General features: G+C 39.6%; 2 protein-coding genes and 2 pseudogenes across 3 annotated transcripts; 2 read left to right on the top strand and 2 right to left on the bottom strand.

Moving 5' to 3' along the window:
* Positions 1 to 93,496: 93,496 nt before the first annotated feature.
* Positions 93,497 to 96,797, bottom strand: LOC104115464 (putative Peroxidase 48; annotated as a pseudogene).
* A 3,901-nt stretch (positions 96,798 to 100,698) lies between these two features.
* Positions 100,699 to 222,891, bottom strand: LOC138904629 (putative Peroxidase 48; annotated as a pseudogene).
* Positions 222,892 to 247,415: 24,524 nt separating this feature from the next.
* LOC104115114 (putative Peroxidase 48) lies at positions 247,416 to 257,010 on the top strand. Its single transcript, XM_070193133.1, has 5 exons — positions 247,416 to 248,615; positions 250,177 to 250,371; positions 256,397 to 256,628; positions 256,747 to 256,860; positions 256,943 to 257,010. The coding sequence occupies exons 1-5, from the start codon at positions 248,538 to 248,540 to the stop codon at positions 257,008 to 257,010; spliced, it is 687 nt and encodes a 228-aa protein (XP_070049234.1). The 5' UTR covers positions 247,416 to 248,537.
* A 3,810-nt stretch (positions 257,011 to 260,820) lies between these two features.
* LOC104097756 (putative Peroxidase 48) lies at positions 260,821 to 264,609 on the top strand. Of its 2 annotated transcripts, XM_070195158.1 has the most exons (5): positions 260,822 to 261,119; positions 261,249 to 261,453; positions 262,808 to 263,002; positions 263,640 to 263,805; positions 263,920 to 264,609. In XM_070195158.1, exons 2-5 carry the CDS (start codon positions 261,262 to 261,264, stop codon positions 264,396 to 264,398), a joined length of 1,032 nt encoding a protein of 343 aa, XP_070051259.1. In that variant the 5' UTR covers positions 260,822 to 261,119; positions 261,249 to 261,261; the 3' UTR covers positions 264,399 to 264,609. The 2 variants fall into 2 exon arrangements, with proteins under 2 accessions (XP_070051258.1, XP_070051259.1); XM_070195157.1 differs by having other exon boundaries at positions 260,821 to 261,453.
* Positions 264,610 to 288,358: the final 23,749 nt, after the last annotated feature.

Here is a 288,358-nt window from a genome sequence, read left to right as displayed (position 1 = left end):
AGGAATGAGGCATGACAAATAAGGGATTTAATAAGTTACAACAATTTTCCAATTTAATACTTAAGGACGTCTACGAATTTCAATCGATATAATATGCACATATAAACCAAGTACGTACTCGTCACCTCGCGTACACGGTTTTCAATTACACAATTTTCACATAAGACTCAATGCCTAAGGGATAATTCCCCCACTCAAGGTTAGGCAAGATACTTACCTTTTTGAAGTTATGCCAATATTCCATAATCTTCTTCTTGCTTGAATTGACCTCCAAACGCCTCGAATCTAACAACAAATAATTCGATTCAGTCAATAAAATTTATTGGAATTAATTCCATAAGAAAATACTAATTTTCAAACAAAAATCCGAAATTAGCTCAAAAATCGTCTGTGGGGACCGCATCTTGAATCCGACAAAAGTTACAAAATCCGAAAGCACATTCAACCACGAGTCTAGCCATACCAATTTTACCTAATTCCGACATCAACTCGACTCTCAAATCTTCAAATTAACCAAGAGGGTTTTCTAATCTTTCTAAATTAATTCACCAATTAAATGTTAAAAACAACCATGGTGTCGGGTAATTTAACCAATATTGAGTTAAGAATATTTACCCCGTTGTTTTCTCTGAAAATCTCCCAAAAATCACCTCTTCCCGAGCTCCAATCCATCAAAAATGGAAAATGGGACGAAGTCCCATTTTCAGAACTTAAAGTTTCTGTCCAGTATTTTCTTCTTCACGAATGCGGCCACTGCCTCGCATTCGCGAAGCACAAAAGTGCTACTACCCCAAAATATGCTTCGCGTTTGCGTCCAGCTCGTCGCATTCATGATGGGTCGTTGCCCCAACCCTTCGCGTTCGTGATTCCTCTCTCGTGTTCGCGCAGAACAAAGGCCTTCTGCCCATTTCCTCTATTTTCCTCTTCGCGTTTGCGGTTGGGCCTCCGCATTCGCGAAGCACTGCCAGGTTCACCTATGTGTTCGCGAGCCTCTCTTCTCGTTCGCGTAGAGAAATCAGTTGTCCCCTCAACTTACTTCTTCGCGAACGCGTGAGTCCCTTCGTGTTCACAAAGAGCAACATCATCACCAACAAACCAGCAAAGTGTCAAGTCCAGAATAAATCCGTTAACTATCCGAAACTCACCCGAGGCCCCCGGGACCTCAACCAAATATACCAACATGTCCCAAAATACAATACGAACTTAGTCAAGGCTTCAAATCACATCAAACAACACTAAAACCACAAATCATACCCCAATTCAAGCCTAATGAACTTTGACATTTCTAATTTCTACAAACGACGCCGGAACCTATCAAATCAAGTCCGAGTGACCTCAAATTTTGCACATAAGTCATAAATGACATGTAACGACCCGGCCGGTCATTTTGAGAATTTAAGCTATGTTCGACAGCATAAGGTCTTGAACAGCTTCATATTATGTGTATTGACTAGCGTACGTGGTTGAATTCAGTTACCGGATGATCCAGAGTGATTTGCGACACTTAGTCCCTAAAACCGAAGCTTAAGTCTTAGGATTTTGACCGTAGTCGGACTTGTGTGAAGATTACTCCAGAATGGAGTTCTGTCGGTTTTGTTAGCTCCGTTGGGTATTTTGGACTTAGGAGCGTATCCGGACTGTGAATTTGAGGTCTGTAGCTGATTTAGGCTTGAAATGGCAAAAGTTAAATTTTTTTAGAGATTTTGACCGGAAGTGGACTTTTTGATATTAGGGTTAGAATGTGATTTCGAGAGTTGGAACAGCTCCGTTATGTTATTTGGGGCTTTCCTGCAAAATTTGACATCATTCCGGGTTGGTTAGATTGGTTTCGGCATGAGTTTTCAAAGTTGGAAGTTTTGGAAGTTCATAAGTTCGATTCGTGGTACGATTTGTATTTTTGGCATTGTCTGATGTGATTTGAGACCTCGAGCGAGTCCGTGTTAGGTTATGGGACTTGTTGGTATGTTTAGACGGGGTCCCGGGGGCCTCGGGTGAGTTTCGGATGGACTACGGGTCATTTCCCCCTATTTTGAAATGTTGTTATCTGTCATCTGGTTTCCTTCATCGCGTTTGCGTCCTTGCCTTCGCATTCGCGTAGTGTTATTTTGTAGGGTGAAATATTTCCCCTTCGTGTTCGCAGTCACCCTCTCGCGTTCGCGAAGTTCTGCCACCCCCTTCTTCGCGTTCGCATTCCCTATCTCGCGTTTGCAAAGTGCAAACCAGGTCCTGGGCACTGGTGATCATTTTCCTCTTTGCGTTCGCGTGTCCCTTACACATTCGCGTAGCTATTCCATTACACTCTTCGCGTTCACATAATACTTCACGCGTTCGCGAAGAGCAGTTGTTGGGCCATCATATTTTTCCTCTCCGCGTTCGCGAACGTGTTTTTGCGTTCGCGAAGAACAACTGGGCAGCTTTTGTTTTTCTTATTTACGAACGCGTCCCTTTCTCCGCGTTCGCGATGCACAAAACACTTGGGCAGAATATAAAGTCCTCTATTCCGAGGGTTTGCCATTTTCACAATTTTGGAGTTCTAGAGCTCGGTTTTGAGCGATTTTTTGTGGGTTTTTCAAGCAAATCGATTGGGTAAGTGTTCTTCACCTAGAATTTATTATATTCCGTAATTTTATCTTTGTTTTTATCATTTAATTTGTGTTTTGAGTTGAGGAAAATGTTGGTTTTTGAAGAAAATTTTCAAAATGAAAAATCATGATTTGAGGGACGAAATGGTATCGGAATTTGATAATTTTTATATGATTGGACTCATATCGAAATGAGTGTTCGGGTTTTGTAAAATTTGTCGGGTTCCGAGGTGCGGGCCCGGGGGTCGACTTTTGAACCGATTTTTAGATTTTAATAAAGATTGAGACTTTATAATCCGGAATAGTCTCTTATGAGTTTTATTTGTGCTTTGAAGTTATTTTGATTAGATTTCAGCCGCCCGGAGGTCATTTCACACGAGAAGTTCATTTTTGAGTATCGGTCTGTCTTCTTTGAGGTAAGTATCTTGCCTAACCTTGTGTGGGAAATTTCCCCTTAGGATTTGAGTCTTCTATGTTGATTGTAGTTTATGTACGCGAGGTGACGAGTACGTGCTCGGACTTATTTGTGGAAAGTTGGCCTTTTAGGATTCTTAGGTCCTTACATTCACCGAGTATGAAGTTGTTCTTGATGTAATTAAGTCCCTATTTACTAGTTTCACCTCTACATGCTTTAATTAGAATTAATTGCTTCAGGATTCACTCTTATTGCCTATTTGACTCTGATTTGACTTAACTGAAGATTTTACCTCCTCTGTTGTCATGCTAACTTTTTCATAACTGCTTATCTTTATTTAGAATTAATATTATTTCATCCTATAATTATTCAATCTTAATTGAGGTTATGATTATTTTTCCGCTGGTTATCCTTAATTGAATTGTTGAATATCCTTCATAATTTTCTCAACCTTAAAAGAAGTTTAGATATCCTATATCTCAGTCGACTTGTTTTATTTGGAATTATTTGACTCGTGTTAGCTTCCCTGTTGTTGAGGTGTGTATTGTGGGATCGTTGCTACATATTAGTTTTTTCTTGTTGAGCTGTTCTCTTTACGCCTAGCATTCCAGACTGTGGTTATTCCTTGTAATTTGGTTCTACATTTTCTTGTGATTTAAAAGTTCTTGAGTTGATTTACTTGTCGTACTTTGTATTATTGCCATTGTTGTTGTTGTTGTATTTGTTGTGGTAATGCACGAGGTTTCTGTCGTGCGGTTGTTATCATTGTGATGCACGAGGTTTCTACCGTGCGGTTATTATTATGGGGTTGCACGAGGTTTCTGCCGTGCTATTGTTACTATTGATATTTGCACATGATGCATGACAAGGTGGGATATATATATATATATGGGTTGCGCATGTGGCGAGACAAGGTGGGAACATTGTTATGCACGTGTGGCGAGACAAGGCGAGCACTTACTTTATTATTGCATACGTGGCGAGACAAGGTGGGCTGTGTCAGGGATTGATTTGTGATGATTTGTGGCCTGGGGGCATTCTTGTTGTTGATATTTATGAAGTGGTATATGTATCTCTGTGAGCTTTATCTTGTGAAAGCTGTAAGAAAATATTCTACGTGCTGTCCTTTCTTTTTCCTTATGCTTATTTGCTAATATGGACTATGGTAGGAAACTTGCACAAGCATACACGTAGTTAAGCACTCTTTTCAGATAAGAGGTGTTCTTGATATTGTTGTGCATAGATGCTCACCCTTGTTTACTTGCCTTCTTTGTGAGAATGGCTCTATTGGCACGTGAGTCATCAATACGGTTATGAGGTGTTCTGAGGGCACAGGATGCCAAGTGTTAGGGTTCAGGTATTGAGACCCGTGAGTTGTGAATTGTCCGAGGTTTGGTACCTCGTGGAGTTGTTGGCTAAAACCTAATGTAAAAGCGGTTGTAGTCGCTGAGTTATTACCTATCCTTGCTGTATTGGTGATTCTGAATATAGGTTGGGTTCCATTCATTTTTCTGTATCATTTTCATGATATTTCGCTGACACTGATTGTTTCCTTCCTTATTGCCATTACAATACTGTGAGCCATATTGCATAGTCTTTATGTAGACATCATACTTCTGCTGCTCATATATTTATACCTGTTTAGTTTATTAGACCAGTGAGTGTCTTGACTGTTCCTCGTCACTACTTCACCGAGGTTAGTCTAGATACTTACTGGGCACCACTGTGGTGTGCTCATGCTACTCTTCTGTACATTGTTTTGTGCAGATCCAGGTAATTGTTCGTTAGCTAGCTGTGTGGACTGTTGTTGCGGAGACTCAAGGTAAACCTGTCGCTGCGTTCGCAGGCTTCGGAGTCACCTTCAAGTTTTCATTTTACACTATTTATTCTTATTTCTGGACAGTCATATTTAGAAGTTTTCTAGCAAACACTCCGTAGAGCTTATGACTTGTACTACCAATTTTGGGAATTGTAAGAGAATTCTATTTAACTTGATAGATGTTATTTAAATAATATTATTTCAATTAATGTTAGGCTTACCTAGTCCCTAAGACTAGGTGCCATCACGATACCAAATGGAGGGAAAATTGGGTCGTGACAAGTTGGCATCAGAGCTCTAGGTTCATAGGTGCTACGAGTCATAAGCGAGTTTAGTAGAGTCTTGCGGATCGGTACGGAGAAGTTTGTACTTAACTTCGAGAGGCTACAGAACTATTAGGACAATCTCACTTCTTTCATTTCTATCGTGCGAGTTCATTGATCTCGAAGATTGAACTTTTATCATTCCATTCTCTCACAGATGGTGAGGACACGAGCTGCAATTGTTGATAACGTTACCCCCGGAGTAGATGTCGCTAGGGGCAGAGGCAGAGGTTGACTAAGAGTACGTGCCGCAGCTAGAGCACCTATCAGTGCAGCAGTTGAGGAGCTGCCAGTAGTTCCAGTTGGGGGGCAGGTACCGGAGGCGCCTGCTGTTACCCCCGGACTTCAAGAGACCTTAGCATAGTTCTTGAGCATGTTTGGTACATTGGCTCAGGCGGGGTTGATTATGGTTGCACCATCTACTTCACAGACCGGGGGAGGAACCTAGACTCCCGCCGCCCACACCCAAAGCAGGGAGTTCATGTTGGTCGGGTTCCAGGTGTCATGGCGACACAGTCTATGGTTCCAGTTCAGCCCGTGGTCAGGGCAGCAGCATCTGAGGAAGAGCAGCTTAGACTTGCAAGGTTCAAGAAATATGACCCTTCTACATTCAGTGGTTTGGCTTTAGAGAGTGCACAGGTTTTTCTGGAGGAGTGTCACCGCATTCTCTGTACTATGGGTATTGTGGAGATGAGCGGGGTTGTTTTTACTACGTTCCAGCTCAGGGGAGCGGCTTATCAGTGGTGGTGGGCATATGATTTGGGTAGCCCAGCCAAGTTAGCTTCACTTACATGGGTTCAGTTTTCAGAGATATTCCTGAGAGTGTTTGTACCTCAGTCCCTTCGAGATGCATGGCACGCGGAGTTTGAGCAGTTGCGGCAGGACACTATGTCAGTGTCAGAGTATGCCGTGAGATTTAGTGATTTGGCCAGTCATGCACCTGCTTTGGTCTCCACAGTTAGAGAGCGTGTCTGTAGATTCATTGAGGGACTCAGGCATGATATTCGGTTCAGCATGGCTCGGGAGTTAGAGTCAGATGTTTCGTTTCAGCAGGTGGTAGGGATCGCTCACCGAGTAGAGGGCAGGTGGGACCAGGAGAGAGAAGACAGGCGAGGCCATAAGAGAGAGTACATGCGAGATCAGGAGAGAGAGGACAGGGAGGTGAGGAGGCCTCGTAGACCGGAGAGATCTACTGGTCCTTATTTTGGAGGCAGGGTACAACATGGTAAAGGTTTTGTGGGTCAACCAGTTCAGTTTGCACTTCAGGCTTTGCACTGTGTTTCAGGTGCTCATGGGTCTCAGAGTACCCGTACCGCACAGTTCTCCCAACCACGTCAGCAGAGAGGTTTCTTCGAGTGTGGAGATACCAGCCACAGGGTGAGAGATTGTCCTAGACTCCGGACATGTGTGTCACAGCGGGGTATTCAGGCGAGTAGAGGGCGCCCAAGAGGGGAAGGCCCGACCCGTTGATGTGTTTCATATAGTAGGCTTGAGGCCACTGCACCAGATGATGTCATACATGTATGCTTTTGATTTGTTATAGAGAGGCACCATTTGTATTTTTGATTCGGTTCTGCTTATCGGGGCGGGTTCCCCTATTTGTTGTCCCACCTATGGGTGAGTTTATAACTTAGTATTATATTTAGGTGTTTACCCCTATTGGGAGACTCTATAAGTGGTAGCCTGTGTCTATCATTTGTTTCTATTCATTTTTAAAAGTTACGAGACTAGAAGTGAATTCATGTTGTCCATTATGGCAGGTTTGATGTGATTCCTGAGTAAATTGGTTACGATTTGTAATTTGATACTCTACCGGGGTGAGGGTTTAGTAAGTGTTGTGATTTTATTGGCATAATTGAATTAGTGGAATATTTCTATTGGTATGATGTGTATTCGACTTGTGATTCAGAGTTGAGGGTGAGACCCTCGCGATTCCATGTGATTTGATATGTTTGAGCTAGGCTGCATGCCGCGGTGGAAGGTTATACCAGGATGAGATCCTTATGATTTTTTCATGTACTTTGATTTTTCCTTTTGAATTGATTTGTATTATGATACTGTTAGAGAGTTGTGTCTATTGGGCTTGTTTGATATTTCCCTTATGTGTTTCTCTTTACATATTCAGTCATTTGCATTCCGTGCTTCTCGAGTTTTAGCTTGCGGGTTGTGTGCCCGGTGGTGTTAATTGTGAATTGTTGATTCGGGTGTATAGTTAAGAGGTCTTCGTGTTTCTTACATCGTTGTCAGTGTTGTGGAGGTTTGAATAGGGTTCTAACAGATATGAGGCTAATTGCCGGTAATGGTTTTGATTACGGGCAGCTATTGTGATCAGAAATGTTATTATGGGCCTATGTGTTGTGTGTCTTGTTGTGTGGTCGTACCTTGTGGGTGTAGGCATGAGTTGTTACAACTGGTTGAGACTGATACCGGTTATGGATTTAGAATCGGGTCTTTTAAAGATAAATGGAAGGTGAGAATTTTTGATTCTAAGGCTTATCGGTGTTGGCAGAAAGGATGCATTACAGTTGGGATGGTGTCGTCAGGCTTATGTGGATTGGGGGTGAGGTGGAGTCGCCCGCGGATGTATATTGGATATGTACTTTCAGTGATTTGAAGACTTCGAGGCGATTCTTAGCACGTTCGAGGATATACGTTTGTTTAAGAGGGGAAGGATGTAACGACTCGGGCAGTCGTTTTGAGAATTTAAACTCCGTTCAGCAGCATAAGGTCTTGAACAACTTCATATTATGTGTATTGACTAGCGTACGTGGTTGAATTCCGTTACTGGATGATCCGGAGTGATTTGGGACACTTAATTCCTAAAACGGAAGCTTAAGTCTTAGGATTTTGACCGTAGTCGGAACTGTGTGAAGACGACTCCGGAATGGAGTTCTGTCGGTTCCGTTAGCTCCGTTGGGTGATTTTGGACTTAGGAGCTTGTTCAGACTGTGAATTTGAGGTCTGTAGCTGATTAAGGCTTGAAATGGAAAAAGTTAAATTTTTTGGAGATTTTGACCGGAAGTGGGATTTTTGATATCGGGGTCGGAATGTGATTCCGAGAGTTGGAACAGCTCCGTTATGTTATTTGGAACTTGCCTGCAAAATTTGACGTCATTTCGGGTTGGTTAGATTGGTTTCGGCACGAGTTTTCAAAGTTGGAAGTTTTGGAAGTTCATAAGTTCGATTCGTGGTGCGATGTGTATTTTCGGCGTTGTTTGATTTGATTTTAGACCTCGAGCGTGTCCATGTTAGGTTATGGGACTTGTTGGTATGTTTAGATGGGGTCCCGGGGGCCTCGGGTGAGTTTCGGATGGGCTACGGGTCATTTTCCCCTATTTTGAACTGCTGTTATCTGTCATCTGGTTTTCTTCATCGCGTTCGCGTACTGTTATTTTGGAGGGTGAATTATTTCCCCTTGGCGTTCGCAGTCACCCTCTCGCGTTCGCGAAGTTGTGCCACCCCCTTCTTCGCGTTCGCATTCCCTATCTCGCATTCGCGAAGTGCAAACCAGGCCCTAGACACTGGTGATCATTTTCCTCTTCGCGTTCGTGTGTCGCTTACGTGTTCGCGTAGCTATTCCATTACACTCTTCGCATTCACGTACTACTTCACGCGTTCGTGAAGAGCAGTCGTTGGGCCATCATATTTTTCCTCTCCGCGTTGGCGAACATGTTGTCGCGTTCGCGAACGTGTTGTCGCGTTCGCGAAGAACAACTGGGCAGCTTTTGTTTTTCTTCTTCGCGAACGCGTCCCTTTCTCCGCGTTCGTGATGCACAAAATTCATGGGCACAATATAAAGTCCTCTATTCCGAGGGTTTGCCATTTTCGCCATTTTTGGAGTTCTAGAGTTCGGTTTTGAGCGATTCTTTGTGGGTTTTTTCAAGAAAATCAATTGGGTAAGTGTTCTTCACCTAAAATTTATTATATTCCGTGATTTTATCTTTGTTTTTATTATTTAATTTGTGTTTTGAGTTGAGGAAAATGTTGGTTTTTGAAGAAAATTTCCAAAATAAAAAATCATGATTTGAGGGACGAAATGGTATCGGAATTTGATAATTTTTGTATGATTGGACTCATATCGAAATGAGTGTTCGGGTTTTGTAAAATTTGTCGGGTTCCGAGGTGCGGGCCCGGGGGTCGACTTTTGGACCGATTTTTAGATTTTGATAAAGATTGAGACTTTATAATCCGGAATAGTCTCTTATGAGTTTTATTTGTGCTTTGAAGTTATTTTAATTAGATTTGAGCCGCCCGAAGGTCATTTCACACGAGAAGTTCATTTTTGAGTATCGGTCTGTCTTCTTTGAGGTAAGTATCTTGCCTAACCTTGTGTGGGAAATTTTTCCTTAGGATTTGAGTCTTCTATGTTAATTGTAGTCTATGTACGCGAGGTGACGAGTACGTGCTCGGACTTATTTGTGGAAAGTTGGCCTTTTAGGATTCTTAGGTCCTTACATTCACCGAGTATGAAGTTGTTCTTGATGTGATTAAGTCCATATTTACTAGTTTCACCTCTACATGCTTTAATTAGAATTAATTGCTTCAGGATTCACTCTTATTGCCTATTTGACTCTGATTTGACTTAACTGAAGATTTTACCTCCTCTGTTGTCATGCTAACTTTTTCATAACTGTTTATCTTTATTTAGAATTAATATTATTTCATCCTATAATTATTCAATCTTAATTGAGGTTATGATTATTTTTCCGCTGGTTATCCTTAATTGAATTGTTGAATATCTTTCATAATTTTCTCAACCTTAAAAGAAGTTTAGATATCCTATATCTCAGTCGACTTATTTTATTTGGAATTATTTGACTCGTGTTAGCTTCCCTGTTGTTGAGGTGTATATTGTGGGATCGTTGCTACACATTAGTTTTTTCTTGTTGAGCTGTTCTTTTTACGCCTAGCATTCCAGACTGTGGTTATTCCTTGTGAATTGGTTCTACATTTTCTTGTGATTTAAAAGTTCTTGAGTTGATTTACTTGTTGTACTTTGTATTATTGCCATTGTTGTTATTATATTTGTTATGGTGATGCACGAAGTTTCTGCCGTGTAGTTGTTATCATTGTGATGCACGAGGTTTCTGTCGTGCGGTTGTTGTTATAGGGTTGCACGAGATTTATTGCCGTGCTATTATTACTATTGATATTTGCACATGCGGAGTGATAAGGTGAGATATATATATATATATATATATATATATATATATATATATATATATATATATATATATTTGTGTGTGTGGGGGAGGGGGGTTGCGCATGTGGCGAGACAAGGTGGGAACATTGTTATGCACGTGTGACGAGACAAAGTGGGTACTTACTTTATTATTACACACGTGGCGAGACAAGGTGGGTTGTGTCAGGGATTGATTTGTGATGATTTGTGGCCTGGGGGCATTCTTGTTGTTGATATTTGTGAAGTGGTATATGTACCTGTGTGAGCTTTATCTTGTGAAAGCTGTGAGAAAATATTCTACGTGATGTTCTTTCTTTTTCCTTATGCTTATTTGCTTATATGGACTATGGTAGGACACTTGCACAAGCATACACGTAGTTAAGCACTCTTATCAGATAAGAGATGTTCTTGATATTGTTGAGCATAGATGCTCACCTTTGTTTACTTGCCTTCTATGTGAGAATGACTCTATTGGCACGTGAGTCGTCAGTGCGGTTATGAGGTGTTCTGAGAACACAGAATGCCAAGTGTTAGGGTTCAGGTATTGAGAACCGTGAGTTGTGAATTGTCCGAGGTTTGGTACCTCGTGGAGTTGTTGGCTCCTCACACACAACATTTAGATTTCAATGTATTTTGCGGCTTTCTGAACATAGTTGCCGCCTAAAGTTGAGTAAGGTTATCTAATTTTAAGGATAGTATTGCAAGAAAATTTAACATAGTGTTCCCTCTTTTTAACTTTATGTGACTCAATTAATATTTGAAAATCCAAGAAATTTCTTTTACCATATTTTTGCAAATACTTTTTAAGTGTTTTGAATTAGTAACAATTTTAACTTTTAATACTTTTTACATAATTTTTAAATATATAAATTTTATTTTAAAATATTTAATAATTCTATGTCGAATTCACATTAAAAATTAATTAGCTTAACCCTCATACTCCGAACTAGTTAGGGCGGATTAACACATTAATTTAGGGTGATCGAGCACCCAATAAAGGGTACTCGAGGTATTGGGTGCTCGAGGTTTGTGAAAGTTGAGGTGGTCAGAGTTCGAGACAAGCCCTTTTTCACAAGCATTTTTTTTTTTTAATATTATCAAACTACTTTCTCTTTTTCGAACTTTGCAATTTTCACTAGCCACCTTTTTTACCCAATTTCTTTTTGCTGACATTTTTTTTTACAATAAAAAAATCTAATTTACTATAAAGAAAAAGAAAGAAAAAGAAAAAAGACTATAACGTTTGACCCTTATGAGGACAAGCATTTTCTTCCGAAGGGGCAAACCTATCAATCTTTTTTCTCATAGTTGTATAATTCATCACAGTTTTACTGCGTCTATTATATTAGTACTATAAGTGTTCTTCTTAATTTTTTTCATGATGTATTCAAACAGTTCTGCACTTATATGATGTAATTGGTAATAAGCACCCACGAACCTAAATTTCGGCGTGCTTTTAAAAGACAACATTGCTCGTCATATCCAACAGATAAAAATTAAAGCATGGGTTACAAGTTATAACTTATTAACCCTTTGGCCGCAATTAGATATTTTCTAATGATATTTTTGATTAAATAATACAACATTATCTATACTTGTTTACCCTCAAAATCGGATAACAGTTAAATTTGTAAGTGGTTTTAAGGATAAAATAGATTCAAACCGAACGAGGACGATAGTTCCAAACTATTTGGAATTTTCACCCTCGACCCGAACTCGTTATGAACAGCACTGATGAACAAGAGAAAGAGATAATAACAGAGAAAATAATATTATATTGCTTTTGAGTGATGGTTACAATGTACTTCATGAATTATCAGACCCCCTTTATATAGAAGGGCGTCCTACTTTAGGTACAACTCTATAAAAGATAAAAAAAATCTTCTGATTAACCGGCTACCGATTTCTCATCGATACGTGTCGAGATTTCCCCCGTAATATCCAGCCGGTCACGAATATTTTGGCCTTTTGTTGGCTATGCTTGATTGTCTAATATTGTTCATCGAAATTGTTCGAGGCTAGGACCGATTCCGGAATCATGATCTCGGCATTCTCGAGGGCAAGCATCATGCTCCCGCATTCTGGCTCAATGAGACCTTTGGCTTAATTTCAGTACCTTGCCACCATGTCTAGAGCGTGGCTTATCTTGTATGAAGCCGGGAGGCACCATGAGCTCGATTTCACCCGTATACAGATAGTTCCCTCATTTTTCGAAGAGTAAACGACGAGAAATGACATGAGCTTCCGATTCTTACTTCGACACATCGTGACAGAAACGACAAAATATCTGAAATGTCTCGTCAGTCAAGTCATAATATCATTAAATGCATGTCATCCGCCGGTCGGCCGTCCCTGGAAGCGAAATGTCATTGAACTACTATAAATACCCCCTCTTTTGTTCATTTTTACTTTACATCAAACCTTCTATCCTCGTACCCTTAGGATTTCAATACTCTTTAGCACTTTTACCCTGGTTACTCGAGAACCTTTGCAAGAATTTTTGCCCAACTTCTTCTCAAGCCAAAAAGTCTAATTCTTTAACGTCCTTCCTTTCTTCATTTTCCCAGATTTTCCTCCATTTTTACTTACTAAATAAATGGCAAAGACTTCAAAAACTGCTCCCCAGAAAGAAGCTCCTTCTATTTCGTGGCCGGCTACTGAGGTCGAAGAGACTACTCCAAGCGTGGCCGTTGATGAACCAGTACCCGACACCCCTTGAAAATGTTCATCCCTGGGGGATGCTCGGTCAATGACGATTACAAGGTTAAAAAGCCTTCCTCCGTACAGGGTCGGAGCGAGGAGGTCTCGAGATAGATCTGATCGATTACCTAAGAGGTCCTCCCTACGGTCCAAAAAATATTGCAACTGGGTCGATAAAGATATAGTGGTCCCTGACCCAGAAGAGGCCATTACCACCTATGTCTAGGGATATCTAAGTATTTACACTTATCCCTTTATATTGGGCCCGGTAGACCCAGTCATTTTATATTTCTGCAAGAGGTACAACGTGTCCCTAGGCCAGATTCACCCATCACTCTGGAGGATCGTGATCCTCCTCCGATATTTTATGAACAAATTCAATGGGTGCTCGTTCACCATTGATCATATACATCGCTTATACCGTCCCCGAATCTTTCGAGGGGGATGATAAAGCTTGTGCGTCGGGCCAGTAAAGCCCCATTCTCAAGTATCAATGAGGACTGGGATCGAGGCTGGCAGGGCCATTTTGTCCGAGTGAGGACTTTGGACTTAATTATGGCTGAATGCAGGCTATTCCCCGAGAAATTGAATACGTCACGTAAGTAGAACTTTTCTTCGAATGTTGATTTTATGTTTACTTCTCTTTTCCTTATCGGTATTCGTGGTGGTGCATCCGTCGCTCGAGTCCCAAATGTTGTCCCTAGACTCAAGGAGTGGGTCAAGGGTATCATTTCATAGATGCATTACTCCGAGCGCTCATGGCATAAACTCTCGAAGGGCCGTTGGGAGGCCCGTTCCCATGGTGAGACTTCTTTCCCGAGTAGGTTATGTTAGGATTCTTCTTTTAACATTAAGCCCTCGTCTCCTTTACTTATTTTTGCAGGTATGCCTAAGGATGTCGAGCTTAGGCCTTCAGTCAGTGGAGAGGGCTTACCTGTTAAGTCTCTTGCTCCGGGACAGGCCGGAGAGAGGAAAAGGAGGAGGGCTTCGAGTTCCCCGAGCTTGGAGAAAACGAAAGTCAGGAGAAGGCTGGTGCGTAAGTCAAAGGAAAACACCAGCTCTCGAGCACCAGCTTCGGACGTGCTCTACCGGCTGAGGGACGAGTCCAAGGGAGAAGAGCCTTTCATTTTTGTAGCCCACAAGCCATTGCTCCTCGGAAAGTAGGGGGCCATTGAACCAAAGATCTGCGAGGCCGATCTGCCTCAAGCCAGGGAGGTCAATGAGGAAGCCAGGGCTGAGGGTTCCCGGGATGTGGGCAGTGCCACAAAGGAGGCACTGGGTGTGATAGACATCACCGAATCACCTCATTTATCGATTCCATATATAACGAGGCCCAAACGGTGAAAGAACTCCCCAATGAGGCGGCCTACGGAGCAGATGATTCTCTCCGCTGCTTTTTTGATGGTATCGATTCCACCGCCACGGAGGACGTCACCGGGTTAGGTGACTTAGAGGTATTGAGAAAAAGTCTGTCCTCAGGGGCAGGTGGGCCTAACTCGAGCCCGAGAATGGTCAACCGGTTCCCTGGCCCGAGCGTGGATCCTGGTTGGAAGCGGTCAATTATCATCACCGTTCAGGAGGATGCCCGGGTTCTTTTCGCCCCCATAGGGATAACTAGTTACCTCCGGTGCCTGGTTGCGGAGGAAGACCAGGCCAAAATGAACGAGGTGGATTCGCCATGCTTGTTCAACGAAGCGCAACACGCACTGAACCGGGTAACTCTCGATAATCCCTAATGATTCCAATTTTTCTTTTGATATTCGAACTAATTTTTGATAGCTCTAATATCTTTCCTCGTGTTTGTAGTCTTCGATGCTCCACCACGATACCTTCCTCCGGTACTGAGATGAGTTGATCCAACTCGAGGCAGAAGCCAAAGAGCTTGTTGAGAAGAGAGACACATACAAACGTCTCAGCGAGCAACGTGAAGGAGAGGCTAAGGGCCTTCGAGCTAAGTTGGACGCGGCTCGAAAAGAACAAGCCGACCTGGTTGAACAGGTAAATATTTTTGAGGTTAGTGACGATGAGCTGGACATGGTGACTAATGGTCAGAACCCGCAGGTCAAACAGAAGATGATCCACTGTTGAATTGTTAAAAACCTTGTCGGAAAACTCATTTGGGACAAAATCGGTTCAAGGGAAAACGAGTGCAATGCGTGCTTTCAGGCCTAAAAATTGCATCGTTCTTTGACGGTCACATGCAAGTGTTAGTTCAAAATTTAAATAAATAAAAGAAATGAATGGGGTCATAACTTAACAGTTGTATCGTTTCAAGTGAGTTATGTTTCAGTCACCGTTCATCACTCCAAGCTTGTACGATCCTTTCCCGGTGATATTTATATTTTGATATGGACCTTCCAAGTTTGGCCCCAACTTCCCTTCGTTTGGATTCTGAGTGCTTAGTGTGATCTTCCTTAAAACTAAGTCCCCGACATTGAAGTGTCAAAAGTTGGCTCTTCGATTATAATACCTCTCGATCCGTTATTTTTAGGCGACCAACCGGACGAGGGCGGCTTCGCGCCTTTGATCTAATATTCCAGGCTCGTATTCATGGCCTCGTTGTTTGAATCTTTGGTAGCATATCAAAACCTAAGACTCGGTTCTCCCACTTTGACCGGTATTAGCGCCTCGACGCCGTAAACCAACGAGAATGAGGTATCCCCGGTACTGGACTTCGAGGTCGTACGGTATGCCCATAGGACTTCGGGCAAGATTTCTTTCCATTTTCCTTTAGCGTCGGTCAATCTCTTTCTAAGGTTTTGGAGTATGGTTTTGTTCGTGGATTCCGCTTGCCCATTCCCAGTAGGGTGATAAGGTGTTGATAGGATCCTTTTGATCTTATGGTCTTCAAAAAACTGGCTTACTTAGATGTGATTTCAATCTGAGGTACATGTTATAGAGTCCACTCCTTGAACCGATGTAACGTTACCTGTAGTTTATCCAGGTATCTTTGCATTCGTTCCTCTCTGACTTCAAATGTCCCATTAAATTGGTTCACCTCAAGGAGGGAGTCGCACTTAGCTTCGATCACCTCTGTCCCCAAGCTTTTGGCCAGTTTGAGACCTGCAATCATGGCCTCATACTCGACCTTGATGTTAGTCAATTTTACAGTACTAATAGATTGTCTAACTACATTACCTGTCGGTGGCTTCAATACAATGCCAAGTTCGTACCCCTTTGTGTTCGAGGCGCCATGCGTAAAGAGGGTCCATATTCTCGAAGAAGTCCCCGAGTTCAACAACAACTCTATTTTAACCTCAGCTATTAGGGTTGGTGTAAAGTCGGCCACAAAGACTGCCAAAATTTGAGACTTGATGGCGATCCGGGGCCAATATTCGATATCGTACCCTCTCATGTCAACGGCCCATTTGGCCAATCATCTGAGAACTTGGGTTTATGCATTATATTTCTCATTGGGTAAGTAGTTACAACACATATGGGGTGACATTGAAAATACGATTTCAGCTTCCTAGAGGCGCTTAGCAAAGCGAGCGCCAGTTTTTCTAGGTGAGGATATCTAGTTTCGGCCTTGCCTTGAGTCCTGCTAACATAATAGATTGGAAATTGCGTACCTTCCTCTTTCCAGACCAGGACTCCACTTATCGCTATTTCGGATACTGCTAAGTACAGGTATAATTGTTCGTTTGTATTCGGAGTATGAAGCAGAGGTGGGCTCGAGAGATACCTCTTGAGTTCCTCCAAGGCTTGTTGGCAATCCAAGGTCCATCAGAAGTTATTCTTTTTCTTCAACAGTAAAAAGAAACGACGGCTCTTATCGGAGGACCTCGAGATGAATCGCCCTAGGTGGCTATACGTCCGATTAACCTTTGAACGGCCTTGACGTTATCCACAACAGTGATATCTTTGATGGCCTTGATCTTATCGGGATTAATCTAGATTCCCTGGTTGGATACCATGAACCCGAGGAATTTTCCGGACCCGACTTCGACTCTGAATGCACATTTCTCTGGTTTCAGCTTCATATTGTACTTCTTTAACATGCTAAAGGTTTCCTGCAAATGTTTCAAATGGTCCTCTGCTCGCAGGAACTTAACCAACATATCGTCAATGTAAACCTCCATTGATTTTCCTATTTGTTCTTTGAACATCCGATTTACTAGGCGTTGGTAAGTGGCACCAGCAGGTTTTTAGTCCGAATGGTATCACATTATAATAGTAGGTGTCGTACTTAGTGATGAAGGAAGTATTTTCCTAATCGTCCGGGTCCATCTGAATTTGGTTGTACCCGGAATAAGCATCGAGAAAATTGAGAATCTCGTGGCCGGTCATCGCATCGATCATGCGATCGATGTTGGAAAAAGGCAAAGAGTCCTTGGGGCATGCCTTATTCAAATCGTTATAGTCCACACACATTCTTAATTTGTTTCCCTTTTTACGGACTACTACTACGTTTGCTAATCAGCCGGGGTATTTGACCTCCCGGATGGACCCTATTTTAAGGAGTTTAAATACCTCGTCCTTGATGAACACATATTTGACCTCAGACTGGTGTCTCCTCTTCTGGTTGACCGGGTGGAACTTCGGGTCTAGGCTTTGCTTGTGAGTGGTTATTTCCGGCCGGAATCCTATCATATCAAGGTGGGACCAAGCGAAACAATCTACGTTAGCTATAAGGAATTGAATGAGTCTTTTCCTGAGCTCGGTACTCAACCCCGTGCCCAGGTATACCTTTCGATCGGGCAAGTACTCGATCAGTACAACTTGCTCCAGTTCCTCGATCGTTGATTTGGTAGCGCCGGAATTGTCGGGAGCTACGAAAGACCTGGGAACCCCGTAGTCATCATCTCCATCGATCCCATGCTTCTCCGGTTGGGTCGGTGCCGGTGTTTGTAATTGCTATTTGGTTTCTTATTTGGCGGCCGGACCCAAACCTTTCATCATTGTAAGTGTGGATACCGGAATCACCTCGTCAACCGCGAACATCTTTTTTACAGCCGGTTGTTCTTAGTAGATTGTTTTTATCCCTCCTGGCATTGGGAATTTCATCACTTGTAGCAGAGTCGAAGGTACCGGACTCATGTTGTGGATTCATGGCCTTTCGAATAGAGCGTTGTACCTCATGTCTCCTTCGATCACATAGAACTTGGCTTCCTGAATGGTCTCGGCGTCGTTTACCGGTAATGTTATCTCCCCTTTAGTGGTTTCACAAGCCATGCTAAATCCGTTCAAAACTCGGACTGCAGGCACGATCTGATCTTGTAGACTGAGTTGTTCCACGACCCTTGATCTGATGATGTTGGCTGAGCTACCTGGATCAATAAACACATTCTTAACTAGATATTTATTTATGAGTATAGATATTATCAGTTCATCGTTGTGGGGCTGCATGATCCCTTCATCGTCCACGTTGTTGAAAGACAAGGTTCCCTCCGGCAAGTAGTCCCGAGTCTATTTTTCTCTTGTGATGGATACTTTTGTGTGCTTCAGCATCAGCCCCCGGGGAACGTTGACCCCGCCGATGATCATGTTACTGACGTGTTGAGGTTCCTTCTGATCGATCTATTTATAGAATCTTTATTCCTGAAATGGTTCTTGGCTCGATCGCTCAGGAATTCTCGGAGATGTCCGTTGTTGAATAACCGGGCTACTTCCTCTCTTAATTGTCGGCAGTCCTCCATTTTGTGGCCATGAGTGCCATGATATTTGCACATTAGGTTAGGATCCCTTTGGGATGGATTGGTATCTCTGATGCATTCGATGGTGGTTATGATAGCAGCAGCATCGACGTTGAATTTGTACTCTGATAACCGTGATGCTTCCCTAGGCCCGATGGGCCTATCAAAACCGTTTTTGCTTACGAGTCCCCGGTTATTTTGACTCTAATCGCTTCTCCTTTCATTTCTCGTAGGGGTTTATCTAGATCCATTACTCCTGCGATCACCGATATACGGCTAATATCGGTCCCTACTTGGCCTTGGTTCACGATCAATGTCTCTTTTGGGTCTTCACTGGCTCGAATAGGATATACAGATCCGGAAGTGGCCCTGAATTGATCATCTTCAACTCTAATTTTTGACTGATATCGGTTATTCACATCGGCTCAAGTCACAGCCATATATTCTACCAGATTGTACTTCAATTGTTACGAAGCCAATGAGCTTCGTGTATTGAGTCCTTCGGTGAAGGCCTGAACGGCCCAATCGTCTGAGTCCTTCCGCTCCATCTGAAACCGGGACACGAATTCTCTGAGCATCTCATTATCCTTCTATTTCACTTTGAAAAGGTCTGACTTCCTGGTCTCGACCTTGATAGCCCCTGTGTGTGCTTTTATGAAGGAATCTGCAAGCATAGCAAACGAGTCAATAGAGTTAGGAGGTAGGTTGTGATACCATATCATAGCTCCTTTTTCCAAGGTCTCTCCGAATTCAGCAAGACAGATTCGATCTCGTCATCCCCTAAGTCATTCCCCTTGATGGCACACGTGTTTGAGGTCACATGTTCATTTGGGTCAGTTGTCCCGTTGTACTTAGGAATTTCAGGCATGTGAAAATTTTTAGGGATCGGCTTCGGGGCTGCGCTTGGAGGGAAGGGTTTCTGAATAAACTTCTTGGAGTCTAGGCCTTTCAATATCGGTGGCGCTCCGGGGATTTGGTCGATCCTGGAGTTGTAAGTCTCCACCTTCTTGTCGTTAGCTTCGATTTTCTTTTCTCTCGTTTCCACCCGCTTTTTAATTCCTCGATCATCTTTATTATTTCGGGGTTGGTTTCAGGATCAACTTCATTTGGCCTATCTGCGACAGGTTTACTTATGCGAGTGTTTTTCCGGGATGATTCGGGCTTAACTCTACTTGAAGCGCGACTTCAGTTCTGCAGTTGGGCTATCGCTGCCTGCTGAGCTTGCAATATTTTGAAGATCACCTGCAAGCTGATCCCATCTCCCTCACCGTCACGAGCATTTTGAGCTACCGACCGGAATCCCCCACGGATGTTGTTCTCAGGATCGGTGGGCAAATTCATGTTGATGGCCACATATTAGCTGGCGTCGATAGGGTCCGCGACCGGAATTACTTTGGGATCGGCGGGAGGCACCTCGTTACCGGGCGTTATATTGTTGTTCTCGCCATGGTGGCCAGACTCAGCATCCATATTTAGAGGGGCATATTGGGTGTTCGACATTTCAACGCAAACCTGAAATCAAAGGTACTTCAAAGAGCAAGTGTAAAGTAGGGTATGTTACAGAAATTTGTATCAAATCGCCGCTATTATCCTTAGCCCCAAGGTGGGCGCCAAACTGTTTACCCTCAAAATCGGATAACAATTAAATTTGTAAGTGGTTTTAAGGATACGCGAATTAATTTGATACAGAGCAATAAATTAAGTAGAGTTGAACAAATAAAGATAAAATAGATTCAAACCGAACGAGGACGGTAGTTCCAAACTGTTTGGAATTTTCACCCTCGACCCAAACTCGTTATGGCCATCACTGATGAACAAGAGAAAGAGCTAATAACAGAGAAAATAATAATATATTGCTTTTGAATGCGTGTTACAATGTACTTCATGAATTATTAGATCGCCTTTATATAATAGGGGAGTCCTACTTTAGGTACAACTCTATAAAAGGTAAAAAAATCTTCCGATTAACTGGTTGCCGGTTCCTCATCGATACGTGCCGAGATCCCCGCCGTGATATCCGGTCGGTAACTGATATTTAGGCCTTCTGTTGGCTATACTTTATTGTCTGATAATGTTCTTCAAAGTCGTTCGAGGTTAGGATCGATTCCAGAATCATGATCTCGACATTCTCGAGGGCAGGCATTATGCCCCTGGATTCTGGCTCGGTGGGACCTTTGGCTCGATTTCGGTCCCTTGCCACCATGTCTCGAGCCTGGCTTATCTTGTCGGAAGTTGGGATACACCATGAGCTCGATTTCACCCGTATACAATACTATATTAAATTACGAAGCCCCTATCGAAATATCGTTCGCCTTTTTTACCCGTTAGAATAGGTTTCACATTCGATAAAATTGTAATTGTTCCTAATATTTAGGAATTTCAAATAAACCAAAATATTGGTTATTCAAACATTCCTTATTTGAAATTATGCAAAGCCCCTACTATTTAGGAACTTCATTCACCTAAGAAATTTATATCGTTAACGTTTTTTAATCCTAATTAGACCATCCAAGACCATATGTGTGCATGAATTTTCATTCGTGCTTCCTAATTTTTTTAATAATAATTGTTATTATTATTGTAACATAATAATTTAAAATAACACCGATCAATATTGAAAATATCACTAACAAAATATTTAAATGGTTGACAAGATTCAAGTACATTAATGATTCTACAAACAAAAATCCAAAAAGTGAAATATCAAATTATTATTTTTTACTCTTTGACAATATAACTTAGATAAACTTATAATTATAATTATAATTAATAATTTATAATTGGATGAGCTAATACGAAGAATTTAAATCAACAAAAATAATTATTTCCTTTAACGTTGAGAACGAATAATTAAGCATTTAAATTAACGAATTGACAAGAATCAATTTAAATATTTTTCACATTCATCATATGAGTAAGATTATTTTCAAATTGAAAAATCTCATAGAATATATAAAATTGTTTTGATAAGAATAGCATTAGCATATGGCAAAATTGGTTATAATAGTATTAAGAATCAAATTCGTAAAAACACAAACTTGAAGCAATAGGAGGAAATTATAGAATACAAACTATATTCTGAACGAGTAGTAATTTATTATTATTATTATTATTATTACTATTATTACTATTATTATTATTTTACAAATGATAACTCCCCTTATGTTTTATATTAAATTTTTTGTTGTAAAAAATATAAGTTATTTAGACTTTACGTTTTCCCTTATCATTTTTTCTATGAACATAACACTAACCTCTTCATTCACAAAATGACAGAGAAATTTAACTTTTTAAATTTATCTTATTTTGACAAATTTTGTTGATAAAAATATTTATATGTTCTTTTATTTATTTTTGTATTAGGTCACAGAAATAACAATACATTTTTATAAGATATTCCTATAGAAGTCCTCAGAAACTTCAATAAGGCATCTAAGAACTTTTATGAAATGAATTATTTCTTTATTGAGCGAGCTAAATAAAATATTTAGCAGTCGTCATTTTCAAGAAATTATACAATTTTTGTTATCTTTTATTTTAAAAGTCAAACACATTGTTTATTAATTATTTTGTAATATTTTGAATTAGTATATTGTATTAATATAGGATTTGCGCGTACCGTAAGACTCATAAGTATTATTTCCGAAACAAAAACATTACAATCTATTAGGCGGCGGTATTCTTATATATAGGCTTGTTGGTTTTAACCTAGAACTAGAAAGAGTTGGTAGTTCTTATATATATGTAAGGTATATTGATTAACATATGTTGGTTTTAATTTGTTCTTTGCAGTTTTCACCAGCCACTTTTTTTAGCCAGTACTACTTTTTAAAATTTCTTTTTGCTGACTTTGTTTCATCTTTTCTTTTTTTAACAAAATCTAATTCACTATAAAGAAAAAGAAAGAAAATGAAAAAAGACTCTAAAGTTTGACCCTTATGAAGACGAGCAATTCCTCCCGAAGAGCTAAACCCATCAATCTTTTTTCTGATAGTTGTGTTATTCAACACAATTTTACGGCGTCTATTACTCGTTAACTTTTTTCATCATGTGTTCTAATAGTTGCACTTATACGGTGCAATTGACAGCATCCACGAACCAAAATTTCTGCATTCGCCAAATGGAACGGAGGAAGAATAAAGTATTATTCTTTATTTTTTTTAATTAATTTTGCGTTCAAAAGACAACGAATATATATTAGATCTTATAGATAAAAAATAAAGTATGGGTTATAAATTATAACTTATTAACCCTTGGGTATTTTCTAAGGGTATTTTGGATTAAATAATACAGCATTATATTTTTATAAGTTCTACGTCATAAGTATTACTTTCCGAAAAAGAAACATTACCATCTATTAGGCGGCGGTATTCTTATATATAGGCTTATTGGTTTTAACCTAGAGAGAGTTGGCAGTTCATATATATCTATATATATATATATATATAGGTATCTATATATATATATATATATATAGGTAAGGTATATTGATTAGCCTTAGACAAAAAGAAGGAACCTGTTCTTTGCCCTAGAGAAAAACAGAAGAAGCGAGATATGAACAACTTCACTGTTTGAAACTACATCGAAGGGGCGTAAGGGATTGAGGCATAGATGATTATCATCCGTCTAACAACCCCTTGCCTCTTCGATGTGATTTCAATCTGTGAATGAACATTACGTCTATTGATCACAAATGAGCAACAAGTATTGTTTTTTACCTTCTTTCTCTTCTTTTTTGCAAAACAAAGTTCGCTCATTCTAGGTATGTAGTTTCACGTAGCATTTGTTGAAGATATCACTTCTTTAAACCTTTGAATTTCATGTTTCTTTGTCGGCCGTTGAAGATTTGGTTCGAAATCTTTGATAATCTGTTGTTTATGATGATGTCTATAGTTTCCATGGTTACAATCCTTCTGTATATGATTCTCTTGTTTATACATGATATTAACATCTTCGAGAATTAATCCTTCCCTTCTTTTTTTCTTTTTTCTTAACGTGCGGCATGATTTTAGGAAAAAATAGCATGAACAAACTGCTTCGATATTTTTGGTATATATTTACGTCGGAACTACTTCTGTCGGTGTATTTAGTTTGTGTCGGCTTATTTGGTCAAAGGAAGAAGTTAGATATGAACAAAGTTCATTGTTTGAAGGTACATCGAAGCAGAGGCGGATCCAAGATTTCAAGAAGATGGGCGCACTGCTGTGAAGAAGTATATCTAGAATTTACATTTGACGGATTTAACTCGAGTCTCTTACCATGAACCCACTACACTTTTGAAATTATAGGTTCAAAATTATATTCTTTTTGAAATTTTAGTAATTTTCACATATAAATCTATACTCCGTGCCGAAATCAAGACCGTTCAGTGTGGGATTTGAACCGCCACTTTCACTTGTAGAGGTGCACCTAATAATAATTCCACCACAGGAGTCTTTAAGCATGGGTTCACACACATATTTAAGTATTTTTGAAGAAATATAGGATTGTTATAGAGAGGGGACTATGGGATCACGTGAACCTATATCCATCAACTTGGATACGCCTCTGCATCGGAGGGGCATACGGTACCGAGACATAGATGGTTATTATTATCGATGATCAGTCTACAACCCGATCCAGAACCTCTTCGATGTGATTTCGATCAGTGAATGAACATTATATTATGCCTATTGATCAAGTATCAACTACTGCTAGCTTAGAACAAATGAGTTATAGGTATGGTTTTTACTTCTTTCTGTTCTTGTTTGCAAAACAAAGTTTGCTCATTCTAAATATATTATGTACTTTCATCTATGTTGTGTTGGAAATCTTTCTTTGAAAACCTTAATCCCCGCAACTAGAGTTATTATAATTCCATATTTCATATTCGTCGACCACCTAAGATTTTGTTAATTCGGGGTTACTTGAAGAACCTAAATAAAAGAAACGAAATCTTGGATAATCTCCTCTTAAGATGTTTATAGTTTTTCAACTTTTCATGTTTATAATCCTTCTGTATATGATTCTCTTGTTTATACATGCTGTTAACGAATGGTGTTCAAGATTTGAACCTTCCTCTTCTTTTTTTCAAGTTTACGGCAAGTTTTTAAGATCAATAGCATGTACTAACCGGTTCGATATATTTCCTATATATCTTGGTATTGGAATTACTGGGGAGAAAAGGTTTTTATACATGCTACAATTTCCTACAATCAATAAAGGTGATGCTGGCTGAGCCAATGCTCCCAGAAATTTTGATAAATTTCTTGAGTTTCTTCTTGATTTGAACCCTTTTCCTTGCAGCACGATGATACAAGATACTATACCGAATTTGATTTTTTGTTGTTGGATTTAATTAATTCCTCACACACAACATTTAGATTTCAATGTATTTTGTGGCTTTCGGAACATAGTTGCCGCCTAAAGTTGAGTAAGGTTATCTAATTTTAAGGATAGTATTGCAAGAAAATTTAACATAGTGTTCCCTCTTTTTTACTTTATGTGACTCAATTAATATTTGAAAAGTCCAAGAAATTTCTTTTACCATCTTTTTGCAAATACTTTTTAAGTGTTTTGAATTACTAACAATTTTAAGTTTTAATACTTTTTACATAATTTTAAATATGTAAATTTTATTTTAAAATATTTAATAATTCTATGTCGAATTCACATTAAAAATTAATTAGCTTAACCCTCATACTCCGAACTAGTTAGGGCGGATTTACATGTTAATTTAGGGTGATCGAGCACCCAATAAAGGGTGCTCGAGGTTTGTGAAAGTTGAGGGGGTCAGAGTTCGAGACAAGCTTTTTGTCACTGGCATTTTTTTATAATATTATCAAACTACTTTTTCTTTTTCGAACTTTGCAGATTTCACTAGTCACTTTTTTTACCCAATTTCTTTTTGCTGACCTTTTTTTTATTTACAAAAAAAAATCTAATTTACTATAAAGAAAAAGAAAGAAAAAGAAAAAAGAATCTAACGTTTGACCCTTCCGACGACAAGCAATTCCTTCCGAAGGGGCAAACCTATCTATCTTTTTTCTCATAGTTGTATAATTCATCACAGTTTTACTGCGTCCATTATATTAGTACTATGAGTGTTCTTCTTAATTTTTTTCATGATGTATTCAAATAGTTCTGCACTTATATGGATGTAATTGGTAATAAGCACCCACGAACCTAAATTTCGGCGTGCGTTGAAAAGACAACATTGCTCGTCAGATCCAACAAATAAAAAATAAAGCATGGGTTACAAGTTATAACTTATTAACCCTTCGGCCGCAATTAGATATTTTCTAATGATATTTTTTATTAAATAATATAATATTATCTATATTTATTTATCCTCAAAATCGGATAATAATTAAATTTATAAGTGGTTTTAAGGATACGCGGATTAATTTGACACAGAGCAATAAATTAAGTAGAGTTGAACAAATAAAGATAAAATAGATTCAAACTTGAACGAGGACGATAGTTTCAAACTGTTTGGAATTTTCACCCTCAACCCGAACTCGTTATGGCCAGCACTAATGAACAAGAGAAAGAGCTAATAACAGAGAAAATAAGTATATATTGCTTTTGAGTGCATGTTACAATGTACTTCATGAATTATCAGACCCCCTTTTATATAGAAGGGCGTCCTACAATAAGGCATCTTAGAACTTTTATGAAATGAATTATTTCTTTATTGAGCCAGCTACTGGCAACGTGAGTACACCAGAATATCATCAATGAATACCACAACAAATAAATCAAGATATGGCTGAAATACACTATTCATCAAATGCATAAATGTTGTTGGGGCATTGGTTAGCCCAAAAGACATCACAAGAAATTCATAGTGGCCATAACGAGTCCTGAATGTCGTCTTTAGAATATCCGAATCCCGAATTTTTAATTGGTGATACCCAGGCCTCAAATCAATTTTGGAGAACACCTTCGCTCCCTGAAGCTAGTCAAATAAATCATCAATACGCGACAATGGATATTTATTCTTGATTGTAACTTTGTTCATCTGCCTATAATCAATGCACATCCGCATAGTACCGTCTTTCTTTTTCACAAACAGAATTGGTGCACCCCAAGGTGACACACTTGGCCTAATAAACCCCTTTTCAAGGAGTTCCTGAAGTTGCTCTTTCAATTCTTTTAACTCAGATGGTACCATATGATACGGAGGAATAGAAATGGGCTGAGTGCCCTGCACCAAGTCAATACCGAAATCAATATTCCTGTCGGGAGGCATACTCGGCAGGTCTGCAGGAAATACATCTGGAAAGTATCGCACGATCGGTATTGAATCAATAATAGGAGCATCTGCATCAACATCTCTCACAAAGGCCAAATATGACAAGCATCCCTTTCCAACCATATGTTGGGCCTACAAATAAGAAATTACCCTGCTAGGAACAAGATCTAAAGAACCCCTCCATTCAACCTTTGGCAACCCCGGCATCGTCAACGTCACAATTTTTGCGTGACAGTCCAGAATAGCATGACATGGAGACAACCAATCCATACCTAGGATTATATCGAAATCAACCATACCGAGTAATAAGAGATCAACTCCAGTCTCCAGTTCCCCAATAGTTACCACACATGATCGATACACACGATCTACAGTAATAATATCGCCTACCGGTGTAGATACACAAACAGGTGAAACTAAGGACTCACAGGGCATATCCAGATAATGAGCAAAATATGATGATACATATGAATAAGTGGAACTAGGGTCAAATAATATAGAAGCCTCCCTGTGTTACACTGAAACAATACCTGTGATCACTGCGTCTGAGGCAACAGCATCTGGCCTGGCAGGAAAAGCGTAGAATCAAACCTGCCCGTATCCCGATCGGCCTCCCCCTCTTGGGTGACCCCTAGCTGCCTGACCCGCACCCCGAGATGGCAGGGCGGGTGGTGTAACTGCTGGTGCTGGTGCCGTCAGTCGAGAACTCTGTTGTGAAACCCCATTCAACAGCCTAGGACACTTTCTCTTGAAATGACCAAATTCTCTGCACTCGAAACAACCCCTCCTCTGACGAGAACTGCTGCTCCTGATAACCTGAGGAATGACCTGCAGAAGCCTATGCGTAAGAGGCATGATGAGAACTCTACACTGGTAGTGCACTGAATGAAGACTGGCCTGAGTGAGCACTGTAAGAACCATGACTAGCTGATGCACCACGATGAGCTGGACGACCCATCTGAGCGTGTCTGTAAGAACGGCCCCTACCATGGTAAAACTGACCCCCTGAAGGAACACTGCTGTAATCACCCGGACCACGAGGCCTCTTTGCCTCTCTCTCTCCACGTTCCTGGCTACGAACCATCTTTATCTTCCGAGCAATGTCCACTACCTCATCAAAAGTAGCACCAGATACTCTCTCCCTAGTCATAAGTAACCGCAGCTGATATGTGAGGCCATCAATGTACCTCCTAATCCTCTCCCTATTAGTGGGAACCAACAAAACTGCATGACGAGCCAACTCAGAAAATCTCATCTCGTACTGTGTCACAGACATATCACCCTGGCAAAGCTGCTCAAACTATTTGCGCAACTCTTCTCTGTGGGACTGATGTATGAACTTCTCCAAAAAGACCATGGAGAACTGATGCCAAGTAAGGGGTGCTGCGCCAATAGGCCTACGTCTCTCGTAAGTCTCCCACCATCTGAGTACAGACCCAGAAAACTAAAAAGTAGTAAATGAGACCCCACTAGTCTCTAGAATACCCGATGTCCGAAGCATCTATTGACACCTATCCAGAAACTATTGAGCATCCTCTGACTCAGTATCCCTAAATGGTGGAGGTCGAAGCCTCTCAAATCTCTCAAGTCTCCTCTACTCATCATCTGCCATAATAGGAACTACCGGGGCCTGAGCAGCTGCAACCAGCTGGGCTGGTAGTGCCCCCGGTATCTGAAGTCCATATACTACCTAGTCTGAAGTACGGGTAACGGGGGTATAAGTACCTCCCTCAGCCTGAGAAGTGGCAGGTGTTCCCTGAGCCGAAACCACCTGAGCAAGACCAGTGCAGGCTGCCAATATCTGGGCTAAAGTCTCCTGAATGCCTGCAATCTCAATGGGCACAGCTAGTGCCTGAGCTGATCCTGTCGGCTCAACTATATCTGGAATCTGCTCCTGAGCTAGAACAACTAGTGGTACTACAGGTGCTATTCCAACTGTGGCACGAGCTACACCTCGACCTCTACCTCAGCCCCGGCCTCTACCACGGTCCCGGCCTCTCGCGGCCCTAACTGGTGGCACTGGTGGCTGACCATCTGATCCGGTAGTACGTGTCCTCACCATCTGTGAGAGAATAGAATAGCAAAAATTTAGTTTCTAGAATCAACAAATTTGCACGACAGAATACAAGAAAGTGAAATTTTCCTAAGGGTTCTGCAGCCTCTCGAAGATAAGTACAGACGTCTCTGTACCGATCCGCAAGACTCTACAAAACTTGCTCATGACTCTTGAGACCTTCATAACCTAAGCTCTGATACCAACTTGTCACGACCCAAAATCCAACTTGTCGTGATGGCGCCTATCTCGATATTAGGCAAGCCGAAAATCTCAATAAACCAAAACTTCTCTTTAAGGTTGAAAATAAAATATTTAAATACAATACAAACACTCTCCAAAACCTGGTGTCACTGAGTACATGAGCATTAATATGAATACAAGTCTGAAAATATAGTCCATAATAGTCTGAGACCAAATAGAGTAAATAAAGAGATAGAGAAGGAGAGACAAGGTCTGCGGAATACGACAGCTACCTCAAAATCTCCTGAAAATCAACCACTCGAAAGGATCAACACCCGCTATGTCCGGGAATACCTGGATCTGTAGACGAAGTGTAGGGTGTAGTATGAGTACAACCAACTCAGCAAGTAATAGTAATAAATAAGGAACTGAAGATAGTAACGAGCTACACAGTTATGGTTCATTTTCTGTAATTCCAGCAAAGAATAGACATGCTATCAAATCTGGCATTTTAATGTCAAATCAATTTTTATACGGTTCCTGTTCATGTAATTTGTATATCAACAATCTTTCAGAGATTTCACAACTATGATAGATAACAACTAAGTGCAACAACAAATGAAAATCAAGTACAACCTCTTAGGACAACAATCACTCACTGGGCTCCCAGCCCTCATCATTATCTGGGCTCCTAACCCTCATCACTCACTCTCAATAGGTACCCGCGCTCACTGGGGGTGTACAGACTCCGAAGGGGCTCCTACAGCCCAAGCGCTATAATCTGCACGGACAACTCACGTGCTGCATGGACAACTCACGTGCCATAATATAAATATCTGGATCCGCACGGCCAACTCACATGCCATAATATAAATATCTGGATCCGCACGGCCAACTCACGTGCTGCATGGCCAACTCACGTGCTGCACGGCCAACTCACGTGCTATAGTATAATATAAGGATCCACACAACCAACTCACGTGCTGCACGGCCAACTCACGTGCTATGATATCAATATCTCACAATCAGGACCTCGGCCTCTCTCAGTCATAAATCTCTCCAGTCTCTCGGGCTCTCGTAAATCATGAAATCAGCCAAAACAATAATGATATGATGTATATATAATAATAACAGAGACTGAGATAAAATGTGCAAGTAAAAATTGAGACTGAGTACATATAGCATTTAGCAGGCAATTCAACAAGTACGCGACCTCTGTAGGTCCCAACAGTACTATTATATAGCCTAAACATGATTTACAATCAATTTTTTATCAACACATAGAGAGCATATAGCTAACAACAAATTATTCAACTTTACAGTTTCTCGGGACGGACCAAGTCACAATCCTCTCGGCACTCGAAAGGATCAATACCCGCTATGTCCGGGAACACCTGGATCGGCACACGAAGTGCAGGGTGTAGTATGAGTACAACCAACTCAGCAAGTAATAATAATAAATAAGGAATTGAAGATAGTAACGAGCTACACAGTTATGGTTCATTTCCAGTAATTCCAGCAAAGAATAGACATGCTATCAAATCTCGCAGTTTAATGTCAAATCAATTTTTATACGGTTCATGTTCATGTAATCCATATATCAACAATCTTTCAGAGATTTCACAACAATGACAGATAACAACTAAGTGCAACAACAAATGGAAATCAAGTACAACCTCTTAGAACAACACTGGGCTCCCAGCCCTCATCATTCCCTGGGCTCCCAGCCCTCATCACTCACTCTCAATGAGTACCCGCGCTTACTAGGGGGTGTACAGACTCCGTAGGGGCTCCTACAACCCAAGCGCTATAATCTGCACGGATAACTTACGTGCCATAATATAAATATCTGGATCCGCACGGCCAACTCATGTGCTGCACGGCCAACTCACGTGCTATAGTATAATATAAGGATCCGCACGGCCAACTCACGTGCCATAATATAAATATCAGGATCCGCACGACCAACTCACGTGCTATAGTATAATATAAGGATCCGCACAACTAACTCACGTGCTATGATATCAATATCTCACTATCAGGACCTCGGCCTCTCTCAGTCATAAATCTCTCCAGTCTCTCGGGCTCTCATAAATCATGAAATCATCCAAAACAATAATGATATGATGTATCAATAATAATAATAACAGAGACAGAGATAAAATGTGCAAGTAAAAATTGAGACTGAGTACATATAGCATTTAGCATGCAATTCAACAAGTACGCGACCTCTGTGGGTACCAACAGTACTATCACATAGTCACAATCCTCTCGGTGCACGCCCACACGCCTGTCACCTAGCATGTGCTCACCTCCAAAATAATCGCATGATATCAAAATCCGGGGTTTCATACCCTCAGGACCAGATTTAAAACTGTTACTTACCTCAAAACGTGAAACTCTTTACTCTGCTATGCCTTTGCCTCACAAATCGTCCTCCGAATGCCTCGAATCTAGTCACAAATAATTCATTTCAGACAATAAAATTTATTGGAATTAATTCCATAAGAAAATACTAATTTTTCATAAAAATCCGAAATTTAGCTCAAAAAAAGCCCATGGGGCCCACGTCTCGGAAACCGACAAAAGTTATAAAATCATGTAATCTAGCTCAAAAAAAGCCCATGGGGCCCACGTCTCGGAAACCGACAAAAGTTATACCTCAAAAACATGTAATCTAGATAGATTATTCGATGATAATTCAATATTATGGAGTAGAAATGATCACAAGGGACTTACCTCAAGTTTTTCCGTGAAAACCTTGCTCAAAATCGCCCAAACCGAGCTTGAAATGCCCAAAAATGGCAAAAGCTCGGAACCCCTGTGTTTTTGTACTATCCAGGAATTTTCGCATCTACGGTAACTTGGCCGCTTCTGCGCCAACCGCATGTGCGGAAAAAGTCCCGCATCTGCGCCTTTGCCCGCATCTGCGCGCCTGTTTGCGCTCCTGCGCAGGCCGCTTCTGCGTGCATCCCTCCGTATCTGCGCTCACGCAGGTGCGGAATTTCCCTCGCACCTGCGACCACTGTCCCATAGTCCATTTGCGCATTTGCGCTTGCCAGGCTCGTTTCTGCGAGCTCGCACCTGCGATAGAATTTCCGCTGGTGCGATTGCAACAGAGGGCAGAAACTTCAGCTATTTATTCTAAGTCCGAATTTGATCTGTTAACCATCCGAAACTCACCCGAGGCCCCCGGGACCTCAACCAAATGTACCAACAAGTCCTAAAATATCATACGAACTTAGTCGAGCCTTCAAATCACATCCAACAATACTAAAACACGAATCACACATAGATTCAAGTCTAATGAACTTTGAAAATTTTAATTTCTATAAATGACTCCGGAACCTATCAAATCACGTCCGATTGACCTCAAATTTTGCACACAAGTTATAAATGACATAATGGCGGTACTCAAATTTTCAGAATCGGATATTGACCCCGATATCAAAAATTCAACCCCCCGGTCAAACTTCCCAAAAATTCAACTTTCGGCATTTCAAGCCTAATTCCACTACGGACCTTCAAATAATATTTCGGACACTCACCTAAGCCCAAAATCATCATACGAAGCTATTGAAATCATCAAAATTCAAATCTGAGGTCGTTTACGTTCAATTATGAGACTAAGTGTCTCATTTCATTCCGAATTCCTTCTGGACCTGAACCAACTTACCCGCTAAGTTATAAAACAACTATATAGCATAAATTGAGCAGTAAATGGGGAAACGAAATTATAACACTCAAAACGACCAGCCGGGTCATTACAATATTCGCCGACCACCTAAGAAATTAAAAGAAACGAAATCTTTGATAATCTTTTTTTATGATGATGTCTAAAGTTTCCATGTATATGATTCTCTTGTTTATGCATGATATTAATATCTTCAAGAATTAAACCTTCTATTAACATCTTCAAGAAATAAACCTTCCCTTCTTTTTTTCTTTTTCAATGTGCGGCATGATTTTAGGAAAAAAATAGCATGAACGAACTGGTTCGATTTTCCTGCATATGTTTTTGCGTCGGAACTACTTCAGGAAAAAGGAAGGGTTTCCATAAATGTTACAATTATTTTTCCACAATCGATAAGGGTGATACTCGCCCAACAATTCTTCCGAAACGAAAGAAGAGAATCTCCTTGAATCTTGATCCACGCAACTAGAGTTATTATAATTCCATCAATAAAGGTGATGCTAGCTGAGCCAATGCTCCCAGAAATTTTAATAAATTTTTTTGAGTTTCTTCTTGATTTGAACCCTTTTCCTTGCAGCACGATGATACAAGATACTATACCCAATTTGATTTTTTGTTGTTGGATTTAATTAATTCCTCACACAACATTTAGATTTCAATGTATTTTGCGGCTTTCTGAACATAGTTGCTGCATAAATTTGAGTAAGGTTCTCTAATTTTAAGAATAGTATTGCAAGAAAATTTAACATAGTGTTCCCTCTTTTTTACTTTATGTGACTCAATTAATATTTGAAAAGTCAAAGAAATATCCTTTACCATCTTTTTGCAAATACTTTTTAAGTGTTTTGAATTACTAACAATTTTAACTTTAATACTTTTTACATAATTTTAAATATGTAAATTTTATTTTAAAATATTTAATAATTCTATGTCGAATTCACATTAAAAATTAATTAGCTTAACCCTCATACTCCGAACTAGTTAGGGCGGATTTACACATTAATTTAGGGTGATCGAGCACCCTTGGGTGCTCGAGGTTTGTGAAAGTTGAGGGGGTCAGAGTTCGAGACAAATTTTTTTCACATGCATTTTTATTTTAATATGATCAAACTACTTTCTCTTTTTCGAACTTTGCAGTTTTCACTAGTCACTTTTTTTACCCAATTTCTTTTTGCTGACTTTTTTTAATTATTTACAAAAAAAAATCTAATTTACAATAAAGAAAAAGAAAGAAAAAGAAAAAAGAATCTAACATTTGACCCTTCCGAGGACAAGCAATTCCTCCCGAAGGGGCAAACCTATCAATCTTTTTTCTCATAGTTGTATAGTGCATCACAGTTTTATTACGTCTATTATATTAGTACTATGAGTGTTCTTCTTAACTTTTTCATGATGTATTCAAATAGTTATGCACTTATATGATGTATTTGGTAATAAGCACCCACGATCCTAAATTTCGGCATGCGTTGAAAAGACAACATTGCTTGTCAGATCCAACAGATAAAAAATAAGGCGTGGGTTACAAGTTATAACTTATTAACCCTTCGACCGCAATTAGATATTTTCTAATAATATTTTTGATTAAATAATACAACATTATCTATACTTATTTACCCTCAAAATCGGATAACAATTAAATTTGTAAGTGATTTTAAGGATATGCGGATTAATTTGATACAGAGAAATAAATTAAGTAGAGTTGAACAAATAAAGATAAAATAGATTCAAACCGAACGAGGACGATAGTTCCAAACTGTTTGGAATTTTCACCCTCGACCCGAACTCGTTATGGCCAGCACCGATGAACAAGAGAAAGAACTAATAACAGAGAAAATAATAATATATTACTTTTGAGTGCGTGTTACAATGTACTTCATGAATTATCAGACTCCCTTTATATAGAAGGGTGTCCTACTTTAGGTACAACTCTATAAAAGGTAAAACAATCTTCTGATTAACTAGCTACCGGTTCCTCATTGATACGTGCCGAGATCCTCTCCGTGATATTCGGACGGTCACGGATATTTTGGCCTTCTGCTGGCTATGCTTGATTATCCGACAATGTTCTTCGAAATTGTTCGAGGCTAGGACCGATTCCGGAATCATGATCTCGACATTCTCGAGGGCAGGCATCATGCCCCCGAATTCTGGCTCGGTGGGACCTTTGGCTCGATTTCAGAACCTTGCCACCATGTCTCGAGCCTGGCTTATCCTGTCGGAAGTAGGGATGCACCATGAGCTCGATTTCACCCGTATACAATACTATATTAAAGCACGAATATAATGACCCAACCGGTTATTTTATCTTTTAGAACCCCATTTCCTAAAATAAAACTTCTCTTATGTTCTTTTAATAATTTATAACTTGCGGGGATGGTTGGTTCGGGATTTAGAAGTGTTTGGGTTGAAATCGGAACACTTGGTTCCTTAAGTTGGCTTTTAAAGGCCAAGTTTGACTTCGGTCAACATTTTTATATAACAACCTCGAAATAGAATTTTGATAATTCCAACAGCTCCGTATGGTGATTTTTGAATTAGGAGCGTGTTCGGAATTTTATTTGAAAGTCCGTAGTTAAATTAAGCTTGAAATGGCTAAAATAGGAATTTAAGTTTGAAAATTTGATCGGGGAGTTGACTTTTTGATATCTGAGTCGGAATCCAGTTCTGAAAATTTTCATAGCTCCGATATGTCATTTATGACTTGTGTGCAAAATTTGAGGTCAATCGGACTTGATTTGATAGGTTTCGACATCGAATATCAAAGTTGGAAATTTTAAGTCTCATTAAGCTTGAATTGGAGCATGATTCGTGGTTTAAGCATCGTTTTATGTGATTTGAGGTTTTCAATAAGTTTGTATGATATTTTAGGATTTTTTGGTATATTTGGTTGAGGTCCCGAGGGCCTCGGGTGAGTTTCGGATGGTTAACGGATCAAAGGTTGGACATAAAACAACTGCTGCATTTTTCTCTTCTGCTGAAAATTCTGGGATGTGATCGAGGCCCAAGATCGAGGCCCAAGAACGAGGCCCAGGATCGAGACCCAAGATCGAGGCCATGATCGAGGGTCATGATCAAAGGCAGGGCTCGAGGGTCATGATCGAAGGCAGGGCTCGAGGGTCATGATCGAAGGCAAATGCTCGAGGGCCACGATCGAGGCCGAGGATCGAGAGCCATGATCGAAGCCACGATTGAGGCCGAGAATCAAGGCCAAGATCGAAGCAAAGGATCGAGGCCATGATCGAGGGCCATGATCGAACCACGATCGAGGCCGAGGATCGAGGTCATGATCGAGGGCTGCCTAGGCAGAATTATAAAGGAGGGCATTCGTCTCGTTAACCATTTTTGACAAATTGGAGCTTGAGCAGAGGCGATATTTAATAGATTTTTAAGTAAAGACATTAGGGTAAGTGATTCTAACTCGGATTTGGTCAATATACATGAATATATTATTGTTTTCACCATTTAATTATTGTTTTGAGATTGAAATTTGGGAAATTTTTGAAATCTCGTAGAAACAAAATTTTGAGATTTTGGTATCGATTAGGAGTCGGATTTGAGTGAAACTGGTATGGTTGGACTCGTAATTAAATGAGTTGTCGGATTTTGTAACTTTCGTCGGATTCCTAGGCGTGGGCCCCACAGACGAAATTTTAATTAATTTCGGAATTTTTATTGAAAATGTAGTATTTTCTTATGAAATTGATTCTATAATTTTTGATGACTGTATCGAATTATTTTTTGTTAGATTCGAGCCAATCAAAGTTGGATAATCGAGGAAAAGGCCTACTAGTGGATTAAATTGGAGCAAGACGAGGTAAGTCTCTTGTCTAATCTTGTGAGGGAGGAATTACTCCATAGGCAATTAAAGTAATAATTGTTACTAATTGTGGGGGCTACGTACGCACGAGGTGACGAGAGTCCGTGCGTAGCTACTATTAATGATAAAGTCCGGGTAGTTTAGGACTCAAAGCATTAATTACTTGTGTAAATTGTATTCTTTATTTAATTAGTATTATTTGATATATTAATGGATGTGAATTGTTAGATAAAAATATTAATGGATGGAAATCTCCTATGCTTGATTTTCTGTTTTAATTAATTAATTAATTGTTAAGAGAAATTGTTCTTCCTCCCGAATTTATCTTATAATAAATATACTCTCTTTCCGGTGGTACATAAGAAAATATCCTCCTTTCTTGTGGAGAGGGCCAAACGCCTCGGCAGGGTAGATGCATCTATGGATCGTGCCGCAAGTCCCTCGGCAGTGTACACGACACTCTGGATCGGGCCGTACGACTTCGGCAGAAATCGTGCCTAATAATAATAATTACACGATACTTTGAGAGTTTATTACAGCTTGTAAAGCTAATAGATAAATTGGAAATTTATTGGAATTGAAAGAATTTAATTAATATATTGAGAATTGTTGCATTTGAAGAAATTTAATTATTCCTGCTGATTTAGTAAAATTATTGTTAACTCTGTGAATCATGCTGAATTAAATAAATTCTATTTTATTCTATTTATTATTGTTGACCCTTAGTAAGTGTCAAAGTCGACTATCTCGTCTCTACCACTTCGAGATTAGGCTTGATACTTACTGGGTACACGTTGTTTATGTACTCATACTATAGTTGCTGCACTTTTTGTGCAGGATCTGAGACAGGTACTTGTGGAAGACCTATTATCGCACATCCTCGTTATCCAGAGGCGTAGTGGTGAGCTACCTTTCTGAGCCGTCCTGCAGCTACCTGTGCCTTTCCTTATATTTTCATTCTGTCTATTTCTATTTCAGACAGTATTTGGAGTTTTGTATAATCTACTAGATGCTCATACACTTGTGACACCAGGTCTTGGCACACACATTGGTAGAATTTGGTGTTTTATTATTTTTCTTGGATTTAAATCTAATCGGTATATGTTTAATTTATTAGTTGGCTTGCCTAGCCGTAGTATTGGGTGCAGTCACGACCTATAGGTGAAATTGGGTCGTGACAACATGGTATCAGAGCACTAGGTTCACGTAGGTCTCAAAAGTTATGAGCAGGCCTAATAGAGTCTTGCGGATCGGCACGGAGACGACTCTACTTATCTTCGAGAGACTATAGGGTGTTAGGAAACTACCTTTCTTCCTCTTCCATCGTGCAATTGATGTAGTACTAAATATCTTCCTATTACTCTCTCACAGATGGTGAAAACGCGCTCGAATGAGGCTCCAGACCAGGGAAGAGCTACTCCCCCAGTTGCTAGAGGCCGAGGAAGAGGCCGAGGGAGAGCTTCAGCCTGTGGTAGGGGACGAGGATGTCCCAGGCCTGTTCCAGTTATTCCACCTGTGGGTGCAGCAGAGGATCCCATAATTGAAGAACAGGGTAAAGTGCTTGTAGTAGAGCCAGCTCAGGTGAATTTCACATCTGCACCGGGATTTCAGGATGTTATGGTTCGTATGCTGCGATTTATGGACACTATGACTCAAGCCGGTTTATTTTCGGTAGACCCAGCCACATCTCAGGCAGGCAAGGGAGCACAGAACCCTACTACGCAGGCTCATGGATAGGCAGTTGCTGTATATCAGACCCAGGGTGCACTATCCGTGGGTGGAGCCCAGCCAGTGGTAACAGCTACACCTAAGCCCGGGCCAGCTGCAACCGTTGATCCGCTGAAACTATTGGACAAATGGACTAGACTACATCCTCCTGTATTTGGGGGTGAGCGACATGAGGATCCCCAGAATTTCATTGATCGGTGCAAGGATAAACTGTACAACATAAGGATAATGGAGTCTCATGGGGTAAACTTTGCTACTTTTCAGCTAGAGGGCAGAGCCTGTAGATGATGGCAGTCTTATGTTCTTGGCAGACCAACAGATTATCCTCCCATGACTTGGGACAGGTTCACCTGTATCTTCCTGGATAGGTATATTCCACCCTCCCAGAGGGAAGAGTTGAGGTTTCAGTTTGAGCAGCTCCAGCAGGGTCAGATGTCAGTGACCGATTATGAGGCGAGTTTTTCTGAGTTATCTCGCCATGCACTTATGATACTCCCTACTGAGGCGGAGAGAGTGCGGAGGTTTGTTCTGGGTTTACATACTAGCATTCAGCCACTATGGCTAGAAAGGTTGAGATGGGTACTTCTTATAAGTTAGTCGTGGAGATAGCCCGCATGATTAAGGGTGTACGTTAGCGGAGCCTAGAGAAGGTTATAAGAGATAAGCGGTTCAGGTATTCTGGAGAGTTCAGAGGTGCTCCGTCTGGGGGCAGAGGTCAGTTCGTGAGAGGGCAGTCCAGCAGGTCCCCATATCCAGCACCACCGCCTCCTCGAGGTGCTCCAGTGCGACCCTATCTCAGTGCTATACCAGAGAGTTCTTATCGCCCACCAACTATTCACGGTCCTCCCAGTGGGTATTCAGTTCCCCAGGGACAGACTCTTTGTCAGCAGCCCATTGCACCGAAGAGTTGTTACGAGTGCGGGGATCCCAGTCACATAAGGAGATTCTTTCCCAGGCTTCGGGGTAAACTAGTGCAACAGGGTCAGCAGCCTATGATTACCGGACCAGTTGCTCCACCAGTTGTCCTACCACCAAGAGGTGGAGGACAGGTGGGTAGGGGCCATCCTAGAGGTGGAGGCCTGCCAGGTGGAGGCCAGCCAATTGGCGCTCCAGCTCGGTTCTATGCTTTTCCGACCAAACCAGATGCAGAGGCCTCAGATGCCGTGATTACAGGTATTATTTCTATTTGCGGCAAAGATGCCTCAGTATTATTTGATCCAGGATCTACGTATTCATATGTGTCATCTCTATTTGCTCCATTCCTGGGTGTTTCTCGTGAGTCCTTGAGTACTCCTATTTATGTGTCCACTCCTGTGGGCGATTCTGTTATTGTGAACTGGATCTACCGATCCTGTATTATTACATTCTGTGGTTATGAAACTAGAGCAGATCTCCTATTGCTTGAGATGACCGATTTTGAAATTATTCTGGGCATGGACCGGTTATCTCCATATCATGTTATTCTAGATTGTCATGCCAAGACTGTTACCTTGGCTATTCCAGCATTGCCTAAGCTGAAGTGGAAGGGTTCGTCTGTTAGTTCATTTAATCGAGTTATTTCTTTTATAAAGGCTCAACACATGGTTGAGAAAGGTTGTTTGTCTTATCTAACCTATGTTCGGGATACTACTGTAGAGACTCCAGCTATTGATTCAGTGCCTGTGGTTCGGGATTTCTCTGATATATTTCCTTCAGATCTTCCAGGTATGCCACCTGATTGTGATATTTATTTCTGTATTGACTTGGCTCCAGATACCCAGCCTATATATATCCCACCGTATCGCATGGCTCTGAAAGAATTGAAAGAATTGAAAACACAGCCTGAGGAGTTACTAGCCAAAGGGCTTATCAGACCGAGTGTATCGACTTGGGGTGCACCGATATTATTTGTGAAGAAGAAGGATGGAACAATGCGGATGTGTATTGATTATCGCCAATTGAACAAAGTCACTATTAAGAACAAGTACCTGTTGCCGCGTATTGATGATCTATTTGACCAGTTGAAGGGTGTTAGGGTGTTCTCTAAGATCGACTTGAGGTCGGGGTACCATCAGTTGAAGATTCAGGATTCGGATGTTCTGAAGACTGCTTTTCGGATTAGATATGGTCATTATGAGTTTCAGGTGATGTCCTTCGGTTTAACTAACGCCCCAGCAGCATTTATGGATTTGATGAACATAGTATTCAGGCCATATATTGATTCGTTTGTCATTGTCTTCATTGATGACATCTTGATCTACTAACGCAGTAAGGAGGAGCACGAGCAGCATTTCAGAGTGGTGCTTCAAACGTTGCGGGAACAAAAGCTATATGCTAAGTTCTCTAAATGTGAGTTTTGGCTAGAGTCTGTAGCATTTTTGGGGCATATTGTATCGGGAGAGGGCATTAAGGTTGATCCCAAAAAGATTGAGGCAGTTCAGAATTGGCATCGTCCCACTTCGGCGACTGAGATTAGGAGTTTTCTGGGTTTAGCAGGTTATTATTGTCGGTTCATGGAAGGTTTTTCATCTATTGCATCACCTTTGACCAAATTAACCCAGAAGGGTGCTCCGCTCCGATGGTCCGATGATTGTGAGGTGAGCTTTCAGAAGCTCAAGATAGCATTGACCACAACACCAGTGTTAGTGTTGCCTTCTGGTTCAGGGATATATATAGTTTATTGTGACGCTTCACGCGTTAGCTTGGGTTGTGTATTGATGCACGAAGGGCAAGTTATTGCATAAGCTTCACGTTAGCTGAAGCCCCACGAGAAGAATTATCCAGTGCATGATTTGGAGTTAGATGCGATTGTTCACGCTCTTACGATTTGGAGGCATTATCTTTATGGGGTGTCTTGTGAAGTTACACTGATCATCGCATTTTGCAGCATTTGTTCAAGCAGAGGGACCTAAATTTGAGGCAGCACAGATGACTGGAATTACTGAAAGATTATGATGTTACTATCCTATATCATCCGGGCAAAGAAAATGTGGTTGCAGACGTCTTGAGTATGAAGGCGGGGAGTATAGGTAGTTTGGCTTTCATTTCAGCAGAGGAGAGGCCATTAGCTTTGGATATTCAGTCCTTGGCTAACAGACTTGTGAGGCTGGATATTTCAGAGCCCAGCCAAGTTCTTGCATGTGTTGTAGCTCAGTCTTCATTATTTGATCAGATCAAGGCTTGCCAATATGATGATCCACACTTAATGGTTCTTCGAGAAACAGTACTACGGGGTGGTGCCAAGGAAGTTACTATTAGAGCGGATGGTGTTCTGCGACTCCGGGATCGTCTATGTGTTCCTAATGTGGATGGACTGAGGAAAAAGATCCTAGAGGAGGCACACAGTTCTCAGTATTCTATTCATCTAGGTGCTACGAAGATGTATCATGACCCGAGGCAGCATTATTGGTGGTGACGAATGAAAAAGGACATAGTTTAGTATGTAGCCAGGTGTCTAAATTGCCAGCAAGTTAAATATGAGCACCAGAGGCCAGATGGCCTACTTCACCAGATGACTATACCAAAGTGGAAATGGAAACGCATCACTATGGACTTTGTAGTTGGATTGCCTCCGACCTTGCGGAAGTTTGATACAGTTTGGGTCATTGTCGATAGGTTGACCAAGTCGGCACACTTCATTACGGTTGTAACTACGTATACTTCAGAGAGGTTGGCCCAGATTTATATTCAGGAGATAGTTTGGTTGCACGACTTGCCAATTTCCATCATATCAGATAGAGGCCCTCAATTTACTTCACATTTATGGAGAGCAGTACAAGGTGAGTTGGGGACTCGGGTAGAGCTCAGCACAACTTTTCATCCGCAGACCGACGGGCAGTCAGAGCAGATAATTCAGATTTTGGAGGATATTCTCATTGCATGTGTGATTGACTTTGGAGGTCAGTGGGATCGTTTCTTGCCTTTGGCCGAGTTTGCTTATAATAACAGTTACCAATTCAGTATCGAGATGGCTCCATTTGAGGCTTTATATGGTCGGCGATGTCGTTCGCCCGTCGGGTGGTTTGAGCCCGGTGAGGCTAAGTTATATGGTACTGATTTGGTGAAGGATGCCTTGGAAGTAAAGTTGATTTAGGAGCGACTTCGTAGAGCGCAGTCCAGACAGAAGAGTTACGCAGATCAGAAAGCGCGTGATTTATCCTTTATATGGGTGAAAAAGTTCTCTTGAAAGTTTCGCCAATGAAGGGAATCATGAGATTCAGGAAGAAGGAAAAGTTGAGCCCAAGGTTTATAGACCCATTTGAGGTGTTGAGATGAGTTAGGGAGGTTGCTTATGAGCTTTCATTGCCTCCCAGTCTATCGGGAATTCATCCGATTTTTCATGTATCTATGCTCCGGAAGTATCATGCCGACCTATCACATGTCATAGACTTCAGCACAGTTCGCCAGTTGAGGTCCAAAAGGATTTCTGCAATAAAAGTCCATTGGAGGGGCCAACCAGTCGAGAAAATGACTTGGGAGGCCGAGGAAAACATGCGGAGCAAATATCCACACTTATTCAGCACTTCAGGTATAATTCTAAACCCCGTTCGAGGAAGAACGTTTGTTTAAGAGGTGGATAATGTAATGATCCAACCGGTTATTTTGACTTTTAGAACTCCGTTCCCTAAAATAAAACTTCCCGTATGTGCTTTAATGATTTATGACTTGCGGGGATGGTTGATTCGGGATTTAGAAGTGTTTTGGTTAAAATCGGAACACTTGGTTCCTTAAGTTTGCTTTAAAAGGCCAAGTTTGACTTCGGTCAACATTTTTAGATAACGACCCTAGAATAGAATTTTGACGATTCCAACAGCTCCGTATGGTATTTTTTGACTTAGGAGTGTGTTCGGAATTTTATTTGGAAGTCCGTAGTTAAATTAGGCTTGAAATGGCTAAAATAGGAATTTAAGTTTGGAAGTTTGACCGGGGAGTTGACTTTTTTATATCGGAGTCGGAATCCAGTTCTGAAAATTTTCATAGCTATGTTATGTCATTTATGACTTGTGTGCAAAATTTGAGGTCAATCGGACTTGATTTGATAGGTTTCGACATCGAATGTAGAAGTTGGAAATTTTAAGTTTCATTAAGCTTGAATTGGAGCATGATTCGTGGTTTTAGCGTCGTTTTATATGATTTGAGATTTCCAATAAGTTCGTATGATATTTTAGAACTTGTTGGTATATTTAGTTGAGGTCCCGAGGGCCTCGGGTGAGTTTCGGATTGTTAACGGATCAAAAGTTGGACTTAAAACAACTGCTGCATTTTTTCTCTTCTGCGGGAAATTCTGGGTTGTGATCGAGCCCAAGATCGAGACCCAAGATCGAGGGTCATGATCGAAGGCAAAGGCTCGAGGGCCAAGATCGAAGCCACTATCAAGGCCGAGGATCGAGGGCCATGATCGAAGCCACTATCGAGGCCGAGGATCGAGGCCAGGATCGAAGCCGAGGATCGAGGCCAGGATCGAGGGCCATGATCGAACCACGATAGAAGCCGAGGATCGAGGTCATGATCGAGGGCTGCCTGGGCAGAATTATAAAGTAGGGCATTCGTCCCATTCGCCATTTTTGACAAATTGGAGCTTGAGCAGAGGCGATTTTTGATAGATTTTCAAGGAAAGACATTGGGGTAAGTGATTCTAACTCAGATTTGGTCAATATACATGAATATATCATTGTTTTTACCATTTAATTAGTGTTTTGTGATTGAAATTTGGAAAATTTTTGAAATCTCATTGAAACAAAATTTTGTGATTTCGGTATCGATTCAGAGTCGGATATGAGTGAAACTAGTATGGTTGGACTCGTAATTGAATGGGTTGTAGGATTTCATAATTTTCGCTATGTGGGCCCCACAGACAAATTTTTAATTAATTTTGGAATTTTTATTGAAAATGTAGTATTTTCTTATAAAATTGATTCTATGATTTTTGGTGACTGTATCAAATTATTTTTGGTTAGATTCGAGCCAATCAAAGTTGGATAATCAAGGAAAAGGCCTACTAGTGGATTAAATTGGAGCAAGACGAGGTAAGTCTCTTGTCTAATCTTGTGAGGGAGAAATTACTCCATAGGTAATTAAAGTAATAATTATTGCTAATTGTGGGGGTTGCGTACGCATGAGGTGACGAGAGTCCGTGTGTAGCTACTATTAATGCTAAAGTCCGGGTAGTTTAGGACACAAAGTATAAATTACTTATGTAAATTATATTCTTTGTTTAATTAATATTATATATATATATATATATATATATATATATATATATATATATATATTGTGAATTGTTAGATAAAAATATTAAAGGATGGAAATCTCATATGCTTGATTTTCTGTTTAAATTAATTAATTGTTAAGAAAAATTATTCTTCCTACCAAATTATCAAATAATAAATATACTCTCCTTCCGAAGGTACATAATAAAATGTCTTCCTTTCTTGTAGAGTAGGCCGAACGCCTTGGTAGGATAGATGCATCTATGGATCGCGTCGCACGTCCCTCGGCAGTGTACACGACACTCTGAATCGAGCCGTACGACCTCGGCAGAAATCGTGCCTAATAATAATAATTACACGATACTTTGATAGTTTATTACAGCTTGGATTTAATGATTTGTTTTTAATTTTCTAAGGGAAAACTTCTAAAAAGGAATTAAGAAAAGGGAAAATATTTTTGGATTTTTTAAAAATTGGGGGCCGAAACCGATGAGATTTGCCTACGTATCTCACATCCGGTGAGAATCAGACCCGCGTAGTTCGTAAGAAGCGAGGAATATTTCAAAATCTCAGTCTATTTTTCAACATATTTTGAGTAAAATTTTGACACGGCTTGATTTTTAAAAAGAGGGATTTTATGAGAACCGGCTAAATTTCACTCTTTTATTTTCTTCCTCCTTGTTTTTATTAATATTTTTATATTTTTATTTTATTTTCAGAGATCGGTCAACATGCACAAACCAAATCAAACATAATGCACAAGTAGCACATAAGATGCATCAGGATGGTCATGTAATTCTCAGGTACACCTGTTCTAGACGGACCCAACCCCTGTGTTGAGTCCCTAAAGTCAAATGCACACGATGCAAACAAACGTTCCTACTAGGGATCCGGCATGAGGCTATGTTATTCTAGATTTAAATCCTGGGGAGTGTTTTAGACCTGGCTTACCCAAGCGGACAGCTCGAGCCGAGGTGGGGGCAACGTACCAGGAGAACGAAAGTCTATCCGGCCTAGTTACTGACCCAACCTCGTTCTAATTGGTATGACTTCTAACAGAAAAGTGGGCCACGCGCACGTGTACACCATAAATTCAAAAGACTCAGAAGGGAGGCGTAAGAAGACAATTTAATACAGTTCAAATAATATCAAAGCGGTAAATAAGAGGTAATTAGCACATTAGGTCCAAAAACACAGTAATAACATCAAATCAATAAAGCCAAGTATAGATCACATTACAAGCTCGAATTCTGAACCCTGAACAAAACGTTCTGGGTTCTTTTCCCCAGCAGAGTCGCCAGAGCTGTCACACCTCTTTTTTCCCGCAACCCTTATTACGAGATTGAGTTAGAAGAGTATTTTCAATTAAAGTGACGTTTTGAAAAGGGATTATTTATTATTTAGAGTCGCCACTTGGAATTGAGTTTTGGTGTTCCAACTCACCTTTTATTGAATCCCTTATCAAAAGGAAGATTTGACTCTTAATTTATGGTCTACGAAAACAGAAGACTGAGTAAGGAATTCTGTTGACTGAGAGGAAGGTGTAAGGCACCCCTCGAGTCTCGTGGTTCTAGCACGGTCGCTTTATTGACTAATGTAAGGCTTAAATTAATTTTTAGCTATTCTTGTATTTTATTGATTATGGTTTATTTATTACCGCTTAATTAATAATTATATTTTATTAATTGTGTTCACCAAGATGCGGTACGCACACAAGGTACTTCTTTAAAATTAAATGTTAAACCAAGGTATGGAATGTACACATGGTTATAACATAATTATTTTAAATTTAAAGACATCAAGGCGCGGAATGCGCACATGATCCTTTCATTACTTAAGCATATCAATCCAAGGTTTGGGTATGAATACACGGACTAATATTTAAAGTACATCTAAAGTTTTCTACCATTTTTAGAGTATTCCATTTCCTAAGCTTGGGATAATTATGACGCTAAAAGGTTATGGAATTTATTTGTGGAAATAGAGTAGGTTTTAACTAAAAAATAGCGAAGCATTTGTGCTACAATTATTCAAAGATTCCGACAATTCACAGGGGAGCCATCACAATTGCTAGAGGGTAAGAGATTGAAGTTACTGAATTATTTAACTAATTTAAAAATATGATTCTCTTTAATATCATGCCCCAAACTCCTTTTGTCCTTATGACAGATTTAACATTATAAAAGTTAAGATGACAAATGTGTGAAACACAAGCAGTAATACAAATAAAATCAAACGTCACGAATTTTATAAGATCTAAAGCACATACCCACTCATAATATCGTAATGAGAATGCATCCAACAGATTAACACAAAAATCTAAACATGGTCCACAATAAAGATGTAACGCACAAATGAATCAATTTGTGCGTTAAATTTATGAAGCTTCCAATTTTAATTACTAAGGGTAACATGAAACTATTCAGAAAAATAATACAACTTAAAATATAACTTACAAACCACATGAACATATAGTTAAATAACAGAACAACATTCATAAAAGATAGTGTGGATTCATATTCACATAAATACAAAAAATAAAAGATAAAGATTTAAAGCACAAAGATTAGAATGAACCTTAAAGATAAAAACTTTTCCAACTATTTCTTTGGATCTGAAACAAACGCGGACCGGAAGCTTCGCTCGCAACGGGACTTGAATGATATCTCGTGTTTTAACGAGAAATCCAAACACGAACCCCACCTCTCAACTCAAGTTTGCTGGATTTATACAACGACTAGCGGCTGATTTTCAATAGATTTTCAAAGCAAAAAGAAGTTGAGTGGTAGTAGATAAAAATAGAGAAGAGTAGAGGTTTATGGGCTGAATAAGAAAAATAGTGCAACTGCTACTCTCTTTTTACTGCTGCGCAACTTTTAGACCTTGAGCTTTAGGATTCTTTGCTTTCTTTTTCCCCTCCTCTTTTTTGTTTCAACTGTCCCCTTCTCAAAATAGTGGCCTCCCCTTTTAAATACTAAAAGTAAAATATTTTATATAGTGCAGTGTGTGAGTCGTGGAGGGAAAGTGTAACTTGTGCACTGTGTGTACATTGTGTCGTATGTGTTTATGCGCAATGTGAGTGAGACGTGAGGGGTTGAGGGGAAGGGACGTGATGTAACTAAGATTAAGAGAAAAACATTTGTATTACTTATTTTGTTACCTTTTTTTTTCGTTAGTTGCTTCTTCTTTTTTTTTTAAAAAAAAAAAACAGTTTTACTTATTATTATATTTTTTCTAAATGAACAAAAGAGAAAGTAAAATGTATAGCTAAAAATATTAGTCAGCTATTTTTAGACTTAAATATTATATACATAAGAAAACTAAATATTTACGCTGTAGTTTAAATTATACTAAGAAAGAAATACTATAGCTTACATTTAAAATTAGAAGAAACCAAATATATATTTTATTTTTCTATTCAAAAATAGGAACAAAAGTTATACTCTATGAATGCGAATATTTTTTTGTATTTTTTAATTTTCTTAAATAAAACCTATTAAGAGTAAGATAAAAGTTTACAATATCAAAATTATACTTAAAAGAAATATTTACACTAAAATAGCATCGAATTTGGGTGCGGTCAAAAACTAGGTGTTCACACTAATATTTAGGAATTTCAAATTAACTAAAATATTAGTTATTCAAACATTCCTTATTTGAAATTATGCAAAGTCCCTTCTATTTAGGAACTTCATTCACCTAAGAAATTTATATCATTAACATTTTTTAATCCTAATTAGGCCAGCCAAGACCATATGTGTCACTACTAGAAATTCGGTAAAAATTGACCAAAAAAACCGACCAACTTTGGTCGGTAATGGCCAATAACCGTCCAAAATGCGACCATTTACGTGTGGACAGTATTTTAGGGGTCGGAAAGGCATACCGACCAAAGTTGGTCGGAAATTACCGACCAACTTTGGTCGGTCAATTAAATTTAAAAAACTAATATTTCAAAACAAAACTAACTAAAGTTGGTCGTTTTTTTTCCGACCAAAGTTGGTCGGTATTTTAATTATGTAATCAAAAGATTCACCATCTGAAAATCGAACCAGGGTCTGTACTGTGGCAGGATACTATTCTACCACTAGACCATTGGTGTATTTTATTTTAAAACTATCTTTTATTTAATTTATACTCTTTAATTGTATTTTCGCACGAAAATAACCGACCAAAGTTGGTCGGTTTTATTGAAAAATAAAATTACCGACCAAAGTTGGTCGATTTTTTAAAATGACCTACCGAATTAACCGACCAACTTTGGTCGGTTTTTTTAATATTAATATTTATTTATTTAAATTAAAAAACCGACCAAAGTTGATCGGTTTCTTGAAAAAAAAAATTCGCGAATGTTGGTCGGTTTCGTAAAACAAAATAAAAAAAATATTTTGAAAAACCAACCAACTTTGGTCGGTTTTTTGACCGACCAAAGTTGGTCGGTCGACCTTGGTCGGTTTTTGCCGAATTTCTAGTAGTGTGTGCATGAATTTTCATTCGTGCTTCCTATTGTTTTTTAATAATAATTGTTATTATTATATTAACAAAATATTTAAATGGTTGACAAGATTCAGGTATATTAATGATTCTACAAACAAAAATCCAAAAAGTGAAATATCAAATTATTATTTTTTACTCTTTGACAATATAACTTAGATAAAATTATAATTATAATTAATTATTTAAAATTGGATGAGCTAATACGAAGAATTTAAATCAACAAAAATAATTATTTCCTTTAACGTTGAGAACAAAAATTTAAGCATTTAAATTAACGAATTGACAAGAATCAATTTAATTATTTTTCACATTCATCATATGAGTAAGATTATTTTTAAATTGACAAATCTCATAGGATATATAAATTTGTTTTGATAAGAATAGCATTAGAACATGGCAAAATTGGTTATAATAGGATTAAGAGTCAAATTCGTAAAAATACAAACTTGAAGCAATAGGAGGAAATTATAAAATACAAACTATATTCTGAACGAGTAGTCATTTATTATTATTATTATTATTATTATTATTATTATTATTATTATTATTATTATTATTATTATTATTATTATTATTATTATTATTATTATTTTACAAATGATAACTCCCCTTATGTTTTATATTAAATATTTTGTTGTAAAAAATATAAGTTATTTAGACTTTACGTTTCCCCTTATCATTTTTTCTATGAACATAACACCAACCTCTTCATTCACAAAATGACAGAGAAATTCAACTAGTAAAATTTATCTTATTTTGACAAATTTTGTTGATAAAAATATTTATATGTTCTTTTATTTATTTTTGTATTAGGTCACAGAAATAACAATACTTTTTTATAAGATATTCCTATAGAAGTCCTCAGAAACTACAATAAAGCATCTAAGAACTTTTATGAAATGAATTATTTCTTTATTGAGCTAGCTAAATAAAATATTTAGCAGTCATCATTTTCAAGAAATTATAGAATTTTTGTTATCTTTTATTTTAAAAGTCAAACACATTGTTTATTAATTATTTTGTAATAATTTGAATTAGTATATTGTATTAATATAGGATTTGCGCGTACCGTAAGATTCATAAGTATTATTTCCGAAACAAAAACATTACAATCTATTAGGCGGCGGTATTCTTATATATAGGCTTGTTGGTTTTAACCTAGAGAGAGTTGGCAGTTCATATATATCTATATATATATATATATATATATATATAGGTAAGGTATATTGATTAGCCTTAGACAAAAAGAAGGAACCTGTTCTTTGCCCTAGAGAAAAACAGAAGAAGCGAGATATGAACAACTTCACTGTTTGAAACTACATCGAAGGGGCGTAAGGGATTGAGGCATAGATGATTATCATCCGTCTAACAACCCCTTGCCTCTTCGATGTGATTTCAATCTGTGAATGAACATTACGTCTATTGATCACAAATGAGCAACAAGTATTGTTTTTTACCTTCTTTCTCTTCTTTTTTGCAAAACAAAGTTCGCTCATTCTAGGTATGTAGTTTCACGTAGCATTTGTTGAAGATATCACTTCTTTAAACCTTTGAATTTCATGTTTCTTTGTCGGCCGTTGAAGATTTGGTTCGAAATCTTTGATAATCTGTTGTTTATGATGATGTCTATAGTTTCCATGGTTACAATCCTTCTGTATATGATTCTCTTGTTTATGCATGATATTAACATCTTCGAGAATTAATCCTTCCCTTCTTTTTTCTTTTTTCTTAACGTGCGGCATGATTTTAGGAAAAAATAGCATGAACAAACTGCTTCGATATTTTTGGTATATATTTACGTCGGAACTACTTCTGTCGGTGTATTTAGTTTGTGTCGGCTTATTTGGTCAAAGGAAGAAGTTAGATATGAACAAAGTTCATTGTTTGAAGCTACATCGAAGCAGAGGCGGATCCAAGATTTCAAGAAGATGGGCGCACTGCTGTGAAGAAGTATATCTAGAATTTACATTTGACGGATTTAACTCGAGTCTCTTACCATGAACCCACTACACTTTTGAAATTATAGGTTCAAAATTATATTCTTTTTGAAATTTTAGTAATTTTCACATATAAATCTATACTCCGTGCCGAAATCAAGACCGTTCAGTGTGGGATTTGAACCGCCACTTTCACTTGTAGAGGTGCACCTAATAATAATTCCACCACAGGAGTCTTTGAGCATGGGTTCACACACATATTTAATTATTTTTGAAGAAATATAGGATTGTTATAGAGAGGGGACTATGGGATCACGTGAATCTATATCCATCAACTTGGATACGCCTCTGCGTCGGAGGGGCATACGGGACCGAGACATAGATGGTTATTATTATCGATGATCAGTCTACAACCCGATCCAGTACCTCTTCGATGTGATTTCGATCAGTGAATGAACATTATATTATGCCTATTGATTAAGTATCAACTACTGCTAGCTTAGAACAAATGAGTTATAGGTATGGTTTTTACTTCTTTCTGTTCTTGTTTGCAAAACAAAGTTTGCTCATTCTAAATATATTATGTACTTTCATCTATGTTGTGTTGGAAATCTTTCTTTGAAAACCTTAATCCCCGCAACTAGAGTTATTATAATTCCATATTTCATATTCGTCGACCACCTAAGATTTTGTTAATTCGGGGTTACTTGAAGAACCTAAAAGAAACGAAATCTTGGATAATCTCCTTTTAAGATGTTTATAGTTTTTCAACTTTTCATGTTTCTAATCCTTCTGTATATGATTCTCTTGTTTATGCATGCTGTTAACGAATGGTGTTAAAGATTTGAACCTTCCCCTTCTTTTTTTTCATGTTTACGGCAAGTTTTTAAGATCAAATAGCATGTACTAACCGGTTCGATATATTTCCTATATATCTTGGTATTGGAATTAATGGGGAAGAAAAGGTTTGTATACATGCTACGATTTCCTACAATCAATAAAGGTGATGCTGGCTGAGCCAATGCTCCCAGAAATTTTGATAAATTTCTTGAGTTTCTTCTTGATTTGAACCATTTTCCTTGCAGCACGATGATACAAGATACTATACCCAATTTGATTTTTTGTTGTTGGATTTAATTAATTCCTCACACAACATATAGATTTCAATGTATTTTGCGGCTTTCTGAACATAGTTGCCGCATAAATTTGAGTAAGGTTATCTAATTTTAAGAATAGTATTGCAAGAAAATTTAACATAGTGTTCCCTCTTTTTCACTTTATGTGACTCAATAAATATTTGAAAAGTCAAAGAAATTTCCTTTACCATCTTTTTGCAAATACGTTTTAAATGTTTTGAATTGCTAACAATTTTAACTTTTAATACTTTTTACATAATTTTAAATATGTAAATTTTATTTTAAAATATTTAATAATTCTATGTCGAATTCACATTAAAAATTAATTAGCTTAACCCTCATACTCCGAACTAGTTAGGGCGGATTTACACATTAATTTAGGGTGATCGAGCACCCAATAAAGGGTGCTCGAGGTTTGTGAAAGTTGAGGGGGTCAGAGTTCGAGACAAGCTTTTTTTCACAGGCATTTTTATTTTAATATTATCAAACTACTTTCTCTTTTTCGAACTTTGCAGTTTTCACTAGTCAATTTTTTTACCCAATTTCTTTTTGCTGACTTTTTTTAATTATTTACAAAACAAATCTAATTTACTATAAAGAAAAAGAAAGAAAAAGAAAAAAGAATCTAACGTTTGACCCTTCCGAGGACAAGCAATTCCTCTCGAAGGGGCAAACCTGTCAATCTTTTTTCTCATAATTGTATAAGTCATCACAGTTTTATTGCGTCCATTATATTAGTACTATGACTGTTCTTCTTAATTTTTTCATGATGTATTCAAATAGTTCTGCACTTATATGATGTAATTGGTAATAAGCACCCACGAACCTAAATTTCGGCGTGTGTTGAAAAGACAACATTGCTCGTCAGATCCAACAGATAAAAAATAAGGCATGGGTTACAAGTTATAACTTATTAACCCTTCGACCGCAATTAGATATTTTCTAATAATATTTTTGATTAAATAATTCAATATTATCTATACTTGTTTACCCTCAAAATCAGATAACAATTAAATTTATAAGTGATTTTAAGGATACGCGGATTAATTTGATACAGAGCAATAAATTAAGTAGAGTTAAACAAAAAAAGATAAAATAGATTCAAACCGAACGAGGACGATAGTTCCAAACTGTTTGGAATTTTCACCCTCGACCCGAACTCGTTATGGCTAGCACTGATGAACAAGAGAAAGAGCTAATAACAGAGAAAATAATAATATATTACTTTGAGTGCGTGTTACAATGTACTTCATGAATTATCAGACCTCCTTTATATAGAAGGGCGTCCTACTTTAGGTACAACTCTATAAATGGTAAAAAACTCTTTTGATTAACTGGCTACCGGTTCCTCATCGATACGTGCCGATATTCCCCCTGTGATATTCGGCCGGTCACGGATATTTTGGCCTTCTGTTGGCTATGCTTGATTGTCCGACAATGTTCTTCGAAATCGTTCGAGGCTAGGACCGATTCCGGAATCATGATCTCGACATTCTCGAGGGCAGGCATCATGCCCCCGGATTCTGGCTCAGTAGGACCCTTGGCTCGATTTCAGTACCTTGCCACCATGTCTCGAGCCTAGCTTATCCTGTCGAAAGTCGGGATGCACCATGAGCTCGATTTCACCCGTATACAATACTATATTAAAGCACAAATGTAATGACCCAACCGGTTATTTTGACTTTTAGAACCTCGTTCCCTAAAATAAAACTTTTCATATGTGCTTTAAATGATTTATGACTTGCGGGGATGGTTGGTTCGGGATTTAGAAGTGTTTGGGTTGAAATCGGAATACTTGGTTCCTTAAGTTGGCTTTAAAAGGCCAAGTTTGACTTCGGTCAACATTTTTAGATAACGACTCCGGAATAGAATTTTAACAATTCCAACAGCTCCGTATGGTGATTTTTGAATTAGGAGTGTGTTCGAAATTTTATTTGGAAGTCCATAGTTAAATTAGGCTTGAAATGGCTAAAATAGGAATTTAAGTTTGGAAGTTTGACCGGTGAGTTGACTTTTTGATATCGGAGTCGGAATCCAGTTTTGAAAATTTTTATAGCTCCGTTATGTCATTTATGACTTGTGTGCAAAATTTGAGGTCAATCGGACTTGATCTGATAGGTTTCGACATCGAATGTAGATGTTGGAAATTTTAAGTTTCATTAAACTTGAATTGGAGCATGATTTGTGGTTTTAGCGTCGTTTTATGTGATTTGAGGTTTCCAATAAGTTCGTATGATTTTTTAAGACTTGTTGATATATTTGGTTGAGATCCCGAGGGCCTCGGGTGAGTTTCAGATGATCAAAAGTTGGACTTAAAACAACTGCTGCATTTTTTCTCTTCTGCTAGAAATTATGGGCTGTGATCGAGCCCAAGATCGAGGCCCAGGATCAAGACCCAAGATCGAGACCATGATCTAGGGTCATGATCGAAGGCAGGGCTCGAGGGTCATGATCGAAGGCAAAGGCTCGAGGGCCACGATCGAGGCCGAGGATCGAGGGCCATGATCGAAGCCACGATTGAGGCCGAGGATCGAGGGCAGGATCGAAGCAAAAGATCGAGGACATGATCGAGGGCCATGATCAAATAACGATCGAACCCGAGGATCGAGGGCTGCCTGGGCAGAATTATAAAGGAGGACATTCATCCCATTCGCCAATTTTGACAAATTGGAGCTTGAGCAGAGGCAATTTTTGATAGATTTTCAAGGAAAGTCATTGGGGTAAGTGATTCTAACTCGGATTTGGTCAATATACACGAATATATCATTATTTTCACCAATTAATTAGTGTTTTGAGATTGAAATTTGGAAAAATTTTGAAATCTCGTAGAAACAAAATTTTGAGATTTTGGTATCGATTCAGTGTCGGATTTGAGTGAAACTGGTATGGTTGGACTCGTAATTGAATGGGTTATCAGATTTTATAACTTTTGTCGGATTTCGAGGCGTGGGTCCCACGGATGAATTTTTAATTAATTTCGAAATTGTTATTGAAAATATAGTATTTTCTTATGAAATTGATTCTATAATTTTTGGTGACTGTATCGAATTATTTTTGGTTAGATTCAAGCTAATCAAAGTTGGATAATCGAGGAAAAGGCCTACTAGTGGATTAAATTAGAGCAAGACGAGGTAAGTCTGTTGTCTAATCTTGTGAGGGGTAAATTACTCCATAGGTAATTAAAGTAATAATTGTTGCTAATTGCGTGGGCTACGTACGCACGAGGTGAGGAGAGTCCGTGCGTATCTACTATTAATGCTAAAGTCCGGGTAGTTTAGGACTCAAAGCATGAATTACTTGTGTAAATTGTATTCTTTGTTTGATTAGTATTATTTGATATATATATATATATATATATATATATATATATATATATATATATATATATATATATATATATATATATATATATATATATATATATATATGTGAATTGTTAGATAAAAATATTAATGGATGAAAAACTCATATGCTTGATTTTCTGTTTAAATTAATTAATTGTTAAGAGAAATTACTCTTCATCCCGAATTTATCTTATAATAAATATACTCTCCTTCCGGAGGTACATAAGAAAATGTTCTCCTTTCTTGTGGAGCGGGCCGAACGTCGCGGCAGGATAGATGCATCTATGGATCGCGCCGCACGTCCCTCGGCAGTGTACATGACACTCTGGATCGGGCCGTACGACCTCGGCAGAAATCGTGCCTAATAATAATAATTACACGATACTTTGATAGTTTATTACAGCTTGTAAAACTAATTTATAAATTGGAAATTTATTGGAATTGAAGGAATTTAATTAATATATTGGAAATTGTTGCATTTGAAGGAATTTAATTATTTTTGCTGATTAAATAAAATTATTGTTGACTTTGTGAATCATGCTGAGTTAAATAAATTATATTTTATTCTATTTAATATTGTTGACCCTTAGTGAGTGTCAAAGTGGACCACCTCGTCTCTTCCACTTCGAGATTAGGCTTGATACTTACTGGGTACACGTTGTTTACGTACTCATGCTACACTTGCTGCACTTTTTGTTTAGGATCTGAGGCAGGTACTAGTGGATGACCTTTCATCGTACATCTACGTTATCCAGAGGCGTAGTGGTGAGCTGCCTTGCTGAGCCGTTCTGCAGCTGCTAGTGCCTCTCCTTGTATTTTCATTCTGTCTATTTTTATTTCAGACAGTATTTTGGAGTTTTGTATAATCTACTAGATGCTCACACATTTGTGACACCATGTCTTGGCACACACATCGGTAGAATTTGGAATTGTATTATTTTCTTGGATTTAAGTTAATCAGTATCTTTTCAAATTTCTTTAATATTTCTAGAAAAATAATAAAATTACTTAGAAAATTATTCTGAAAATAATTGATATATGTTTAATTTATTTGTTGGCTTACCTAGCTGTAGTGTTGGGCGCCATCACGACCTATAGGTGAAATTGGATCGTGACATGGGCGCCATCACGACCTAATAGAGTCTTGAGGATCGGTACGGAGACATATGTACTTATCTTTGAGAGGCTATAGGGTGTTAGGAAACTACCTTTCTTCATATTCCATCATGCAATTGATGTAGTACTAAATATCCTTCTCCTATTCTCTCACAGATGGTGAGAACGTGCTCTAATGAGGTTCCAGACCAGGGAAGAGCTACTCCCTCAATTGCTAGAGGTCGAGGCAGAGGCCGAGGGAGAGCTCCAGCCCGTGGTAGAGGACGAGGACGTCCCAGGACTATTCCTATTATGCCGCCAGTGGGTCCAGCAGAGAATCCCATTATTGAGGAACAGGGTGAGGTGCATGTGCCAGAGCCAGCTCCGGTGGATTTCACATCTGCACCGGGATTCCAGGATGTTATGGGTCGTATGCTGCGGTTCATGGACAATATGACTCAAGCCGGTTTATTTCCAGCAGACCCATCCACATCTCAGGTGTGTGAGGGAGCACAGACCCTTACCATGCAGGCTCATGGACATGCAGCTGTTGTATATCAGACCCACGGTGCACTACCCGTGGGTGGAGCCCAGCCCGTGGCAACAGCTACACCTGAGCCCAGGCCAACTGCAGCCGCTGATCCATAGAAACGATTGGACAGATGGACTAGACTACATCCTCCTATCTTTGGGGGTGAGCGACATGAGGATCCCCAGGATTTCATTGATCGGTGCAAGGATAGACTTTACAACATAAGGATATTGGAGTCTTATGGGGTAGACTTTGCTACTTTTCAGCTAGATGGCAGAGCCCGTAGATGGTGGCGGTCTTATGTTCTTGGCAGACTAACAGATTTTCTTCCCATGTCTTGGGACAGGTTTACCTGTATCTTTTGTGACAGGTATATTCCACCCTCCAGGAGGGAAGAGTTGAGGTTTTAGTTTGAGCAGCTCCAGCAGGGTCAGATGTCAGTGACCGATTATGAGGTAAGGTTTTCTGAGTTATCTCGCCATGCACTTATGATACTCCCTACAGAGGCGGAGAGAGTGCGGAGTTTTCTTGCGGGTTTACATACTGGCATTCAGGCCACTATGGCTAGAAAGGTTGAGATAGGTACTTCTTATAAGCTAGTCGTGGAGACAGCCCGCATGATTGAGGGTGTACGCCAGCGGCGCCGAGAGAAGGTTATGAGAGATAAGCGGTTTAGGTATTTTGGAGAGTTCAGAGGTGCTCCGTCTAGGGGCAAAGGTCAGTTCGTGATATGGTAGTCCAGCAGTCCCCTATATCCAGCACCACCGCCTCCTCGAGGTGCTCTAGTGCGACCTTATCTCAGTGCTATACTTGAGAGTTCTTATCGCCCACCAGCTATTCAGGGTCCTCCCAGTGGGTATTCAGTTCCCCAGGGACAGACTCTTAGTCAGCAGCCCATCGCACCGAAGAGTTATTAAGAGTGCGGGGATCCCAGTAACATAAGGATATTCTACCCCAGGCTTCGGGGTAAACCAGTGCAACAGGGTCAGCAGCCTATGATTACCGGACCAGTTGCTCCACCAGTTGTCCGACCACCAAGAGGTGGAGGACAGGTGGGTAGGGGCCATCCTAAAGGTGGAGGCCAGCTAGGTGGACACCAGCTAGTCGGTGCTCTATCTCGGTTCTATGCTTTTCCATCCAGACCAGATGCAGAGGCCTCAGATGCCGTGATTACAAGTATTATTTCTATTTGCGGCAAAGATGCCTCAGTATTATTTGATCCATGATCTACGTATTCATATGTGTCATCTCTATTTGCTCCATTCCTGGGTGTTTCTCGTGAGTCCTTGAGTACTCATGTTTATGTGTCCACTCCTGTGGGCGATTCTGTTATTGTGAACCGGATTTACCGATCCTGTATTATTACATTCTGTGGTTATAAAACTAGAGCTGATCTCCAATTGCTTGAGATGACTGATTTTGAAATTATTCTGGGCATGGACTGATTATCTCCATATCATGCTATTCTAGATTGTCATGCCAAGACTGTTACCTTGGCTATTCTAGCATTGCCTAAGCTGGAGTGGAAGGGTTCGTCTGTTAGTTCATTTAATCGAGTTATTTATTTTATAAAGGCTCAACACATGGTTGAGAAGGGTTGTTTGGCTTATCTAGACTATGTTCGGGATACTGCTGCAAAGACTCCGGCTATTGATTCAGTTCCCGTGGTTCGGGAGTTCTCCGATGTATTTCATTTAGATCTTCTAGGTATGCCACCTGATCGTGATATTTATTTCTGTATTGACTTGGCTCCAGATACCCAGCCTATATCTATCCCACTGTATCGCATGGCTCCGAAAGAATTGAAAGAACAGCTTGAGGAGTTACTAGCCAAAAGGTTTGTCAGACCGAGTGTATCACCTTGGGGTGCACCGGTATTATTTGTGAAGAAGAAGGATGGAACAATGCAGATGTGTATTGATTATCACCAATTGAACAAAGTCAATATTAAGAATAAGTACCCGTTGCCGCGTATTGATGATCTATCTGACCAGTTGCAGGGTGTTAGGGTGTTCTCTAAGATCGACTTGAGGTCGGGGTACCATTAGTTGAAGATTCGGGATTCGGATGTTCCAAAGACTGCTTTTCGGACTAGATATGGTCATTATGAGTTTCTGGTGATGTCCTTCGGTTTAACTAACGCCCCAACATCATTTATGGATTTGATGAATATCGTATTCAGGCCATATATTGATTCGTTTGTCATTGTCTTCATTGATGACATCTTGATCTACTTGCACAGTAAGGAGGCACACGAGCAGCATATGAGAGTGGTGCTTCAGACGTTGCGGGAACAAAAGCTATATGCTAAGTTCTCTAAATGTGAGTTTTGGCTAGAGTCTGTAGCATTTTTGGGGCATATTTTATCGGGAGAGGGCATTAAGGTTGATCCCAAAAAGATTGAGGTAGTTCAAAATTGGCATCGTCCCACTTTGGCGACTGAGATCAAGAGTTTTCTGGGTTTAGCAGGTTATTATCATCAGTTCGTGGAAGGTTTTTCATCTATTGCAGCACCTTTGACCAAATTAACCCAGAAGGGTGCTCCGTTCCGATGGTCCGATGATTGTGAGGTGAGCTTTCAGAAGCTCAAGACTGCATTGACCACAACACCAGTGTTAGTGTTGCCTTCTGGTTCGGGGATACATATAGTGTATTGTGATGCTTCACGCGTTAGCTTGGGTTGTGTATTGATGCAGGACGGGCGAGTTATTGCATAAGCTTCACGTCAGCTGAAGCCCCACGAGAAGAATTATCCAGTGCATGATTTGGAGTTAGCTGTGATTGTTCACGCTCTTAAGATTTGGAGGCATTATCTTTATGGGGTGTCTTGTGAAGTTTACACTGATCATCGTAGTTTGCGACATTTGTTCAAGAAGAGGGACCTAAATTTGAGGCAGCGCAGATGGGTGGAATTACTGAAAGATTATGATGTTACTATCCTATATCATCCGGGCAAAGAAAATGTGGTTGCAGACGCCTTGAGTATGAAAGCGGAGAGTATATATAGTTTGGCTTTCATTTCAGCCGAGGAGAGGCCATTAGCTTTGGATATTCAGTCCTTGGCTAACATACTTGTGAGGCTGGATATTTCAGAGGCCAGCCGAGTTCTTGCATGTGTTTTAGCTCAATCTTCATTATTTGAGCAGATCAAGGCTTGCCAGTATGATGATCCACACTTAATGGTTCTTCGAGAAATAGTACTATGGGGTGGTGCCAAGAAAGTTACTATTGGATCGGATGATATTCTACTACTCCAGGATCATCTATGTGTTCCTAATGTGGATGGACTGGGGAAAAAGATCCTAGAGGAGGCACACAGTTCTCGGTATTCTATTCATCCAGGTGCTACGAAGATGTATCGTGACGTGAGGCAGCATTATTTGTGGCGACGAATGAAAAAGGACATAGTTTAGTATGTAGCCAGGTGTCTAAATTGCCAGCAAGTTAAATATGAGCACCAGAGGCCAGGTGGCCTACTTCAGCAGATGACTATACAAAAGTGGAAATGGGAACGCATCACTATGGACTTTGTAGTTGGGTTGCCATGGACCTTGCGGAAGTTTGATACAGTTTGGGTCATTGTCGACAGGTTAACCAAGTCGGCACACTTCATTCCGGTTGTGACTACGTATACTTCAGAGAGGTTGGCCCAGATTTATATTCAGAAAATAGTTCGGTTGCACGACTTGCCAATTTCCATCATATCAAATAGAGGCCCTCAATTTACTTCACATTTATGAAGAGCAGTACAGGGTGAGTTGGGGACCCAGGTAGAGCTCAGTACAACTTTTCATCCGTAGACTGACGGGCAGTCAAAGCGGAAAATTCAGATTTTGGAGGATATGCTCAGGGCATGTGTGATTGACTTTGGAGGTCAGTGGGATCGTTCCTTGCCTTTGGCCGAGTTTGCTTATACTAACAGTTACCAATCCAGTATCAAGATGGCTCCATTTGAGGCTTTATACGGTCGGCCATGTCATTCGCCCATCGGGTGATTTGAGCCCGGTGAGGCTAAGTTATATGGTACTGATTTGGTGAAGGATACCTTGGAAAAGGTAAAATTGATTTAGGAGCGACTTCGTAGAGCGCAGTCCAGACAGAAGAGTTACGCAGATCAGAAAGCGCGTGATTTATCCTTTATGATGGGTGAAAAAGTTCTCTTGAAGATTTCGCCGATGAAGGGAATCATGAGAATCGGAAAGAAGGGCAAGTTGAGCCCAAGGTTTATAGACCCATTTGAGGTGTTGAGATGAGTTGGGGAGGTTGCTTATGAGCTTGCATTGCCTCCCAGTCTATCGGGAATTCATCCGATTTTCCATGTATCTATGCTCCGGAAGTATCATGCCGACCTATCACATGTGTTAGACTTCAGCATAGTTCAGCTAGATAATAGTTTGGGCTATGAAGAAGAACCAGTTGCCATTGTTGCTAAACAGGTTCCCCAGTTGAGGTCTAAGAGGATTTATGCAGTAAAAGTCCAGTGGAGGGGCCAACCAGTCGAGGAAGCGACTTGGGACGCCGAGGAAAACATGCGGAGAAGATATCCACACTTATTCAGCACTTCAGGTATAATTCTAAACCCGTTTGAGGATGAACTTTTATTTAAGAGGTGGAGAATGTAATGACCCAACCGCTCATTTTGACTTTTAGAACCCTGCTCCCTAAAATAAAAATTCTCATATGTGCTTTTAATGATTTATGACTTGCAGGGATGGTTGATTCGGGATTTGGAAGTGTTTGGGTTAAAATCGCAACACTTGATTCCTTAAGTTGGCTTTAAAAGGCCAAGTTTGACTTCGGTCAATATTTTTTGAAAACGACCCCGAAATAGAATTTTGACGATTCCAACAGCTCCGTATGGTGATTTTGGACTTAGGAGCATGTTCGAAATTTTATTTGGAAGTCCGTAGTTAAATTAGGCTTGAAATGGCTAAAATAGGAATTTAAGCTTGGAAGTTTGACCGGGGAGTTGACTTTTTGATATCGGAGTCAGAATCCAGTTCTAAAACTTTTTATAGCTCCTTTATGTCATTTATAACTTGTGTGCAAAATTTGAGATCAATCGGACTTGATTTGATAGGTTTCGACATCGAATATAGAAGTTGAAAATTTTAAGTTTCATTAAGCTTGAATTGGAGCATGATTCGTGGTTTTAGCGTCGCTTTATGTGATTTTAGGTTTCAAATAAGTTCGTATAATATTTTAGGACTTGTTGGTATATTTGGTTGAGGTCCCGAGTGCCTCAGGTGAGTTTTGGATGGTTAACGGATCAAATGTTAGACTTAAAACAGCTGCTGCATTTTTTCTCTTCTGCTGGAAATTCTGGGCTGTGATCGAGCCCAAGATCGAGACCCAAGATCGAAGGTCATGATCGGAGGCAGGGCTCGAGGGTCATGATCGAAGGCAAAGGCTCGAGGACCATGATCGAAGCCACGATCGAGGCCGAGGATCGAGGGCCATGATCAAAGCCACGATCGAGGCTGAGGTTCGAGGCCAGGATCGAAGCCGAGGATCGAGGCCATGATCGAGCCACGATAGAAGCCGAGGATCGATGTCATGATCGAGGGCTGCATGGGCAGAATTATTAATGAGGGCATTTGTCTCATTCGCTATTTTTGACAAATTGGAGTTTGAGCAGAGGCGAGTTTTGATAGATTTTCAAAGAAAGACATTGGGGTAAGTGATTCTAACTCAGATTTGGTCAATATACACGAATATATCATTGTTTTCACCATTTAATTAGTGTTTTGAGATTAAAATTTAGGAAATTTTTGAAATCTCATAGAAACAAAATTTTGAGATTTCGGTATCGATTCGGAGTCGGATTTGAGTGAAACTAGTATGGTTGGACTCGTAATTGAATGGGTTGTCGGATTTTGTAACTTTCGCTGGATTTCAAGACGTGGGCCCCACAGACGAATATTTAATTAATTTCGAAATTTTAATTGAAAATGTAGTATTTCTTATGAAATTGATTCTATAATTTTTGGTGACTGTATCGAATTATTTTTGGTTAGATTTGAGCGAATAAAAGTTGGATAATCGAAGAAAAGGCCTACTAGTAGATTAAATTGGAGCAAGACCAGGTAAGTCACTTGTCTAATCTTGTGAGGGGGAATTTACCCCATAGGTAATTAAAGTAATAATTGTTGCTAATTGTGGGGGGTGCATACGTACAAGGTAACGAGAGTCCGTGCGTAGCTACTATTAATGCTAAAGTCCGGGTAGTTTAGGACTCAAAGCATGAATTACTTGTATAAATTGTATTTTTTGTTTAATTAATATTATTTGAGATATATATATATATATATATATATATATATATATATTGTGAATTGTTAGATAAAAATATTAAAGGATGGATATCCCATATGCTTGATTTTCTGTTTAAATTAATTAATTGTTAAAAGAAATTGTTCTTCCTCCCGAATTTATCTTATAATAAATATACTCTCCTTCCGGAGGTACATTGTCACGATCCAAAATTCTACCACAGGAGTCGCGATGGCACCTAGTCTCTAAGACTAGGTAAATCGATTTCCATTGCATTTTTGAAGCCATTTTTTTTGAATTAAATAAATAATCAAAACTAACAGCAGAAATAATTACAATATACAACCTCCCAAGACTGGTAGTACTGAGTCACGAACTCTAACTGAATAAATGGAATAATCACGAGGACCGAATATACAATACTGTTTGATTACAAATTAACAGTACAATAAAATGAAAAGACTCCAAGGGACTGCGACGGCCAAGCAGGTCTACCTTGAATATTTACGATCGCGCTTTAACTCTGCTCAAGTCCGGTACCTCCAATGCCTGGCTCTGCACAAAAATGTGCAGAAGTGTAGAGTGAGCACACTATAGCGGTGCCCAGTAAGTATCAAGACTAACCTCAATGGAGTAGAGACGAGGTACAGTCAAGACACTCACTAGTTTAATAACCTGTGCAATATAATATAAAAAATACTAGGAAACAATAACAATAAAGGCAGGATAAAACAACCAGTGATATGCACAATAGACAACAAGAATACCATTAATATCCCTCAACAATTAATAAACACAATTACACCCATTAAATCAAGTCCTTCAAATAAATGTCTTTTTGAATAAAAATCCTTCCAAATAAATATTTTGAATATAATTCTTTCAATTAAAAGTCACCATGTGACACCTCATTTCATAATCATAAAAATACGGGTCTCAGCCCATTTTCATATTTTTCGTAAGCACGGGTCTCAGCCCATTTTCATATTTCTACGGCACCTCATGCCCCATATATATAAGATCCACATGATCAATTTATTTCCACTAAAGTGAGTTTAAAATTTTTAAATCAAGTAAGAAATCAACAAAGAATTGAATTTATTTTTAGAATTCATTTGGGTGAAGAAAGTAACATTTCACTTAAATTAAGTCATCAGATAAACAACTGGTTTGGTTGTAAAACTATTTAATTTAAAATAAAATAATAATTCCTTTTTATTTAAATCAACTCAATCATCGAAAATCAGAATTTACATAGTACATCAACTCAATATAACTAGGAACACAAAACACATGATAATAAAGTCAACTAGTACATCACAGAAGAAGATAAGAATTTACATATTCAATGAAACAAAATCACCAAGACAGGAACATAAATAAAGAAATATCAACAGGGCACTCCCGAGGTACCGCCTCGTAGTCCTAAATCATAAATAAATTCACAAAATCTCATTTTCTTATCTCACCGTGGGAGCCTTCACATTTAATTTTTAAAGAAATTATTTTTCCCGAAATGGCATCCCACGTTTTAGCCATCCTTATCACACCGCATAGCTTCTAGTAGTTTCCCTACTAGCCACGCGTTTCAAACCACCCTTATCTCACCGCATGCATTTCAACACCCTGACCTTATATCACCGCATGACTTCTAGTAGTTCCCTTAGTAGTCATGCGTTTCAAGCTACCCTTAACTCACCACATGCGTATAAATATCACAATATTTCATAAATCGCACCTCAAGTGCCCAAATATTACAGCATAATACAACTTACACCTCAAGTGCCCAAATATTACAACATATCACAAATTGCACATCAAGTGCTCAAATCTTACAACATATCACAAATTGCACATCAAGTGCTCAAATATTACAACATATCACAAATTGCACATCAAGTGCTCAAATATTATAATTTGCCACAGAAATCAACAACACATTATTTTTTCACAATAAGGAGCCATGACTCGATCATAATGTGCACAACATCTTAACAAAATGTTCGGGAGTGAATAGCTCAACCGAATAATATTTTACAATTTGGTACTTTGCCTCAATATGATTCACAGCCTTTATAATTCAATACCAAATTTTCCACAACGTGAACTGAAAAGTAATTCATCTTATTAACTAAATTTTCCATTTTAATTATTTGTAGGTAAAATCAATAATGAAAGTGTTTTCCATTAAAAAATGGAAACTCAAACAAACACAGAGTTCACATCAAAGTCAAGTGACAATCACACCAATTTATCCTATAAAATCAACCTCGGCAAACAAAGAATGAGGCATGACAAATAAGGGATTTAATAAGTTATAACAATTTTCCAACTTAACACTTAAGGGTGTCTACGAATTTCAACCGATACAATTTGCACATATAAACCAAGTACGTACTCGTCACCTCGCGTACATGGTTTTCAATTACATAATTTTCACATGAGACTCAATGCCTAAGGGATAATTCCCCCACTCGAGGTTAAGCAAGATACTTACCTTTTTGAAGTTATGCAAATATTCCATAATCGCCTTCTTGCTTGAATTTGACCACCAAACACCTTGAATCTAGCCACAAATAATTTGATTCAGTCAATAAAATTTATTGGAATTAATTCTATAAGAAAATACTAATTTTACAACAAAAAAATTGAAATTAGCTCAAACATCGACCGTGGGGACCACATCTCAGAACCCGACAAAAGTTACAAAATCCGAAAGCCCATTCAACCACGAGTCTAACCATACCAGTTTTACCAAAATCCGACCTCAACTCGACCTCCAAATCTTCAAATCTTATTTTCAAATCCCTAAGTTCAAACCCCCGATTTACACCTCAAAAACATATAATCTAGTCGGAGTGGTCGATGATAATTCAATATTATGGCGTAGAAATAATCACAAGTAACTTACCTCAAGTTTTCCTTGAATTCTCTCTCAAAATTGCCCCAAACACCGTGCTTGAATGTCCAAAAATGGCAAAACTCGGAACCCCCTCTGTTTTTAACATTCTGTGCAGGATTTTCGCATCCGCGGTGATTTCTTCGCACCTGCGGTCTTCGCATCCGCGGTGATTTCTTCGCACCTGCGGTTTTCACATTCGCAGTGATTTCTTCGCACCTGCGGTCTTCGCACCCGCGATGATTGCTTTCGCACCCACGATGACTGCTTTCGCACCCGTAGTGATTTTTTTCGCACCCGCAGTGCCTAGACAGCCCATGCATTTTTGCTTCTGCGAATCATTCCTTGCATCCGCGAGCTCGCACCTGCGGCCCTTTTTCTCGCAGGTGCGATCACACCAGTAGCCCAGCTGCTTCAGCTCCTCCTACAAATCCAAATTCGATCCGTTAAGTATCTGAAACTCACTTGAGGCCCTCAAGACCCCATACGAACATACCAACAAGTTCCATAACATAACACGGACCTACTCGAGGCCTCAAATCATATCAATAATATCAAAACGGCGAATCGCACCTCAAATCAAAATCTATAAACTTTGAACTTTCAAATTCTATATCTTGTGCCGAAACATATCAAATCAATCCGGATTGACTTCAAATTTTGCACACAAGTCATAAATGACATAACAAAGCTATTCAAATTTTCAGAATAATATTTCGACCCCGATATCAAAAAGTCAACCCTCCGGTCAAACTTCCCAAAATTCAATATTTTCGCCATTTTTCGGACACGCTCCTAAGTACAAAATCACCATACGGAGCTATTGACATCATCAAAATTCCATTCCGGAGTCATTTACTCAAAAGTCAACTCTCCAGTCAACTCTTTCCATTTAAGCTTCTAAATAAGGATTGTTCTTTTAATTTAATTCCGAATCTTCAGTAAATCAAACTCGACCACACCCGCGGGTCATAATACATATTGCGAAGCTGCTCGAGATCTTAAGTCACTGAACGAGGCATAAATTCTTAAAACGACAAGTCGGGTCATTACATTCTCCACCTCTTAAACAAACGTTCGTCCTCGAACGTGCTAAGAATCTTTTTGAGGATTTTAAATTACTGAGTATATTCTTGCACACATACTTGTTTGCGATTCTACATTCCTGCAATTTAACACGGGTCCGACAACACCATCTCAATTGAGATTATTTCTTTTCTCCATTCTTATAAGCTTTAGGGCAAAAATCCCCAACTCTCCATTCATTTCCAAAATACCTGATTTTCACTTCGACGCACGGTATTAGTCTCAACTGGCTATAGCAACTCATGCCTATGCACACATCAACTTTCTTGATAGTGTTGAAGTACTTCAAAAAATTTTATTTTTTATTTTTTATTTATTTTGTTTCACTGGGGTATTTCATTCTTCCTCGCTTAGGATCATTCGCCCTCAAACACATAACATAACTTATCTCTTCTTTTGCACATCTCAATCCCCCAAATTTTTCAGAAAATTTCGGCAGAGTCTTCCCTGTAATTGGGCCTATCCACCTGCCAGAGTAACACCCAAACAACTCCTAACAACATATCCACAACCCAACAAAATACCATAGGGTATATATCAATAACATTAATCTCAGCATTGCCTTATCATAATGATATCAGGACATAAAGCACATCATATGTATGCTCATCACCACATCTCTGGTCTTAAAAACTGTTCATAATTAATTCCAGCATCATCAATTAATCTCACATTTACCATCATCTCATTTCGAATTTTCACAATACTGACAACAGAACGTGTGGCATGAAGACCTCATGATTACTTACTCGGATTAATGAGTCACATTTAACGCCACCTGGGCACTCATCTCATAGGCTAAAACTCAATATTTACAGCACGAAAATGGCTGAATATGAACAGAAAATATACAAGCATTATCAAATAAGCCTAACCAGCATGACTCACTATTTATATTATTGCACAAATTAAATTTCATAAGGGAGAATTTTAAACTCATAAACATTTCACCACAAGGACCTCATCCTTATATAACTTCCATCGCAGCTTTCAGCTCGGTTTAAATATTTCACATCATGTAAAAATGCGAGGATCTCGTCCTCAAATCTGAATCACAATTATGTTGCACATTGTGCCAATTGAAATTTTCAATTTCCTTTATTTCTTCCTTTCAATACATTTCAATACATAAACAATTTTCACAACATATAATGAACCCTCATACCGGTAGGGCATATAATTCATAAAAATTGGAATCAATTATTCCAAAACACATTAAACCCACTGTAATGAATAATAAAAATTATTTTTGGACTTATAGCCTTAAATGGTGTACAGAAATAAAATAACAGACACAGACTCACATCTTTAAATCTCCCAACAGGGATAAACATATAAGTGGGTCACAAATTTATGAAGCTCACCATAAGTGGAGCATAATAGGAGGACTCACCTCATTATTCAGAACCGAATCAAATTAAGAAAAATATCCTTTTATAATAAAAATAAGGATCATACCTGCAACGACACCATTTGGTGTATTGGCCTCAGCCAAATCATAGTGATTAAATCAACGGGTCGGGCCTCCACCTCTTAGGCGCCCACTACCCGCCTGTCCTCCACCTCTAGCTGACTGTGCATATGGAGTATAAACTGGAATAAAGCTTGTCGCTGGAGTGTTCTGATGAAATCCACCCCCTCCCAAGTCTGGGACAATCTCTCATGATATGCCTAGTATTGCCACACTCATAACAACCCCTCTGAGGTCACGGCTGCTCATACTGAGTCTACGCCAGATAATTGGAATAACCACTGTAAGAATCACGTGTCGGTGGTGCACTATAAACTGGAGCACCCCGAGTAATCTGATGTGCGGGCTGAGCTGCCGACTGCTCGAGCCTCCGCTATAATGGGTTCTAGCTGAAGAGTAAAATCCACTGAACCCTCCAGATCTTCGAGACCTTTTGGCCTCCTTAGACTCTTTTTCCTTGCCTAAAACACCCTCAATCTTCCTTGCAATCTCTACTACTTGTTGAAATGGAGCATTAGTTTGCAACTCATGAGCCATGCATATTTTAATATCATAATCGAGCCCCTCAATGAATCTGCGGACCCGTTCTCTGATTGTAGGAACTAAGATAGATGCATGACGGGCTAATTCACTGAACCTGATAGCATATTCTGACACTATCATAGTGCCCTGACGTAACCGTTCAAACTCTGTACGCCACACATCTCTTAGAGTCTGGGGAACAAACTCTTTCAAAAACATTTCAGTGATAATTTTCTAGAAATTCTTGGGCATCCTCTGTAGCTGTGCCACTGAAAGTTGGTGGATCATATTTCTAAAACCTTTCAAGTCTCATTTGTTCTTTTGATGCCTCGGGCCTGATCTCATGCCAAACCAGAATAACAGGTTGTACCGGTACTACACCCGAAACCTAACCAACGTGAACCTGTTGCTCTGGAGTTATGGTAGGAGTACCAAACATACTCAGGAACTATGCCAAAGTCTCCTGAAGTCCGGGGGTAACAATAGGTGCTTCTGGTTCCTGTCCCCCAACTGGAGCTACTGGTGGCTCCTCAACTGTCGTGCGGATGCCTGCTCAGCTAACCTAGTAGCACGTGTCCTCACCATCTGTTAGAGAATGGAGATACAAAGGTTCAAATTCCAAATTCAATAAATTCCACACGACAAGAATTAAAGAAATGGAAATTTCCTAACAGTTCTGTAGCCTCTCGAAGATAAGTACAGACGTCTCCGTACCGATCCGCAAGACTCTACTAGACTCGTTCGTGACTCATAAAACCTATGAAACTAAAGCTCTGATACCAACTTGTAAAGACCCAAAATCCCACCACAGGAGTCGCGATGGCACCTAGTCTCTAAGACTAGGTAAGTCGATTTCCATTGCATTTTTGAAGCCATTTTTTTTAATTAAATAAATAATCAAAACTAACAACGGAAATAATTACAATATACAACCTCCCAAGATTGGTAGTACTGAGTCACGAACTCTAACTGAATAAATGGAATGGTCATGAGGACCGAATATACAATATTGTTTGATTATAAATTAATAGTACAATGAAATGAAAAGACTCCAAGGGACTGCGACGGCGAAGCAGCTCTACCTTGAATCTTTACGATCGCGCTTTAACTCTACTCAAGTTCGATACCTCCAATTCCTGGCTCTGCACAAAAATGTGCAGAAGTCTAGAGTGAGCACACCACAGCGGTGCCCAGTAAGTATCAAGACTAACCTCAGTGGAGTAGAGACAAGGTACAGTCAAGACACTTACTAGTCTAATAACCTGTGCAATATAATATAAAAAATACTAGGAAACAATAACAATAAGCGCAGAATAAAACAACCAGTGATATGCACAATAGACAACAAGAATACCATTAATATCCCTCAACAATTAATAAACACAATTACACCCAATTAAATCAAGTCCTTCAAATAAATGTCTTTTTGAATAAAAAAAACCTTCCAAATAAATATTTTGAATATAATTCATTCAATTAAAAAGTCACCATGTGACACCTCATTTCATAATCATAAAAGTACGGGTCTCAGCCCATTTTCATATTTTTCATAAACACGGGTCTCAGCCCATTTTTATATTTTCACGGCACCTCGTGCCCCATAATTAAATCATCATGTTTCCCCGGCACCTCGTGCCCTCAATTCATATCTCAACTGCACGAACAACTCACATGCCAAATATCCTCAATGTATATAAGATCCACATGATCAATCTATTTCCACTAAAGTGAGTTTGAAATTTTTAAATCAAGTAAGAAATCAACAAAGAATTGAATTTATTTTTAGAGTTCATTTGGATGAAGAAAGTAACATTTCACTTAAATTAAGGCATTAGATAAACTACTGGTTTGGTTGTAAAATTATATAATTTAAAATAAAATAATAATTCCTTTTTATTTAAATCAACTCAATCATCGAAAATCAGTAAGAAAACCCAGAAATATACTTCTTCAGAATCACGTGATAAAAAGCCAAAGCCAATACAATATAACTAGGAAGACAAAACACATGATAATAAAGTCAACTAGTACATCAAGGAAGAAGATAAGAATTTACATATTCAATGAAACAAAATCACCAAGACAGGAACATAAATAAAGAAATATCAACAGGGCACTCTCGAGGTACCGCCTTGTAGTCCCAAATCATAAATAAATTCACAATATCTCATTTTCTTATATCACCGTGGGAGCCTTCAAATTTAATTTTTAAAGAAATCATTTTTCCCGAAATGGCATTGTAACGACCCGGCCGGTCTTTTTGAGAATTTGAGCCCGGATCCCCTAATATCTACTTTTCCCATATTTGTTTCTGCTTTTGGGATTTGCCGGAGTGTTTGGTTATGGAATTCGGGGAGTTTTGGGACACTTAGTCCCTAGTTGTGAGTTTAAGCCTTAGAGTTTAGACCGTAGTCGGAACTCTGTGAAGACGGATCTCTAATGGAATTCCGTCGACTCTGTTAGCTCCGTTGAGTGATTTTGGTGTTAGAAGCGCATCTGGAATGTGTTTTGGAGGTCTGTAGTAGATTTAAGCGTGAATTGGCGAAAGTTAGTTTTTCGGCGATTTCAGCCGACAGTAAAAATTTTGACATCGAGCTCGGAATGGAATTCCAAAAGTGGCTGTAGGTTCGTAATGTCATTTGTGACCTGTGTGTAAAATTTGAGGTCATTCGGACTAGATTTGTTGTGGTTCGGCGTCGTTTGTAGAATTTGGAAAATTTTAAATTCTTAGGCTTGAATCCGTGCTTAATTCATGATTTTGGTGTTGTTTGACATGGTTTGAAGGCTCTACTAAGTTCGTATGGTGTTTTAGGATTGGTTGGTATATTTGGTTGAGGTCCCGGGGGCCTCGGGTGTGTTTCAGATGCTTAACGGAATGAACTTGGACTTGGAGGAATTTTTGGAGTAGCTGGTTCTGGTGTTTTCGCACCTGCGGTGGGGAGTCCGCAGGTGCGGCCTCCCAAAAGCGAGGCTGGGATAGCAGATGCGCTTTTAGGCCAGGGAGTCAGTGGTCGCAGATGCGATGAGTGAGCCGCATCTGCGGATGGGCAGTCGCAGATGCGGAGGTGTGAAGGACCCAAGGTTCCGCAGAAGCGAACGATTGAGCGCAGAAGCGCATCTGCAGGTGCGGACTCATGCGCGCAGGTGCATACCCAGCCCAAGTAAGTGGACTTCGCACCTGCGATGGATTGTCCGCAGGTGCGTGACCACAGGTTCGGTCCTAGGTCCGCGGGTGCGGAAATCGCTGGGCAGAAAAGAGGATTTCGAGGGTTTGAAATTTCATACCACAAAATTCGATTTAGAGCTTGGTGGGAGATGATTTATCGAGGGGTTTTGAAGGAGAACTATTGGTTAACTAATTCTAACTCTATTTTGATCATAATACATTTATCTATTGTTGTTTTCCTCGTCTAATTAAGGAAATTGAGGGTAGAAGTTTGGAAATGGGGGGAAAAGGGTTCTCCAATTGAACATCTGAGATTTGAATGTGAATTTGACGTCATATTTAGATGATTTTTATTCGAGTGAACTCGTGAGTGAATGGGTGTTCATAATTTATAATTTTACCCGATTCCGAGACATGGGCCCGGAGAGACATTTTGGGCGTTTTTCCTAATTTCATGCTTTAGCATCGAATTAATTAGCTAAATTAGTTACTTGTAGTTATATTTACATTATGTAATTTATTTGAATAGATTTTGGCCATTTGGAGTCGGATACTCGTGGCAAGAACGTGTTATCGAGTTGATTTGAATGGTTCGAGGTAAGTGGCTTGCCTAACCTTGTGTTGGGGACTTTCCTTTAAGATGTTTGATATTATTTGATGTGTGGGCGCCGTGTATGTGAAGTGACGAGTACGTACATGGGCTATTATTGCAAAAATCCCATTTTTTCCCTTCTAAATCATAAATTGTTTTTCCTTATTTAATTGCACTAATACGTTTAATTGTTAAACTTAGGCTAGAGAAGCATGCTTACGTGTTTTAACTGCCTATTTGACATTCTGTATGCCATGCTTAGTTAAGCCCCTACTTTACTTATATGTGTTCGGTATAAACTATATAACTCGATGCCATACCTGCCATTTTATCTTGCGTTGCATATTTAAATTAGGACTACGGACGTATTCTGGGAGATCCCCCCTGTACTGCATATTTACTTTGGGACTATGTATGTATTTCGGGAGATCCCCATGTACTGCATATTTACTTTGGGACTACGGACGTATTTCGGGAGATCCCCCTGTACTACATATTTACTTTCGGACTACAGACGTATTTCGGGAGATCCCCCAGCACTGCATATTTACTTTGGGACTACGGATGTATTCCGGAAGATCCCCCAGCACTGCATATTTACTTGGGACTACGGACATATTCCGAGAGATCCCCCTGTACTGCATATTCATTTGGAACTACGAGACAGTATCCCGGGAGATTCCCCACTGTGTTTCCCCTGTTCTGAGTTGAGGACTCCCTTAACTGTTAAATTTTTGAGAGTTTCTTTAACTGTGTTACCATAAATTTTACTTATACCTTTTACTGATTAATTTATTATATTTACTCCGGTAGGGCCTTGACCTGACCTCGTCACTACTCGACCGAGGTTAGGCTTGGAACTTACTGGGTACCATTGTGGTGTACTCATGCCCTTTCCTGCACATGTTTTCGTGTGCAGATCCAGGTACGAGCTATCAGCCTTGGGGTTAGTACGTGCTGCTGATTCTAGGAGACTTCAAGGTACTTCTGCTTGCGTCCGTAGATCTTTGGAGTCCCCTTCTACTCCCTCGCCTAGAGACTTTCTTTATTATCTTCAGACTTTTGTATAGAGCTACATAGATTATAGCAGCTTGTGACTTAGTGATATTTCGGGTCTTGAAAAATTATTTTGTATATGTCGAGTGGTACTACTCTTGGCTATTCACAATATGCTGGTTATCTTTAAAATGTTGTATTTTCTTTATATTTTTCGTAATATTAGGCTTACCTAGTCGTAAAGCCTAGGTGCCATCACGACAACTTATGGAGGGTTAGTTTGGGTCGTGACAAGTTGGCATTAGAGCACTAGGTTCATAGGAGTCGCGAGTCACAAGCTGGTTTATTAGAGTCTCGTGGATCGGTGCGGAGACGTCCGTACTTATCTTTGGGAGGCTATGTAACTGTTAAGAACAATCATATTTCTTTGATTTCCTTGTCGTGCGAGTTATTGACACCAAAAATTCTAAGATTATGTTCTATTCTTTCTCACAGATGATGAGGACCCGTACTGGGAGGACCGACGATCAGGCACCCGAGCCCTCTATCAGAACCGCTAGAGGTCGGGGTCGGGGTACAAGACGACCACGCGGTGCAGCCCGAACACCTGCGAGAGCTGCGTCAGAGGAGCCCCCAGTAGTTCTAGCTGGAGGGCCAGCACCGGAGATCCCTATTGCTACTCTAGCCCTCCAGGAGACTTTAGCTCAGTTCTTGAGCATGTTCAGCACTCTGGCTCGAGCTGGACTATTTCTGATAGCTCCCGCTACATCTCAGGGCGGGGGAAGGACACAGACTCCCGTAGCCCGCACTCCTGAGTAGAGGGTCTAGGTTGATCAGGCCCTAGAGTATATTCCTATGCACCTAGTGGCTCTGGTTCAGCATGAGATCAGGGTAGCTGCTTCTGAGGCAGAGCAGCTCAGACTTGAGAGGTACAAGAAGTACCACCTACCTACTTTCAGCGGACTAGCTTCAGATGATGCTCTGGGCTGAGCTGAGTAGTCCGGACGAGGCAGCCTCACTCACTTGGACTCTATTTTTAGAGATGTTCTTGTGTGAGTATGTTCCTCAGAGCCTCAGGGATGCTTGGCGCGCAGAGTTTGAGCAGTTGCGTCAGGGTGCTATGACTGTGTCAGAGTATGCAGTCCATTTTAGTGAGTTAGCTCGCCATGCACCGGCTCTGGTTGCTACAGTCAGAGAGAGGGTTCGTCGCTTCATTGAGGGACTCCACCCTAGTATTCGGACCAGTATGGCCAGGGAGTTGGAGATGGACATCACTTATCAGTAGGCAGTGAGCATTGCTAGGAGGGTGGAGGGCATGTTTGCCCGGGACAGAGAGGAGAGAGAGGCCAAGAGGTCTCGAGAGACTGGTCATTATTCAGGAGCTCGTGCACCATCAGCATGCTATGGTAGGGGTTTTGTGAGTCGCCCTGTTCATTCAGCTCTTCCAGCAGCCAGCGGTGTTCCAGCTCCTCCTAGACCTCAGGAGCCCTATTATGCACCGCCAGTATCCAGTATGCCTCCTACTCGAGGTGCTATTACCGCCCAGTCCAGCAGGCCAGGTTCGAGTCAGTCTCAGTCATCGTGCCCTCCGAGAGGTTGTTTTGAGTGTGGTGACACTCATCACCTGGTTAAAGATTGCCCCAAAGCCAGGAGGGGTGCACCTCCACAGACTTATCAGCCTCCACGTGTTCCACCAGGTCCTCCGGCCATTCTTCCAGCACCAGCTGCCACCCCACCTCCTTAGCCAGCTCGAGGTCAAGGGCGGGGAGGTCGAAGTCGCCCTAGAGGGGGAGGCCAGGCCAGGTACTATGCCCTTCCAGCCCGTTCAGAGGCCGTTGCTTCAAATTCAGTCATCACAGGTATCGTCCCTGTCTGTCATAGGGATGCATCAATATTATTTGACCCAGGCTCTATGTATTCATATGTGTCTTCTTATTTTGCTCCACATTTGGGGATATCTCGGGATTCTTTGAGTTCCCCTGTTTATGTATCTACTCTAACGGGAGATTCTCTCATTGTGGACCGTATATATCGGTCGTGTTTGATTGTTCTTAGTGATTTTGAGACCAGAGCCAATTTGTTATTACTCAGTATGGTAGATTTTGATGTTATCTTGGGCATGGACTGGTTTTCTCGCCATTATGCTATTCTTTATTGTCACGCTAAGACCGTGACGCTGGCTATGCCAGGCTTGCCGAGATTAGAGTGGAGAGGTACCTTAGAGTATACTCCCCACAGGGTCATTTCATTTCTTAAGGCTCAATGAATGGTTGAGAAGGGGTGTGATGCATATTTGGCCTATGTGAGAGATGTCAGTATTGATACTCCTACAGTTGAGTTAGTTCCAATAGTGAGGGACTTTCCAGATGTGTTTCCAGCTGATCTTCCGGGCATACCGCCCGACAGAGATATTGATTTCGACATTGATTTGTTGTCAGGCACTCAGCCCATGTCTATTCCTCCTTACCATATGGCTCCTCCTGAGTTGAAGGAGTTGAAGGAGTAGTTGCAGGAGTTGCTTGATAAGGGTTTCATCAGGCCCAGTGTATCACCTTGGGGTGCTCCGGACTTATTTGTGAAGAAGAAGGATGGTTCTATGCGTATGTGTATTGATTATCGGCAGTTGAACAAGGTTACAGTGAAGAACGGGTATCCTTTGCCTCGCATCGATGATTTATTTGATCAGTTACAGGGTGCCAGGGTGTTTTCCAAAATTGACTTGCGTTCTGGATATCATCAGCTGAAGATTCGGGAGCCAGACATCTCGAAGACTGCTTTCAGTACCAAATATGGTCACTATGAGTTTCTTGTCATGTATTTAGGCTGACCAATGCCCCAGTAGCCTTTATGCATTTGATGTATAGTGTGTTCCGGCCTTATCTTGATTCCTTCGTCATTGTGCTTATTGATGACATCCTGGTATATTCCTGGTCTCGGGAAGATCATGAGCAGCACCTGAGGACCGTGCTTCATACTTTGAGGGAGAAGAAATTGTATGCAAAATTTTTTAAGTGTGAATTCTGGCTTGATTAAGTGACATTCTTGGGCCACATAGTGTCTTGTGATAGGATCAAGGTAGATCCAAAAAAGGTGGAGGCAGTGCAGAGTTGGCCCAGACCGTCATCAGCTACGGAGATCTGCACTTTCCTTGGTTTGGCGGGGTATTACCGTCGCTTTGTGGGGGGATTTTCATCCATTGCATCACCTATGACCAGGCTGACCCAGAAGGGTGCTTCGTTCAGGTGGACTGAGGAGTGTGAGGAGATCTTTCAGAAGCTTAAGACAGCTTTGACTACAGCCCTAGTATTAGTATTGCCTACAAGTTCGGGTTCCTACACTGTCTATTGTGATGCCTCGAGGATTGGCCTTGGAGCGGTATTGATGCAGGTTAGTAGGGTGATTGCCTATGCGTCTAGGCAGTTGAAGGTGCATGAGAAGAATTATCTGGTTCATGATCTCGAGTTAGCAGCTATTGTTCACGCCTTGAAGATCTGGCGTCATTATTTGTACGGTGTTCCCTATGAGATTTACACTGACCGCCAGAGTTTGCAGTACTTGTCCAGGCAGAAGGACCTTAATTTGTGTCAGCGGAAGTGGTTGGAGATACTTAAAGACTATGATATCACTATATTATACCACCCGGGGAAGGCCAATGTAGTGGCCGACGCCTTGAGTCGCCAGGCAGAGAGTTTGGGGAGTTTGGCATATCTTCTAGCAGTTGAGAGACCCTTAGCCTTGGATGTTCAGGTCTTAGCCAACTAGTTTGTGAGATTGGATATATCAGAGCCTAGCCGGGTATTAGCTTGTGTGGTTGCTCGGTCTTCTCTTTATGACTATATTAGGGAGCGCCAGTATGATGATCCTCATCTTCTAGTTCTTCAGGATAGGGTTCAGCGAGGTGATGCTAGAGATGTGACTATTAGTGATGACGGTGTGATGAGGATGCAGGGTCGGGGCCGGATCTGTGTGCCCAATGTAGATGGGCTTCAGGAGTTGATTCTCGAGGAGGCCCACAGCTCGCGATACTCCATTCATCCCAGTGCCGCAAAGATGTATCAGGATTTGAGACAGCACTACTAGTGGAGGAGGATGAAGAAGGATATAGTTGGGTATGTGGCCAAGTGTCTCAACTGTCAGCAGGTTAAATATGAGAATCAGAGACCGGGTGGATTACTTCAAAAGTTAGAGATCCCAGAGTGGAAGTGGGAGCGGATCACCATGGACTTTGTGGTTGGACTTCCTCGGACTTTGAGAAAGTTCGATGCTATTTGGGTGATCGTGGATCGGCTGACTAAGTCAGCTCATTTTATTCCAGTGTTGGCCACTTATTCTTCTGAGAGGTTGGCTGAGATTTATATCAAAGAGATTGTCCGCCTTCACGGTATTCCAGTATCCATCATTTCAGACAGAGGTACACAGCTCACATCCCGATTTTGGAGAGCCGTACAGAAGGAGTTGGGTACTAGGGTGGAGCTGAGCACAGCCTTTCACCCTCAGACGGACGGGAAGTCCGAGCGCACGATTCAGATTCTTGAGGATATGCTTCGTGCCTGTGTGATGGAGTTCGGAGGGTCATGGGACCAATACTTGCCACTTGTAGAGTTTGCTTACAATAACAGTTATCAGTCCAGTATTCAGATGGCACTGTATGAGGCTTTGTACGGTAGACTGTGCCGGTCCCCAGTGGGATGGTTTGAGCAGGGCGAGGCCCGATTGTTGGGTACAAATTTGGTCCAGGATGCCCTGGATAAAGTGAAGGTGATTCAGGAGAGACTTCGCACAACCCTGTCCAGACAGAAGAGTTATGCGGACCGGAAGGTTCGTGATTTGGCATTTATGGTTGGTGAGCGGGTCTTGCTTCGGGTATTGCCTATGAAGGGCGTCATGAGGTTCGGGAAGAAGGGCAAGCTGAGCCCGAGGTTCATTGGTCCTTTTGAGTTATTGTGGCGCGTTGGGGAGGTTGCTTATGAGCTTGCCTTGCCTCCCAGCCTAGCAGGAGTTCATCCGGTATTCCAAGTTTCTATGCTCCGTAAGTATCACGGTGATCCAGCTCATGTATTGGATTTCAGCTTAGTCCAGTTGGACAAGGATTTATCTTATGTTGAGGAGCCAGTAGCCATATTGGACAGGCATGACAGAAAGCTCAGGTCAAAGAATATTGCTTCAGTAAAGGTCCAGTGGAGGGGTTAGCCGGTCGAGGAGGCGACTTGGGATACCGAGCAGGATATGCGTAGCCAGTACCCTCATCTTTTCACAGTTTCAAGTATGTCTTTATACTCATTCGAGAACGAATGATTGTTTTAAGAGGGGGAGGATGTAACGACCCGTCCGGTCATTTTGAGAATTTGAGCCCCGATCCCCTAATATCTGCTTTCCCCATATTTATTTCTACTTTTGGGATTTGCCGGAGTGTTTGGTTATAGAATTCGGGGAGTTTGGGGACACTTAGTCCCTAGTTGTGAGTTTAAGCCTTAGAATTAGGACCGTAGTCGGAACTGTGTGACAAAGGATCCGGAATGGAATTCCTTCAACTCCGTTAGCTCCGTTGAGTGATTTTAGGGTTAGGAGCACGTCCGGAATGTGTTTTAGAGGTCTGTAGTAGATTTAGGCTTGAATTGGCGAAAGTTAGTTTTTCGGCGATTTCGGCCGATAGTGGAAATTTTCATATCGAGCTCAGAATGGAATTCCGAAAGTGGCTGTAGGTTCGTAATGTCATTTGTGACATGTGTGTAAAATTTAAGGCCATTCGGACTAGATTTGATGTGGTTCAGCGTCATTTGTAGAATTTGAAAATTTTTAAATTCTTAGGCTTGAATCCGTGCTTAATTCATGATTTTGGTGTTGTTCGACGTGGTTTGAAGGCTCGACTAAGTTCGTATGGTGTTTTAGGATTGGTTGGTATGTTTGGTTGAGGTCCCAGGGGCCTCAGGTGTGTTTCAGATGCTTAACGGAATGAACTTGGACTTAGAGGAATTTTTGGAGTTGCTGGTTCTGGTGTTTTCGAACCTGCAGTGGGGAGTCCGCAGGTGCGGCCTCGCAGAAGCGAGGCTGGGATCGCAGGTGCGCTTTTAGGCCAGGGAGTCAGTGGTCACAGATATGACGAGTGAGCCGCATCTGCGGATGGGCAGTCGCAGATACGGAGGTGTGAAGGACCCAAGGTTCCGCAGAAGCGAACGATTGAGCGCAGAAGCGCATCCGCAGGTGCGGACTCATGCGCATAGGTGCAGACCCAGCCCAAGTAAGTGGACTTCGTACCTACGATGGATTGTCCGCAGGTGCGGTCCTAGGTCCGCAGGTGCGGAAATCGCTGAGCAGAAAAGAGGATTTCGAGGGTTTGAAATTTCATAACACAAAATTCGATTTAGAGCTCGGTGGGAGATGATTTCTCGAGGGATTTTGAAGGAGAACTATTGGGTAACTAATTCTAACTCTATTTTGATCATAATACATTTATCTATTAATGTTTTCCTCGTCTAATTAAGGAAATTGAGGGTAGAAGTTTGGAAATGGGGGGGAAAGGGTTCCCCAATTGAAAATCTGAGATTTGAATGGGAATTTGACATCGGATTTAGATGATTTTTGTTCGAGTGAACTCGTGAGTGAATGGGTGTTCATAAATTGTAATTTTTCCCCGATTCCGAGATGTGGGCCCGGGGAGACATTTTGGGCATTTTTCCTAATTTCACGCTTTAGCTTCGAATTAATTAGCTCAATTAGTTACTTGTAGTTATATTTAATTTATACAATTTATTTGAATAGATTCGGGCCATTTGGAGTCGGATACTCGTGACAAGAACGTGTTATTGAGGTGATTTGAGCGGTTCGAGGTAAGTGGCTTGCCTAACCTTGTGTTGGGGACTTTCCTTTAAGATGTTTGATATTAATTGATGTGTGGGCGCCGTGTACGTGAGGTGACGAGTATGTACACGGGCTATTATTGCAAAAATCCCCTTTTTCCATTCTAAATCATAAACTATTTTTACTTATTAAATTGCACTAATACGCTTAATTGTTAAATTTAGGCTAGAGAAGCATGCTTACGTGTTTTAACGGCCTATTTGACATTAGTTAAGCCCCTACTTTCCTTATATGTGTTGAGTATAAACTGTATAACTCGATGCCATACCTGCCATTTTATCTTGCGTTGCATATTTAAATTGGGACTACGGACATATTCCGGGAGATCTCCCCTGTACTGCATATTTACTTTAGAACTACTGACGTATTCCGGGAGATCCCCATGTACTGTATATTTACTTTGGGACTACGGACGTATTCCGGGAGATCCCCCTGTACTGCATATTTACTTTGGGACTACAGACGTATTCCGGGAGATCCCCCAGCATTGCATATTTACTTTGGGACTACGGACGTATTTCGAGAGATCCCCCAGCACTGCATATTTACTTGGGACTACGGACGTATTCCGGGAGATCCCCCTGTACCGCATATTCATTTGGAACTATGGGACGGTATCCCAGGAGATTCCCCTCTGTATTTACCCTGTTCTGAGTGTCGAGGACTCCCTTAACTGTTAAATTTTTGAGAGTTTCTTTAACTGTGTTACCGTAAATTTTACTTATGCCTTTTACTGTTTAATTTATTATATTTACTCCGGTAGAGACTTGAACTGACCTCGTCACTACTCGACCGAAGTTAGGCTTGGCACTTACTGGGTACCATTATGGTGTACTCATGTCCTTTCCTGCACATGTTTTCGTGTGCAGATCCAGGTACGAGCTATCAACCTTGGGGTTAGTGCGTGCTGCTGATTCTAGGAGACTTCAAGGTACTTCTGCTTGCGTCCGCAGATCTTCAGATTCCCCTTCTACTCCCTCACCTAGAGACTTTCTTTATTATCTTCAGACTTTTGTATAGAGCTACATAGATTATAGCAGCTTGTGACTTAGTGATATTCCGGGTTTTGGGAAATTATTTTGTATATATCGAGTGGTACTACTCTTGGCTATTCACAATATGCTGGTTATCTTTAAAATATTGTGTTTTCTTTATATTTTTCGTAATATTAGGCTTACCTAGTCGTAAAGCCTAGGTGCCATCACGACAACTTACGGAGGGTTAGTTTGGGTCGTGACAGGCATCCCACGTTTTAGCCATCCTTATCACATCGCATAGCTTGTAGTAGTTCCCCTACTAGCCATGCGTTTCAAGCCACCCTTATCTCACCGCATGCGTTTTAACACCCTGATCTTATATCACTGCATGACTTCTAGTAGTTCCCCTACTAGCCATGCGTTTCAAGCCACCCTTATCTCACCGCATGCGTATCAATATCACAATATTTCACAAATCTCATCTCAAGTGCCCCAATATCACAGCATAATACAACTTGCACCTCAAGTGCCCAAATATTACAACATGTCACAAATTACACATCAAGTGCTCAAATATTACAACATATCACAAATTGCACATCAAGGGCTCAAATCTTACAACATATCATAAATTGCACATCAAGTGCTCACATATTACAACATATCACAAATTGCACATCAAGTGCTCAAATATTACAACTTGCCACATAAATCAACAACATATTACTTTTCCACAATAAGGAGCCATGACTCGATCATAATGTGCACAACATCTTAACAAAATATTCGGGAGTGAACAACTCAACCGAATAATATTTTACAATTTGGCACTTTACCTTAATATGATTCACAGCCGTTGTAATTCAATACCAAATTTTCCACAATGTGAACTGAAAAGTAATTTATCTTATTAACTAAATTTTCTATTTTAATTATTTGTAGGTAAAATCAATAATGAAAGTGTTTTCCATTAAAAAATGGCAACTCAAACAAACACAGAGTTCACATAAAAGTCAAGTGACAATAACACCAATTTATCCTGTAAAAACAACCTCGGCAAACAAAGAATGAGGCATGACAAATAAGGGATTTAATAAGTTACAACAATTTTCCAACTTAATACTTAAGGGCGTCTACGAATTTCAACCGATATAATTTGCACATATAAACCAAGTACGTACTCGTCACCTCGCGTACATGGTTTTCAATTACACAATTTTTATATGAGACTCAATGCCTAAGGGATAATTCCCCCACTCGAGGTTAGGCAAGATACTTACCTTTTTGAAGTTATGTCAATATTCCATAATCGCCTTCTTGCTTGAATTTGACCTCCAAACACCTCGAATCTAGTTACAAATAATTCGATTCAGTCAATAAAATTTATTGGAATTAATTTCATAAGAAAATACTAATTTTCCAACAAAAAATCTGAAATTAGCTCAAAAATCGACCGTGGGGCCCACATCTTGGAACACGACGAAAGTTACAAAATCCGAAAGCCCATTCAACCACGAGTCTAACCATACTATTTTTTTACCAAAATCCGACCTCAACTCGACCTCCAAATCTTCAAATCTTATTTTCAAATCCCTAAGTTCAAACCCCCGATTTACACCTCAAAAATATGTAATCTAGTTGGATTAGTCGATGATAATTCAATATTATGGAGTAGAAATGATCACAAGTGACTTACCTCAAATTTTCCTTGAATTCTCTCTCAAAATCGCCCCAAAAACCGTGCTTGAAGGTCCAAAAATGGCAAAACTCAAAACCCCCTCTGTTTTTAACATTTTGTCCAGGATTTTCGCATCCGCGGTGATTTCCTCGCACCTGCGGTCTTTGCATCTGTGGTGATTTCTTCGCACCTGCGGTCTTTGCATCCGCGGTGATTTCTTCGCACCTGCGGTCTTCGCATCCGCGGTGATTTCTTCGCACCCGCAGTGATGTTTTCCGCACCCGCGGTGCCTGGACAGCCCATGCATTTTCGCTTCTGCCAATCATTCTTCGCATCCGCGAGCTCGCACCTGCGGCCCTTTTTCATGCAGGTGCGATCACACCAGCAGCCCAGCTGCTTCAGCTCCTCCTCCAAATCCAAATTCGATCCGTTAAGCATCTGAAACTCACCCAAGACCCTCGGGACCCCGTCCGAACATACCAACAAGTTCCATAACATAACACAGACCTACTCGAGGCCTCAAATCATATCAAACAACATCAAAACGATGAATCACACCTCAAATCAAAATCTATGAACTTTAAACTTTCAAATTCTATATCATGTGCCGAAACATATCAAATCAATCCGGAATGACTTCAAATTTTACACATAAGTCATAAATGAATAAGGAAGCTATTCAAATTTTCAGAATAATACTTCGACCCCGATATCAAAAAGTCAACCCCTCCCCCCCCCTCCCCCGGTCAAACTTCCCAAAATTTAATTTTTTTTGCCATTTCAAGCTTACTTCCACTACGGACCTCCAAATAATTTTTCGGGCACGCTCCTAAGTCCAAAATCACCATACGGAGCTATTGACATCATCAAAATTCCATTCCGGAGTCGTTTACTCAAAAGTCAACTCTTTCCATTTAAGCTTCTAAATAAGGATTGTTATTTTAATTTAATTCCAAATCTTCAGTAAATCAAACTCGACCACACTCGCGGGTCATAATACATATTGCGAAGCTGCTCAAGATCTTAAGTCACTGAACGGGGCGTAAATTCTTAAAACGACAAATCGGGTCGTTACATACATAAGAAAATGTCCTCCTTTCTTGTGGAGCAGACCGAACGCCTCGGCAGGATAGATGCATCTATGGATTGCGCCGTACGTCCCTCGGCAGTGTACACGATACTCTGAATCGGGTCGTATGACCTTGGCAGAAATCGTACCTAATAATAATAATTACGCGATACTTTGATAGTTTATTGTAGCTTGTAAAGCTAATTGATAAATTGAAAATTTATTGGAATTGAAGAAATTTAATTAATACATTGAGAATTGTTGCGTTTGAAGGAATTTAATTATTTCTGATGATTAAATAAAATTATTGTTGACTTTGTGAATCATGCTGAGTTAAATAAATTATATTTTATTCTATTTAATATTGTTGACCCTTAGTGAGTGTCAAAGTCGACCATCTCGTCTTTACCACTTCGAGATTAGGCTTGATACTTACTGGGTACACGTTGTTTACGTACTCACGCTACACTTGCTGTACTTTTTGTGCAGGATCTGAGGTAGGTACTAGTGGAGGACCTATCATCGTACATCCACGTTATCCAGAGGCGTAGTGGTGAGCTGCCTTGCTGAGTCATTCTGCAGCTGCCAGTGCCTCTCCTTGTATTTTCATTCTGTCTATTTTTATTTCAGACAGTATTTTGGAGTTTTGTATAATCTACTAGATGCTCATACACTTGTGACACCAAGTCTTGGCACACACATTGGTAGAATTTGAAATTGTATTATTTTTTTGGATTTAAGTTAATCAGTATATTTTCAAATTTCTTTAATATTTCTAGAAAAATAATAAAATTACTTAGAAAATTATTCTGAAAATAATTGATATATGTTTAATTTATTTGTTGGCTTGTCTAGCTGTAGTATTGGGCGCCATCATGACTTATAGATAAAATTGGGTCGTGACATGGGCGTCATCACGAACTATAAGTGAAATTGGGTCGTGACAACGAAGCCCCTATCGAAATATCATTCGTCTTTTTTACCCGTTAGAATAGGTTTCACATTGGATAAAATTGTAATTGTTCCTAATATTTAGGAATTTCAAATCAACAAAAATATTGGTTATTCAAACATTCCTTATTTGAAATTATGCAAAGTCCCTACTATTTAGGAACTTCATTCACGTAAATTTATATCGTTAACTTTTTTTAATCCTAATTAGACCATCCAAGACCATATGTGTGCGCATGAATTTTCATTCGTGCTACATATTTTTTCTTAATAATAATTGTTATTATTATTGTAACATAATAATTGAAAATAACACCGACCAATATTGAAAAAATCACTAACAAAATATTTAAACGGTTGACAAGATTCAGGTACATTAATGATTCTACAAACAAAAATCCAAACAGTGAAATATCAAATTATCATTTTTTACTCTTTGGCAATAAAACTTAAGATAAAATTATAATTATAATTAATTATTTAAAATTGGATGAACTAATACGAAGAATTTAAATCAACAAAAATAATTATTTCCTTTAACGTTGAGAACAAAAATTTAAGCATTTAAATTAACGAATTGACAAGAATCAATTTAATTATTTTTCACATTCATCATATGAGTAAGATTGTTTTCAAATTGGCAAATCTCATAGGATATATAAATTTGTTTTGATAAGAATAGCATTAGCATATAGCAAAATTGGTTATAATAGGATTAAGAGTCAAATTCGTAAAATTACAAACTTGAAGCAATAGGAGGAAATTATAAAATACAAATTGTATTCTGAACGAGTAGTCATTTATTATTATTATTATTATTATTATTATTATTATTATTATTATTATTATTATTATTATTATTATTATTATTATTATTATTATTATTATTATTTTACAAATGACAACTCCCCTTATGTTTTATATTAATTTTTTTTTTGTAAACAATATAAGTTATTTAGACTTTACATTTCCCCTTATCATTTTTCTATGAGCATAACACCAACCTCTTCATTCACAAAATGACAGAGAAATTCAACTTTTTAAATTTATCTTATTTTGACAAATTTTGTTGATAAAAATATTTATTTGTTCTTTTATTTATTTTTGTATTAGGTCACAGAAATAACAATACTTTTTTTATAAGATATTCCTATAGAAAGTCCTCAGAAACTGCAATGAGGCATCTAAGAACTTTTATGAAATGAATTCTTTCTTTATTGAGCCAGCTAAATAAAATATTTAGCAGACGTCATAAGTATTACTTTCCGAAAATGAAACATTACCATCTATTAGGCGGCGGTATTCTTATATATAGGCTTATTGGTTTTAACCTAGAGAGAGTTGGCAGTTCATATATATCTATATATATATATATATATAGGTAATATATATATATATAGCCTTAGACAAAAAGAAGGAACCTGTTCTTTGCCCTAGAGAAAAACAGAAGAAGCGAGATATGGACAACTTCACTGTTTGAAACTACATCGAAGGGGCGTAAGGGATTGAGGCATAGATGATTATCATCCGTCTAACAACCCCTTGCCTCTTCGATGTGATTTCAATCTGTGAATGAACATTACGTCTATTGATCACAAATGAGCAACAAGTATTGTTTTCCTTCTTTCTCTTCTTTTTTGCAAAACAAATTTCGCTCATTCTAGGTATGTAGTTTCACGCATCATTTGTTGAAGATATCACTTCTTTAAACCTTTGAATTTCATGTTTCTTTGTCGGCCGTTGAAGATTTGGTTCGAAATCTTTGATAATCTGTTGTTTATGATGATGTCTATAGTTTCCATGGTTACAATCCTTCTGTATATGATTCTCTTGTTTATGCATGATATTAACATCTTCGAGAATTAATCCTTCCCTTCTTTTTTCTTTTTTCTTAACGTGCGGCATGATTTTAGGAAAAAATAGCATGAACAAACTGCTTCGATTTTTTGGTATATATTTGTGTCGGAACTACTTCCGTCCGGTGTATTTAGTTTGTGTCAGTTTATTTGGTCAAAGGAAGAAGTGAGATATGAACAAAGTTCATTGTTTGAAGCTATATCGGAGCAGAGGCGGATCCAGAATTTCAAGAGGATGGGTGTACTGTTGTAAAGAAGTGTATCTAGAATTTATATTTGACGAGTTTAACTCTAGTCTCTTACCATGAACTCACTATACTTTTGAAATTATAGGTTCAAAATTATATTCTTTTTGAAATTTTAGTAATTTTTACATATATATCTATACTCCGTGCGAAATCAAGACCGTTCAGAGTGGGATTTGAACCGCCACTTTCACTTATAGAGGTGCACCTAATAATAATTGCACCATAGGAGTCTTTGAGCATGGGTTCACACACATATATTTAAGTAATTTTGAAAATATAGGATTGTTACAGAGAGGGGACTATGGGTTCACGTGAACCTATATCCATCAACTTGGATATGCCTCTGTATCGGAGGGGCATACGGAACCGAGACATAGATGGTTATTATTATCGATGATCAGTCTACAACCCGATCCTGTACCTCTTCGATGCGATTTCAATCCGTGAATTAACATTACGCACGCCTATTGATCAAGTATCAACTACTGCTAGCTTAGAACAGAGGAGTTATAGGTATGGTTTTTACTTCTTTCTGTTCTTGTTTGCAAAAATATATTATGTACTTTCATCTATGTTGTGTTGGAAATCTTTCTTTGAAAACCTTGATCCCCGCAACTAGAGTTATTATAATTCTATATTTCATATTCGTGGACCACCTAAGATTTGGTTAATTCACGGTTACTTGAAGAACCTAAAAGAAACGAAATCTTGGATAATCTCCTTTTAAGATGTTTATAGTTTTTCAACTTTTCATGTTTATAATCCTTCTGTATATGATTCTCTTGTTTATGCATGCTGTTAACGAATGGTGTTCAAGATTTGAACCTTCCCCTTCTTTTTTTCAAGTTTACGGCAAGTTTTTAAGATCAAATAGCATGTACTAACCGGTTCGATATATTTCCTATATATCTTGGTATTGGAATTACTGGGGAAAAAAAGGTTTTTATACATGCTACAATTTCCTACAATCAATAAAGGTGATGCTGGCTGAGCCAATGCTCCCAGAAATTTTGATAAATTTCTTGAGTTTCTTCTTGATTTGAACCCTTTTCCTTGCAGCACGATGATACAAGATACTATACCCAATTTGATTTTTTGTTGTTGGATTTAATTAATTCCTCACACAACATTTAGATTTCAATGTATTTTGCGGCTTTCTGAACATAGTTGCCGCATAAATTTGAGTAAGGTTATCTAATTTTAAGAATAGTATTGCAAGAAAATTTAACATAGTGTTCCCTCTTTTTTACTTTATGTGACTCAATTAATATTTGAAAAGTCAAAGAAATTTCCTTTACCATCTTTTTGCAAATACGTTTTAAGTGTTTTGAATTACTAACAATTTTAACTTTTAATACTTTTTACATAATTTTAAATATGTAAATTTTATTTTAAAATATTTAATAATTCTATGTCGAATTCACATTAAAAATTAATTAGCTTAACCCTCATACTCCGAACTAGTTAGGGCGGATTTACACATTAATTTAGGGTGATCGAGCACCCAATAAAGGGTGCTCGAGGTTTGTGAAAGTTGTCGGGGTCAGAGTTCGAGACAAGCTTTTTTTCACATGCATTTTTATTTTAATATTATCAAACTACTTTCTCTTTTTCGAACTTTGCAGTTTTCACTAGTCACTTTTTTTACCCAATTTCTTTTTGCTGACTTTTTTTTATTATTATTTACAAAAAAAAAAAAAAATCTAATTTACTATAAAGAAAAAGAAAGAAAAAGAAAAAAGAATCTAACGTTTAACCCTTCCGAGGACAAGCAATTCCTCCCGAAGGAGCAAACCTATCAATCTTTTTTCTCATAGTTGTATAATTCATCACAGTTTTATTGCGTCCATTATATTAGTACTATGACTGTTCTTCTTAATTTTTTCATGATGTATTCAAATAGTTCTGCACTTATATGATGTAATTGGTAATAAGCACCCACGAACCTAAATTTCGGCGTGCGTTGAAAAGACAACATTGCTCATCAGATCCAACAGATAAAAAATAAGGCATGGGTTACAAGTTATAACTTATTAACCCTTCGACCGCAATTAGATATTTTCTAATGATATTTTTGATTAAATAATACAATATTATCTATACTTGTTTACCCTCAAAATCGGATAATAATTAAATTTGTAAGTGATTTTAAGAATATGCGGATTAATTTGATACAGAGTAATAAATTAAATAGACTTGAACAAATAAAGATAAAATAGATTCAAACCGAACAAGGACGATAGTTCCAAACTGTTTGGAATTTTCACCCTCGACCCGAACTCGTTATGACCAGCACTGATGAACAAGAGAAAGAGCTAATATCAGTGAAAATAATAATATATTACTTTTGAGTGCGTGTTACAATGTACTTCATGAATTATCAGACCCCCTTTATATAGAAGGGCGTCCTACTTTAGGTACAACTCTATAAAAGGTAAAAGAAAATCTTCTGATTAACTGGCTATCGGTTCCTCATCGATACGTGCCGAGATTCCCCCCGTGATATCCGGCCGGTCACGGATATTTTGGCCTTCTGTTGGCTATGCTTGATTGTCCGACAATGTTCTTCGAAATCGTTCGAGGCTAGGACCGATTCCGGAATCATGATCTCGACATTCTCGAGGGCAGACATCATGCCCCCGGATTCTGGCTCGGTGGGACCTTTGGCTCGATTTCAGTACCTTGCCACCATGTCTTGAGCCTGGCTTATCCCGTCGGAAGTCGGGATGCACCATGAGCTCGATTTCACCCGTATACAATACTATATTAAAGTACGAATGTAATGACCTAACCGGTCATTTTGACTTTTAGAATCTCATTCCCTAAAATAGAACTTTTTTTATGTGCTTTTAATGATTTATGACTTGCGGGAATGGTTGATTCGGGATTTAGAAGTGTTTGGGTTGAAATCGGAACACTTGGTTCCTTAAGTTGGCTTTTAAAGGTCAAGTTTGACTTCGGTCAATATTTTTCGATAACGACCTCAGAATAGAATTTTGATGATTCCAACAACTCCGTATGGTAATTTTTGACTTAGGAGCGTGTTCGGAATTTTATTTAGAAGTCCGTAGTTAAATTAGGCTTGAAATGGCTAAATAGGAATTTAAGTTTGAAAGTTTGACCGGGGAGTTGACTTTTTGATATCAGAGTCGGAATCCAGTTCTGAAAATTTTTATAGCTCCGTTATGTCATTTATGACTTGTGTGCAAAATTTTAGGTCAATCGAACTTGATTTGATAGGTTTCGACATCGAATGTAGAAGTTGAAAATTTTAAGTTTCATTAAGCTTGAATTGGAGCATGATTCGTGATTTTAGCGTCGTTTTATGTGATTTGAGGTTTTCAATAAGTTCGTATGATGTTTTAGGACTTGTTGGTATATTTGGTTGAGGTTCCGAGGGCCTCGGGTGAGTTTCGGATGGTTAACGGATCAAAAGTTGGACTTAAAACAGCTGCAACATTTTTTCTCTTCTGCTGGAAATTATGGGCTGTGATCGAGGCCCAAGATTGAGGCCCAAGAACGAGGCCCAGGATCGAGATCCAAGATCGAGGCCATGATCGAGGGTCATGATCGAAGGCAGAGCTCGAGGGTCATGATCGAAGGCAAAGGCTCAAAGGGCCACGATCGAGGCCGAGGATCGAAGGCCATGATCGAAGCCACGATTGAGGCCGAGGATCGAGGCCAGGATCGAAGCCGAGGATCGAGGGCCATGATCGAACCACGATCGAGGCCGAGGATCGAGGTCATGATCGAGGGCTGCCTGGGGTAGAATTATAAAGGATGGCATTCGTCTCATTCGTCATTTTTGACAAATTGGAGCTTGAGCAAATGCGATTTTTGATAGATTTTCAAGGAAAGACATTGGGGTAAGTGATTCTAACTCGGATTTGGTCAATATACACGAATATATCATTGTTTTAACCATTTAATTAGTGTTTTGAGATTAAAATTTGGGAAATTTTTGAAATCTCGTAGAAATAAAATTTTGAGATTTCGGTATCGATTCGGAGTCGGATTTGAGTGAAACTAGTATGGTTGGACTAGTAATTGAATGGTTTATCAGATTTCGTAACTTTTACCGGATTCCGAGGCGTGGGCCCCACGGACGAATATTTAATTAATTTCGGAATTTTTATTGAAAATGTAGTATTTTCTTATGAAATTGATTCTATAGTTTTTGGTGATTTGGTTAGATTCGAGCCAATAAAAGTTGCATAATCGAAGAAAAGGCCTACTAGTGGATTAAATTGGAGCAAGACGAGGTAAGTCTCTTGTCTAATCTTGTGAGGGAAAAATTACCCCATAGGTAATTAAAATAATAATTGTTGCTAATTGTGGGGGCTGCGTACGCACGAGGTAACGAGAGTCCGTGCGTAGCTACTATTAATGCTAAAGTCCGGGTAGTTTAGGACTCAAAGCATGAATTACTTATGTAAATTGTATTCTTTGTTTAATTAGTATTATTTGATACACACACACACACACACACACACACACACACATATATATATATATATATATATATATATATATATATATATATATATATATATTGTGAATTGTTAGATAAAAATATTAATGGATGGAAATCTCATATGATTGATTTTCTATTTAAATTAATTAATTGTTAAGAGAAATTGTTCTTCCTCCCGAATTTATCTTATAATAAATATACTCTCCTTCCGGAGGTACATAAGAAAATGTCCTCCTTTCTTGTGGAGCGGGCCGAACGCCTCGGCAGGATAGATACATCTATGGATCACGCCGCACGTCCCTCGGCAGTGTATACGACACTCTGGATCGGGCCGTACGACCTCGGCAAAAATCGTGCCTAATAATAATAATAATAATAATTACACGATACTTTGATAGTTTATTGCAGCCTGTAACCTAGAACTAGAAAGAGTTGGTAGTTCTTATATATAGATAAGGTATATTGATTAGCCTTTAGACAAAAAGAAGGAACCTGTTCTTTGCCCTAGAGAAAAACTGAAGAAGCGAGATATGAACAACTTCACTGTTTGAAACTACATCGAAGGGGCGTAAGGGATTGAGGCATAGATGATTATCATCCGTCTAACAACCCCTTGCCTCTTCGATGTGATTTCAATCTGTGAATGAACATTACGTCTATTGATCACAAATGAGCAACAAGTATTGTTTTTTACCTTCTTTCTCTTCTTTTTTGCAAAACAAAGTTCGCTCATTCTAGATATGTAGTTTCACGTATCATTTGTTGAAGATATCACTTCTTTAAACCTTTGAATTTCATGTTTCTTTGTCGACCGTTGATGATTTGGGTAGTTCGGGGTTACATGAAGAACTCAAAAGAAACGAAATCTTGGAATTATAGTTTTTTTAACTTGTCATGTTTATAATACTTCTGCATATGATTCTCTTGTTTATGCATCATGTTATAATTAACAGCTATCTTCAAGATTTGAACCTTCAATTCCCCTTCTTTTTTTTTTAAGTTTGCGGCAAGTTTTTAAGATAAAATAGCAAGTACTAACCGGTTCAATTTCCTATATGTATATATTGGCATTGTAATTACTTTAGGGGAGAAAAAGGTTTTCATACATGCTACAGTTATTTTTTACAATCGAAAAAGGTGAAACACGCTCAACAATTAATGCTCCCAGAAATTTAACAGAAATAATCTTGATATATTTCTTGAGTTTCTTCTTGATTTGAACCCTTTTCCTTGCAGTTAGATGATACAAGATCATATACCATAATTATTACTGTAGAAGGCAATTCCCAATTCAAAGCAGGATATTATATTGGCACACATATTTGTACGTACAAAAGATGCAAGCATGAGAAACTTTGTTCGATCAGTTAGTCATTGTAGCTAGATCATTAGCATCCAAAGGAAACAATTCACTCACTATATGCCGGCCAAGTTTTCCCTAAATTAGGCACTATGAAAAGTGATTAATAACTAGGCCACTCCTAACGATAGTTCTCATTGATCAGAATTGAGATGGGAGCAACTGTGCCGAACTTCTCCTTGGAATCCAGTAAGAACGCCAATATTTGACAGTTTATCCATGGCATGAGCAAACTCAGTCCTAAATATAGCCCCCTCATCCAAAGCATAATCCATCACCACCGCTGCCGTCTTTTCATTAGCCATCAACTGTTGATCAGCAAACAGCAGCCCTCGTCCTCTTGTCAAATGAAGTTCCAACCGAGGAAAGCGCTGACAGTCTCTGGGAGTATGATATAGCAGACTCACTCAGACCCCTCGCTGTATGTTCGTTGAACATATTGTTGATGGTGCTGTTATCGTCTGGACACTTCTGTATCAACTCTTCAAGAAAATCAGAAGGAATCGTTGGATCAGGTAAACCTGTCCCCATGAAATTACTGAGCCTTGGCCGAATGAATTCACAACCAATCTTCCCGATGTTATGTCCTCCTTCAGATGATGAAGAAAATAAACAGAAGAGAAATTTCAAAAGATGTACATGTGTTCCAAAAAAGGATGCAGACTCCAACATATGAAAATTAAAGTATAGGATTAGAAGATTACCAAGTAGTGCCACTGTTTCCCTCTCATCAAATCCTCTGAGCGAAAACAGCCTAAGAGTTTCAGTGATATTCCCATTTGGTCGTGGAATTTCAGCCATTGCCTCATCAAAGAATGACTCCTTACTGTCCCTTCTGCCCGTAAGCACAGGATAATATAGACCACCAGCCTAAAATGTACAAAAGTAGCATGTGAAAGGGAAAGCTTAAAGATATAATACTTTTTTATACTAAAGCTTAAAGATATAATACTTGACGATAAAGTGCCAATTTGTTCGCAAAACTAGAAGATATCAAAATGCACTGTTTATAAATATTGTACCATATTTTCAGAATTGTACCCTGTTAACATATATATGATACCTCTAAGAGGTGTAAAATGTTCTATTATGTACTAAATATCTGAATATGCACTACAAGATCATTCAACTAAACTACTTCAAAGATATAATACTTGGAGTTGAAATGCCAATTTAGTCCGCAAAGCTATAGAAGATACCCTAATGCACTGTTTAAGAATATTCCCATATTTTCTGAACAATGCCCTGTTGACATGTAAATGATACCACTAGAAGGTGTAAAATGTTTTGTTATGTATTAAATATCTGAATATACACTAGGATCGTTTAACTAAACTATTTCAAGAAAGATGGATTGCATGCTAGTGCATGAGTTACATCCATTTCACGCCAAATTCTATTCTCCAATTGCTCCTTGAACAGGAACACAGAACAGATCCATGTAAAATAGAAATTAAGTACTAAGAGTAAGAATGAAGAAATCAGCAAAAAACTTAAGGTGCTGGATTATAAGAAACAAAGGATATGGAGAAATTCATACCAGAACGATGCCATCTCTTGTTGCAAGGACAAGGATATCAGAACAAGAAACAACCCCAGGGCATGCCTCATCAATCTCATCTTATATCATATCAATGAAATCAAAGCCTTTCAATGTCCTATTTGGGATGGCGTCACGTTCAACAGTCCCATTCTCGTTATTACTGTCAGCTAGCAGAACAGATGCATCACAATCCTGAAATCAATGAAACAGAAACTTCACTGTCTGGAAACTCTGCCTTATCCAAAAAGAAAAGAAAAAAATTCATTGTCTGGAATTGTTTTCATAATCAGTGTGAGCTCCTTTGCTAAATATCATTTCTCGACTCCCTTAGGACTCTAAAAGCTCACCTCTATTTCAGAAGTAATACCATCCCGCCCTCTTTTTATTACCCAAAGGATACATACATAGAGGGATATAACTACAGGTAAATATACATTAAAAAATATTCGGAACTCAATAAACATAAAACTGAGAAAGCAACTGATCCAAGATCAGGTAAAACCTCCATCTAAATCAAACGACGAACACAAGGCACAAAGACACATGACAACATATGAAGAATAACATGTGCACAATGCACGAATCAAGATACGCGGCTAATTATTAAGAGAGAAGCATCCACAAGTACATCAAAGAAATACATTTGCACGTGCGCGCATCAGGAACCAATGCAAATAAGAAATACAAAATCCACCAAGTATTGTCAATATATATCTACATGGACAAGACCAGTACAAAAAGTCTGCATAGAGCAAATAATTTGACACACTTCTAAAAATTGGGAGGATAACAGGAACTGACCCAATTATAAAAGAAATGTCTACAAATCTATAAGAGAAATACAGAAAATGAATTCACAATCGATACACGCATGGAACGTGTAACAGAGGAATAATAGTGACAAACCGTGAAAATACTATAAATATTTTGTGTATCGAGGTCACATGCACTTGAGATTGTAGAACCTAAAAAAACTAAGAGCAGCATCAAATAACAGAAGGAACGACACAAAATAGATCAATTATCGTCATTTTCTTGATAATACGAATTGGAGTTGCTTCCAAATATTAAAAGTGAAACAACATTAATGCAACAATAGAGTACACAGCATAAGACGTTAGTCTCTTTTAATAATTTACAGTTCCACAAAACCCAGTAAAAAGAACTCATGAACGATGCACATATCAAGAATCAGTAAAACAGTAAAAAATGACAAAATAAGAAATTGAATATACTTAATCAAAGGATTCAGAAAATGGAGAGTAGACGTACCCGAATGAAACAATCATGGAAGAGAAGGCGTAAGAGTTGTGCTGGGGCGTTGTGTTGCAGCTGAACAATTCTCAGCATCATTCTCCTCGCAAAGTTCTCAACATTCCCACATTTCTCCTCATAATAATCATATCGAAGGGGCGTACGAAATTGAGAAGCATTACCAGGGGCAGATTCTGTTTGCGCTGCCATTGTTGTCACAACGCTGGCAACCAAGAATGAGAAAACCGCCATTAAAGCCCAGTTCTTGTTTACCATTTTGAAAAGAGAGTAATGGAAAATGACGACTTAACAGAAAGTGAAAATTGGGAAAGCGCCGGTGAGTAATTGACACATGACTTGCTTTCTAATCTACACCGCTATATATAACACAGAAAACTAGCTCGCGCGCGCCAGGGTTTGAAACAGAAGATGGAATATAACCGTATAACAAATAGCATTTCTTCTTTTTTTTTGGGCCAAGATTTTGATAGAATTGGATACATTGAGAGTGAGTATCCGAATTCAATGACTCAATTGAGAGCAAGGTCGATCAGAATTGTAAGGAACCTGAAGGGGGAACGGAGAAATGGAAGGGATTTAGGAGGAATTAGGAAAGTTCTGTAATGGGGGACACGTGTATATGTGTTAAAGTGTAAAATAATAAAAAACTGATACTCTGAAAAATAATACTTAAAAAATAGCTAATATATAAAAGGTGACAGATGGACGGTTAAGTTCAAAGAAGGCAAGTTATATTTCACGAGTCAGGATTGCTTGTTGTGATATTATCATTCTTTTTTGGTGTAAATTTAAATTCACGTCGCGTAAGTGGTTATAATAGCCCGTTTAACCAAACTGGAAAATTTAACTTACTTTGAGAAGTATTTTTAGTGAGAAATAGTTTGTATTTAGCTAATTAATTTAAATAGTACTTCTAAGTAGCAATTAATATTTGACCAAGTTTTTAAAAAATATTTTTAAGTATAGTTTTTTCAAAAGTGCTTCTAGAGAAGCTACTTTTTCTGCTTCTCCTCAAAACACTTTTTTTCTTCTAAAAGTTTGGCCAAGCACTTCAAATTTGAAAAAAATATTTTTTTTTGAAAAATAAATGCTTTTGAACTAGGAGAAGCTTGGTCAAACAGACTATAAGTGTATTAAGCTGGATAAAAATACTTTCTATCAAAAAAAATATATATTTATAAAACCCTTTTCGCCTAAACAATTCGTGCACAACTTAATTCGCCACTCTACCGAGGATCGAGCTACCACGCTCTTGAAACCTCGTAAATTTGCTTTTCTTTTTTGAGAATACAAAGAAAATTACTAATTTTGCTTCTCGGTCCCATTTGGTGTTTGAGCATCACCACCTTCACTGCTTTTACATAACAGAATGAATTCGTCAATTTGATGCGATAGAGAACCGAAGGGGTTGTCCAATTCATCACTCAATTGGTAGAGGTCAAAAAGAATGAAGACATTATCATGTAAATCGGTTATAAGTGGGTTTCCATTAAATGATCAAATCATACAAAGATTTAAGTAGCAATTTTTTTTTATGAGTGAGGGAACAAACCTATAGAGTGCAAACATAGAGCCAATATGAAATCAATACAATTATGACTTAATTGATTCCCTCCGACATTCAAACCAGCTAATAGCTAGAATGTGGAGAAAAAAAATTAAGAAGATTTAGCATACTACAAGAAAATGGTTTAGACTTTAGACCTCCAACGGCTCTAACTTCGTTGCCATAAATAAGTCTTTTGTCCTTATAGAATACCTCTCATCCACAATATTTAGTTTGCTCATAGCATTTGCTTTGGTTAATCACTTCTTTTCAATTCCTTATCTTCTTCTTTATAATTCAAGCATTTACAACTGTCTCTATCTATTAAATATTAATTGTTGTATATGTTTGTTTACCTGTAAAACTCTATTAAATATTAATTATTGTATATGTTTGTTTATCCGTAAAAAGGTACAATTGAATTTGTTACGTGGTTAATAGATAAGCGAATTGATTTGATCCAAGAAATGATAAAGAGATAAAACTAATATTAAGATTAGCAATTGAAATTGAATAAGATGACAAGCTTGGCTCCGAACGCAGTGCCTCCGAAAGCAAAAATGGAAATATCGACAAGATGCAAATAAAATTCTTAAATTGAGAGTGAAAGTAGTAAAATAAAGCTTTGGTATGCAGAAAAATTTCTCTCTCTACAATGGTTGCAGAGCCTGCTATTTATAGCTTTACCTAGGGACGAAACAAAGACCCTAGGATCAAGCTTCTCTTAAATGATAATAAAAGAATCATTGATCAACATGTAACGACGGACCATGAATGCAAATATTCTCTGCAACGGTCGCTCATTTAATGTTAAAGAATATTCCCTCATTGAATGCTATCTGATGGTAAATCCTCGATCTTCCCCCGTTGACTACGCTCCCTTCGGGATTTATCTGGTGCTGATTACATTTGTTGTATCCGGTATTGCCTTTTGCATATCTTCGATTCCATGTGTCATGTTACCATTCGACTATATGTTATAAATAGGGGCGGAAGGGGGTTCGCCCGAACCCCCTTCGCCGAAAAATTACACTATATATATAAAGCAAAATATGTGTTTTACCTCTATATATTATGTTTTTAATTATAACTAGCTACAATCTTTTTAAACTTTTTTTCAACCTCATTAGCGAAAATCCTGCCTCCGCCACTGATTATAAACCAATTTTACCCTATTAGTTATATGACCCTCCGGCATACAAATGAATGTATTGTTTTTGAATTCCAGTTAGGTTTATGAGAACTAATAATGACATTTAATTTTTTTTCTTTTCTAATATGCTTTTGTAACTTGTTTAATTTGTGGTGTATATGTTAATTAGCTCGACTAGTATTTGCATTCACAATACAATTGCCTGCACAATTATGTCAATTTTAATTTGTTTGAGATTTTTCTGATTTATGTTGGGCCAAATAAAAAAGATACCTTCAAATTATCAAGTTGAACAATTTATTTCCCCCTTCAAATAATGAAATACTCTAAACAACCATTCCTTATGTCGGAAATTGTTATAATTTTCCTTTTTTTCCATTTTTTGATATAATTTATATACACTATACAGTGTACAATCCGAGTAGTTCAAAGAAAAGTTAGAAGCTTGAAATGTCGAACTAGTTTTGTATTAAGGCTGAGTTGTTTGATAGACTGAGGCTGGCAGTATATAAATATGGAAGGTGCTACGTCACAAGTATTAATAGTTTCCAGAAAAGAAACGCTACCATGTATTAGGCGGTGGTAGTTTTATATATATAGGGATAGTGATTTTAACCCTAGTAGTATATATTGATTAGCAGAGTTTGCCTAGAGAGAAAAGGAAGAAGAACTTCATTGTTTGAAGCTACATCTGAGGGGCATACGGGACCGAGACATAGATGGTTATTATTATCGATGATCAGTCTACAATCCGATCCCGTACCTCTTACATGTGATTTTGATCAGTGAATGAACATTATATTATGCATATTGATCTACTACTGCTAGCTTAGAACAAATTAAAGGAGTAACATGTATGTATGTTTTTTTACTTTCTTTCTGTTCTTGTTTGCAAAACAAAGTTTGCTCATGCTAAATATATTATTTAGTTTCATCTATGTTGCGTTGGAAATCTTTCTTTGAAAACTAGAGTTATTATAATTCCATGTTTCATATTCGCCGACCACCTAAGAAATTAAGAGAAACGAAATTGATAATCTTTTTTTTATGATGATGTCTATAGTTTCCATGTATATGATTCTCTTGTTTATGCATGATATTAACATCTTCAAGAATTAAACCTTCTATTAACATCTTCAAGAAATAAACCTTCCCTTCTTTTTTTCTTTTTCAATGTGCGGCATGATTTTAGGAAAAAGATAGCATGAACGAACTGGTTCGATTTTTGCGTCGGAACTACTTCCAGGGAAAAGGAAGGGTTTCCATAAATATTACAATTATTTTTCCACAACCGATAATGGTGATACTCGCCCAGCAATGTTTCCAGAAATTTAAAAATTCTGGATAAAATCTTGAATTTCATCTTGATTTGAACCCTATTTCTTGCAGCACGATGATATAAGATACTAACATATAATAGTAGTATCCGTACCTTAAAAGCAGAATATTATATTGGCTCACATATGTGTACGTAAAGCTGCAAGCATGAGAAACTTTGTTAAGTCAATCAGTGATCGTAACTAGATCCATTAGTATCCAAAGAGAAAATTTCACTGAATGCCACCTAAATCAGACACTAGGAAAAGTCATGAATAACTAACTAGTCTACTCCTCCCAGGTAGTTGTCATTGATCAGAATTGAGATGGGAGCAACTGTGCCGAACTTCTCCTTGGGATCCAGTAAGAATACCAATATTTGACAATTTAGCCATGGCATGTGCTAACTCAATCTTTTCATATTAATAATCCATCACCACCGCTGCTGTCTTTTCATTAGCCATCAACTGTTGATCAGCAAACAGCAGCCCTCGTCCTCTCATCAAAGTCTTGTAGTAGTGATTATCAAATGAAGTTCCAACCGAGGAAAGCGCTGACAGTCCCTGGGAGTATGACATAGCAGACTCACTCAGACCCCTAGCTGTATGTTTGTTGAACATGTTGTTGATGGTGCTGTTATCATCTGGACACTTCTGCATCAACTCTTCAAGGAAATCAGAAGGAATTTGTTGGATCAGGTAAACCTGTCACCATAAAATTACTGAGCCTTGGCCGAATAAATTTGTGACCACCTAATTTTTACCCTAATATAAAATTACTTCTAAAAAATACAAAAAATAGCTTTAAATTATTTTTCTATATTTTTACTTAGTTTGCTTTGTACGTATTCATGTTTGATGCATTTTTAAGTTGCGTTTTAAATCCTAAAGAAAATACAAAAATATTTTTAATTTTTACATTTTTTAGATTTTAATTGCATAATTAATTGCATTTGTAAAACACTAAAATACCAAAAAATACATTAGTCTACATGCATTTGTTAGCTAATTGAATTAGTTAATTGTAGAAAAATAGGTTATTAGGTTAGTTTTGCAAATTAGTTGGAATTAGGAGTGTTAAATAAATTGATTAGTCTTGCAAAATACAAAGAAAGAAAAGAGAAGGCTATGGGGTCTCATTACAGCTTTGGGCCAGGTGCTTCAAGTGGCCCATTTTCCTTCCATTCGCCCAAGCCCGCTACCCACCAGCCCAATACCCCCCTTCATCTCTAAAATAGACCCTAATTTGCCCTCTCTTTGGCGAACCACAACAGAGAATGGGCGCACTCCCCCCTTCTTCATTCCCATAAATAGAGTCAAATTTCCTCGATTTGGGATTTAAAATAAACCGGTGACTTGGGACACCATAAATTATTCCAAGTGGCGACTCTGATCAAATAAATAATCTCATTTCGAATATTGTCACTTTAATTGGAAAAACTCCCCTATTCCCATATCCCCTCGGGAAAAAGGAGGTGTGACAGCTCTGGCGACTCTGCTTGGGTCAAGAACCCAGAATCTCTGGTTCAGGGTTCGGAATTCAAGCTTAGAATAGCTGTTATAATTGGCTTTCATGATTGTCTGACTTTTACGTGTTTGAGCCTAATGTGCTAAATGCCGCTTTTTTTTACCGCTTTGATATTGTGTGAATTGTATATAAACTGCTACGAAACCCTTCTTCTCTCTGAGTCTTCTAAATCTTCTAGGAAGCGTGCGCTTCGCGTGGCTTCTTTTCTGTTAGAGTCATATCCTAATTTTAGAACGAGGTTCGGACAAGTTGCAAAGCCGCTGAAGCTTCTGTATTCCTGGTACGCTGCCCCCCCTCCCCTCGAGTTGTCCGCTCGGGTAAGTCAGGTCTAGAACAATACACCTTAGGGTTCAAATTTAGAATAACATAACCTCATGCCGGATCCCTAGTTGGTACGTTTGTTTGCATCACGCGCATTTTGACTTTGGGGACTCAACACTGGGGGGGTGGGGGATGGGTCCGTCTATGACAGGTGTACCCAAATTAAAAAGACCATCCTGATGCATTTTACGTACTACATGTGCAGTTGTTTGTTTTGGCTTGCATGTTGACTAGCTTCTAGAATAGGGAAAGAAAATAAAAAAAATAAAAAAAAAAGAGTGAGAGGTAGGTGTTTGAAATCCGAAACTCTGCCAAAATTTTGAAGAAAAAAAAAGAGAAAAGAAAATAAGTTGTTGTTTTCAAAAAGTCACATTTTCCCCTGTTCCGTCAAAACTGGCAGAACTACACGGGTCTGATTCTCACCGGATGTGAGATACGTAGGCAAACCTAATCGGTTTCGGCCCCCATTTTTAAAAAAATTCAAAAATATTTTCCTTTAATTTCTTCTCTAGGAGTATTTTTTTTGAAAATCACAAACAAATAAAAAATAAGAAAAATTTTAAACCAAAAAATATTTTATTTGTAGGAGTCTTTCATTAGAAAAAGAAAACAAATGAAATCAAAATGCAAAAGATATTTTCTACCTTTTTTTCAGAAGTCTTTTTCCCAAAATTCAAAAAATAATCAAAAATACAAAAAATATTTTATTTCTTCTTTAGAAGTCTTTCTTTCAAAAAAAAATTTAAAAAAAAATCAAAATCAAAAAACCAAAACCAAAAATTCAAAAATATTTTCTTCCTCTTTAAAAGCCTTTCTTTCGAAAATTTAACAAAAACAAAATTGCAAAAAAGTACATATTCTTTTTCTAAATGCTTTTATTGTCTGAGTGTTTTCAAAAGTAAAAAAAAGTGTTAGCTTATTTACCTATTCATAATCCTCCCGAACTACGCACGATCTGATTCATGTTCCCACATGATACGTAGGCAACCCACATCAGGTTCGATCGACAAAAAAAAATGAAATGAAAATGAAAAAAAATAAAACAAAAAATGATGATGATAATAAGGACCGACTGAGTCCATTCTAACGTGTCTCTTATTTTGAATCATAGAAGAAAGTTTGAGGTGGTCGGTTTGTGGCAAGCTGGCAACACAAAATCCAAAGAAAAAATGTCATTGACAACTGACATTGAAGCTGTTACGAGTGGTCAAGAGACTCGGGGTCAGAGGGTTCAACAAAAGTCTACTGTGGTTGAGGAAAATAGAATACCGAAACAGCAAATGACTGAAATGTGTCAAGCATCGGCCAATGGTCAAGGACCACCCCTTTCTCATGTTTTCCCAAAATTCACACCCATCTCGACTATTACCACTCCTGTCTCATTGTCTGATCGATCCTATCCATTTGGGTTCAGTCTTTATCCCAACTGTACGACTACAACTGGAACTTTTGTTGCGCGCTCCCAAAGTGTGCCATTGATAACCAATCAGACAATCACTGTTGTTATGCCCGTTTTCACTATCCCTCAGCCAACAGTGGTACAAAAGAAAAGTCACGAGTCACAATTTGTTACCCATCAAGAATAATACCATTCTCTTGAGTACCACGCGTATCTATTTGATCTTCCTGCAAAAATTGAGAAGCCTGCCCAAAAGATGGCACAAGAAGAAATGACCCAAAGAATGAAAAGCTTAGAACGACAGTTGAAAAACATGCAAGGGTTGGCAGGTCAGAAGAGTATTGCCTTCAAGGATCTATGTATGTTCCCCAATATTCGTTTACCACTTGGTTTCAAGATCCCTAAATTTGAAAAGTATGATGGACACGGCGACCCCATAGCTCACTTGAAAAGGTATTGCAATCAGCTAAGAGGTGTTGGAAGAAATGAAGAATTACTAATGGCTTATTTTGGGGAAAGACTGAAAGGGGTAGCCTCTAAATGGTTTATTGATCAAGACACCTCTCATTGGCATGTTTGGGATGACATGGCCCGGGCCTTTGTCAGACAATTCCAGTACAACATCGACATCGTCCCAGACCGCAATTCCATTTCTAACCTGAAGAAGAAATCGACTGAAAGCTTCAGGGAATATGCCATTAAATGGAGAGAGCAAGGAGCTAGAGTTAAGCCACCCATGGATGACCACGAGCTAATCACTGTCTTCCTTCAGGCTCAAGAGCCAGATTATTTTCAAAACATGATGTCCGCAGTTGGCAAATCCTTCCCGGAAGCAATCAAAATTGGGGAAATAGTTGAGAATGGCCTTAAGACAGGCAAAATTATAAGTCAAGCAATTCTCAAAGCTGCAACTCTGGCTGTCCAGATTGAATCTGATAATTTTAGTGACACGAATGAAAAGGATGAAGAAACCATGATGACAATAAGGTCGAGAAGAGGTCCTAGGAGAACATCTCGAAGGTATGAGCAGCCTCATCAGGTTTCCGATAATTCCCCTGAGCACTACTATCCACCTCAGAACCCACAATACTCTATTGCTCCACTTCAGTATGTTGTCCAGCCACCAAGACACCCCAGAAGGCGAGCACCAGCACCGCAAAATCTCCACCAGCCTCCACAAAAGTTTCAAGTGCCCTATAACCCACATCTAAGCCAGTGGTATAGAGGGGAACAAAGGTTGAAAGATAATTTTACACCAATAGGAGAGTCCTATGGAAGTGTGTTCGAGAAATTAAAGCATTATGACATGATTGCACCTATTCCTCCAAATCATGTGGACCCACGTGCAAGAAGCTTTGACCCTTATAAAAGGTGTGAATACCATTCCAATGCCTAGGGGAACAATGTTGAAAGTTGTCGGGATTTGAAAAGAGAAATAGAAAGGATGATCCAGGAAAAACTGATTGTGATCCAAGATAATGGCACCCAGAATATCAGGCAGAATCCTTTACATGCACATGATGATGCACACTTTGTAGGGATGATGTGTGGTGACATGGAGTATGAGAATCCTCTCGGGAACTTGCCGACTGAAATTGGAGAAGGCCATGGTGATTCTGATGAGCAAATTTGTGGCTAAATGTCAAGCTTAGCAATTGAAAAGTCATTCCCTCCTCACTAGGAAGGAATCTTGGTAGCTTGTTTTGATATTTTTTGTATTATCTGGGTTATTCCAAGGTGTGATCCAGATTTTATTTGTTTTATTGAGTCAAACCCTTCTATCCCTCTATTTTGTTTGTGTGAGTCTTGTCTGTCCGTTTTGTTGCTATTTTCATTAACCGGGTTATTTTAGGGTTGTAACTCGGATTTTAGGTTGTTTGTCTTGTTGTTTACTCAATGAAATACAGTTTGTCCTTTTGTGTTATTCCATGCTTAGTTCTTTTTCCGCTAGTTTTAGTGATATGACATGCATGCGGAATTTTTGGCCAGATCTTAGAAAATTGATTTAATCTTGAATTGGATAACTGAGAACAAGAAATTTTTGAGGATGAATAAAGAGTTGAAACACTTTGGAATTAAGCTCGGGTAAAATTTACCTTCAAATCATTGTGAAGATCAGGTTTGAGGAAGAACCAATTGAAGTTTGGTGGAAAGTTTGAGATTAATAGATGGAAAGTATTCTTCGACCACGACACACCAAGAAGATATACATGCTTATCAATGTTGTGATCACGAAAGGATACTATAATTGGCATTCTCGAGGCTAGGAAGCCCTTTTTCTGCTATCCAAACACTTTATACCCTTTGTTACCCCTTTTGAGCATGTGTTAATTTCTTTGACCACCCTCTTTTGGAATTAAGTTTAGAGTCAAAAGTTCAAAAAAAAAATAAAAAAAAAAGTCCATGCCCTAAGAGACCAAACTAGGGCAACTCTTAGAAAGTACAAGTGAAACAAAAAAAATAGAATAGTCAAAGGTCCATGTCCCAGAAAATAGAAGTTGGGCAACTTGTTTTGAAAAAAAAGAGAAAAAAAGAAAAAAGAAAAAAAGAGAGCAGAAAGAAAGATGAAAAAATAATAGTTAGGTCAGATATTTGAATTACGTTAGACCTGATTCCTTTAAAAAAAAAAGGATACGTAGGCAGCCTTATACGGTTCGGTCCAACCAAATAAGAATTCAAAAAAAAAAGAAAAAAAGAAAAAATACAAAAATCCCCAGTACCAGACACTGGGACAAAGATTTTATTCCACTTTTGAAAGAGTCGATTCCAAGAGTTGTAAGTCTACAACCCCTCATTTTGAGTGTATTTTGAGTCTTATGCCATCCTTTCTTTCCAACACTATCCAAAAACCTTCCGAATAAAGACCTCCTGATATGCCTTCAAGAATGCCAAGAGAAGTATGCAATGAGCAGCGATTGTCACGTAACATAAAACACTGTCAGTTGCTCACACTAGAAAGCAAAAGAAAAAGAAAAATAAAGAAGAAAAAATGAGAGAGTCTTACTAGTGAAAACCCTCACGGGCACTGTAAGACGACGGTAAGCAGAGATGAATAAATGAGAGAGACGTGTTGGTGAAAACCCCTCGGGGCACCATTAGTCGATAGTGAGTCATGAAGCTGATGCAAAGGATTGGCACGAACAAGCCCGACTTCAAAATCATAAGAATGGTAAAAAGGAAGATTTGGTCAGTTTGATAGATCAGACCGTTAAGTCCAAAATGCATGTCATGATCATTAAGGCTAGCTATTGAAAAAAAAAACTCTTCCTTATGTCCTTCCCGACAGGGGCACTTCTTGTTAATACTGTTTCTTTACACCATTGTGTCCCTTCACTCTAAGTCAGTCCTTGTCAAAATAAGTAAGAAAAGATTTCAAAATCTGCTACCAGCTTTTCAGTTGCACAAAGTAAATTTGGCCAGCACACTCAGTTGTTACTGTCAACATGCCTTGAGGATTCATGCAAAGGCTTCCCCCCAAAAGATGTCAGCCTATTCGGGTAAAGCAAGCAAAGATAACCTCAAGGTTAATCAGAGATTCTCTGTAGTACCGAACAATGACTATGAAGTGTGCACATCGTGCAAAAGGCTCTTGCCAGTTATGATTCTCTCTGATAGACAAATTGCTCCAAAAGTAAAGCCATTCAAGATATCAGAAAAGGTTATCCAAGAAAAGAAATCTCTTTTTTGAGATAAGGCTGATTCAGCCACAAATACAAATGATACTAAGTGTGAAACAATCAGGGTTGATGTAGAGCAAAATGTCTCTTGAAACTGACTCAAGCTGATTGAGCAAAAGCCAAGCTGCCCAAGACTCAAGGCCACAAACCGACCACCACTTTTAAAACTGACAATTTTCTTTGTTTGAAACAGGAACAAAGCAGTGCAAGGAAGTTGGTTCAAAAAAAAAAGAAGAGAAGAGCCGACAAAGGGAAGTTTCTCAAATCTTTGCCTTCATTTGTCTTGCTAGTGTGCATAAATGTTGCCATTGCTCTTCACATTTTTCCTCCTAGGATAAAAAGTCCTAGTCTGATGGATTTTCTCCCAATAAAAATCTTAGTCTGATGAATTTTTCTCCTAAGATAAGAAAACCTAGTCTGATGAATTTTCTCCTAGAAACGTCTTAGTCTGATGAATCTTTCTCCTAAGATAACAAAAAAAAAGACCTAGTCTGATGAACTTTCTCCTAGGATCAAAATCTTAGTCTGATGAATCTTTCTCCTAAGATAGAAAACCTAGTCTGATGAATTTTCTCCAAGGATCGAAATCTTAGTCTGATTAATCTTTCTCCTAAGATAATAAAAAAGAGACCTAGTTTGATGAATTTTCTCGTAGGATTGAAATCTTAGTCTGATGAATCTTTCTCCTAAGATTGAAAACCTAGTCTGATAAACTTTCTCCTAGGATAGAAATCTTAGTCTGATGAATCTTTCTCCTAAGATACCCAAAAGAGAAAAAAAGAAAAGAAAAGAGACCTAGTCTGATGAACTTTCTCCTAGGATCAAAATCTTAATCTGATGAATCTTTCTCCTAAGATTAAAACCTAATGAGATGAATTTTCTCCTAGGATAATAAGTTTTTTAAAAAAAAGGGAAGTCTGGATTTTTAACAAAAAATGGGTCAATTTTTAGTTTTCTTAAGTTATCAATCTTTAGTTTTCTTGAAATCAGGGATCCCGCCTGGAGAATAGGGTCAGTTTTTAGTTTAGTCAAGCTTAGTTTATAGTTTTCTGCAAGCTCAATCTCAAATTTAGGAGACATACTTCCTAGTTTGGGTTTTTTAGATTTTTATTTCTTTAGGAGACGCACATCCTAGTCGAGTCTTCAATTTTACTCTCATCATTGCATCCTTCATCAATAGTATAGGTAATTTATAGTTCTGCTAATAACTGACAAATCTTCCTAGTGTAAACTGGGGTAGAAAAAGTTTCTTTTGTTGTTTTCGTTTTGCTGTAGTAGCAGGCGCCCACCTGGAGAATGAGGGAATTTATTGCAAGTATTACGTCAACAGCAGACGCCCACCTGGAGAATGAGGGAATTCATTTCAAGTTTTAAATCAGCATTAGGCCCCCATCTGGAAAACTAGGGAATTCATTTCAAGTTTTAAATCAGCAGGCGCCCACCTGGAGAATGAGAGAATTTATTTCAAGTTTTAAGTCAACAGCAGGCGCCCACCTGGAGAATGAGGGAATTCATTTCAAGTGTTAAGTCAGTATCAGGCGCCCACCTGGAGAATGAGGGAATTCATTTCAAGCGTTAAGTCAACATCAGGCACCCACCTAGAAAATGAGGGAATTTATTTCAAGTTTTTAAGTCAGCAGGCGCCCACCTGGAGAATGAGGGAATTTATTTTAAGTTTTAAGTCATCAGGCGCCCACTTGGAGAATGAGGGAATTTATTTCATGTTTTAAGTCAACATCAGGCGCCAACCTGGAGAACGAGGGAATTCATTTTAAGTGTTAAGTTAACATCAGACACCCACCTGGAAAACGAGGGAATTCATTTCAAGTTTTTAAAGTCAGCAGGCACCCACCTGGAGAATGATGGAATTCATTTCAAGTGTTAAGTCAGCATCAAACGCCCACCTGGAGAATGAGAGAATTCATTTCAAGTGTTAAGTTAACATGAGGCACCCACCTGAAAAACGAGGGAATTTATTTCAAGTTTTTAAGTCAGCAGGCGCCTACCTGGAGAATGAGGGAATTTATTTCAAGTTTTAAGTCATCAGGCGCCCACCTGGAGAATGAGGGAATTGATTTCAAGTGTAAGTCATCAGGCGCCCACCTGGAGAACGAGGGAATTCATTTCAGGTTTTAAGTCAGCATCAGGCGCCCACTTGGAGAATGAGGGAATTCATTTCAAGTGTTAAGTCAACATCAGGCACCCACCTGGAAAACGAGGAAATTCATTTCAAGTTTTTAAGTCAGCAGGCGCCCACCTGTAGAATGAGGGAATTTATTTCAAGTTTTAAGTCAGCATCAGACGCCCACCTGGAGAATGAGGGAATTCATTTCAAGTGTAAGTCAACAGGCGCCCACCTGGAGAATGAGGGAATTCATTTCAGGTTTTAAGTCAACATCAGGCGCCCACCTGAAGAACGAGGGAAGTCATTTCAGAATTCAATTCAAGTTAGAAGTAGCAGAAGCTCGCCTCAAGAATGCGAGCTGACAGTCCGAGATGACCAAAGGAAGAAGTCTCAATCCAGAATAAAAGAAAAAAAAAAGAAGAGAAGTGAGTCCAAAATGTAGAAGCCGATGAAAGATGTGAACTGCTCAAGATATGGCTGAAGTCACAAGCTTTGCATGTCCCGTCTTGATCCGAAAAGCTGAAGAAAAAAGAACTAGCACCTGCAGCTAGCAAGCATCAAGGTTCAAATCAAAAGTCCGCAAGAAGAACCATTCAAGACTCAAGATCAGGCTTCAGAAGACTCATAGATAGGAATCTTGTAACTCGTAGCTGATAGGCTTAGTTAGTTTCTTTTTCATTTTGACTTTGGTGTAATAGGGAATTTATTTCAAGTTTTAAGTCAGCATCAGGCGCTCACCTGGAGAATGAGGGAATTCATTTCAAGTGTAAGTCAACAGGCGGCCACCTAGAGAATGAGGGAATTCATTTCAAGTTTTAAGTTAGCATCAGGCGCCCACCTAAAGAACGAGGGAAATCATTTCAGAATTCAATTCAAGTCAGAAGTAGCAGAAGCTCGCCTCAAGAATGCGAGCTGACAGTCCGAGATGACCAAAGGAAGAAGTCTCAATCCAGAATAAAAGAAAAAAAGAAGAAGAGAAGTGAATCCAAAATGTAGAAGCCGATGAAAGATGTGAACTGCTCAAGACATGGCTGAAGTCACAAGCTTTGCATGTCCCGTCTTGATCCAAAAAGCTGAAGAAGAAAGAACTAGCACCTGCAACTAGCAAGCATCAAGGTTCAAATCAAAAGTCCGCATGAAGAACCATTCAAGACTCAAGATCAGGCTTCAGAAGACTCATAGATAGGAATCTTGTAACTCATAGCTGATAGGCTTAGTTAGTTTCTTTTTCATTTTGACTTTGGTGTAATAGGGAGCTCAGGAAGAAAGAGCAGCAGCAGCAGTAGAAGTGAAATCACAGCATCTCGGTAGTCCCAGTTACCAAAACATTCAGAACTACACTGACCTGATTCTTTTATAGCTAAGGATATGTAGGCAACCTCCGAAGCAAGGTTCGGTCGAACTTTTCTAAAATGCTTCCCATGGAGTATCAAACGGGCAAAAATTGCTCGTAATTGCTCACTTTATCTTTTCCCGAAAACTCTTCATGTTTCCGAGCAAAGAGGGGCAGTTGTGAGCACCTAATTTTTGCCCTGATATAAAATTACTCCTAAAAAATCCAAAAAATAGCTTTAAATTATTTTTCTATATTTTTACTTAGTTTTCTTTGTACGTATTAATGTTTGATGCATTTTTAAGTTGCATTTTAAATCCTAAAGAAAATACAAAAATATTTTTATTTTTTACATTTTTTAGATTTTAATTGCATAATTAATTGCATTTGTAAAACACTAAAATACCAAAAAATACATTAGTCTACATGCATTTGTTAGCTAATTGAATTAGTTAATTGTAGAAAAATAGGCCATTAGGTTAATTTTGCAAATTAGTTGGAATTAGGAGTGTTAAATAAATTGATTAGTTTTGCAAAATGCAAAGAAAGAAAAGAGAAGGCTATGGGGTCTCATTACAGCTTTGGGCCAGGTGCTTCAAGTGGCCCATTTTCCTTCCATTCGCCCAAGCCCGCTACCCGCCAGCCCAATATCCCCCTTCATATCTAAAATAGACCCTAATTTGCCCTCTCTCTGGCGAACCACAACAGAGAATGGGTGCACTCTCCCCTCCATTCACATAAATAGAGTCAAATTTTCTCGATTTGGGATTTAAAATAAACCGGTGACTTGGGACACCATAAATTATTCCAAGTGGCGACTCTGATCAAATAAATAATCTCATTTCGAATATTGTCACTTTAATTGAAAAAACTCCCCTATCCCAATATCCCCTCGGGAAAAAGGAGGTGCGACAAAATTCACAACCAATCTTCCCGATGTTATGTCCTCCTTCAGATGATGAAGAAAATAAAAAGAAGAGAAATTTCAAAAGATGTACATGTGTTAAAAAGAGGATGCAGACTCCAGCATATGAAAATTATAGGAGTAGGATTAGAAGATATACCAAGTAATGCCACTGTTTCCCTCTCCTCAAATCCTCTGAGCGAAAACAGCTTAAGAGTTTCAGTGATATTCCCATCTGGTCGTGGAATTTCAGCCATTGCCTCATCAAAGAATGACTCCTTACTGTCCCTTCTGCCCGTAAGCACAGGATAATATAGACCACCAGCCTAAAATGTACAAAAGCAGCATGTGAAAGGGAAAGCTTAAAGATATGTAGTAATACTTGGTGATAAAGTGTCAATTTGTTCCCAAAACTAGAAGATATCATAATGCACTGTTTATAAATATTGTACCATATTTTCGGAAGTGTGCCCTGTTAACTATATGATACCTCTAAGAGGTGTAAAGCATTCTGTTATGTCCTAGATATCTGAATATGCACTACAAGATCATTTAACTAAACTATTTCAAAGATATAATAGTTTAAAGATGCAAACTTGATGTAGAAATGCCAATTTGGTCCGCACAGCTAGAAGATACCATAATGCACCGGTTATGAATATTCCCATATTTTCAGAACTGTGCCCTGTTAACATATACTATGTGATACCACTAGAAGGTGTAAAATGTTTTGTTATGTACCAAATATCTGAATATGCACTACAAGATCGTTTAACTAAACTATTCAAGAAAGATGGCACACATGCTAGTGCATGAGTTCCATCTATTTCACTTGCCAGATTCTGTTCTCCAATTGCTCCTTCAACAGGAACACAAAACAGATCCATGCAAAAGAGAAAGCAAGGACTACTAAGAGTAAGATTAAAGAAATCCGCAAAGAAAGTTAAGGTGCTGAGCTAATAAGAAACAAAGGATATGAGCCAAATTCATACCAGAACGATGCCATCTCTTGTTGCAAGGACAAGGATATCAGAACAAGAGACAGTCGAAGCCTTTCAATGTCCTGCTCGGGATGGCCTCACATTCAACAGTCCCATTCTCATTACTGACTTACTGTCAGCTAGCAGAACAGATGCATCACAACCCTGAAAAATCAACAAAACAGAAAATTCATTTTCTGGAAACTATACCTTATCAAAAATACAAAAACAAAAAAGTCATTGTCTGGACCTGTTTTCACAATCTGCTTCGAGATCCTTGTTTGCTTAATATCATTTCTTGACTTCCTTAGGACTCTAAAACCTCACCTCTACCTTTTCAGAAGTAATGCCATCTCATCCTCTTTTTATTACCCAAAGGAAAAGTGGGAAAAGGAGTGTGGGTACATAGACGGAGGGATATAACTACAGGTAAATATACATTAGGAAAAAGTCCAAAACTGAATAAGTGATTCTGCTGAAACTAGTGAAGATAACAGTACATGTTTTTATCTTTATATACGCATTCAAAACCGAGAAAGCAATAGACCAAATTGGATCAGTTAAAACCTCTATCTTGAATCACACGACGAACACAAGGCACAAAGACACATTACAAGATATGAAGAATCACAAGTGCACAATGCACAAATCAAGATCACGCGGCTAATTATAAAGAAAGAAGCATCCACAAGTAAATCAAAGAAATACAAGTGTATTGTGCGCGCATTAGGAACCAATGCCAAATATGAAAAAAATACAAAATCCATAAAAGTATTGTCAATACACATATTCATGGACAAAACCAGTAAGAAAAATCAACATAGAGAAAATAATTTGAAATAAGTAAAAACACACTTTTGAAAACAGGGAGGATAGAGAAGTTAAGGACATTAATACAAAAAACTAAGACAAGGCACAAAAAATCACACAATGCAACACAACAAACATCACAAGGCTAATCATAAAAGAAATGTCCACAAATGTATAAGAGAAATACAGAAAATGAAGTCACATTTGATACATGCATGGGGTGTAACAGTCTAACAGAGGAATAATAGTGACAAACGGCTGGAAGTACTTGGAATATTTTGTTCAGATCACGGACACAAGCATTTGAGATTGTACAACCAAAAAAAGCTAAGAACTGCATCAAATAACAGAAGGAAAGACGCAAAATAGATCAATTATCGTCATTTTCTTGATAGTGAGAATTAGACTTGCTCCCAAAAAATTAAAGCAATACAACATCAATGAAACAGTAGAGAATACAGTGTAAGACGTCAGTCTCCAATAATACGATTGCAAGCCTCTTCAATCCCCTTTATTTGCCTCATGATTAAAGGTTCTAAGTCCTTTTCTTGATTTAAACATGCTTAAATTTTCAAATAGCAAGATTATACGTAAGTGTGCGCACAACAGATTCATGAACAGATAAATATGCTTCTAGAGTGATGAGAAAAATTAAACGAATAATAATATAATCCCAGAAAAGTCAAAAAACCCCCAATAAGTGAATAAAGAGACTATAATTAAGATGATGCAAGAAGAACTCATGATGTACATATCAAGAATCAGCAAACTGTATACAATAACACCATTGCACATACAAGAGCACCCAAAATTTGGGAAACAAAACTGTCACGACCCAAAATCCAAAAAGGCCGTGATGGCGCCGGACACCACTGTCAGGCAAGCCAACCATAATCAATTAACTTAATTATCCATTTTAGTATTTTTGAAATAAAAAATTTTTCAATGAAATTGTAAATATAAAACTCATAGAGTAAATGATAAATATTTTTTTAGCAACTAAATTTCTTAACAATTCACAACCATTCCCAAAACCCGGTGTCACAAGTGCACGAGCATTTACTAGGGAATTAAAAATAAAATACAGTATCTGTCCAGAATACAAATTAGACAGAAAAATATAATAACTCTGAAGGAGACTCTGCTAGCTGCGGATCGTAATATAAAATGCAGCTCACCTATGTCCCCACAATTATTAACCACACCTCTGCGCCCACAAGGCCGCTATACATTTATGTACCTGCACAATAAAATGTGCAGCAAGTACAGTATGAGTACGAAAACAATGTGTACCCAGTAAGTATCAAGCCTAATCTCGAAGTGGTAGAGACTAGATAGCCGACTTTGACACTCACTATGGGTCAATAATAATAATTGAAATAAAACTAGAATATCTAAATTAGCATGATTCACAGAATTTACAATAATTTATTTAACCAGCAGAAATAATCAAATTCCTTCAAATGCAACAATTCTCAATATATTAATTAAATTCCTTCAATTCAAATAATTTCCAATTTATCAATTAATCTCATTTACAGGTGATGTTTGGCATATTTCGATATGTGTTGATATTACTTTGCCCATGTTTTAACCACTTTTTGATGTTATTTAATCTTTAAAACACCCAACATGGTGTAATTATTGGTTTGATGACTAATTAAGTTATGTGTGACGATTTAAGGTGTTCGGAGTGCAAAATATGAAGAAAAGGTGGTTTAGCCAGAGGAAGAAGGGTTGGATGCGTCGCATCCAACCTAGGAAAACATCATCCTGCATGCAACCTTAGCAGTGAAGTTGGGCCATAGCGTCCGCCATCGCGTGCGAAACTGGGAAGTAGAAGAGAAGGCTGGATGCGTCGCGTCCACCATCGCGTGCAAAGCTGAGAAATAGAGGACAAGGTGGATGCGTCGCATCCACCTTCGCAGGCAAAAAATTGAAATGGAGGACAAGATGGATGCGTCGCATCCATCTTAGCATCAATCCCTGAAGCCGATTTGGACTAGGAATAGGAGAGCTTTGGCCCACGACTTTTGTACGCAATATATAAGCTAAAAACGCCTCTTTTAGGTCATCTAACATATTGGGAAGAGAGAAAAAGCCACGACAAAGCTGTGGAGGCCGGAATTCATCAAGTTTCTTCTTTCTCCCACCAAACTTAGTAATTTTTATGTTTCTTTGTATGATTTGTTGTTTGGCTACCATGTCTATGTGGAGCTAAACTTCACGTTCTAGGGTTGTGGTTCTTTCATGACTATTGTTATTCGGATATTGATTTTGACTTCTTGATTTATCATATTAGTTTATTTATTCAATCTTGCGCTTAATTATTTAATTGCTTGATCACCAATTGAATACTATCTACGAATCTAGAATTGAACTCGAAAGTGGGAATTCTATATTGCATATAGGATTGAGTAGGGCAAGTTCTTGAACTCGGGCATCGGGGAACGGATTCGTAGTTAGGATAGACATATACCTAATTGCCTTGCTTGGTTGATTTACAGGAATTATAAATGCGTTCTTGTTGATTCTAACTCCATAGACATATAGGCGTTAGGTTAGCTTGAATAGGCGAGTAAGAACTCGACAGATTCTTATGAGCATTAACCCTGTCAACCAATAAGCTAGATAAATTAGTCGGTCAATTCAATTGAAGAATACAATAGGATTGTTAGATAGCCCATAACCCTAGATCGTTTTCATTATATTGATATCATTAAAATCTGCTCTTTCTCTGTTCAAAATTTATTATTTATATTTTCTTATTTAATTAGTTTAGAATAAAATATTTTTAGATTTAATTCTTGTTTAGATAATTGGGATAGTCTAATTTAGTTAATAGTTAATCATAAGTCCTCGTGGGTTCGACATCCGACTTTTAGTCACTTTATTACTTGACGACCGCGTATACTTGCGTGAGTGTGTTTGGTCGCAACAAGTTTTTGGCGCCGTTGCCGGGGACTTAGAAATTAGCTACGTGACTAAGTTAAGCTTTTATTAGATATTTGTTTTCAAGTTTTAATTTTCAGTTTGCCTGGTTTGTGTCAACGCAGGGTCTTCTCTCGAATGCAGAGGAGTAGAAGTGCAAACAACCTCATTCCTCTTGATCCAGAAATCGAACGAACACTACATAGAGTGAGAAGGGAACACGAAGCTAGAACGAGAATAGAAAGAGATTTGGACATCGCAGTCCAACCACAGCCAATAGATATGGCAGGCAATGAAGAGCGTCCGGTAATTGAAGCCGCAAGGCCCAATCTTGCGAATATGACTCAGGCTATTGTGAAGCCTGATATCACTGGGCATTTTGAACTCAAACAGTACATGGTACAGCTGATTCAGTCCACAGGACAATATGTGGGTCTATCTCATGAGGACCCGCAGAGGCATATTCAGAACTTCTTGGAAATCATGGACACTTACAATTATCCGAACGTCTCCAAGGACTATGTCAGGCTGACACTATTCCCTTTTTCACTGTTGGGGGAAGCTAAAGAATGGTTGCAAAAGGAGCCCGCGAACTCTATCCACACTTGGGATGATCTAGCAAGGAAATTCCTGATCAAGTTTTTCCCAACTAAGAAGACAAAGTCGTTGAGGAGCCAAATTCTTGGGTTCCAACAACGGGATGGCGAGACACTTCGTCAAGCTTGGGAAAGATACAAGAAGCTACTCAGAGACTACCCGCATCATTGTCAAACTGATGAGGTATTGGGTCACACTTTTGTTGATGGGTTAGATGAAGCATCAAAGATGAATCTTGACTCAGCTTGTGGGGGTAGTTGCATGGCAAGACCGTATAGTGAAATACAACTCTTGCTAAATAATTTCACTGCTAATGACCATAATTGGCAAGGAGAGGGGGATTCACGAAGGGGAATTAAACAGAAGGCCGCCGGTTTGATTGAGCTTGATGACTTTTCCGCCATGAGAGCCGATATAGCAAAATTGGCAAATCAGATGAATAGAATGACAACACAACAAATGCAACATGTACAGCAGATGTCTATTTGTTGCGAACTATGCGGAGACAGTCATATGATTGACATGTGCCCCACGAATCCTGAATCTATATACTATGTGGGGCAACAAAACAGAGGTCCTATGAATCAACATGCGCAATATGGGAACACTTACAACCCAAACTGGAGGAATCATCCTAACTTCTCATGGGGCGGAAGTCAACAGAATCAGTATAGGCCTCAAGGGAATTTTACTCAACCTCAGAAGCCACCCCAACAAATGGAAGAAAGTACGAATGACTTGCTGAAAAAGTTGTTACTAGACAATCAACAGCTCAGGACCGATTTCAGAAATCTTGAGAGGCAAATGGGGCAGTTAGCAGCAAACCAAAATACTAGACCTACAGGCTCACTTCCCAGTGATATAGAGAAGAACCCTCAAGTTAATGCAGTTACACTTAGAAACGGGAGGGAACTAGAGGAAGTGCCAAGGAAGATAAAAGAAAAACCTATACCTGGGGGGAGTTGACACCTAAGGCAACACAAGAGTCAAAGGAAGATGATGCAAGTTCAGAGCGAATGGAGGTTACAAGGCCACCACCACCTTTCCCCCAAAGATTGCAGAAAAGGAATGACGATCGCATGTTCAACAAATTTCTCTCCATGTTGAGTCAGGTTCAATTAAATATTCCATTAGTGGATGTACTTCGTGAAATTCCAAAGTACGCTAAGTACATAAAAGACATAGTGGCTCATAAGAGGAAATTGACTGAGTTCGAGACGGTTGCACTTACTGAGGAGTGCACATCAAGGGTCCAAAACAAGCTTCCCCAAAAGCTTAAGGACCCTGGCAGCTTCACCATTCCAGTACAAATCGGTAATATTAACGTGGGACGTGCTCTGTGTGATTTGGGTGCAAGCATAAATCTGATGCCTTTATCCTTGTTTAAGCAATTAGGTCTGGGAGCTCCGAGACCAACCACTGTGATGTTGCAATTAGCTGATAGGTCCATAGCCTACCCCGAAGGAGTGATTGAAGATGTGCTGCTGCAAATTGGAAAATTTATCTTCCCAGCTGACTTCATTATTCTAGACTTCGAGGCTGATGAACAAGTTCCAATCATATTGGGACGACCTCTCTTGGCTACTGGCGATGCAATAATTAAAGTGAGAGAAGGGAAAATGATTATGAGAGTGGACAACGAGGAGGCAGTCTTCAATGTCTACAAAGCAATCCAACTCCCCCGCCACTATGAGGAGCTCTCTATGATATCTGTGGTGGAGGTGGATGAGAAACTTCTTGACACGAGTGTATATCTAGGCGACTGTTTAGAAAAAGCAATCATGATGTTTGATAGCTTGGAGATGGATGATGAGGTTGAGGAGATGATGCATATCCTAGATACATCATGTGGTTACATGCAAGGAATAATCCCGTTTGAGCCCCTGAATAGGCCAAGTGGCCCCCCACCAAAGCCGTCAATTGAAAAAGCTCCAAATTTGGAACTTAAACCCCTACCCCCTCACCTTCAATATGCTTATTTGGGAAGTTCTGACACTTTACCTGTTATTATTTCTGCTCACTTGTCTAAATTACAGGAAGAAAAGCTATTAAGGGTGCTACGTGAGCACAAGCGAGCAATTGGGTGGACAATGTCTGACATTAAAGGCATTAGTCCAGCTTTCTGCATGCACAAAATCCTCATGGAGGATGGACACAAGCCAAGTGTAGAACACCAACGCCGACTAAATCCAATCATGAAAGAAGTGGTAAGGAAAGAAGTGATTAAGTGGCTTGATGCAGGTATTGTATTTCCAATCTCTGATAGTAAATGGGTAAGCCCCGTTCAATGTGTGCCGAAGAAAGGGGGGATAACCGTAGTAGTTAACGAAAATAATGACTTAATTCCAACAAGAACTGTAACTGGATGGAGAATTTGCATAGATTACAGAAAACTGAACAATGCCACCCGGAAAGACCACTTTCCCCTTCCTTTTATTGACCAAATGCTTGATAGATTAGCTGGCCAGGAATACTACTGTTTCCTGGACGGTTATTCGGGGTATAATCAGATTGCTATAGCCCCAGAAGACCAAGAGAAAACTACATTTACATGTCCTTATGGCACGTATGCGTTCAAGAGAATGCCCTTCGGTCTTTGTAATGCACCTGCGACTTTTCAAAGGTGTATGATGGCTATTTTCACTGACATGGTTGAAAGATATGTAGAAGTATTCATGGACGATTTTTCTGTGTTTGGATGTTCTTTTGATAGTTGTTTGATGAACCTTGATAAAGTGCTAGCTAGGTGTGAAGAGACGAACTTGGTGCTAAACTGGGAAAAGTGCCATTTCATGGTACGTGAAGGTATAGTTTTGGGGCACAAGGTTTCAAAAGATGGTCTACAGGTGGATAAAGCAAAGGTGGAGACGATCGAAAAATTGCCCCCGCCGACATCCATCAAAGGCATTCGCAGTTTCTTGGGTCATGCAGGTTTTTATCGTCGTTTCATTAAAGATTTTTCGAAAATTTCTTCCCCTTTGTGCAGGCTTCTAGAGAAAGACGTTACCTTCAAGTTTGATAATGCATGTCTGAAAGCATTTGAGGAGCTGAAGGGAAGATTGGTGACTGCACCAATTATCATTGGCCCCGATTGGGCACAACCATTTGAGTTGATGTGCGATGCAAGTGACATAGCAATTGGAGCGGTGTTGGGGCAAAGGAGGGATAAAATCTTTCACTCCATTTATTATGCAAGCAAAACTATGAATCCAGCTCAGATGAATTATACAGTGACTGAAAAGGAGTTGCTTGCAGTGGTGTGGGCGTTTGACAAGTTCAGATCCTATCTAGTGGGAACCAAAGTCATCGTCTACACAGATCATTCAGCTATCAGATACCTATTTGAAAAGAAAGACGCCAAGCCGAGGCTGATTCGTTGGGTCCTCCTCTTGCAAGAATTTGACTTAGAGATCCGAGATCGAAAAGGGACAGAAAATCAAGTGGCCGATCATTTGTCCAGATTAGAGAGCCGGAACCATGTAGCTGAAGGAGGGTCAATTAAAGAAACATTTCCGGATGAGCAAATATTAGCAATCACCTCAGGTGAAGCCCCATGGTATGCAGATTATGTGAATTTTATCGCAAGTGGGGTAACGCCACTAGAATGGACAGCTGACAATAGAAGAAGATTCCTACATGATGTAAGGTTCTACGTGTGGGATGAGCCATTCCTATATAGGCAGTGTGCAGATCAGTTGGTGAGAAGGTGTGTTCCTGAGGAAGAGATGAAGGCTATACTACATGACTGCCATGCGTCACCATATGGAGGTCATCACGGCGGGGATAGAACCGCCCAAAAAGTGCTACAATCAGGTTTTTATTGGCCAAAATTGTTTAAGGATGCACATGCCTTCGTTAAAAATTGTGATAGATGCCAAAGAACTGGAACTATCACGAGGAAGCACGAGATGCCCTTGCAAAATATACTGGCGGTAGAACTTTTTGATGTTTGGGGGATTGATTTTATGGGACCATTCCCATATTCTAACGGACACAGATACATCTTGGTGGCGGTCGACTATGTTTCTAAGTGGGTAGAGGCCATAGCTCTTCCTACTAACGACGCAAAGGTTGTGGTAGGCTTTGTAAAGAAGCACATCTTCACACGTTTTGGGACCCCAAGAGTGTTGATAAGCGACGGGGGAACTCACTTTTGTAACAAACTGCTGAATAATATTCTTGCAAAATACGGAGTCAAGCACAAAGTTTCCACTGCCTATCATCCCCAAACGAGTGGTCAAGTAGAAGTTTCCAACAGAGAGGTCAAGCAGATTTTGGAAAAGACAGTAAGTATGAATAGAAAGGACTGGGCCGGGAAGCTGGATGACGCATTATGGGCATATCGCACTGCGTACAAGACCCCAATAGGCACTTCTCCGTACAGGTTGGTTTATGGGAAGGCCTGCCATCTGCCCGTCGAGCTTGAACACAAAGCATATTGGGCGATTAAAAAGCTAAATATGGAGATGGACTTGGCCGGTGAGAAGAGATTGCTACAACTCAACGAGCTTGATGAGTTTCGATTGCATGCGTATGAAAATGCCAAATTATATAAAGAGAAGACCAAAAGATGGCATGATAAGCATATCCAACATCGTGAGTTTGAACCAGGTCAAGAAATTCTACTGTTTAATTCAAGGCTAAAGCTTTTTCCAGGAAAGCTTAAATCTCGATGGTCGGGTCCGTTTGAAGTGGTTAGTGTGAAACCTCATGGTGCGATAGAATTGTGTGATAAGGGGTCCAATACGACATTCTTGGTAAATGGCCAAAGAGTAAAACACTATTGGGGTGGTGACATTGCACGTCACAAGACCACAATGGATTTAGTGGAGGCATGAAGAACATGTTGCGTCGTGCCGCGACGTTAAATCAGGCGCTTCTTGGGAGGCCACCCAAGTTAGTTAGTTTATTTTTATTTTTATTTTTAAATTTTTTTTTCTTTCTTTTCGTAGGACATAGATCTTATTCAAAAAAAAAAAAAAAAAAATAAAACTAAAAAGTTCCCCAGATATGAGAAAACGAGGCGGATGCGTCGCGTCCCCCTCAGCAAAAAAAAAAAAAAAATTTTTTTTTTGACGGGCCAATTGCTCAAGGCAGTGAAGTCTGCCTATCGCGCCCGTATCGCGTCCGAAAATTTTTTGAAGGAAGACAAGGGGATGCGTCGCGTCAAAGCTCGCACGCACAGGTAAGTAATATATATTTTAACACATCTTAAGATAACCTATTCGAAAAAAAATGTTTCTTGCGACGCATCCACTCGTCTCTTTTTGGCGACGCCTACGAACGCAGAACAGAATTCTCTCATCGAAATTGTAACGCATACAAACGCAATAAGCTCAAACGCGACAGGTACGCATCATCCTCTTCGTTCTTCCGTTGGCTTCTCTCCTAATTCGTCTCTCCTCCCTCCTTCAATGGTAGCAACAAGTAGGTTTTGCAATTTCAAGATTTTTAGGGCTGTCGTTCTTGGTAGTTGTAATGGTTGCGAGATGATAAACTATAATTCCCTTCATCTCGTCCAACTTTGGGAGGGTAGTTGCATTGCTCAACTGATAGAATGAACTAGGCACACTTGTTGCATACCACATGTTCGACGAATTGTCCCTGAGGAAAATTTAGGCGTCGGTGAAGTCTGAGTAACCGAGCAACATTGGTGTATGCTTGAGAATAAGTGTGGGGTCGAGTGAGGGGCTATGTGAAATTGAATTTTTGAAGAGAGTTATCACATACTTGCTGAAAGTCATGAGCTACAATTCCATGAAGAGTGAATGGCATGACTTTACGAATAAATTGAAGTCTGCAAGCTGTTGCAATTGCTTTCAAGCTGAACTTCGCTGTTTCATCTGCTAATTGTTGAATTCTTTGCATTGCAGGTACTTAGATTCGTAAAATGACAGCAGCGAGTAAACCATCCAAGCAACAAGACAAAGATGGTAACAAGCAACCGCCCAAAAAGCCTACCGGAAGGGCAGCGGGCGGTCCAAATCCACAGAAAAAAAGGAAGCGGACGGAGAAGGAAATGGAACTGCTGCCTAGGCAGTTAAGTGATGATTCAGAGCAAGAGGAGGAGGAAACATTGGTCAGGAGGACAGTGAAGAAGGGTATTACACCAAGCAAAGGAATAGAGATACGAGAGCCTGTGACATACCAAAGAAAAGCTTCGAGAATGAGTGCTCCGACTGATAAAGGGAAGGAGAAGATTACTACAGAATCTGAATCCGATTCCGATTCGGACAATGACCACCTACAGGTCAACATGAGTGATGAAGACGAGGGTGAACCCATAGACCGAGTTGATTGGGAGAAATACTTTGTTAATGAGAAGGCATTCCGAGCCTATAAGAAGATACTGGTTTCAAAGAAGTATATTCCGGAAAAGCCGATAAACATCGGACCACTTAAGACAAAGTACTCAGAGTTTCTCAAGTCAATTCGAGAGGTGCAAAAATGGGGACCCATTCTGAAAGGTCACGGCAAAGCCAACCTCACCATTGTTAGAGAGCTCTACGCCAATTGGCGTCACGCAAGGGGAAACATTGTGCGAGTAAGAGGGGTAGATATTAATGTGTCAGCTGAAGCTCTGAATAACTTCTTAAGGGTGCCACACACACTTACAGACAGGTTTGACGCCATATGCAAAACACCAGATTATGCACACATTAAGTCTGTCCTATGCCCTACCAGGAAGGATGCAGAATGGAAGCATGGGAGTATGGAGTACCACTCTATAGCAAAGGAATTCATGAGTGCGTTAGCACGTGTGGCTCTAAATTTCATTTGTAACCGCCTGCTGCCATGCCAACATAAAACTGATGTCCCTCGTTACCGCGCACTCGTATTATATGCTTTATTAGAGGGGATACCACTCAACTTCGGAGCCATCATGCATGATCAAATGCAGCGAACCAGGATGAATTACAAGTGGAGGCTGTTCTTTGCTAATACCCTAACGGCTTTTTTAACAGAGAGGGGAGTACTATGGGACAAGGAGAATGACGACATTGAGGCTAAAGCTCCAGGACCATATGATGTCACTCATGTTCTAGAGCCGAACAAGGGAAGGTCTTCTAAGCTCACCATCCAACAATTATTTGAGCATATGCAAGCAGATATGCAAGAGAACAGGGCTGAGCTGATAGCGACTCGTGTCGAGTTGAGTGCCACCAGGGATGAGTTGAGACAGACTCGTGCGGATCTAAGCCGAGTTCAGACCGAGCAGGCCACGATGATGAAGGAGATATCATTACTCCTCAGAGCTCTGGTTCAATGTGCAGGTACAGACATCTCCCAGCTGATTGCATCATCCACTGCCGGACCATCCACTCCTGTTCCTCCCATAGTCACCGAGGCTCCACTCAACAGGCCTACTGAGGTCGCTGTAACACCTGATACAGAATCCGCACCAGTTGTTGATGATAGGAATGCTATGGATGCAGATGCTCCTCCACAGACTGCGGATGAGCCCTCCACCTTGACTTGAGGGAGTTCTTCTCACCCTACTTTACCTTGTTTGTGTGCGTTGGGGACAACGCACAGTCCTAAGTGTGGGGTGGGGGTGATTCATGTTTGATGTATGGATGAATGTACTAATATATTCACTGGATTAATGGCATAAAATAGCAGTAAATTCATCTATATGGAGTAACTATCAGTTTATCATTATGAAAAAAATAAAATAAAAATAATATATATATATATATATATATATATATATATATATATATATATATATATATATATATATATAGTATCTTTGTAGATAGTAATAATCCCCTGTGGTTTTTCTTTGTGCCTCGGTTCTTTTCCATGGGATGTAGTTTGAACCGGGTAATTTTGTTTTCTTTTTAGAGTAGAGTAGGAATGTAGGGAATAAAAGGAGGAAGAATGATGAACCTAGGTGACCTTGACTTGGTTGATAATGGCATATTTAAGCTTTTACATATGTAATATCTTCCCTTCTCACTCTGAAATTATTGATGATGCCTTGTTAAAACGGATAGCATGTTTTGTGGCGCCTATTTCTCATTTTCTTGACTTGTGTTCACTTTGCGCTTAATGCTTAATATCTCGTTGCTCCGTGAATACTTGCATTGTTTGAGAGTCGGAATGTGACCGTCCTTAGCGAGTCATGTGCCATGTGTGGTGAGGTTTTTGTGTAGTCCATGTAGTGTACTTGTGTCTAGAACTTGCCCGGTATGTGAGTTGAAGCGAAATTTTAGGTGATGCTCGGTTTGAAAAATGATTTTAGGCTTTCTTTGATCTTTTTGAGCTTATTGCTTATCACAAATAAAATCTATCCCTAGTTAAACCTTTTGAGCCTGTAGACCTTTTATTTGGTACCCACATTACAAGCCTACACCCTTTTTATTCTTAATTGACATTGTTTTGATCCTTTTACCTCTTAAAGCACTTTAAGTGTTAGATGAGCGCTAAAAGAAGTAAGAAGGGACTAAGTGTGGGGTGACTTTTGAGTGGAACCAATGAAAGAAAGAAGGGTGCACTTATTTTGTAAAATAATACGCCACTAGCGAAAAAAAAAAGAAAAAAAAAAAGAAAAAAAGAAAAAAAATAAAATAAAAATAAAAATAAGAGATAAAAAAAATATAGAGGAATAAATTGTTGTCTTATTCTTGCTAGTGGGTATGAATTAAAGTAGTGCTTAAAGAAAGAGGAAATATTGTTGGGGTGATATTATTTGTGAAATTGAAGTGGTGTTGAAGAATTTGCGCTTAAGTTATTTGATGATGTGTTAAAGTGCTTAGGAGGTTGAGTCACTATTCCTAAAATATATCCTACCCGTCCCTTAGCCCACATTACAACCATGAAAAAGTCCTAATTGATTTTAGATCGAGCGAGCTTACATTAGTAGAGATTTACATTAAGGGCAAGCCTATGGTACCAACTACATGCATGTGACTTCTTTTGTGAGAGTGAGCGATTTTCTTTGTGAGCATGAGATTCGAATGTGTGGATTGATTCTACTCTCTCTGCTTTTGTTGTGAGGGCACATGGTTTCACGAGGGATAGGTAACGTTATTAGACTTCTCTATGATGTTGGTTGTTCAAGCCATGAGTGCATTGTGACATTGAGTCGGTTTTTGAGGTTAGGATTGTTGTGAGCATGTTGTCTTTGTTCGAATATTTTTAAAGAATGGCATAAGTAAAGGGAAGGGTATGTGATGCATAGCCTAGAGCCTAATTGTTGCAAATAACCACGGTCATAGGTGCAGTGTGCTTTGAATGATAAGAGCTTAATTTTGTTTCGTCTACTATAGGATGGTTTGTTCGAGGACGAACAAAGGTTTAAGTGTGGGGTAGTGATGTTTGGCATATTTCGATATGTGTTGATGTTACTTTGCCCATGTTTTAACCACTTTTTGATGTTATTTAATCTTTAAAACACCCAACATGGTGTAATTATTGGTTTGATGACTAATTAAGTTATGTGTGACGATTTAAGGTGTTCGGAGTGCAAAATATGAAGAAAAGGTGGTTTAGCCAGAGGAAGAAGGGTTGGATGCGTCGCATCCAACCTAGGAAAACATCATCCTGCATGCAACCTTAGCAGTGAAGTTGGGCCATAGCGTCCGCCATCGCGTGCGAAAACTGGGAAGTAGAAGAGAAGGCTGGATGCGTCGCGTCCACCATCGCGTGCAAAGCTGAGAAATAGAGGACAAGGTGGATGCGTCGCATCCACCTTCGCAGGCAAAAAATTGAAATGGAGGACAAGATGGATGCGTCGCATCCATCTTAGCATCAATCCCTAAAGCCGATTTGGACTAGGAATAGGAGAACTTTGGCTCACGACTTTGGTACGCAATATATAAGCCAAAAACGCCTCTTTTAGGTCATCTAACATATTGGGAAGAGGGAAAAAGCCACGACAAAGCTGTGGAGGCCGGAATTCATCAAGTTTCTTCTTTCTCCCACCAAACTTAGTAATTTTTATGTTTCTTTGTATGATTTGTTGTTTGGCTACCATGTCTATGTGGAGCTAAACTTCACGTTCTAGGGTTGTGGTTCTTTCATGACTATTGTTATTCGGATATTGATTTTGACTTCTTGATTTATCATATTAGTTTATTTATTCAATCTTGCGCTTAATTATTTAATTGCTTGATCACCAATTGAATACTATCTACGAATCTAGAATTGAACTCGAAAGTGGGAATTCTATATTGCATATAGGATTGAGTAGGGCAAGTTCTTGAACTCGGGCATCGGGGAACGGATTCGTAGTTAGGATAGACATATACCTAATTGCCTTGCTTGGTTGATTTACAGGAATTATAAATGCGTTCTTGTTGATTCTAACTCCATAGACATATAGGCGTTAGGTTAGCTTGAATAGGCGAGTAAGAACTCGACAGATTCTTATGAGCATTAACCCTGTCAACCAATAAGCTAGATAAATTAGTCGGTCAATTCAATTGAAGAATACAATAGGATTGTTAGATAGCCCATAACCCTAGATCGTTTTCATTACATTGATATCATTAAAATCTGCTCTTTCTCTGTTCAAAGTTTATTATTTATATTTTCTTATTTAATTAGTTTAGAATAAAATATTTTTAGATTTAATTCTTGTTTAGATAATTGGGATAGTCTAATTTAGTTAATAGTTAATCATAAGTCCTCGTGGGTTCGACATCCGACTTTTAGTCACTTTATTACTTGACGACCGCGTATACTTGCGTGAGTGTGTTTGGTCGCAACAACAGGAATAACAATTAATTCCTTAACAAGCAGGAATAATAATTCATTAAATTCCAAAGATTTCCAATTTATCAATTAGCTTCACAAGCTGCAATAAACTATTAAGGTATCGTGCGATTATTATTATTAAGCACGATTTCTGCCGAGGATGTACGGCCCGATCCGGAGTGTCGTGTACATTACCGAGGGACGTGCGACATGATCCATAGATGCATCTATCCTGCCGAGGCGTTCGGCCCGCTCCACAAGAAAGGAGGACATTTTCTTATGTACCTCCGGAAGGAGAGTATATTTATTATGAGATAAATTCGGGAGGAGAACAATTTATTTTAATAATTAATTAATTTAAACAGAAAATCAAGCATATGAGATTTTCATCCTTTAATATCTTTATCTAACAATTCACAATATATTCATATATATCAATTAATATTAATTAATCAAGGAATACAATTTACACAAGTAATTCATGCTATGAGTCCTAAACTATCCGGACTTTAGCATTTATAGTAGCTACGCACGGACTCTCGTCACCTCGTGCGTACGTAGCCCCCGCAATTAGCAACAATTATTCAATTTAATCCCTATGGGATAATTTTCCCCTCACAAGATTAGACAAGAGACTTACCTCGTCTCAAAGTCTACTTTCCGATTACCACGTCGCGTTGAATTCTCGATTCGACGCCGAAAATCCAAAACTATCCAAATATTATACAAAATAATTAATATATGCTAAATGATTCGAAATTTATCTATTAAATAAATTACCTTATCCAAAATGGTAAAATTCCTAAAATTCACCCCGGGCCCACGTGCTCGGATTCTAGAAATTTTCGGATGAAAACGTTACCCATAATCTCAAGAACTTAAATATATAATTTCTACCCAATTTCATAACTATTTTCGTGGTTAAAATCTCATTTTTATAAAAATATAGGTTTTTCACCTAAACCCTTGATTTCTAAGATTTACTAGTTATAATCTACCTATAATCTATGTATTTAACTGAAGGAGTGTGGAATTAGCTTACCTTTTAATTGCTAGTTGAAATCTCCTCTCAAAAGCTCTGAAATCGCCCAACAATTGATGAAAAATAGAAAGAAATGGACTGAGTTTTCGTCCGTTTTAAGGTTCTGCCCAACCAGGTTTTTCGCACCTGCGGAAGGAGTACCGCACATGCGGCTTTTGCACCTGCAAAAATTCCTCGCAGGTGCGCATTTTCCTTCTTTTCCTGATTTCGCACCTGCGGAAGAAATGCTCGCTTCTGTACAAGTGAATGTGCGCCCATCCCTTCGTACCTGCGCATTTTTCCACTTCTACGCACAAGGCCATCGCACCTGCGCGCTCGCAGGTGCGCCAAATGCTTCGCATCCGCGATGGCTGGGCAGGTTTCTCTCGTTCGCACCTACGATTGGTGGCTCGCAACTGCGGCTGTCCAAGCGCAGGTGCAATTATGACAGTAGCTGGGAGCTTCAGTCCTTGCTCAATTTTTCAAAATTGGTCCGAGCCTCATCCGGTTAATACTCGGGACCCTCGAGGCCCCGCCCAAACATACCAACAGGTTTGAAATCGTAAAACGGACTCGCTCGAACTCTCAGAACGCATAAAACAATATCAAATCTAAGAATCATACTCTAAACCAAATTGATTCAAACTTAGGAATTTCAAGTTCTTCAATTTACTTCCAATGCACCGAAATATACTTAAACTGCTCGGAATGACACAAAAATTTTCGTGCAAGTCTTAAATCACTATACGGAACTATTCCCAAACTCAAAATTCCAAACGGACTTCAATTACTCAAAAACCTACTCCAACCCAATTTTAAAGAACATTAAACCTTCTAATAGTTGATTTTCACTATTAAGCGCCAAAACGCTCCCGAGTTATCCAAAACCCGATTCGAACATACGCCCAAGTCCGAAATCATCATACAAACCTATTGGAATCGTCAAATCCCGATTCCGAGGTCGTTTTTTCTCAAAATATTGACCGAAGTCAAACTTGGCCTTTTAAGGTTAACTTAAGGAACCAACTATTCCGATTTCAACCCAAACACATCCAAATCCAGAACCAACCATTCCCGCAAGTCATAAATCATTAAAAACATATTCGGGGAGTTTTATTTAAGGGAACGGGATTCTAACAGTCAAAACGACCGGTTGGGTCGTTACATTCTCTCCCACTTAAATATACGTTCGTCCTCAAACGTGCTAAGGAGTGTTCCAGAGTTATCCAAAATTACTGTTTAACACCTCGTGCACCTACCCGTGCTACCACACCCATTTGAGCACATTAACTCGAGCCAATCTGAACATTCTCCCCTTTATTTAGGCAAATAAGCCTTAGAGCCCAATTCTAACATCCAGAATTCTCCACCATGCATGTTTCCAACCTATGAATGTCGTATCAATCACTACACGATGCACCAATACAGGGTTGCATACCTTGGTTGAATTTAGACCATGCACCGCATCATTCACATGATCATAATATCATCCTCCGATAACAATAGCCGAAATTTAACGAATCTGATGTTCACAACACACCTCATGATACCTATAATTCCTATTCCAACTCTTGAACTGCTTCCACGATGGAAGAAATGTGTAGAAATTCATAACCAACTGCTGAGTCAACAAACTATTGAGTTTCTCCTTCTGACAAGAACCATTGCCTCATTATGGACCAAATAATGGTATTTGCTCTTTATTATACTTCATATAATCCGATCGTACTGATCCCAGATCCAATAGCGTCGTCTCACTTAGTATAAGCTACTCAGGCAATAAGCCACCTCAGACATGACAAAAAGTCTCATATGACGCAACAATGACCAAATAAGCTACGGACTCGATTGCGATACATAAGGAAAATAGACTATGGAAAGGATTACTCAACCCACGTGACTAATTAAACAACTGAAAAGGTGTCATGTACCTTCCTCAGAAAATGGGACACAAAAACACACAAAATAGAATATAGGGAACTGTACTCAACATCACACTGTTGCGACATGCAACCCGATCCGCACAAAAAGAATCTATATAAAAATAAAATACTTACCGAGCTAGAATGCTCATTACTTACAAAATATCCGAAACATCGGACACTAGCACGCTAAGTGCATAATACCATCCTTGGAAGGACCGACAGCGCCATACGCTACAAAACTCAAGCACAACTAAGGTGCGATATATGATCTGAATCTCGAGAGTCATCCTGCTCAGATAACACCATCGCTACGCGGAACCTCAACACATAAGAATTTTATCAAGCCGTTTCATAACTCACACGGCACAATATAGTATTACATGAAATAACTGACGACGAAACGACATCCAACGTCTGAATACTCCTCCATAGGGAGCTTTTATGTTGAAATGAACACATCCGGCCTGATATAGAGCCCGTATTCATATTTAAATCCATCCACAAACCTCAAGTTGATTCTGATCGCACCGTACTAGGCTAATAACCTTTCAAGGATCCATAATAACCCTTTTTCCCATAGCACACAAGAATAGCCATCATAATCAGAACAAACTTCTATAGTCCACAACCAAATGAACCGAGTGCCCTCCAGGCATAAATTCTTGAATCAGCGATATTACCACAATCTTCATACTTCGTTTCAATCTTTACTCAATCAAGTGACTACATGTCACTCTTACACAATCTTTCCGTGAGACACGCTGCCACGACCTTCCGCAACAGGTAACAAGTCTGCACATCCATGCTACCGGTTACACTAATGATGTAAAGCATATCAAGAATCCATAAATCAATACACAAGGTCTCTTACACCTGACATCGACCTTAGATGATGCCAAAAACAATACCATCTTACTTTAAACATCTAAATCCCTTTCCTGCTCATCCGAGCTCATGACATCCTTGTTAACACCGAACCGAAATCTTAAATCCTCAACTTTTGAATCCCATGCTACTTAGTGCACTTAACCACGCCAATGAACAAGAGTACAAGAATTCCATCATAACTCCCAAACCACTAATAGGGTAAATACTTTATCATATAGAAACCATCTTCTTAACTCATTTCAAGAGAACCATTGCAACACGTGACTGAATTCCCATATCCGTAGAAAATACCGGCCTCAAGTAGTGGTCTAAACCACCATAACTCTTTTGGGATCCCTCAACACATAACATGTCATAATACTTGAATTCCTTCAAATAAAATCAATTAAGGCTACCGTCAAGCCTCGCACGTACCGCCACAAATCACATGCATAATTCAATGCGCTGAAGGAACTGATCATTGCCAACATCGTGTCGATTCAACCATTGTTAGCCGATCCGTCTTTTCTCAATTTATTCTCAACTTCCCTTAGAAATAATAATAGCTCCATTCATTACATCACGAATTCAAATCCGTACTCATCCCGAGTGACCTTATTTCACGAGACCACGCTATTTCAAAACCCACTAATTTTCTCATATCTCTTCTTGTGCGCACTTTCACATCTTTAATTGGTACACACATTTTGATACTTCTTTTATGAATCCAAAGTTATTTTCTTATGTTTCTCTATTGCTACACCACAACCTGAAGATAACGCATAGTACTCCGAACCCCGTTTCATAATCTACTGCAAAAGCTCGATACTCAACCATACTACGGACTCGAGATCCTTAGGCACCACACTTTAATGTTTTTTTGAATCCACTAGGACCGGTATTGAGAGCCATTTGCTTTGACTTGTTCCCAAACATGATCAATTTCAAGGCCCTGCTAGCACATGTACTTTATCAAGGAAACATCCGACTATTTCACTTTTCTATGCATTACATCTACACGAAGCATAAACTCTGAGTCTTCCAAAAACCTGAATATGAATTGATAAGGCCAAATATGGCACACATTCCCCAAATACTTTGCTCAAATTACCACTGATGTTTTCTTTCCTTAGTTGCAATGACCCACCAATACACCGATAACAAGAAACCATACAAGTTGACACTATGCAATCCAATCATAGATGATGGGGCTCTCCCACTTAGCTTGAAGCTACAATTACAAAATTGTTGGAATCCACCGAGATTCTTTATTCATTGTTGACATGATCCTGCACACGCAACTCGCTAAATTTTCTCAAAATCCTTCTATTAACCTTTAATAAATACTCCGAACTACTAGCCACATTTACATATTAAATTTCTTACAGGAAGCTTCGTCAATACCATGCAACTAACCTGCTCACAGGAGATAACCCACCCATGGAAATTACATGCCGACATATTCCAACGCCGCTGCACTATCTGCAAATACTACGAAATCAGTAGATCATCCTGAGTCCAGGCTCATTCACCAGCTGCACCAGTCCATTCACTCCTCATGGACGTCAACTAGAGGTGCGACAATACCTTCTAATCCAAAGTCATGTTGTATCCTTCTTCATATCAAGCAACTCCTTCCTGTTTTATCCAATCTTCCTCAATATAGCAGCTAATATTACAACTTAAGTCCGTAGACCTAGTCATTGTCCATTCTACATCCCAAATCACTCCAAACGTTCCTCAAGATGTGTAATAATCCTACCACGTAACCCATGTGCTACCTTGGCACTCTCCCACTTTGGTCAACCATCTCCTTTCAGCAACTACTATGCTTTTGTTTTCTTACACTTGGCCTTTTCGGAGTCTAACCACCGCAAGGCACCTACCACATGTCCTTCCTCATCCTTCGCTGCCCAGTTGTTGTTTTAACTCAAAATCCGTCTCTATAGCACTTGAACCAATAGCTCGTTACCATCTTTAAACCTTTCTGATGATCATTCTTCTTGAGACATCAATACTAGAAACGCTGCTTCGATCCTGAATCACTGGACACCGCGATCTCTAACGACTGTTTCCCTATACAAATTCCTAACACCCCGTCGTGAAGGCCAGTTGAAGAAAACCATAACACCGACGAACCTTAACGCATTTTACAAGGCGATGACACCACATAAAAATTGAGAATTCTACCACACTCGAAAATATCAAGCTTTGTTACTCCATCAACCCCAAACCTGAACATTCATAGTTCGATTTCCTTTTCTCCGCTGGAATTAAAACATGGAACCTCTGAATCATGTACTGAGAAAAACCTTCTTTCAAGTCGTTTACTGCCCTGACACATAGATAGGCATTCTACCATTACATAAACACTATGTGATAACAACGCATGAATCGTCATAACAATCAATGCCAAATCTCAAAACCTTAGGTAGTATTGATACTGAACTGAAACGATAGAGCAGACTTCCGCAAGGCGACGACAATAGCCCAATTAATTACACAAGGAGAAGCATCCCGCACTACATCTGTAGTACCATTAAAAATTTCCTCGAACCCCAATTTATAACAAGCGCTTCACTTCGTATAAGATTGAATAAGAAGAAAATGTAGGCATAAGCCTAAAAGGAATCGAATCGCACGATGAGGAATCAAAAAAAGGAAGTATTCCTATCAGCCCTGTAGCCTCTCGAAGATAAGCACAGACGTCTCCGTACCGATCCGCAAGACTCTACTAGACTCGCTCATGACTCATGAGACCAAAGTGAACCTTATGCTCTGATACCATGTTGTCACGACCCAAAATCCAAAAAGGTCGTGATGGCGCCGGACACCACTGTTAGGCAAGCCAACCATAATCAATTAACTTAATTATCCATTTTGGTATTTTTGAAATAACAATTTCTTCAATGAAATTGTAAAGATAAAACTCATAGAGTAAATGATAAATATTTTTTTAGCAACTAAATTTCTAAACAATTCACAACCATTCCCAAAACCCGGTGTCACAAGTGCACGAGCATTTATTAGGGAATTAAAAATAAAATACAGCATTTGTCCAGAATACAAATTAGACAGAAAAATATAATAACTCTGAAGGAGACTTTGCTAGCTGCGGATCGTAATATAAAATGCAACTCACCTATGTCCCCACAATTATTAACCACACCTCTGCGCCCACAAGACCGCTATACATATATGTACCTGCACAATAAAATATGCAGCAAGTGCAGTATTAGTACGAAAATAACGTGTACCCAGTAAGTATCAAGCCTAATCTCGAAGTGGTAGAGACGAGATAGCCAACTTTGACACTCACTATGGGTCAATAATAATAATTGAAATAAAACTAGAATATCTAAATCAGCATGATTCACAGAATTTACAATAATTTATTTAACCAGTAGTAATAATCAAATTCCTTCAAATGCAACAATTTTCAATATATTAATTAAATTCCTTCAATTCAAATAATTTCTAATTTATCAATTAATCTCATTTACAGGAATAACAATTAATTCCTTAACAAGCATGAATAATAATTCATTAAATTTCAAAGATTTTCAATTTAACAATTAGCTTCACAAGCTGCAATAAACTATTAAGGTATCGTGTGATTATTATTATTAAGCACGATTTCTGCCGAGGACGTACGGCCCGATCCAGAGTGTCGTGTACACTACCGAGAGACGTGCGGCACGATCCATAGATGCATATATCCTGCCGAGGCGTTCGGCCCGCTCCACAAGAAAGGAGGACATTTTCGTATGTACATCTGGAAGGAGAGTATATTTATTATGAGATAAATTCTGGAGGAGAACAATTTCTTTTAACAATTAATTGATTTAAACAGAAAATCAAGCATATGAGATTTCCATCCTTTAATATCTTTATCTAACAATTCACAATATATTCATATATATTAATTAATATTAATTAATCAAGAAATACAATTTACACAAGTAATTTATTCTTTGAGTCCTAAACTACCCGGACTTTAGCATTTATAGTAGCTACGCACGGACTCTTGTCACCTCGTGCGTACGTAGCCCCCGCAATTGGCAATAATTATTCAATTTAATCCCTATAGGGTAATTTCCCCCTCACAAGATTAGACAAGAGACTTACCTCGTCTCAAAGTCCACTTTCCGATTACCACGTCGCGTTGAATTCTCGATTCGATGTCAAAAATCCAAAACTATCCAAATATTATACAAAATAATTAATATATGCTAAATGATTCCAAATTTATCTATTAAATAAATTACCTTATCCAAAATGGTAAAATTTCTAAAATTTACCCCGGGCCCACGTGCTTGGATTCATGAAATTTTTGGATGAAAACGTTACCCATAATCTCAAGAACTTAAATATATAATTTCTACCCAATTCCATAACTATTTTCGTGGTTAAAATCTCATTTTTATAAAAATCTAGGTTTTTCACCTAAGCCCTTGATTTCTAAGATTTACTAGTTATAATATACCTATAATCTATGTATTTATCTGAAGGAGTGTGGAATTAACTTACCTTTCAATTGCTAGTTGAAATCTCCTCTCAAAAGCTCTGAAATCGTCCAACAATTGATGAAAAATAGAAAGAAATGGACTGAGCTTTCGTCCGTTTTAAGGTTCTGCCCAGCCAGATTTTTCGCACCTGCGGAAGGAGTACCGTACATGCGGCTTTTGCACCTGCAGAAATTCCTCGCAGGTGGGCATTTTCCTTATTTTCCTCGTTCTGCACCTGCGGAAGAAATGCTCGCTTCTGCGCAAGCGCAGGTGCGCCCATCCCTTCGCACCTGCGCATTTTTCCGGTTTTGCGCACAAGGCCATCGCACTTGCGCATTCGCAGGTGCGCCAAATGCTTCGCATCTGTGATGGCTGGGCATGTTTCTCTCGTTCGCACCTGCGATTGGTGGCTTGCACCTGCGAGCTCGCACCTTCCGTTGTCCAAGCGCAGGTGCGATTATGACAGTAACTGGGAGCTTCAGTCCTTGCTCAATTCCCCAAAATTGGTCCGAGCCTCGTCCGGTTAACACTCGGGACCCCCGGGCCCCCGCCCGAACATACCAAAAGGTTTGAAATCGTAAAACGGACTCGCTCGAACTCTCGGAACGCATAAAACAACATCAAATCTAAGAATCATACCCTAAACCAAATTGATTCAAACTTAGGAATTTAAAGTTCTTCAATTTACTTTTAATGCGCCGAAATATACTTAAACTGCTCGGAATGACACGAAAATTTGTGTGCAAGTCTTAAATTACTATACGGAACTATTCCCAAACTCGGAATTCCAAACGGACTTCAATTACTCAAAAACCTACTCCAAACCAATTTTAAAGAACTTTAAACCTTCAAATTGTTGATTTTCACTATTAAGTGCCAAAACGCTCCTGGGTTATCCAAAACCCGATTCGAACATACGCCCAAGTCCGAAATCATCATTCGAACCTATTGGAACCGTCAAATCCCGATTCCGAGGTCATTTTTCTCAAAATGTTGACCGAAGTCAAACTTGGCCTTTTAAGGTTAACTTAAGGAACCAAGTGTTCCGATTTCAACCCAAACACATCCAAATCTCGAACCAACCATTCCTGCAAGTCATAAATTATTAAAAACACATTCGGGGAGTTTTATTTAAGGGAGCGGGGTTCTAAAAGTCGAAACGACCAGTTGGGTCATTACAGAAACAACAAATATTTAATCAAGGATTCAGAAAATGGAGAGTAGACGTATCCGAATGAAACAATCATGAGGCGTAAGAGTTGTGCTGGGGCATTGTGTTGCAGCTGGACAATTCTCCGCATCGTTGACCACATAATCTTCTCAATGTCCTCGCATTTCTCATCATAATAACTATATCTGAGGGGCATACTAAGACGGGAGGCACTTCCACATCGGTTAAGCGACTATTAAGGCCTCATTTGTTTTTTAAGATTAAGACGCATCTGAATATCAAGATGTGTATTAAGATTAAGACATCTGAATCTGAATATTAAGATGTATACTAATATCTGAATATGTCACGACCCAATTTCCCCTCTGTATGATGTCGTGATGACACCTAGTCTCTTATGAATAGGTAAGCCTAACATTTTCAGAATAATGAAATGAAAACATAAATTTAACAACTAATTGGGTACCATACCGTTTGGCATGTACAATAACCAACTATTCAAAAATACACAGCAAATTTTCAAAACCCGGAACATCGTGAATCACAAACTACAGAAGGAAGTCTAGTATCTCTATACATCAGAGTTTAACAAAAGAAAAATACAGAAGATAATGGACATGGGAAGAGTAGAAGGGGACTCCGAGGTCTGCGGACGCGGAAAATATACCTTGAAGTCTCCAAAGCTGTTCCGGCTCACTGATAGTGTGGCTGATAAAGAGCATCTGGATCTGCACATGAAAAACATGTGCAGAAGAGTAGCATGAGTACACCACAATCGATACCCAGTAAGTGCCAAGCCTAACCTCGGTCGAGTAGTGACGAGGTCAGGTCAGGGCCCTATTGGTATAATATATATATATATATATATATATATATATATATATATATATATAAAACAAGATAGAATGAAATACCACAGTAAAATAAAGACTGAAATTTAAAAGGAATGAAATCATAGAAGACAACAGCTCAGTACACAGAGATAACAATAGGGGATTTCCCGAGATACCGTCTCGTAGTCCCAAACGTAAATGTGCAGGGGGATCTCCCGGAATACCGTTCCGTAGTCCCAAAGTAAATATACAGAACAGGGGGATCTTCCGGAATACCATTCCGTAGTCTCAAAGTAAATATGCAGTATAGGGGGATCTCCTGGAATACCGTTCCGTAGTCCCAAAGTAAATATGCAGTACAGGGGATCTCCCGGAATACCGTTCCGTAGTCCCAAAAGTAAATATGCAGCTCAAATAATAGAATTAATAGCTACAACACGAAATCCTACAATTTAGACAAGGTACAAGTCAAGGAAAAATAGGAAATTCACTAAACATGCTGCACGAAGTTCAGATAAGCAATTAAGGCAAGTAGACATGCTGTTCTAAGCTAATAGGATACTACACATGCTGATGTAACTCAAATAAGAAGGAAACAGGTTATTACATAGCAGGAATCGGGTTTTTACAACAATTAGCCTGTGTACGTACTCGTCACCTTACGTACACGACGCTTACATATCAAAACAGTACTAAATCCTAAGGGGATTTCCCCCACACAAGGTTAGACAAGCCACTTACTTTGAACCAAGCTCAATCAATCGTCAAAATGCCTTTCCCACAAATTTCCGGCTCCGAATGGCCCAAATCCATCCAAAAGCAATTACATATCATAAATACAACCATAATAGACTCATCTAATTAATGAAATCAATACTTTAACAAAACTTCCGAAATTCGCCCTAAAATGTCGACCCGGGCCCACGTCTCGGAATCGGGTAAAAGTCACAAAATACGAACACCCATTCACTTACGAGTTCACTCATACAAAAACTATCCAAATTCGGTGTCTAAATCCCAATCAAAACTCATAAATTCGGTTAGGGAACTCTTCCCCCAGTTTCCCAACGTTTCAATCCAAATCCGAAATTAAATGGAGGAAACAACTATAGATTAATGAAATACAACAAAAAATGAGTTAGGAATCATTACCCCAAAGCTCTCTCTGAAAATCCCTCGAACAATCGCCAATTCCCGAGCTCCCAATTCCAAAAATGAAGAAATGAATCAAACCCTCGATTTGGCCCCTCTTATGCCAGTTAAACCGCACCTGCGGTCCATTAACCGCTTTTGCGGCTAAAGCTCCACACCTGTAGAATTTCATTAAATTCCTCGGCTCCGCACCTGCACACATATATCCGCATATGCGGATTCGCTTCTGTGCTTAATCTTCCGCTTCTGCGGAACTTGGCTTCCTCCCCAAATCCGCTTCTGCGATCTCTCTTCCGCAGATGCGGCTTACTCGTCGCACCTGCAACCACTGGCCCTCAAGATTAAAAGTGCACCTGCGACCTTTTTCTCGCTTCTGCGGGACCGCACCTGCGGACATCCCACCGCAGGTGCGAAAACACTAGAACCATCAACTTCAGAATATTCACAAGTCAAATTTTCCATCCGTTAAGCACCTGAAACTCACCCGAGGCCCCCGGGACCTCGACCAAACATACCAACCAATCCTAAAACACCATACGAACTTAATCGAGCCCTCAAACGACCCCAAACAACGCTAAAATCACGAATCATCCTCCGATTCAAACTTAAAGAACTAAGAATTTTCCAAATTCGACAACCGATGGCAAAACCTATCAAACCATGTCCGATTGACCCTAAATCTTGCACACAAGTAATATTTAACATTACGAACCTACTCCAACTTCCAGAATCGGAATCCGACCCCGATAACAGAAATTTCACTACTGGTCAAAATCTCCAAAAATTTAACTTTTGCCATTTCAAGCCTAAATGAGATACAGACCTCCAAAACGAAATCCGGACACGCTCCTAAGTCCAAAATCACCCAACAGAGCTAACGGAACCGACGAAATTCCATTCCAGAGTCGTGTTTATACAGTTCCGACTACAGTCAAAATCCTAAGACTTAAGCTTCCGTTTTAGGGACTAAGTATCCCAAAATACTCCGAAACCAAAACAAAAGCTCCCGGCAAGTCACTTAAGCAGAAAAAGATACGGGGAAAATAGTAAATAGGGGATCAGGGCTATTAATCTCAAAACGACCGACCGGGTCGTTATAGAATACTAACAGCTTGTTTGAATGGTTGTTACCCATTATTTTATAATGTATTGTATTGTGTTGTATTATATTATATTGTATTGTATTGTATTATATCGTTTTATGAATACAACATTTGGATAGATTGTATTGTTTGCTGTTGTTAAATAACATTTTGCTATTTGGTTTGACTGTATCGTACTGTACTGTAACTGATAAGTTTACTAAAATACCGTCAATTATGTAAATATTAAAATTATCATGAATTACGCATAAAATAATTTAAGAAAATCCCTTTCTACTAATTTATCACCAAATATGTCTTTAACTATCATTAGAAAAAAATAAAGAACTATGATAAAGAAAGGAACGAGAATTGGTAGAACAAAGAATTGTAGTTAAAGTAATTAGAATTGCAGTTAAAATCACATTAGAAGAAAAAATGAAACAAAAAGAAGGCGAAACCTATATCTTTTATGTTGGAGTTGGAAGCGGCAGAAGTTTTGAAAAAAAGGGGACTAAGACAAAGTATGTTATAGGTTAGAGATTTGGAGTTAAAATAAAAAAGGTAAAGGGTAAAATAGAATTATGGAGTAATAAGTTAGGGCATAATTAAAAAAAAAAATAGGAAATAATCCCACCACACCAAATCGGTTGTCTAAAAAAATGGGACTTTTCATTGTTCGAAACAATGGATTTAACAATACAATACAACCAATTTTAATGAAATAATTAAAACAAATATTATTTTGAGATAACAATACAATACGATACAATGGGTAACAACCATCCAAACAAGATGTAAATGATTAAGACTGTTTTGATTTTTAACATCTGAATGTACAAAATTTATCTTTATTTGAAAATTAATAAACACAACATTCAAATGAAATACTAATTAATCTAATATTCTATGGTAGTTGCTGATCGTGATAGCTAACGGTGGTGCTTGTGAATACCAACTAGGCGCCGGTTGGTGGTAGTTTTGGTTGAGGGTGATAGTTCAGGGTAGTAGCTAGTGGTAATTGGTAGTGGTGGCTATTATGATTGAGGATTGTGGTGGTCAGAGACGTATTTAGGATTTTAAGAGTATGGGTGCACTATACTACCGTCTAGATTGACTCCATCAAAATTTTGCTATGACAACAACTTACCGAACAAACCATGGTTAATACTATTATCACAAAAAAATATTATTCCGTTTACAATTGTTCTTAACAAATTTTATACCTTAAAAATGATTAATAATAGCATCGTTATTTGAAGAAAACTCACTTCACAAATTAAAAAAAAAAATTGAAGGAAAATATAAATGAGATAAATGATAAAGAAATTAGTTAGAGGATTCGTAAAACAATTGAGATAGAAAGAGAGGTAAGGAGGAGATGTGAATTTTAATTTTTTAGAAATGTTAAAACTCAAGAATGAACCAAAAAAGAAAAGAAAAAGGGAGAAAATAATAAACATAAAATAAAGAAAAGATAAAACAATAAAAGAAGAACATTAAAATGAAACCAAAAAAGAAAATAAGGAAAAGGAAGACAAGAAACAGAAAAAGAAAATACAAAAAGTATAAAGGGAAATAGGGGAGAGGGGATTCGAACCCCTAACCTGGATTATCAAAGGAGTACACAACCATCAACAGACCAAAGTGACATCTTGCGCATGGGTTCACCCGGATCTAATTAAGTATAATATCAGAAAAGTTATAGTGCTATATACAATTTAGGGAGGGGAGCATGGGTTCACGTGAACCCATACCCCTCCCTGTAAATCTATCCCTTGTGGTGGTGGGTGGTGATACTTAGTAATGGCAGGTGGTGGTTGTAGTAGTGATTGAGGAAGGTGGTAGTGGGTGGTGGTAGTTTATAATGATGGGCAGTGCCGGCTATGGTTGTTAATGGTGATGGGGTGGTTACTTGTGATAGTTGAGGTGGATGAATGTTGGTTGTAGTTGAAAATTATGGTAGTGGGAGTGGTGGGGATGGTGGGTGATGGTAGTCAATAATTGTCATGACCCCAATTTCCCTCCGTAGGATGTCGTGATGGCACATAGTCTCTAAGACTAGGCAAGCCTAACAGATTTGCGAAAATGCATAATATAAAACTAAAGCCCAATTCTCAACACATGAAATAATTATAAAACTGCCATTCAATAATTACAACTCCCAAAACCCGGTGGAAACAAGTCACAAGCTTCTAAGAGCAAATACTACGTGTCTCTATACATCAGAGTCTAAAGAAAATAAGGCAAAAACAACATAGTAAGGATAGAGGGGGCACTCCGAGGTCTGCAGACGCTGACAGATATACCTTGAAGTCTCCACGTACGGTCCAACTCACTGGTATCTGGTATGGTGGGAAGAACCTAGATCTTCACAAAAAGATGTGCAGAAGTATAGTATGAGTACACCACAACGGTACCCAGTAAGTGCCAAGTCTAACCTCGGTAGAGTAATGACGAGGTCAGGTCTGGTAAGGGCCCAACTGGTTTAAAAGAAAAGTAAGGCAGAGATATAATAATATTTTGAAATGACTGAGAATTTAAACAATAAGAAGTTTTAGAAAATATCAGCACAGTAAATAGAGGTAAATAACAGGGGCACTCCCGAGGTACCGTCTCGTAGTCCCAAATATAAATATGCACGGCTGAGGGATCTCCCGAGGTACCATGTCCTAGTCCCAAAGTAAATATGCAAGACAGGGGGATCTCCCGAGTAAATGCCTCGTAGTCCCAAAGTAAATATACAGTACATGGGGATCTCCCGAGTAAACGGCTCGTAGTCCCAAAGTAAATATGCCGTACAATGGGAACTCTCGAGAAACCGCCTCGTAGTCCCAAAGTAAATATGCAGCAGATAATCAAAGGAAACACGAATTTACAGCAAGAAATATTATAGTTAAAGATTTAATTCAAATCAAGGAAAACAGATAATTCGACTAAGCATGTTGCAAAAATTCCAAGTAAGAGTTAAGGAACATAGATATGCGATACTAGGATAAACATGATCAATACATATGCTAAGGCAATTCAGTTAATGAATTTAAAAGAAGACAACTCAGCAAGAACCAAAATTTCCACAATTATCCCGTGTACACACTCGTCACCTTGCGTACACGGCGCTCACGCATCACAAAGTGTTATAACAGTACCAAATCCTAAATGGATTTCTCCCACACAAGGTTACACAAGTCACTTACCTCAAATCTCGCTCAATCAATCGATAAGGATGCCTTTCCCTCGATGTTTCGACTTTGAATGGCCCAAATATAGCCAAAAGCAATTACATATAATGAATACAACTACAAGAAACTAATTTAAATAATAAATCTATGACTTTAGCACAGAATCAAAAATTCGGCAAAACAAGTCAACCCGGGCCCACATCTCAAAATTGGGTAAAAGTCACAAAATACGAACGCCCACTTGACCACAAGTTCACCCATACCCAAATTACCAAAATCCGACACCAAATCGCCACTCAATTCCTCAAATCAAACTCTCCAAATCCCTAGCCTCAAACTCCCAAATTTCACCTTAAATACACACTAACTATGTGGGAAAATCAATGAGGAAACAAGATTATTGAATAAAAATGTTCACAAGTGGCTTATCTCAAGAAATCCCTCGAAAGTGCTCTCAAAAATCTCCCTAGACCGAGTTCAAAATGTCCAAAATGAAGAATGAAATAAACCCTCGGAATTGCCCCTTTACTGCCTAGCGAAATCGCTTCTGCGAGTCCACAACCGCATTTGTGACTCCGCACCTGCGGAATTTCCATCGCAAGTGTGGTTCTAACTTAGTCCAGGCACGTCCGCGTCTGCGGACCCAAACGTGTATCTGCGCTTCTGCTTCTGCGGCCAAGGAGTGCTTCTGTGCACCCTCTCCTGCGGACCAAGTCCGCTTCTGTGACAAACAGGCCTCCCAGGCCTTTCCGCTTATGCGCTCATTCCTCCGCAGAAGCGACTCTGCTCTTGCGGTCTTCATATCACATCTGCGACCACAGGCCAAGTCCCCCAGCCCCGCATCTGCGCCCATTTGCTCGCTTCTGCAGGCTCGCACCTGCGGCCAATCTTGCGTAGGTGCAATTACACCAGAACTGGTGCTTTCAGCCATTCTCACAAGTCCAAATTTGATTCGTTAACCATCCGGAATCCACTTGAGGCCCCCGGGACCTCAACCAAACTTACCAACAAGTCCTAAAATATCATATGAACTTAGTCGAGCCTTTAAATCACATCAAACAATGCTAAAAACATGAATTGCTCATCGATTCAAGCCTAATGAACTTTAAAACTTCAAACTTCTACATCTGACGCCGAAACCTATCAAATCGAGTCCGATTAACCTCAAATTTTGCACATAAGTCTTAATTGACATTACAAGCCTGCTCCAACTTCCGGAATCGGAATCCGACCTCGATATCAAAAAGTCCACTCCCGATCAAACTTTTCAAAAATCATCCAATTTTCCAACTTTCGCCAATTGACGATAAAATGATCTACAGACCTCCAATTCAACATCTGAACACGCTCCTAAGACCAGAATCACCCTACGGAACTATTGGAACCGTCAAAACCCCATTCTGGAGTCGTCTTCATACAAATTAAACTACGGTCGATTCCTACGACTTAAACTTCCATTTTAGGGACTATGTGTCCCATTTCACTCCCAAACCAAAACAAATCCTCCCAACAAGTTAAATAACCACAAAATAAAGTAGAGGGAGAAATAAATAGGGGTTTGGGGCTAATACTCTCGAAATGACCGGCCGGGTCGTTACATCCTCACCCTCTTAAAATAAACGTTCGTCTTCGAACGAGTATAGAGACATACCTAAACTGGCGAAAAGATGAGGGTAACATCTGCCCATATCCTGCTCGGTCTCCCAAGATGCCTCCTCGACCGGATGACCCCTCCACTGAACCTTCACTGAAGCAATGTTCTTCGACCTCAATGTTTGAACCTGCCTGTCCAAAATGGCCACTGGCTCCTCTACATAAGATAGATCCTTGTCCAACTGGACTAAGCTGAAGTCTAACATATGAGACGGATCGCCGTGATACTTCTGAAGCATGGAAACATGGAATAGTGGATGAACTGTAGAGAGACTAGGTGGCAGTTCAAGTCTGTAAGCCACCTCTCCAACCCTCTCAAGAATCTCAAAAGGCCCGATATACCTAGGGATCAACTTTCTCTTCTTTCCGAACCTTATAACACCCTTCATGGGTGAAACTCAGAGCAAAATCCGCTCCCCAACCATGAATGCAATGTCGTGAACCTTTCTATCCGCATAACTCTTATGTCTGGACTGGGCTATACGATGTCGATCCTGAATCAATTTAACTTTCTCGGAGTCATCCTGAACCAAGTCTGTACCCAATAGCCTAGCCTCGTCAGGCTCAAACCAACCTACTGGATACCGGCATCGTCTACCATACAAATTCTCATACGGCGCCATCTGAATGTTCGATTGATAACTGTTGTTGTAGGCAAACTCTGCAAGTGGAAAGAACTGATTCCAAGCACCCCAAAATTCAATCACACACGTACGAAGCATATCCTCCAATATCTAAATAGTGGCTCGGACTGTCCGTCCGTCTAAGGGTGAAATGTAGTACTCAATTCCATACGAGTACCCAACTCACGCTATACGGCTCTCCAGAATCGTGATGTGAACTGCGTACCCCGGTCAGAGATGATAGATACTTGTACGCCATGAAGCCTGACAATCTCGAGAATGTAAACCTGAGCTAGCTGTTCCGAAGAGTAAGTAGTAACCACAGGAATGAAATGCGCTGACTTGGTCAATCTATCCACAATCACCCAAAGTGCATCGAACTTCCTCTAAGTCCGTGGGAGCCCAACAACTAAATCCATAGTGATCCTCTCCCATTTCTACTCTGGAATCTCTAACTTTTGAAGCAATCCACCCGGTCGCTGATGCTCATACTTCACCTGCTAATAATTTAGGCACCGAGCGACATACTCCACTATGTCTTTCTTCATCTGCCTCCACCAATAGTGCTGCCTCAAGTCCTGATACATCTTCGCGACACCTGGATGAATGGAATACCACGAATTGTGAGCCTCCTGGAGAATCAACTCACGCAAACCATCTACATTAGGCACACATAGCATGCCCTGCATCTGTAATACACTGTCATCTCCAATAGTGACCTCCTTGGCATCCCCGTGTTGAACCATGTCCTTAAGGACTAGCATATGGGGGTCATCATACTGACGCTCCCTGATACGATCATAAAGAGAAGTTTGAGAAACCACACACTCCAACACTCTGCTCTGCTCGGAAACATCCAATCTGATGAACTGGTTGGCCAATGCCTGAAGATCCAAGGCTAAAGGCCTCTCTGCTACTGGTAGATTTGTTAAACTGCCCAAACTCTCCACCTTGTGACTCAAGGCATCGGCCACCACATTGGCCTTCCCAGGATGATAGAGAATGGTGATGTCATAATCCTTAAGCAACTCCAACCATCTCCGCTGCCGCAAGTTAAGATCCTTCTGTTTAAACAGATGTTATAGACTCCGGTGATCGGTGAAAACCTCACAAGGAACACCATACAAATAGTGCTGCCAGATCTTCAAGGCATGAACAATAGCTGCTAACTCAAGGTTGTGGACATGATAATTCTCCTCATGCACCTTGAACTGTCTAGATACGTAGGCAATCACCCTACCATCCTGCATCAACACCGCATCGAGACTAATGCATGACGTATCAAAATACACTGTATAGGACCCCGATCCAGTAGACAACACTAACACTAGGGCTATAGTTAAGTAGTCTTGAGCTTTTGAAATCTCTCTTCACAATCCTCGGTCCACCTGAACGGAGCACCCTTCTGGGTTAATCGGGTCATAGGTGAGGCAATAGACGAGAAACCCTCTACAAATCGACAGTAATACCCTGCCAAGACAAGAAAACTCCGGATCTCCATAGCTGAGGACGGTCTGGGCCAACTCTGCACTGCTTCAATTTTCTTCGGGTCTACCTTGATCCCCTCACTCGATACTACATGACCTAAAAATGCCACAGAATCTAGCCAAAATTCACACTTCAAAAATTTTGCATACAACTTCTTTTCTCTCAAGGTCTGAAGCACAGTCCTCAGGTGCTGCTCATGATCCTCCCAACTCTGGGAGTACATCAGAATGTCGTCAATAAACACAATGATGAAGGAGTCAAGATAGGACTGAAATACATTGTTCATCAAGTGATGAATGCTGCTGGGGTATTGGTCAGCCCAAAAGATATCACAAGGAACTCGTAATGACCATACATAGTCCTAAAAGCAGTATTCGGGATATCCGTCTCCCGAATCTTCAACCGATGATAGCCTGAACGTAAGTCGATCTTAGAGAACACTCTAGCAACCTGAAGCTGATCAAATAGTTCATCAATACATGGCAATGGATACCTGTTCTTCACTATAACCTTGTTTAACTGACGATAATCGATACACATTCGCATAGAACCATCCTTCTTCTTCACAAACAATACAGGAGCACCCCAAGGCGATACACTGGGCCGAATGAAGCCCTTATCGAGCAACTCTTTCAACTATTCCTTTAATTCTTTCAACTCTGCTGGGGCCATACGATAAGGTGTGATAGAAATGGACTGAGTGCCCGGTAACAAATCAATGTCGAAGTCAATATTTCTGTCGGGCGGCATGCCCGGAAGATCTGTCGGGAATACATCTGAATAATCCCTCACTACCGGAACTGACTCGACGGTAGGAGTATCGACACTAACATCTCTCACATAGGCCAGATACGCATCACACCCCTTCTCAACTATTCACTGAGCTTTAAGAAATGAGACAACCCTGCTAGGAACATGATCCGAGGTACCTCTCCACTCTAGCCGCAGTAGACCTGGCATAGTCAATGTCACCGTCTTGGAATGACAATCAAGGATAGCGTGATAGGGCGACAACTAGTCCATGCCTAATATAACATCGAAATCCACTATACAGAGCAATTATAAATCGGCTCTGGTCTCAAAACCACTAAGAACAATCAAACACGACCAACATATACGATCAATAATAATAGAATCACCCACAGGTGTAGATACATAAATAGGTGAACTCAAAGAATCGCGAGATACATCCAAATATGTGGAAAAATAAGATGACACATAGGAATAAGTGGAGCCTGGATCAAATAAGACTAATGCATCTCTATGACAGACCGAAACAATACCTGTGATAATAGAATCGGATGCAACTGCCTCTATATTAGTAGGAAGGGCATAATATCTGGCCTGGCCTCCCCCTCTAGGGCGACCTCTACCTGTCCGACCTCCACCTCTAGCTGGCTGTGCTGGTGGGGTGGTAGATGGTGTTGTAATCATAGCCTGAGGATTCGGTGGAGCACGCGGTGCCTGAGAAATCTGTGGAGGTGCACACCTCCTGAATCTGGGGCAATCAGTCACCAAATGATGAGTGTCGCCACACTCAAAACAAGCTATCGGAGGATGTGGCTGCTGCAACTGGCTCGGGCCTGATTGACTGGACTGACCACTGGAAACACCCCGTGCAGGAGGCACACTAGACACTGGCGGTGCATAATAAGGATCTTGGGGAATAGTAGTGGCTGGAGCACCACTAGCAGCTAGAAGTGCTGAATGAACAGGGCGACCCATATAACCCCTGCCATGATGAGCTGCCGCTGAGGTAAGAGTACCACTATAAGTGCCAGACTCTCGAGACCTCTTGGCCTCTCTCTCCTCTCTATCTCGAGTCAACATACCCTCCAACCTCCTAGCAATCCCTACTACCTGCTGGTACGCAATATCTATCTCCAAATCTCGGGCCATGCTCAATCTGATACTGGGGTTGAGCCCCTCAATGAATAGACGAACCCGCTCCCGAACAGTAGCAACCAAGGCTGGTGCATGCCTAGCCAAATCACTGAATCAGACCACATACTCTGACACGGTCATAGCACCCTGGCGCAACTGCTCAAACTCTATGCACCAAGAATCTCTAAGACTCTAAGGAACATACTCCCTCAGGAACATATCTGAGAACTAAGTCCAAGTGAGTGAAGCTACCTCAGCTGGACTATCCAACTCGTATGCGCGCTACCATTGATAGGCCGCTCCTCTAAGCTAGAACGTAGTGAAAGAAAACCCCACTAGTCTCCGCAACACCCATAGTACGGAGGATACAGTGGCACTCCTCAAGAAAACCCTAGACATTCTCTGACGCCAAGCCACTGAGAGTAGGAGGGTGGTACTTTTTGTACCTCTCGAGCCTGAGTTGCTCCGCCTCAGAAGATGTTGCCCTAACCACAGGCTGAACTGGAGCTACCACCTGTATCAGTATAATCTCTGGATCCTAGTCTACTTGAACCCGCTGCTCTGGGGTATCGGCGACTGGAGTCTGTGCTCCTCCCCCGGCCTGAGATATGGCAGGAGAAAGTGGTATAAATCCTGCTTGAGCTAAGGTACTGAACATGATCAGGAACTGGGCTAGAGTCTTCTAGAGGGCTGGTGCAGTAATAGGCATCTCAGGTGCCTGCCCTTCAACTGGAGCTACTGGTGGCTCCTCTATAGTAGCTCATGCGGGTGCTCTGGTTGCACCACATGGACGTCCTCGGCCTCTACCCCGGCCCAGGCCTCTCGCGGCTCTAGCAGGGGGCGTGGGTGTCTGATCATCTGATCCAACTGTACGTGTCCTCACCATCTATGAGAGAATAGAAAGACAGAAGTTTAGAGTTCAAAGTCAAAATCTCACACGATAAGGAATCAAAGAAAGTGAATTTTTTCCTAACAGTTCCATAGCCTCCCGAAGATAAGTACAGACGTCTCTGTATCGATCCGCGAGACTCTACTAAACCTGCTTATGACTCATAACACCTATGAACCTAGAGCTCTGATACCAAATTGTCACAACCCCAATTTTCCTCCGTAGGATGTCGTGATGGCACCTAGTATCTAAGACTAGGTAAGCCTAACAGATTTGCGGAAATAAATAATATAAAACTGAAGCCCAATTCCCAACACATGAAATAATTATAAAATTGCCATTCAATAATTACAACTCCCAAAATTCAGTGGAAACAAGTTACAAGCTTCTAAGAGCAAATACTACGTGTCTCTATAAATCAAAGTCTAAAGAAAATAAGGCAAAAACAACATAGTAAGGATAGAGTGGGGACTCCGAGGTTTGCAAACACTGGGAGATATACCTTGAAGTCTCCACGTGCGGTCCAACTCATTGGTATCTGGTATGGTGGGAAGAACCTGGATCTGCACAAAAAGATATGCATAATTGTAGTATGAGTAAACCACGACGGTACCTAGTATGTGCCAAGCCTAACCCCGGTAGAGTAGTGACGAGGTCAAGTCAGGGCCCTACTGGTTTAAAAGAAAAGTAAGCCATAGGTATAATAATATTTTGAAATGACAAAGAATTTAAACAATAAGAAGTTTCAGATAATATTAGCACAATAAATAGAGGTAAACAACAGGGGGCACTCCCAAGGTACCGCCTCGTTGTCCCAAATATAAATATGCACGACAGGGGGATCTCCCGAGGTACCGCATTGTAGTCCCAAAGTAAATATGCAAGACATGGGGATCTCCCGAGTAAATGCTTTGTAATCCCAAAGTAAATATGCAGTACATGGGGATCTCCTGAGTAAATGCCTCGTAGTCCCAAAGTAAATATGTAGTATATGGGGATTTCCCGAGGAACCTCCTCGTAGTCCCAAAGTAAATATGCAGTACAGGGGGATCTCCCAAGGTACCGCCTCATAGTCCCAAAGTAAATATGCAGTAGATAATCGAAGGAAATATGAATTTACAGCAAGAAATCTTATAGTTAAAGATTTAATTCAAATCAAGGAAAATAGGTAATTCAGCTAAGCATGTTGCACAAATTGCAAGTAAGAGTTAAGGCACGTAGACATGGGATACTTGGCTAAACATGATCACTACATATGCTAAGGCAACTCAGTTAATAAATTTAAAAGAAGACAACTCAGCAAGAACCGAAATTTCCACAATTAGACAGTGTACGCACTCGTCACCTTGTGTACACGGCGCTCATGTATTACAAAGTGTTAAAGCAATACCAAATCCTAAGGGGATTTCCCCCACACAAGGTGAAACAAGTCACTTACCTCAAATCTCGCTCAATCAATCGATAAGGATGCCTTTCCCTCGATTTTCCAACTCCGAATGGCCAGAATTTAGCTAAAAGAAATTACACGTCTTGAATACATCTACAAGAAACTAATTTAAATAATAAATCTACGACTTTAGCAAAGAATCAAAAATTCGGCCCAAAATGTCGACCCGAGCTCACGTCTCGGAATCGGGTATAATTCACAAAATACGAACTCCCACTCGACCACGAGTTCACCCATACCCAAATTACCAAAATCCAATACCAAATCGCCACTCAATTCCTCAAATCAAACTCTCCAAATCCCTAACCTCAAACTCCCAAATTCCACCTTAAATACACACTAGCTAGGTGGGAAAATCAATGGGGAAACAAGATTATTGAATAAAAATGTTCATAAGTGGCTTACCTAAAGAAATCCCTCGAAAGTGCTCTCAAAAATCTCCCTAGATCGAGTTCAAAATGTCCAAAATGAAGAATGAAATAAACCCTCGGAATTGCCCCTTTTCTGCCCAGCAAAATAGCTTCTGCGAGTCCACAGCCGCATTTGCGGCTCCGCGCATGCAGAATTTCCATCGCAAGTGCGGTTCTAACTTAGTCCAGGCACGTATGCTTCTGCGAACCCAAACGCGCATCTGCGCTTCCGCTTCTGCGGCCAAGGAGCGCTTCTGCGCACCCGCTCCTGCGGACCAAGTCCGCTTCTATGACCAACAAGCCTCCCCGGCCTTTTCGCTTCTGCGCTCATTCCTCCGTAGAAGCGACTCCGCTTCTGCGGTCTTCATGTCGCATCTGCGACCACTGACCAAATACCCCAGCCCCGCATCTGGGCCCAATTGCTCGCTTCTGCGGGCTCGCACCTGCGGTCAATCTCACAAGTCAAAATTTGATCCGTTAACCATCCGGAATACACCTGAGGCCCCTGGGACCTCAACCAAACTTACAAACAAGTCCTAAAACATCATACAAACTTAGTTGAGCCTTTAAATCACATCAAACAATGCTAAAAACACGAATTGCGCATCAATTCAAGCCAACGAACTTTAAAACTTCAAACTTCTACATCCAAGGCCAAAACCTATCAAATCGAGTCCGATTCACCTCAAATTTTGCACACAAGTCATACTTGATATTACGGACCTGCTCCAACTTTCGAAATCGGAATCCAACCCTGATATCAAAAAGTCCACTCCTAGTCAAACTTTCCAAAAATCATCTAATTTTTCAACTTTTGCCACTTGACTCTAAAATGATCTATGGAACTCCAATTCAACATCCGAACATGCTCCTAAGACCAGAATCAACCTACAGAGCTATTGGAACTGTCAAAACTCTATTCTGGAGTCGTCTTCATACAAATTAAACTATGGTCGATTCCTACGACTTAAACTTCCATTTTCGGGACTATATGTCCCCTTTCACTCTGAAACCAAAACAAATCCTCTCGGCAAGTTACATAACCACAAAATGAAGTAGAGGAAGAAATAAATAGCATTTCGGGGCTAATACCCTCGAAATGACCGGCCGCATCGTTACAATAATGGAGGCTATGATTAAGGATGATGATGGTGGTGGTGGTTGTGGTGGGTGACATGGTGGTAGTTGATAATGGTTGGCGGTGGCGACAGCCAATAATGAATGTGGATGATAGTATCTTAATGAAATTAAGTCTCCTTTGTTATAGATCTTAATCATACATACCTATTCATACCCATTAAGTGGTTGTGAAGTAAAAAAAACAAACACACTTAATGATTAAAATTTAAATAATTAAAATTCAAACTTTAAAAACAAACGTACTTAAAGTCTAAGATCTGAATAATTAAGATTCAGACTCCATTAAGTGCAAACAAATGAGGCCTAAGTGTATTAAGCAGGATAAAATACTTTCTACCAACAAGTTTTTTTATTTCTAAATTTTGACTAAATGACCAAATCATACAAAGATTTATTGAGTTTCATTATGTAATGACCCAATTAAGTAGCAAGTTTATGAGGGAGGGAAACATGCATATGTTCTAATGTAGTGAGATAATAAAAAACTGATACTCTAAAAAGTAATTTTAAAAATAGCTGATAGATAAAAGGTGACAGATAGACGGTTTAAGTTCTATGGAAGAAGCCAAGTTATATTTCAAGGGTCAGGATTGTTTGTTGGATATTATCATTCCTTTTGGGGGTAATTAGTTCGACCAATTTAAATTCACAGCGTGTAAGTGACTAATAAGCATATTAAATGTCACGACCCAAAATTTCACTATAGGTCATGATGGCGCCTAACACCGCCGTCAGGCAAGTCAACGTTGATTTATCAATTTATTCATGAATTTTATTACCTTGGAATTTCTAATTACCAATAATTTAACAGTATAAAATATAATATACAGAGTAAATGGTGATAATTACATGATCTACGATAACAACAACCAACAAGAACTCTCAAAACCCGGTGTTACAAGTTCATGAATATTTTTCTAAGGAGTACAATAATATTACACATCTGTCCCGGAGGTGATAAGACAGGGTAAAATGAATGATGTAATGGAGACTTGGTGGACTGTGGTGCGTAACCTGGATTTGCAGCTCACATAAAGTCTCCCCAGCAGGTGCGCCTATGCGCCAAGATTATCACCAAGCGACCTGTCAGATCCTGCACATTTAGTGCAGAAGTGCAACATGAGTACATAAATCAACACGTACCCAGTAAGTATCCAGCCTAACCCCGGAGAAGTAGTAACAAGGAGTCGACATCGACACTTACTAGAGGTCCAAATAAATAAGTGATACGATAATTCATAACAAATATGAAGTGCACAATAATAGTGGACTAACTCTGAAATCTCATAATTTTTCTAATTTCCTCTTTTAAAACATAAATCCCTCGATCTTTTATTCTACCTTAAGAGCTCAGAAAGATGCCAAGTGTCAATATCAAATAAATAAGAAATACCATAAAAATTTCTGGGCATCAATGAAAGGTTTATCTCGTGAATATTCGGACTACTAGTGATATAACGCATGATTGTACCGAGGTCGTTCGGCCCGATCCAGAGTGGTGTGTACACTACCGAGGGTCGAACGGCACGAACCATAGATGTACCTCTATATACTACCGAGCCGTTCGGCCTGCTCCACAAGAAAGGAAGGATGCTTTCGAATCACAAGACACGTGTTTACAAGATAGTACATGAGCACAAAGTAAATATAACCTTTACCGTTTTCTCAATTTTTCTTGCCAACAATTCAAGTGATAAGGCTCGGCCTAAGATGTATGAAATTTCTAAATCAAGTTCAATCATATTTCCAATTAATTAAGTCAACAGAATAAGTTCAGGAAATTCAGATATTGCATGATAAAATCCTAAGTCTACCGGGACATAAACATGCTTTAGCTACATACGGGCTCTCGTCACCTCGTGCGTACGTAGCATCCACAACTAGTAGCACATGACAATTAATATCACCTAGGGGTAGTTTACCCCTCACAGGGCTAGACAAGAGACTTACCTCGCTCCGAAGTTCCATAGCCAGCTCCAACGCCACTCTAACACCTCAAACCAATGCTTGGCGATCCAAAACTATGCAAATAATGTGCAAACCAATCAAAATGTGTTCTAATACCCATAATTAATCAATTTAAACAATTTCCAACTCCGCTTGAAGAGTCAATAAAATCAACCCTCGGGCCCACGTGCCCGGATTCCGAAAATATTTGAAGATAAACTTCACCCATAACACCATGAACTCAAATATATAATTTATTCCAAATTCCATGTTCAATTTCGGGGTAAAAATCCAATATTATCAATTCTAGATTTTCTCACCAAAATCCCACAATATTTACTAAATTCTCTTCTTTAAATCCACATATAAACCTTACATTTAGCTCACAATAAGTGGAAAATTACTTACCTCATGTTACATGATGAAAACTCCTCAAAATCGCCCAAGAACCGATTATCCGCACCTGCGGGCCCGCTTCTGCAGTTAAACCTCCGCTCCTGTGGAATTCATTTACCCAGCATGCCTTTGCTTCTGCGACCCTTGCCCTGCATCTGCGCAATCGCAGGTGTGGAATTCACCATCGCAGCTGCGAGCATTCCGCTCCTGCGCCCCTATCGCCGTATCTGCGTCCACGCAAGTGCGGAAAATGACCTCGCACCTGCAACCTCTGCTCACCTCCTCCTTGCCCGCTTCTGTGGCTCTCTTCCCACTTCTGCGGGCTCGCACCTGTGGTGCCCACTCCGTATATGCATTTACACCAGCAGTTGCAAATTCTTCAGCAACTCTTCAACTTCTAACCTTGTTCTGAAAATCATCTGAAATCAACCCGAGGCCCCCGGGACCTCGACCAAACATACCAACGGGTCCTATAACACAATATGAACTTAGTTTAACTCTCAAATCACCTCAAACAACATCAAAAACATGAATCGCACATAGATTCAAGCCTAATGAACTTTGAAACTTCCAATTTTGACAACCGACTCCGAAACCTATCAAATCAAGTCCGATTGATCTCAAATTTTGCACATAGGTCATAATTGACATTACGGACATACTCCCACATCCGGAATCAGAATTCGGCCCTGATATCAAAAATTCCACTCTCGGTCAAACTTCCAAAAATCATCCAAATTTCCAACTTCCGCCAATTGACGCTGAAACGACCTACGGACTTCCAAATCAATGTACGGACACGCTCCTAAGACAAAATCACCATATGGAACTATTCCCAGGCTTGGAATCCCAAACAGACATCGATAACATAAATGTCCACTTCAACCCAAACTTATGGAATTCTTAAATCTTCAAAATGCCAACCTTCCTTAATAAGCACTGAAATACTCCCGGGCCACCCGATACTCACCCGAACACACGCCTAAGTCCGAATTCATCATACGAACCTATTGGAACCTTCAAATCTCGATTCCAAGGTCGTTTACCCAAAAGTCAAATCTTAGTCAATTCCTCCAACTTAAAGCTTCTAAAATTAGAATTTTCTTTCCAAATCAACTTCAAACATTCCGAAATTCAATTCCGACCACATGTACAAGTCATATTACCTGAAGTGAAGCTACTCAAGGCCTCAGACTGCTGAACAGCATGATAGAGCTCAAAATGACCGGTCGGGTCGTTACATTCTCCCCACTTAAACATACGTTCGTCCTCGAACGTGCTAAGAACTTCCCCGGAGTTGTCTGAAATCACTATTTAATACCTCGTGCACCTACTCTTGCCACCACATTCCTATTGAGCACATTATCTCAAGCCAATCTAAAGATCCCCCCTTTTATTTAGTCAAATAATCCTTAGAGCCAAATTCCAACATCCGAAATTCTCTACCAGGCCTGTTCCCAACATACAAACACCGTATCAATTACTACACACTATACCAAAACATGATTGTATACCTTTTTTGAATTCACACCATGCACCGTATAATTCACATGACCATAATAACATCTGCTGGCAACAATAGCCGTAATTCCATGAATCCGATGCCCACAACACACCTCATAATGCATGTAAGTCTTGTTCCAACTCTCGCAACGATGGAAAAGCTATGTAGAAATTCATAAGCACCTGCCGAATCAACAAATCATTGAGTCTCTCTCCCTGACAAGAACCATTGCCTCATTCTGAACTAAATAATAATATTTGCTCATTATATGCCTTATATAAATTCGATCGCACTAATCCCAGGTCCAATAATCTTGTCTCACCCAGTACCGGCAATAAGCCACCGCAAACACTATCTAAGATTTCATATGACGCCATCAATGCGCCAACAAGCTACAACTTGAATATGACACATAAGGAAGAACGAACTCTGGAAAGGAACTATCCAGCCCGCGTAACGAATAAAAGGGCCATCAATTACTATGAGCCTTTCTCAGAGGTAAGAAACAGGATACCCAAAATAAATATAAAGAATCGTGCTTAACATCTTGCTGTTGCGGCGTGGAACTCGATCCAATGTGACACTATTGCGGCGTGCAACCCGATCCACACCACATACCAGTGGCCGCGTGCCGCCCGATCCAAAAAATATACCTATGGTGGCATGCCACCCGACCCATACATAACAATCAAAAGTAAACACACATCAAGTTGTAACGCTTATACTCACGAAATGTCCGAATATCAACCACAAGCACGCCAAGTGCATAATACAAATCCTGGGGAGACGGATAGTGCCATGCGCTACGAAACTCAAGCTCAACTAAGGTGCGATATATGATCTGCATCCCGAGAGTCATCCTGCTCATATAACACCACAGCTACATAGGACCTCAACACATGTGCGAATAATCAAGCTGTCTTACAACCCACATGGCACCATAGAGTATTACATGAAATAGTCGACGACAAAAACAACATCCAACGCTTGAAGACTCCTCTATAAGGAAATTTTATGCTGAATGAACACACCCGGCCTAGCGTAGGGCACACATCCACATTTGGACCCATTAACGGACCTCAAGACGATTCTGATCATACTATACTGGGCTAATAACCTTCCAGGAATCCACAATGACCTATTCATGACACATAAGAACAACCTTCAATTTCGGAACAAACTCACATGGCCCACAACCCAAGGAATAGAATGCCTCTCAGGCATAAACTCTCGTATTTATGATATTACCATAATCTCCATACTTGGTTCCAATCTTTAACGATCAAGTGACTGACATGCCACACTTATACAAATCTCCCCGTCGGGGTACACTCCTACAACCTTATGCTCAGGTAGCAAAGTCCGCACATCCATACCATCATCCGCTCAGATTATGTAAAGCGAATCAAAATCCGCAAGTCAATACACAAAGCCTCTTCCACAGAACACCATTCTCAGGTGACACTATAGAAAATGCCACCTTACTCTGAACATCTGAATTCACCCCTGCTTATCCAAGCTCGTGACATTCTATCAACATTGAATCGCAACCTTGACCTTCAACCTCTAGTTCCCATGTCGCTCACTGCACTTATCATGCCGCTACGCGAGAATACCAGAATCCATCATACTTCCTGAACTACTAGTATAATAAACACTTTATTGGCTGGAAAGCCTTTCACTTAGTTCATTTCAGAAGAACCAACGCAACACGCAATTGAACTCTCAAACCGCAGAAAATACAAACCTCAAGTCGTGATCTAAACTGCCATAACTCTTCCAAAATTCCATTTACACAATAAAACCACTCGAATCAAATACCTCCCAAATCAACCAAGTTGTGGTGGCACTCAAGCCCAAGAGTACAACCACCAACTACATGTATAACTTCACGCTGAAGAAACTGGCCACTGCCACGATCATACTGATTCAACCATTACTAACTAACCCAACTTCTTCCAATTTATTCTCGACATGCCTTAGAAATAATAATAGCTCCATTCAAAATATAACGAACTCAATCCGCACTCATCTCGAGTGACCCACATCACGAGACCACATCGTCTCATTACTCATGAATCATCTCTTATTCTCCTTACGCACATAATAGCATCACCAACTGGTACACCCATTCTGCAAGACCTTTCACAAATTCGAAGCTATTTCTTCCCTTCCTCCAATACGGCACTGCATACCCAATGATAACGTAAATCATTCTAAATCCTTAGGCACTGCACTTAAATTCTTGAATCCACTAGAACCACTGTTGAGAGTCACCTACTCTGACTTGGACCCGAATATAAGCCAGACTCTAGTGCGTTGTTAGCACGGGAACACCCTATCAAAGAAGCACCCGACTGGATTCGTTTCCTTGTACATCACCCCAACAAGTAACATAAACTCTGAGTCTTCCCAAAACCTGAACATGAATCGATAAGGCTAAGTATAGCACACACTCGTGAAATCCTATGCTCGAATTACCACTGATGTTTTCTTTCCTTATCATAATAACCCACCAATACACCGATGACCAGAAACTGCACAAGGAAACAACCATGTGATGCAACCATAGATGGTGGGGCTTCCCCACTTAGCTTGAAGCTACAATTTCATAACCCCGGAACCCGCCAATATTCCTCCTTCCCAATTACCATGAACTCGCACAATCAACCCGCCAAATTTTTCAAAATCTTTCTGTTAAACATTTCATGAACCTGAATCACTAGCCATATTCACATATTCGACCTCTTACCGGATAGCCAGTAAAAGTTTTCGTAGAAGCTTCAACAACACCACGCAACCGCTAACGTGCTCATAGGAGATAACCCACCTGTGGAAATTCCATGCCAACATCTCCTAACGACGCTGCACTGGGTATAATTACTACAAAATCAGTAATCCCTCCTGAGCCCGTGCTCACTCACCAGTTGTACAAGTCTGTTCACTCCTCATTGACGTCAACTAAAAGTGCGACAATACATTCCAATCCAAAGTCATGTTGCATTCCCCTTCATATCAAGAAAACTCCTTTCTCTCGTATCCAATCTTCCTCAGTATAGTACCCAACATTCCAAATTAAGTCCATAGACCTAGTCTCTGTCCACCAGGATTCCAAAATCACTCTAAACTTTTATCAAGTCACGTGCCTATCCTACCACAAAACCCATACGCTACTCTGCCACTCCCACTTCGGTTAAACCATCTCCTTTAAGCAACTTCTCGACCTCAGTTTATCATACTTGACCTTCTAGAAATTCAACCACCGCAAGACACCTCCCACGTGTTGTTCCTCATCCTTCGCTGCCTAATTGTTGCCTTAAATCAAAATCCATCTCTGTAGCACTTAAACTTATAAGTCACTACCAATTCTAAACCTCTTCGAAGATCATCTCTCTCGTGCCATTGGCATTAGAAACACCGATTCAATTCCGAAACCGCCATACTCTACCACTTATAACAATCGCTTCTCAAGCACCACTCCACCACACCCTGCCCCGAAGGCAAATCAAAGAAGTCCATAACACTGGCGAACATTAATACGTTCAAACAAGTACGACGATACCACATCATCAATGAAAATTCCACCATACTCAAAATATCAAGTCTCGGTACCCCACCAACTCAAGCCTGAACAACTATAGCCCGATTGCCTTTCCTTTGCTAGAATGAAATGCTGAACCTCCTTTGCACTAAGAAATCCTCCTTTCAAGTCGTTCACTACTTCGATGCATAAACAAGCACCCCACCACTACATCAATACTGTGAGATAAAAACTCATGAATATCATAGCAACTGTGCATAGCCTCAAAACCATCAGAAATACAGCTACTGAGCCAAAATAATAGAACATCCTTCCGCAAGAAGGCGATAATAACCTATTAATGCGCAAGGAGAAACATCATGCTCCACGCCTGTAGTACCACTGCAACTCCTCGAGGCCTAATTGACATGAGTGCTCAACACCTTACAAGAATGAATAGGAAGGAAATAAAGGCATAAGCTTCGAAGGAATCAAATTTCACGATGAGGAATCAAGAAGGGAAGTGCACCTAACATCCATGTAGCCTCTCGAAGATAAGTACAGACGTCTCTGTATCGATCCGCAAGACTCTACTAGACTTGGTCATGACTCGTGAGATCCAAGTGAACCTAATGCTCTGATACCAAGCTGTCACGACCCAAAATGTCACTATAGGTCGTGATGGCGCCTAACGCCGCCGTCAGGCAAGTCAACGTTGATTTATCAATTTATTCATGAATTTTATTACCTTGGAATTTCTAATTACCAATAATTTAACAGTATAAAATATAATTTACAGAGTAAATGGTGATAATTACGTGATCTACGATAACAACAACCAATAAGAACTTCCAAAACCCGGTGTCACAAGTGCATGGGCATTTTTCTACGGAGTACAATAATATTACACATCTGTCCCGGAGGTAATAAGACAGGGTAAAATGAATGATGTAATTGAGACTTGGTGGACTGTGGTGTGTAACCTAGATTTGCAGCTTACATAAAGTCTCCCCAGCAGGTGTGCCTACGCGCCAAGATGATCACCAAGCGACCTGTCAGATCCTGCACATTTAGTGCAGAAGTGCAACATGAATACGTAAATCAACGCGTACCCAGTAAGTATCCAGCCTAACCCCGGAGAAGTAATGACGAGGGGTCGACATCGACACTTACTAGAGGTCCAAATAAATAAGTGATACGATAGTTCATAACAAATATGAAATGCACAGCAATAATGGAGTAACTCTGAAATCTCATAATTTTTCTAATTTCCTCTTTTAAAACATAAATCCCTCGATCTTTTATTCTACCTTAAGAGCTCAGAAAGATGCCAAGTGTCAATATCAAATAAATAAGAAATACCATAAAAATTTCTGTGCATCAATGAAATGTTTATCTCGTGAATATTCAGACTACTAGCGATATAGTGCACGATTGTACCGAGGTTGTTCGGCCCGATCCAGAGTGGTGTGTATACTGCCGGGGGTCGAACGACATGAACCAGAGATGCCCCTCTATATACTACCGAGGCGTTCGGCCCGCACCACAAGAAAGTAAGGAAGTTTTTGAATCACAAGACATGTGTTTACAACATAGTACATGAGCACAAAGTGAATATAACCTTTACTGTTTTCTCAATTTTTCTTCTCAACAATTCAAGTGATAAGGCTGGGCCTAAGATGTATGAAATTTCTAAATCTAGTTCAATCATATTTCCAATTAATTAAGTCAACATAATAAGTTCAAGAAATTCAGATATTGCATGATAGAATCCTAAGTCTACCCGAACATAAACATATTTTAGCTACGTACGGACTCTCATCACCTCGTGCATACATAGCACCCACAACTAGTAGCACATGACAATTAATATCACCTAGGGGTAGTTTTCCCCTCACAGTGCTAAACAAGAGACCTACCTCGCTTCGAAGTTCTATAGCAGGCTCCAATGCCACTCTAACACCTCAAACCAATGCTTGATGATCCAAAACTATGCAAACAATGTGCAAACCAATCAAAATGTGTTCTAATACCCATAATTAATTTCAACTCCGCTCGAAGAGTCGATAAAATAAACCCTCGAGCTCACGTGCCTGGATTTCGAATATTTTCGAAGATAAACTACATCCATAACACCACAGACTCAAATATATGATTTATTCCAAATTCCATGTCCAATCTCGTGGTAAAAATCCAAAATTATCAATTCTAGATTTTCTCACCAAAATCACACAATTGTTCCTAAATTCTCTTCTTTAAATCCACATATAAACCTTACATTTAGCTTACAATAAGTGGGAAATTACTTACCTCATGTTACATGGTAAAAACTCCTCAAAATCGCTCAAGAACCGAGCTCTAAAAATCCAAAACGAAGTGGGTAAAAAGACATAGTTCGGCCCCTTAATAATTTGCCCAATTTCGCTTCTGCGGCAATTTATCCGCACATGCGGACCCGCTTCTTCGGTTAAACCTCCGCTCCTGCAGAATTCATTTACCTAGCATGCCTCCGCTTCTACGACCCTTTCCCTGCATCTGCGCAATCGCAGGTGCAGAATTCACCATCGCACCTGCGAGCATTCCACTCCTGCGCCCCTAACGCCGCATCTACGTCCACGCAGGTGCGGAAAATGACCTCGCACTTGCGATCTCTGCTCGCCTCCTCCTTGACCGCTTCTGCGGCCCTCTTCCCCCTTCTGCGGGCTTGCACCTGCTGTGCCCACTCTGCAGATGCGTTTACACCAGCAATTGCAAATTCTTCAGCAACTCTTCAACTTCAAACCTTGTTCCGAAAATCATCTGAAATCAACACGAGGCCCCCAAGACCTCGACCAAACATACCAACGGGTCCTATTACACAATACGAACTTAGTCGAACTCTCAAATCACCTCAAAAAATATTAAAAACATGAATCGCATATAGATTCAAGCCTAATGAACTTTGAAACTTTCAATTTCTACAACCGATGCCGAAACCTATCAAATCAAGTTTGATTGACCTCAAATTTTGCACACAAGTCATAATTGAAATTATGGAACTACTCCCACTTCCGGAATCAGAATCTGACCCCGATATCAAAAAGTCGACTCCCGGTCAAACTTCTCAAAAATCATCCAAATTTCCAACTTCCACCAATGGACGCCGAAACGACCTAGGGACTACCAAATCAACGTCCGGACACGCTCTTAAGACAAAAATTACCATACAGAACTATTCCCCGACTCGGAATACCAAACGGACATCGATAACATAAAGGTCCACTTCAACCCAAACTTAGGGAATTCTTAAACCTTCAAAATGCCAACCTTCCATAATAAGCACCAAAATACTCCCGGGCTACCCGATACTCGACCCGAATATACGCCCAAGTCCAAATTCATCATACGAACCTATTGGAACCTTCAAATCCCGATTCCGAGGTCGTTTACTCAAAAGTCAAACCTTAGTTAATTCCTCCAACTTAAAGCTTCTAAAAATTAGAATTTTCTTTCCAAATCAACTTCGAACTTCTCGAAATTCAATTCTGACCACACGTACAAGTAATAATACCTGAAGTGAAGCTACGCAAGGTCTTTGACCTCTGAACGGCGTGCTAGAGCTCAAAATAACCGATCGGGTCGTTACATTAAACATGATAAAATACTTTCTATCAAGAAGTTTTTTATTTCTAAAACCCTTTTCGCCTAACCCATTGCTTTGCCACTCGACCGAGGGTCGAGCTACCACGCTATTGAAACCTCATAAATTTGCTTATCTTTCAAGAGAATATAAAGAAAACTAGTAATTTTGTTCCTCAATCCCACCTGATGTTCGAGCACCACCACCTTTACTGATTTTACATAATATAATGACTTCATCAATTTGATGCGATAGAGGACTGGATGGGTTATCCAATTCCTCATTGTGTTTGATAGAGTCAAAAAGGATGAAAACATTATCAAGTAAGTCAGTTGTAAGTGGTTTTTCGACTAAATGGCCAAATCAAACAAAGATTTAATGTGTGTTTCATCGCGTATTGACCCAATTAAGTAGCAATTTGTTTCATGAGGGAGGGAACAAACATATAGAGTGCAAACATAGAGCTAGTATGCAATCAATACAAATATGACTTAATTGATTCCCCCGACTATCGAACCAGCTAATAGCTAGAATGTGAAAAATATTTAATAGAATATTTAGCATACTACAAGAAAGGGGTTTAGACTTTAAAGGATGAAGACATTATCCCACCAGGTTTGGTGTCCTTCTGGTGCGATAATTAGACCGGTAGATGTAACGACCCAGCTGGTTGTTTTGAGAGTTAGAGCCCCGAACCCCTACTAACTGCTTTCCCCATATCTATTTCTTCTATTGTGACTTGCCGGGATGATTGGTTTTGCGTTTCAGAGTGTTTTGGGACACTTAGTCCCTAAATGAGAGCTTAAACCTTAGGATTTGGACCGTAGTCGGAACTGTGTGAAGAAGACTCCGGAATGGAATTATGTCAGTTCCATTAGCTCCGTTAGGTGATTTTGGTTTTAGGGGCGTGTCCGAATTGTGTTTTGGAGGTCTGTAGCTCATTTAGGCTTGAAATGGCGAAAGTCAAATTTTTGGAGTTTTGGACTGGTAGTGAAATTTTTGATATCGGAGTCGTTTCTGATTCCGGAAGTTGGAGTATGTACGTAATATGGATTATGACTTGTGCACAAAATTTGAGGTCAATCAGACGTGATTTGATAGGTTTCGGCATCAGTTGTAGAATTTTGAAGTTTCAAGTTCTTTAAGTTTGAATCGGAGGGTGATTCGTGATTTTAGCGTTGTTTGATGTGATTTGAGAGCTCGACTACGACTACATGGAATGACACCAAATTTTATGTGCAAGTCTTAAATCATCATACAGAACTATTCCCGGTCTCGAAATCCCACTTGGACCTCAATTTCACCAAAACCTACTCCAAACCAAATTTAAAGAACTTCAAAACCTTCAAAGAACTAACTTTCACTATTAGGTGCCGAAATGCTCCCGGGTAATCCGAATCCCGATCCGAACATACACCTAAGTCCAAAATAATCATATGAACCTATTGGAATCTTCAAATCCCAATTCTGAGGTCGTTTACTCAAAATGTTGACCGAAGTCAAACTTAGCCTTTTAGCCAACCTTAAGGAACCAGTGGTGTTATAGGATTGATTGGTAGGTTTGGTTGAGGTCCCGGGGGCCTCGGGTAAGTTTTGAGTGCTTAACGGATCAAAAGTTGGATTTGTGTTGCTGCTGAAGTCTTCAGGCATCTGTCATTTTTGCACTTGCGGTGGAGAGACCGCAGGTGCGTGATCGCACGTGTGGAGAGGCAAGCGCAGAAGAGGATTTAGGATGTGTGGTCAGGGGTTGGAGGTGTGAAGAGAAATGCCACATCTGTGATGCCTACAGATGCGCTAAAGGACCCGCAGGCGCTGGGGAGATCGCAGAAGCGAACAATAGTCCGCAGGCGCGCACTCGCAGGTGCGGCCCTTTTTCCGCAGAATCGGACCCAGCCCTCTTAAGTAGTTTTCGCACCTGCGAAGGAAATTCCGCAGGTGAGACATCGCAGGTGTGACCCAAGGTCCGCAGATGCAGAATAACTGGGCAGAAAAGGGGTAGATTCGAGGGTTTGAAGTTCACTTCAGAAATTTGATTGAGAGCTCGGTAGAAGGCGGAATTTGGAGAGATTTTCGGAGGAAGTTTTTGGGTAATGATTCTTAACTCCCTTATGGTTATATTCCACTAATCTATGCTTGAATTCATCGTTTAAATTCGGATTTGGGGTGAAAAATTAAGAAACATTCTTAGGCCAAATTTTGCGGTTTTGACCAAGATTTTGGTGTCGGATTTTAGTAAATTTGATATAGTTAGACTCGTGAGTGAATGAGCTTTTGTATTTTATGACTTTTACCCGATTCTGAGAAGTGGGCCCCACGGGCGATATTTGAGTTAAATTTCGGAATTTTCGTTAAATGTTGATTTCGTTAATTAGATGAGTCTATTATTGTTGTATTTATGATACGTAATTTCTTTTGGCTAGATTTGGGCCATTCAGAGCTGGATATTCCTGGGAAAGGCATTGTGACCGATTAATTGAGCTTGACTCGAGGTAAGTGTCTTGCCTAACTTTGTGTGGGGAAAATCCCCTTAACATTTTGGAACTATTGTGATATGTGAGCGCCGTGTACGTGAGGTGACGAGTACGTACACGGGCTAGTTATGGTAAAACCCGATTTTCTTACTGAGCAGCAACATGTTTTCCAGTTATTTTGAGTTATACCATTTTAATGAGTACTAATCTATTTTCATTCTTAATTGAGTTATTCCAATATGTGTAGCTACCATGTTTAGTCTAATACAATATGTCTACGTGTCTTAATTTTTTATGTGAATTATGTGCAGCATGCTTAGTGAATTTTCTGCTTCTTCCCTGACTGGTACTTAGTCTAAATTGTAAGAATTTCGTGATGTACTTGTATTTCTACCATTCGCACTGCATATTTTCTTTGGGACTACGGAACGGTATTCCGAAAGATCCCCCTGTACTGCATAATTACTTTGGGACTAGGGAACGGTATTCTGGGAGATCCCCCTGTCTTGCATATTTACCAGTAGGGCCCTGACCCGACCTCATCACTACTCGACCGAGGTTAGGCTTGGCACTTACTGGGTACCGATTGTGGTGTACTCATGCTACTCTCTGCGCATGTATTTCGTGTGCAGATCCAGGTGCACCTTATCGGCCGCACTATCAGTGAGTCGGGACAGTTTTGGAGACTTCAAGGTATATCTGCCGTGTCCGAAGACCTCGGAGTCCCCTTCTACTCTTTCCCATGTCCATTATGTTCTGTATTTTTCCTTGTTAGACTCTGATGTATAGAGACACTTGATCTTTCCTTCTGTAGTTTGTGATTCACGATTTTTCGGGTTTTGGGATTTGTTGTGTATTTTTGAATAGTTGGTAAAATATATATCTTTATTTCATATTTCCGCAAAAATATTAGACTTACCTAGTTGTAGAGACTAGGTACCGTCACAATGTCACACAGAGGGGAAATTGAGTCGTGAAAGTAGTGGATCACTAGCCATGATCACTTATTATTATAATGCACCCAGAAATATTCACGTGAACAGTTATATCAATGAAGGGGCCTGGAATATCACAAAGCTCAGAGACATCTTTCCAGACAACATTGTAAATGATATCCTCAAAATTGAAATTCATAATGAAAAAGAACACTGACCAGTCTGGATAATTGATACTTCTGGAGTCTCTTCTTGCAAATCTGCTTGGCAATATTTGAGAAATCATAAGAACTGCCCCTTCACTGCTAGCATGATCTGACATAAAAATATTTCTTTTAAAATATCGTTCTTCATGATCAGGATGCTCTGAAATAGAATCCCTATAGATGATATTACTCAGAAATTTACTATTATGATTCCATCTCAGTGCTCCTGTTTTGCTAATCACAAGGCAGAAACCATTACATGTTTATTTTGTGAAAGCCAAATTGCAAAGAACATTTGGTCATTCTTTGGTCAAAGTTTTGGTATCGACATTAGCCTTGGTAACACTAGACAACTCCTTATGTCTTGGTGGCAAATATCTAAGGCAAATAACAAAATTCATGCAATGCTATTACAATGCCTTCAAATACTTATCAGTTAGGAGATATGGAAGAGTATATGCACCGCAAGATACGAAAATATTTTCATGAATAACATAATTATTATTTAGCAAGTAGGGGTGTACAAAGAAAATTGATAAATCGCATCAAACCGGAAAACAAAACCCGATGTTGTTTGGTTTGATTTGGTTTGGTATTGGAAAATAAAATCCGATCATAATTGGTTTGGTTTGGTTTTAACTAAAAAAAGTCAAACCGAAACCAAAGCAGGCCGATAGTACATTTATATAATTTTTAAAAATATTTTATGCATATAAATATTTATTGTAATGTAATTTATAAATATTTCTTAAACCTTTTCACAGTTTTATCTTTTAACTTATTATTTCAAGTTTAGACTTAACATTCTTGAATGGTAAATAAATTTTTATAGCCCATAAATATAGTAACTCAAACAAAGCTCAAATCAATATTAATACTAACAAAAGAAATTCAATTCAATATTAGGAATGACGATAGTGTTGGATAATTATTTTAGTTTTACATTGGTTTATAATGAAAATGCATAACTTAGTTTATCTTTTTCTTTAGTACTTAGTTATGTAATTAACATTAGTACTTATTAGCTATACTTGTTTTAGCATGACCTATATAGTATTTTTAGATTATGTTAATTTTTATTATGGCTTATTAATTAGCAATATTTATTTTATGTAATTTTATTATTTTATCTTTGTTATTGAATATTTTATTATAATACTATGACTTATCTCATATTATTGTGTTAGTTTCTTGAAAAATACATTATATAATTGTATTTTACTAGGACTTAAGAAATATTTGGAGCACAAGTTACATATTTTATGCTATGAAGACTTTATCGGAAAAAAACCTGAAAATCCGAAAAATTCGAGAAAAACCAAGGTTGAAAACCCTAACTTTGTTGGTTTGGTTTGGTTTATAAATTAAAAAACCCGACACCATTAGTTTGGTTTGATAATTAAAAAATTCGAACCAACTCGATTTATGTACATCCCTACCAGCAAGTATCCAGGTACATGTTTATCATTCTTAATAGTCAATTCTCTGATGTCCAATTGCCTTTGAGTGGGAATGATATGTGCACTGTTGTGGAGAAAGCTAAACAAGCCATTAGTATTCAAATGGTTCGCTGGAAGAAGCCTGGTGATGGTTTGCTAAAGCTAAATATTGATGGTTATTGCAAAGGAAATCCGGGTAGCTCTGGAGGAGGGGGTATCATTAGAGATAACCTGGGGTGTTTTATTTTGGCTCCAGGAAAGTAACAATATGGCGGAGGCTAAACCTTTGTTCCATGGCATAAAATTGTGTATTAGTAAAGGCATTTTTAAGGTGATTGTGGAATCTGGCTCTCAATTGTTTATCAACATGATTAATTACAAAATGAAGGCCCATTGGCATATTAAGCACATCATTGATCAGATTGTCCATCTCTCTAGCAGTGGTAATTTTGTTTTTGTTCATATTCACAGAGAAGGCAATATGGATGCTGACTAGTTAGCTAATTATGGGGAAAGCCTGAGAAATTAATATAGAAGGAATTCAAAAGTAATATAGAAGGAATTTATATGGTTATTATACATTATTCAAAAAACAACGTAATTTATATAAGATAAAAATATTATTTTTTGTCAAATTTTAATTGATTTCAAAATTTTAAATATAAGGACTTAGTTCAAATTAAAAAAAATTAATAAATAAAATTTTAGTTGATCTCAAGATACTAAATATTAGGAAAAACAACATAAACGAATTATAGTTATTTTGCGATAAAAACTTTATGCCTAGAGACTAGAGCTAACGTTTTGCCTTAAATGTTTTCTAATTTTACAACCAATTACTTATGTTATATACTTTAATTAGGAAAAGAATTTGTGTAAGGTAAATCTTAAGTGAATATTTCAAAAAGAAAAGATTTGATAACCAAAATTTTAGTTGATTTTAAAGTCTAAAATATTAGAAAAATAATTTAAAATAATATTCTGTCCAATGTGAAATCTATTTTTAAAGGATAAAAAAGGTGAACAACATTTCGCTAAGGGTTTTCGTGCTTTTAATATAGTACTAGTTTTAAGTGTACGTATGTTGCACGTGTGTGTAGCGTCAATCAATTAAAAATGTATACATTGACTATAAATAAATGTAATGTTAGTTTAAATAATGAAAATAAATGTTAGGAATATTACATTGACACAATAACTGAATTCAATATCTTCTTAATTAGTTAAATTATGTACAATATTTGTGATGACACATGTAGTTTATATCTTATTATGGTAAGTTATATCTCACCTCACATTTCGTTATGAATATATTTTATTTTCGACTGTTTCATCGTTATGTTCAAGTTTGTATTTTATTTATTCTCAATATTATATTATAATCAATTTTGCTTGATTCTTTTGGTTTCTTTCATCGATGATAATATTTCATGAAAATAAATTTATGTACTTTAATATTTTTATCAACTTGAAAAATAATTTTACTTATATGATGAATTTGGAAAAAGAATGAAATTGAATTATTTTGCTAATTACTTCATTCAAATAATTTTTTTAATTAGTTAATTCAACCACTTAATCATTTATTCTTGTCATTCAAGAAAATAATTAATTTTTGAGGATTCAAATTCTTAATATTAGCTCAAATAAAGATTTGATATCTAATATTTATACTTTTATCCACAAAAATATTCCGTTACAAATGGTAAAAATTTGAACTCTTGCACCTTGTGTTTGTCGAAGCATTAGTATTATTGAAGTTTTTAATTATTTCTAGATATATATTTGTTCTAAATATATTTTAATTTATATAATGTATGCGCGTTACGCGTGTATCCATTCTTATGAGTAAATTAATTTTAAAAAAGTTACATAAATATTAAGAGCAAGACGCAAGCACCATTGTTCGACACTACCCGAGAAGCAAAAGATTCGTTAGTCCAGGCTGAAAATACATGCATAGATAGTGGTTTAATGCCAAGGCCGACGATGGAAGCTCGGGACAAAGTCGTATGAGGCGGAAGTATAACGACCCGACTGATCGTTTTGAACATTTACGCCCCTTTCAACTATTTGAGGTCTTGAATAACTTTCTACGAGGTATTATGACTTGTGTGAATTGTCGGTTTTGGTTTTAAGGTATTTCAGAGTTAGCTTGGAAGAATGAATTTCATGTTGGAAGCTTAAGTTGAAATAGTTGACCGGATATTGACTTATGTGTAAACGATTCCAGAATAGTATTTTAATGATTCCAATAGCTCCGTATGATGATTATGGACTTAGGAGCATGTCCGAAAAATTATTTGGAGGTCCGTAGTAGAATTTGGCTTGAAATGGCGAAAGTTGAATTTTTGGAATGTTTGACCGGGGAGGTTGACTTTTTGATATCGGGGTCAAAATCCAATTCCGGAAATGGAAATAGGTTCTTTATGTCATTTATGACTTGTGTGCAAAATTTGAGGTCAATCGGACTTGATTCGATAGGTTTCGGCATCGAAGGTAGAAGTTGGAAATTTCATAATAGACTAAAGTTCAAGTGAGTTCGCACAAGACCCAATTTAAAATAGGTATAACTCTCATGATATAAAGTGTTATATGGTGTGTTACCTATCAAATGAAAGATCTTTGAGTCTAGTTTCTAACACTTCAAACCGTTCATTATTTGGACATTCCTACAAGAAGTTATGACCAAATTACCAAAAGCTGGAAATATGCAATTTTGCGACCAATTATGCGATCGTAAAACTCCTTCTACGACCGCAAACTGGTCGCAGAATGGACTAGAAGAGGTTCTGGGCACCGATTTTGGGATCAACTTTGCGGCCCGCATACCCATTATGCGGTCCATTATGCGACCGCATACCTGCTTTCGGAGGGTTAATTTTTCTATTTTCATAACCCGATCCCATTTTGATAAATAGGCTTTGGGACACATTTTGGAGCAAAAATATGACATTTTTAGAGAGAAGGGAGAGTGTTCTAGAGAGAGGAAGAAGCTCAAGTGCTTTGTTCATCAAGATCTTGTTCAATCTTTGAAATCCAACAAGGAAATATCACAAGATCTTCACCCAAGAGGTAAGGTTCTAACCCCTAGTCTTCAATTTCGAGTTTGGGTAAAGATGGGAGATTAAGAGTATGATTCTTGGGTGTACTAGTATTATTTATACATATCAATAAGGTTTATGGAAAGATTGTTGAGTTCAAATGGGTAAAGATTGGGTTGAAAATGGTAGAAATCTTCAAAGACTTTAATTGAAGATTTGAGGTTCGAGTTGATGTCGGAATTTGGTGAAATTTATATGGTTGGACTCGTGGTTGGATGGGCGTTCATATTTTGTAACTTTTATCGGATTCTGAGATGTGGGCCCCACGGGTAATATTTTGAGTTAATTTAGAATTTTATTGAAAAATTAGTATCTCCTTATGGAATTAATTACAATAATTGGTATTGACTGAATCGAATTAATTGTGGCTAGATACGAGGCTTTCGGAGACCAATTCTCATGGCAAGGGCATAGCGGAATAAAGAATTACACGTTTTGAAGTAAGTAACAGTTATAAATCTGGTCTTGAGGGTATGAAACCCCGGATTTTGGTATCATGTAACTATTTTGGAGGTGACGTACATACTAGGTGATGGGCGTGTGGGCGTGCACCGAGGGGATTGTTACTTGGTCCGTCCCAAGAAACTGTAAAGTTGAATAATTTATTGTTAGCTATATGCTCTCTATGTGTCGATAGAATTTGACTGTAAATTATTTTAGAAATCATGCTTAGGCTATGTGATATTACTGTTGGGACCCACAGAGGTCATGTACTTGTTGAATTGCCTGTTAAATGCTATATGTACTCAGTCTCAGTGTTTACTTGCACATTTTATCTCAGTCTTTGTTATTATTATTGATACATCATATCATTGTTGTTTGGGCTGATTTCATGATTATTGAGAGCCCGAGAGACTGGAGAGTGTCACGACCCCAAATTCCCTCCGTAGGAGGTCGTGATGGTACCTAGTCTCTAAGACTAGGTAAGCCTATCAATGCGGAATAATCATAAATATCTGAAATAAATAAACTACAATTCTAATAATTACAACTCCCAAAACCCGGTAATAATAAGTCACAAGCTTCTAAAAATTTATTCTCAATGTTTCTATGTATCAAGGTCTAAAGAAAAATAAGGAAGCAACATAAAATGATAGAAGGGACTCCGGAGTCTGCGGACGCTGGCAGATATACCTCGAAGTCTCCGTGCGCAGGTATCTTACTGACGTCTAGACTTGTAAGATGAACCTGGATCTGCACAAAAAGATGTACAGAAGCGTAGTATGAGTACACCACAGTGGTACACAGCAAGTGCCAAGCCTAACCTCAGTAGAGTAGTGACGAGGTCAGGTCAGGCCCTACTCGAGAATAGATAATGACATGGAAAAATATTTAAGTAATTTAATAAGATAAAATGACTGTGGAAATGAATCAAATAGTATGTTACATTTAATGACACCAAATAATTGCAAATAATATCTCGTGGAATCAAAACAGAATTCCTTTCAACTTTATGAAAATCACAACAATTAATCGAAGGCAACTATGGCCATAAATCAATATCAACAAGGGCACTACCGAGGTACCGCCTCGTAGTCCCAAATCATAAATAAATTCACAATATCTCATTTTCTTATATCACCGCGGAAGCCTTCACAATTTATTTAAAGAAAATAATTTTATCGAAATAGCATCCTGCGTTTTAGCCACCCTTATCACACCGCATGACTTCTAGTAGTCACCCCTACTAGCCACGCGTATCAAGCCACCCTTATCTCACCGCATGCGTTTCAATACCCAGACCTTATACCACCGCATGCGTATCAATATCACAATATATCACAATTTGCACCTCAAGTGCCCAATATTTCAATTTTCCAAAAATAAATCAACAGCAACATTTTTCAATAATAAAGAGCTCACGGCTCATGCCAAAATAATCCAACAATAATATTTTTCCACAATAAAGAGCTCACGGGTCCATCACAATGAGTACCAAAAATCTTACGAAAATATTCAGGAATATATAATTCAGGAAAATAATATTTCAAAATCTTTAATACGTTGCTTCAATATCAAATTTAAAAATGTCAAATACTTCATATTAATAATATTTAATTTAAAGAAAATCAACCTTCAAATAATGCACAGTATAAAAGAAACCAAGTTTCAATTAAACAGATAAAACAATTAGCAGAAAAAGGTCAAACAAATTTAAAGTATATATCTCAGATCAATGATGAAGAATATAACAATATAAAATAATTTAATAAATGCGCAACAATGATCTACACAATTTAAAAATATAATCTTTCACATTTAGCCCGTGTACACACTCGTCACCTCGTGTACACGATTTTTAACACATTTCAATAATCACATTAATATCAATTCTATGGAAAATTTCCCCCACACAAGGTTAGACAAGTCACTTACCTCGACTTGCTCCAATTTAACCAACTAGTATGCTTATTCCTCGATTTTCCGATTCTGGTTGACTCGTATCTAGTCATAATTAATTCGATACAGTCAACAAAAATTATAGAATTAATTCTATAAGAAAATATTACGTTTTACAATAAAAATCCTAAATTAACTCAAAAATGGCACATGGGGCCCACGTCTCGGAATCCGACGAAAGTTACGAAATACGAACGCCCATTCAACCACGAGCCTAATCATACCAAAATGACTAAATTCCCATAACAGTTCGACCCTCAAGTCCTCAAATCTATCCAAGAGGGTTTTCAAATTTTTGTCAACTTAAATCACCAATTAATTGTTAAAAACAGTGATAGATTCGGGTAATCTAACAAAGGTTGAGTTAAGAGCACTTACCCCAACGTTTTCTCTGAAAATCTCTCAAACATCGCCACAATCCGAGCTCCAAATCGTTAAAAATGGAAAATGGGACGAAGTCCCATTTTCTGAACTTAAACATTCTGTCCAGTGGTTTCTTCTTCGCGAACGCGACCCTTGTCTCGCGTTCGCGAAGCACAAAAATGTGCTGCCAAACTTTCCTCTCCGCGAACGCGACCAACGCTTCGCAAACGTGAAGCTTTGCTAACTCAGACCTTCGTGAATGCGTCCCTTATCTCGCGAACGCTTAGAACAAAAGAGTGGGCTTCCCAGCTGCCTCGCTTTCCTTCGCGAACGCGACGCCACTCACGCGTTCACGATGCACACACAGACCATACCTTCGCGTTCGCGTTCGCGTCCTCCCCTTCGCGAACGCGAAGAACAAAATGTCACACTCAGAAAACACTCTTCGCAAATGCATACTACTCCTCGCGTTCGCGATGCTTCCACTGACCACACCTTCGCGAACGCGAGATCTTCTTTGCGAACGCGAAGAACAATCTTTTGCAACAAAAACCATAAAAATCTGCTACTTCTCTAAGTCCAAAATGACCCATTGAGCATCCGAAACACACCCGAGGCCCCCCGGGACCTCAACCAAACATACCAACAAGTCCTAAAATAACATACAAACTTAGTTGAATCTTCAAATAACATCCAACAACATTAAAAATACGAATCACACATAGATTCAAGCCTAATGAACTTTGAAACTTTCAATTTCTACAAACAATACTGGAACCTATCAAATCAAGTTCGATTGACCTTAAATTTTGTACGCAAGTCATAAATGACATAACGGAGCTATGAAAATTTTCAGAATCGGATTTCGACCCTGATATCAAAAAGTCAACCCCTCAGTCAAACTTCCCAAAAATTCAACTTTCGGCATTTCAAGCCTAATTCCACTACGGACTTCCAAATAAAATTCCGATCACGCTCCTAAGTCCAAAATCACCATACGGACCTGTTGGAATCATCAGAATTCTATTCCGGGGTCGTTTGCACATAATTCGATATCCAGTCACTATTTGAACCTAAACTTTTAATTTTTCATCAAAATTTCATATCTCGGGCTAGGGACCTCGAAATTTGATTCCGGGCATACGCCCAAGTCCCAATTCACGATACGGACCTACCGGAACTGTCAAAATATTGATCCGAGTTCATTTGCTCAAAATGTTGATCAAGGTCAACTTATTTGAGTTTTAAAGCTCTAATTCATATTTTAATCCATTTTCACATAAAAACTTTTTGAAAAATTTTATGGACTGCGCACGCAAGTCGAGTAATGATAAATAGTGCTTTTCGAGGTCTTAGATCACAGAATTAATCATTAAATTAAAAGATGACATTTTGGGTCATCACATTCTCAACCTCTAAAACAAACATTCATCCTCGAACGGAGTTATAAAAAGTACTTGAGCTGGTGAATAAGTGTGGATAACGGCTGCGCATATCATGCTCGGCCTCCCAAGTCGCCTCCTTGACCGGATGACCCCTCCACTGAACCTTCACGGAAGCAATGTTCTTTGACCTCATCTTTCGAACCTGCCTATCTAAAATAGCCACAGGTTCCTCAACATAAGATAGATCCTTGTCCAACTGAAACACATGAGACGGATCGCCGTGATATTTTTGAAGCATAGAAACATGGAATACCGGATGAACCGCAGAGAGACTAGGTGGTAGCGCAAGTCTGTAAGCCACCTCTCCAACCCTTTCAAGAATCTCAAAAGGCGAAATATACCTAGGGCTCAACTTGCCCTTCTTCCCGAACCTCATCAAACCCTTCATAGGCGAAACCCGGAGCAATACTCGCTCACCAACCATGAATGCAACATCACGAACCTTCCGATCCGTATAACTCTTCTATCTAGATTGGGTTGTACGAAGTCGATCCTAAATTAACTTAACCTTTTCCAAGGCATCCTGAACCAAGTCTGTACCCAATAATCTAGCCTCGCCCGGTTTGAACCAACCCACTGGAGATCGGCACCGCCTACCATACAAAGCCTTATACGGAGCCATCTGAATGCTTGACTGGTAACTGTAGTTGTAAGCAAACTCCGCAAGTGGTAAGAACTGATCCCAAGCACCCCCAAAATCTATCACACATGCACGAAGCATATCCTCCAGTATTTGAATAGTGCGTTCGGACTGCCCGTCCATCTGACGGTAAAATGTTGTACTCAACTCTACCCGAGTACCCAACTCACGCTGTACTGCCCTCCAAAACCATGAGGTAAACTGTGTACCCCGGTCAGAGATGATAGATACCGGTACACAGTGAAGTCTGACAATCTCGCGAATATATACCTGAGCCAGCTGCTCTGAAGAGTAAGTAGTAATCACAGGAATGAAATGAGCTGATTTGGTCAGCCTATCCATAATCACCCAAACTGCATCAAACTTATGCTGAGTCCGTGGGAGCCCAACAACAAAATCCATAGTGATCCGCTCCCATTTCCATTCTGGAATCTCTAACTTCTGAAGTAATCTACTCGGTCGCTGATGCTCATATTTCACCTGTTGACAACTTAGACACCGAGATACATACCCTACTATGTCTTTCTTCATCCGCCTCTACCAATAGTGTTGTCTCAAGTCCTGATACATCTTTGCAGCACCCGGATGAATGGAGTACCACAAACTGTGAGCCTCCTGGAGAATCAACTCACGCAAGCCGTCCACATTAGGCACACATAGCCTGCCCTGCATCCGTAATACTTTGTCATCTCCAATAGTGACTTCCTTTGCATCCCCGTGCTGAATTATATCCTTAAGGACAAGCAGGTGGGGGTCATCATACTGACGTTCCCTGATACGATCATAAAGAGAAGACTGAGAAACCACGCAAGCCAAAACTCGACTCGGATCGAAAACATCCAGTCTAAAAAACTGGTTGGCCAAGGCTCGAACATCCAAGGCTAAAGGCCTCTCTGCTACCGGTAAATATGCTAAGCTGCCCAAACTCTTCGCTTACGACTCAAGGCATCGGCCACCACATTGGCCTTCCCAGGATGATAGAGAGTGGTGATATCATAATCCTTAAGAAACTCCAACCACCTCCGCTGCCGGAAATTAAAATCTTTCTGTTTAAACAGATGTTGTAGACTCCGGTGATCGGTGTAGATCTCACAATGGACACCGTACAAATAATGCCGCCAAATTTTTAAGGCATGAACAATAACTGCTAACTCCAGGTCATGTACAGGACAATTCTTCTCATGCACCTTTAACTGTCTGGACGCGTAGGCAATCACCCTACCGTCTTGCATCAACACTGCGCCGAGACCAATACGCGACGCGTCATAATACATAGTATAAGATCCTGTACCTGTAGGTAATACCAATACTGGGGCTGTAGTCAAAGTTGTCTTGAGCTTTTGGAAGCCCTTCTCACATTCCTCGGTCCACCTGAACGGAGCACCCTTCTGGGTCAATTTGGTCATAGATGCAGCAATAGAAGAGAGACCCTTTACAAATCGGCGATAATACCCAGCCAAACCAAGGAAACTCCAGAATTCCATAATTGAGGACGGTCTGGACCAACTCTGTACTGTTTCAATCTTCTTTGGATCTACCTTGATCCCCTCACATGAAACTATATGACCCAAAAATCCCACTAAATCAAGCCAGAATTCACACTTTGAAAATTTTGCATATAACTTCCTTTCTCTCAAAATCTGAAGCACAGTCCTCAGGTGTTGTTCATGATCTTCCCGACTCCGGGAATACACCAGAATGTCGTCAATAAATACAATGACGAAGGAATCAAGATAGGGCTGAAATACACTATTCATTAAGTGCATAAATGTTGCTGGGGCATTGGTCAGACCAAAAGACATCACAATGAACTCGTAATGACCGTACCGAGTCCTGAAAGCAGTCTTCAAGATATCTGGCTCCCGAATCTTCAACTGATGATAGTCTGAACGCAAGTCAATTTTAGAGAATGCCCTGGCACCCTGAAGCTGATCAAATAGGTCATCAATATGTGGCAATGGATACCTGTTCTTCACTATAACCTTGTTCAACTGGTGGTAATAAATACACATCCGCATAGAATCATCCTTCTTCTTTACAAATAAGACAGGAGCAACCGAAGTCGATACACTAGGCTGAATGAAAACCTTATAAAGCAATTCCTGTAACTGTTCTTTTAATTCTTTCAACTCTGCTGGGGCCATACGGTATGGTGGAATAGAAATGGGCTGAGTACCCGATAGTAAATCAATACCAAAATCAATATCCCTATCGGGTGGCATACCCGGATGATCTGCTGGAAATACATCAGGAAAATCCCTTACTATAGGAACTGACTCTACAGTAGGAGTATCAATACTAACATCTCTCACATAGGCCAGATATGCATCACACCCCTTCTCAACCATTCGTTGAGCTTTAAGAAATGAAACAACCCTGCTAGTAACATGATCCGAGGTACCTCTCCACTCTAGCCGCGGTAGACCTGGCATAGCCAATGTCACCGTCTTGGCGTAACAATCAAGAATAGCGTGATAGGGTGACAACCAATCTATGCCCAAAATAATATCGAAATCCACCATACTGAGCAATAATAAATTAGCTCTGGTCTCAAAACTACTAATAACAATTAAACACGACCGATACACATGGTCCACAATAATAGATTCACCCACGGGTGTAGATACATAAATAGAAGAACTCAAGTAATCACATGATACGCCCAAATACGGGGCAAAATAAGATGACACATAAGAATAAGTGGAGCCTGGATCAAATAAGACTGACGCATCTCTATTACAGACCGGAATAATACCTGTGATAACAGAATCGGATGCAACCATATCTGTCCTAGCAGGAAGGGCATAATATCTGGCCTGGCCTCCCCCTCTAGGGCAACCTCTACCTGCCCGACCTCTACCTCTAGCTGGATGTGCAGGTGGAGTGGCAACTGGTGTAGTAATCATGGCCTTAGAAGCCTGAGGACACTGTGGAATAGGTGGGGCCTGAGAAATCCATGGAGGTGCACCCCTCCTAAGTATGGGGCAATCCCTCATGATATGACGAGTGTCACCACACTCAAAACAAGCCCTCAGAGGATGTGGCTACGAGGACTGGCTCGGGCCTGATCGACTAGACTGTCCACTGAAAGCACCCCGTATAGGAGGTATAAAAGACACTGGTGGTGCATAATATGGAACCTGAGGTCTGGGAGTAGTCGGAATACCACTGGAAGCTGGAAGTGCTTAATGAATAAGACGGCTCACATAACCTCTACCATGACGGGCTGCAACTGGGGCACGAGAATTATTCTATGTGCTAGAATCTCGGGGTCTCTTAGCTTCCCTCTTTTCCCTCTCCCGAGTCCGCATACCTTCCAATCTCCTAGAAATTGACACCACCTGTTGGTATGTGACATCCATCTCTAGCTCTCGGGCCATACTGTATCTGATACTAGGGTGGAGACCCTCAATACATCTGTGAACCCGCTCTCGAACAGTAGCAACTAAGGCTGGTGCATGCCTAGCCAAATCACTCAATCGCACCGCATATTCTGACACGGTCATAGAACCCTAGCGCAACTGCTCAAACTCTGTACGCCATGCATCTCTAAGACTCTGAGGAACATACTCCCTTAAGAACATATCTGAAAATTGAGTCTAAGTAAGTGAAGCTGCCTTAGCCGGACTATCCTACTCATATGCCCGCCACCACTGGTAGGCTGCTCCTCTAAACTGGAATGCCGTGAAAGAAACCCCATTGGAATCCACAATACCCATATTACGAAGGATACGGTGACATTCCTCCAGAAAACCCTGAGCATCCACTGAAGCTAAACCGCTGAAAGTGGGAGGGTGGTACTTCTTATACCTCTCGAGCCTGAGCTGCTCCCCCTCTGAAACTATTGTCCTAATCTCCGGCCGAACTGGGACAATTGGCTGCACTGGCATAACCTCTGGGGCATGGTCAACTTGGGCCTGTGGTTCTGAAGTACGGGCGGCGGGAGTTTGTGCTCCTCCCCTGGCCTAAGATGTGACAGGAGCAAGTGGAATTAATTCTTCCTGAGCTAGAGTGCCAAACACGCTCAAAAACCGGGTAAGAGTCTCCTGAAGTGTAAAAGTAGTAACAGGCATCTCAGGTGCCTGCTCTCCAACTGGAGCTACTGGTGGCTCTGGTGCAGCAGCTCGTGCAGGTGCTCTGGCTGCACCATTTGGTCTTCCTCGGTCTCTGACTCGGCCTCTGCCCCGACCCCGGCCTCTTGCGGCTCCAACTGTGGGCACGGGTGTCTCATCATCAGATCTAGTTGTGCGTGTCCTCACCATCTGTGAGAGAAAAGAAAGACAATTGTTTAGAACTTTGAAATCAACAAAGGCGCACGATAAGGAATCAAAGAAGTGAATATTTACTAACATTTTCATAGCCTCTCGAAGATAAGTACAGACGTCTCCGTACTGATCCGCAAGACTCTACTAAACCTGCTTGTGACTCATAACACCTATGAACCTATTGTTCTGATACCAACTTGTCACGACCCCAACTTCCCTCCGTAGGAGGTCGTGATGACACCAAGTCTCTAAGACTAGGTAAGCCTATCAATGCGGAATAATCATAAATATCTGAAATAAATAAACTACAATTCAAATAATTACAACTCCCAAAACCAGGTAATAATAAGTCACAAGCTTTTAAAAATTTATTCTCAATGTTTCTATGTATCAAGGTCTAAAGAAAAATAAGGAAGCAACATAAAATGATAGAAGGGGACTCCGGAGTCTACGGACGCTGGCAGATATACCTGGAAGTCTCCGTGCGCAGGTATCTCACTGACGTCTAGACTGGTAAGATGTACCTGGATCTGCACAAAAAGATGTGCAGAAGCGTAGTATGAGTACACCACAGCAGTACCCAGTAAGTGCTAAACCTAACCTCAGTAGAGTAGTGACGAGGTCAGGTCAGGCCCTACTGGAGAATAGATAATGACATGGAAAAATGTTTAAGCAATTTAATAAGATAAAATGACTGTGGAAATGAATCAAATAGTATGTTACATTTAATGACACCAAATAATTGCAAATAATATCTCGTGGAATCAAAACAGAATTCCGTTCAACTTTATGAAAATCACAACAATTAATCGAAGGCAACTATGGCCATAAATCAATATCAACAAGGGCACTACCGAGGTACTGCCTCGTAGTCCCAAATCATAAATAAATTCACAATATCTCATTTCCTTATATCACCGCGGAAGCCTTCATAATTTATTTAAAGAAAATATTTTTCCCAAAATAGCATCCCGCGTTTTAGCCACCCTTATCACACCGCATGACTTCTAGTAGTCACCCCTACTAGCCACGCGTATCAAGCCACCCTTATCTCACCGCATGCGTTTCAATACCCAGACCTTATACCACCGCATGCGTATCAATATCACAATATATCACAATTTGCACCTCAAGTGCCCAATATTTCAATTTTCCAAAAATAAATCAACAGCAACATTTTTCAATAATAAAGAGCTCACGGCTCATGCCAAAATAATCCAACAATAATATTTTTCCACAATAAAGAGCTCACGGGTCCATCACAATGAGTACCAAAAATCTTACGAAAATATTCAGGAATATATAATTCAGGAAAATAATATTTCAAAATCTTTAATACGTTGCTTCAATATCAAATTTAAAAATTTCAAATACTTCATATTAATAATATTTAATTTAAAGAAAATCAACCTTCAAATAATGAACAGTATAAAAGAAACCAAGTTTTAATTAAACAGGTAAAACAATTAGCAGGAAAAGGTCAAACAAATTTAAAGTATATATCTCAGATCAATGATGAAGAATATAACAAGATAAAATAATTTAATAAATGCGCAAAAATGATCTACACAATTTAAAAATATAATCTTTCACATTTAGCCCGTGTACACACTCGTCATCTCGTGTACACGACTTTCAACACATTTCAATAATCACATTAATATCAATTTTAGGGAAAATTTCCCCCACACAAGGCTAGACAAGTCACTTACTTCGACTTGCTCCAATTCAACCAACTAGTATGGTTTTTCCTCGATTTTCCGATTCCGGTTGACTCGTATCTAGTCATAATTGAGTCGATACAGTCAACAAAAATTATAGAATTAATTCTATAAGAAAATATTACAATTTTCAATAAAAATCCGAAATGACTAGTATGGGCCCACATCTCGGAATCCGACGAAAGTTACGAAATATGAACGCCCATTCAACCACGAACCTAATAATACCAAAATGACTAAATTCCCATAACAGTTTGACCCTCAAATCCTCAAATCTATCTAAGAGGGTTTTCGAATTTCTTTCAACTTAAATCCCCAATTAATTGTTAAAAACAGTGATAAATTCGGGTAATCTAACAAAGATTGAGTTAAGAATACTTACCCTAACGTTTTCTCTGAAAATCTCTCAACAATCGCCACAATCCGAGCTCCAAATCGTTAAAAATGGAAAATGGGATGTTTTGTCCAGTGGTTTCTTCTTCGCGAACGTGACCGTTGTCTCGCGTTCGCGAAGCACAAAAATGTGCTGCCCAACTTTCCTCTTCGCGAATGCGACCAACGCTTCGCGAACGCGAAGCTTTGCTAACTCAGACCTCCGCGAATGTGTCCCTTATCTCGAAAACGCGTAGAACAAAAGATTGGCAGCTGCCTCGCTCTCCTTCGCGAACGCGATGCCACTCACGCGTTCGCGATGCACACACAGACCATACCTTCGCGTTCACATCCTCCCCTTCGCGAATGCGAAGAACAAAACTTCACACTCAGAAAACACTCTTTGCGAATGCGTCCTACTCCTTGCGCTCACGATGCTTCCACTGACCACACTTTGACGCGAGATCTTCTTTGCGAACGCGAAGAACAATCTTCTGCAACAAAAACCAGAAAAATCTGCTACTTCTCTAAGTCCAAAATGACCTGTTAAGCATCCGAAACACACCCGAGGCTCCCGGGACCTCAACCAAACATACCAACAAGTCCTAAAACACCATACAAACTTAGTCGAATCTTCAAATCACATCCAACAACACTAAAAACATGAATCACACATAGATTCAAGCCTAATGAACTTTGAAACTTTCAATTTCTACAAACAACACCGGAACCTATCAAATCAAGTCCGATTGACCTCAAATTTTGTATGCAAGTCATAAATGACATAACGGAGCTATGAAAATTTTCAGAATCGGATTTCAACCCTGATATCAAAAAGTCAACCCCTCGGTCAAACTTCCCAAAAATTCAACTTTTGTCATATCAAGCCTAATTCCACTACGGACTTTCGAATAAAATTCTGATCACGCTCCTAAGTCCAAAATCATCATACAGAGCTGTTGGAATCATCAAAATTCTATTCCGGGGTCATTTGCACATAATTCGACATCCGGTCACTATTTGAACTTAAACTTTTAATTTTTCATTAAAATTTCATATCTTAGGCTATGGACCTCGGAATTTGATTCCGAGCATACGCCCAAGTCCCAATTCATGATACGGACCTATCGGAAATGTCAAAATACTAATCCGAGTCTGTTTGCTCAAAATGTTGACCAAAGTCAACTCAGTTGAGTTTTAAAGCTCTAATTCATATTTTAATCTATTTTCACATAAAAACTTTCCGAAAAATTTTACAGACTGTGCACGCAAGTCGAGTAATGATAAAATAGTGCTTTTCGAGGTCTTAGATCACAAAATGAAACATTAAATGTAAAGATGATATTTTGGGTCATCACAGAGAGATTTATGACTGAGTGAGGCTGAGGGCCTGATTGTGAGATATTGATACTATAACACGTGAGTTTTTTGTGCAGCATGTGAGTTGGCCGTGCAGATCCTTATATTATACTATAGCACGTGAGTTGGCCGTGCAACACGTGAGTTGGCCGTGCGGATCCTTATATGATACTACAACACGTGAGTTGGCTGTGCGGATTGAGATATTTATATTATGGCACGTGAGTTGTCCGTGCAACACGTGAGTTGTCCGTGCAGATTATAGCGCTTGGGCTGTAGGAGCCCCTCCGGAGTCTGTACACCCCCCCAGTGAGTGCGAGTACCCATTGAGTGTGAGTGATGAGGGCTGGGAGCCCAACAAGTGATGAGGGCTGGGAGCCCAGTGAGTGATTGTTGTCCTGAGAGGTTGTACTTGATTTCCATTTGTTGTTACACCAAGTTGCTATTTGTCATTGTTGTGAAATCTCTGAAAGATTTTATATACGAATTACATGAACATGAATTGTATAAAAATTGATTTGACATTAAACTGCCAGATTTGAAAGCATGTCTATTCTTTGCTAGAACTACTGAATATGAACTGTAGCTGTGTAGCTCGTCACTATCTTCAGTTCTTTATTTATTATTGTTACTTACTGAGTTGGTTGTACTCATACTACACCCTGCACTTCGTGTACAGATCCAGGTGTTCGCGGTCATAGCGGGTGTTGATTCTCTCGCACAGTTGACTTTTTTTGGAGATTCAGAGGTAGCTGTCGTGTTTCGCACACCTTGTCTCTTCTTCCCTATCTCCTTATTTATTGTATTTGGTCTCAAACTATTATAGACCGTATTTTCTAGACTTTTATTCAGATTAGATGCTCATGTACTCAGTGACACCAGGTTTTGGGAGTGGTTGTATCAGTAATTGTAAGATTTTTAGATTTTATTAAAATATTATATTTTCAAACTTAAGATAAATTGTGGTTTATTGAGATTTTCGGCTTGGCTAGTATTGAGATAGGCGCCATCACGACGGGTGAGATTTTGGGTCATGACGGAAAGTCTCACATACGGTTCTCTGAGAAGCGAGGGAAGCGCCAGTCAGCCTTAAGGCATGGAATCATCATTCTCGTTAGCGTTTTTAGGTTTAAAGCTTAAGTTCAAATAGTGACCGGATGTCGACTTATGTGTAAATGACCCGGAATGGAGTTTTGATGACTCCAATAGCTCTGTATGGTGATTTTCGACTTAGGAGCGTGTCCGAAAAATTATTTGGAAGTCCGTAGTGAAATTTGGCTTGAAATGGCGAAAGTTGAATTTTTGGGAAGTTTGACCGGGGAGTTGACGTTTTGATATCGGGGTCAGAATCTAGTTCTGAAAACTTTCATAGATCTGTTATGTCATTTATGACTTGTGTGCAAAATTTGAGGTCAATCGGAATTGATTTGATAGATTTCGGCATCGAATGTAGAAGTTGGAAATTTTTAAGTTCCTTAAGCTTGAATTGGGGTATGATTCGTGGTTTTAGCGTTGTTTTATATGATTTGAGGTTTTAACTAAGTTCGTATGATGTTTTAGGACTTGTTGGTGTATTTGGTTGAGGTCCCGAGGGCCTCGGGTGAATTTCGGATGGTTAACGGATCAAAATATGGACTTAAACAGTTGCTGGAATTTTTCTACTGGAAATCGAGGATGGAAAAAAATATCGAGGCTAGAAAATGGAGGTTGGACAAATCGAACTGCGATGGCCAAGCAGCCCTACCTTGAATCCTTGCGATAAACTCACTAACTTTGTCCGAGTCTGATATCTCCAATACCCGGCTCTGCACAAAAATGTGCAAAAGTGTAGTATGAGTACACCACAGTCGGTACCCAGTAAGTATCAAGGCTAACCTCGGTGGAGTAGTGACGAGATACAGTCAAGACACTCACTAGTCTAATAACCTGTGTAATATAGTATACAAAAATAATAGAAAACAAATAGCAGTGATAGCAACAATAATCAAATAGTGATGTAAACAGCAAGGCAGCAAGACACCAAAATTATTACTCAAACGAATAAGAAACACAAGTACACCCAATTAAACAAGTCCTTCAACATAAATCCTTCACATATAATTCTTTTGAATAAATACTCTCCGAATGTATTTCTTTAAATAAACATCCTTCGAATATAAAACTCTTTCAAATAAATATCTTTCGAATATATTCTTTCAAATAAATATCTTTCGAATATACTTCTTTCAAATAAACATCTTTCGAATATACTTCTTTCAAATAAATATCTTCTGAATATAATTCCTTCGAATAAAATTCACTTTGTGACACCTCGTTTCATAATCATAAAATACGGGTCTCAGCCCACTTTCATATTTTCGTATCATGAGTCTAAGCCCGCTTTCATATTTCCACGACACCTCGTGCCCATATTTCTCTCTACACCGCATGGATAACTCACGTGCCGATAATAAAAATCATTATATTTCCCTGGTACCTCGTGCTCACATTTCATATCACATCTGTACGGACAGTTCACGTGCCAATAACATAATCATTATCTTTCCCTGGCACCTCGTGCCCATATTTAATATCACATCTGCATGGACAGTTCACGTACCAATAACATAATCATTATATTTCCCTGGCACCTCGTGCCCATATTTCATATCACATCTACACGGACAGTTCACGTGCCAATAACATAATCCGCCCGGCAATAGCCATAGGCTCGCAATTTCAACATGAATTAGACCATTATCAAGATACCAAACAACAAGACAAGTTGCACAAGAGATAAAAATAAACTCAAGGAGAATCGCAACATAACACAAAAAAATCATCAACACAATAATCCCACATCATCATATAACAATCATCAACATAATAACCCCACATCATCACATATCATCCCTGACAATAGCCACCCTTATCTCTCCTATAGCCACCCTTATCTCTCCTATACTAGCCTCCCTTATCTCTCCGCCCTGACGATTTCAATAGCCACCCTTATCGCTCCTATAGCCACCCTTATCGCTCCTATATTAGCCTCCCTTATCACTCTGCCCAGACAATATCCCAACACCCATAACAACAGTGAAATGCCACCCTCATAATGTCAACAATGGAATGCCACCCTTATACGCCGCTTAGCAGTAACCCATATCACATAATAATTCACACAGAATATTATCACAATAGCACAACATCATCAACTCGTATTTACAAATTTTTCGTACGCCACAACCATTCCAAAGGTATAATAAAGTCAATTAATTTCACAACAGATAGTCCATGGCTTAACACAATGTATATAAAATCTCAAAAACAACCACAAGGATGGGAAAAATAACTCATCATAGGACAACGCCTTCTTTAATCCAAATTTGAGATAAATATATAAACGCCTCAATTTAAAATCCAAGTGGAAATCACACCAAATTATCATATAAAATACAAACTCCACAAACAAGGAATGAGGCATGACAAATCAAGGATTTACTAAGTTCCAACAATTTTCCAATTTAATACATAAGGGCGTCTACGAATTTTAACCGATATAATTTGCACATATAAACTGAGTACGTACTCGTCACCTCGCGTACATGGTTTGCAATTACACAATTTCCACATAAGACTCAATGCCTAAGGGGTAATTCCCCCACTCAAGGTTAGGCAAGATACTTACCTCGACGAAACTAAATCAATACTTTAAATGATCTTCACGAGTGAAGCCACCTCCGGACTGCTCAAATCTGAAATTCACCCCTTCATAATACTACGATGGTCCACCAAAGTAAATAAATTTCAATCTACAATAATGCAATACAATTCCTCCAATATTAGCAAGATTTCTATACTTTAAGTCATTTAGACATTTTATCAAATATCTAATGTGCATATTTTTCTACAACTTCCTTCAATGGAATTTCTTCACCTAACAATCACCTTCCATAGAAATGATTGATCTCACAATTGTCTCTAGGTGATCCACACTTCCCTTAGCACATGCATGCCCAACAATTCAGTCCCAACCCACAAATCTTATCAATTAATTTATTTTACAATCCCTATAATACCAACACACCTAGGTTGCGCACCTATTGCTTCCAATCACTATCCCATAAGTCCTAACACATATTTAGTACATAAATAATCACCATGAATTACTTAGAGGTAGTAGACATACCTATTGTAGACCAAATCTTGAAAGATAAATTTTGGGGTGTTCTTGAGATTTTGAAGAAATCCTATGGAATCCAATCAGTGAAATCATCATAAAAACACACTTAAAAACTCACCTTAGGTGTGTATTGGAAGCCTTGGCCGGATGGGTGATGGAGAGAAAGCCCTAGTCTTGAAGAAATGACTTAGCCCCTCTCTCTACCCGTCCTTGGGGTTCTTTAATAGGCTCATATGTGCGCGGTCGCGTTCCTGGGCAAGTGGCCGCACACCTGAGGCAGAAACTCTCAAATATGCGCGGCCGCGCATCTGGGCGCGCATATGATACATGTCCAGTAAAATTGCCATAACTTTCTGTATACATATCCAACTGACAAACAGTTTGATGCGTTGGAAACGAGACACAAAGGGATTTAATTTGATAGGTTATACACCATATAAATCTTCATATCTTGAGAGTTATTCTCGTTTGAAATTAGGTCTTGTGCGAACTCACTTGAAGCTTTATCCCATCATATAATTTTCAACTTGACTTAGCCTTAGGGCTCTTCTTAGACCATACACAATTCTTAATGCACCTCATACATATATTATCATGATCAATTGATATCATTCAAATTATCAGTCTTGTTCATACCCGAATTAATATAATTAGCACCCGCCAATCTTCTTAATGGTATTAAAAAACTTTGAAATTTTTCGGGGTGTTACATGCGGCGTGTAGCCCGATCCCATAATAGTAAAGCCTATAAGGCCTACTGCAGCGTGTAGCCCGATCCCATAATAATAATAATAATAATATATAAAGCCAATATGGCCTGTTGCGGTGCGCATCTCGATCCCATAATATCCTCTCAATGGACGATTATGACTTAGTGTGAAATGTATTTTTTTTAAACAATTAATTCAATTGCAACACGACCCTATGGGTCCCAAAATATCGGCACGTATCCTAAACATGATCTTTAATAAGAGTCTAAGCTCAATTTCTCTAACACGTGGAACATGTTCAGATAATAACATGATTCTTTAATTTTTACAACTTCACAAAATTTATTCAAGGCACAATTTCAATGGTGCACGTCCACACGCTCGTCAACTATCGTGTGTGTCACCTCAAAACAATTTATATAACAAAAATTCGGGGATTCATACCCTCAGAACCAAGTTTAAAAGTGTTACTTACCTCAAAACCGCGTAATTACTTACTCCGCTATGCCCTTGCCTCATGCCAAACGTCCCGAATCTAGCCACAAGTAGCACAGTACAATCAATACAGGCTAAAGGAATCAACTCCACAAGAAAGATACGAAATTATAGCCAAAAATACGAAATCAGCTCAAACCTGGCCCGCGGGCCCACGTCTCGAAATCCGACAAAAGTAACAAAACCTGAAAGCCCATTTACTTAAGAGTCTAACCATACCAAATTTACTTAAATCCGATAACAAAATCCCATTAAAAACCTAAAAATTCTAGTCCAAGAACTCTTCCTCATTTTCCCCAAATTTCCATCTCAAAACACTAATTAAATGATGAAAACAATGATATATTCGTGTTTATTGACCAAATCTGAGTTAGAATCACTTACCCCCGATGTTTTCCTTGAAAATCTCTCAAAAATTGCCTCTCCCCAAGCTCCAATTTTTCAAAAATAGAAAATGGGATGAAGCCCTCGTTTTATTACTTAAAGTTCCTGTCCATGCGCTGCCCTCAATTTCCTGACCTCGATTTCCTGACCCTGATTTTCTGACCTCAATTACCAACCTTCGATTTCCAGCCTCGATTTTTCCAGCCTCAATTTTCCAACCTCGATTTTCCAGCCTCGATTTCCAGCAGAAAAATTCCAGCAGACGTTTAAGTCCAAATTTTGATCCGTTAACCATCCAAAACTCACCCGAGGCCCTCGGGACCTCAACCAAATACACCAACAAGTCCTAAAATATCATACGAACTTAGTTGAAATATCAAATCACATAAAACAATGGTAAAACCACGAATCATACCCCAATTCAAGCTTAAGGAACTTAAGAATTTCCAACTTCTACATTCGATGCCGAAACCTATCAAATCAATTCTGATTGACCTAAAATTTTGCACACAAGTCATAAATGACATAACAGATCTATAAAAATTTTCAGAACTGGATTCCGACCCCGATATCAATAAGTCAGACTCCCTAAAAATTCAACTTTCGCCATTTCAAGCCAAATTTCACTACGGACTTCCAAATAATTTTCCGGACACGCTCCTAAGTCCAAAATAACCATACGGAGCTATTGGAATCATCAAAACTCCATTCCGGGGTCATTTACACATAAGTCGACATCCGGTCACTATTTAAACCTTAGCTTTAAACCTTGGAACTAAGTATTCCAATTCATTCCAAAACCTCACCGGACCAGAACCAATTACCCCGGCAAGTGACACAATAATTGTAAAGCACAAATTGAGCAGTAAATGGGGAAAACGGGGCTAAAATACTCAAAATGACCGGCTGGGTCGTTACATTCTCCCCCACTTAAACATACATTCGTCCTCGAACGTGCCAGGAGTTATTTCCAAGCCCTCACATCACTATTCCATCTTACCACGCACATACCCGGGGGTGATCTCACGCCACCCTATTCCATATAGGCCTGACAGTACCACGTAATTGAAGACCATTACTTCAACCTTAGCCCATAGACCTTGGAACTCAATTTCCAACATTCAGAATTTCTTTTCAAGACCCGAATCTCACATCTACACATTGTATGAGTCTGAACAAGCAGTATCAAGCCATAACCATAACCCCGAATATAATCACGTAATATACTACACAACTCGCATGCTCGCAGCACCATTCCCGATCACAGTAACTACTCCAAACTATCCTGGTAATAGTATTAAACCCCATATCAAGCCAAACCTTATTCCAAAACCTTCGTACACTGCTGATAAAAAAGAAACACGCGAAATCTTATAACTCCTTATCAAATCAACAAGTCATGGAGCTCCCTCGCCCCAACCAGAACCATAATCACTTTCTAAGACATTTCAATATTATCCTCCCAATATACCGTAATAAAATCTGATTAGTACCCATTCTAGGTCCAATGACCATATATTATTAAATATAACTATCCCACTGACATGCCACACCAATACAACTCAAGCCATAACTACTCAACCTTGTACCCAAAATGGAAGATGTTTCAAAGTAGAGAACCGTATTTCAAGTTCAACAAGTACCAACACAACTGAAATGTTATAAGCTCATTATATATAGTAGAACCAAGACACACGAATTTAATAAGAGTAACCAGCTCTTCTAGAGCTCACATTATCATCACTTGCATGAACAACTCACGTGCTATAGTATCAATATCTGGACCCGCACGGACAACTCACGTGCTATAGTATCAATATTTGTACCCGCACGGACAACTTACATGCCAATAATATAATCCATCTAGCATGGACACAAGCCCCCAGTCCAAGTCATACCAGATCAATTAAATAAATACATATGTATATGATAAATTAATTAAGATTCTCATGCTCCTGGACTGGTATAAATAACACGCCATAGAGTAGGCAGGTGCAAAGTGTGTTATCACTACTCATATCGGCAAGTTAACATAGAAATAGTAACTACCCAATTTATTCAGGGAATTAGACTCTTTGTAACCTCAAGTGTAGTCCAGATAGTTCTCGACAAAGGTACGAATACGAGACGTTATAACTTTACGCTTAACAGTCAACTATAGGCATATCTTTGCCTAAGCATTCTTCCGAGTATGAATACTTTCCCCGATACCCATACATGGGCTCAAAACCTCACATATATACGCACTCGTAGCGCGCATCTTTCAGAAATAATTAACGCAACTAGTGCCTCCATTGAGTTTAAATAAAATACTCACCTCAACCAGGTCGCAACCCTGAAACAATTTGCTTCTGAGAACTCCCACTCCCCCAAATTCATAGAATACGTGAACCACTGTAACTGATCACAACTCCAGCACTCGAATGACTATCACATCCTTCATGCACGATCATCCTACTAGGAATACTTCCAAAATTCTTCCGTGCCACATAGCGATAGTTGGAATATCAGTAGTCTATCACCCAGGTGAGTACCGCAATACCGATGAATATCCGTAAGTCAAAACACAATGCGCCTTCTGAAATACGTACCCTTCTCAGGGATTACCGAGCAGTTATAACATAAATCTAAATATTTAAAACTAACCATTCTGTCAAGAATTCGTGACCTTCCCTTCAAGAATAAATTGCCATCTTGTACATGTAAATCTTAATCCCGCACACCACACCACATCTATCATGCCATCATGTGACAAGCACGAGAATCTCATTATCAACTATGAGTCACCAACAAATTGCATACCCAGTCAGTTAGAAACCTTTCTCTTGCTTCTTTCCAGAAGAAAATCACAATACACAACATGTTCCCCACACCGGTAGAAAATATCCGGCTCAAACCATGGTAGAAACCATCAAGAATACTTTGAAATCCATTTGCACATAACCAAGCTATCAGAACTGAATTCCTCTAACTCGACCAAGTCACTCAGGTTGTCAAATCCGAGAGTATTGCCACAAAACACCCGTAAAGCCCCACCTCATCATAAGAACCAAATGAACCAAGCATACCATTACCATACTGATCCAGCATGTTACCCATTTTTTCTATTTTTTCCGAGTTTCTTCTGAATTACCCTCAAGTTGACATTTCTCCTTATAAGAACACTACTATCCTTACCCAAAGCTCACTACAAGACACCCTGACATAAAACCACACCGCCCTAAGGCCCATAAGCCATTGTATTCTTCTTAAGCACCATAAAAGTACCACAACCGAGACCCCGACACTGAAAAAGGCCTTATGTGGACTTAAGATTGTTCCTTTTTACCTTTCTTACACTTAAATGTAGAATCCATAGTCATACAGAATTACTGCAAGTGCACCAACCAGTGTAAATAATTGATTCTTGCAATATACAAATTTCGAAAATTTTTCAATTGACACAAATACATTTTTGAATCCATTAGATCCCTTTCGAAAGTCACCCACTATGCTCAAATCTAAATTGAGCATGACTTAATTGATTGTTTGGAATTATTGATAATTGATATGGCCTCATTGGCCGGAGACATAAATTGTTAAAAGATAAAGATAAATTTGGAAATCCCCTATTAACAAGAGAATTATTTACCTGCCTCGTGTTATTGTGTTTACCGTTGCCTCATAAAAATCCATAATTTATCATATCACTGGTATATTGATTATAGCCCATAGTAAGTGTCTGAGTCAACCCGTCGTCACTACTTCTTCGAGATTAGGCGGGATAATTACTGGGTACGCATTGATTTACGTACTCATGCTACACTTGCTGCATATTTTTGTGCAGGTACACATATGTTTAGTGGCCTTGGGGGCGTAGAGGCGCGATTATGGAAGGGACTTAGGTGAGCTGCATTCTTTACGACGATTCGCAACCAACAGAGTCTCCCTCAGAGTATTATATTTTCTTTTCCTATCCAATGTGTATTCCGGACTGCTGTTGTATTTTATTTTACCTTCCTAGTTAATGCTCATGCACTTGTGACACCGGATTTTGGGAGGATTATGGGTTGTGCTGTATTGGAAATTTTAAAGATATTATTACTTATTTTTGTAAACTTCATCTTTTACGATTTAAATTGAAGGAAAAATATGATTTCAAAAGTAACAAAATGAGAACCCAAATTAAGTATTTATTGTTGGCTTGCCTGACAGTGGAGTCCAGTGCCATCACGACCTTTATGGATTTTGGGTCGTGACAACATGGTATCAGAGCACTAGGTTCAATTAGGTCTCACAAGTCATGAGAGAGTCTAGTAGAGTCTTGCGGATCGGTACGGAGACGTATGTACTTATCTTCGATAGGCTGCAAGGCTATTAGGAGCACTTCCCTTCTTGATTCTCATCGTGCGATTTGATTCCTTTGAGGTTTATGCCTTCATTTATTTCCCATTCAATCTTATGTGACGTGAAGCGCTTGCTATCGATCGAGAATTGAGGAATTGTAATGGTACTACAGATGTGGTGCGGGATGTTCCTCCCTGCGTAGTTGATTGGGCTATTGTCGTCGCCTTGTGGAAGGATATTCTGTCATTTCAGCTCAGTAGTTGTACTTCTGGGAGCTTTAAGACTATGCATAGGTTGCTATGATGCTCATGAGTTGTAATCGCATTGTATTGATGTGATGGTAGGATGCTTGCCTATGTGTCGAGGTAGTGAATGACTTGGAAGGAGGTTTACTCAGTTCATGGTTCCGAGATTCAGTATCTCATTTCCGGCGGAGGAAAAGCAATTGGCCTATGAATGTCCAGATTTGGGTTGATGGACTAACGAGGCTTGGCATTTTCGAGCGTAGAAAAGTTCTCAAACTGTGAAATGGTGCTTGAGATGCGATTGTCAGAGATAACGGAGTGTAGAGGTTTTAGGGTCGAATTGGCACTTCTAGTATTGATGGCTCAAGGAAGATAATCTTCGGAAAGGTTAAAGTCGGTAGCGATAGATGGGTTCAAGTGCTACAGATGTAGATTTTGATTTAAGGCAACAACTGGGCAGCGAAGGATGAGGAAAAACGTGTGGGAAGTGTCTTGTCATGGTTAAGTTTCTAGAAGGCCAAGTGTGAGAAGCAGAAATTGGGTATTCACTTAAAGGATAGGGTTTGATCAAAGTGGGAGAGTGGCAGAGTAGCATATGGGTTACTGATTTTGTAGTAATTGTACCTAGTGCAGCGGCATTGGAAGATGTCGGCATGGAGTTTCCACAGGTGGGTTATCTCTTGTGAGCAGGTTAGCGGTCGCGTGGTGTTGACGAAGCTCCTATGGAGAATTTCTACTAACTATCCAGGAAGAGGTCGAATATGTGCATGTGGCTAGTGATTCAGAGTGTTCATAAAGTGTTTAACAAAAAGGTTTCGAGGAATTTGGCGGGTTTTGGTTGTGCAATATTAGGTCAACGATGGGGAAAGAATCTTAATGGGTTCCAGAGTTATGTAATAAGTGACTTTAAGCTAAGTGGGAGAGTCCCACCGCCTACGGTTGGATTACATGGTCATCCATTTGTGAGATTTTTGGTGATCGGCATATTGGTGGGTTATTACAACTAAGGGAAGAGAATATCAGTGGTAATTTGAGCAAAGGACTTGAGGAATGTGTGCTATATTTGGGTCTTATCGATTCATGTTCAGTTTGGGGAAGACTCAGAGTTTCTGCTTCTGGTGGGAGTAATGTACAAGGGAAAAGAATTCAGTCGGGTGCTTTTTAGATAGGGTGTTCACGTGCTAGCAGAGGCACTAGAGTTTGGCTTATATTCGGGGCCAAGTCAAAGTGGGTGACTCTCAACAACTGTCCTAGTGGATTCAAAAGTTAAAGTGCAGTGCCTAAGGATTTTGAGCTTGTAGTATGGTTAAGTATCGAGCTTTTGTAGCAGATTATGAAAGGGGCTTGAAGTGTTCTACGTTATCTTCGGGTTGCGGTGTAGCATTGGAAGAATGAAAGAAAATAACTTTGAATTCATAGAGGGATTTTCCAGAATAGGTGTACCAGTTAAAGATGCGAACATGCGCAAAAGGAGGGTATGAGATGGTTCGTGGGATTTGAGACAGCATGAGAATGAATGTGGATTGAGTTTGTTATATGTTGACTGGAGTTATTATTATTTCCAAGTCAGGTTAAGGATAAGTTAGAAGAAGTCGGATCGGTTAGCCATGGTTGAATTGGCATGATGGTGGCAGTGATCAATTCCTCCAGCGTGATTAAATTATGCATGTGATTTGTGGAGGGGCGTGCGAGGCTTGACGGCTGCCGTAATTGATTATATTTGGATGCATTCGAGTATTATGGCTTGTTATGTGTAGGCGGATCCCGAAAGGGTTATGGTGGTTTAGACCACTACTGGAGGAGTTGTGTGTTCTACGGTTATGAGAATTCAGTCATGTGTTGCAATGATTCTCCTGAAATGAGTAAACCGAAAGGTTTCTACAAAGTGAAGTGTGTATCCTATTAGTGGTTTAGGAGCTATGATGTGATTCTTGGGTCCTCGCACATTGGTAAGATTGGTGCAGTAAGCGGCATGAAATTTGAAAGATTAGGGATTAAGGTTGTAGTTCGGTATTGACAAGGATGTCACGAGCTCGGATGAGTAGGGAAAAGGAATTTAGATACTTAGAATGAGCTGGCACTATCTGTCTCCCCAGGGATGGTATTATGCACTTAGCGTGCTTGTGGTCGATATTCAGGTATTTTGTAGTAATGAGCATTCTAGCTCGGTAAGTATCTCTTTATGTAGATTTTATGTGTAGATCGGGTGGCACGCCGCCATGGGTATGTTGTTTGGATCGGGTTGTACGCCACAACAGTGGGATGTTGATTGCAGTCCCCTATATCTATTTTCGTGTGTTTTATTTTCCATTTTCTAGGGAAGGTTCATAACACTTTTTCGGTTGTCTAATTAGTTAAGTGGGTTGAGTAATCCCTTCTAGAGTTAATTTTCCTTATGTATCACGTTCAAGTTGGTAGCTTGTTGGCACATTGTGGCATCACATGAGACTTTTGATCGTGTCTGAGGTGGCTTGTTGCCTGAGCAGCTTACACTGGGTGAGACGAGATTTTGGATCTGGGATCAGTGCGATCGGATTATATGAAGTATATTAAAGAGCAAATACCATTATTTGGTTCATAATAAGGTGATGATTCTAGTCAAGAGGAGAGGTTCAATGGTTTGTTGACTCGGTAGTTGGTTATGAATTTCTACACATCTGTTCCGTCGTGGCGGTATTGCTAGAGTTAAAACAAGACTTATATATGTCATGAGGTGTATTGTGAGCATCGGATTCGTGAGATTTCGGCTATTGATATCAGAAGATGTTATTATGGTCATGTGAATCATGCGGTGCATGGTGTGAATTCAGCAAAGGTAGGCAGTCATGTTCTGGTACATCGTGTGGTGATTGTTATGGTGTTCGTATGTGGGAAGCCGGCCTGGCAGAGAATTTCGGATGTTGGAACTGGGCTCTAAGGCTTATTTGCCTAAATAAGAGAGAATATCTTCAGATTTGATCGAACTAATGCGCTCAACTATGTTGTGGTAGCACGGTTAGGTGCACGAGGTGTTAAACAGTGATTTCGGGCAATTCCAATGCAGTTCTTAGCACATTCGAGGACGAACGTATGTTTAAGTGGGAGAGAATGTAATGACTTGACCGGTCGTTTTGAGTTCTAACACGTCGTTCAGTAGTTTGAGGCCATGAGCAACTTCACTGCAGGTATTATGACTTGTACGCGTGGTCGGAATTGAAATTTCGCAAGCTCAGAGTTGATTTGAAAAGAAAATTCTCATTTCGGAAGCTTTAAGTTGGAAGAATTGACTGAGGTTGGATTTTAAGTAAACGACCTAGGAATTGGGATTTGAAGGTTCCAACAGGTTTGTATGATAATTTCGGACTTGGGCCTATGTCCGGGTCGGGTTTTGGATGACCCGGGAGCGTTTCGGCGCCTATTGTGGAAGTTGGCATTTTTGGAAGAATTTCATAAATTTGGGTTGAAGTGCATTTCAATGTCATCGATGTCCGTTTTGAATTCCGAGTCTGAGAATAGCTCCGTATGGTGATTCCGGTACTGGGAGCGCATTCGGAAGTGGATTTGGAAGTCCGTAGGTCATTTTGGAGTCGTTTGGCGAAAGTTAGAAGATTTGAAGGTTTTTGAGAAGTTTGACTGGAAGCGGAATTTTTGATATCGGGGTCGGATTCCTATTCCGAAAGTTGGAGTAGGTCCGTAATGTCAAAGTTCATTAAGCTTGGAATGGGGAGTGATTCATGAATTCGACGTTGTTTGATGTGATTTTAAGGCTCGACTAAGTTCGTAACGTGTTTTAGGACGTGCTGGTATATTTGGTTGAGGTCCCGAGGGTCTCGGGTGGATTCCGGGTGGTTAACGGATCGAATTTGGAATTTGAAGAAAAGTTGAGGCAGCTGATATCTGGTGTACCCGCACTTGCGATGTTTTGACCACAGGTGCGGAGGGCGCAGAAGCAACATTAGAGTCGCAGGTGCGGAGCAGGGTGGCCAGGTGAAGGGCCGCAGGTGCGGAGCTTTTGGACGCATCTGTGCAAGCACAAAAGCAAAAAGCGCCTCGCAGAAGCGGAAGCAGGCGCAAAAGCGGAAGGTTTCTCGCACCTGCGAAGCCGCAGGTGCGGTTACTTGACCGCAAGTGTGAGGTCTTGAACAGGCAGTGAGAACCGCACGAGCGAAATTTGGACCGCACCTGCGGAGCCATAGGTGCGAAGGTCGTGCTGGGCAGAATGCGTTTAAGCGGAGTTTTGGCCCTTTTTTCTCATTTTCATTTGGTTTGGGCGATTTTGAAGAGCTTCAAGGGGAGATATTCAGCAAGTAACTCAAGGTAAGTGATTCCCACTTATTATAAGTTAAATACATGGTTTGTATAAGGATTTAAACATGGAAAATTAGTATAAATTGTGAGGTTTTGGTAGAAGACCTAGAATTTGATATTTTTGGATGTTGACCATGAATTTTGGCATGGAATTGGGAATAAATCATATATTTGAGTTTATAAGGTTATGGGTAATGATTATCTTTAAAACAAATTTCGGAATCCGGGCACGTGGGCCCGAGGGTGATTTTATCGACTTTTCGACCGGAGTTAGAAATTGTTATAAATAGGATTATAATGAGTATTAGAGTATATATTTATAGATTTTCTCATTTATTGACTAGTTTTGGAGCATTGGGCATCGATTTGAGTTGATTGAATGGCTGGGAAGCCGATTATGAAATTTCGGAGCGAGGTAAGTTTCCTTTCTAACCTTATAAGAGGGAATTAACCCCATAGGTGAAATAATTTAATATATGCTTCCAATTTGTTTTTTTTTTTGGGGGCGGTATTGCGGGGGCTACGTACACATGAGGTGATGAGAGTCCGTACGTAGCTACTAGTTATGCCTATGTCCGGGTAGTCTAGGTTTACATCATGCCTTGTTAACGTTGCTGTCGATTTATGTTATTGTTTGCCTCGAGAAGAAGCAAGATTGAGGTTGACTAATGATTGTCGTGAAAGAATGGAAATTTGAATAAATTAAGATTTAAAAGGTTTCGTTTGAACTTCGTAATTTCGAAAAGAATTAAGGAATATTATAATAGCTTAAGAAATCTATGTGTAACCGCGTCGCAGGTATGATTCGCGCGCGGGGTAATTTTCCTTAAAAAGCTTCAAGTTGAATTTTCCTTATTTTGAAAAGAATCAAGAAATAAATATGATTTAAATGTTAAACTTATATATGGCCGCGTCGCATGTATGATTCGCGAGCGGGGTATTTCCTTAAATTTATATTTGACCGCGTCGCAGGTATGATTTGCGAGCGGGGACCGCGTCGCAGGTATGATTCGTGAGCGGGGAAATTTATAGATGCATCTATGGTTCACGTCATTCGTTCTTCTGGCAGTGCACAATTTAAATATTATGTTGGATCGGGCCGTACGACCTCGGCATGATTTGCACATGACTTAATTGATTGTTTGGAATTATTGATAATTGATATGGCCTCATTGGCCGGAGATATAAATTGTTAAAAGATGAAGATAAAGTTGGAAATCCCCTATTAACAAGAGAATTATTTACCTGCCTCATGTTATTGTGTTTACTGTTGCCTCATAAAAATCCATAATTATCATATCATTGGTATATTGATTGTAGCCCATAGTAAGTGTTTGAGTCGACCCCTCGTCACTACTTCTTCGAGGTTAGGCGGGATACTTACTGGGTACGCGTTGATTTATGTACTCATGCTACACTTGCTGCACATTTTTGTGCAGGTAGACATATGTTTAGCGGCCTTGCGGGCGTAGAGGCGCGATTATGGCAGGGACTTAGGTGAGCTGCATTCTTTACGATGATTCGCAGCCAACAGAGTCTCCCTCAGAATATTGTATTTTCTTTTCCTGTCCAATTTGTATTCCGGACAGCTGTTGTATTTTATTTTACCTTCCTAGTTAATGCTCATGCACTTGTGACATCGAGTTTTGGGAGGATTATGGGTTGTGTTGTATTGGAAATTTTAAAGATATTATTATTTATTTTTGTAAATTTCATCTTTTACGATTTAAATTGAACGATAAAACATGATTTCAAAAGTAACAAAATGAGAACCCAATTAAGTATTTATTGTTGGCTTGCCTGACAGTGTAGTCCAGCGCCATCACGACCTTTATGGATTTTGGGTCGTGACACTTCGTGCGCACTACATCCTTCAAAATAATAATTTAATCATTTCATGATTTTTCATATTTTCATAAAGTGCAGTATAACCCGCATTCAAAAAATTTTCTTACTCGAGTCATCCCCGATCTCAACCTCTGCAAGTCATAACTAATCAACAAGTATGCCTCTGTTACCGCATATAATCGTGCAATCAAATCGTAGATAGCAGACTCCCCCCACTTGGCTCAAAGCCATATAACAAAACATCTGATAACTCACCATGCCCATACTCTACTATTGTCATAATCCCGCAGTCAATTCCACGGAAATTCTTCACAAGCTCAGGTAACACAAACCATAAAATACCTCAAAGCATATACTAAGCTCGCCTTCATCCCCGTGATGGTCAAGTCAACTTTCTCAACTAATCCAAACTCAAATTTCAACACATATACCCCGCTTGGAGAAAAGAAACCCTCCACTCAGTATTATAAGGAACACACATACGTAGATTACTCCGCAAGAGATAACCCACCTGTTTAGCCTCGAACTGGCATCTTGCTATACCCTTTTGCAACCACAATTACTACGGAATCACTTAATATTTTTGAGTTTGAACTGATTAACAAGACATAAATATCTACTTCACTCTGCAATTAAACATCATGATAGATCCCTCAACGCACTCACAACTCAAGACCGTACGTCACATCAAAATAGGAATCAAGTACCCAATAGCAAACTCTTGAGTCACAAGTAAAATTTATCTGTCTCATTCAACCCATCTGAACACATCTCGCATTCACATCATACTTATCATATAGTCATTCAACCGATCATCGAGCCACAAATTTCATTCATAGGAATACTACCGAACACATAAGTCCAATATCACAGGTTCTCACAATCGAAACTACCGAGCTTAAGCTGCGGTCTAACTCCGGCCTCAAGTCCTCTAGACTGGCCCATCAACAAAACACATAATACTCATCTCGAACCTCGTTCATGGAATCACAAGCCATCGATGCACAATTGATACTTAGCGCTCACATGCGCACACGAAAGTGTGGAAGGAATTCAAAGAGTTATATTTCAAGCTGAATCTATTCCGTACTATAGAATACAAGAAAGTAAAATTTTCCTAAGGGTTCGACAACCTCTCGAAGATAAGTGCAGACATCTCCGTACCGATCCGCAAGACTTTACTAAAATTGCTCATGACTCGTGAGACCTATGTAACCTAGGCTCTGATACCAACTTGTCACGACCCAAAATCTCACCTGTCGTGATGGCGCCTATCTCAATACTAGACAAGCCAACAATCTCAATAAACCACCATATCTTTTATGTTTGAAGACATAATATTTAAATTCAGCAAAAAAAATCTCACAAATACATATATAAACACTCCCAAAACCTGGTGTCACTGAGTACATAAGCATCTAAATGAATACAAGGTCTGACTGATAAAATCACTGTCTGAAAATATAGAACAGTACAATAACTCAAAAGGAAAGGAGTCAAAGTCTACGGACGCCAAGCATCAACCTTGATAATCTCCACAGAATAAACTCCAAAATCTAGCAACCACCGTATCCGGGAGCACCTGGATCTGCACACGAGGTACAGAGTGTAGTATTAGTACAACCAACTCAATAAGTAACAAGACTAACCTCTGGGCTGAAAGTAGTGACGAGCTCCGCATGTATAGTCTAGTATAAATAATGGTACATAAATGTAGGCATGCTTTCAAGTTCAACAGTTAAACTCAGTATAAGTGAAATAGATCAATACTGCATGATATGAGATATAAGTTATCTCAGTAGAAAGACCTTATGTAATACTTGTCACAAATCATTCAGTCACTCGGTACTATTTATGGCAAATACAGCCCAAGGATATTCCATCCCGTATATATATACACGTCGACTGACAGTCAGTCACTCAGTACCGTATAAGGCCAATCCAGCACTGGGGTAATTTATTCCCCAAATATAAATGATACGGACAAGATCCATGTCCAGGGAAAAATTCATCACAATACAAATAAGTAAGGCAAGTCCATGCCCTGGGAAGTCCATCCCAAATATATAATCATCTACGCTCACTGGGGGTATGTACAGACTCCGGAGGGGCTCCTTCAGCCCAAGCGTAATATAAAGCCGATATGGCCTACTGCAGGCGGGCAGTCCCGATCCGTGTAATAAATAAGCCTATAATGCCTGCTGCAGGCGGGCAACCCTGATCCATATAATAATAAAGCCAATAAGGCCTGAGGCGGCGTGCAGCTCCGATCCAGAACAATAAAGCCTATAAGGCCTGCTGGGGCGTGCAGCCCGATCCCATAATAGTAAAGCCTATAAGGCCTGCTGCGGCGTGCAGCCCGATCCCATATTCAGTTAGAGTTCATGACTCGGTATTATCAGTCTTGAGAGGTTGTTATATTTATTTCCGCTGTTGGTTTCGAATATCTAAAACAAAAATGGATCGAAATATAATTTTAATCGGCTTACCTAGTTTTAGAGACTAAGTGCCATCACGACGCCTATGGTGGGATTTTGGGTCGTGACACCGCAACAGGCCTTATAGGCTTTATTGTTCTTGATCGGGGATGCACGCCGCCGCAGGCCTTATTGGCTTTATTATTATATGGATCAGGGATGCCCGCCTGCCGCAGGCCTTATAGGCTTATTTATTATACGAATCGGGACTGCCTGCCTGTAGTAGGCCATATCGGCTTTATATTATGCTTGGGCTGAAGAAGCCCCTCCGGAGTCTGTACACACCCCCCCAGTGAGCGTAGATGATTATATATTTGGGATGGACTTCCCGGGGCATGGACTTGCCTTACTTATTTGTATTGTGATGAATATTTCCCTGGACATGGATCTTGTCCGTATCATTTATATTTGGGGAATAAATTACCTCAGGGCTGGATTGGCCTTATACGGTACTGAGTGACTGACTGACTATTGATGTGTATATATATATGGGATGAAATATCCCTGGGCTGGATTAGCCATAAACAGTACGGAGTGACCGAATGATTTGTGACCAGTATTACATGAGGTCTTTCCACTGAGATGACATATTTCTCATATCATGCAGTATTGATCTATTTCACTTGTACTGAGTTTAACTATTGAACTTGAAACCATGCCTATATTTCTGTACCATTATTTATACTGGAATGTACCTGCGGAGCTCGTCACTACTTTTATCCCAGAGATTAGTCGTGTTACTTATTGAGTTGGTTGTACTCATACTACACTCTGCACCTCGTGTATAGATCCAGGTGCTCCCAGATACGGCGGTTGCTAGATTTAGGAGTTTATTCTGTGGAGATTATCAAGGTAGCTACTTGGCATTCGCAAACTTTCACTCCCTTCCTTTGAAGTTATTGTACTGTTCTATATTTTCAGACAATGATTTTATCAGTCAGACCTTGTATTTATTTAGATACTCATGTACTCAGTGACACCGGGTTTTGGGAGTGTTTATATATGTATTTGTGAGATTTCTTGTCACGACCCGAAATTTCCCGCCGACAGGACCGTGATGGTGCCTAACATTTCACTTGCTAGGCAAGTCAATGTTAGAGAATCATTAAACCAATTCCTTATTTCCATTCAGTAATTATCAATAATTAACTAAGATTAAATATAATAAGAGTAGAATATCATAAAACTGTATTAATTACTACCACCCGGATCTGGAGTCACAATTCACAAGCATTCTAGAATTTACTACAAGTAATAGTCTGAAAGAAATACAACTTTCTGAATGAAAGAAACAGTAAAACAGAAAAGATAGACGGGGACTTCAAGGTCTGTGAATGCCGACAAATCTACCTTGAGTCTCCGGACAGTGGACCAATAGCAAAATCTCGATCAACCCGAGCCGGTATTAAAATCTGCATAGAAAGTGCAGAGTGCAGTATCAGTACAACCGACCCCATGTACTGGTAAGTGTCGAGCCTAACCTCGACGAAGTAGTGACGAGGCTAAGGCAAGGCACCTACAAATCAACCTGTACAATTTAACAATGTATATACAAATAATAGAAATGAAGAACTAAACAGGAAATATCTGGAGGGGAACATATTGAGGGGAATACAAGATAAAGAACTACAACAGAATGATCACCGGAGCAGTCAATATACCATGAATCAACAGGAATAGTGAATACAGTAAGGAAAAATGCACGGCATCACCCTTCGTGCTTTTACTCTCAATCTCCCCATAAAATCAATAGAAACGACACAGCATCACCCTTCGTGCATTAACTCTCATATCATGGAACGACATCACCCTTCGTTCTTTTACACTCACAATATGGCACGACATCACCCTTCGTGCTTTTACACTCACAATATGGCACGGCATCACCCTTCGTGCATTAACACTCACAATATGGCACGGCATCACCCTTCGTGCATTAACACTCTCCCTTACCATAATGCAATGCATAAATAATAACAGGGAGATAGAATAACAAGTACAAACCTTACTTCAACATTTGGTTCCACAATATAAATCTCAACTTTTAACTAAATACTCGATTACCAACAGAAAATCTGTAAACATGATAATGACGATCAATTTAACAACACTAGTATAAACATGTAGCAATTAGGCATAGGAAGAGACAATATAAGAAAATGGAAGAAACATGGAAAACAGGTAAATTGGCGGTGCATAAGTACTAGTCACCTCACATATACGCCGCTCACATGAATTTCACTTAGATAATAATCTAAGGTTCCTAATTCCCTCAAGTCAGGGTTAGACACAACACTTACCTCACTTCGAAGGCCGCTTAATTCTCAATCACAGCTTTTCCTTTGGAATTCACCTCCAAACCACTCGTATCTATTCAAAAATGACTCAATAATATCAAATATTGCTAAAGAAATAAATTATATTGCATAAATTAAATTTCCCAAATTTTCCTCCACAAAGTCAAAATAATCAACCCCGGGCCTGCTTGGTCAAAACCCGAGGTTTGGACCAAAATTCATTTACCCATTCACCCCCGAGCCCGAGTATGTAATTAGTTTGGAATCCGACCTCAAATCGAGGTCTAAATCCCCAAATTTGTAAAATTCCCAATTCCCCCAAAATCCCTAATTTCTACCCTTAAAGAACAAGATTAAAGACTAGGAATTCAATAAATGATGATGGAAATTGAAGAAAACAAGTTAGAAAGTGCAAACCTATGATTGGGTGTCGAAATCCTTCTTCATGAATCGCCCTAGGTCGAGTTCTACGGAAGAAAATATGAAATTTTGAACAAATACCATTTTGAAGTCTGTTTTAAAACACTGGACATGCCTTCATCGCGTTCGCGAGAGGCCTGTCGCGATCGCGATACATAGCAGCCTAAGGCATTCGCGTTCGCGTAAGGCGGCTCCCCCCAAGCCTTCGCGTTCGTGGCCCAGTGGACGTGTTCGCATAGAAGAACATGACCCCCTCCCCCAGGTCCCTTAACTTATCGCGTTCGCGGGAGACTGATCGTGTTCGCGAAGAGTACCACCCCCAATGCTTCGCGTTCGCGAAGAATAAATTACCTCCCAGCCTAGTTTACACTTCGCAATTGCGAGAGTTGCTTCGTGATCGCGAAGCACAAAATACATGTGCACCAGCAATAGCAAACAACAAAAATTCTATGTTCGAAACATCCCGTAGCCTATCTGAAACTCACCCAAGCCCTCGGGGCTCCAAACCAAACATGCACACAAGTCTAAAAACATCATACGGACATGCTCGCATGATCAAATCGCCAAAATAACACGTAGAACTCCGAATTTAGCACCAAATCAAATGAAATTCTCAAGAACACTTTAAAATTTCTATTTTCTCAGCTGGACGTCCGAATCACGTCAAATCAACTCCATTTCTCACCAAATTTCACAGACAAGTCTTAAATATCATAATGAACCTGTACCAGGTTCCTGAACCAAAATACGGACCAGGTACTAACAATGCCAAACATCAATCAATTCTTAAAAACAAATAATTTTCAGACTTTTAATTTTTTCAAAAATTCATAACTTAAGCTAGGGACCTCCGAATTCGATTTCGGGCATACGCCCATGTCCCATAATTCGATACGGACCCACCGGGACCGTCAAAACACAAATTCGGGCCCATTTACCAAAAGAGTTGACCGAAGTCAACTAAAATTAACTTTTAAGTCTTAAATTCTTATTTTCATCAATTTTCAACATAAAAGCTTTCCGAAAACATGCCCGGACTGCGCACGCAAATCGAGGAGGGTAAAAATGAGATTTTTAAGGCTTAAGAGAACATATTCGAGTTCTAAAATATAAGATGACCTTTTGGGTCATCACATTCTCCACCTCTAAAACAACCATTCGTCCTTGAACGGACATAGAAAAGTACCTGGGCTTGTGAAAAGGTGGGGATATCTACTCCGCATATCTGACTCGGACTCCCAAGTAGTTGCCTCAATAGGCTGACCTCTCTACTGCACTCGAACTAAAGGGTAACTCTTTGATCTCAACTGGCGAACTTGCCGGGCTAAAATAGCCACCGGCTCCTCCTCGTAAGTCAAATCCTTATCCAACTGGACAGAGCTAAAATCTAACACATGAGACAAATCTCCGTGATACTTTCGAAGCATGGACACGTGGCATACCGGATGAACAGCTGCTAAACTAGGTGGCAATGCAAGCCTGTAAGCCACCTCTCTTACTCTCTCCAGAATCTCAAAAGGTCCTATATACCTAGGGCTCAACTTGCCCTTCTTTCCGAACCTCATTACACCCTTCATGGGTAATACCCGAAGTAACACTCTCTCTCCGACCATGAATGCAAGATCACGAACTCTACGGTCAGCATAACTCTTTTGCCTGGACTGAGCTGTGCGAAGTCGATCCTGAATAATTTTGACCTTATCCAAGGCATCCTGTACTAAGTCTGTACCCAACAAATGAGCCTCTCCCGGCTCGAACCACCCAACTGGCGACCGACACTGCCTACCATATAATGCCTCATAGGGAGCCATCTGAATGATCGACTGGTAGCTGTTGTTGTAGGCGAACTCTGCAAGGGGAAAGAACTGATCCCATGATCCTCCAAAGTCTATAACACAAGCGCAGAGCATATCCTCCAAGATCTAAATAGTACGCTCGGACTGCCCGTCCGTCTGAGGATGAAATGTTGTGCTTAACTCAACCCGCGTACCCAACTCACACTGAAATGCCCTTTAAAAGTACGAGGTAAACTACGTACCTCGATCAGAAATGATAGACATGGGCACACCGTGAAGACGGACAATCGCACGAATGTAAATCTCTGCCAACCGCTCCGAGAAATAGGTAACTGCCACAAGAATGAAATGTGCTGACTTAGTCAGCCTGTCCACAATGACCCAAACTGCATCGAACTTCCTCTGAGTCCGTGGGAGTCCATCAATAAAATCCATAGTGATACACTCCCACTTCCACTCAGGAATCTCTAACCTCTGAAGTAAACCACCAAGTCTCTAATGCTCACACTTTACCTGCTGGCAATTTAGGCATCGAGCTACATAGGCAACTATGTCCTTCTTCATTCGCCTCCACCAATAATGCTGCCTCAAATCCTGATACATCTTGGCGGCGCCCGGATGAATAGAATGTCGGGAACTGTGGGACTCCTCAAGAATCAACTCACGAAGTCCATCCACATTAGGCACACAAATACGACCCTGTATCCTCAAAACGCCGTCATCTCCAACAGTAATCTGCTTGGAACCACCATGCCGCACTGTGACTCTAAGGATAAGTAAACAAGGATCGTCATCCTGCTGATCTCTGATGCGCTCAAACAAAGAAGACCGAGCAACTGTACAAGCTAGAACACGGCTGGGCTCAGAAATATCCAACCTCACGAACTGGTTGGCCAAGGCCTGAACATCCAATGTAAGCGGTCTCTCACCAACTGGAATATATGCAAGGCTACCCATACTGACTGACCTATTACTCAAAGCATCGGCCACCAGATTGGCCTTCCCGGGATGATACAATATGGTGATATCATAGTCTTTCAATATCTCCAGTCACCTCCTCTGCCTCAAATTGAGTTCCTTCTGCTTGAACAAATACTGCAAGCTCCAATGATCAGTGAATACCTCACATGGCACGCCGTAAAGATAGTGCCTCCAAATCTTCAATGCATGAACAATGGCTTCCAGCTCTAGATCATGAACAGGGTAATTCTTCTCGTGAACCTTCCACTGCCGCGAAGCATATACAATAACCTTGCCACCCTACATCAATACCGCACCTAGAACAATATGAGATGGGTCACAATATACTGTATAAGATCCTGAACCTGTGGGTAACACCAATACTGGTGTCGTAGTCCAAGTAGTCTTGAGCTTCTAAAAGCTCGCTTCACACTCGTCTGACCACCTGAACGGGGCACCCTTCTAGGTCAATCTGGTCAATGGGACTGCTATGGATGAAAACCCCTCCACAAATCGACGGTAATAGATCGCAAAACCCAAGAAACTATGGATCTCTATAGATGATGTGGGTCTAGGCCGGTTTTGAACTGCCTCAATCTTCTTAGGATCCACCTGAATACCCTCTGATGATAAAACGTGACCCAAGAAAGCAACTAAACTCAACCAAAACTCGTATTTTGAGAACTTAGCATATAACTGGCTATCTTTCAGAGTCCGAAGAATGATCCGAAGATGCTGCTCATGCTCCTCTCGACTGTGGGAGTAGATCAAGATATCATCAATAAACACAACCATAAAGGAATTCAAGTAGGGTTTGAACACCCGGTTCGTCAAATCCATGAATGTTGCTGGGGAATTTGTCAGCCCAAATGACATTACTAGAAATTCATAATGCCCATACCGAGTCCGAAAAGTTGTCTTAGGAACATCGGATGCCCTAATCCTCAACTGATGGTATCCAAATCTCAAATCAATCTTTGAAAACACCTTAGCACCCTGAAGCTGATCAAATAAATCATCAATCCTCGGCAATGGATACTTGTTCTTGATGGTGACTTTGTTCAACTGTCGATAATCTATACACATCCTCATCGATCCATCTTTCTTCTTCACAAACAACACAAGTGCAGCCCAGGGCGAGACACTAGGTCTAATGAAGCCCTTATCAAGCATATCTTGCAACTGCTCCTTCAATTCTTTCAACTCTGGCGGGGCCATGTGGTATGACAGAATGGAAATGGGCTGAGTGCCCGGAGCCAAATCAATGCAGAAATCAATATCCCTGTCGGGTGGCATCCCCGGCAGGTCTGCAGGAAACACCATTGGAAACTCACGAACAACCGGCACTGAATCCATGGAAGGAACCTTTGCACTAGAATCGCGGACATAAGCCAAATAAGCTAGACACCCCTTCTCGACCATATGATGAGCCTTCAAATAAGAGATAACCCTGCTGGTAGAATGGCCAAGAGTCCCTTTCCACTCTAATCGAGGCAATCCCTGCAAGGCTAAGGTCACTATTTTGGCGTGACAATCTAATATAGAATGATAAGGTGATAGCCAATCCATACCCAGTATGACATCCAAATTAACTATAACCAGAAGTAGAAGATCTACACGAGTCTCAAGACTCCCAATGCTGACCACACACAAACGATAAACACAATCTACAACAATAGCATCCCCCACTAGTGTGGACACATACACAGGAGCACTCAAGGAATTGCGGGGCATAACCAAATATGAAGCAAATTAGGATGACACATAGGAGTAAGTAGACCCGGGATAAAATAGAACTGAAGCATCTCTACTAAAACCTGAAATAGTACCTGTGATAACAGCGTCAGATGACTCAGCCTCAGGTCTGGCTAGGAAAGCATAACATCGGGGCTGGGCCCCACCACTCTGAACTAAGTCCCTGGGACGACCTCTAACTGGATGGTCACCACCTCTAACGGCCTGACCTCCACCTCTAACAGTCTGGCCTCTACCTTTGGCTGCCTGACCCCTGCCTCTAGCTAGCTGAGCAGGTGGTGCAGCAACTGGTGCCTGAACCATGGCACGAGAACTCTGATGTTGTGAGCTGTCCATTGCCCGAGGACAAAATCTAGCAATGTGCCTCGGATCACCACAAGTATAACATAACCTCGGCTGTTGTGACTGCTGACCCTGAAACTCACCTTATCGCCCTGAAGAACCACCCTGATAACTCTGGATTGGAAGTGCACAAATAGGTGCTGGTGGTGCACTGTAGGCTGGCTGTTCGGAATAATAAATCTTGTCAGACCCCTGACCTCCCTGAGTAAGAACCATTTCGACTCGTCTGGCGACATTAGCAACCGCCTGAAAAGAAATCTCACTCCCAATCTCCTTAGCCATCTGCAATCTGATAGGCTGAGCAAAACCTCCTCACCCTCTCTCTCTCTCGATGGGAAACAGAATAATAGCATGACGGGACAAATCCACAAAATGGGTCTCATACTGATCAACGGTCATACCGCCCTGCTGGAGACGCTCAAACTGGCGGCGACGCTCCTCTCTCAATGTGATAGGCAGAAACGTCTCTATGAAGAGCTGAAAGAACTGGTCCTAAGTAAGAGCAGGCGACCCAGCTGGTCTGGACAACAAGTAATCCCTCTATCACTTCTTGGCGGAACTAGTCATCTAAAATGCAGCAAAATCGACCCCATTGGTCTCCACTATACCCATATTTCGTAGAACCTCGTGATAGATATCAAGATATTCCTGGGGGTCCTCTGAAGGAGCACCACTGAAGTGAACAGGAAAGAGCTTGGTAAACCTGTCCAATCTCTACAAAGCCCAAGAAGACATAGCTGCCCCATCTTCGACCTGTGCCGCAATAATCGGCTAAACTAATCCGACTGGCTGAGCTGCTGGAGCCTGCCACTGGGGAGCTATCTGCTCTGGAGTGGGAGTGGTGGGAGTCTGGGCTCCTCCTCTAGCCTGAGAGACTATTGGTGCCATGGGAAATGCACCAGTCTAGGCCACACTCTCCATAAGGCCCACCAAACGGACCAAAGCGTCCTGAAGTACTGGGGTAGCAATGAACCCCTCCGGAACCTGAGCTGGTCCGGAAGGAATAGTCTAAGTTGGAATCTCCTCATCAATATCTATCTGAGGCTCCACTGTTGGGGCTGTTGCTCGTGCTCTAGGCTGAGCCCTGCCCCTGCCCCTGCCCCGGCCTCTGGCACGGCCTTGGCCTCGACCTCGACCTCTGCCCCGCGTAGGAACTGCCACTAGAGGCTCTGGAGGCTCTGGCTGCTGCTCAGCTGAGGAAGCGGTACGTGTTCTCGCCATCTGCGAGAGAATAAGAGTAGAAGAGTTCAATCAGCATTGAGAAAGAAAAATCACACGACAGAGAAGAATGGAAGTAAAACTTGTTCCTAAACTTCATAGCCTCTGGAAGATAAGCACAGACGTCTCCGTACCGATCCTCCAGACTCTACTAAGCTTGCTCGTGAATCGTGAGACCTAGGCAACCTAGTGCTCTGATACCAACTTGTCACGACCCGAAATTTCCCACCAACAGGACCATGATGGCGCCTAATGATTCACTTACTAGGCAAGCCAATGTTAGAGAATCATTAAACCAATTCCTTATTCCCATTCAGTAATTATCAATAATTAACTAAGATAAAATATAATAAGTGCAGAATATCATAAAACTGTATTAATTACTACCACCCAGATCTGGAGTCACAATTCATGAGCATTCTAGAATTTACTATGAGTAATAGTCTGAAAGAAATACAATTGTTTGAATGAAAGAAACAGTAAAACAGTAAATATAGACGGGGACTTCAAGGTCTGTGAACGCCGACAGATCTACCTTGAGTCTCCGAACAGCGGACCAATAGCAAAATCTCGATCAACCCGAGGCGGTATCAAAATCTGCACAGAAAGTGTAGAGTGCAGTATCAGTACAACCGACCCCATGTACTGGTAAGTGTCGAGCCTAACCTTGACGAAGTAGTGACGAGGCTAAGGCAAAGCACCTACAAATCAACCTGTACAATTTAACAGTGTATATACAAATAACAGAAATGAAGAAATAAATATGAAATGTCGAGAGGGGAACATACTGAGGGGAATACAAGATAAAGAACTACAACAGAATGATCACCGGAGCAGTCAATATACCATGAAACAACAGGAATAGTGAATATAGTAAGGAAAAATGCACGGCATCACCCTTCGTGCTTTTACTCTCAATCTCCCCATAAAATAAATAGAAACGGCACGGCATCACCCTTCGTGCATTAACACTCATATCATGGCACGACGTCACCCTTCGTGCTTTTACACTCACAATATGGCACGGCATCACCCTTCGTGCTTTTACACTCACAATATGGCACGGGCATCACCCTTCGTGCATTAACACTCACAATATGGCACAACATCACCCTTCGTGCATTAACACTCTCCCTTACCATAATGCAATGCATAAATAACAACAGGGAGATAGAATAACAAGTACAAACCTTACTTCAACATTTGGTTTCCACAATATAAATCTCAACTTTTAAATAAATACTCGATTACCAACAGAAAATCCGTAAACATGATAATGACGATGAATTTAACAACACTAGTATAAACATGTAGCAATTAGGCATAGGAAGAGACAATATAAGAAAACAGAAGAAACATGAAAAAACAGGTAAATTGGCGGCGCATAAGTACTCGTCACCTCACATATAAGCGGCTCACATGAATTTCACTTAGCAAATAATCTAAGGTTCCTAATTCTCTCAAGTCAGTCCGTTGTGTAATTTATGACTTGTATGCAAAATTTAAGGTCAAACAGACGTGATTTGACAAGTTCAATAGGCTTGAATTGGGGTGTAATTCATGTTTTAAGCATTGTTTTAATTGATTTGACAAATTTTCAGAATCGGATTCCGACCCCGATATCAAAAAGTCAACCCCCGGTCAAACTTCCCAAAAATTTAACTTTCGGCATTTCAAGCCTAATTCCACTATGGACCTTCAAATAAGTTTTCGAACACGCTCCTAAGTCCATGCAACGACCAGATAGGTCATTTTGAGAATCTGCACTTTGCTCGGAGTTTTGAGAGCTCGAGCATCTCCGCATGATGTGTTATGACTTGTGTAAATCGTCGGTGTTGGTTTTCAAGTTATCCGGAATCGATTTGGAAGGATGAACTTCAAGATTCAAGCTCTAAGTTGGAAGAATTGACTAAGGTTGGGTTTTTGGGTAAACGATCTCGGAATTGAGATTTGAAGGTTCCAGCACATTCGTATGATGATTTCGGACTTGGGCGTATGTTTAGATTGGGTTTTGGATAACCCGGGAGCATTTTGGCGCCTATTGTGGAAGTTAGCATTTTTGGATGAAATTCATCATATTTGGGCTGAAGTGCATTTCAATGTTATCGATGTCTGTTTGGGATTCTGAGTCTAAGAATAGCTCTGTATGATGATTCTGGTATTGGGAGCGCGTCCAAAAATGGATTTGGAGGTCCGTAGGTCATTTTGGAGTCGTTTGGAAAAAGTTAGAAATTTAAAGGTTTTTGATAAGTTTGACCGGAAGTGGACTTTTTGATATCGGGGTTGAAATCCGATTTCAGAAGCTGTAGCAGGTCCGTAATGTCAAATGTGACTTATGTGCAAAATTTGAGGTCAATCAGACATGATTTGATAGGTTTCGGCATCGGTTATGGAAGTTTGAAGTTTCAAGTTCATTGAATTCAAATTGAGGTGTGATTCGTCGTTCTAATTTTTTTTTTTGTGTTTTGAGGCCTCGAGTAGGTACGTGTTATGTTATGGTACTTGTTGGTATGTTTGGACGGGGTCCCGGGGGCCTTGGGTGTGTTCCAGGTGGGCTACTGGACATTTTCCTCCTATTTTGAACTACTGAATCTGTCATATGGTTTTCCTTCATCGTGTTCACGTCCTTCCACTCGCGTTCGCGTAGTGTTATTTTGGAGGGTGGAATATTTCCTCTTCACGTTCGCAGCTACCCTCTCGTGTTCGCAAAGTTCTGCCACCTCCTTCTTCGCATTCGCATTCCATATGTCGCATTCGCGAAGTGCAAACCAGGCCCCGGGCACTGGTGATCATTTTCCTCTTCGCGTTTGCGTGTCTCTTACGCGTTCGCGTAAGTCCTGTCCCTTGTTCATCGCGTTCGCGTCCCGTTTCTCACGTTCACGAAGGGTATTCTGGGCAGCTTTTGTTTTCTTCTTCGTGAACACGATAGTTCTTCCGCGTTCGCGATGCATAAAAGACCTGTGCAATGTTCTTTTAAAAATCGCGATTTTGACTTCATTTTAACATTTCCAAGACCGGATTAAGGCGATTTTGGAGCAATTTTCATCTTGTTGACTAGGGTAAGTGTTCTCTACTTATTTTTTATCTTATATCACGAATCTACCCTCGTTTTTGATAATTGGATTATGAATTTTATAGAGGAAATTGGAGGTTTTGGCCTAAAGTTTAGAATATGAAATTTTGAGTTTTTAACATCGATTTGGAGTCGGATTTGAGTGAAAGTAGTATGGTTGGACTCGTACTTGAATGGGTGGCCATATTTTGTGAAATTTGTCGGGTTCCGAGGTGGGGACCCTGGGGTCGACTTTTGGGTCAATTTTTAGACTTTGTTAAAGATTGAGACTTTATGATCCGGAATAGTCTCTTACGAGTTTTATTTGTACTTTGAAGTTATTTTGATTAGATTTGAGCCGCCCGGAGGTCATATCACCCGAGGAGTTCATTTTGAGTATCGGTTTGCCTTCTTTGAGGTAAGTGTTTTGCCTAACTTTGTTGAGGGAATTTTTCCTACTATTTGACATTGTTTGCTACATGCGGGGGTGATACATATATGAGGTGACGAACATATATGCATGTGCCATGGTAACCATGCTCGGGGGTAAAATATGTTATAAACTGTGTCTGGTAGAATCACGTGATCTTCTTGCCTCATGCCTTACTTAGCTCCTAGATACTAAGAACATAGTATTAAATGTTAGAAACTAAGAGCTTATTATAACTTGATCAAATTTGATGGAAATTCTGAGAATACATTGGTGTTTAATTCGGTCATCAATTTGCATAATCATTAATACGTTGCTACGGCCGATATTCTTGAGATACTAGATTCTATACTTGTGTTGTAGATCATTTGTGAAATTTGTTGGAATAGTTGAATAAAAAGGTTCTTGTGGGTTTATTGAACAATTATTGGCTTGGAAAGTTGTGATTGGGATTCATTTGAAATATTCGTTTAAACACTCCCTTTGACATTATTTATGCTTCCCGCCTTGTTTGTCATTGATATACATATGCTTGGTAAGGAAGAGTGTAAAGCAAGAAGGGTGATGCCGTGCCTTTGTCTATGCATTATCATGTGAGGGAGAGTGTAAAGCACGAAGGGTGATGCCGTACCATATTATTTGAGAGTTAAAGCACGAAGGGTGATGCCGTACCATATTATTGAGAGTAAAAGCACGAAGGGTGATGCCGTGCCATATTATTGAGAGTAAAGGCATGAAGGGTGATGCCGTGCCATATTATTGAGAGTAAAAGCACGAAGGGTGATGCCATGCCATATAATTGTGAGTAAAAGCACGAAGGGTGATGTCGTGCCATATTATGTGAGTAAAAGCACAAAGGGTGATGTTGTGCCATTATATTTATATTATTACGCTTTCATGTTATGGTGAGTTCATGGCACGAAGGGTGTTTCCGTGAAAGTGAGGACGAGAGACATGCATTATATTGTGATATTTGTTTCTTGCAGATACCTTCATGTCTTTACCTAGAGTTGTTATTATTGTGTTCATGGTTCTTATGTGATATGTCGTTATTGTTCTGTCTTTATCCTCTATCACATTGTTGTCATGCTATCATGCCTTCTATTTGCCTAAACTTGCTAATATCATGCCTATTTCCTGCTGTTAGGATTTCATCCATGCCATCTGTTTTGTTGCACTTAAGTGTAGGTCTTATTCCATACTAGTCGTTCATGTCCCTATTTGCTAACTTATAAAGATCATGTGTCCGCTTCCTTATTTGTCATATTTGTCTTCATGCCTTCACCTTGCTAGTTAGTCAAAATTACATTCCTTTTTCCTAATCATTGTCATTACCTATATGCTTTCTGTTCAGTCTGTTATTGATGTTCTCATGTACACTCTCGTTCTCCATAGTTATTTGCGTATTTCCCACTCTGTCACTTCTGTTATCGACATTTCTGTCAATTGGCTTGTACTGCTTTACGCATAATTGGTAAGAATGAGATAAATGCACAAAGGGTGTTGTCGTGCCATTGAATTTGATGTCTTGGGTATATTTCTCACATTATGAAAGTTTTGATGTGATTGTTGTGATTTATTGGCTTTCGCTCTCAAGAAAGGATTGGGTGAGATTTTGATACCTGTTGAATTGTGTTTTCTTTTAGTACTCCGTTATTGCTTTGTATAATCGTTTCGTGTGCTCTACTCTGTTGTACTATAGTATAGTTTTATTATTAGTTACATTACAAGTTTTATCAATGAGCATATTTTAACCAAAGCCTCGTCACTACTTCGACGAGGTTAGACAAGATACTTACTCAGTACATGGGGTCGGTTGTACTGATACTTTACTTCTGCACATTGCGTGCAGATATTGGTTGTTGTTGTAGCTGTGTTATATGGTTGCGAGGATTGAAGATGTACCTGTGTTCCTGTTGTAGCTGCCTCTTGTTCATGGTAGCCCTAGATTTATAAAAACTCGTTTTATGTACTTTTCAAACAGAAGATGTATTTACTTCATATCAGCTTATAAATTCTATTCTTAGAAGCTCATAATTTGTACCAGTCCTTGGGGTTATATAAGACTTAGATAACTCCTTTATTAAATTGTGTTATTAAACTAATTGAAAATGGGAAATCGTTAATTGGATTACCTAACGGGTTGGGTTAGGTGTCATCATGACTAGTGAATTCCGGGTCGTGACAGTCCAAAATCACCTTACGGAGCTATTGGAATCATCAAAATTCAAATTCGAGGTCGTTTACATATAGGTCCATATCCGGTCCATTTTTCTAACTTAAAATTTTTAATTATGAGACTAAGTGTCTCATTTCATTCCGAATTCCTTCCGGACCCGAATCAACTACCCCAGTAAGTCATAAAATAACTATAAAACATAAATTGAGCAGTAAATGGGGGAATGGGGTTATAATACTCAAAACGACCGGCCAGGTCATTACAAACCCACTCTTATCAGGGTAAGTAATTCTAACTCGGATTTGATTTTCATCATTTAATTAGTATTTTGAGATAGAAATTTGGGGAAAATTGTAAAAATTTCATAAAATGAATTTTTGGGATTTGAATGTCGATTCGGAGTCGGATTTGAGTGAAACTAGTATGGTTGGACTCATAATTGAATGAGTTGTCAGATTTTATGAGTTTTGTCGGATTCTGAGATATGGGCCCCACTACCGAATTTTCGAGCGGAGTTGAGAATTTTTATAAATTGTTAAATTATAAGCATTGGAGTAAATTGTGATTAATTTGCACGTTGTTTGAATAGATACAAATCGTTTGGCTTGAGTTGAGGAGATAGGAAGGCGTATGGAGGTTGATACACGCAGAATGGAATTTCTGGAGTATTGCTTTTCTTGCTCGGCATTGGATTCGGCTTGTTCGAGGTAACTAACATTTCTATACTTGGAGCTGAGGGTATGAACCCTGATTATACGTGTTATGTGAATTGTTTGGAGGTGATACACATGGTAGGTGACGGGCGTGTGGGCGTGCACCGTAAAATTTTTGACGTAATTGGTTCCGTGGAATTGTGTAGTCAAATAATCTTGGCATTACTCATGTGGTTTTATGTGTTAAAGAAATTGAGCAAAGAATTATGTTAAAAATCATGCTGAGGCTATATGCCACTATTATTGAGACCCACAAAGGTCATATTGCTGTTGAATTATTTCCTTCATTGAATAGCATATCTCAGTCTCTGTTATTATTTATTGATACACCATATCATCATTTTGGGCTAGTTTCATGACATTGTGAGCCCAAGAGACTAGAGAGAATGGTGAATGGGTGAGGCAGAGGGCCTGATTGTGAGGTTATTATTATGGGATCGGGCTGCACGTCGCAACAAGTTTTATTTACTTATGCCTGGATCTGGCTCATTATAGCGCTTGGGCTAAAGGAGCCCCTACGGAGTCTACACCTCCCTACAGTGAGCGCAATTGATATATATATATATATATATATATATATTGAGGGATGGATCTTCCCTGGGCATGGATCTTGCTCGAAGTAGTTATATTGAGGGATGGATCTTCCCTGGACATGGATCTTGTTCGAATTATTTATATTTGGGGATGGATCTTCCCCTGGGTTAGATTGGCCTTATACAATACTGAATGAATGAATGTAAGTTATTATGTATATATTTGGAATGGATCTTCCCTGGGCTGGATTGGCCATATACAGTAATGAGTGACTGTGCGAGAGTTGTTATTTATACTTGGGTTGGATCTGCCCTGTACAATGCCGAGTGACTAAGTGTGTTGAATATTGAGCGTGATGAGTGGATAAGCGAGACAGTGATACCGAGTACTCTGAGAGAGTGTGTACATGAGTTCATCACTGTGTTGCTTTGTATTTGACATGCATACTTGATATTTAGGCATAGAGAAGTTTTTTCCTCATGCCATCTGATAATGAAATTTCTTATCTGTCGTTAAAGTTTTTGAGAAAAATCACAGATTCAATACTTAATTATTACTTATGCTGTTTTAAATTGTATTGTTATGAGATGTTATTGGTTATTTGTGTAGAGTATGACCTTGGTACAAGCTCGTCACTACTTTCAATATAAGTTAGGTTTGTTACTTATTGAGTACATGGGGTCGGTTGTACTCATACTATACTTCTGCACCTTGTGTGCAGATTTTTGATGCTGATGTTGTTGTGTATGGCGGGAGCTATCATTGAATATGTACCTGCAATCCAGTCACAACTGCATCTTGTTCATGGTAGCTTTAGAATATTTAATCTTTTCATGTATATTTCAAACATATGATCTATTTTTATTTCACGTCAGCCTTGTAAATTCTTATCTTAGAAGCTCATGATTTGTACTACCAGTCCTTGGGGAGTGTATTAGAGTCAGTTAAATATTAATTGAATTGGATTGTTGCTATTTGGCTTACCTAGCGGGTGAGGTTAGGTACCATCACGGCTAGTTGGATTTTGGGTCGTGTCACAAACGGATAAGAAATACTATATAGAATGCCAGGTATCAGTGGAAGGATAACCTCGCGAATATTCGGACTGCCAGCGAAATAACGCACGATTATGCCGAGGTCATTCGGCAAAATCAGAATAATGTGTACACTGCTGAGGGTCGAGTGGCACGAACCATAGATACATCTATTATACTGTCGAGGCATTCGGCCCGCTCCACAAGAAAGGAAGGAAATTACCGAATTAAGATACACGTGCTTACAATACCGTACATGAGCACCAAGTATAACCTTTCCCGTTTCTCAAATAACTTGCCAACAACTGAAGGTGATAAGGCTTGGCCTAATATATACGTATATTAGTAAATAAATTTCAATTATAAATTCAATTAATTAAGCTAGCAGAATGAGTTCAAATAATTTAAATGTTACATGATAAAGTCCTAAGTATACCCGGACATAAACATGCTTTAGTTACGTACGGACTCTCGTCACCTTGTGCGCACGTAGCACCCACAACCAGTAGCACATAACAATTACATCACCTAGGGGGTAGTTTCCCCCTCCCAAGGTTAGACATGAGACTTACCTCGCTCTGAAGTTCTAATAATTGGCTCTAATGCCTCTCTAACTCTTCCATTCAAAGCCAAACGATCCGAAATTAGTCAAACAATGTGCAAATCAATCAAAATATACTCCAATGCTTATAATTAATCAACTGATAACAATTTCCAACTCCGCTCAAAAAGTTAATAAAGTCAACCCTCGAGCCCACATGCCCGGATTCCAAACATATTTGAAGATAAACTTTACCCATAATTCCACGAACTCAAATATATGATTTATTGCTAATTCCATGTCCAATTTCATGGTAAAAATCCAAAAATACCAATTTCTAGGTTTCTTTCAAAATCTCACAATTTCTACTAATTTTCATGTTTAAATCTTTGTAGAATCCATGTAGTTAGCTAACAATATGCGAGAATTACTTACCTTGCAATAGATGATGAAAATATCCCCTTGAAGCTCTCCAAAAATCGCTCCAACCTAGTGAAAATGAAAGAAAATGACCAAATCCCATATAAAACCAAGTATGCCCAGGTCCGTTATTCTACGCGATCACGGGAGCATCTTCGCAATCGTGAAGACTTAAAGTCACTGCTTCCAAAATTCCTCTTCGCGCTCCCGTTAACTACGCCGCGTTCACGATGCCTATGTCGCGTTCACGATGCCTACGCCATATTCACGATGCCTATGCCGCGTTCGCGATGCCTCCGGGTCCTAATGCTTCACGTTCGCGGTCACACAGCCGCGTTCGCGAAGGCTTAACACCTCCATGCCCCCAACTCCCCTTCTTCCTTTGCGTTTGCGACCTCCACATCGCGTTTGCACAGGCTGACTCAGGTTCTCTTCCGCATTCGTGGCCCCTATGTCGCGTTCGCGAAGAACAAAAATCCAGCAGTCCAAAATCCTTCTTCGCGAATGCGTGAAACCCTTCGCATTCGCGAAGAACAAAACTAGACACCAGCACCAACAACTGCAAATCGCCCAAACTTGGTTCGAAACCATCCAGAAACACACCCGAGGTCCCCAGGACCCCGTCCAATTACACCAACCAGTCCCAAACATATGACAAAGACCTGATCGATGCCTCAAATCACACCAAACAACATCGAAACTACGAATCGACAATCAGAACCTTTATTTAAACTTTCTAACATTCAAACTTCGACAACGCATCCGATTCATACTTAAACAATCCGGATTGACGCCAAACTTTACACACAAGTAATAAATCATGATACAAATCTATTCAAAGGCTCGAAACCCCAAATGGACATCGATAACACCAAAATTCACCTCAAATCAAACTTTAGAAATTCTTAAACTTTCAAAATGCCAACTTTCCATAATAAGTGCCGAAATGCTTCCGGACCACCCGATACTCAATCCGAATATGTTCTAAGTCCAAAATCATCATACGAACCTATTGGAACCTTCAAATCCCGATTTCGAAGTCGTTTCCTCAAAAGTCAAACCTTAGTCAACTCTTCCAACGTAAAGCTTCCGAAATGAGATTTTTCCATCCGAATCAACTCCGAACTTGCCGAAATTCAGTTCAGACTACGCGTACAAGTCATAATACATGAAGTAAAACTACTCAAGGGCTCAAACTGCCGAACGATGAGCTAGAGGTCAAACCGATCGATCGGGTCGTTACAGTAACAAAGAGAGACTTGGTGGTCTTAGAGGCCGATTCAGTGTCACTAGTGATAACAATAATGGAATTGCTCCTGGCTCCATTTTGGACGGATGATCTGGTCAAATCATCAAGCATGGTGTAAATTGAATTTAACGGATGCTCCTCCAACATGACAATTTTTAGGTAATCAATGCTTGAGTCACGAACCAGCCTCTCAAGCAATTCATTAGCCGCACACTGCAGCTTCCTAAAGTCATGCTTAAGATTTTGGTACAAAACATTATGACTAACGGGTGAGCCATGGAGTGGTTGTTCAACAACTTTCTTGTTCAGAGTCCTATCCATGGTTATGCTTAGAAGTAGTAGCAGTTTCAGTTTGTTTTGTTTTATGCAGGGTTAGCAGACGAGGAATATATAGAGGGAGTTATAATACAGCTATTCCACTTTCCAATATAACTTAAAGACTCTTTGTGGAGACCCTATTCAGCCATTATACTTCCCATTAGCCTCTTCCACTCTCCATGCAACCATTACACTCCTCCATGCAACTATTACACTCCTCCATGACTACAATTCATTTTAAACATGTCTTTATCCAACCATTCAAATTACATCCATCTTCCTGCCAATATTATTTTCATTCATTTGTGTGAATACCTAATTTTTGTACTATTTTAACACCTCCTAAAGTCATTAGTGTTTTGTTGCTTTAATTATATTTCCCAATTTTTGTGTCTTTGATTGCATATTTCCTATCATAAAAATACCAAAAAAATAGTTCTTTCTTTATTTGTGCATTTTAGGAATTAACTAACTATTAAATTGGTGAATTAATCTAGTTAATTGATCATTTGAATAAGTTACTTAATTAATTTATTTGTTTGTATAAATTTAGTTTAATAAGTAGGATTAAGAAAGAAATTGGGCCAAATTTGAAAGAGAAAGTGGACAAAAGTGCAAGATAAGGGGCTGCCTTTGAAAGGGTCCGGAACGACGTAGTTTTGCCTCAAAACTACATCGTTTCATTAAGTGACCCAAGATCAAATCTCACCCATTGATCACCCCTTGATCTAATGGTCCATATTTGATCTCTCAAGAGGTATTTAAAGCCTCAAAAATCTGAAAAATTCCCTCATTTCCCCCATAACTCTTTCTCTCTTCTCTCTCTCTCTCTCTCTCTCTCTCTCTCTGCCGCCGCCGCCGGAAATCACCCACCGGCGGCGGACCACCTCCAAACACCTACAAATTAACACCATATAATCTCCACAACCTCCTCTTCCCATATCTCCAAACCAATTCCTTCAAAAAACCCTCAAACTCCTTGAATTTTAGATCTAAGAAACTTTAGCCGCCACTTTTTGGTCCAAATTCTTGAAGCTCCGGCCAACACCACCCTACAACACATACATGAATGGATAGAGCTCCACGAGACCTATCTTTTCCTACCCATTTCACCCCCAAAATCCCCGTTGCCGCCGGCCCGCTCCTCGCCGCTGCCACGGCTCCACCGCCTCACCACTGCCAAAATACCCCGAACCCCCATTTTAGCTATTTTTCGACTCAAAGACACTCGTTTCTTTTGGCGAGATGCTGAAACGCATTTCGTTCTAGCATCTACCCGAAAGAAACATGCGTTATGGAGTCGGGTAGTCGCCTTTTAGCATCTCCGGCGTCTTTTCGTGGCTCGAACGGCTTCAAGCATACTTGTTAGGTATAATCATCATCTCTTTAATTAATTTCTGATTTTTTTTTAGTAGATTAGTTTCTGATTTTTTTATTATTATTTATTTTTCTGTTTTGGTTATTTCTTGTTAATTAGAGTTTCAAGTTAGGTTTATTTAATTAGCTATCTCTATTTAGTATAGTAGTTTGTTAGATTCGTTATTGATTTAAACATGATATTTAGTGTATTAGTTAAATCGTTCACTTAGTTAGTCGATTATTTAGTTGTTGTTAGTCATCGTCCGATTGTTAACGATGCTCGTTCTATTTTGAGCATTAGTTTGTGAATTTAGTTGTTTGTTTAGTAATTAGTTTGCACAAATCGAATTCATTCCCATCAAGTTGGTTTTAATACTTAGTTCAATTACGTTTTTAGTCTTGTCTATGCTTTGTCAGTTCATAGTTGTCCAAGTTTGATTTGTTTGAGCAAGTAGTTTGTTGTTGATGGTTAAAATCTGAAGTTTAGTTTATTTTATCACAAAATAGGGTAATAGTAGCCTACTTTTACTAGTAGGGTGGCTGAAAGGATATTTTTTCTCCTTGTTTCTGACACAACAGATTTTCAGGTTGTCCTTTCACCTTTGGGACAGACCTTGAACAGTGTTTAGCACATAAAGGTAGTCTTTTGGACAGATTTTTGGTGAAGCAAAATCTGTCCAAAAAATCTAACTTTATTTGCCTATTGAAAGGGCTGTTTTTCTCCTATAAAAGGGATTCTCTTACACTTAGAATGTAGAGGCCTACTCACTGAAAAGGGGGACACTCTATTACACACTCTATCTTATACTGAGACACATCTTGGAGAGTTGCTTAAAGACATATATCTTTGAGAAAAATCAGCAGCTTAATACATATAACAAGCTGAAATTTTAGAGTTTTGTGAGGATTATTTGAGTGCAAAAACCTCGAGAAAAATAAAAAGATCCCTTAGGCAATTTGTGAAGTTGATAGCTACCAGTTTCAAGCATCTTTGTTGAGTTTTCTGGGTTGTCTTAACACTTGAGTTGCTGTTGTTTCTACTGTATTTGTTGCTGAATTTTTTGTTGCTGCACTGCTGTATTTTATTATTCCACAAACCAGGTAACTTTCAAATTCTTATATTGCAGATTCTTGATGATAATAAGAAGGATTTGATCCCGGTTTGGTTGATGGAACATATTAGATCTGATTTTGTTTCAAGATGAATGATTATTAGTGTTATCATCATGTAAATCTGTTAAAAATTAGTTAAATTATCATTTTGTTCTTTATATATGTGATTGAAATTGCATTCTGTTAAGATTACTTAGTTTAAGGAAAAGATAAAAGACCCCACTTTTAACCATGTTTGCTTAGTTTGGGCTCTTTTCCGTGAGTTACTTTCATGGTTCATGTATAATTATCTAAGAAAGACTTCTAGCTTCAAATGTTTTGATGCTTTGAATTATAGTCAACATAATGTTATACTTAATATAGTTCTTCTCTTTAGCATTGAAGTATTACCGTTTTTTGTAGTTTTTATATTTAGTCGTGGTTATTATGTTGTTAATGAGTGTAGTTTGATTAGTGCCATGATTGGTGTAGATGAGTAGAAATATTATGTTAGTCCTTAAGAAATAGTTGGTTAAGAAGATAAAAGATAATAATTAGCATGTAAGTTTCTTTTATGGAAAAAATAATAATTTTTAGTTTGGACATCAATGTAAGAAGCAATTTGGGCTTAGAAGAATACTTGTTATTTTGTGTTGTCTTGGTCATCGAGTCTCTTAAGCAACATGGGCCAATTAAGCTAAAATTTGTAGGCCCAATGACAATAGAAAGCAAGATGGGCATTTTCTTTAAATCCAATAAATTGTCTTTTGTTAAATAAAATAAGTGGCCCAATACCATGAAAGCTTAACATAAGCTTACCCAGGTTTAATGTCTTGCATTAGTGAAAATTGTTTTTAATAATAATATTTTTTTTTTCAGTCGAACAAGTAATAAATAAAAAAGAAGCGCTTTTTAATTAATTTAAGCGATAGGCAATTTTAGGCACGTTTGAGATGTAGACCATGTGTTCATACACGGTCCTTGGTCGATTTTATTTTTAATAAAGTAGTCATGTGTGCATTCCCGCTCCTTGACTTTTCAATATTAATTGTATTTAAACCATGTGTACCGACACGTTCTTTGTTTTAATACATATAATCAAATAAGGACTTTGTGTGCTTGCACGCTCCTAGGCCAAAATTATTAATTATTAAGCAGCACTAGACAATAGTAACTTAAGGCAAATAATACACACTTTATCCAAAAATAATTCAAGCCAAATTTTAGTCAATAAAAGCGACCGTGCTAGAACCACGGGATTCGGGGAATGCCTTATACCTTCTCCCCGGTTAACAGAATTTCTTACCCGGACTTTATTTTCGCAGACCAATAATAATAGAGTCAAATCTTCCTTTGATTAAGGATTCAAATAAAAGGTGACTTGGAACACCAACAAAATCAATTCCAAGTGGCGACTCTGTAAATAAAATAATCCCTACTCAATTTTGTCACTTTAATTGGAAAAACCCTTTAATCCACACAATATTATTTTGCGGGTAGAAAAAGGGGTGTGACAGCTCTGGCGACTCTGCTGGGGACATTAAGAATTCGAGCATGTATATTGACTTTATTTGGCTTTATTAATTTTTGTATATATTGTGATGTATTTGGGCCTAATCTGTTACTTGTCCACTTTATACTCTTTTGATATTGTTGAACTGTACATATAAATTGTATCCTCTCTCGCACCCCTCTGAGTCGTCTTATAGTTAGTTATGTTATGTTTGCCTACCAGCATTACAAAATTTCTGTCTTGAGATAAAGCCAGTTAGCCTACCAGCTTCTGGTAAAGAATTTAGTCACACATGCTTAGGCGAGAGAGTCGTTAGCTAGCCAGTGTTGTTCTACTACTGGTGACGCTTGACGCTCCTCGGCTTGGGTTGTCCGCTCGAGTAAGCCAGTCTAGACACCTTCTCCATCAGGATTTAAACCTAGAAGAATATACCTCATGCCGGATATCCCTAGTAGGTTCGCTTTATTTGCATCACGTGCATTTGACTTAGCGAAACTCGGCACAGAAGCCGGGTCCGTATAAGACAGGTATCCTCTTTGAGACCATAACGTTCACTTATGTGCGACTTGTTACTTTATTTGGGAGGCTTACATGTCGACCGACTTTAGGGTGGATTAGTTAAATAAGCAGAGAAAAATAAAAAAAAATAAAAACATGCTCCCGATTTTTATACAAATGTTCGTTCTTTTTAAAATAAAAAATAAAAAAAAAGCCCAAAGTGATTTGGTGCGTTTGGTGTCCATGATTAATTTTTCATAAAGAGAGAAAATATAGTTAGTTTCATTGGAAATTTTATCACCGAACTACGCGGGTCTGATTCTCATCGGATGTGAGATACTTAGGCAAACCTCATTGGTTCCGGCCCTCAATTTTCAAAAAATCCAAAAAAAATATTTTTCTTTAATTCCTTCTTTAGAAGTCTTTCTTTGATACGTCAAATCCAAAATTCCAAAAAACTATTTTCTTCTTTTTAAAAAAAGGTCTTTCTCCCAAAATTCAAAAAACAAAAAATCAAAATCCAAAAAACTATTTTTTGTCTTTTTAAATTTTTTTTTTTTTTTTTAAAAAAAGTATTTCTTTCGAAGATTCCAAAAAAAAATCTATCTTTAGAAGTTTTCTTTCAACAAAAAAAAAACAAAATTCCAAAAAAACAAAATCCGAAATATTTTTCCTTGCTAGCAGCTTTTATGGGATTAATTGTATATGACTAAAAAAAAAGTTAGTTTATTTTACTTTATTCCCGATTTTTCCTGAACTACGTAACGATCTGATTCATGCGGTGGCATGATATGTAGGCAACCCCCAAAAGGTTCAATCGAAATATTTCTCAATAATTCCAAAATAAAGGGAAGAAGATAAAAAAGAGTAAAAAAGAAGAAGAAGAAGAAGAAGAAGAAGAAGAAGAAGAAAAGAGAAGAAAGAGAGAAAATAATATGCAGCAACCTTATAAGCCGGAATGAAACATGAAGCCTTCCAAAAGCATGTTAGAAGTGGTGATATTGTTAGGATCATGGCATATTATGTATGATTCATATCTGTAAAATGCTTAACCCTAACACGTTTGTTGTCTCTTATCTAGTAAGTTTAAGGTGGTTGGTTTGTGGTGAAACTGGCAACACATCATTACTTTACCTGATCTAAGAAGAAGGTCGCAATGGCTAACAATGATGAAATCGAGGTGGTTAGTGACGACCCTCAGGGTCAAACAGTTGATCAAGAGTCGGAGGAAGTAAGAAGATTGAAACGACAACTGTCTGACGTGTATCAGGCTTGGGTCTCCGGTCAGCCTCCGCCTCAGGGTCCCTCAGAGGGAACTTACACCGTACCCCAGGATACTCAACCACCGCTCCCCACAACGAGTGATCATATTTTGCCTCCGGGGTATGTGCCAAATTACAATTTCCCTGCCGCACCTGGTACTTCCAATGTATGACCTCCTACCGCACCGGTTAGGAACACCCCTCTCGTTATGTCTGGCGTGCCAGTGTATACAATCCCGCCACCAAATCCTATGACGAGACCAAACATCGAGCCATTATATCGTGCTTATGATGGCCAGTGCTACTCTCCAGATATGGCTTTTAAGGTTTCGACTCCACACAATCAGACCCTACAGTATGAGTCACCTACAGAAAATGAGAAGGCTCTCAAGACAGGAGAGCCAGATGAGATGGTCAGGAAAATGAAAAGTCTTGAGCAGAACATAAAGAACATACAAGGACTAGGTGGTCACAAAAGTGTCTCATTCAGTAATTTATGCTTGTTTCCTCACATCCATTTTCCACCAGGGTTCAAGACCCCAAAATTTGAAAAATATGATGGACACGGTGACCCTATCGCCCACTTGAAAAAGTACTGCAGCCAGCTGAGGGGCGCGAGAGGAAAAGAAGAGTTGTTGATGGCTTATTTCGGGGAGAGCCTTGTGGGGGTAGCCTCTAAATGGTTCATTGACCAAGATGTCTCTCACTAGCATATTTGGGATGACATGGCCCAAGCCTTCATCAAACAATTTCAGTACAACATTGACATTGCGTCAGATCGCAATTCCCTGTCCAATATGAAGAAAAGGCTGACTGAAAGCTTCAGGGAGTATGCCGTTAGATGGAGAGAGCAAGCATCTAGAGTTAAGCCACCCATGTATGACAATGAGTTAATCATTGTCTTCCTTCAGGCTCAGGATCTTGATTATTTTCAAAATATGATGTCCGCAATGGGCAGACCTTTTGCTGACGCAATCAAGATAGGAGAAATGATCGAGAATGGCCTCAATACTGGCCGAATTATAAGTCAAGTAGCTCTCAAAGCAGCCACCCAAGAAATCCAGAATAGGCCGGACAACCTTGTTAATCAAAAGAAGAAAGATGAGGAGGCCATGATGGCATCACGGGCAAAAAGAGGCCAAAGGGGAACATCTCAACCCCCGGATCCATGATACTCAGTTGCTCCACAGTATGCAACATTCAATGCTCAGTCTTATGCCAAGCCATCAAATCGCCAACATATGCAAGCCCCGGCTTTAACATACTTTCGTCCTCGTCCAAAACAAGAGTGTGAAAGGGAACATAAGCAGAGGGACAATTTCACGCCAATCGTAGAATCCTACATAAGTTTGTTTGAAAGGCTAAAATGTTGTGGCATGATTGAGCCTCTTCAAGGGTATGTTCCTGATCCATATGCAAAAGGTTTTGACCCTAATGTACGATGCATGTACCATTCTAATGTCCAGGGGTATAGCATTGAGGATTGTCGGGCTTTGAAAAAGGAAATAGAAATGATGATTCAAGAAGGAATGATCATGGTTCAAGATAATGGCATCCTAAACGTCATGACCAAGCACGCACTGTTCATATGATTTACAATGATAAAGAATATGGGTACGGTTTGGTGAAAAATGTCAAGAACCTGTCCGCTGAATGTAAGGCAATCAAAATTGTTGAAGGTCTTGTTTGATGCTGATGCGCAAATTCGTAGCTAAGATATTTGAGCTTGATAATTGGAAAGACACTCCCCACCTTGCCGGGAAGGAGTCTTGGTAATTTATTTTGTCATAATTTCTATCATCCGTATTATTTCGAGGTTGTGATCCAAATGTTGTTTGATTGTCCTGTTATCAAACCTCTCTATCCTTTAATCAATAAAATGCAACTTTTCGCTTTGTATCATTTTAATCCACTATGTATGGTTCTTTTGCATATATAGTTCTTTTCATGCTAATTTTAGTGACATGACATGCATGCGAAGTTTTCGGCTAGATTTTAGAAAGTCTGTCTAATCTTGAATTGAATCGAGAAAAAATACTCGAAGGATAAATAAGAAGTTGAAGAACTTTGATGATAAGCCTGTGTCACATGGAACCAATATAGTCATATCCGTAGAGATTAAAGATGTTTATCTCAAACCTATCATGAATACCGGCTTAAGGATAATTAAAAGTTTTGAAGCCTAATCGGAGTAATCAATGAAAGTCTCTTTGGCCACGACCTGCCATAATCTAATCATATCAGGGAAGATGACCCAAATCTCCAAAGAAGGTGCATTCCAGGGAATTTAAAATAGATTAGTTGGTACTGAAATGTATCATTTCACATCAAGGCAAAGACCAATAAAATATGGCTCCAATTTGTGAAAGATCATTTGTTGCGAATAAGATATTGACTACGGAGCTGTACAACTGGCAAAACCAAGAAGACATTCATGTCTATCAATGCCGAACCTGAGAATAGATAGTATGTTTGGCATTCTTGAGGCGGGAGGCCATTTTTCTGCTACCTAAATACTTATACCCTTCGTCACCCCTTTTGAGCCTGTTTTATTTTTCTTTGACCCCCCTCTTTTGGAATCAACTATAGAGTCAAAGTTCAAAAAAATAAAATAAAAAATAAAAAAAAATACATGCCACCAGAAAATAGGAGCTAGGTCAATTTGTTGTTTAAAAAAAAGAGAAGAGAAGAAAAGGAAAGGAGAAAAGAAAAATAAAAAAATGAAAAGAAAAAAAAGACAACAAAGAAATCTTTCGTGTTTGTTTGAACTACGTTTGACTTGATTCCTTTAAAGGATACGTAGGCAGCTCTATACTAGGGTTCAGTCCAACCAAATCAAAAATAAAAATTCCCCAGTATCTGAAACTGGGGCGGGAATTTTTTTTATTTATTTATTATTTTTTATTTTATTTTTTTATTTATGTTTTTATGAAGAGTCGATTCCAAGAGTTGTAAGTATACAACCCTATCATCTTGAGTCTATTTTGAGCCTTCATACAACCCTTTCTTTTTAACCCTATCCAAAATCCATACAAATAAAGACCTCCCAATTAATCTCTGAGAATGCCAAGCGAAGCACGTAATAAGCAACAGTTGTCACACGACATAGAACAATGTCAAGTTGCTCACACAAGAATGCAAAAAAAAATAAAACAAATAAAAAAATGAGAGAGTCTTACTAGTGAAAACCCTCATGGGCACTGTAAGGTGATGGTAAGTAGAGATAAATAAATGAGAGAGATCGGCTGGTGAAAACCTTCCGGGGCACTACCAGTCGAAGGTGAGCTATGATTTTATGCAAATGATTAGCACAAAGAGGCCAACTTCAAAGACGAAAGGGAACAACAAGTAGAAAGGGTAGATTGGCTGGATAGATTTGGCCGCTCAATCCAAAATGCATGTCATGATCATTAAAGCTTTACTACAATATTCAAAAGAACCCATTCTATGTTTCTCTCCTCGTAAAGTGTCATTTTTCAGTTAAATACTATTCTTTCTCATTTTCACATCGCGTCATTTTATTCATTTGCATTATTATTTTGAGTCAGTTTTTATAAAAACAAAAGAGAAATGATTTCAAAATCTGTTACCAGCTTTCTAACTATACAAAACGAATTCTATCCTAGCACATCAAATAGGACATATCCAGAAGGCAACATGCATAATAAGTTGTTGAGATTAAACGATATCTAAGGTTTCATGCAGACGAAAGTTCCAAAGAGAAAACTTTGCTGGTCTATTTGCTTAGAAACCAACAAAGAAAGGGACACAAAATTGGTCACCATTCCCCGTAAATGCAAAACAAATGATGTAAGGCATACACGGTATTGACAAAGGCACAAATCCAACTCTGATTTCCTCTAATAAGCCGAACAAAGTGTTTTGAAGAAATCGAAAAGGTCACTAAGTAAGACTTGCTTCATGGGCAAAACGGATAGCACCACAGACACAAACTGATATCGGGTGCAAGATAATCAAGTTTGATTTTTAAAGGAAAAAACCTCCAAAGTGAAGACTTGCTTTATAGACAAGGTTCAACATCACCTTAGACATTCGGGTACGAAAATAGTCGAGGGCAATGATGGAAAACCAAGATTTCCAAAAAGCAATACAGAGTATCCGAGCAACTCGGTATCGCGCTGAAAGAATCAGTTCTTTTTCAGCAAGGTGGCCGCAAATTCAAACTACTCAGGGGATCAAGGCCACAAACCGACCACCACTGTTAAACTCACAAATCTTTCCTTGTTTGAAGCAGGAAACAAAGTAGCGTAGGAATGAAGTTCTCAAAGTACGAATGTACCAAATGTAAGTTCTTCAACGACTCTACTTCTGCTTTCTAGGCATGCCCATAATTACTTCATCAACCATTGCATTTTCCAGCATAAGGTACATCAGTCCTTAGTTGAGGTCCCATTTTGATATAGGGCACACCACACCCTAGTCGCATGTTCAGTATAGGGTACACCAATTCCTAGATGTATTTTCCAACCTAAGGTACACTAATCCTTAGTGAGGTTCCACTTTAATACAAGGTATCCTATCCCTGGTTACTTTCTCTCTAAGTGATACAATGTGCCATCCCTTGGTTATATTCTCTCAGCGATAAAGGGTGCCAATCCCTGGCTATATTCTCTCTAAGTAATACAGGGTGCCAACTCCTGCTTACATTCTTTCTCACTGATACAGGGTGCCAACCCTTGATTATATTCCTCCTTAGTGATACAGGGCGCCAACTCCTGGTTACATTCTTTGTTAGTGATACAGGGTGCCAACCCCTGGTTATATTCGTTCTCAGTGATACAGGGCACCAACCCCTGGTTAAATTCCCTACAAGTCTTTCAACCTCACTCGTAGGAGACGCACTTCCTAGTTTGGGCGCCAAACCTTGATTATATTCCCCTTTAGTGATATAGGGCGCCAACCCCTGCTTACATTCTTTGTTAGTGATACGGGGTGCCAACCCTTGGTTACATTCATTCTCAGTGATACAGGGTGCCAACCCCTGGTTACATTCCCTCCAAGTCTTTCAACCTCACTCGTAGGAGATGCACTTCCTAGTTTGGGCGCCAACCCTTGATTATATTCCCCATTAGTGATACAGGGCGCCAACCCCTGGTTACATTCTTTGTTAGTGATACAGGGCGCCAACCCCTGGTTACATTCATTCTCAGTGATACAGGGCGCCAACCCCTGGTTACATTCCCTCCAAGTCTTTCAACCTCACTCGTAGGAGACGCACTTCCTAGTTTGGGCGCCAAACCTTGATTATATTCCCCTTTAGTGATACAGGGCGCCAACCCCTGGTTACATTCTTTGTTAGTGATACGGGGTGCCAACCCTTGGTTACATTCATTCTCAGTGATACAGGGTGCCAACCCCTGGTTACATTCCCTCCAAGTCTTTCAACCTCACTCGTAGGAGATGCACTTCCTAGTTTGGGCGCCAACCCTTGATTATATTCCCCCTTAGTGATACAGGGCGCCAACCCCTGGTTACATTCTTTGTTAGTGATACAGGGCGCCAACCCCTGGTTACATTCATTCTCAGTGACACAGGGTGCCAACCCCTGGTTACATTCCCTCCAAGTCTTTCAACCTCACTCGTAGGAGATGCACTTCCTAGTTTGGGCGCCAAATCTTGATTATATTCCCCTTTAGTGATACATGGCGCCAACCCCTAGTTACATTCCCTCCAAGTCTTTCAACCTCACTCGTAGGAGACGCACTTCCTAGTTTGGGCACCAACCCTTGATTATGTTCCTCCTTAGTAATACAGGGAGCCAACCCCTTGTTACATTCTTTGTTAGTGATACAGGGCGCCAACCCCTGGTTACATTCCCTCCAAGTCTTTCAACCTCACTCGTAGGAGACGCACTTCCTAGTTTGGGCGCCAACCCTTGATTATATTCCCCCTTAGTGATATAGGGCGCCAACCCCTGGTTACATTCTTTGTTAGTGATACAGGGCGCCAACCCCTGGTTACATTCATTCTCAGTAACACAGGGCGCCAACCCCTGGTTACATTCCCTCCAAGTCGTTCAACCTCACTCGTAGGAGACGCACTTCCTAGTTTGGGCACCAACCCTTGATTATATTCCCCCTTAGTGATACAGGGCGCCAACCCAAGGTTACATTCTTTGTTAGTGATACAGGGTTCCAACCCCTGGTTACATTCATTCTCAGTGACACAGGGCGCCAACCCCTGGTTACATTCCCTCCAAGTCTTTCAACCTCACTCGTAGGAGACGCACTTCCTAGTTTGGACGCCAACCCTTGATTATATTCCCCCTTAGTGATACAGGGTGCCAACCCCTGGTTACATTCTTTGTTAGTGATACAGGGCGCTAACCCCCTGGTTACATTCATTCTCATTGGCACAGGGCGCCAACCCCTGGTTACATTCCCTCCAAGTCTTTCAACCTCACTCGTAGGAGACGCACTTCCTAGTTTGGGCGCCAACCCTTGATTATATTCCCCCTTAGTGATGCAGGGCGTCAACCCCTGGTTATATTCTTTGTTAGTGATATAGGGCGCCAATCCTTGGTTACATTCATTCTCAGTGATACAGGGCGCCAACCCCTGGTTACATTCTCTCCAAGTCTTTCAACCTCACTCATAGGAGACACACTTCTTAATTTGGGTGCCAACCCTTGATTATATTCCCCCTTAGTGATACAGGGCGCCAACCCCTGGTTACATTCTTCGTTAGTGATACGGGGCGCCAACCCCTGGTTACATTCATTCTCAGTGATACAGGGAGCCAACCCCTGGTTACATTCCCTCCAAGTCTTTCAACCTCACTCGTAGGAGACGCACTTCCTAGTTTGGGCGCCAAACCTTGATTATATTCCCCCTTAGTGATACAGGGCACCAACCCCTGGTTATATTCTTTGTTAGTGATACAGGGCTCCAACCCCTAGTTACATTCGTTCTTAGTGATACATGGCGCCGACCCCTGGTTACATTCCCTCCAAGTCTTTCAACCTCACTCGTAGGAGACGCACTTCCTAGTTTGGGCGCCAACCCTTGATTATATCCCCCCTTATTGATACAGGGCGCCAACTCCTGGTTATATTCTTTCTTGGTGATACAGGGCGCCAACCCCTAGTTACATTCTTTCTCAGTGATACAGGGCGCCAACCCCTGGTTACATTCCCTCCAAGTCTTTCAACCTCACTCGTAGGAGATGCAGTTCCTAGCTTGAGTCATTCCAATAGGAGACACACTTCCTAATATGAACCATTAATCCTAGGAGATGCACTTCCTAGTCCGAGTCTTTCAACCTCACTCGTAGGAGACATACTTCCTAGCGTGAGTCAACCGTATTCATTTTAATAGGAGATGCACTCCCTAATATGAGTCATTATTCCAAGGAGATGCAATTCCTAGTTCGAGTCCTTCAATCTCACAGCCATTCCAATGATGCCCATGGGACACGCACCTCCTAAGTCCAAGTTATATCAATTTTATACCTAAGATAAGAACATCCTTTTCGGAGCCTTTAGTTTCATTTTTGGATCTTTCAAATAAAATAAGTTGACCTGCAGTTTTACCCAATAACTCGCAAAATTTTCTCAGTGCCAAACTGGGGCAAGACTTGTTGGTATATTTGGTTGAGGTCCCGAGGGCCTCGGGTGAGTTTCGGATGGTTAACGGATCAAAAATTGAACTACAACAGCTGCTGCAATTTCCTTATGCTGGAAATTTCTTCTGCTAGATTCGAGCCCAAAATCGAGCCACGATCGAGTCCAGGGTCGAGGGCCACGATCGAAGGCAGGGTCGAGGATCAGGATCGAAGCCACGATCGAGCACAGGGTCGAGGGTCACGATCGAAGACCAGGGTCGAAGACATGATCGAAGGCCAGGGTCGAAGACATAATCGAAGGCCAGGGTCGACAACCATAATCGAGGCCCAAGATCAAGACCCAAGATCGAGGCAGAACCGAGGTTGTCTGGGCAGTATTATAAAATAGGAACTTCGTCCCATTCGCCATTTTTGTCAAATTGGAGCTTGAGGAGAGGCGACTTTTGATAGATTTTCAAGGAAAACTTGAGGTAAGTCCCTTGTGATCATTTCTACTCCATAATATTGAATTATCATCGAATAATCCGACTAGATTACATGATTTTGAGGTGTAAATCGGAGATTGGAACTTAGAAATTTGAAATAAGATATGTAGATTTGAGGGTTGAGTTGAGGTTGAATTTTGGTAAAGTTGGTATGGGTAGACTCGTGGTTGAATGGGCTTTTGGATTTTATAACTTTTGTCGGGTTCCGAGATGTGGGCCCCACGGGCAATTTTTGAGCTAAAATTCGGATTATTATGGAAAATTATATTTTTCATAGGGAATTAATTCTAATAAATTTTATTGATTGAAACGAATTATTTGTGACTAGATTCGAGGCTTTCAGAGGCCGATTTGCGAGGCAAAGGCATAGCAGAGTAAAGAATTTCACACTCTGAGGTAAGTAACAGTTTTAAATCTGGTCTTGAGGGTATGAAACCACAGAATTTTGTGTCATGTGAATATTTTGGTGGTGACGCACATGCTAGGTGACGGGCGTATGGGCGTGTATCGAGGGGATTGTGACTTGGTCCGTCCTGTGAAACTGTAAAGTTGAATAATTTGTTGTTAGCTATATGCTCTCTATATGTTAAAACAATTTGACTATAAATCATATTAGAAATCATGCTGAGGCTATGTGATAATACTATTGGGACCCACCGAGGTCGCGTACTTGTTGAATTATTTGCTAATTGTTGTCTTGTACTCAGTCATGATTTTTCTTGCATATTATACCTCAGTCTTTTCTGGATATTTGTTGATACACTATGTTATCTTTGTTTGGGCTAATCTTTGTGATTTCTGAGAGCCTGAGAGACTAGAGAGGTTGAGGATTGAGTAAGGCCGAGGGCCTGTCGGTGAGGTTAGGATATTATGACACGTGAGTTGTCCGTGCATGTGATGACCCAAAATATCATCTTTAAAGTTAATAATTAATTCTATATTCTAAGACCTTGAAAATTACTATTTATCATTACTCGACTTGCGTGCACAGTCCGTAAAATTTTTCGGAAAGTTTTTATGTGAAAAATGGATTAAAATATGAATTAGAGCTTTAAAACTCAACCGAGTTGACTTTGGTCAACATTTTGAGCAAACGGACTCGGATCAATGTTTTGATAGTTTCGGTAGGTCCGTATCGTGATTTGGGACTTGGGCGTATGCCCAGAATCAAATTCTGAGGTCCCTAGCCCGAGATATGGAATTTTGATGAAACATTAAAAGTTTAAGTTCAAATATTGACTGGATGTCGAATTATGTGTAAACGACCCCGGAATAGAATTTTGATGATTCCAACAGCTCCGTATGGTGATTTTAGACTTAGTAGCGTAATCAAAATTTTATTTGGAAGTCCGTAGTGAAATTAGGCTTGAAATGGCTAAAATAGGAATTTAAAGTTTGGAAGTTTGACCGGGGAGTTGACTTTTTGATATCGGGGTCGGAATCTAGTTCCGAAAATTTTCATAGCTCCGTTATATCATTTATGACTTGTGTGCAAAATTTGAGGTCAATCGGACTTGATTTGATAGGTTTCGACATCGAATGTAGAAGTTGGAAATTCTAAGTTTCATTAAGCTTGAATTGGAGCATGATTCGTGATTTTAGCATTGTTTGATGTGATCTGAGGTTTCAAATAAGTTCGTATGATATTTTAGGACTTGTTGGTGTATTTGGTTGAGGTCCCAAGGGCCTCGTGTGAGTTTCAGATGATTAACGGATCAAAAATGAGACTTAAACAGCTGCTGCAAATTTTCCTCTACTCAGTAATCGAGCCCAGAAGTCGAGCCCAAAAATCGAAGGCCAAAAGTCGAGCCTAGAAATCAAGCCTAGAAATCGAGCTGAGGATCGAAGGCAAGGCTCGAGAGCCATAATCGAAGGCAGGCTCGAGAGCCATGATCGAAGGCAAGGCTCGAGGGCCATGATCGAAGGCAAGCTCAAAGGCCAGTGATCGAAGGCCATTGATCGAAGGCTCAGGATCAATGCCATGATCGAGGCCATGATCGAAGGCCCAGGCTCGATGCCATGATCGAGGCCATGATCAAAGTCCCAGGCTTGATGTCAGGATCGAGGCCATGATCGAAGGACCAGGCTCGATGCCATGATCGATGCCATGACCGAAGGCCCAGGCTCGAGCCTGTGATCGAAGCCACGATCAAGACCTAGGCTCGAGGGCTATGATCGAAGCCACGATCGAGGCCCAGTTCCGAAGGCTACCTGGGCAGATTTATAAAAGAGGGCATTCATCCCATTCGCCATTTTTAACAAACTGGAGCTTGAGCAGAGGCGATTTTTGATAGAGTTTCAAGGAAAGACATTGGGGTAAGTGATTCTAACTCGGATTTGGTCAATATACACGAATATATCATTGTTTTCACTATTTAACTAGTGTATTGAAATGGAAATTTGGGAAACTTTTAGAAATCTCATAAAAATAAATTTTTGAGATTTCTGTGTCGATTCGGAGTCGGATTTGAGTGAAACTGGTATGGTTGGACTCGTAATTGAATGGGTTGTCGGATTTTATAAGTTTCGCCGGATTCCAAGACATGGGCCCCACGTGCGATTTTTGAACTAATTTCGGATTTTATTGAAAAATATAATATTTTCTTATGAAATTGATTCCTATAATTTTATTTGACTGTATCGAATTAATTATGACTAGATACGAGTCGATCGGAGTCGGAAAATCGAGGAAAAGGCATACTACTTGGTTAAATTGGAGCAAGTCAAGGTAAGTGACTTGTCTAACCTTGTGTGAGGGAAATTTTCCCTAGGATTGGTATTGAAGTGATAAATTGTAATGTGTTGAAAGTCGTGTATACGAGGTGACGAGTGTGTACACGGGCTAAATGTGAAAGATTATGTTTTTAAATTGTGTAGATCACTGTTGCGCATTAATTAAACGATTTTATTCTCATTTATTCTTCATCATTGATTTAATGTTTTAAAGTTGCTCAACCTTTTTCTGCTAATTGTTTTACCTGTTTAGTTGAAACTTGATTTCTTTTATTCTGTGCATTATTTGAAGTTGATTTTTTTAAAATTAAATATTATTAATATGAAGTATTTGACATTTTTAAATTTGGTATTGAAGCAACGTATTAAAGATTTTGATATATTATTTTGCTGAATTATTTATTCCTAAATATTTTTATAAGATTTTCGTACTCATTGTGAAAATTTACCCCATAGGTGATTAAATTAAATAATTGTGCTAAATTTTGGGGGCTACGTACGCACGAGGTGATGAGAGTCCATGTGTAGCTACTATTTATGCTAAAGTCTGGGTAGTCTAGGACTCAAATCATAAACTACTTGTGTAAATTTTATTCTTTGTTTAATTAGAATTATTTGATATATATATATATATATATATATATATATATATATATATATATATATATATATATATATATATATTGTAAATTGTTGGGGGAAAATATTAAAAGATGAAAATCTCATATGTTTAATTTTCTGTTTAAATTAATTAATTGTTAAAAGAAATTGTTCATCCTCTCGAATTGATCTTATAATAAATATACTCTCCTTCCAGAGGTACATAAGAAAATGTCCTCCTTTCTTGTGGAGCGGGCCGAACGCCTCGGCAGGATAAAGGCATCTATGGATCGTGCCGCACGTCCCTCGGCAGTGTACACAACACTCTGGAACGGGCCGTATAACTTCGACAGAAATCGTGCCTAATAATAATAATTACACAATACCTTGCTATTTTAATTACAGCTTGTGAATTTAATTAATAGATTGGAAATTATTGTATTTGAAGGATTTTTATTATTTCTGCTAATTGAATAAAATTATTGGTAACTTTGTGAATCATGCTGATTTAAATAATTCTATTTATTATTGTTGACCCTTAGTGAGTGTCAAAGTCGACCATCTCGTCTCTACCACTTCGAGATTAGGCTTGATACTTAGTGGGTACACGTTGTTTACGTACTCATACTACACTTGCTGCACTTTTTGTGCAGGACCTGAGGCAGGTACTAGTGGAGGACCTATCATCTTACACCCACGTTATCCAGAGGCGTAGTGGTGAGCTGCCTTTCTGAGCCGTTCTGCAGCTACCAATGTCTCTTCTTGTATTTACATTCTGTCTATTTTATTTCAGACAATATTTGGAGTTTTGTATAATCTACTAGATGCTCATACATTTGTGACACCAGGTCTTGGCACACACACTAGTAGAATGTTTTGAGTAAATTATTTTTCTTGGTTATTTTAATTTACCAGGTCTTTTCATATTGTTTTAGTTCTTGCAAGAAAGAAGAGTTTAAGTACTCGATTAATTTTCAAAGAATTGAATATGGGTTTAGATTACTAGTTGGCTTGCCTAACTGTAGTGTTAGGCGCCATCACGACCTATAGGTGAAATTGGGTCGTGAAAACACGGTATCAGAGCACGAGGTTCACGTAGGTCTCACAAGTTATGAGCAGGCCTAATAGAGCCTTGCGGATCGGTACGAAAACGTCTGTACTTATTTTCGAGAGGCTATAGGGTGTTAGGAAACTACCTTTCTTCATCTTCCATCGTGCAATTAATGTAGTACTAAATATCTTTATCATACTCTCTCACAGATGCTGAGAACGCGCTCTAATGAGACTCCGGACCAGGGAGGAGCTACTCCCCCAGTTGCTAGAGGTCGAGGCAGAGGCCGAGGGAGGGCTCCAGCCCGTGGTAGGGGGCGAGGACGTCCCAGGACTGTTCCAGTTATGCCGCCAGTGGGTCCAGCAGAGAATCCCATTGTTGAGGAACAGGGTGAGGTGCCTGTGGCAAATCCAGCTCCGGTGGATTTCACATCTGCACCAGGATTCCAGGATGTCATGGGTCATATGCTGCGGTTCATGGACACTATGACTCAGGCCGGTTTATTTCTGGCAGACCTAGCTATATCTCAGGCGGGCGGGGGAGCACAGACCCTTACCACGCAGGCTCATGGGCAGGTAGCTGCTGTATATCAGACCCAGGATGCACTACCCGTGGGTGGAGCCCAGCCAGTGGCAGCAGCTACTCCTGAGCCAAGGCCAGCTGCAGCCGCTGATCTGCAGAAATTGTTGGACAGATGGACTGGACTACATCATCCTATTTTTGGGGGTGAGCGACATAAGGATCCCCTGAATTTCATTGATCGGTGCAAGGATAGACTGTACAACATGAGGATATTGGAATCTCATGGGGTTGACTTTGCTACTTTTCAGCTAGAGGGCAGAGCCCGTAGATGGTGGAAGTCTTATATTCTTGGCAGACCAGCAGATTCTCCTCCCATGACTTGGGACAGGTTCACCTGTATCTTCCTGGACAGGTATATTCCACCATCTCAGAGGGAAGAGTTACGATTTCAGTTGAGCAGCTCCATCAGGGTCAGATGTCAGTGACCGATTATGAGGCAAGGTTCTCTGAGTTATCTCGCCATGCACTTATGATACTCCCTACTGAGGCGGAGAAAGTGCGAAGGTTTGTTGCGGATTTACATACTGGCATTCAGGCCATTATGGATCGAGAGGTTGAGATGAGTACCTCTTTTGAGCTAGTCATGGAGATATCCCGAAGGATTAAGGGTGTGCGTCAGCGTAGCTGAGAGCAGGTTATGAGAGATAAGCAGTTTAGGTATTCTGGAGAGTTCAGAGGTGCTTCGTCTAGGGGCAGAGGTCAGTTCGGGAGAGGGCAGTCCAGTAGGCCCCCATATCCAGCACCAACGCCTCCTCGGGGTGCTCCAATGCGACCTTATTTTAGTGCTATACCAGAGAGTTCTTATCGCCCACCAGTTATTTAGGGTCCTTCCAGTGGGTATTCAGGTCACCAGGGCTAGATTCTTAGTCAGCAACCCATTGTACCTAAGAGTTGTTACGAGTGTGGGGGTCGCAGTCACATACGGAGATTCTGCCCCAGACTTTAGGGTAGACCAGTGCAGCAGGGTCAGCAGCCTATGATTACAACACCAGTTGCTCCACCAGTCGTCCGACCACCAAGAGGTGGAGGACAGGTGGGTAGGGGTCGTCCTAGAGGTGGAGGTCAGCCAGGTAGAGGCCAGACTAGATGCAGAGGCCTCAGATGCCGTGATTACAGGTATTATTTTTGTTTGCGGCAAAGATGCCTCCGTATTATTTGATCTAGGATCTACATATTCCTATGTGTCATCTCTATTTGCTCGTTTACTGGGTGTTTCCCGTGCGTCCTTGAGTACTCCCGTTTATGTGTCCACTCCTGTGGGCGATTCTGTTGTTGTGAATCGGATCTACCGGTCCTGTATTATTATATTTTGTGGTTATGAAACTAGAGCAGATCTCCTATTGCTTGAGATGATCAATTTTGAAATTATCCTGGGCATGGACTGGTTATCTCCATATCATGCCATCCTAGATTGCCATGCCAAAACTGTTACCTTGGCTATTCCAGAATTTCCTAGGTTGGAATGGAAGGGTTCGTCTGTTAGTGCATTTAATTGGGTTATTTCTTTTATAAAGGCTCAACACATGGTTGAGAAGGATTGTTTAGCTTATCTAGCCTATGTTCGGGATACTACTGCAGAGACTACGACTATTGATTCAGTGCCTGTAGTTCGGGAGTTCTCCGATGTATTTCCTTCAGATCTCCCAAGCATGCCACCAGATCGTGATATTGATTTTTGTATTGATTTGGCTCCAGATACCCAGCCTATATCTATCCCACCATATCGCATGTCTCCGAAAGAATTGAAAGAATTGAAAGAACAGCTTGAGGAGTTACTAGCCAAAGGGTTCGTCAGACCGAGTGTATCGCTTTAGGGTGCACCGGTATTATTTGTGAAGAAGAAGGATGGTACTATGCGAATGTGTATCGATTATCGACAATTGAACAAAGTCAATATTAAGAACAAGTAACTGTTGCCGCGTATTGATGATCTATTTGACCAGTTGAAGGGTGCTAGGGTGTTATCTAAGATTAACTTGAGGTCAGGGTACCATCAGTTGAAGATTCAGGATTTGGATGTTCCGAAAATGACTTTCAGGACTAGATATGGTCATTATGAATTTCTGGTGATGTCCTTCGGTTTAACTAACACCCCGGCAGCGGTTATGGATTTGATGAACAGGGTATTCAGGCCATATATTAATTCGTTTGTCATTGTCTTCATTGATGACATCTTGATCTGCTCGCGCAGTAAGGAGGAGCACGAGCAGCATGTGAGTGGTGCTTCAGACGCTGCGGGAACAAAAGCTATATGCTAAATTCTCTAAATGTGAGTTTTGGCTAGAGTCTGTAGCATTTTTGTGGCATATTGTATCGGGCGAGGGTATTAAGTTTGATCCAAAAAAGATTGAGGCAGTTCAGAATTGGCATCGTCCCACTTCGGCAACTGAGATCAAGAGTTTTCTGGGTTTAACAGGTTATTATTGTCGGTTCATGGAAGGTTTTTCATCTATTGCGCACCTTTGACCAAATTAACCTAGAAAGGTGCTCCGTTCCGATGGTCCGATGATTGTGAGGTGAACTTTCAGAAGCTCAAGACAACATTGACTACAACACCAGTATTAGTGTTGCCTTCCGGTTCGGGGATGTATACAGTGTATTGTGACGCTTTACGCGTTGGCTTAGGTTGTGTATTAATGCAGGAAGGGCGAGTTATTGCATATGCTTCACATCGGCTGAAGTCCCACGAGAAGAATTATCCGGTACATGATTTGGAGTTAGCTGCGATTGTTCACGCTCTTAAGATTTGGAGGCATTATCTTTATAGGGTGTCTTGTGAAGTTTACACTGATCATCGCAGTTTGCAGCATTTGTTCAAGCAGAGGGACCTAAATTTAAGGCAGCGCAGATGGCTGGAGTTACTAAAAGATTATGATATTATTATCCTATATCATCCGGGCAAAGCAAATATAGTTGCAGACACCTTGAGTAGAAAAGCGGAGAGTATAGGTAGTTTGGCTTTCATTTCAGCAGAGGAGAGGCCATTAGCTTTGAATATTCAGTTCTTGGCCAACAGACTTGTACGGCTAGATATTTCAGAGCCCAGCCAAGTTCTTGCATGTGTTGTAGCTCAGTCTTCACTAGTTGAGTAGATCAAGGCTTGCCAGTATGATGATCCACACTTAGTGGTTCTTCGAGAAACGGTACTACGGGGTGGTGCCAAGGAAGTTACTATTGGAGCGGATGGTGTTCTGCGACTCCAAAATCGTCTATATGTTCCTAATGTGGATGGACTGAGGAAAAAAATCCTGGAGGAGGCACATAGTTTTCGGTATTCTATTCATCCAGGTGCTACGAAGATGTATCGTGACCCGAGGCAGCATTATTGGTGGCGATGAATGAAAAAGGACATAGCTGAGTATGTAGCTAGGTGTCTAAATTGCCAGCAAGTTAAATATGAGCACCATAGGCCAGGTGGCCTACTTCAGCAGATGACTATACCAGAGTGGAAATGGGAACGCATTACTATGGACTTTGTAGTCGGGTTGCCGCGGACCTTGTGGAAGTTTGATGCAGTTTGGGTGATTATTGACAAGTTGACCAAATCGGCACACTTTATTCCTGTTGTGACTACATATACTTTAGAGAGGTTGGACCAGATTTATATTCAGGAGATAGTTCGGTTGCATGGTGTGCCAATTTCTATCATATCAAATAGAGGCCCTCAGTTTACTTCACATTTCTGGAGAGCAGTACAGAGTGAATTGGGGACCCGTGTAGAGCTCAGCACAGCCTTTCATCCGCAGATCGACGGGCAGTCAGAGTGGACAATTCAGATTTTGGAGGATATGCTCAGGGCATGTGTGATTGACTTTCGAGGTCAGTGAGATCGTTTCTTGCCTTTGACCGAGTTTGCTTATAATAACAGTTACCAATCTAGCATCGAGATGGCTCCATTTGAGGCTTTATGTGGCCGGCGATGTCGTTCGCCCATCGGATGGTTTGAGATCGGTGAGGCTAAGTTATATGGTACTGATTTGGTGAAGGATACCTTGGAAAAGGTAAAGTTGATTCAGGAGTGACTTCGTACAGCGCAGTCCAGACATAAGAGTTACACAGATCAGAAAGTGCGTGATTTATCATTTATGATAGGTGAAAAAGTTCTCTTGAAAGTTTCGCCGATGAAGGGAATCATGAGATTTGGGAAAAAGGGAAAATTGAGCCCAAGGTTTATAGGCCCATTTGAGGTGTTGAGACGAGTTGGGGAGGTTGCTTATGAGCTTGTATTGCCTCCCAGACTATCGGGAGTTCATCTGGTTTTCCATGTATCTATGCTCCGGAAGTATCATGCCGACCTATCACATATGCTAGACTTCAACATAGTTCAACTAGATAATAGTTTGTGCTATGAAGAAGAACCAGTTGCCATTGTTGATAAACAGGTTCGCCAGTCGAGGTCCAAGAGGATTTCTGCAGTAAAAATCCAGTGGAGGGGCCAACCAGTCGAGGAAGCGACTTGGGAGGCCGAGAAAAATATGCGGAGCAGATATCCACACTTAATTGGCACTCCAGGTACAATTCTAAACTTATTCGAGGATGAACGTTTGTTTAAGATGTGGACGAACATTTTGATTTTATGACTTGCCGGGATGGTTGATTCGGAATATGGAAATGATCAGGTTGAAATCGGAACAATTGGTTCCTTAGTTTGGCTTTAAAAGGCCAAGTTTGACTTCGGTGAACATTTTGAGAAAATGACTCCGGAATCAGAATTTGACGGTTCCAATAGGTTCGTTTGATGATTTCAGACTTGGACGGATGATCGAATCGGATTTTGGATAACCTGGGAGCGTTTTAGCACTTAATAGTAAAAATTAACTATTTGAAGGTTTAAAGTTCTTTAAATTTGGTTTGGAATAGGTTTTGGAGTAATCAAGGTCCGTTTGAAATTTCGAGTTTGGGAATAGTTCCGTATAGTGATTTAAGACTTGCACGTAAAATTTGGTGTCATTCCGAGTAGTATAAGTATATTTCGGTGCATTCAGAGTAAGTTTGAAGAATTTGAAATTTCTAAGTTGAATCAATTTGGTTTGGGGTATGATTCTTAGATTTGATATTGTTTTACACGTTTCGAGAGTTCGATCGAGTCCGTTTTATGATTTCAAATTTGTTGGTATATTCGGGCGGGGCTCCGGGGGCCCCGAGTGTTAACCGGACGAGGCTCGGACCAACTTCGGACTTAGGAGAAAAATGCTGAAGCTTTCTGCTTCTGGTACGTTGGCACCTGCGCTTGTACAGCCGCAGGTGCGACCCCTCGCAGATGCGAGCTTTAATCGCAGAAGCGGAAGGGGAAGTGGCTTCAATCACACCTGCGCTTGATTAATTTTTTTTTTTTGATTATTATAATTTACTAGGTCTTTTCATATTGTTTAGTGTACGACTCCTTAAACTTGGCTCCAGTTTCCATTTTGATACTTTAACTTAGCGTTTTTCCTATTGAACACTTTAATATTATATTTTTTGATTATTTTAATTTACTAGGTCTTTTCATATTATTTTGGCCAAATAGGTGTACAGCCCCTTAAACTTGGCTCCAGTTTCTATTTTGATACTTTAACTTAGCGTTTTTCCTATTGAACATTTTAATATTATATAAAGTGATCTATTGAACACTTTACTCATAACCAGTAAAAACAATAAGGTGCGTGTAATTCACACATGAATGACTTAGCAAAATGACAAATAAGAGGGAGACATGTGGCATTTGGAAAATAGTCAAAAAGAAGTTTTGAAAACAAAAAAGATTTATTTTAAACACCCCCCTCCCACCGTCACCTTCTTCCCAACCACCCCCTTTCTTTTTTCATTCCATGGAATCCCACCAGCCCCTTCTATAGAAACCCACCTTCGTCTTCCCCAATCTCCTTGGCTCTTCAACCACCAGAAGACTACCGTTTTCATCTGCCAAAAGGAAAAAACACAGGTACCGTTTTTGGATTTTCATATCTGGGAAAGGGAGAAATTTATGTCAATTTTTTTTCTTTCTTTTTTGGGTTGAAAATCCCTTCTTTTAGCTAACTGGAGAAGAAAAAATCCAAGTTGAGAAAAAAAAGGAAGAAACAAAAAAGAATCCGGCGATTCTAGCAACCACCGGCCATTGCTCATTTCCTTTCCTCCTTCATCTCTATTATTTTGTTTCGTTGTTGTTTTAACTGATAAAAGAGCAGAACTGAAAGAAGTAACCAGACATTTAATATTTCGGGGGCTACCATTAAAATCGGCGACATTTATCACCATTTCTGGTCTTCCATCATTGTGGTATCGGAGATTCGTTCGTGTTCTGTCTATTACTGGTTTCGTGCTTGGTGTGTAAATGTTAAAACTTTGATAACATATTACTGTTGCTTGTCGCCTCTTTGGACCTGGCCGGAGTTCTGACTTTTCCGGCGATCTCCATTAATTCCAGCAATAAAATTTATTGTCGTTCTTTTTCTGCTTTCGTTACTCGTCGCGGATCAGGTGGTTATGGGTGGCCTTTAGAAAAAAAAGTCAATTTTGATTTAAACAAAAAAAAAAACATGATCTCAAACCCATTAAATTCACGCGCGTAAGAGGGGGTGAAATACAATTCTCTTGCCATGTCAGTTTTTGTGTTTAATAGGTATACATTGATTTAGGTTGAAGTTAGGTAATGAGCTTAGTTAAGGTGTCAAAATGGAAACCGAAGCCAAGAAAATGGAAATGGGCCTATTGTTTTAGTTCTTGCAAGAAAGAAGAGTTTAAGTACTCAAAGAATTGAATATGAGTTTAAATTACTAGTTGGGTTGACTAGCTTTAGTGTTAGGCGCCATCACGACCTATAGATGAAATTGAGTCATGACAGTATGCCCCTCGGATATGGTTATTATGATGAGAAATGCGAGGATATTTAGAAGATTGTGTGGTCAACGATGCAGAGAATTGTCCAGCTGCAACACAACGCCCCAGCTCAACTCTTACGCCTTCTTTTCCATGATTGTTTCATTCGGGTATGTTTACTCTCCATTTTCTGAATCCTTGATTAAATATATTGACTTTCATATTTTTTGTTGTGTCTTTCCCAAATTTTAGGTGCTCTTGTATGTGCAATGGTGTTCTTCTATTCGTACTCTTTATTTCTATTTTCTTGTACGTATACAGTTTGCTGACTCTTGATATGTACATCATTTATTGGGGTTTTTCTGAGTTTCCTGGAATATAGTATTATTCATTTAATTTTTCTCATCACTCTAGAAGCATATTTGTCTGTTCATGAATCTATTGTCCGCACGCCTAGGTATAATCTTTCTTTTTGAAAATTTAAGCATGATTAAATCAAGAAAACGACTTAGAACCTTTTATAATGAAGCAGAGAAAGGGGATTGAAGAGGCTTGCAATGAAGCAGAGAAAGGGGATTGAAGAGGCTTGCAATCGTATTATTGGAGACTAACGTCTTACACTGTCAACTCTACTGTTGCACTTTAATTTTTTTGGAAGCAAGTCTAATTCTTATTTTCAAGAAAATGACGATAAATGATCTGTTTTGTGTCTTTCCTTCTGTTATTTGATGCAGTTCTTACCTTTTTTGGCTGTACAATCTCAAATGCATGTGTCCGCGATCTGAACACAAATACGTACTTCCAGCCGTTTGTCACTATTATTCCTCTGTTAGACTGTTACACCCCATGCATGTATCGGATGTGACTTCATTTTATGTATTTCTCTTATACGTTTGTAGACATTTCTTTTATAGTTAGCCTTGTGATGTTTGTTGTGTTGCATTGTGTGAACTTTTTGTGCCTTCTCAGTCTTTTGCATAAAGGTCCTTAACTTCTTCATCCTCCCTATTTTCAGAAGTGTGTTTTTACTTATTTCAAATTAGTTTCTCTATGTTGATTTATCTATACTGGTTTTGTCCATGAATATGTGTATTTACAATACTTTTGTGGATTTTGTATTTTTCCATATTTGGCATTGGTTCCTAATGCGCGCACGATTTTGTGCATTTGTATTTTTTCTTATTTTTTTTCTTTGATTCACTTGTGTATGCTTCTTTCTTTATAATTAGCCGTGTGATCTTGATTTGTGCATTGTGCACTGTGATTCTTCATATGTTGTAATGTGTCTTTGTGCATTGTGTTCGTCCTCTGATTCAAGATGTAGGTTTTAACTGATCCAATTTGGTATATTGCTTTCTCAGTTTGGAATGCGTACATAAAGATAAAAACATGTACTGTTCTTCTCACTAGTTTCAGCAGATTCACTTATTCATTTTTTTTTTCTAATGTATATTTACCTGTAGTTATATTCCTTTATGTGTGTACCCAGTACCGACACTCCTTTTCCCACTTTTCCTATGGGTAATAAAAAGAGGATGAGATGGCATTACTTCTGAAAAGGTAGAGGTGAGCTTTTAGAGTCCTAAGGGAGTCAAGAAATGATATTAAGCAAAAGAAGGATCTCGGAGCAGATTGTGAAAACAGATCCAGACAATGACTTTATTGTTTTTGTTTTTTTTTCATAAGGTAGAGTTTCCAGACAATGAGTTTTGTGTTTTACTGATTTTTCAGGGTTGTGATGCATCTGTTCTTCTAGCTGACAGTAATGAGAATGGGACTCATGTTGAACGTGAGGCCATCCCGAACAGGACATTGAAAGGCTTCGATATCATTGACATGATAAAGGATGAGATTGAGGAGAAATGCCCTGGGATTGTCTCTTGTTCTGATATCCTTGTCCTTGCAACGAGAGATGGCATCGCTCTGGTATGAATTTGCCCCATATCCTTTGTTTCTTATAGTCCAGCAGCTTTTCTTTACTGATTTCCTCATTCTTACTCTTAATAGTACTTACTTTCTATTTTACATGGATCTGTTTCGTGATCCAGTTCAAGGTGCAACTGGAGAGTCGACTCTGGCAAGTGAAATGGATGTAACTCATGCACTAGCATGCGTGCCATCTTTCTTGAACAAGTTAAACGATCTTGTAATGCATATTCAGATATTCAATACATAGCGAAACATTTTACACCTTCTAGTGGTATGTGTGCCATCTTTCTTAAAATAGTTTTTAAACAATCTTGTAGTGTCATATTCAGATATTTAGTACATAAAAAAACATTTTACACCTTCTAGTGGTATCATATAGTATATGTTAACAGGGCACAGTTCTGGAAATATGGGAATATTCATAACCAGTGCATTATGGTATCTTTTAGCTGTGCCAACCAAATTGGCATTTCAACATCAAGTTTGTATCTTTAAACTATTATATCTTTGAAATAGTTTAGTTAAATGATCTTGTAGTGCATATTCAGATATCTAGGACATAACAAAATGCTTTATGATAAAGGATTACAGATTAACATGATCCAACCATTTCCTAGATTTTAGTTACATTCAAACCGATCATGATATGTATCCATGTTGCCGTATCTTCCTTGTACTTATCTTTTCAAGTTTAATCTCTTGTAAACTCTATATATTTACAGCTCCTATTAATGAAAGATAACAACTTCATCATAAACTCTCTGTTCATTTATATGGTATCAGGCCAGCAAATGCTCTAAAGAGCCTCTCGATTCTGGTAAAAAGGCTAACCAACATTGCAACTTCACTTTCTCCTCAAACCAATTACCAATATTTACCACACAAACCATGGGTTCCACAGCCAACACAACAACAATTGTGACTGCTGCATCTGGTATCCCACAACAGCCCCAACTGATCTCAATCAATGCAGCTTCGCAACTACCCTTGAAACTCACTGGGAGCCATAATTTTTCTACTTGGAAAGCACAAATATCTACCCTTATCTTTGGCTATGATCTTATGGGCTATCTCGACGGCACTGAACCGTTTCCTCCACAGTTTCTCAACTCAACAAAATGGCTCAAATACTCAACAAACGCTCAACCCGACTTACAAAATCTGGACAAGACATGATAGTCTTCTCCGAAATGCAATCATGGCCTCGGTAGATAGCACGATTGCACCAGTTATTGCTAATGCCCCAACAGCTGCAACTGCTTGGCAAAGTCTACATACTGCATATGCAAACAAATCACAAGCCCGTATTTTTGGACTTCGTGAACAACTATCCACTCTTAAGCGAAGCTCCAGGTCCGTTGCTGAATTTATGGGAGAGATCAAGACTCTTGCAGATGACAAGAGTGAGTTGCTCTAGTGGTGAGCACCCTCCACTTTCAACCAAGAGATTGTGAGTTCGAGTCACCCCAAGAGCAAGGTAGGGAGTTCTTGGAGGGAGGGAGCCAAGAGTCTATCGGAAACAGCCTCTCTACCCCAGGGTAGGGGTAAGGTCTGCGTATACACTACCCTCCCCAGACCCCACTGTGGGATTATACTGGGTTGTTGTTATTGTTATGTCAAGACTCTTGCAGATGAACTAGCTGCCTCAGGCTCCCCTCTTAGCAGTGAAGAATTAACAATTAAAGTTCTTAGTGGTTTGGGACCTGAGTACAAAGAGATCTCTGCAGCCATCCGTGCCCGTGACACACCAATAAGCTTTGAGGAACTCTACGACAAGCTACTTGGACATGAAGTCTTCCTCAAACATGAAGATGCCAAGAAGGAACAACTAATCATCACTGCTCAACTCAATCAGAGGAACTCCACAAACTTGGGAAGCAGATCGCGTAATAACTACAACACCAATTGCAAATCGTTTCCCATGAATGAACAACCCAACATCAATAATCAGTACAGACAACAAAATAGAAATCCATCAAGGCAGTCTAATAATTATCGCATTCAATGTCAACTCTGTGATAAATTTGGACATATAGCCAAAGTTTGCCGATCAAGATCTCACTCTACTGCTGAAATACAAGCGAATTTTGCTGCTCGCACTAACACCCCAAATAGTCGGTGGGTAATTGACTCAGGAGCTTCGCACCACATGACAAATGATCCACAAAATCTTCCGTCAGTATCAGACTTCTCTGGATCGGATGAGATTATCATTGGTGACGGTAACCGTATTCTTATTTCTCACATAGGTGATACCTCTCTCCCAAAGACCTCTTCCCATTCCAGTCCTTTTGTGCTTAATAACGTGTTGTGTGCTCCAAATATTCGAAAAAATCTTATTTCAGTAGCTAAGTTTTGCAGACAAAATAATACATCTATTGAATTTTTCCCATATTATTTTCTTGTGAAGGATCTGAGAACGGGGGCATCACTTTTTCAAGACCGGAATAATGGGGATCTATATGAATGGCCATCAACCCAATCAACCACTAGGATATCACTAGCGACCACCCAGTTCGCAACCTCCACCTGTCGTCCTTCACTACACTTATGGCATGCTCGCTTTGGACACCCGCAACCTCGAATAACCAAGTTGATTGTTTCATCATTGAATCTTCCAGTCTCTACATCTATGTCTTTTACCTTCTGTGATTCTTGTTTATCTAATAAAAGCCATAGACTATCTTTTGGCATCAACACCTTGCAAAGTGTCCGTCCTCTTGATATTCTTTATTCTGATGTGTGGGGACCTTCACCGGTCATTTCTTTAGATAAAACTCACTATTACATAGTCTTTGTTGATCATTTCACAAGTACTCTTGGCTCTTTACTTCTGGACAAAAATTTGATGTCACCAATATTTCTGATAACTTCAAAAATCAGGTTGAACGATATTTTAATACTTCCATTAGGTCTGTTTATAGCGACGGGGGTGGTGAATACGTTGGTATGTGCTCCTTGCTTAATAGACATGGTATTCAACACCTTACGAGTCCACCTTATACTCCCCAACACGTAGGCACAGCCGAAAGAAAGCATCGTCACATAATAGAGACGACTCTCACGCTAATGCACCATGCTTCAATTCCACTCTCTTTCTGGTCTCTCGCATGTCAAGCAGCAGTATACTTAATTAATCGTTTACCTTCCCCCAATCAAAATAATAAATCACCTTACGAAGCAATATTTCATACCTCACCTAATTATTCTAAGTTACGTGTCTTAGGTTGTCTATGTTACCCATGGCTTAAGCCATATACTAATCATAAGCTGGACAGTAAATCAAGACCATGTGTCTTCATGGGGTATGCCAAAGCTTCCAGCAGCTACATCTGCTATGACCCTCAACATCAAAATTTTTATTCATCTAGACATGTTATCTTTGTTGGATCAGTATTTCCTTTCAAAGATTACCAAACAAATCTGCCTTGTGTCATGCCAAAAGATTTAGCACCATGGCTTTCTCCCATTTTTGCAACACCATCAATTACTGAAGACACAACCTCCAAATCCATATCCAACCTACATGAAGATCTGCCAATTCTAACGGCGCATAGACTTCCCCAAGATCCTGCCTTGAACGAAGAAGAGCATGCTGCCCCAACTTCACAGGTAAGTTCTTCACATCTCTCCCCTTCCTTAATCCCTCCTGCACATGTGGAAAACAACCCTGATCCCCCATCCAGTAACACTAACAAGTCTGCCTCACCAACACCATACCCCGATTCCACCAACTCTTCTACTGTACAATCAAATATACTTCCAAATTACACGTCACCTCAGCCTACAGCCTCCCAAAATAGACCAGTGACACGCTCTATGAACAACATTTTCAAGCCCAAAGAAGTCTTTGATTACCTAGCCACCACAGGGTTGTCGGCACTCCCTTTAGCACCTAGCACTTATCGTCAAGCATCTAAATATCCTGAATGGCGTGCTGCAATGCAAGTAGAATTTTATGCTCTTCTACGTAGCCAAACCTGGAGTACCCCCATCTCCTCACCAAAATGTTGTAGGTTGCAAATGGATCTTCAAAATCAAGCACAATACGGACGGCACGGTAGAACGCTACAAAGCACGTCTTGTAGCGAAAGGGTATAGCCAAAGACCTGGCCTTGACTTCGACTCCACCTTTAGCCCTGTTGCAAAACACATCACAATCCGATTTATCATCACTGTTGCCGTAACCCTGGGTTGGACCATCCACCAGTTAGATGTCAATAATGCCTTCTTACAAGGCTCTTTGCATGACACTGTTTTTATGAAGCAACCCCAAGTCTTCGAGGACACTCGATTTCCCAATCATGTGTATCTTTTGAAGAAGATAATTTATGGTCTATGACAGGCTCCACGTGCTTGGTACATGGAGCTTCGTTCCTTTCTTATCTCGTATGGTTTCACTAATGCTCGGTCAGACAATCACTTGTTTCTTCTAGTCTATGTAGACGATATTATTCTTACAAGCATCTCGGTATTCGCTGTTCGCTCGCTCGTCACAACACTGGCCAATCGATTTTCTTTGAAAGATTTGGGGCATCTTCATTACTTTCTTGGTGTCGAATCACTCCCGGCAATGGCGGATTACTTCTCACACAACATAAGTATATCTCAGATGTGTTAGAACGTCACCATATGCTAAATGCTAAAGGTGTATCCACTCCAATGTCTTCCTCTGAAGTCTTGACGGCCAATGATGGTTCAGCTCCAACAGATGCAACCGAATATCGACGTGCCATAGGTGCCTTGCAATACCTCTCTTTCACTCGTCCAGACATTTGCTTTGCAGTTAATAAGTTAGCTCAATTCATGCATTGTCCGACTACTAAACATTGGCAAGCAGTCAAAAGACTTCCCAGGTACCTCAAGAATACAATCACATATGGTCTGCATATTAAACAGTCCACCTCTCTTTCACTCACAGCATTTTCAGATGCTGACTGGGCAGGGAACCATGATGACCGTATGTCCACATCAGCTTACATAGTATTTCTTGGGTCCACTCCAATTAGCTGGTCCTCAAAGAAACAACGTACAGTTGCTCGCTCATCCACTGAAGCAGAATATAAGGCAGTGGCAACAACAGTGGCAGAGATAAATTGGCTATCTCATCTGCTTCGTGTGCTTTCCTTACCCCGGCTCAAAGCTCCTGTCATATATTGTGATAATATTGGTGCTACATACCTCTGCAAAAATCCTGTCTTCCATAGTAGAATGAAACATGTAGCAATCGACTTTCACTTTGTTCGCGATCAAGTTGCCAAGAGAGAAATTTGTGTGAAACATATACCAGCAGGTGAACAACTTGCAGATCCGCTAACCAAACCGCTTCCAAAGCAGCAATTCCTTCAACAAGTTACCAAGATTGGCCTCCTCTCAATCCCGCCAATCTTGCGGGGGCATGATAAAGGATAATGATAAAGGATTACATATTAACATGATCCGACCATTTCCTAGATTTTAGTTACATTCAAACTAATCATGATATGTATCCATGTATATCCGTATCTTCCTTGTACTTATCTTTTCAAGTTTAATCTCTTGTAAACTCTATATATTTACAGCTCCTATCAATGAAAGATAACAACTTCATCATAAACTCTCTGTTCATTTATACTTTACACCTCTTAGAGGTATCATATAGTTAACAGGGCACACTTCTGAAAATATGGTACTCCCTCAATTCCAATTTATGTGAACCTGTTTGATTGGGCACGAAGTTTAAGAAAAAATGAAGACTTTTGGAATTTGTGGTCCTAAACAATTCAAAAAGGAGCCTACAGTATTTTTGTGGTTATAAAAGCTTCTCATTAAGGGTAGAAATGTAAGTTTAAGCAAAATTGTTTCAAAATTTAGAAGGGGGTCATTCTTTTTGGAACAGACCAATAATGAAATAGGTTCACATAAACTTGAACGGAGGTAGTACAATATTTATAAACAGTGCATTATGATATCTTCTAGTTTTGGGAACAAATTGACACTTTATCATCAAGTATTACTACATATCTTTAAGCTTTCATTTTAGGCTGGTGGTCTATATTATCCTGTGCTTACGGGCAGAAGGGACAGTAAGGAGTCATTCTTTGATGAGGCAATGCCTGAAATTTCACGACCAGATGGGAATATCACTGAAACTCTTAAGCTGTTTTCGCTCAGAGGATTTGATGAGAGGGAAACAGTGGCATTACTTGGAATATCTTCTAATCCTACTACTATAATTTTCATATGCTGGAGTCTGCATCCTCTTTTTAACACATGTACTTCTTTTGAAATTTCTCTTCTTTTTATTTTCTTCATCATCTGAAGGAGGACATAACATCGGGAAGATTGGTTGTGAATTTATTCGGCCAAGGCTCAGTAATTTTATGGGGACAGGTTTACCTGATCCAACAATTCCTTCTGACTTCCTTGAAGAGTTGATGCGGAAGTGTCCAGACGATAATAGCACCATCAACAATATGTTGAACGAACATATAGCTAGGGGTCTGAGTGAGTCTGCTATGTCATACTCCCAGGGACTGTCAGCGCTTTCCTCGGTTGGAACTTCATTTGATAATCACTACTAAAACAGGGCTGCTGTTTGCTGATCAACAGTTGATGGCTAATGAAAAGACAGCAGCGGTGGTGATGGATTATTAATATGAAAAGATTGAGTTAGCACATGCCATGGCTAAATTGTCAAATATTGGTATTCTTACTGGATCCCAAGGAGAAGTTCGGCACAGTTGCTCCCATCTCAATTCTGATCAATGAGAACTACCTGGGAGGAGTAGACTAGTTAGTTATTCATGACTTTTCCTAGTGTCTGATTTAGGTGGCATTCAGTGAAATTTTCTCTTTGGATACTAATGGATCTAGTTACGATCACTGATTGACTTAACAAAGTTTCTCATGCTTGCAGCTTTACGTACACATATGTGCGCCAATATAATATTCTGCTTTTAAGGTACGGATATCTTATATCATCGCGCTGCAAGAAATAGGGTTCAAATCAAGATGAAATTCAAGATTTTATCCAGAATTTTTAAATTTCTGGAAACATTGCTGGGCGAGTATACTATCACCATTATCGGTTGTGGAAAAATAATTGTAATATTTATGGAAACCCTTCCTTTTCCCTGGAAGTAGTTCCGACGCAAAAATCGAACCAGTTCGTTCATGCTATCTTTTTCCTAAAATCATGCCGCACATTGAAAAAGAAAAAAAGAAGGGAAGGTTTATTTCTTGAAGATGTTAATAGAATGTTTAATTCTTGAAGATGTTAATATCATGCATAAACAAGAGAATCATATACATGGAAACTATAGACATCATCATAAAAAAAAGATTATCAAAAATTTCGTTTCTCTTAATTTCTTAGATGGTCAGCGAATATGAAACATAGAATTATAATAACTCTAGTTTTCAAAGAAAGATTTCCAACGCAACATAGATGAAACTAAATAATATATTTAGCATGAGCAAACTTTGTTTTGCAAACAAGAACAGAAAGAAAGTAAAAAAACATACATACATGTTACTCCTTTAATTTGTTCTAAGCTAGCAGTAGTAGATCAATATGCATAATATAATGTTCATTCACTGATCGAAATCACATCTAAGAGGTACGGGATCGGATTGTAGACTGATCATCGATAATAATAACCATCTATATCTCGGTCCCGTATGCCCCTCAGATGTAGCTTCAAACAATGAAGTTCTTCTTCCTTTTCTCTCTAGGCAAACTCTGCTAATCAATATATACTACTAGGGTTAAAATCACTATCCCTAATATATAAAACTACCACCGCCTAATACATGGTAGCGTTTCTTTTCTGGAAACTATTAATACTTGTGACGTAGCACCTTTCATATTTATATACTGCCAGCCTCAGCCAATCAAACAACTCAGCCTTAATACAAAACTAGTTCGACATTTCAAGCTTCTAACTTTTCTTTGAACTACTCGGATTGTACACTGTATAGTGTATATAAATTATATCAAAAAAGGGGGAAAAAGGAAAATTATAACAATTTCCGACATAAGGAATGGTTGTTTAGAGTATTTCATTATTTGAAGGGGGAAATTAATTGTTCAACTTGATAATTTGAAGGTATCTTTTTTATTTGGCCCAACATAAATCAGAAAAATCTCAAACAAATTAAAATTGACATAGTTGTGCAGGCAATTGTATTGTGAATGCAAATACTAGTCGAGCTAATTAACATATACACCACAAATTAAACAAGTTACAAAAGCATATTAGAAAAGAAAAAAAATTAAATGTCATTATTAGTTCTCATAAACCTAACTGGAATTCAAAAACAATACATTCATTTGTATGCCGGAGGGTCATATAACTAATAGGGTAAAATTGGTTTATAATCAGTGGCGAAGGCAGAATTTTTCGCTAAGGGGGTTAAAAAAAGTTTAAAAAGATTATAGCTAGTTGGAATTAAAAACATAATATATAGAGGTAAAACACAGATTTTGCTTTATATATATAGTGTAATTTTTCGGCGAAGAGGGTTCGGATGAACCCCCTTCCGCCCCTGTTTATAACATATAGTCGAATGGTAACATGACACGTGGAATCAAAGATATGCAAAAGGCAATACCGGATACAACAAATGTAATCAGCACCAGATAAATCCCGAAGGGAGCGTAGTCAACGGAGGAAGATCAAGAATTTGCCATCAGATAGCATTCAATGAGGGAATATTCTTTAACATTAAATGAGCGACCGTTGCAGAGAATATTTGCATTCATGGTCCGTCGTTACATGTTCATCAATGACTCTTTTATTATCATTTAAGAGAAGCTTGATCCTAGGGTCTTTGTTTCGTCCCTAGGTAAAGTTATAAATAGCAGGCTCTGCAACCATTGTAGAGAGAGAAATTTTTCTGCATACCTAAGCTTTATTTTACTACTTTCGCTCTCAATTTAAGAATTTTATTTGCACCTTGTCGATATTTCCATTTTTGCTTTCGGAGGCACTGCGTTCGGAGCCAAGCTTGTCATCTTATTCAATTTCAATTGCTAAGCTTAATATTAGTTTTATCTCTTTATCATTTCTTGGATCAAATCAATTCGCTTGTCTATTAACCACGTAACAAATTCAATTGTACTTTTTTACGGGTAAACAAACATATACAACAATTAATATTTAATAGAGTTTTACAGGTAAACAAACATATACAACAATTAATATTTAATAGATAGAGACAGTTGTAAATGCTTGAATTATAAAGAAGAAGATAAGGAATTGAAAAGAAGTGATTAACCAAAGCAAATGCTATGAGCAAACTAAATATTGTGGATGAGAGGTATTCTATAAGGACAAAAGACTTATTTATGGCAACGAAGTTAGAGCCGTTGGAGGTCTAAAGTCTAAACCATTTTCTTGTAGTATGCTAAATCTTCTTAATTTTTTTTCTCCACATTCTAGCTATTAGCTGGTTTGAATGTCGGGGGAATCAATTAAGTAATAATTGTATTGATTTCATATTGGCTCTATGTTTGCACTCTATATGTTTGTTCCCTCACTCATAAAAAAAATTGCTACTTAAATCTTTGTATGATTTGATTATTTAATGGAAACCCACTTATAACCGATTTACATGATAATGTCTCTATCCTTTTTGACCTCTACCAATTGAGTGATGAATTGGATAATCCCTTCGGTTCTCTATCGCATCGAATTGACGAATTCATTCTGTTACGTAAAAGCAGTGAAGGTGGTGGTGCTCAAACACCAAATGGGTCCGAGAAGCGAAATTAGTAATTTTCTTTGTATTCTCATAAAAGAAAAGCAAATTTACGAGGTTTCAAGAGCGTGGTAGTTCGATCTTCGGTAGAGTGGCGAATTAAGTTGTGCACGAATTGGTTAGGCAAAAAGGATTTTAGAATTTTGTTTTTTTAATAGAAAGTATTTTTATCCAGCTTAATACACTTATAGTCTGTTTGACCAAGCTTCTCCTAGTTCAAAAGCATTTGTTTTTCAAAAAAAATATTTTTTTTTCAAATTTGAAGTGTTTGGCCAAACCTTTAGGAGAAAAAAAGTATTTTGAGGAGAAGCAGAAAAAGTAGATTCTTCTAGAAGCACTTTTGAGAAAAATATACTTAAAAATATTTTTTAAAAGCTTGGTCAAATATTAATTGCTGCTTAGAAGTACTTTTTAAATTAATTAGCTAAATACAAACTGTTTCTTATCAAAAACACTTCTCAAAGTAAGTTAATTTTTCCAGTTTGGTCAAACGCTATTATAGCCACTTACACGAAGTGAATTTAAATTGGTCGAACTAATTACACCAAAAAGGAATGATAATATCACAAGAAGCAAAATCCTGACTCGTGAAATATAACTTGCCTTCTTCGAACTTAACCGTCCATCTGTTACCTTTTATATATTAGCTATTTTTTAAGTATTATTTTTCAGAGTATCAGTTTTTTATTATTTTACACTATAACACATATACACGTGTCCCCCATTACAGAACTTTCCTAATTCCTCCTAAATCCCTTCCATTTCTCCGTTCCCCCTTCAGGTTCCTTACAATTCTGATCGACCTTGCTCTCAATTGAGTCATGGAATTCGGATACTCACTCTCAATGTATCCAATTCTATCAAAATCTTGGCCCAATAAAAAAAGAAAAGAAATGCTATTTGTTATACGGTTATATTCCATCTTCTGTTTCAAACCCTGGCGCGCGCGCGAGCTAGTTTTCTGTGTTATATATAGCGGTGTAGATTAGAAAGCAAGTCAGGTGTCAATTCCTCACCGACGCTTTCCCAATTTTCACTTTCTGTTAAGTCGTCATTTTCCATTACTCTCTTTTCAAAATGGTAAACAAGAACTGGGCTTTAATGGCGGTTTTCTCATTCTTGGTTGCCAGCATTGTGACAACAATGGCAGCGCAAACAGAATCTGCCCCTGGTAATGCTTCTCAATTTCGTACGCCCCTTCGATATGATTATTATGAGGAGAAATGTGGGAATGTTGACAACATTGTGAGGAGAATGATGCTGAGAATTGTTCAGCTGCAACACAACGCCCCAGCAAAACTCTTACGCCTTCTCTTCCATGATTGTTTCATTCGGGTACGTCTACTCTCCATTTTCTGAATCCTTTGATTAAGTATATTCAATTTCTTATTTTGTCATTTTTTACTGTTTTACTGATTCTTGATATGTGCATCGTTCATGAGTTCTTTTTACTGGGTTTTGTGGAACTGTAAATTATTCATCTCATTTTCTCATCAGTCTTGGACAAATATTTATCTGTTCATGAATCTGGTGTGCGCACACCTATGTATAATCGTTTCTTTTGAAAATGTAAGCTTGATTACATCAAGAAAAGGATTTAGTACCTTTAATAATGAAGCAGAGAAAGGGGATTAAAGAGGCTTGCAATCGTATTAAAAGAGACTAACGTCTTATGCTGTGTACTCTATTGCTGCATTAATGTTGTTTCACTTTTAATATTTGGAAGCAACTCCAATTCGTATTATCAAGAAAATGATGATAATTGATCTATTTTGTGTCGTTCCTTCTGTTATTTGATGCAGTTCTTAGTTTTTTAGGTTCTACAATCTCAAGTGCATGTGACCTCGATACACAAAATATTTTTAGTATTTTCACTGTTTGTCACTATTATTCCTCTGTTACACGTTCCATGCATGTATCGATTGTGAATTCATTTTATGTATTTCTCTTATAGATTTGTCGACATTTCTTTTATAATTAGCCTTGTGATATTTGTTGTCTTGCGTCGTGTGAACTTTTCTTGTCTTAGTCTTTTATGTTAAGTTCTTTAACTGCTTCAATTGGGTCAGTTCCTGTTATCCTCCCAATTTTTAGAAGTGTGTTTTTACTGAGTTTCAAATTATTTGCTCTATGCTGACTTTTTGTACTGGTCTTGTCCATGTAGATATATATTGACAATACTTGGTGAATTTTGTATTTCTTATTTGCATTGGTTCCTGATGCGCGCACGTGCAAATGCATTTCTTTGATGTACTTGTGGATGCTTCTCTCTTAATAATTAGCCGCGTATCTTGATTCGTGCATTGTGCACATGTGATTCTTCATATGTTGTCATGTGTCTTTGTGCCTTGTGTTCGTCGTTTGATTCAGATGGAGCTTTTACCTGATCTTGGATCAGTTGCTTTCTCAGTTTTATGTTTATTGAGTTCCGAATATTTTTTAATGTATATTTACCTGTAGTTATATCCCTCTGTGTATGTATCCTTTGGGTAATAAAAAGAGGGCGGGATGGTATTACTTCTGAAATAGAGGTGAGCTTTTAGAGTCCTAAGGGAGTCGAGAAATGATATTTAGCAAAGAAGGAGCTCAGACTGATTGTGAAAACAATTCCAGACAATGAATTTTTTTCTTTTCTTTTTGGATAAGGCAGAGTTTCCAGACAGTGAAGTTTCTGTTTCATTGATTTCAGGGTTGTGATGCATCTGTTCTGCTAGCTGACAGTAATAACGAGAATGGGACTGTTGAACGTGACGCCATCCCAAATAGGACATTGAAAGGCTTTGATTTCATTGATATGATAAAAGATGAGATTGAGGAGGCATGCCCTGGGGTTGTTTCTTGTTCTGATATCCTTGTCCTTGCAACAAGAGATGGCATCGTTCTGGTATGAATTTCGCCATATCCTTTGTTTCTTATAATCCAGCACCTTAAGGTTTTTGCTGATTTCTTCATTCTTACTCTTAGTACTTAATTTCTATTTTACATGGATCTGTTCTGTGTTCCTGTTCAAGGAGCAATTGGAGAATAGAATTTGGCGTGAAATGGATGTAACTCATGCACTAGCATGCAATCCATCTTTCTTGAAATAATTTAGTTAAACGATCCTAGTGCATATTCAGATATTTAATACATAACAAAACATTTTACACCTTCTAGTGGTATCATTTACATGTCAACAGGGCATTGTTCAGAAAATATGACAATATTCTTAAACAGTGCATTAGGGTATCTTCTAGCTTTGCGGACCAAATTGGCATTTCAACTCCAAGTATTATATCTTTGAAGTAGTTTAGTTGAATGATCTTGTAGTGCATATTCAGATATTTAGTACATAATAGAACATTTTACACCTCTTAGAGGTATCATATATATGTTAACAGGGTACAATTCCGAAAATATGGTACAATATTTATAAACAGTGCATTTTGATATCTTCTAGTTTTGCGAACAAATTGACACTTTATCATCAAGTATTATATCTTTAAGCTTTCCCTTTCACATGCTGCTTTTGTACATTTTAGGCTGGTGGTCTATATTATCCTGTGCTTACGGGCAGAAGGGACAGTAAGGAATCATTCTTTGATGAGGCAATGGCTGAAATTCCACGACCAAATGGGAATATCTCTGAAACTCTTAGGCTGTTTTCGCTCAGAGGATTTGATGAGAGGGAAACAGTGGCACTACTTGGTAATCTTCTAATCCTATACTTTAATTTTCATATGTTGTAGTCTGCATCCTTTTTTGGAACACATGTACATCTTTTGAAATTTCTCTTCTGTTTATTTTCTTCATCATCTGAAGGAGGACATAACATCGGGAAGATTGGTTGTGAATTCATTCGGCCAAGGCTCAGTAATTTCATGGGGACAGGTTTACCTGATCCAACGATTCCTTCTGATTTTCTTGAAGAGTTGATGCAGAAGTGTCCAGACGATAACAGCACCATCAACAATATGTTCAACGAACATACAGCGAGGGGTCTGAGTGAGTCTGCTATATCATACTCCCAGGGACTGTCAGCGCTTTCCTCGGTTGGAACATCATTTGATAATCACTACTACAAGACTCTGACAAGAGGACGAGGGCTGCTGTTTGCTGATCAACAGTTGATGGCTAATGAAAAGACGGCAGCGGTGGTGATGGATTATGCTTTGGATGAGGGGGCTATATTTAGGACTGAGTTTGCTCATGCCATGGTTAAACTGTCAAATATTGGCGTTCTTACTGGATTCCAAGGAGAAGTTCGGCACAGTTGCTCCCATCTCAATTCTGATCAATGAGAACTATCGTTAGGAGTGGCCTAGTTATTAATCACTTTTCATAGTGCCTAATTTAGGGAAAACTTGGCCGGCATATAGTGAGTGAATTGTTTCCTTTGGATGCTAATGATCTACCTACAATGACTAACTGATCGAACAAAGTTTCTCATGCTTGCATCTTTTGTACGTACAAATATGTGTGCCAATATAATATCCTGCTTTGAATTGGGAATTGCCTTCTACAGTAATAATTAAGGTATATGATCTTATATCATCTAACTGCAAGGAAAAGGGTTCAAATCAAGAAGAAACTCAAGAAATATATCAAGATTTCTGTTAAATTTCTGGGAGCATTAATTGTTGAGCGTGTATCACCTTTATCGATTGTAAAAAATAACTGTAGCATGTATGAAAACCTTTTTCCCCCCCTAAAGTAATTCCAATGCCAATATATACATATAGGAAATCGAACCGGTTAGTATATGCTATTTGATCCTAAAATCTTGCCGCAAACTTAAAAAAAGATGGGGAATTGAAGGTTCAAATGTTGAAGATAGCTGTTAACATAATGCATAAACAAGAGAATCATATGCAGAAGTATTATAAACATGACAAGTTAAAAAATCTATAATTCCAAGATTTCGTTTCTTCTTCATGTAACCCCGAACTAACCAAATCTTCAACGGTCGACAAAGAAACATGAAATTCAAAGGTTTAAAGAAGTGATATCTTCAACAAATGATACGTGAAACTACATACCTAGAATGAGCAAACTTTGTTTTGCAAAAAAGAAGAGAAAGAAGGTAAAAAACAATACTTGTTGCTCATTTGTGATCAATAGGCGTAATGTTCATTCACAGATTGAAATCACATCGAAGAGGCAAGGGGTTGTTAGACGGATGATAATCATCTATGCCTCAATCCCTTACGCCCCTTCGATGTAGTTTCAAACAGTGAAGTTGTTCATATCTCGCTTCTTCTGTTTTTCTCTAGGGCAAAGAACAGGTTCCTTCTTTTTGTCTAAGGCTAATCAATATACCTTACCTATATATATATATATATATATAGATATATATGAACTGCCAACTCTCTGTAGGTTAAAACCAATAAGCCTATATATAAGAATACCGCCGCCTAATAGATGGTAATGTTTCTTTTTCGGAAAGTAATACTTATGACGTAGAACTTATAAGAATATAATGCTGTATTATTTAATCCAAAATACCCTTAGAAAATACCCAAGGGTTAATAAGTTATAACTTATAACCCATTACTTTATTTTTTATCATTTAGATCTAATATATATATTCGTTGTCTTTTCAATGCAGAATTAATTAAAAAAAAACAAAGAATAATACTTTATTCTTCCTCCGTTCCATTTGGCGAATGCAGGAATTTTGGTTCGTGGATGCTGTCAATTGTATCGTATAAGTGCAACTATTAGAACACATGATGAAAAAAGTTAACGAGTAATAGACACCATAAAATTGTGTTGAATAACACAACTATCAGAAAAAAGATTGATCAGGAGGAATTGCTCGTCTTCAGAAGGGTCAAACTTTAGAGTCCTTTTTCATTTTCTTTCTTTTTCTTTATAGTGAATTAGATTTTGTTAAAAAAAGAAAAGATGAAACAAAGTCAGCAAATTTTTTTTTTAAAAAGTAGTACGGGGTAAAAGAAGTGGCTGGTGAAAACGGCAAAGAACAAAAGAGAGAAAGTAGCTTGATAATATAAGAAAAAAAAAAATAATTTGCCTGTGAAAAAAGGCTTGTCTCGAACTCTCGCCCCCTCAACTTTCACAAACCTCGAGCACCCTTTCTTAGCCAAAGCACCCATCAGACTGATTATCTAGAGGGTAGTGCTGACGATTTATATTAATTTTCTCAAATTTTCTATACAATAATATATTTGTGAGTCAAGTTTATTGGGTGCTCGATCACCCAAATTTAATATGTAGATCCGCACCTAACTAGCTCAGAGTATGAGAGTTAAGCTAACTAATTTTTAATGTGAATTCGAACATAGAATTATTAAATATGTTAAAATAAAATTTACATATTTAGAAAGTATGTAAAAAGTATTATAAATTATAATTGTTAGTAATTCAGAACACTTAAAAAGTATTTGCAAAAAGATATAAAAGGAATTTCTTTGACTTTTCAAATATTAACTGAGTCACATAAAGTAAAAAAGAGGGAACACTTGTTATATTTCCTTGCAATACTAATTATACTATCCTTTAAATTAGATAACCTTACCCAAATTTAGGCGGCAACTATATTCAGAAAGCCGCAAAATACATTGACATCTAAATGTTGGGTGTGAGGAATTAATTAAAGCCAACAACAAAAAATCAAATTGGTCTATTTTTTATAGCTCAAGTAGAACTTTCTTCCTTATTCTTTGGATCAAGTCTCCCGAGGAGGAAGGCGATTCCTAATTATGCGCAAATTATCCCTTTTTGGGAATAAATTAAAACACATACACCACAAATTTAATGAGATTCAAAAGCATATCAGTAAGGAAACAAATTAAGTGTCATTATTAGTTTTCTCATAATCTTGATTGGAATTCAAAAATATACATTGAATAGAGAGAAGGCAGAAAACACTTTCTCCACGGAAAGACCTAAGGAGAATTCAAACAAACTTCCCCTATAGACATAGGATAAGTTGTATTAAAAATGGAAATTTAGTAGCCTTCGGGCTTGTAGGCAATGAATGAAAACCTTTTTTTTTTTCTGGAAATATTGGCTAGCATGTATCACCTTTATCGATCGTAAAACATAACTGCAGCATGTATGAAAACCCTTTTTTCTCCTAAAGTAATTTCAATGCCAATATATACATATAGGAAATCGAACCGTTTAGTACATGCTATTTGATCTTAAAATCTTGCCGCAAACTTAAAAAAAGAAGGGAAAGGTTCAAATCTTGAAGATAGTTGTTAACATCATGCATAAACAAGAGAATCATATGCAGAAGGATTATAAACATGAAAAGTTGAAAAACTATAAAGTGATTATCCAAGATTTGTTTCTTTTAGGTTCTTCATGTAACCCCGAACTAACCAAATCTTAGGTGGTCGACCAATATGAAATATGGAATTATAATAACTCTAGTTGCGTGGATCAAGGTTTTCAAAGAAAGATTTCCAACACAACATAGATGAAAGTACATAATATATTTAGAATGAGCAAACTTTGTTTTGCAAACAAGAACAGAAAGAAGTAAAAACCATACCTATAACTCCTTTGTTCTAAGCTAGCAGTAGTTGATCAATAGGCGCGCGTAATGTTCATTCACCGATTGAAATCACATCGAAGAGGTACGGGATCGGATTGTAGACTGATCATTCATAGCAGTGATGAAGAATAGAACTCAAAAGAAGCAAATCACAGAAATTACAACTTTGCTAGGAGACAAGCTAACTGACCCTGATGCTATCAAAAGAGAGATTGTTGATTTCTATAAAAGTTTAATGGGAACAACTACCACTACCTTGCCTGCCATCAACAGAACATACATGAAGCATGGACGTCCTACACTATCTCACCAACAAAGGGTTGATCTATGTGCAGAAGTAACCAATCAAGAGATTGTTGAGAGCCTCAAAGCAATTGGTGATGATAAAGCTCCAAGCATTAATGGCTTTAATGCAGTTTTCTTCAAGAAAGCATGGGACATTATCAATATTCAGATTATAGATGCTGTGAAAGAGTTCTTCTCAACTGGAAAACTCTATAAGGCCATAAATTGCACTATCGTACATTGGTGCCTAAAGTGAATAAACCTACCACATTCAAAGAGTACAAACCAATAGCCAGTTGTTCAATCCTCTACAAGATGATCTCTAAAATCTTGGCTTCCAGATCACAGAAAGTCATGCCTTACATCATTTGTGAGGCTCAAGAAGGCTTCATTCCTGGTAGAAAGATTGCTAATAATGTCATTCTAACTCATGAGCTAGTCAAATCCTACACAAGAGCCTAGATATCCCCTAGATGTATGATAAAGATTGATCTTCAGAAAGCTTACGCCTCAGTAGAATGAATCTACTTACAACAGGTTATGGAGGAGCTTAGGTTCCCTGACAGGTTTATCAGCTGGATAATGGAATATATTAAGACTGTCAACTATACTATTCTTGTGAATGGGGAAACCACAGAACCTTTCAATGATGCCAAGGGTCTTCGACAAGGAGATCCTATCTCCCCTTTTCTCTTTGCTATAGCGATGGAATACTTGAGTAGATCACTGCATGGACTTAAGAAGGAGCCTAACTTCCAATATCATCCCATATGTAGGAAGCTAGGCATTACTCATATGAGTTTTGCTGATGAATTTCTGTTATTTGCTAAGGATAATCTCTCTTCAGTGGCTACAATTTACAAATGCTTTACTCAATTCTCTCAGGCATCAGGCTTACAGGCTAATCTAGGAAAAAGTTCAGTATATTTTGGTGGGGTAAAGCAAATTGTGAAGGACCAGATATTGGCACACCTGGGATTTGCAAGTGGATCCTTACCCTTCAAGTTCCTAGGCATTCCTTTGTTTACAAAGAAAATAGCTCTCATACAGTGGCAACCATTGATTGAAAAGATCACAGCCACGATTTCTTCCTGGACTGCTAAGAAGATGTCTTATGCTGGTCGTGTGCAGTTGGTCCAATCTGTAATTGTATACGGTCGAAATCGGGCATACCTGATTTCGTTGACAGGATAGTTGCCTCGAGGGTAACCTCATAATAGATCGGGCTCGAGCTCGAAGATAGAACATCAAGCCTAGAGATCGAAGTGTTCATTGAGATCGAGGCCAGCAATAATCGATATCAAGCATGACTGACTTCGAGTAAGGCGTAATAACGGAATGGCGAGATATCAGCAACCGATCGAAGATCACGCCGGAAATCCCGGAACAGATCAAATCAAAGCGGTTATTAGTGCCAATCATGGGATCTACTTCCGTTATTAGAGTTTTACCTTATTTAGGATTCCTCTATTATATAAAGAGAGATCCCATTCACTTGTAAGGGGGACAATCATTATTCACTGATAAGAATATACACATACGCTGCTTTCTTTGTTTTACTTACTATTCATCGCTGTTTGTTCCATTCTCTACTGTTCTTATTAACCTACCTTGAGACTATCTCGAATCGAGGTCGAGGCATTATTTGCAGACCGGTTTGATTTATTTTATTGTTCAATTTATTTATTTAATTTGTTGTTTATCAATTGGTACTAGTTTAAATCAAATATCCTTAAAACCATAATATAAGTTTAATTGTTACTCAATTTTTAGGGTAATGGCGCCCACTGTGGGGCTAAGGAAAATAGTGATTGTTCAGTACTGATTCTGATAAAACACACTATTTTACGCTTGTTCTTGTCAAGTATCTTTGCTTTCAGGTTAAAACATGTCAAACTCACAAAACGCATCCACACACGGTGACAATGGCCTCGGATTCCATGGTGAAAATGAAAATGTGATTGCTCCAGGAGTCGAGGTGCCACATGCTAATCTCGGGGGAGCACCGGTTGCTAACCCAGTCGATGTCAGTTCGCACGTTGCTCTAAATGCGGACTTAGGCGCATATCTCGATGGGAGTGTACGCAGAGAAGGCCGATTTAGTGGCCAAGGAACACAGGGCAGATGAGACGAAGGAGTCAGTCTCCAAGTGATATTCGAGATGATTCAGGCTCAGCAAGCCACTATTGCTCAGTTATAAAATCAACATAGAGCCCCGAATAAGGTCGAGCCGGAAATTACTCTCCGTACCGAACTAGTACGGGAAAGGTCGAATGGTAACGAATCAGGGACTGATCCTGCGGTAATGAAAATGCTCGAGGAGCTCACCAAAAAAATTGAATCAGTGGAGAAGAGAATCGAAGCCAACGATAAAAAAGTGGAGACATACAACTCTCATATTGATCAGATACCGGGGGCACCGCCAATCTTGAAAGGGATGGATTCGAAGAAGTTTGTACAAAATCCGTTTCCTCCAAGTGCGGCTCCGAAGCCTATTCCAAAGAAGTTTCGTATGCCAGACATACCCAAATATAATGGGACCATCAATCCCAATGAGCATGTTACTTCATATACATGCGCCATCAAGGGTAACGATTTAGAAGATGATGAAATCGAATCTGTGCTGTTGAAAAAATTCGGAGAGACCTTTTCGAAGGGAGCAATGATTTGGTATGACAACCTGCCACCGAATTCCATCGACTCATTTGCCATGTTAATAGATTCTCGTAAAGGCACACGCCGGGGCCATAAAGGTCGCAACGAGAAAATCAGATATTTTCAAGTTAAGACAAAGGGATAATGAAATGCTGAGGGAGTTCGTGTCGTGATTTCAAATGGAACGCATGGAGTTGCCACTAGTCATAGATGATTGGGCCGTTCAAGCTTTCACCCAAGGGTTGAAAGAGTGGAGTTCGATAGCATCACGTCAGTTGAAACAAAATTTGACCGAGTATCCAGCTATAACTTGGGCAGATGTGCACAATCGATATCAATCGAAGATCAGGGTCGAGGACGACCAATTAGGAGCCCTTTCCAGTTCAGTACATCCAAACAGGTCGGCAGTTAAAAACCAGAGGGACATCGACGGGGAGCCAAGGTCGAACAGAGACCGATATCAACCATATATCGCAGATCGAAGGAACAATGGTTCAGGATGCAATTCCGCCCGGAACGATCGAAGAAGTGATCGAGGACAGAATTCTCGGGGACTTATGAGCAAAAGTAGTTTTGACAAGTATGCCGATCCCACAGAGGCACCTCGGTTATCGGAATATAACTTTAGCATTGATGCATCGGGCATTGTATCGGCAATCGGAAGGATCAGAGATACTAGGTGGCCCAAACCCATACAAACTGAGCCTTCCCAAAGAAACCCAAATTTGATGTGCAAGTATCATGGCACGCATGGTCACAAGACCGAGGATTGCAGGCAATTAAGGGAGGAGGTAGCCCGTCTATTCAATGAGGGCCACCTTTGAGAGTTCCTCAGCGATCGAGCCAAGAATCATTTCAGAGAAAGAGACGCTAACAGAAAAAATGAGCAGGAGGAACCCAAACATGTCATTCATATGATCGTCGGTGGAGTCGACATTCCATAGGGACCCATATTCAAACGCACTAAGGTATCAATCATTAGGAAAAAATGAACCTGAGATTATGTGCCCGAAGGTACTTTATCATTCAACAACGAAGAAGCAGAAGGCATTTCTCAGCCCCACAACGACGCTCTGGTAATTTCTATCTTATTGAATAAAGTTCAAGTTAAGCGTGTTTTAGTGGATCCAGGTAGCTCGACGAATATCATCCGATCGAGGGTCGTGGAGCAGCTCGGCCTACAAAATCAAATCGTGCCCGCAACTCGGGTCTTAAATGGCTTTAATATGGCCAGTGAAACAACTAAAGGGGAGATTATTCTACCGATGAACGTGGCTGGAACCATTCAAGATACCAAGTTCCACGTAATCTAGGGCGACATGAGGTACATTGCCCTACTCAGAAGGCCTTGGATCCACAATATGAGGGAAGTCCCTTCGACTATCAACCAAATGATGAAATTCCCGACGTCGGACGGTGTAAAAACAACATACGGGGAACAACATACTGCAAAGGAAATGCTTGCGGTCGATGAGGTAACACCGATATCGACACTATCAACCTCGAAAAGGTCGAGCATCAAAGGTAAACAGGAAGTCAAATAGCAGTCACATCCACCAGCCTCGACCGTATCGGGGAAGTAGGAGATAGAAGAAGAAGATGAGGATTTTCTGACCCCTCGAACCTTTATTGTTTCCTAAGATTCTGATGCCACCAAATCAATGGTCGAAGAGCTGGAACAGGTTATACTGATCGAGTACCTGCCCGAGTGAAAGGTATACCTGGGAACGGGATTAACCCCCGAACTGAGGAAAAAGCTTATTCAATTTCTTATTGATAACATAGATTGTTTTGCTTGGTACCATTTGGACATGATAGGGATCCCACCGGAGATAACGACGCAGCGGCTAAGCCTGGACCCTAGGTTCAAATTGGTGAATCAAAAGAGAAGACCCCAGTCCGAGGTAAAGCACACATTCATAAAGGATGAGGTAACTAAACTTCTCAAAATATGATCTATTCGGGAGGTGAAATATCCCGAATGGTTAGCCAATGTAGTTGTAGTCCCTAAAAAAAGGAACAAACTTAGAATGTGTGTAAATTATAAGGATTTAAACAAGGCGTGCTCCAAAGATTCTTTTCCACTGCCTAACATCGATCACATGATCGATGCCACGACCGGCCACGAGATCCTTACTTTTCTCGATGCCTATTCCGGGTACAATCAAATCCAAATGAACCCGGAGGATCGAGAAAAGACTTTATTTATCACCAAGTATGGAACATATTGTTATAATGTAATGCCTTTCGGGCAAAAAATGCAGGAGCTACTTACCAACGCCTAGTAAATAAAATGTTCGAAGAACAAATAGGTAAATCAATGGAAGTTTATATTGATGACATTCTAGTTAAGTCCCTGCGCGAAGAGGACCATTTGGCTCATTTGCAGGAAACGTTTGAGATTTTAAGGAAATACAACATGAAGCTCAACCCCGAGAAATGTGCTTTTGGGGTCGGTTCGGGCAAGTTCCTTGGCTTCATGGTATCAAATCAGGGGATCGAGATCAACCCCGATAAAATCAAGGCCATCGAAGACATCATCATCGTGGACAATGTAAAAGCCGTGCAGAGGCTAACTGGATGGATAGCTGCCATAGGATGATTCATTTTGAGGTCGTCGGATTGAAGCCACAAATTTTTCTCTCTACTAAAAAAGAAGAACGATTTCGCCTGGACCCCGGAATGCCAACAAGCATTAGAGGAATTGAAGCGATACCTATCGAGCCCACCACGATTTCACACTCCAAAGGCAGATGAGAAATTTTACTTGTACTTGGCAGTATCAGAAATCGTGGTAAGTGGTGTCGTAGTTTGAGAAGAGCAAGGTACATAATTTCTCGTTTATTATGTAAGTCGAACCTTAGGAGATGCAGAAACTAGATATCCACACTTGGAAAAATTGGCAGTTGCACTGATAAACGCCTCTAGAAAGTTAAGACCATACTTTCAATGTCACCCTATATGCGTACTAACCACTTACCCACTTCGTAATATTTTGCACAAGCCCGAACTATCAGGCAGATTGGCAAAATGGGCCATCGAACTCAGTGGGTACGATATCGAATATCAACCATGGATGGCCATCAAGTCTCAAATTTTAGCGGACTTCGTGGCCGATTTTACGCCAACTCTCGTACCCGAAGTTGAAAAGGAACTCTTGTTGAAATCGGGTACATCATCGGGGATATGGACCCTCTTCACAGACGGTGCTTCGAATGTGAAGGGATCCGGGCTAAGCATCGTTTTGAAGCCGCCCATGGGTAGGATTATTAGGCAATCTATCAAAACTTCTAGGTTGACTAACAATGAGGCCGAGTACGAGGCCATGATTGCAGGTATCGAGCTAGATAAAAGCTTGGGAGCAGAATTCATTGAAGCTAAGTGTGACTCTTTACTGGTGGTGAACCAAGTAAACAAAACCTTCGAAGTTCGAGAGGATAGAATGCAAAGGTATTTGGACAAATTGCAGGTAACTTTGCACCGTTTCAAGGAATGGACTTTACAACATGTACCTCAAGAACAAAATAGTGAGGCCGATGCACTTGCAAATTTGGGGTCATCGGTCGAGGAAGATGAGATCAGCTCGGGGACTGTCGTTCAACTCTCGAGATTCGTGATCGAGGAAGGTCATACCGAGATAAACTGTACAAGCTTAACCTGGGATTGGAGGAATAAATATATTGAATACTTGAAGAACGAAAAGCTCCCATCGGACCCTAAAGAGTCGAGGGCCCTACTAACCAAAGCTGCTCGATTCACATTGGCTGAAGATGGAACATTACACAAAAGGACATTCAATGGACCATTGGCAGTATGCTTAGGACCAGGAGATACCGATTATGTTCTACGAGAGGTCCATGAAGGCACTTGTGGGAACCACTCCGGCGCCGAATCACTGATTCACAAAATCATTAGAGCAGGATACTACTGGGATACCATGGAAAAAGATACTAAGGAGTTTGTTCGAAAATGTGATAAATGTCAAAGGTTTGCACCGATGATCCATCAGCCCGGAGAACAACTTCATTCAGTCCTATCCCCATGACCATTCATGAAATGGGGAATGGATATCGTCAGCCCTCTGCCATCGGCCCCAGGTAAAGCTCTATTCATTTTATTTATGACTAACTATTTCTCTAAATAGGTTAAAGCACAGGTATTCGAGAAAGTGAGAGAGAAAGTGGTTATAGACTTCATCTGGGATCACATCGTATGTCGATTTGGGATACTCGCCGAAATAGTGTGTGACAATGGAAAATAATTTATCGGCAGCAAAGTGACGAAATTCCTCGAAGATCACAAAATAAAAAGGAAAAATCAATGATGCTAGTGGGATATTATCAACACCGTATCACCCTAGTGGGAACGGACATGCCGAATCGATGAATAAGACTATCATTCAAAACCTAAAGAAAAGGTTGAACAACGCTAAGGGGAAATGGAGAGAAATTCTACCCGAAGTCCTTTGGGTATATCGAACAACATCCAAGTCCAGTACGGGGGCAACCCCGTTCTCCTTAGTATATGGCTCTGAAGCCTTGATTCCAGTCGATGTCGGGGAACCCAGTGCCAGGTTTTGACATACAACAGAAGAGTCAAATCACGAGGCTATGAATACTAGCCTCGAATTATTGGATGAAAAATGAGAAGCCGTACTCGTTCGAATGGCTGCACAAAAGTAACGAATCGAAAGATACTACAATAGGAGAACCAACCTTCACCACTTTAGAGTCGGGGACTAGTCCTGAGGAAAGTCACCATCAACACTCGAGATCCTAATGAAAGGAAGCTCGGCCCAAATTGGGAGGGACCCTACCAAGTCCTCGACATCGTCGGAAAGGGATCTTATAAGCTAAGCACGATGGACGGCGAACAACTGCCAAATAATTGGAACATATCGCTTCTCAAACGGTATTATTGCTAAGGTATGACTTTATCCCATTTTTTCATTTATATATTTGACACTAACTCTTTGCAGGTGTTTGATCGAAGACATCGAGACCTCAGGTTTTAAAGCACACGTTGCACTCTTTTTCCCTTAGATCGGTTTTTGTCCCAAGTGGGTTTTTTCGGCGAGGGTTTTAACGAGGCAACAATTATGTGTTGCCTGAGGAAAATTCAACAGTATCCAAGGCTTCTTTACAATCAACCTCGAATACTGGGGGGCATCACCCTCGGATGTTACACTTTTGAGGAAAATACTTCGTGTCAAAGGGTCTCGATAGAGAAACTTTGTAATGGGCCAAACGGTCGAATGAACCGTGTCCATATAGATTAGTCGAGCCCAGATGGAAAAACATGTACGCATGTATAAATTATACAAAGAAGCATTCTTCCTATATCAAACATCTTGTGTCTCAAAGAAAATTTTCTACTAAACAAGCTCCATACTTATGATTTTGTGAGAAATGGCTCAAGGGCCAAGTGCAAATATACCTCATACATTCGGGGACTGTCGTCGACAATCGACATATTCGAGTTATCTAAACTCAAATTCATAAGACCTCAAAGAGGCACCCCTCGATCTATAGGCCAAGGACATCACTCTCGGGGACTAACACTTCGAACATGTTTGAAGTATTATTGGGAAATAAGCCCAAGAGGCATACCCAAAGGCTACGGCCAAATTAAGGCTGCTCGGAGACGTCCGAATCCCGCAATAAAAATAGGCCTTCGAATTCTTTGAAAAGCCTGTTAAAAAAGGATACCCTCGGCAAGTAATCAAAAGGACTTCAATGAAATCAGCCCTCGAAAAACCTTAAGAGGTATCGAATTATCTTAACACAAACGTGCTAAGGCATAAAAAGTAAAGGGGTTTCAATCGACATCGAAACCTCAAAAAACCCAATGGGTAAAGAATACGTGTTAAGGCATAAAGAAACTTTTTACTAAGTCTTCTAAGCCCAAAAAGGGAAAAAACAACCATCTTTTAGAGGCCATATCGGCCCAATCTAAAGAGCCTAAGGGCCAATATACTTAGTGTTCGAGATTTTGTTCTCACTCAATTCGGACTTAAGGGTTCCACTATTCCGAGCCCAAATAAAACTGACTTGAATATAGCTCAAGGATTCATCATTATTTGATATAAAACCTTATGGGATCTGTTAGTGTGAGTTTGAAACTTACTCGAACTCAGCTATAAAATATAGTACAATTACGAATTTGATCAAGCCATCCGAAATCAAAATCCCGAACATATTGTTAAGCTCGGGGACTCGCCCTCGCTTAACTAAAAAACCCAAGGGGTTGTTATACTCTGAGTTCGAGCTATTGCTCACTCTATTATAGAGGCTACACCAACCCGATTGCAATAAAGTTTTCACAAGGCAAAGGCAAAACAGAATTTATCATAAATCAGAAATCGGAGACGAAATGGAAAGAAAAGGAATCTTTCATATATGCAAAGTATTTACAAAGACCACACAGGGTCTTACACACAAAAAAACATCCTAAGTGCCTAGTCCGCCTCGGGAGCCGCATCTTCGGGAGCTTCATCTTCGTCTCCTCCGTTCTCGAATCCACTCGTAGAGTCTTCGTCATCGAAAAGTAAAGCTCTGACCTCATCCTTCAAAACCTTCACACTCTCGATATTAGCCATGAGGCCGAAACCACAAGCATGTACCTCCTCAAGAGTCTCTCTATGAGACCGGCGCCTAGCATGCTCGGCAACACGGGACAATCTAACATCAGTAGCATCGGAAATTTCCTTTGCCCGAGTGTTAGCGGCTTCAGCGTCGGCTCGGTAGGAGGTCACGAGTGCCTCTGCCTCGGATGTGGCCCTTGCAAGCTCAGCGGCCAACCGAGTCTCGAGCTCTTCAACCTTCTGTGCTCGAGCCAAGTTCTCCTCCTTCACACTTTGGAGTTGATGCTCAAGCGAAGACAGTTGGGCCCAAACCGCATCTTTCTCCGAGGCGAGACGGTCCATGTTCTGCTTCTACCCCAAAGTCTCTGCCTCTTTCATCTTGGCCTCCTCACGAAGCTGCTCAACCAATTTGGCCTTCTGCTGAACCTGCAGGATCAAAGTGTTAGTAGCCAATATCAAGTTAATACATAACAAGCTCTCAAAAATATACATTACCCATTCAATGAGCTCGGTCTGATCTTGATGAGCTCTTGTCAGCTCGGCTCAAATACTCATGATCTCCTCTTTTTTTGCACATAGAGGAGTTTGAGGGCGTCTCTCTCCCCCGTAAGCCTTTTGAGATCAGCCTCACATCGGGCCAGCTCAGCTCGATATTTGGAGGACGCTTCTCGATGGAGCGCTGTAGCCTGTATAGAAAGGAATTAAATCAGACTTAGAGAATTAAGAACAAATGCAAGCATGGTAACATGGGCTAAAACTCACTTGGTTCAGAAACCACTGAGCCTCATCAAAAATGAGTGATGTGTCCAGGTCGGGAACATCATCGACCCCCGCGAAGCAGCCGCGAAATATATCATCCCCTTCGGGGGCGTCCCCACATCAGGGGTCCCCATGGACCGAGCATCCCAAAACTGCCCCTCAGAGAACGGGGGGCCGGGCGGCGAATCATCAATGTTAATTGCCCCGAGCGAGTCACTTGGGGCATTATCTTCTCTTTGAAGGGCCTCAGAACTAGACCCTTCGGACATACCCACCGGTTGCTCATCACGGCAGGAGGCATCATCAACACCCGATGACTCGCAGACTCTGCTCGGGCCTTCCTCCGAGATCATCTCGGTCAGCGGCTGAACCTCCTCGACCGTCACCGGCTCATCAGTTCTCGAAGCTTTGATGCCTTCCCTCTTCCGAGCCACAAGTAGGCAGTCAGCATCTTCTCTCTCCTCGTCTTCATCTCGTAGTATTTGGACTATATCGGCAGACAGAACAGCGGGATCAGTCTTCGACTTTTGAGCCCTGCTTTTCCTGTTCTTTGGGGTATCTAGAGGTGAGGCCCTTCTCCTTTTCTTGTCTTTGGTTGACTTCGGGACCTCCTCTTCCCCGAGGGGAGGCGGCCTCATGATGACATTACCTCCAAGACCTGTATGAGAAGAAATCAAGTTAAAAAGAAGTATTTCACAGGAAAGCATCAAACACGGACAGGGGAACTTACCATGATTTTTGGCCTCCCATCGACCCTTGGCCAAATCGTGCCACGAGCTCTCAGCATACGAAGAGGTTGAAACCAGTTGTCGAACCCAACTTACAAGGTCCGGGACTGCACCAGGAAACCAGGGGGAAGCTGCACCATAAAGAAGAATATATAACAAGTAATCAAACATTATCAGTGAGGTTCTACTTATGCTTCATGTTCCATTCTTCGGGGAATGGCATCCTCTCGGCGAGGATTAAGTCGGAGGTCCTGACTCGGACAAACCGGCCCACCCATCCTCGGTCCTTGTCTATGCTCGAGAACAGCACCTTCATGGCCCAGCGCTGAAGCCTTATTAATCCGCCTCGATAAAGACAGGGGCTATATAGCCTAATGAGATGATCGAGGGTGAAAGACATCCCCTCGACCTTGCTCGAGAAGAATCTGAGCAAAATGACAATGCGCCAAAAAGAGGGGTAGATCTGGCCTAGGGTTATCCGGTATTGGCGGCAGAAGTCGATTATGATAGGATCGACGGAACCCAGTGTGAAAGGGTAAGTATACACACTTAAGAACCCTTTCACATGAGTGGTGATGTCCTCCTCGGGGGTAGGAATTACCACCTCTTTATTCTCCCAGTGGCAGTATTTTTTCACCTGCTAGAGATTGCCTTCGGATATCAAACAAATATATCTAGACATGGGCTTGCATCGGCCAGGAACCGAAGAGGGTTTTTCGACTTTAAAGTCGGAAGTAAATTCACATGGCCTGGGGATGCACTCTTTGATACGTGGATCCACCGGTGTTTTGTCACCGGCCGGCCGCGATGAGGAGGCCTTTTCTTCTTGAGGAATGGTCTTTGATGTTTTTGCCATTGCTATATTAGGTTTAAGGAAGAAGAAGGCAGAATTTGTGGTTTAATAAGAGATTGGCAATCGGAAACCGGCAAAGTTGATGAACTTTAAGAGAATTGAAGAGTTTTTGAAGATTAGAAGAAGTTTGAAAGTAAAGTTTGAGAAGATTATGAAGGTGGTCTATTTATAAAAGCCACTTTGATGGTTTGAAAGCACTGGTGGCCGACCATCAACTGGCGTTAATTAATGACCTTGGGAGCTGTGCAGATGTGACGCTTCAATCGCTTATGTCGCTTACATCACGATGTTGATATCATAATTGATCGAGGTATTAAATCGAAGTCTCGAATTCGTTTCTTCTCGTTATACTCCAAAAAACGAGGGGACTATCTGTATACGGTCGAAATTGGGCATACCCGATTTCGTTAGCAGGGTGGTTGCCTCGAGGGTAACCTCATAATAGATCGGGCTCGAGCTCAAAGATAGAACATCAAGCTTGGAGATCGAAGTGTTCATTGAGATCGAGGCCAGCAACAATCGAGATCAAGCATGACTGACTTCGAGTAAAGCGTAAAAACGGAATGGCGAGATATCAGCAACCGGTCGAAGATCACGGCGAAAATCCCGGAACAGATCAAATCAAAGCAGTTATTAGTGCCAATCATGGGACCTACTTCCGTTATTAGAGTTGTACCTTATTTAGGATTCCTCTATTATATAAAGGGGGATCCCATTCACTTGTAAGGGGGACAATCATTATTCACTGATAATAATATACACATACGCTGCTTTCTTTGTTTTACTTATTGTTCATCGCTGGTTCTTTCATCCTCTACTGTTCTTATTAACTAACCTTGGGACTATCTCGAATCGAGGTCGAGGCATTGTTTGCATACCGGTTTGATTTATTTTATTGTCCAATTTATCTATTTAATTCGTTGTTTATTAATTGGCACTGGTTTATAGGAAATACCAAGATATATAGGAAATATATCGAACCGGTTAGTAATGCTATTTGATCTTAAAAACTTGCCGCAAACTTGAAAAAAAAGGGGAAGGTTCAAGTCTTAAACACCATTCATTAACAACATGCATAAACAAGAGAATCATATACAGAAGGATTATAAACATGAGAAGTTGAAAAACTATAAACATCTTAAAAGGAGATTATCCAAGATTTCATTTCTTTTAGGTTCTTCAAGTAACCCCGAACTAACCAAATCTTAGGTGGTCCACGAATATGAAATATGGAATTATAATATCTCTAGTTGTGTGGAATGTGGATCATGGGGTTCAAAGAAGTGATATCTCCAATAAAAGATACGTGAAACTACATACCTACCATGAGCAAACTTTGTTTTGCAAACAAGAATAGAAAGAACGTAAAAACCATACCTATTACTCCTTTGTTCTAAGCTAGCAGTAGTTGATCAATAGGCGAGCGTAATGTTTATTCACGGATTGAAATCACATCGAAGAGGTACGGGATCGGGTTGTAGAGTGATCATCGATAATAATAACCATCTATGTCTCGGTCCCGTATGCCCCTCCGATGCAGAGGCGTATCGAGGTTGATGGATATAGGTTCATGTGAACCCATAGTCCTCTCCCTACACCATGTATAAAAATGCTATATTTCTTCAAAATTACTTAAATATATGTGTTTACCCTAAAATCAGATAACAATTGAATTTATACGCTGTTTTAAGGATACATGATTTAACTTGATACAAATTGAAAGAATAGATTAATATTAAAATTAATGATAAGAAAATAAATGCAAATCACCCAAATTGAACAACCTTAGCCTTGAAGGTTGGTGACCCTCGAGTCAAGAAGTGCCTCAATCGATGTCGGAATAGAATGACAAGATAATAAGAACTAGAAATAACAGTGTATCGCTTTGGATGCATTTTTTGATATGTCTTACAAATGATCAGACCTCCGTTTATATAGTAGGGGAGTCATACTCTTGATACAATTCTATAAAAGGTAAAAAATCTTATAATTTGCTAATTAATCGGCCTCTCCTTGTGTAACGACCCAAATTGTCATTTTAAGAATTTACGTTTCGTTCGGTGGCTTAAGGTATCGAGCAGCTTGGAAATGTGTATTATGACTTGCAAGGATGGTCAAGTTTGGTTTTCGGATGATTCAGGATTTAATTGAAAGAACAATTCTTATTTTGGAAGCTTAAATTGAAATAATTGACCAGATGGTGAATTATGTGTAAACGACCTCGAAATGGAGTTTTGATGATTCCAATAGCTCCGTATGATAATTTTGGACTTAGGAGCGTGTCCGAAATTTTTTTGGAAGTCCGTAGTGAAATTTTGCTTGAAATGGCGAAAGTTGAATTTTTGGAAAGTTTGACCGGGAAGTTGACTTTTTGATATCGGAGTTAGAATTCAGTTCTGAAAATTTTCATAGATCCGTTATGTCATTTATGACTTGTGTGCAAAATTTGAGGTCAATCGGAATTGATTTGATAGGTTTCAGCATCGAATGTAGAAGTTGAAAATTCTTAAGTTCCTTAAGCTTGAATTGGGATATGATTCATGGTTTTAGCATTGTTTTATATAATTTGAGGTTTCAACTAAGTTCGTATGATATTTTAGGACTTTTTGGTGTATTGAGTTGAGGTCCCGACGGCCTCGGGTGAGTTTCAAAGTGGTTTCGGATCATTTATTTACTGCTGGTTTTCTTTTACAGCATTGTGCGAAATTTCTGATGCGCAGAAGTTACTTTGGAATCTTATATCTCAAAATCTATAAGGAATCTGTAAATTACCAAAACATGAAAGTTGTATCCCTTTGATTATAGTTTCTAGAATGATAAACCATTCATCATTCGGATATTTGTACAAAACGTTATGATCGATTGACTGAAGCTGATACTGCAAATTTTGGCTACAGCATTGTGCATCGCCAGAAATTTCTGTTGCACAGGGCTGACTTTGGGAGCTTATATCTCGCAATCTATAAGGAGTTGGCGATGAGCAAAATGTGAAGGTTGTAGCCCTTTGTATCTAGTTTGCAGAAATTTAAAACGTTTGGCAATTGGAGTTGAGTACAAGAAGTTATGGTTGATACACTACAGGCTGTCGGGGAATAGTTTTGGAAGAGTTTGATGTTTTCAGCATAACCATGTAATGATCCAAAGGTCAATTTTTAGTTCTAGAGATCGAAATTTGATTTTGAGACTTCTGGGATTTTGATAATGAATTATAGGAGTGATCTAGAAAGTTTGGTCTAATTTCATCAAGTCGCGATTGGGTTTTTAGCGCGAAATCTGAGTTAATTGTTTAACGAGCAAAATTGGGATCACATTGAGCAAATGAGATCTAAATTGAGTTTCGATTGAACGACTAGGTTCGTATTATTATTTGTGACTCATAGGAACAAGAATCGTCGAATTTCGAGTTCCTATGATGGAGTTAGAGCCTTTTTAGTAAAAAGAATAACTGCTGGTGCAAGGAAGTTCTCGTGTGGACTTTTAGTGAAGAAAAATAGACTTTTATTGACGGAAAATGGACTTTTAGTGATGGATAGGAAAAAACTTAAGGACAAAAAATGGTCATTTCCTTCATTTCGTTTTGGATTTTTGAAGCACGGTTCTTGGGCGATTTTGAGGATTTCTTCACGACTTCGACTTGGGTAAGTGTCCTATATCCAAAAGTGATTATATTTCATAAATACATGGTTATATTCATCATTTATTTCGGATTTAAATGAAAGAAATCAAGATTTTTGCAAAACTTTTCAAGAACGAAAATTTTAGATTTGGAGGTCGAGTTGTTATCGGAATTTGATAAAATTTGTATGGATGGATTCATAATTGAATGGGTTGTCGGATTTTCTCAGTTTCATCAGATTCTGAGACATGGGCCCCACGGGCAATTTTTGAGTTAAATTTCGAATTTTATTAGAAAATTAGTATTTTCATATGGAATTAATTCCTATAATTAGTATTGACTGAATTGAATTAATTTGGATAGATTTGAGCTGTCCGGAGGTCAATTCAAGCAAGAAGGCAATTTTGGAATATCGGCCTAACTTCAAAAAAGTATCTTGCCTAACCTTGAGTGGGAAAAATTACCCCTTAGACATCAAGTCTTATGTGCCATTTGTGAAATGTGAAAAGCCGTGTACGTGAGGTGACGAGTACATACTCGGGCTTATATGTGCAAATTTTATTGGGTTAAAGTCTTAGGCATTATTGTGTAGTAAATTGTCACGACCCAAAACTAATCCCTATCGTGATGGCGCCTATCGTGGAACTAGGCAAGCTAACTCATTTCCAAAACAAACCAATATTTTCATTTTTAAGATAATTCCAAGGTTATTTAACATAAAACCTCCATTTAAAGAGTTCAAATAAAAAAAAAATAGAAGTGCGAAAAAGAAAAGCCCGACATCGGGGTGTCACTAATCATGAGCATCTACTACAATCTGTCTAACAATATCAAGACTAACTCAGCCTGGAAAATAGCTAAATACAACTAGAGGAAGATAAGAGGGAGAAGAGCAGGGCTGCGATCGCCAGGCAGAACGCTCAATAACCACTACCGAGTCCAGCTACACCTGGATCTGCACACAAGGTGCAGGGAGTAACGTGAGTACGCCAACTCAGTAAGTAACAACAATAAATAAAGACTGAGCAGTAGTGACGAGCAATAAATCATATAACGTTCATATAAGGAAATCTCAGTAAAATACCACATGCTCTTAAAAATCAGGATTTGAATCAAACATCTTGTTTAAACCCAGTTCCAGTAAAAATTATTTTAAAGACATTTTTCCAACATTTTTTCAAACAAAGGCTCAATGCAAAGGTGAGCAAAAATGATGAAATCATAAACAGCCCCTCGGGCAAAACATCACTCATATATAGCCCCTCGGGCAAACCTCACAGTCACTCGTGCCACTCGGGCATACCTCATAATCACTCTTGCCACTCGGGCATACCTCACAATCACTCTTGCCACTCGGGCATACCTAATAATCACTCATGCCTCCCAGTCACTCAGCACCCGGCACTTGCACTCAGTAGGTACCTGCGTTCACTGGGGGTGTGTACAGACTCCGGAGGGGCTCCTTCAGCCCAAGCGCTATAATCTGCACGGACAACTCACGTGCGATAATAATAAAGTATGCTACAGGCGGGCACCCCCGATCCACACTCTTCCTCACAAATCAGGCCCTCGGCCTCACTCAGTCATAAAGTATGATGCAGGCGGGCAGCCCCGATCCACACTCATCCTCACAAATCAAGCTACTCGGGCATTTCAGTAAAACAGGGCATTCGGCCCAAAACGTTTATATGCATCAAAATAGAGTCATAAAATTGAGTTATGCGGTAAACAAGTATAAACATGACTGAGTATAGATTTTCATTCATAAACAGTGAGAGGATGGTAAGAAACAACCCCTAAGGGTCCAAACAGCATTGGCACAAGGCCCAAACATGGCATTCAACCCAATTTACAGAAATTCTTTCTAAACATATAAGTATCAAATGGTTTCAACAAAGTATGCAACTTTACAGTTGCTACTGGACGGACCAAGTCACAAATATCCAACGGTGCACGCCCACACGCCCGTCACCTAGCATGTGCGTCACTTCAAAATAGTAGAATGATACTAAATCCGGGGTTTCATACCCTCAATACTAGATTTACAATCATTACTTACCTCAAACCGGTCAAATCTCTTACCCGCAATGATCTTGCCTCTGGACTCGGCCTCCAAATGCTCCGAATCTATTCACAATCAGTACAATACCATCAATATACGCTAATGGAATGAATTCCACAAGAAAAACTACAAAATTAGACCAAAACCCGAAATTGGCTCAAAAATCGCCTGTGGGGCCCATGTCTCGAAATCTGACAAAATTCACAAAACTAGAAAGCTCATTCACTCACGAGTCTAACCATACCAAATTCATCAAAATCCGACATTGTTTGGTCCTTCAAATCCTTAAATTACTTTTCCAAAATTTCCAAGCCCTAACCCCTCATTTTCACTAATTACCATGATTAAACAATGGATAATCACCATATATACAAGTATTAGGGCTCAAGTAACTTACCTCAATGAAACCCCCTTGATTACCTCTTCAAATATCTCCCAAAAGCTCCAAAAACCGAATAGAAATAGTGGAAATGAACCAAATTCGCGAAGGGTTCTATTTATGGTTTCTGCCCAGGTTTTTCACACCTGCGCCCATTTTCTCGCACCCGCGCGACCGCATTTGCGGTCCAAGAAGCCGCACCTGCGCAACTCACTTAATCACCCAGCTTCCGCACCTGCGGACTCCTTCCTCGCACCTGCGGACTCGCATCTGCGGTCCCAGGTGAGCATCTGCGAAACTAGTCCAAACTCCTCCTCTCTGCATCTGCGCTCAAGGCTTTGCACTTGCGGGTTCGCAGATGCATCCAATTCTTCACACCTGTATTCCCAGCCTTGGCCCAGTGTTGCCCGTACCAGCGCACTCCCCACACGCACCAGCGGCCTCGCACCTGCGGCCCTTTCTTCCGCAGGTGCGGAAATATCAGAAGCAACAGCTCCAACTGCAATTTCCAATTTCAACAAATCCGTTAACCACCCGAAATCACCCCGAGGCCCTCGGGACCTCAACCAAATATACCAACAAGTCATATATCAACATACAAACTTAGTCGAACCTTCGAATCACTCAAAACAACATCCAAACACCGAATTACCCTCGGATTCAATCCTAAGATCTTCTAAATTTCCAAATTTAGCAACCGATGCCAAAACCAACCAAACCACGTTCGAATGACCTCAAAATTTGCAAACACGTCACAAATGACACTTCGAACCTACTCCAACTTCCGGAATTCCATTCCGACCTCGATATCAAAAAGTCAACCCCCCGGTCAAACTTCTCAAAAATAAAACTTTCGGTATTTCAAGCCTAATTCCTCTACGGACTTCCAAATAATATTACGGACATGCTCCTAAGCCCAAAATCACCATACAGAGCTATTGGAATCATCAAAATTCAAATCCGAGGTCGTTTACACATAGGTCCATATCCGGTCCACTTTTCTAACTTAAAATTTTCAATTATGAGACTAAGTGTCTCATTTCACTATGAGTTCCTTCCGGACACGAACCAACTAACCCGATATAATATAACATAGTTGAATAACACAAAAAGAAGTAAAAATGGAGAAAATGGGGTTATAATTCTCGAAACGACCGGCCGGGTCGTTATATAAATTGGATAACTGTTGGCATTTATTAAATCATCTATTTGCCATGCCTAAATCCTTGTTTTTTGAATTTGTTTTTATATGACAATTTGATGTGATTGTTACTTGAATATTTATGTAACTTCCGTGAGTTTGTTGATTTGATATTTCATGGAAATATGTATATTATGGATTTTCCATCTGCAAATAATTAATGAACTAAGCTTAAACTGAGGCATTAATATAATTATCAAGAATTTGGATTAATGAAGGCGTTGTCCTATACTGAGTATTTTCTATCTCCGTTGATTGTTTTTGAGGTTTTATATACGTTGTGTGGAGCCTTGGGTTATTTTTGAGAAATTTATTGATTTTACTATATCATTGGAATTGGTTGTGGTTGTTGGGCAAATTGTGATAGAATTGATTGTATTGTGTTGTCGTGATAATATTTAGTGTAAATTATTGTGGGATTTGAGTTATTATTATGAGGATATAAGGGTGGCATTTCACTGTTGATATTATGTGGGTGTAAGGGTGGCTTTTCACTGTGGTTATGTGTGTTGGGATATTATCTGAGCGGAGTGATAAGGGTGGCTATTATACGGAGCGATAAGGGTAGCTATAGGAGAGATAAGGGTGGCTATTGATATTGTCAGGGCGGAAGGATAAGGGAGGCTATTATAGGAGAGAGAAGGGTGGCTATATGAGAGATAACAATGGCTATTGTCAGGGATGATATGTGATAATGTGGAGTTATTTCGTTGGTAATTTTTATGTGATGTTGTGATTTTTCTTATGTTTATTTTTATATCTTGTGCAATTTATCTTGTTGTTTCGGTAAACTTGATAATAGTTTGATCTATGTTGCAATTGGGAGTCTATGGCTATTGCCAGGCAGATTATGAAATGAAATGTGGGCACGAGGTGTCGTGAGTAAAATAATGATGATATTGGCACGTGAATTGTCCGTGCAGTTGTGATATGAAATGTGGGCAACAGGTGCCGTGGTTAAATGATGACGATATTGAAACGTGAGTTGTCCGTGCGGTTGTGATAGAGAAATTGGCACGAGGTGCCGTAGAAATAGGAAAGTGGGCTGAGTCCCGTATTTTATGATTTTGAAATGAGGTGTCACAGGGTGACTTTTATTCGAAAGATATTTATTTGAAGGAATTATATTTGAAAGAGATTTATTTGAAAATCCGACTCCGAATCGGTGTTCAAATCTCGAAAATTTATTTTATGAAATTATAGAAATTGCTCCGATTTCTCTTGGAAAATCAATAATCTAACGCCGAAAATGAAGATTAATTCATAGAATGTAATCACAAGGGAGTCAAGAACACTTACCCCAAGTTGTGTTGAAAATTTCCTCTCCAAAGTTGCCTAATCCGAGCTTCAAAATCCGAAAATGAAGAAAGAAACCAAAACCCACGATTTTATCTTCTGTCCAGTCATTTACTCTTTGCGATCGCAGAAAATGCTTTGCGATCGTGAAGCACAAAAATTTCCAGCCCAAAATTTGCCTTTCGTGATCACGAAGAACAAGTGCCCAGCTCTTCCAGACAGCCTCTAGTATAATGGTCTTATTTGTTGCTCCCCTCCCAATTCCTTATAGATTGCGATATATAAGCTCCCAAATTCAGTCCTATACAACAGATATTTC

This window comes from Nicotiana tomentosiformis, chromosome 2, assembly GCF_000390325.3.
Source record: "Nicotiana tomentosiformis chromosome 2, ASM39032v3, whole genome shotgun sequence".
Lineage (NCBI taxonomy): Eukaryota > Viridiplantae > Streptophyta > Magnoliopsida > Solanales > Solanaceae > Nicotiana > Nicotiana tomentosiformis.
The sequence above is the reverse complement of the archived record's forward strand: the minus strand, read 5'-3'. Positions and strand labels throughout refer to the sequence as shown.

What these genes read in the sequence shown, in the direction of transcription:
- LOC104115114 (XM_070193133.1), top strand. Translation starts at nt 248,538, where the DNA reads ATGCAGAGAATTGTCCAGCTGCAACACAACGCCCCAGCTCAACTCTTA. An exon ending in TCCATGATTGTTTCATTCGG is followed by an intron (nt 248,616 to 250,176) that starts GTATGTTTACTC and finishes CTGATTTTTCAG; the next exon opens with GGTTGTGATGCATCTGTTCT. An exon ending in GCATCCTCTTTTTAACACAT is followed by an intron (nt 256,629 to 256,746) that starts GTACTTCTTTTG and finishes TTATGGGGACAG; the next exon opens with GTTTACCTGATCCAACAATT.
- LOC104097756 (XM_070195157.1), top strand. Translation starts at nt 261,196, where the DNA reads ATGGTAAACAAGAACTGGGCTTTAATGGCGGTTTTCTCATTCTTGGTT. An exon ending in TCCATGATTGTTTCATTCGG is followed by an intron (nt 261,454 to 262,807) that starts GTACGTCTACTC and finishes CATTGATTTCAG; the next exon opens with GGTTGTGATGCATCTGTTCT. An exon ending in GGAAACAGTGGCACTACTTG is followed by an intron (nt 263,806 to 263,919) that starts GTAATCTTCTAA and finishes CATCATCTGAAG; the next exon opens with GAGGACATAACATCGGGAAG.